Source organism: Macaca nemestrina, chromosome 12 (assembly GCF_043159975.1).
Source record: "Macaca nemestrina isolate mMacNem1 chromosome 12, mMacNem.hap1, whole genome shotgun sequence".
Taxonomy (NCBI): Eukaryota; Metazoa; Chordata; class Mammalia; order Primates; family Cercopithecidae; genus Macaca; species Macaca nemestrina.
The window spans coordinates 107684087-107972444 of record NC_092136.1 but is presented as its reverse complement, the minus strand read 5'-3'; the positions used below and the strand labels follow the sequence as shown (position 1 = coordinate 107972444).

The following is a 288358-nucleotide window of genomic DNA, read 5'->3' as shown; positions in this document are numbered from 1 at the left end:
GTCTGAGGTTTTCAACTCCAGGCTCCCTAACCTCCCACTTTGGTGCCTCCTCAGTGGCCATTGTTGGGTTTGCAGCAGCTGGGATGGGGAGCGCTCAAAACTCTATTTCAACAGCTACCCCCAGTGGAATGTCAGTTAACTACAGTGGCAAGAGCTACCTGAGATCAGGTCGACTTGGCTTAAGGAGAATTTCAGACAGACCCTCAAAGAAACACACGTACACAACACACATACACCAACACTTCTGATATTTGTTTCAATATCCATAATTGTTCACTTTTTAAATACCAGAAAAGACAATGTATCTTATCTAAGTGGCACTAAGTAGAAGAAACAAAAATGAGCAGCTGTTGGAGAATTATGACACTTTTTATTAATGCTATCATTTGGGAGATTTCATCTAACTAGAAATTTATTTTTAAATTCTATAATAATACTTTTTATTCACACTACTATTACTTAAAAGCCTTATCTAACTTATTTTTATTTTTTCATTTTATTTTATTTATTTATTTAGTTTGAGATGGAGTCTCACTCTGTCGCCCAGACTGGATTGCAATGGTTCAATTTCCGTTTACTGCAACCTCTGCCTCCTGGGTTCAAGTGATTCTCCTGCCCCAGCCTCCTGAGTAGCTGGGATTACAGGTGCGCCACCACTCCCAGCTGATTTTTGTATTTTTCGTAGAGATGGGGTTTCACCATGTTGGTCAGGCTGGTCTCGAGCTCCTGACCTCGTGATCTGCCCGCCTCAGCCTCCCAAAGTGCTGGGATTACAGGCATGAGCCATTGCACCTGGCATAACTTATTTTTAAATATACTCAGTTCAGACAATTAACAAGATAAAAATGAACCATATGAAAATAAGATCTTATAAATACAATTTACAGATTTACTTTAAGTGAAATTCAATTTCTTAATTGATTCATATCTGAAGTAAATTGTCAGAGTATTTTTGCTGTGCCAAAGCAATCTAATAGTTACAAAGGATGTACCGTGCTATATTTTTGCTTAGTAAACTACTTATTACTCATAAAATTAAAGTACTGCAAAACTTCACAAGTCTAGGCAATGAGGTCACATCAACTTTTTTTTTTTTTTTTTTGAGATAGAGTCTTGGTCTGTTGCCCAGGCTGGAATGCAGCCGCGCGATCTCAGCTCACTGCAACCTCTGCCTCCAGGGTTCAAGCGATTCTTGTGCCTCACCTCCCGAGCAACTGGGATTACAGGCGTGTGCCACCACGCCCAGCTAATTTTTGTGTTTTTAGTAGAGATGGGGTTCCACCATGTTGGCCTGGCTGGTCTTGAACTCCTGACCTCAAGTGATCCACCGCCTCGGCCTCCTAAACTGCTGGGATTACAGGTGTGAGCCACTGTTCCTGGCCCACATCAACATTAATACCTAAATTTTGCTGCTCCTTTCACTAGCTTCCACTTCCCCCATCACTTTTAAATTTTTTTTATTCTGTTAGCCTCCAAGGCATCCTTCAAAATGCTCAGGATCAGTTCCGCTTATGTTCTTCCGCTCCATTGAGCTCCATAATTCAGTCAGCTATCTAAAATATGTTGGTGATTTCAGAGAATATAATTAGAAATGCTGGCTGGGTGCGGGTTTCACCATGTGGCCCAGGCTTGTCTCAAACTCCTGGACTCAAGTTATCCACCACCTTTGATTCCCGAAATGCTGAGATTACAGGAGTGAGCCACTACGCCAGGCCCCAGGTGGTCATTTTCCCCTCTCTTCTGTTTGAATAGAACTTGTGCATTCTGTCATAGGTGGGGTGACTGGAGAACCACAGACTTCCCTTCAATTCCTGAAACTTAGAAGGGACGATAGCCTGAATCTTCCCACTAGGTATACACAATCAGCTCAGACTAACAGGAACAGCCTATTACATTCACCTCTAATATGAAATTAATTCTGCCAAATTAATCTGCATATTCAGTAAAATTTCAATAAAATACTTCATTTTTTAAACAGAAACTTGACAAAACAATCGAAAAGGTGTTAGGGAGATAAAATGTGGAAGAACATACTAATATATGGGCTTGAAAAAATGTTGAAGAAGGCCGGGCTTGATGGCTTATGCCTGTAATCCCAGCACTTTGGTAGGCCAAGGCAGGAGGATCACTTGAGACGAGCCTGGGCAATGTGGTGAAACCCCATCTATACAAAAAATACAAAAAATTTAGCCAGACATGGTGGGTGCCTGTGGTCCCAGCTACTTGGAGGGCTGAGGCCAGAGGATTACTGGAGCCCAGGAGGTGGAGGTTGCAGTGAGCTTGGATCATGCCTCTCTGTACTCCAACCTGAGTGACAGGGCAAGATCCTGTTTCCAAAATAAATAAATAAATAAATAAATAATATATTTAGTGACTTAAAACAATACAAACTTATTCTTTTATAGTTCTGGAGGTCAGAAGACTAAAATCAAGGTGTCAGCAGGACTGTACTCTTTCTTTTTTTTTTTTTTTTTTTTGAGACGGAGTCTCGCTCTGTCGCCCAGGCTGGAGTGCAGTGGCCAGATCTCAGCTCACTGCAAGCTCTGCCTCCCGGGTTCACGCCATTCTCCTGCCTCAGCCTCCCCAGTAGCTGGGACTATAGGCGCCCGCCACCTCGCCCGGCTAGTTTTTTGTATTTTTTTTTTTTTTTTTTTTTTGAGACAGAGTCTCGCTGTGTCGCCCAGGCTGGAGCGCAGTGGCCGGATCTCAGCTCACTGCAAGCTCTGCCTCCCGGGTTTTTACGCCATTCTTCTGCCTCAGCCTCCCGAGTAGCCGGGACTACAGGCGCCCGCCACCTCGCCCGGCTAGTTTTTTGTATTTTTTAGTAGAGACGGGGTTTCACCGTGTTAGCCAGGATGGTCTCGATCTCCTGACCTCGTGATCCGCCCGTCTCGGCCTCCCAAAGTGCTGGGATTACAGGCTTGAGCCACCGCGCCCGGCCGTTTTTTGTATTTTTTAGTAGAGACGGGGTTTCACCATGTCAGCCAGGATGGTCTCGATCTCCTGACCTCGTGATCCGCCCGCCTCGGCCTCCCAAAGTGCTGGGATTACAGGCTTGAGCCACCGCGCCCGGCCAGGACTGCACTCTTTCTAAAGGTTTCAGGAAAGAATGTGTTCCTGGCCTGGTCCAGCTTCTGGAAGCTGCCCAAATTCCTTGGCTGGTGACTCCTTTCTCCATCTTCAGAGCCAGCAGTGTAGCGTCTTCTGTCTTTGACTCTGCTCCCCTTTACTTCCATTCACACATGGCCTTTTTTTTTTTTTTTTTTTTTTTATTTACTTTAACCTTCATGCCTTCCTCTTATAAGGACCCTTGTGATTATATTGTGGCCATCTGGAAAAGGTTAAACTCCCCATCCCAAGATCCTTAACTTGATCACATTTGCAAAGTCTCTTTTGCTACGTAAGGTAACATGTTCACAAATTCTGGAAATTAGGATGCGGTCATCTTTAGGGGGCCATTGTTTGTCTTCAACACATACCAGCAACTCGTAGTCACTCTTATTTCATGTACACTCCAACCCACTTGTAATCTATAGCATAGCATTTCATTCATAAACATTTTAGTATGTATTTCTAAAGGATAAGAGCTCTGTAGAAAAATAATACCATTATGACACCTAAAAACTAACAATAATTTTTTTTTTTTTTTTTTTGAGACGGAGTCTCGCTCTGTTGCCCAGGCTGGAGTGCAATGGCCGGATCTCAGCTCACTGCAAGCTCCACCTCCTGGGTTTATGCCATTCTCCTGCCTCAGCCTCCAGAGTAGCTGGGACTACAGGCGCCCGCCACCTTGCCCGGCTAGTTTTTTGTATTTGTTTAGTAGAGACGGGGTTTCACTGTGTTAGCCAGGATGGTCTCGATCTCCTGACCTCGTGATCCGCCCGTCTCGGCCTCCCAAAGTGCTGGGATTACAGGCTTGAGCCACCGTGCCCAGCCACAAAAATGTTTTACTATCATTGTTTAATATTCCAGTTTCCCTGACTGTCACATCATTCCTCTTTTTTTTTTTTTTTTTTTGGAGATAGAGTCTTGCTCGGCTGCCCAGGCTGGAGTGGAGTGGTTTGATCATAGCTCACTGCAGCCCCAACTTCCTAGGCTCAAGTGATCCACTTGCCTCAGCCTCCTAAGTAGCTAGGACTACAGGCACATTCCACCACTCCCAGTTAATTTTTGTATTTTTTGTGGAGATGGGGGTCTCACTACATTGCCCAGGCTGAACTCCTGGACTCAAGCAACGTTCCCACCTTGGCCTCCCAAAGTGCTGGGATTACAGGCGTGAGCCACCATGCCCAGCCACATAAATATTTTTTATGGTTGAATCAGGAACACATGAGCAACACAATATATGTGGTTGATGTATCCGTTAAGTCTTTCTAATTCATAATCTTCTAAGATGGATGCTGAGATACCCCACCCCGATCATCCCTCTGTCAAAGACTTATTGCCCCAGATTCTGGGAGAGCTGTTGACAGGCAACATTCAGCTAGCAGTTTCCTCAGGGATTGCCTCAGTGGCAGAGAGCCACGTTACCCAAGGCCACACCCTTTCTGTGTGATAAGAAAGCCGAACAGCCTTATTGCTGATATGGAGGAAGTTTTAGAGGTCTGGATATAAGATCGAAGCAACCACAACATTCCTTTAAGCCAAAGCCTAATCCAGAGCAAGGCCCTAACACTCTTCAATTTTATGAAGGCTGAGAGGAAGCTGCAAAAAAAAAAGTTTGAAGCCAGCATAGTTGGGTTCATGAGGTTTAAGGAAAGAAGCTGTCTCCATTTACATAAAAGTGCAGGGTGAAGTGGCAAGTGCTGATGTAGAAGCTGCAGCAAGTTATCTAGAAGATCTAGCTAAGATGACTAATGAAGGTGACTGTGATAAACAATAGAGTTTCAATGTAGACAAAACAGCCTTCTTTTGGAAGAAGTTGCCATTTAGAACTTTCATAGCTAGAGAGAAATCAATGCCTGGCTTCAAAGCTTCAAAGGACAGACTGACTTTCCTGTTAGAAGCTAACGTTGCTGGTGATTTTAAGTTGAAGTCAGTACTTATTTACCATTCAGAAAATCCAAGCACCCTTAAGAATTATGTTAAATTGGCTGGGCGCGGTGGCTCACACCTATAATCCCAGCACTTTGGTGAGGTTGCAGTGAGCCGAGATTGCGTCACTGCACTCCAGCCTAGGCCACAGAGCGAGACTCCATCTCAAAAAAAAAAAAAAAAAAAAAATTATGTTAAATCTACTCTGCCTGTGCTCTCGAAATGGAACAATAAAGCCTAGATGAAGCACATCTGTTTATGGCATTCTTTACTCTTTTAAGCCCATTGTCGAGACCCACTGCTCAGAAAAAATGATTTCTTTCAAAATGCTACGGTTCATCAAAAATGCTTCAAGAACTCTGACAGAGATGAACAAAGACGTGAATGTTGTTTTCATGCCTGCTAGCTCACATCCATTCTGCAGCCCATGGATCAAGGAGTCATTTTGACTTTCAAGTCTTATTATTTAAGAAATACATTTCCTAAAGCTGTAACTGCCATAGATGGCAATTCCTCTGACGGATCTTGGCAGAATAAATCAAAAACCTTCTGGAAAGGATTCACCAATCTAGATGCCGTTAAGGACATTTGTGATTCATGGCAGGAGGTCAAAATAGCAACATTGGCCGGGCGCGGTGGCTCAAGCCTGTAATCCCAGCACTTTGGGAGGCCGAGACGGGCGGATCACTAGGTCAGGAGATCGAGACCATCCTGGCTAACACGGTGAAACCCCGTCTCTACTAAAAAATACAAAAAACTAGCCGGGCGAGGTGGCGGGCGCCTGTAGTCCCAGCTACTCGGGAGGCTGAGACAGGAGAATGGCCCGAACCCGGGAGGCGGAGCTTGCAGTGAGCTGAGATCCGGCCACTGCACCCCAGCCTGGGCGACAGAGCGAGACTCCGTCTCAAAAAAAAAAAAAAAAAAAAAAAATAGCAACATTAACAGGAGTTTGAAAGAGGTTGATTCCAGCCCTCATGGATGACTTTGAGGGGTTCAAAACTTCAGTGGAGGAAGTAACTGCGGATGTGGTGGAAAAAACAAGAGAACTACAATTAGAAGTGGAGCCTGAAGATGGGACTGAATTGCTGCAATCTCATGATCAAACTTGAATGCGTGAGTTGCTTCTTATGGATGAGCAGAGAAAAGTGGTTTCTTGAGATGGAATCTACTCCTGGTGAAGATGCTGAATCCTTCATTATTGAAATGACAATGAAGGATTTAGAATATCATATAAACTTAGTTAATAAAGCAGCAGCAGGGTTTGAGAGGATTGACTCTGATTTTGAAAGAAGTTCAACGGTGGATAAAATGCTATCAAACAACATAGCATGCTACAGAGAACTCTTTCATGAAAGGAAGAGTCAATTGATGCAGGAAACTTCTTTATTGTCTTATTTTAAGAAATTGCCACAGCCACCCCAACCTTCAACAATCACCACCGTGATCAGTCAGCAGCCATCAACTTCCAGGCGAGACCCTCCACCAACAAAAAGACTATGATTTGCTGAAGGGTTAGTTTCATTAGCATTTTTTTCACTTTTTTAAAGTATTTGAGATTAAGGTATGTACACTATTTTTTCAAACATAGTGCTATTGCACACTCCATAGACTACAGTATAGTATAAAGATAACTTTTATATATATAGTAGGAAACAAACAAAAAATTCTGTTACAGAAGGCACAGGATTGGAAAACAAAAAACAAAAAAAGGCTGGACTCAGTGGCTCACGCTATAATTCTAGCACTTTGGGAGGAAAGGTGGGCAGAGCACTTGAGCCCAGGAGTTCGAGACTAGCCTGGGTAATTTTACAAAACTTTACCTCTACAAAAAATACAAAAATTAGCCAGGCTTGGTGGCACATGCCTGTAGTCCCAGCTACTTGGTAGGCTGAGGTGGGAGGATCGCTTGAGCCTGAGAGGTTGAGGCTGCAGTGAGCCAAGTCTAGCACCACTGCATTCTAGCCTGGGTAACAGCTCGAGACCCTGCCTCAAAAGCAAAAACAAAGACAAAAAAAAGAAAAAAAGGCCAGGTGCGGTGGCTCACACCTTTAATCCCAGCACTTTGGGAGGCCAAGGCAGGCAGACCACTTGAGGTCAGGAGTTCTAAACCAGTCTGGCCAACATGGTGAAACTCCATCTCTACTAAATATACAAAAATTAGCCAGTAGTCCCAGCTATTCTGGAGGCTGAGATAGGAGAATTGCTTGAACGCGGGAAGTAGAGGTTGCAGTGAGCCGAGACTGTGCCATTGCATTCCAGCCTGGGCAACAGAGCGAGACTTCATCTAAAAAAAAAAAAAATTGTGACCCACTTTATTGCAACAATCTTGAACTGAACCTACAATATCTCTGAGGTGTGCCTGTATAACCCAGTTAAGAATGTGCTGGGCTTGGTAAGGGAGGAAAGAGACTGTATTCCAAAAAGAGCTATAAGACTGCCAATATGTGCTGGGGTATTGTGCATGCTTTTGGTCTCTGAAGGTGCTTGATCAGCAGGCCAGAATATAAGGTTGAATGAGGAAAATGTTATTGATTTCGGAGCTCTCTCGCAGAATATTGGATTTAGTGCTTTGGCAAGAACCCGAGGAGGTAGTGCTAACTTTCTCTGTTGATGCCTTCTAGAAACATAGAAAAGATGATGTCCACAGTAATTGAAGTTAGATGCCAGATGCCAGAACAGAGTTGTTGTGACAGGTAGGTATTTTTTGTTTTTTTTTTAGATGGAGTTTTGCTGTTGTTGCTCAGACTGGAGTGCAATGGCACGATGTCGGCTCACTGCAACCTCTGCCTCCCGGGTTCAAGTGATTCTCCTGCCTTAGCCTCCTGAGTAGCTGGAATTACAGGTGTGCATCACCAAGGCTGGCTAATTTTTTTGTATTTTTAGTAGAGACATGGTTTCATCATGTTGGTCAGGCTGGTCTCAAACTCCTGACCTCAAGTGATCCTCCGACCTCGACCTCACAAAGTGCTGGGATTACAGGTGTGAGTTACCATGCCCGGCCTTTTTTTTTTTTTAAAAAAAAACCCTTGCTATGAACTAAGGCAAGAGCCCCCCAGCTTTTTTGGCACTAGGGACCAGTTTTGCGGAAGGCAATTTTTCCATGGATGGTGGGGAGGGGAGTTGGTTTTGGGATGAAACTCCCACCTCAGATCATCAAGCATGAGTTAGACTCTCATAGGGAGCACATAACCTAGATCCCTGGCATGCACAGTTCACAATAGGGTTCATGCTTTTATGAGAATCTAATGACACTGCTGATCTGACAGAAGGCAGAGCTCAGGCAGCAATGCTTGCTCGCCCACTCACCTCCTGCTGTGCAGCCCGGTTCCTAACAGGCCATGAACCAGTACCCGTCCACGGCCCAGGGGTTGGGCACCCCTGGACTAAGGGACATGACAGGTAGTAGAAGAAAGGGTTAAATGGCTCTGAGAAGTGGGCATGCTGAAATGAATATTCTAGAAAAGTAGAAAAATCCTCCAGATGATTCTGTACCACAGAAGGGCCCAGAGGATCATCATTTACCAAGCCAATAAGGAATGTCCTGGTAAGAGGGGCATCTGTGTCACTCACTAAGAAGGTCAACTGTGGCTCTCCTCCGGAGGATAGAGCTGATGGCAGGAGAGGTCCTTACAGAACTAGACTCCTTGTTAGGATTGGAGACGATATGACTCTGAAACAGAGTCTAGATGGCGACACTTCATCATTAGAAACCATACGGACACAATGATCATAAAGTATGACAAGGTCAAAGGGGCAGTCAGGGGAATCTTATTTGCAGAGATTTATGGAGATAGTTATAGAACGTGGTGTCTGTGATGGCTAATTTTTTCTTTTTTTTTTTTTTTTTTTGAGACGGAGTCTCGCTCTGTGGCCCAGGCTGGAGTGCAGTGGCCGGATCTCAGCTCACTGCAAGCCCCGCCTCCCGGGTTCATGCCGTTCTCCTGCCTCAGCCTCCTGAGTAGCTGGGACTACAGGCGCCCGCCACCTCACCCGGCTAGTTTTTTGTATTTTTTAGTAGAGACAGGGTTTCACCGTGTTAGCCAGGATGGTCTCGATCTCCTGACCTCGTGATCCGCCCATCTCGGCCTCCCAAAGTGCTGGGATTACAGGCTTGAGCCACCGCGCCCGGCCTGTGATGGCTAATTTTATGTGTCAACTTGGCTGGGCCAAGGAGTACACACAAATACTATTCCCAATGTTTCTGTGAGGGTGTTTTTAGATGAGATTAACATTTAAATCAATGGAATTTGAGTAAAGCAGGTTACTCATGACAGTGTGGATGGTCCTCATTCAACCAATTCAAAACCTGAATAGGAGAGAGAAACCAGCCTCTCCTGAGTTAGAGGGAATTCTCCAGCAGACAGCCTTTGGACTTAATTTGCAACATCAGCTCTTCCTGGCTCTACAGCCATAGGCTTTGGGCTTGAACTGCAGCATAAGCTCGTCCGGGTCTCCAGCTTGCCAGCCCACCCTGCAGATTTTGGACTTGATAGTCTGTGTAATTGTGTGAGCCAATTCCTTGTAATAAATCTGTTTCTTTTTATGTAAACATCCTATTAGTTCTGCTTTTCTAGAGAACCCTAACTAATACATGTCCCTGTTATAAAAATAGATGGGCCACCAAGGCCGGGTGTGGTGGCTCATAACCGTAAACCCAGCACTTTGGGAGGCCGAGGTGGGTGGATCACCTGATGTCAGGAGTTCCAGACCAGCCTGGCTAAAATGGCGAAACTCTGTCTCTACTAAAAAGACAACAATTAGCCAGGTGTGGTGGCCTGCACCTGTAATCCTAGGTACTCAGGAGGCTGAGGCAGGAGAATCGCTTGAAACTGGGAGGTGGAGGTTGCAGTGAACCGAGATCACGCCAGTGCACTCCAGCCTGGGCGACAGAGCAAGACTCTGTCTCAAAAATAAATAAATAAATAAATAAATAAATAAATAAATAAATAAATAAATAAAATTTAAAAAATGAAACAGATGGGCCACCAAACTGGTGTATTCAATCTATATGATCAAAAGAAATCAAGGATGTATGATCAGGAGGTTAAGAACAGTCACCTCAATAAAGAGTCATAATCCCTTGCCCAGCTTTTGGAACTGATCCAGTTTTCGGATCCAGAGTCTATTGACTTTCGAAGAGGTTGGGTCTCCAGAAGGGAAGACCCTGCAACACCTCAGCAAGTGTACATATTATAGTAATGTTTGCCTCCATCCTTTTCCAAAGAGAATTATAGCCATTTACTTGGCTAACATGGATAACTATGCACAAGGACCATTGGACTTAAGGTCCAAGTTGACTCTGATGACATTCAGAGACCTGAAGTGTCATCATGGTTCCACTGCTAGAATAGAGGCATACAGGGATCAGGTAATAAATGATCCCCTGCTTAGGGACAGCTTACAGCTCACACTGCGTTCACTGCATCTAGAGACTCATCCAGTGGCCATTTCCTCAGTCCTCAAATGTATAATCGAAATAGACATACAGTATGTGCCACATAGCAATACTTTAGTCAACAATGAACTGCTTATATAACAATGGTCCCATAAAATTATGATGGAGGTAAAAAATTCCTGTTACCTGTGATGGCACAGTTGTCATAATGTCATAGCATAACATTATTCACGTGTTTGTGGTGTTGCTGGTATAAACAAACCTACTCCACTGCCAGTTGTATAAAAGGATAGCACATACAATTATGTACAGTACGTAACATGTGATAATGACAATACTGGCTTATGTATTTACTATACCATACTTTAAGTGGTTATTTTAAAGTGTACTCAGGTCTGGCGTGGTGGCTTATATCTGTAATTCTAGAACTTTGGGAGGCTAAGGCAAATGAATCCCTTGAGGTCAGGAGTTCAAGACCAGCCTGGCCAACATGGTGAAACCCATCTCTACTAAAAATACAAAAATTAGTCAGGCATGGTGGTGCCTGCCTGTAATCCCAGCTACTCAGGCAGCTGAGACAGGAGAATCACTTGAACCCGGGAGGCAGATGTTGCAGTGAGCCGAGATTGCACCACTGCACTCTGCCCTGGGTGACAAAGCAAAACTCTATCTCAACAACAACAAAAAATAATAAAGTGTACTTCTTCTATTTATATAAAAAGAAGTTAACTGTAAAGTAGCCTCAGGTGGGTTCTGTCCATCATGATTTATTCCAGAAGAAGGCATTGTCATCCTAAGAGATGATAGCTCCACATGTGTTATTGATCCTGAAGACCTTCCTGTGGGACCAGATGTGGAGGAGGAAGACAGTGATATTGACGATCCTGATCCTGTGTAGGCCTAGGTTCGTGCGTATTTGTGTCTTCGTTTTTTGATTTTTGATTTTGTTTTTGTTTTTTTGTTGTGACGGAGTCTCGCACTGTCGCCTGGGCTGGAGTGCAGTGATGCGATCTTGGCTCACTGCAACCTCCGCCTCCCGGGTTTATGCCGTTCTCCTGCCTCAGCCTCCCAGTAGGTGGGACTGCAGGCGCCTGCCACAACTCCCGGCTAATTTTTTGTATTTTTTAGTAGAGATGGCATTTCACTGTGTTGGCCAGACTGGTCTTGAATGCCTGACCTCGTGATCCACCCGCCTCAGCCTCCCAAAGTGCTGGGATTACAGGCGTGAGCCACTGCGCCCGGCCATGTCTTCGTTTTTCACAAAAACGTTTAAAAAATAAAAATAAAGGCCGTTGCGGTGGATCACACCTGCAATCCCAGCACTTTGGGAGGCCGAGGCGGGCGGATCATGAGGTCAGGAGATCGAGACCATCCTGGCTAACACAGTGAAACCCCGTCTCTACTAAAAATACAAAAAATTAGCCGGGCATGGTAGCACCTGCCTGTTGTCCAGCTACTCAGGAGGCTGAGGCAGGAGAATCGCTTGAACTCGGGAGGTGGAGGTTGCAGTGAGCCGAGATCACGCCACTGCACCCCAGCCTGGGTGACAGAGAAGACTCCATCTCAAAATAAATAAAATAAAATAAAATAAAATAAAATAAAATAAAAATGTTTTAAAATAGAAAAAGCTTATAGAATAAGGATATAAAGAAAGAAAATATTTTTGTTCAGCTGTACGATGTATTTTATATTTTAAGTTAAGTGTTATTACGAGAGTCAAAAAGTTTTAAAAAATGAAAAAGTTTACAAAATAAAAAAGTTACAGTAAGCTAACGCTAATTTGTTATTGAAGAAAAAGTTTTTAAAACAAGTGTAGTTGGGTGCAGTGGCTCAATCCTGTAATCCCAGCACTTTGGGAGGCTGAGGCATGTGGATCCTGAGGTCAGGAGACCGAGACCATCCTGGCTAACACGGTGAAACCCCGTCTCTACTAAAAAATACAAAAAATTAGCCAGGCGTGGTGGTGGGCACCTGTATTCCCAGCTACTTGGGAGGCTAAGGCAGGAGAATGGCGTGACCCCAGGAGGTGGAGCTTGCAGTGAGCTGAGATCGTGCCGCTGCACTCCAGCCTGGGCAAGAGTGAGACTCCGTCTCAAAAAAAAAAAAAAAAAAAAAAAAAACCAGTGTAGTATAGCCTAAGCATATAGGGTTTATAAAGTCTACAGTAGGTACAGTAATGTCCTGGGCTGACACATGTACTCACCACTCACTTATTGACTCACCCAGAGCAACTTCCAGTCCACAAACTCCACTCATGGTAAGTGCCCTATACAGGCATATCATTATTTATATTTTATATCATATTTTTATAGTACTTTTTTTGTTTAGATACACAAATCCTTACCATTATGTTCCAGTTGCCTACAGTATTCAGTAGTGATATGCTGTACAGGTTTGTAGCTTTGGAGCAATAGGCTCTACCACACAGCGTGGGTGTGTAGTAGGCTATACCATCTAGGTTTGTTAAGTACACTCTATGATGTTCACATGATGACAAAATTGCCTAATGACACATTTCCTGGAACATATCCCATTGTTAAGCAACATATGACTGTGCTCCGTAATTGGCACATACTGGATCATTAGCCTGTTTCTCCTCCCACCCTCCACTCTCTGAAAGGCCCCAGTGTGTGTTGTTCCCCTTTTCATGGTCGTGTAAAAACTAGCATAGTGGGGAAGGCGAAGTAGTAGGTTCCAGAAGTTCACGTGTTCCCTGGCCAAGATAATAAACACGTACTGGAGGAGATGGTGAAAATTAGGACTATTGTTAGACATTTTAAGAGTCAGAGTTGGTAATCCTCATATAGCTTCATTTAATTTACCAGTCCTCCCCCTGCAAACACTAAACGGATATTGTAGAATAGCAGTAGACTCTCAAACTCAACCAACTGTGGCACCAATAGCATCAACTGTAGCACTGTCCCAGATGAGGTATCTTTGCTAGAGTAGATTAACATGGTCCTAGGTACCTGGCTTATGGCTTTTGATTTGGTGACTACAATCTTTCCTATCCCTATAAGAAAATAGGATCAGAAACAGTTTGCATTCATGTGGAATAGACCACAGCAAAAATGTACAGTTTTGCCCTACGGCTATGTTAACTCTCCTGTCCTCTGTCATCCTACAGTCCAAAGAGATCTGGACTATGTCAACATCCTGTTCAACATCATTTTGATGAACGGCATCATGCTATCAGGTGGAATGAGCAAGATGTGGCTATAATGCTGGAAGCTCTTATGATGCTGGAAGCTACATTCACTTCAGAGATGTGAAATAAACCCTGTAAAGACTCAGGAACTTGATGCAAGAGTGAAAAGTGATCAGGGGCATGCTGGGATATTTCACCTGAAGTAAATAATAAATTGCTCCTGGGCACAGTGGCCCATACCTATAATCCCAGCACTTTGGGAGGCCAAGGCGGGTGGATCACTTGAGGTCAGGAGTTCGAGACCAGCCTGGCGAACATGGTGAAACCCGGTCTCTACTAAAAATACAAAAATTAGCCGGGTGTGATTGTGGGCACCTGTAATCCCAGCTACTGGGAGGCTGAGACAGGAGAATCCCTTGAACCCCGGAGGTGGAGGTTGCAGCGAGCTGAGATTGCACCACTGCACTCCAGCCTGGGTGACAAAGCAAAACTCTGTCAAAAAAAAAAAAAAAAAAAAAGAACACATTGCTGCATCTTACATCTCCTGTCTTGAAGAAGAAAGAAGGAAGAACAAATCTTAGGTCTCTTCAGATTCTGAAGGCAAGTTAGTCCAATCAGGCAATGCTGCTTTACCCATGTACCAGGTTTCTAGAAAAGGAAAGGGCTCTGAAGCAGGTCTGTGTTGTTGTGCAAGTGGCCTTGCTGCTTGAACCAAACAACCAGCAGATCCTATAGCATTAAACATGTCAGCGGTAGGGAAAGACACCCAATGGAGTTTATGGCAAGACCGAATGGGAGAATCACAAGCAGCCCTGGGTTTCTGGATCATAGTCATTCTATCCATAGTAGAGAATTATATGCCTTAAGAAAAGCTATTAGCATGATACTGGGCACTGAGAGAGGTGAAAAGCCTGACCATGAAGCACCAAACGACCATAGGGCTACACCTGCCTTTCATCAGTTGGTTTCCATCAGAGCCACCAAGCACAGCAACTCTATTTCAGGAGATAGAAGTGGTACATCCAGGATCAAGCACAAGCTAGACTGTAGGCACAAGCAAGCTGTATAGGCAAGAAGCTTCGAACCCTGTGTCATTCAACACTTTTTTTTTTTTTTTTAACTTTTAAGTTCAGGGTTACACGTGCAGGTTTGTTACTTAGGTGTCATGAGGGTTTGTCATACAGATTATTTCATCACCCAAGTATTAAGGTCACAATTATGCCCAACATAATACAACTATCCTTCGTACAACTGTAAATGCAACAATTCCCAACTCAAATACTATTACATAAAGTTAACAATACTTAAAAGCTGATATGAAGTCAATAAATTTTGTCACATGATAAAGGAAAAGGAAATAAAATAAAGATTTTTAAAAATATATACATGCACAAACATGTTTTTAGCAAAAGAAGGAGGAAATGGCTGGGCATGATGGCTCAAGCCTGTAATCGCAGCACTTTGGGAGGCAAGGTGTGCATATCACCTGAGGTCAGGAGTTCGAGACCAGCCTGACCAACATGGTGAAACCCCATCTCTACTAAAAATACAAAATTAGCCTGGCATGATGGCACATATCTGTAACCCCAGCTACTTGGGAGGCTGAGGCAGGAGAATCTCTTGAACCCAGGAGGCGGAGGTTGCAGTGAGCTGAGATTGCACCATTGCACTCCAGCCTGGGCAACAGAGCAAGATTCCATCTCAAAAAAAAGGAGGAAATACTTATGACAATTTCAGTCCCCATTTCCACAGTTGGTCACATGGTCACAGCTGGTATTGATGACTACCTTCTTATACTACTCATTCTGTAATCCCTTTGCCTTCAGCAAGCACCTCAGCAGGTTGTGTTTTTTTCCCTGGTGGAGTGACCCAAACCTTCATTCCTGAGGGGTCTAGGCCATTTGCAGTCCTCCCTGGATTGGGCTGTTGTAGTTTCTCATTGACCTTAATCACAGGGCATGGTAATACTAAGAGATGCCCTAATGGATTTCCCGTATTCCATGCATACTCTTCCTCACCACTATTGCGGAGTAGTAGACTGATTTCATCTTGATGAAAAATGTTCACCGGGTCAATCACCCCAACCAACACTGTAACTCCCTTCTTAACCTGTGGACTTAAAGGTAGAAGCCCAAAGTGTCCAGGTGGCAATCTTAACTTCCAATTTAATGGAATCATTGTTGTGTCTCCTAGTTCCTCCCTCTGGAACTAAGACCTCTAGGCCAGCAGAACGTAATGTTGCAGGAACAGGAAGCAAAAATTTTGCTAGTGAATCACTAGGGGTGATGGTGAGTGGTGCCACTTCCACTTCCACCCTTTGATTCCTGGACCCGTGAATCCTGGCTATAAGAGAAACAGTACCATATATTGGATGCTGATTAAGAGCACACGTGGCCTTCTAGAGAACTTTGCCCCAGCCCTGCAAAGTATTGTCACCTGGTTGGCATTGTAGTTGTGACTTCAAAAGGCTATTCCACCATTCTGTCAATCCAGCTGCTTCAGGACGATAGGGAACATGGTAAGACCAGCGAATTCCATGAGCATGAGCCCATTGCTGCACTTCCTTAGCCATAAAGTGAGTGCCCTGGTCAGAGGCAATGCTGTGTGATATACCATGATGGTGGATAAGGCATTCCATGAGTCCAAGGATGGTAGTCTTGGCAGAAGCATTGCGTGCAGGATAGGCAAACCTATATCTGGAGTGTCTATTCCAGTGAGGACAGACCTCTGCCCTTTCCATGATGCAAGAGGTCCAATATAATCATCATGCCACCAGGTAGCTGGCTGATCATCCCGAGGAATGGTGCCATATCGAGGGCTCAGTGTTGGTCTCTGCTGGGGGCAAATTGGGCACTCAGCAGTGGCCATAGCCAGGTCAGCCTTAGTGAGTGGAAGTCCATGTTGCTGAGCCCATGCATAACCTCCATCTCTGCCACCATGGCCGCTTTTTCATGGGCCCAGTGGGCGATGACAGGGGTGGCTGGGGAAAGATACTGAGTGGTGTCCACAGAATGGGTCATCCTATCCACTGGATGATTAAAATACCTCCTCTGCTGAGGTCACCTGTTGGTGAGCACTCACATGGGATACAAATATCTTCATGGTTTTTGACCACTCAGAGAGGTCCATTCACATACCCCTTCCCCAAGTTTCTTTGCCACCAATTTTCCAGTCATGCTTCTTCCGAGTCCCTGACCATCCAGCCAAACCGTTGGCTACAGCCCATGAATCAGTATGTAATCACACACTGGGCCATTTCTCCTTCCATGCAAAGTGTGCAACCAGGTGCACTGCTCAAAGTTCCGCCCACTGGGAAGATTTCCCTTCACTGCTGTCCTTCAGGGATGTCCTAGAAAGGGGCTGTAGTGCTGCAGCTGTCCACTTCTGGGTGGTGCCTGCATATCATGCAGAGCCATCTGTGAACCAGGCCCTAGTCTTCTCTTCCTCTATCAACTGATCATAGGGAAGTCCCCATGAAGCCATCGGTGCAGGCTGGGGGAGAGAAGGGAGGGTGGCAGGAGTGAAGACCCATGGGCATTTGAGCCACTTCTGAATGTAACTTACTTGTGCCTTCAGGACCTGCTCGAACCGGATCACGTATGTACCACTTCCATTTGATGATGGAATGCTGCTGTGCACAACGTACTTTATAGTTAGACGGGTCAGAAAGCAACCAATTAATGAGAGGCAGTTCAGGTCGCATGGTGACTTGATGACCCATAGTCAAATATTCAGTTTCCACCAAAGCCCAGCAATAGGCCAAAAGGAGAGTAGTTATCTGCAGAAGATAGCAGAGCTTTGCTATAAAATCCTAGAGGCCTCCACTGTGATTCACCTATGGGTGCCTGCCAAAGGCTCCAAACAGCATCCCTATCTGCCACTGATGCCTCAAGCACCATTGGATCTGCTGGGTCATATGATCCAAGTGGCAGAGCAGCTTGCACAGCAGCATGGACCTGTTGCAGAGCCTTCTCCTGACCCCACTCAAAACTGGAAGCCTTTCAGGTTACTCGATAAATGGGCTGGAGTAACACACCCAAATGAGGAATGTGTTGCCTACAAAATACAAATAGGCCCACTAAGCATTGTGCCTCTTTCTTAGTTGTAGGAGGGGCCAAATGCTGCAACTTATCCTTCCCCTTAGAAGGAATATCTCGATAGGCTCCACACCACTGGACCCCTAGAAATTTTACTGAGGTAGAAAGTCCCTGAATTTTAGTCAGATTTATTTCCCATCCTCTGGCACGCAAATGTCTCACCAATAGGTCCAGTGGGCTTGCTACTTCTTATTCATTGGATCCAAGCAGCATAATATCATCAATGTAATGGACCAGTGTAATATCTTGTGGAAGTGAAAAGTGATCAAGGTCTCTCCAAATAAGATTATGACACAACGCTGGAGAGTTGATATATCCCTGAGGTGGGACAGTAAAGGCATATTGCTGACCTTGCCAGCTGAAAGCAAATTGTTTCTGGTGAGCCTTATAGACAGGAATGGAGAAAAAGGGATTTGCCAAGTCAATGGCTGCATACCAGATATCAGGAATTAATTTTCTCAAGTAATGAAACCACATCTGGTACAGCAGCTGCAATTGGAGTCACCACTTGGTTAAGCTTATGATAATCCTGTGTCATTCTCCAAGATCCATCTGTCTTCTTCAAGGCCAAATGGGAGAGCTGAATGGGGACGTGGTGGGAATCACCACCCCTGCGTCTTTCAAGTCCTTGATGGTGGCGCTAATCTCCGCAGTCCCTCCAGGGATGCCATATTGTTTTTGATTTGCTATTTTTCTTGGTAGAGGCAACTCTAATGGTTTCCATTTGGCCTTTCCCACTGTAGTAGTCCTCACCCTACCAGTCAGGGAGCCAATGTGGGGGTTCTGCCAGCTGCTAAGTGTGTCTATGCCAATTATGCATTCTGGCACTGGGAAAATGACAATAGGATGAGTCTGGGGACTCACTGGGCCCACTGTAAGTTGGACCTGAGCTAAAATTCTATTAATTACCTGACCTCCATAAGCCCCTACTTTAACACAATGACATTTTGGGTCCCCTGGAATCAACGTCAGCTCAGAGCCAGTGTCCGGTAGTCCCTGAAATGTCTGATCACTTCCCTTTCCCCAGTGCAGTTACCCTGGTAAAAGGCTGGAGATCTCCTTGGGGAAGGATTGGAGAAAGATTCACTGCATAAATTGTTGATAATGTAGTGGGGTCCTTCCTCAAGGGGACCCGGCCTCCCTTTCATTCGAGGGATTCTGGGCCTGTAAACTGGCTCAAGTCTGGTAATTGATTGAGAGGCCATGATTCTCTGTTTTTATAATTCAACCTAGTCTTTTGTCTATTCCACCTAGAAGTTTTCTGCTTGTATAAATTAAATAGCAATGTAGTAGGCTTCCTATCAATTTCACTTCTAGAAACACCACGATTAATTAGCCAATGCCAGAGCTCTATATGAGTCAGACTATTCTGATTGCCACTTTGCCTCTGCTGTCCATTATGGCAGACATGCCCATCTTGCCTTTGGTGGTTGAGTGGTGCCACTTGGTCCCTGCCCCCTTGGGATCCAATTATGCCCATTGTATTTAAATTTTGTGGTTGAGTAACTGCAATTCTCACCATTAGATCTGACATATAGGGAAGAGCAATTGCGGAGCTCTTCAAAGATGCCGGTGCTGCCCTCCCAAGTCTATTTCACAAGTCATTGGTCAAGGGTATATCTTCTGGACCCTCCCAGCTGCGATGAGCAGGTTTAAAGTGACTAATCCATTCCACCATCCCAATCTCCCTAAGCCTTTGGATCCCTTTCTCTACATTAAACCAAGGGAGGTCAGGCATTTCCGGCTCACTCACAGTGGGCCATCTGTTAATCCATATTTCAGCTAATCAAGCAAATAAATTATTAGAACTCTTTCCAACTCTCCAAGCTGCAACCTTAAAAGCAGAGTCCCTACTTAGTGGGCCCGAATCAATAAATTCAGCCTGATCCAACTCTATGTTCCTTCCACCATAATTCCATACCCTTAATATCCATTCCATGCCTGTTCTCCACTTTTCTGTTTATATAAGTTAGAGAACTCAAAAATTCTTTTCGAATGTAGCACGCCTCCTCATGGGTCACACTCTCAACCTCACCTTGAGGGGCTTGCCAGGACTTTAGTCTAGTTATAGGTCTAGAAACAAACAGGGGTGTTGGGGGTGACTCCTGAGGAGAATCAACATTATTTTGCCTGGCAACTGCCTCAGGGGAGGCCATCACTCTTGCTTGGGCAGCACAGGGTTTATCTCCTTAGACAAGGGTGGAAAGGCTGATGGCAGTATGGGTTGGGGAGGGGATGTTGCCACTACTGGAGATGGAGAAGCTGTTCCTTCTGGCAAAAAAGTTTCATCAGCGTTTACAAACTCAGTGTCCCCATTTTCACCATGGTCCCCCCATACATCCCCATTCCAAGTTTCCAGGTTCCATTATTTTCCAATCAATGCTCTCACTTTAACAGTAGATACCTGGTGAGACTGTGCATGTATCTTTCATTGCAGGTCAGCCACGTGCGTGATAAGAGCTTGTGTCTGTTTTTCCACAATTGCAGTTCTTTCTTTACAGGAGATAAGACTCACACTCAGGGCAATCTTAGTAGATTAGAGGCTTAGTATCTGCTTCAGAAACTGGGAGACAGGATCCCTAAGTTCGTCATTTTCTTTCATCACTTTGTCCACTGAACTTAGGAGCAACCAATTAGCTTCATTATATTCCTTGGTTCTCCACATATGGTCAAAGATATTAAGTCCTTGACTCTCACGAGCAGTGAATCAGGAGTGTCAAATGCATTTATTTTGCATAACTCTCTAAACAGTTCACGCCAAGGGCTATCAGTGTTCTTCATGCTATTAGAAGTAGAGTCCGTAGCATTTTTGGATCTAATCATATTAAGCAGCTAACTCCAGAAACCCCTCCAAAACAACAAAAGAACTTCATCTTTAATATTCTGTTCCTCTAAAACCACGTATGGTACCAAAATCTGTATTAGTCAGGGTTCTCTAGAGGGACAGAACTAATAGTATATACAGATATAGCCTAATATATATATATATATACAGAGGAGAGTTTATTAAGTATTAACTTACATGATTACAAGGTCCCACAATAGGCTGTCTGCAAGCTGAGGAGCAGGGAGAGCCAGTCCAAGTCCTAAAAGTGAAGAACTTGCAGTTGAATGTTCGAGGGCAGGAAGCATCCAGCACTGGAGAAAGATGTAGGCTGGGAGGCTAGGGCGATCTCTCCTTTTCACACTTATCTGCCTGCTTTATATTTGCTGGCAGCTGATTAGATCGTGCTCACGCAGATCATCAGATCTGCCTTCCCCAGCCCACTGACTCAAATGTTAATCTCTTTTGGCAATGCCCTCATGGACACACCCAGGATCAATACTTTGTATCCTTCAATCCGATCAAGTTGACACTCAGTATTAAACATCACAGTTGCCCAGTCTGGTCTCAAACTCCTGAACTCAAGCAATCCCCCTACCTTGGCCTCCCAAAGTGCTAGGATTGCAAGCAGGAGTCACTGAGCCTAGCCAAATTGAGTCCAGTTCTATACCGAAGTCCCTTTCCCCCTATTGTAATAGTTACTGAGTAAAATCTGTTTTTATCACTTTAACTAATGTCCGGATCTGTTTTTTCTTTGATACCTCGGTCACTCAGTTTTTTTGGAAAGATAAATGGCTTGAAGTAGAATAGACAGACTACTGGGCAGTGGGAAAGGCATGTCTCTCTGATCAGGGCATGAGAGGATGATGACTGAGGGCAAAGAAGTCAAGGATAGAGGCAGAGAGTGAATATACAGAAGCAGGTACTGAGTATGAAGGCCTTCGTTTCACATGTTAACACTGATGAGAGCATCTGCCTCAGAAGAGGCACTAAACAACCAAGAAGACAAAATTACTCTCCCAGTTGGCATCAACCAGCCTCTGTCATTGCCCATTCAGTTCTTGTATAAAGGGCATGTGAGCAAAGTAGCCATGATGGCAGGGAGGAAGGCTGTACATAGACCCAACAGTATGGGCCCTCACTTATCCAGGTTGAATGTCTGCCATTGTATGTCCAATCTGCCTGCAGCAGAGACCAACACGGGGTCAGTGACAAAGTACCATCCCTCAAAGTAACTAACTGGCAACTTGGTGGCAAGTAGACTACATTGAAAGGTCAATTGTTAATTCTGGCAGGAATAGACACATATACTAGGTATGATTCTGCCTTTCTTGCTTGCATTGACTCAGCAAAGCATGCAGTATGTCATCACACCAGACCAGGGACCCACTTTGCATTAAAGGATGTGCAGGGGTGGGCCATGACCATGAATGAGATCCATGGTTATATCGTATACTGCATCACCCAGAAGCTGCTGACCTGATGGAGCATTAGAATGGCCTGTTGAAGGCAGAGCTGATGTGCCTGCTCAGTGAAGATACTTTGCAAGGATGGGCACTATCCTCCATGATGCAGAGTTTACCTTGAATAGGAGACCTATGTATAGCACTGTGTCCCCAACAGGAAGAATACATGGATCCAGGAACTAAGGGGTGAAAGCAGAAGTGGACTCACCATCACTCACAGTGAGCTACTTGAGACTTCACAATTGTGTTTCTCTATCTCTGCAATCCTGGACTCTGCAGGTTAAGAGGTCTCGATCTCCAAAGGGGAACATTTTTTCCAGAAGCCACAGTAAGAGTCCTGTTAATTATAAGCTATGCCTGCACTGGGCACTTTGTATTGTATGGCAAGGGATCAGCTGAGAAGAAAGGGAGTCTTCATTCTGGTAAGGGTAATTGAATTTTATCAGGAGAGGGTAAGGATACTGTTATGCAACGGGGTAGGGAAAAATACGTGCATCACTTGGGTGCCTTGTGGGACTCCCTTGTCCAGTTTGATTGTAAATGGAGAAGTGCAGTAACCTCAGGCTGAGAAGGGCATATTCTATTAGTTTCCCATTGCTGATGTAAAAAATTGCCACAAGCTCAGTGGCTTAAAACAACACAAATTTGTTATCTTGCAGGTCTCAAAGTCAGAAGTCCAAAAACGGGTCTTATGGGCTAAAATCAAGATGTCAGGAGGTGGAAGGATTGCTTGAAGTTACAGTGAGCCATGATTGTGCCACTGCACTCCAGCCTGGGTGAGAGAGCTAGATCCAGTCTCTCTCTCTCTCCCTCTCTCTCTCTTTTTTTTTTCTTTTTTAAGACAGGGTCTCACTCTGTCATCCAGGCTGGAGGGCAGTGGTGTGATGATAGCTCACCACAACCACCTTGACCTCCCAGGCTCAAGCGATCCTCTCACCTTAGCCTCCTGAGTAGCTGAGACTACAGATACATGCTACCATGCCCAGCTAATTTTTTATATTTTTTTGTAGAGATGGGGTTTCACCATGTTGCCCAAGCTGGTCTTGAACTCCTGGGCTCAAGTAACCTGTCTGACTGGGCCTTCCAAAATGCTGGGATTACAGGTGTAAGCAACTGCATGTGGCCTAAGACCCTGTTTCATTACAAAAATAAAAATAAAAAAGTCAGCAGGTTGCATTATTCTGGAAGCTCTAAAGGAGAATTGGTTCCTTGCATTTTCCAGCTCCTAGAGGGCACCTGCATCCCTTGGCACATAGCCCTGTTCCAACAATGGCATCACTCCTCTTCTTCCATCATCATAGGTTCTCTGACTCTGACTCTCCTGCCTCCCTCTTTCCCTTGTAATTCCCTTGGACCTACCTGGATATTCCAGAATAATCTTCCTGTCTTGCAATCCTTAACTCAATCACATATTTGCCTGGGGACCCTGCAAAGTCTCTCTCTCTCAATTTTTTTTTTTTTTTTTGAGATGGAGTCTTGCTCTGTAACCCAGGCTGGAGTGCAGTGGTGTGATCTAGGCTCACTGCAGCCTCTGCCTCCCAGGTTCAAGTTCTCCTACCTCAGCCTACCAAGTAGCTGGGACTACAGGCATGAGCCACCACACCTGGCTAATTTTTTGTATTTTTAGTAGAGATGGGGTTTCACCACGCTGCCCAGGCTGGTCTTGAACTCCTGAGCTCAAGCAACCTACCCTGGGCCTTCCAAAGTGCTAGGATTATAGGCCTGAGCCACCGCACCTGGCTACAAAGTCTTTGTGCCGTGTAAGCTAACACAGTCACTGGTCCTGGGATTAAGGTGCTTGCGGCATCAGGAATGAGGGTCTGTATCACATGACCAGGCAAATCCTTGTAACCAGCAGAGATGCTAGATGAGGGTGAGGGGAATCCAGAATGGGTTGTAGAGGAGAAGATGATGAGTGTCAGTTGTGGCCTCGAGACTAGTTGCCGAGGAAGCTCCTTGTATTTTGTTCCACTAACCTTCCTCTTCTTCTAAAGTGTCCCTGTAAGGAGAGGTCCACTGGAATCCTGGAGGGTTGCTCCCAAACATAAATGAAGTAGATTGCAACAGCTTTGAGAGTTGTCATTTGACGGCTTCTGGCACCAAATTTAACTTCCTTTGCCTTGCTTTGTGCTTGAACTCAACAGCATGGGCCCCAACTTGCCGTGTGACCTAGCTATTGCCCCCACTGAATGTCCAACAGAAGAGACCAACATGGGGCCCCTGACTTGTTATTACTCCCCAGGGGGAACAGGCAGAAAAGAGTTAACATAGCAGGCCTGATTGTTATACTTTGAAAGGTCTGCTTACAAGCTCGGCCCTTGGCTGGCATCTAGGAACTTGGATTTCAAGAGGGTTCTCACCATTCCCAGAACGGATAAAAATGGTATCTCATGCCTAAACGGTCCATATAAACCATATAGTTTATGCTGAATTCCCACTTTCCTTCAGGGGGTCTGGAATTTTGGCATATTCCAGGAAGAAGCTGCCTGTGTGACCAGCCCTCAGTAAAAACCCTGGGCACTGAGTCTCTTAACAAACCTCTCTGGCAGACACCATTTCACACATATTGTCACAACAGCTGAGGGGGAGATTGAGTACATCCTGTGTGACTCTACCCAGAGAGGATCCTTGGAAGCAGGTGCCTTTTCCTCAGACTTCATCCCATGCACCTTTTCCCTTGGGTGATTTGCTTTGTATCCTTGGTGGTAACAAGTCACAACTGTGAGTGCAACTATATGCTGCAACCTGTGAATCCTCCTGGTGAATCACTGAACCTCGGCATGGTCTTAGGAATCCTCCATACAGGAATCAACCAGCCGTCCTTTGCAGATTAATTACACTGGACCTTTTCCATCACGGGGGGGGGGGGGGGACAGAAATCTGTTCTTACTGGAATAGATACAGATTCTGGATGTGGTTTGACCTTTGCTGTCCACAATCATTTTGGCAGCAGTACCATCCTTGAACTTGCAGAATGCCTTATCGAGGTAATGCCATCATCCACAACATTGTGTCTGATCAAGGAACTCATTTCGTGGTAAAGGAACTGCAGCAGTGGGGTCATGCCTATGGAATTATTTGGTCTTACCACATATCTCATCGCCCAGAAGTAGCTGACCTAATTGAAAGGTAAAATGGCTTACTGAAGACTCAGTTATACAGCCATTTAGGAGATAAAAGTCTGAAAGGATGGGGTTCTGTCTCTTAGGATGCAGTACTGTATAGTCTTTGAATCAGAGGCCATTATATGCTAAAGTCTCCCCATGGGTCTGGGATCATGGAATAGAAGTGTAAGTGGCTCCTTTCACTACACAATTATTATTTTTTTTAGTGTCATTTTGAACTCATAGATTTATAAGTACTTAATGTTCTTTTACTCCACTATTATTCATTTTGATCTTCATATTGTCTCAGCTTTGGCCTCTTCAGGTTTGCCTCTAAGTGCTTTGGCAAGTTCTTAATATTCTTTTGTAGTTTCCTTATTTTCTGGTGTGACAAGATGCCCAGACTCATTTTATACATTTCCTGCCTCAGACTAGGAATCAGCCATTTCACCAAAAAACTTTGGTTCTTTTTAGTGGGAAATAGTATTTAGGGACCATTGTCTGGTTGCTGGTGGGCATGGGGGTGCTTATAGCAACTGGGATGGTCCTCATCAAACCATATTTTAAAGTTTTAGTAAATGACAGTGTGGTATTAACTCAACATTGAACCAATAATCAGTGGCTCTGAATAGTCTGGAAACAGATTCAGTATAGATACAGATAGAGCTAAAATATAGATATGTAAATATAGATAGAGTATATATAAAAACCGCAATCCAAATGTTTGGAGAGAGGAATAAATGACATTGGAATAACAAATTACTTACTCAGAAAAAAATCCCAGCTGGGCACGGTGGCTCACGCCTGTAATCCCAGCACTTTGGGAGGCGGAGGCAGGTGGGTCACCTGAGGTCAGGCATTCGAGACCACCCTGGTCAACATGGTGAAACCCCATCTCCACTAAAAATACAAAAATTAGCTGGATGTGGTGGTGTATGCATGTAGTCCTAGCTACTCAGGAGGCTGAGGCAGGAGAATTGCTTGAACCTGGGAGGCGGAGGTTGCAGCGAGTCAAGATTATGCCACTGCACTCCAGCCTAGGCAACAGAGACTCCAGCTGAAAAACAAAAACAAACAAACAAACAAACAAACACCCCTCTATATTATACCACATATAAATAAGTTCTGGGCCAATCACAGTAGCTCACCCCTGTAATCCCAGCACTTTGGGAGGCCAAGGCGGGTGGGTCGTTTCAGCCCAAGTGTTTGAGACCAGCCTGGCCAACATGGCAAAACCCTGTCTCTTCAAAAAATTAAGGAAAATTATCTGGGCATGGTGGCGTGCGCCTGCAGTCCCAGCTACTCAGTATGCCAAGGTGGGAGAATTGCTTGAGCCCAGGTTGGCTGTGGTGAGCCAAGATCGCGCCACTGCACTCCAGCCTCGATGACAGAGCAAGACCCTGTCTCAAAAATAAATATATAAAAAATTAAAAACTAAAAAAAGTTCGCTATATAAAAGTATAAATATAAAAAACAAGATATAGGACAGTATTTTGTAATTTGGGGCTGGGGAAGAAGGTCCTAATGAAGACACAAGTCCTTGAAGACACAAGGAAAAAAATAGACTTGAGATGCCTGAAAATTAAAACTTCACAACAAAAGATAGCATAAACCAGTCCTAACAGACTGGAAGAGAATACTTTCAACACACAAAACAAAGTATTTCTGTCCATAGTATAGAGAGTATTCCTAAAAAATCAATAAGAAAAATTCTAACAATCCAATAGAAAATTGGAAAAGGATGCAATTAGGCAATTCATCAAAGGAATACAAACAATCAATAAATTTTATGAAAGCTAATGTACTCAGAAGAACAGAAAAATGTAAATTAAATGGGAATTTTTTTGCCCATCATTTGTCAATATATCAGGTTTTGCCATTATTAAGTATTAATGAGGATCTGAGGGAAACAAATGTTCTTATAATTTTTTTTTAAGACAGTTTCTCATCGTGGCCCAGGCTGGAGTGCAGTGGTGCAATATCGGCTCACTACAGCCTCAACCTCCCAGACTCCAATGATCCTCCCACCTCAGCCTTCCAAGCATCTGGGACCACAGGTGTGTGCCACTGTGCCCTGCTAATTTTTTTTTTTTCAGAGACAGGGTCTCACTATGTTGCCAGAACTCCTGGGCTCAAGCAATTCCCCTCCCTTGGCGTCCCAAAGTGCTGGGATTATAAGCGTGAGCAACCACGCCTGGCTCTGGAAACAATCTTAATGTCTATTATTGGAAGTAAATAAATGGTTTTCCGGGCCAGGCGTGGTGGTTCATGTCTATTCACAGCACTTTGGGAGGCTGAAGTGGGGGGATTGCTTGAACCCATGAGTTCCAGACCAGCCTGGGCGACATAGATAGGGAGACCCCATCTCTACAAAAAAATTATTAGCTGGCCCTAGTCTAATGAGGATTTCTTTCTATCTTTCTATGTTTCTGTATTTTCCAAATGTTGTACAATGAACTAGTATCTATTACATAATGGGAAAATTTTAATTAAAATGATGTTACTACTTTGACTTATTTATTTATTTATTTATTTATTTATTTCTTTGTTTTTGAAATGGAGTCTTGCTCTGTCGCCCAGGCTGGAGTGCAATGGTGTGATCTCGGCTCACTACAACTTCTGCCTCCAGGGTTCAAGTGATTCTCTTGCCTCAGCCTCCCAAGTAGTTGGGATTACAGGCATGCGCCACCATGCCCAGCTAATTTTGTGTTTTTAGTAGAGACAAGGTTTCGCAATGTTGGCCAGGCTGGTCTCAAACTCCTGACCTCAGATGATCCACCCTCCTCGGCCTCCCAAAGTGTTGGGATTACAGGCATGAGCCACCATGCCCAGTCAGGTGCTACTACTTTGAAAACATTAAGCTAATTGAAAGAAGCTGGTCACAAAAGGCCACACACTATATGACTCTATTTGATGTAGGAGCCGCAAGCCCCCAAATTGGGGCTTAGTCCAGGCAGTTTCTTGGCTTCACTCAGGAAAAGAATTCAAGGGCGAGTGAAGGCATTAGACAGTAACTTATATTGAAGCAGTGGTGGACTGCAGCAGCAAAAGTACTGCTTTTTGCAGAGCAGGGCTACCTCATAGGCAAATGTGCCCAGAGAAGCAGCTCAGAGGCAGGTCTGCAGTCATATTTATACTCACTTTTAATTACATGCAAATTAAGGGGCAGATTATACAGAAATTTCTAGGAAAAGGGAGGTAACTTCCCAGTTGTTGCAATGGAAAGGGACAGTAACTTCCAGTGTTGCCACGGCAATAGTAAACTGACATGGCACACTGGTGGGTTTGTCTTATGGAAAGCTGCTTCTACCCAGTCCCTGTTTGAACTAGTCCTCAATTTGGTCCAGTGTTCGAGCCCCACATCCAAGTTGAGTCCCACCTCCTACCTGACATCTATGTGAAATATCCAGTATAGGCAAGTATATAGATTAATGGTTGTTTAGGACTCTGGCGCTGGGTAGGGTACAGTGGGGGGATGAAGACTGTTAGGGTAATAGCTAAAGGTACAGGGATTTCTTTTTGAGGTCATGAAAATGTTTTAAAATAGATTATGTTGATGGTTGCACAACTGAATATACTAAAAACCACTGTGATATGGTTTGGATGTTTCATCCCCTCCAAATTTCATGTTGAAATGTAATCTAAATGTTGGAGGTTGGGCTTGGTGGGTTCCAGCCTCCCAAGGAGCTGGGACCAGAGGTGTGTGCCACTATGCCCAGCTAATTTATTTAAAAACATTTTGTAGAGATGGGATCTCAGTATGCTGCCCAGGCTTGTCTTGAACTCCTGGCTTCAAGTGATCCTTTTGCCTCAGCCTCCCAAAGTGCTGGGATTACAGGCATGAGCCACTGTGCTCAGCCTGGCATTTCTTTAAAGCAATGCAAAAGTGGACACACACACACACTGAATTGTACATTTTAAATGATTTAATTGTATGGCATGTAAATTGTCTGTCAAAGCTGTTACCAAAAAAAAAAAAAATCTTTTAGAAAATGATGCTGGTGATAATCATTTTACACAAACTAAAAGCCTAATCCTCTGACCCACAGTCCTTACCACACTGGGCGCATGCACTAACTCTTTCTGCTGGTGAATTTGCAGTGCTGCTGTTGGGACACTCCTTCAAGCCCTTGTCCATCTGGCCAGATGCTATTGTTGATGACCAGCAATCCCCAGGAGCTCTATGTCCTTTAGGGCACTACTGAAGCATTCTCTAAGAATTAGGCCATTCCAGGGAGTCATGACCACTTAAAATGAACTAACCAGAGAGCCATTATCAACAGTTTCTAGCCAACAATAGGGATTAAGATTGGCTTCTTGACAACTTAGTGATTATAACAAGAACGATACTAAAAATAAAACAGGGCTGGGAGGAGCGGCTCACGCCTGTAATCCCAGCACTTTGGGAGGCCAAGGCGGGCGGATCACTTTAGGTCAGGAGTTCAAGATCACCCTGGTCAACATGGTGAAACACTGTCTCTACTAAAAATACAAAAAATTAGCTGGATGTGGTGGCGGGCACCTGTAATCCCAGCTACTCAGAAGGCTGAGGCAGGAGAATCACTTGAACCTGGGAGGCAGAGGTTGCAGTGAGCCGAGATCATGCCACTGCACTCCAGCCTGGGCAACAAGTGCAAAACTCTGTCTCAAAAATAGTAATTATAATAATATAATTATGTGCCAAGCACTGTTATAAACATTTTACATAGTTAAATGCTTATGTAGAAGGTATAAATATTTTCTGTGTGATTTAACAGCTCAATTCAAAATTTCATAAGCTCCCACTACGTGCAAGGCTGAAGCATGACAAATATGAGCCAAGTAGAGAAAAGTTACACATTTTGAAACATGTGTTAAAGCATAGTACAAGGCATAGTACATAGTACACGACCCTTTTCTGCAATTCTGAAATCCAAAAAGCTCTGAAAAATCGAAGATTCTTTTTATAACCCATTTGGCAACAAAAATCTGACCTGGACTGATGACAGATTATTTACAGATCGTATCTCTTATGGTGTGAATATTCATATATTTGCTGTACAAATATTAATGTCTGATTATGGGGTTCTACCCTACATTCCATCATGGTATAATGTAATATGTAAAGCATTGTGGATCTCGAATTGATTATTTTTTGCCCTTCATTTGTGAATACATACACACAAAATTGTAGTTAAATAGTTGTTTCTATTTTAAAAGCACCACCAAAGATGGCTAGTTAAAGATAGATACCGTGAGGCAACCCACTCGGGTCCCCTTTCACGCTGTGGAAGCTTTGTTCTTTTGCTCTTCACAATAAACCTTGCTACCTCTCAAAAAAGAAAAAAAAAAGATGGATATGATGATAATTATATGACAATCATAGTTCTCATTCTCATTCTTTTATTCATTATTTAAAATCAAATAACATTAATAACATACTTCAAAAAGTTTACACTTATCCTACTTCCATTGTCTGTCATCCTGAAAAAAAAATGCTGAGGGATGATGATAATAAAACATGTTTATTCTTCCATGGAATATATAAATTGAAACCAAATATGTGGAACCCACATTTAATAGGGGTAATTCAACACAATAACCATCAATTAGTAGTCACTGAATGTCACATAGATAAGACAATGTTTTAGGCACTATTTTTTAAAAAGACAAAAAAATTACCCAGAAATAATAACGAGGTACACTAATTTTTTTATACCTTAAAATTTTGTTTTCATTTATTTTCTACCATGATTATGTGCAGTAAGTGAACTAGATTGTGTAATGATTGAAATAGATTGTCACAGCTCATCACTCATGTGTCTACTTGCATCAGTCATTAGCAGTATAGAAACACCAGGTCATGCAGCAGTCCATTAAGGTTCAGGAGATTAGTCTGTTATTTTAAGATCAAGTGAAGATCAGTAGCTCAGGAAGATTTGGTGAAAACGTTCAGAGTTGAGAAAGATTCTGAAGCAGAGATGGCTATTTATCAGCTGTGAAATTTCCAAGAGTTAGCTTCTGGTTGGGATTGTATCCTACCATTTTAAAATACAAAGAATCTAAGATTAAAGCCTTTATAGGCTGGGCGCAGGGTGACTCATGCCTGTCATCCGAGCACCTTGGGAGACTGGGGTGGGAGGATGGCTTGAGGCCAGGAGTTTGAGGCTCCTATGACCTATCACTGTGCCACTGCACTCCAGCCTAGGAGAGGGAACAAGACCCTGTCTCTAAAAAACAAACAAACAAACAAACAAAGAGTAAAACCTTTATAGTCTTTCAGTTTTTTCTTTTTTCAGCTCCCCATGCTGAAAGAGGATCTTTCTGTTTTTTCTTAAAGAAAGATTACATGTTTCTTTTGCATTTCCAAGTGAAATCTTTTAGGTAGTTACCGAGAAGCAAATAAGTTAGTTTTTGAATGGGTCTTTAGTCTTGCGAGTTCTTCTGTGTGAGACCTAAGGAAATTATTCTTTCTTTCTTTCTTTTTTTTTTTTTTTTGAGACAGTCTTGCTCTGTCACCCAGGCTGTAGCGCAGTGGCTTGATCTCGGCTCACTGCAAGCTCCGCCTCCCGGGTTCACGCCATTCTCCTGCCTCAGTCTCCCGAGTAGCTGGGACTACAGGTGCCTGCCACCACGCCCAGCTAATTTTTTTTCTTTTTCTTTTTTTTTCTGTATTTTTGGTAGAGACGGCGTTTCACTGTGTTAGCCAGGATGGTCTCGATCTCCTGACCTCGTGATCCGCCCGCCTCGGCCTCCCAAAGTTCTGGGATTACAGGTGTGAGCCACCGCACCCGGCCAGGAAATTATTCAAATACAGTGCACTCTTTAAAGCTGCTTTGAAAGCTTTGTTCTTAACTGAACCAAGGGCAGTATAAAATCTGACAAAAATACTCTTAAAATGATTTTATTAATCCATAGATTCATTTTTTTTAATGACGTAAAGTTGGATAAAAAGACTTTGTTCTGATAAAGTTATCTTAACAATAATATAAAAGACTGTTTTGGTTGCTACACACAAAAAATACGGAATGCTTGAGGTTTTTGGAAATCTAGAATAAACTCTCAAGTTTCCAGGCTCAGGAAATCTTGTTTGCCACTATTATGCATATAAAGGCCACATTAAAAAACATTCTGATTAAACATTTTGGCTTATACTTACTATCACATCACTACATGAACTGGGAGTGTGAATGCAGCTCAAGATGAGCAGTTTCCATCAGGGACAAGTTTACGATAAGAATTGGACTGTTTTCATTTCTTTAAAAAAAAAATCACATTTACTGCCAGGCGCCGGTGGCTCACGTTTGTAATCCCAGCGCTTTGGGAGGCCGAGGCAGGTGGATCACTTGAGGTCAGGAGTTGGAGACCAGCTTGGCCAACATGGTGAAACCCTGTCTCTACTCAAAATACAAAAATTAGGCCGGGCGCAGTGGCTCACACCTGTAATCCCAGCACTTTGGGAGGCTGAGGCAGGTGGATCACTTAAGGTCTGGAGTTCGCGACCAGCCTGACCAACATGGAGAAACCCCATCTCTACAAAAAAAAAAAAAGAAAAAAGAAAAAAAAAATTAGTCTGGCATGGTGGCGCATGCCTGTAATCTGAGCTACTTGGTAGGCTGAGGCGGGAGAATTGCTTGAACCCGGTAGGCAAATGTTGCGGTGAGCCAAGATCGCACTATTGTACTCCAGCCTGAGCAACAAGAGTGAAACTCCGTCTCAAAAATAATAATAATAATAATCAGCTGGATGTGGTGGTGCACGCCTGTAATCCTAGCTGCTCAGGAGGCTGAGGCAGGAGAATTGTTTGAACCCAGGAGGCGGAGGTTGCAGTGAGCTGAGTTCACGCCACTGCATTCCAGCCTGGGAGACAGAACCAGACTCTGTCTCAAAAAATCAAAACCCACATTTACTTAAACTATTTAGTAATTAGCTACATCATTTACTGGTTTTAAATTTTAAATAAAGTAACTTTAATATAAAATAAAGGATATTTGATTTCTAAGAAACTTGGTAAAAGCATTTTGCCTGGAGCAAGTATTTTTACTATTTTGGCATTGTTATCCATATTCTCTATAACGATGTGTAAGAAAATAGGTCAGCTATTATATATATATATAAATAAATGGATAAAGATAACTGGCTAAGGTTAGACAGATGTTTGGCAATCTTGTACAAGCACTCAGAGTTTTGCAGTGATCGTTGTTCACTTTACTATTGTTTTACCATAAATAGCTCCTCTATAATATGAAAATTATTTAACCCTATTTTAGTATTTTGTGGATTCAGTTAGAACACATTTCCCCTTTTCTTGACATCCTCTCCCTCCCTTTCCCTCCCTCCACTCAATACACACACACTAAGCACAGCGTGGTGAATAAGGTGCTAGGAGATGAGTTCTAGGCTTCCTTCTGTTCACGCCTTGAATTTTGGACCCTGCCTTCCTGTTTTTATTCTAGTTCTTTAGCTCTGTTTTAAATCTTGGAACACATGATATCCTTCAGCCCAAATATTAGTCCCTCCCGACATTAGAATTATAAAGGGCGTCCACTGAAATTTAAATCACATTTTATGTTTTAGCTATTTAACTTTAGAAGTAGGCACAGGTGACTGTACTTTCAGCTGCTGTTAGATTTTCAGTGTTTGGGTTTATGCCATTTTGGACCGATGGGAAATTGTCATATAAGATTGAAAACTGTAATAGTAAAATGGACTACTTCACATTTTGGGGGACAAGTATTTTCTCATTTGGTTAATTATGGTTTGAAGTCATGTGAAATTAACTTAAGGATATCAAGAAAATGCTGACAATATAAATAGTGATACCTTATATAGTTATAATTTATATTCTCTCCATAAGCACAATTAAAAATACATGAACTCAGAAAAGGTACAAGTATTTGAAACTACAATTAAACATCTATTTCAAAGATGCACAAAAAGTACAAACGTGACTTTTGATTGGGTTAAGACTGCAGGAACGTCCCTCTCTATTATTTCCACTTCGCGGGAACAATAGCTCAAGGGTAAAAAAAACAGAGGAAGCTGGCGCGGGGGCTCATGCCTGTAATTCCAGCACTTTGTGAAGCCGAGGCGGAGGGATCGCTTGTGCCCTGGAGTACGAGACCTATACTCTGGGCAACACAGGGAGACCCTTCTCTACAAAAAATAAAAAATTAGCCAGGCGTGGTGGCGTGTACCTGTGGTCCCAGCTAGCAGGAGGCTAAGTGGGAGGCTCGCTAGAGACTGGGAGGTCCAGGATGCAGTGAGCTGTGATCATGCCACTGCACTCCACCCTGGTCAACAGAACGAGATCCCTCCCTCTCCTCCCCCGCCCCCACAAAATAAGCTAGAGGATATGCATCAATCAAGAATTCCTACGGGTCCACGAAAACACACATCTTTTTCTACTCCCTCTGTATAGGAATGAAAGGAAAAATTATGAGAAAACAAAATTCTCACCCGTTGCAAATATAATAGTATGCCCATGAGCAGCATATCATTCTCAAATCTGTAAAATGCTTACTCTATTTACAAAGCGTTTGTTGCATGATTCACTAGATTCTCAAAATAATTTTCCATGAAACACACTAATGGGTTATTAGCCTAATTTTACAAATAAGAAAAATGGTGCTTAGAGAGGTCAAGTGACTTACTCATGGTTAGATATTGGTAACCAAGTTTTCTGGTTTCTTATCAAATATTGTTTCTACTATGCCCCTTTGGTTTTCAAACAAATGAAGCAATTAAAGGTTAAGAGTAAAAACTTTATGACTCCAAAAAACTTCACTTGGTACTCTTTTGTGATTAAGAAGTGTACAGGACAGAATAGAAATGTACATTATAAAATATTTGACACTATGATCAAAATATCCCTTCCAGGAGAGTTTAATCAATAAGTTAAAAGTTAGGAAACTCAAAAGTCATTTTACTGTCTTAATTGATTATTCTATCTTCACTTGTACTGATGAGATTGTAAAATGCAATTTGAAGGCTAAATATATCAAACATCTAACCAATTTTCCTTGCACAGAAAAATCTTTTCTGCATTCTTTTCATATTGGAAATGAGGAAATTTGGAAATTTACTTGGACAAAAATGCTATTATTAAAAACATTCTATGTTTACCTATATTAATAATTTTGACAATAGTTCAAGGCAAATTGCATTTACTTTCTTTGAAAATGTCAATACATAAATAAATTTAGTTTTTCTTGTCTAAATATGAACAGTACACTGTAACAGCAAAACATTTGCTGCTGATAGGCCGGGCACAGCAGCACTTTGGAAGCTGAGGTGGGCGAATTGCTTGAGGCCAGGAGTTGGAGACCAGCCTGGGGAACATGGAAAAATCCCGTGTCTACTAAAAATACAAAAATTAGCCGGGCATGGTGGTGCACATCTGCAGTTCCAGCTACTCAGGAGGCTGAGGTAAGGTACTGACAATCACCTGAACCCAGGAAGCAGAGGTTGCAGGGAGCCAAGATTGCCCCACTGCACTCCAGCTTGGGTGACAAAACAAGATCCTGTCTCAAAAAAAAAAAAAAAAAAAAAAAAATCAACATTTCAAACATTTGGTGAGCGGTCCTCTGTTTTTAATTTTACAAATATTTGCTTAAAATAGTGTGCTTGGATCCTTTAGATATATTTGTAAAACATAATGCATTTTTAGAAGCAATAAATTAGAGAACAAAAATGAACATAAAACTTATTTTCTTGTGTTGAGGCAAAATTAAGGGAGGGCAAACATTTCCAGACAATGGGGAGAAAACCTGGTACCTTATACAAGGAACTGCTATTTACGTCCTAGTCGATACTTCTGAGATTGTTTATTCTGCAGGTGAACAGTGCATATTTAAATGCATTTTGCTATTCAATATTAATTAACTCAAGAGAATGTAATTCCTAATAAAATCTTTTCAATTGATTATATATTCACAAAAATCCATTTGAACTGTCAAGAAAAATGAGTAATATTGACATAGCTGGACACTAAGGTCAGCATATGCTAACGAAGTGAGAATGGAGGTACTTTCAAGAAAAAGGTTGTCTGCTTTGCTTGACAATTTAGCAAAATACCCAGTCTAGTAGTGTAACAAGTAAGCATAGCGCTCTGAATCAAATACCTTACAAAATAGTATTGGTGTGGGTTTGTAACCTTTTTAAATGCTTTTATTGCATCATTCTGCTGTTAATGTTGGTATTTATCCTGAAATGACAGCCAATCTGTTCCTGTGAGTTCTTTGGCACGTTTGAAGTCAGCAGAAGCACTCTTTCCTGGGCTTTACTGCTTCCTCAGAAGAATGCACAGTATTTGGAACAAAACCACTTTTAACCCCTTCCCAGCCATCCTGAATACAAATTTCTCCCTTTTTAATAAGTTCATATATGTCTCTTGTCAAGATTGTGAAGGATTCTTCAACATTTGTAGCATCCTTTGCTGAGGTTTCTATATACTTCATTCCACAGTCTGCTGACAGTTTTTCAGCTTCTTCCCTTGTAACTTGACGTTGTGAAGCTAAATCACATTTATGTCCCACTAGCAGAAATACAATCCGAAACGGCTGTACATACATTTTTGCTTCTTCTAGCCAATCTTTCACATGTTCAAAAGATCGCCGGTTGGTAATGTCAAATACTAAAAATCCACCAACTGAGTTGCGGTAATAAGATCGGGTTATTGATCTGAAAAATAAACAGAAAAAAGGTTGTATAACGACAACTTGTTCTTTTTCTTCTCCTTCCAACAATCTAGCACCATAATAACATTTGAAGATATCTTAATATGATTTAACTAGAATTTATAAATAAAATATGAGGTATCTCAAGTGAACAAAAATATTCTACAAGACTAATATGCAAGTTTCATAAACTGACAGAACACGAAAGTAGCAGTTATTTTTAGATAGACAAATAAGCACTTACATGCTATGTCATCTCGTACTGTCTGATTGTTTTTGCTTTTAAAAATCTGATAGATTATTACATAGCTGTGGTTAAAAATAAGCATATTGAAAGATTGAGTGAAGGGCACAGGTTGCACAACAAACCAGATCTTAAGAATCTCATTCGTCATAAAATTTAATGAACTCGTCTTTCTATCAGTTTAGGAAAAAGCAACAAGGGCTGTAGTATGGATAGAACGTCTGTGTCCCTCCCAAATTCTTATGTTGAAATGCTAACCTTAATGTGGTGGTATTAGGATTAGGAGGTGAGGCCTTTGGGATGTAATTTAGGTCATGAGGGTGGAACCCTCATGAATGGGATTCAGTGCCCTTAAAAAAAGATACCCCAGAGAAGGCCGGATGCGGTGGCTCACGCCTGTAATCGCAGCACTTTGGGAGGCCGAGGTGGGCGGATCATGAGGTCAGGAGATCGAGACCATCCTGACTAACACGTGAAACCCCGTCTCTACTAAAAATACACACACACAAAAAATTAGCCGGGCGATGTGGCGGGCGCCTGTAGTCCCAGCTACTCGGGAGGCTGAGGCAGGAGAATGGCGTGAACCCGGGAGGCGGAGCTTGCATTGAGCCGAGATCGTGTCACTGCACTCCAGCCTGGGCGACAGAGAGAGACTCCGTCTCAAAAAAAAAAAAAAAAAAAAAAAAGGATACCCCAGAGAGCGCTCTAGTCCTCTTTCTTTCTACCATGTGAGGATACAAGATGGCTGTCTGCAACCCAGAAGAGGGCCCTCACTGGAACCTGACCATGCTGGCACCGTAATCTCCCTGATCATCCACTTCCAGCCTCCAAAATTGTGAGAACTAAATTTCTGTTGCTTAAATCCCCATTCTGTGGTAATTTGTTATAACAGCCCAAACTCACTAAGACAGCAGACTTGTCACAGTATTAGTTACAGGTACAGTCTTGTGTTACACCTATTCAAGAAACAGGAGACTGTATGGACCTGGGATATGAATCCGAGGTGTGCTAGTGATTCTCTGTATGCCTCTCCAGATCTGGTCTCCATCCTTCTCTATGCCTGAGGAAGCTGTCCTCCACAGAAAGCTTTCCCAAAGCCCCTTGCCGGCTGGCTTGCAGGGGGGTTCAGCCAATGGGAGGTGTCGGCTGGAGATGGAAGGAAAGAGAAGTCAGAGTATTTATCCCTCTCTTTGCTTCTGCTGGGCTGTGGTTTAGCAGTGGTGGTATTCCTCTGCTTCTAGTCAGGGTTTCTGTTGGGTAGACCCTTTCGCATGGCTACAGCAGTCACCATGTTCTGGTAATACCATTCTCTGTCCTCTCCTCTTCCAACCAGGTGGCTAATGGCTTCCCACTGTTGCTATCTCTGAGTGCTTCACCATCCTTTATTAGTGTCCTCGATGCTGACTCTATCTCTGGAAATAGTCACTTCATTAAACTCTTCTCGGTTAACCTACAATTGTGCCATCTGTTTCCTGGCTGAATCATGAGGCAAGGTGGCAAGGCTATACTGTTTTATGTTTCTTGCCCCTCCACATGTTGTTTTATCTATCTGGAATGTCTTCTACCCCCTTTTCTGTCTAAGAAACTCCTATTTCTGCTTCAGTAGTCAGCTCAATAATCATACCATCTGAGCAGCCTTCCCTGCCACTCACCTCTCTCTTAGGTACTCTTCTTACGGTTGCTCTGAACCACTGGCATACTGCCATTATGATATGTTAATTTTCTCGATATGCTGACTGGATTTGCTGTTATGTCAATCATATTGCATGGCAAATGACAGATGTCATAAAATGTTTGTTATATTGGAGTTTTTTTTTTTTTTTTTTTTTTTTTTTGAGACGGAGTCTCACTTTTTCACCCAGGCTGGAGTGCCGTGGTGCGATCTTGGCTCACTGCAACCTCCACCTCCCAGGTTCAAGTGATTCTTCTGCCTCAGCCTCCCGAGTAGCTGGGACTACAGGCGCACGCCACCACCCCCAGCTAATTTTTGTATTTTCAGTAGAGAAGGGGTTTCACCATGTTGGCCAGGATGGTCTCGATCTCTTGACCTCGTGATCCACCTGCCTCAGCCTCCCAAAGTGCTGGGATTACAGGTGTGAGTCACTGCGCTCGGCCAATATTGGATTAATTCACCTAATTGGAGAGGGAAAGTGCTAAATGTTGTATAAGCCAGAGATCCCATGCGACTGTTTCCAGTTTGTCAATGGTCTTTTAGCAAACTCATCTGACTACATGCCTGAGGCACCAAGATCTTTGTGAATGGCCAGTGGGTTATTTGGTACTGTCATACTTTCCTACTTGTCCTCATTGCTGAAATCACAGCTCAGTTCAGTGACCTGATGCCATAAATAGCTTTGTTGTGGGAGTGCAAACCATTTTACCTCCTCTTTTTTTCTATTTCTCCTGCTTCCCTGTTTCTCCTCAGAATTCTTAGTAGAGAGATTCCCAAGTGGCTATTTTTGAAAAACTTTTGTCAAGGACTATAGTATTATAGAGAAATTGAGTTTTTCACCAACCCGATGCTTAGACTCTAAAAATAAAAAAAAGAAAAGAACTTGACAATAAGAAAAAATCTCCCACCATCTTTGGCAGGCTATGAATAATGCAGTTGCTATATTTTAACTTTGAGGCATAACTAATTTGTTATTGTTTTGTCACTCATCTTTATATGTGTGAATTTAGGCAGATGTGCAGTGTCTTAAGAGAAATCTAATTATGGCTATGTTCTTAGACTGAAAGCTTGAATTTACTCAGCACCAAGTCTGCATAACTTTTTTCCCTCCTATCCATTTAATTTACCATTACTAGAATATTTAAAAAATGCTTTTTGTGGCTGAAAACTCAATGCTGAAATGCTTATATGTTACACAGAGGCATGTTTTACACTGTAGGAAATACTATGTTTTCTTTTCTTTTTTTTTTTTTTTTGAGACAGAGTTTTTGTTCTGTTGCCCAGGCTGGAATGCAATGGCATGATCTCGGCTCACTGCAACCTCTGCCTCCTAGGTTCAAGCAATTCTCCTGCCTCAGCCTCCCGAGTAGCTGGAATTACAGGTGTCCGCCACCTTGCCCAGCTAATTTTTGTGTTTTTAGTAGAGATGAGTTTTCACCATGTTGGCCAGACTGGTCTCGAACTCCTGACCTCAGGTGATCCACCAGCCTCAGCCTCCCAAAGTGCTAGGATTACAGGCATGAGCCACCACACCCAGCCAGGAAGTACTATCTTTTCAAAAACTTATCTTTATTTTCTTTTTAAAATAGGCAACCCTATTAACTGATTGTATTTAATTTTGAAAACACATTTAGAATACACTTGGCAAATCATCCTACAGAATAAAATTATAGCAAAGTATATGTAATACACATGATAAAACAAAACTTATTAATAATTAGTTGGGAATAAAAGGACTCAGTGTAACACCTGTCATGTCTACGCAGTAATCTGATTTCTAGTTTCTGTGTGTGGGTCTGTGGGGCTTCAGATTCGAATATAGTTGTTCTGCAGGTAGTGCTTTTCCTAAAACAATTGCGCGCTGCTGCTATCAATCATCTGGGGGAAGAAGCAGGCCTTCAGATGGAAAACTTGAACTGAAAGGCAGGTCTTTTAGAGGTGTGGAGGGAGCAGCTATCTTTCTCTTGACCTTCCTCCCGTAAGTTGAGGCACTTAGGTCTCTAGAAGTTCTTTTTTTTTTTTTTTTTTTTTGTTGAGACAGAGTCTTGCTTTGTCGCCCAGACTGCAGTGCAGTGGCCGGATCTCAGCTCACTGCAAGCTCCGCCTCCCGGGTTCACGCCATTCTCCTGCCTCAGCCTCCTGAGTAGCTGGGACTACAGATGCCCGCCACCTCGCCCGGCTAGGTTTTTGTATTTTTTAGTAGAGACGGGGTTTCACCGTGTTAGCCAGGATGGTCTCGATCTCCTGACCTTGTGATCCACCCGTCTTGGTCTCCCAAAGTGCTGGGATTACAGGCTTGAGCCACCACGCCTGGCCTCTAGAAGTTCTTGAAGGAATTATGAGAAGGTAGGGAACAGACACTAAAAGCACTAGGTCGGGAGGCCTCCCTGTAAGGAACTCAAGAGTCGATGATGAATAACAATTCTTTTTAAGCAACAATATCTTGTAGTATGATTCTTTATATCTATTTCCCTCTAGGATTTGAAAGTCTCCCTGAATGGGCCTGGTGCAGTGGCTTTCACTTGAGTAATCCCAGCACTTTGGGAGGCCGAGGTCAGGAATTCGAGACCAACGTGGCGAACATAGTGAAACCCCGTCACTACCAAAAATACAAAAATTAGCCAGTGTGGTGGAATGCTACCAAAAATACAACAATTAGCCAGGCGTGGTGGCGTGCTACCAAAAATACAAAAATTAGCCAGCATGGTGGCGTGATACCAAAAATACAAAAATTAGCCAGGCGTGGTGGTGTGCTACCAAAAATACAAAAATTAGCCAGGTGTGGTGGCGCGCGCCTGTAGTCCCAGCTACTCGGGAGGCTGAGGCAGGACAATTGCATGAACCCAGGAGGTGGAAGTTGCAGTGAGCTGAGATCACACCACTGCACTCCAGCCTGGGCAACAGAGACTCTGTCTCAAAAAAAAAAAAAAAGAAAGAAAAAGAAAAAAAAAAGTCTCCCTGAATTAATGGATGATTTAAGGGAAGGCAAAAAATTGTGGGGTTGGGGAATGGAGGGAAGAAAAGAACAGAAGCAAGGAAGGAAGAGAGAAATAAATGGCATGGATTCTAATCTGGTCTCTCGTGTTATGAGGGAATGAAGAGGTGAGACTATTCTCTGGCAAGAATGATAAAGCAGACACAAAACCCCTAAATACAGTGTGAGGGTGATGTGATGATGGGGAAGGTGAATTTTGGAGGAGAGGGATTGGGGTTATAAGCTCCTAGCAGTCCCTTGTCCCTCTCAAGTGGAAGATCTGGTTTTAATTATAAAAGAAAGCTGCTGGTTCTTTCATACTTTGAAGGCTACACTATCAGCAAATCTTATCCCATTGCCAGAGGAGCAGTCTCCTCTGCTTGCCTTAAGTGAAAACTGCTGGTCCCTGAGAACACTGCTTCCCCTGCAGCACACTCACATTGCCCATTCTCTAGGATCAGGAGGAGACGGCTCCTGTTTCCCCAGTGCAACTTCCTGATAATTATTCTTTTCCAACCCCTGTTGTAAAAAAAATCCCTGCTCCTTTGAGGCTTATGCCATCTGGCTCTATCATCTGCTGTCATCTGCCAACTGCTTGGTCATTCTCCATGTACTAAAGATTTTAGCACTTTGTTTTTCTTTCTGTTTCAATTCCTGTCATTCTGCTTACTGATTTCAACATCCATTTGGATGAGCTGCCTGGTGTCACTTCTCAAATTCCTGGACTTCCTCATCTCTAATAAACCTTTCTCTCTATTCTTCCTTTCTTATCTATTTCTTTTTCATCAGAAATATTAATTACTTCCAAAATTGGAAATTTACACAGTCCACTAAAAATATCAAGACCTCAGAGCCTGCCAGCCTGTCTATTCTTTTTGACTGTGGTGATTCTTTGGTTTCATCAAGATTTGTAATCCACTGACCAACTCTGTCACTTTCTACCCACTAATACTCTCCTATCTTTGCCTTCTTCCATATCTTGAGTTCAATGAGACATCATTATAATTGTTCTCTTGGAAATATCTCAATTTCCAAGCCCCTATCCCTCTGTCATATTCATCTGGGAAACCTCTATCTCGGGATCAGTCCAGCCTGCAGCTGAATGTTTCTGGGGAAAATCACTCAACCAGGCAGGCTGGTGTCACTATGAATTAATTATAACCAATCCCAAGTGGGCACTCAACAGTGGCAAGGAATACTGCTAATATCAGGAGAAACTCTTCCTTTTTCCTCACATTTATGCTTCTGCTATAGGAAGAAATGGAAGTTCCATTCAATCTTCCTCTCCCCATAAATGAGAACTGGAGGCACACTTTAACCCTCTTCCTAATCACTCCATAGAAGGACAAATGGCTGCTCTGTTTGGCTAGAGTCTGTTTCTTAGGCTGTGGGCAGGATCATTGTGTGTTCAAGGTCAGTACTCTTGTATAGCATCCTTTTCCCTCCTTTCCTCTTCTGGATCCATGCTACTGGCTTGCTGATTATCAGAGACATGCAGGTGCCATGTCAATACTGCTCACTGGGCCGGGCGCGGTGGCTCAAGCCTGTAATCCCAGCACTTTGGGAGGCCGAGACGGGCGGATCACAAGGTCAGGAGATCGAGACCATCCTGGCTAACCCGGTGAAACCCCGTCTCTACTAAAAAATACAAAAAACTAGCCGGGCGAGGTGGCGGGTGCCTGTAGTCCCAGCTACTCGGGAGGCTGAGGCAGGAGAATGGCGTCAACCCGGGAGGCGGAGCTTGCAGTGAGCTGAGATCCGGCCACTGCACTCCAGCCTGGGCGGCAGAGCGAGACTCTGTCTCAAAAAAAAAAACAAAAACAAAAACAAAAATACTACTCACTGTTGAATATCAATGGTTTTCAAGTACCTAGCACATAGTGGGCACCCAGTGCACCTTAGTGAATGAATGAATGGTTGATTGGGTCTAAGCCACATACATAGCTGTTGTGAAAACAGGAGAAATATCAGAGAGAGTGAGGAAGTTTGAGGGCAAGAGATACTAGCAGTGCAAAAAAAGAAAGGTGCCCAACATTATGTCTATTACTAGTGTGGTCTTATGTTCTCACACTGAGGTCGCTTGAGTTGCTGTGAGCATTATCAGTGTTCCAGGGGGTGGATAAATTATATATTCAGAAATATGTGTATCCTAAAGATATATCCAATGAAAATACAGTAGCCAGCAATCTCTGTGAAGCTTCTTGGGGGAAGGGAGCCCTTTAATCAGGGGTATGTTGATGAAACCTCTCCAAAGAAGAAAAGTTACCGTATCTTATACCCCCTACTGAGAAAAAAAAAAGCCTAATACTTGGTGAACCATTTTTATTTTTAAATTTTTTTATTGTTTTTTTCTGAGATGGAGTTTCACTCTTGTTGCCCAGGCTGGAGTGCAATGGTGTGATCTTGGCTCCCCACAACCTCCGCCTCCCAGGCTCAAGCGATTCTCCTGCCTCAGCCTCCCGAGTAGCAGGGATTATAGGTATGTACCACCACACCTGGCTAATTTTGTATTTTTAGTAGAGATGGGGTTTCTCCATGTTGGTCAGGCTGGTCTCGACCTCCCAACCTCTGGTGATCCGCCTGCGTTGGCCTCCCAAAGTGCTAGGATTACAGGTGTGAGCCACCTTGTCCAGCAAGTGAACCTTTTTTAATTTCAGAGGAAACATTATCAGTATAATGTGCTTCTCTGATCCATTAAGTGGGAAACCCCAAAGCCTGCTAGCTTTGATAGAGCTGAAAGCAAGAGAAGTCCCTTCGGCTGGTCCAAGCTACAATGCAAGCAACATTGCCATTTGGCCCATGGTCCATCAGATCTAATGGTACCTGCCTAAAGTACCTCTAGTAGCCTGGAATGCTCCATCAGGCCCAGGAAGCCTCCACTGGACAATTACAGAAGTGGCATGCTTTCGGCCAGGCGCGGTGGCTCACGCCTATAATCCTAGCACTTTGGGAGGCTGAGGCAGGTGGATCATGAGGTCAGGAGATCAAGACCATCCTGGCTAACATGGTGAAACCCCGTCTCTACTGAAAATACAAAAAAATTAGCCAGGCATGGTGGATCATAAGGTCAGGAGATAGAGACCATCCTGGCTAACATGGTGAAACGCCGTCTCTACTAAAAATATAAAAAAATTAGCCGGGTGTGGTGGCAGGCACCTGTATTCCCAGCTACTCGGGAGGCTGAGGCAGGAGAATGGCATGAACCCAGGAGGCGGAGCTTGCAGTGAGCCTAGATCGCGCCATTGTACTCCAGCCTGGGCAACAGAACGAGACTCCATCTCAAAAAAAAAAAAAAAAAAAAAAAAAAAAAAGGCATGCTTTCTTTGTCATATACTATTATACTTTTGAAAAATAATTCTTGGCTTATAACTTGGCTTTGATAGAGACTAAATGCCTGACGGTGGAACACCAAGTGACTGTGCAATCTGAATGTCCATCATGAGCTGGGTGTTCTGATTCACCAGGCTGGAGCTTTATCACCAAAGAGAGGTCGCATATATAGGAAGGAATATCGAGTGGGACCTGAATGGACCTGGAATAACAAAGTTCACAGACTCAGCACATCTATTCTTACAGCACACTCTCAACTCATGGCCTTGTCTGGTTTTCCCTATAATAATAGAGGAAAAAAAATTCAAGTCTGCCTTACAAATGGCTCTAAACAATATGCTAGCATCAGTAAGCCCCACTCAATGGAGAACTTGAAGGTCAGTGAAAAAGTTCCATTTGTGGAACCTCTAGTGCTACATCTCACTGTCTGCTTTTTCCAGAGGAAGAGATGGAGAGATGTAGGTAAAGATCCACACCAATTCATGAGCAGACATGAAGGGTTTGGCATGTTGGGTAAAAAACAAGATCAGGGGGCTGGTAATTAGGAGGTTTGAGGAAGAGGTCTGTTGATGAGTCTAGAGTATGCGCATACTTGTATCTTATGTGAATGGCCACCAAAAGTCCCCTCCATGAAAAAATTTTCATAACCAATGGAACAAAATGTTCTGTCCTACAATTATCAATCAGTATTTTTATCCTACTTTGAACTCATGGTAGGGAGATGGAGGCTGTACCTGGGCTCAGTAGACTTAATCTTACCTAGGTTGGCCTGAACTGTTATTGCTTATTGCTTACCACCCAGTTTTCCAGCAGCTACCGACATCCTGAATATGGTACCATACTCTGGGGGACCATCATGGAGGGGACACAGATATGTCCTCATTGTAATATATTTAATCTGGATTTAGGCCATGCTAGTACCACCATCCATGAACATACAGAATGTCTTATACATAGTCATGCTATCCTACACATTGCCACAGATCAAGTAATTCACTTAACAGTGGTGGAGATAGGGAAATGGAATGACGCCATGGGATTCATTGATCATATCACACCACTATCACCTAGAGGCGTCTGGCCCTATAAAACTGTGAAATGGGTTATTAACAGGTAGGTATGCCCATTTCCAGGAGATGACACCTTGTAAGATTTTAGCATAATCATTCAGGATGTCTATGTTCTAAATTAGTGAGCAAGATAGTAGGTGGTATTTTTTCCCCATAAACAGAAGCTGTGGTATGGGAAGCAAAGGGTGAAAATAGGGTGATGGTGCCTCTCACAATTCCACTTAATGAGTCACTAAAATTTTTTGTTGTATCTAATCCCTGTGACTCTGAACTTTGCTGATATAAAGGTTTTAGTATTCAAGGGAGAAATGCTTTCACTAGAAAACCCCGTGATGCTTCTACTGAATTAACAGCTGAAGCTGCCGACTGGCCATTTGGAGCTTCTTATGGCAGGGGGTGAGCAGGCAGAAAGGGGGCAACAGCATCATGGGGACCACACTGGCTTCCTGCAGTTCTTACTGCCCGGACTCCCGGGATCTTCTGATTCATTCCAAGCCTGGTTCTCCACCTTCCCATCAAGTCTCTGCACCTCAAACATGCTTCTACTAACTCCCTTTTCTGAATAAGGTTCTCAAGCTGGTTTTGTTGCAGGCAACCAAGGACCTGACCGATAGAGTCAACATCGACTTTGTAAGAAAAAAATGGTACAAAACGGCCGGGCGCGGTGGCTCAAGCCTGTAATCCCAGCACTTTGGGAGGCCGAGGCGGGCGGATCACAAGGTCAGGAGATCGAGACCACAGTGAAACCCCGTCTCTACTAAAAATACAAAAAATTAGCCGGGCGCGGTGGCGGGCGCCTGTAGTCCTAGCTACTCAGGAGGCTGAGGCAGGAGAATGGCGTGAACCCAGGAGGCGGAGCTTGCAGTGAGCCGAGATCGCGCCACTGCACTCCAGCCTGGGCAACAGCGTGAGACTCCGTCTCAAAAAAAAAAAAAAAAAAAAAAAAAAAGGAAAAAAGAAAAAAATGGTACAAAACAAGCTCACAAATCTCTTATGTCTTTCAACATAGTTTTATAAGACTGAAGTTCAGTTTTTAAAAAAAACTCTAGTGAAGGACACATAGCATGAGATCTAGCCTCTTAACAATTTGTAAGTGTACAGTGAAGTGTACAGCATTGTTAATTATATGTGCCACGGTGTACGGTAGATCTTTAGAAATTTCTCATCTTGCATGACTAAAATCCTATCCCTAAGAACAGCAACTCTCCATTTCCCTAGCCCACAGCCTCCAAGAACCATCATTCCACTTTCTGCTTTTGTGAGTTTTGACTATTTTAGATACCTCATGTATAGGTGGAATCACACAGAATTTGTCCTCTGACTGGCTTGTTTTATTTTTTATTTTTATTTATTTTTTTGAGACAGAGTCTCGCTCTGTCGCCAGGCTGGAGTGCAATGGCGCGATCTCGGCTCACTGCAACATGCACCTCCCAGGTTCAAGTGATTCTCCTGCCTCAGCCTCCTGAGTAGCTGGGACTACAGGCACGCACCACCACGCCCAGCTAATTTTTTTGTAGTTTTAGTAGAGATGGGGTTTCACCATATTGGCCAGGATGGTCTTGATCTCTTGACCTCATGATCTGCCCGCCTCAGCCTCCCAAAGTGCTGGGATTACAGGCGTGAGTCACAGCACCTGGTCTTTTTTATTTTTATTTTTGAGACGGAGTTTCACTCTTGTTGTTCAGGCTGGAATGCAATAGCGCGGTCTCAGTTTACTGCAACCTCCACCTCCTGGGTTCAAGTGATCCTCCTGCCTCAGCCTCCCAAGCAGCTGGGACTACAGGCATGCGCCACTGTATCCAGCTAATTTCTGTATTTTTTGTAGAGACGGAGTTTCGCATGTTGGCCAGGCTGGTCTCAAACTCTTGACCTCAGGTGATCTGCCCACCTCGGCTTCCCAAAGTGCTGGGATTATAGGCATGAGCCACCACGCCCAGCCTGACTGGCTTATTTTACTTAGCACAGTGTCCTCAAGGTCCATCCATGTTGTAGCCTATGACAGAATTTCCTTCTACTCAATGGAATAATGTTCCATCGTATGTATATGCCATACTTGCTTTATTCATCCACAAGGTTCATTCTTACACATATTTGCTTTAGCATAATGAGACAAAGTGGTTGCTTTGTTTATATAAACATTTTTAACTGCTTGATTTTCCTCTATTTAATTATTTTTCCTAAAATAATAAATAGACAAGGGATTATTTGACAGCACTGGAGTTTGCAAACATTTACAAAGAATTACTTAATATATGATTAATGCAATCAAGTGTGAATTATACGTTGGGGAATTTGGAATTTTACACAAATGACATGATTGCTGAGGTTCTAAAAAATGTAAATGATATCTCAGAGTAAACAGTTGTCTAGTTTCCTAAAAGGCACTGAAGATAAGATGCTGTTGTTAAATGAAGGACAAAACTCCAGAGGCCCTGGACTGCTCAAGATTATTTTTAGTAGATGCCAGGCACAGTGGCTCACACCTATAATCCCAGTGCTTTGGGAGTCCGAGGTGGGAGGATAGCTTTAACTCAGGAGTCCAAGTTTGCAGTGAACTATGACTGCGCCCCTGCACTTCAGCCTGGGTGACAGATTGAGACGCTATCTCCAAAAAAAAAAAAAAAAAAAAAAATGTGAAAATGGCAACATTATATAGATCTTATGTGTTATTATCATGAACTTTGTTGGATATGCACAGGCCTCTTAAAAAAGCAACAAAATAGTAAGCACTTGCTGACTTACTTAGGTAAAATGAACCAGATGTTCCCACCCTGGAAATGCCCTTCTTGTGGCTTTGCCAATTGTAAAATAGGCATTTAGAGGACAAAAGTACTTTGATGCCAGAGTCTCTTGGCATCAAGTAGCCTGTGAATGCATTAGCCTTGTGGGTGCCTGTTTTTCAGCATGACATTACATTCCTACTGCCCTTCTGGGAACAGTCGTTGTGTTGATGCTTTATTTTATTTGCTTCACTTGCCTTGTGGCCCTCAGCACTGTTTTCAAGAGGCTAAAACACAAGCCTCCCTACTCCTTTGATTATTATTGACTCTTTCCCTGCTCTCGTCTAAGATTCTGAAACTTGGCACTTGTAACTTAGAATATTCTTTCTTCATACAAACAATCTTAAGATTCTTTTTCTTTGTGTAATGCCAGGGTCTTTCCATCAAAAATCAAGTCTGTGGTTGTAGAGGCCATATATATACTGACAAGACGTAATGGGTCATATTTCCCCTTTGAATATATGAATCAATTCCCCTATGGATACTTTTTATTTTTCTATCATGACAGATAATCATTTTATGATAGTGATGCTTTCTTACTGTCCCTAGGACTCTCTGTTCAGCATTTACACTCTGTTTTCCTCTGTAGCAATTAATACATTCTGACATCCTATATAAATTTTACAGTTTATTTGGTTATAACCCGATTAGAAGATAAGCTCTATGAGAGCAAGGATTTTGTCTTTTTTTTTTTTTTTTTTTGAGACAGGGTCTTGCTCTGTGGCCCAGTCTGGAGTGCAGTGGTATGATCTTGGCTCACTGCAACCTTTGCCTCCCAGGCTCAACTGATCCTCCCACTTCAGCATCCCAGGAGCTGGGATTATAGGCGCCTGCCACCTTGCCTAGCTAATTTTTGTATTTTTTTGTAGAAATGAAGTTTCGCCATGTTGCCCAGGCTGGTCTTGAACTCCTGAGCTCAAGTGATCTGCCCGCCTTGGCCTCCCAAAGTGCTGGGATTACAGGCATGAGCCACCACGCCTAGTCTTTTTTTCTTTTTTAAACGTTGTATCCCTAGTGTTTAAAACTGAACTGGGCATGCATGAGTCCTACCAGTATTTGTAAATGAACAAATAAACAACTGAATACATTCATACCTCATTAGCTTGTGCCCAGGCAGCATTCAAATGCTGAGGAAATGGGAGAATAAAAGAGAAATATAGAAAAAGTTTATTTCTTTTCAATACTTAGAGTAGAGATTTGTAAAGTCAAAAGGGGAGAAATGGGCTGAAAATTGCACACTCTATACACATATAGGTGAAATCATCCACATTTTCTAAAGAACTAATGCATTTAAATGGGTAGTAATTCAAATTGTACTTTGCAGTGGATTCTGGAAGGCAGAACAAGTTATGTGTGAAAATGGAAATAATTTATTTGGAAATTAAAGAGAAATGTTTCTAGCTTCACTAATTGTCTTCAAGGTGTTAATGAAAGGATGCTTATTTTCTATTTGATACGGTACCAGAAAGTGTATAAAAGACTTCGGCACTTATTCCAGTGCTTTCTGGTATCCTTTTGCAGAACAATAATGAGACAATGACCAGCTTCTCAAGATTATTTTATATTCCATATAACACAGTGGATTACGTGATCTAACATAACGAAAGGATATGTTTTCTTGGGTTGTAATTCTCCCACCATTTCTATGACTGCTGTTTGTTTCCATATGACTTTTTCTATATGGCTTTGTTTCATATGGTTTCATGTATCTTTCTACATCCTGGAATTTGTAACTGATGTGAATCCTTTTCTCATTTCATTTTACTTCTGAAATTATTCAGCTTTTATTTTCAAGTCATTTACACTCATTCTGTTCATTCTTTTGTCTATTTTTTTTTTTTTTTTTAGATGGAGTCTCGCTCTGTCACCAGGCTGGAGTATAGTGACACGATCTCAGCTCACTGCAACCTCCACCTCCCAGGTTCAAGCAATTCTCCTGCCTCAGCCTCCTGAGTAGCTGGGATTACAGGCACGTGCCACCACACCCAGCTAATTTTTGTATTTCTTTGTAGAGATGGAGTTTCACCATGTTGCCCAGGCTAGTCTCAAACTCCTGGGCTCAAGCAATTGGCCTGCCTCGGCCTCCCAAAGTGCTAGGATTACAGGCGTGAGCCATCGGCCTGGCCCCAAATTCTTTAATGTTCTTTCTATTGAGAATTGGGTTGTTTGTTACTGTAGCATAACCTGGCCCATCTTGACTAATATGCAAGAGAATTAACTGGAAGGAAAAGTTGTGCAGGAAAGGAAAAGAAAGTCATAGCGTATTCCAGGGCTCAACAATGAAAAGTATCTACATGGTCAGAGTAACCTAAGTGCTAAGAAATGACCTTACTAAAATTATGGTGTAACAATATTGACAAGTTGGGGGAATGGGAAAAGTGAGGATATATGGTAAGTGTACAGATAACATAAAAACACAAACTTTAGCTGGGCACAGTGGCTCATGCCTATAATCCCAGCACTTTGGGAGGCTGAGGCAGGAGGATCATGAGGTCAAGAGATCAAGACCATCCTGGCCAACATGTAGTCTCAGCTACCTGTAGTCCCACCTACTTGGGAGGCTGAGGTGGGAAAATCACCTGAGCCCGGAAAGGTTGAGGCTGCAGTGAGCTGAGATCACACCACTGCACTCCGGCCTGGGGGATGGGCAACAGACTGAGAATCCCTTTAGGCTGGGGGTGGTGGGTGTGGGGGGCGGTGCGGGGTGAAGGCTGTGCTTTAAAACCACCATATGCAACTTCTGCTCAAATTCCCTGGCCAGAACTACTCACATGACTCTGCCTAAGTGCAATAGAGAAGGGAAATATAATCCTCCCATGTGTCCAGAAAAAAAAGAAGCATTAGCTATGAATGAACACTAAATGTCCCTACCACATCGTCTTTTTCTTGTTTTCTGCTTTTTGCTAAATTGTCCATGTACTTCTCAATAATTCAATCTCAAACTCTGCCAGTTGCCTTATTGTAAGAAGTTTATTTCCATTAGCTTTTCTATCAATTTCATCTTCCTGAGGTCTCTCCTACAACCTTCTGCCCTGCTCCAATCTGGCATGGCTGTCCTTGGTATCTGCAGCACATATGTGATCCTAAGATCTCCCTTCACCATCTTCCTGGGGAGTTCCCTTGCCTTTCTTCAGAGGTGGAGCTGTTCCTTGTACCCCATGTCCTCTTCACCCCTGGTTTACTTGTGTGTGTGAATGTGTGTGTGTAGCACATCTTCAAGTAGCTTCCTTAAAAAAAGTTGCATGAGGTAATATTTTGAAATCTTGCATATTGATTTATTCTGCTCTCACAGTTGAGTGATAATATGGCAAGACAGAGAATTCGCTCAGATTTTTATTCTTTTTTTTTTTTTCCATTTGATGCTATTTCTTTCTCAAAAATTTGAAGTCATTTCTCCACTGCCTTTCAGTTTCCACTGTTGTTTTTGGAAAGTCTCAAGCCAATCTGATTCCGGATCGATCTTTTTTTTAATGTGTCCTGTTTTTTCTCTCTGGAGGTTTGTAGGAACTTCTCTGTGGTTCCAGTGCTCCGAAATTTCCTAATGACTGCCTTAGTGTTTCTACTTTCATCTATTGTGTTGGGCCATTCTAATCTGAAAACTCAGGTCCCTACATTTTAGAAAACTTTCTTGAATTGCTTTACTAATTCTTTCTCTCCTCTGTTTTTTCTCTTCTATCTTTCCAGAATGCCTAATATTTGCATATTGAACTTTTTGGATTATAGTCCTTTATTGTTTTTTTAAAAAAAAATCATCTTGGTGGGGTGCAGTGGCTCATGCCTGTAATCCCAGCACGTTGGGAGGCCAGGCCAAGGTGGGTGGATCACGAGGTCAGGAGATCAAGACCCTCTTGGCTAACACGGTGAAACCCCGTCTCCACTAAAAAAATTACAAAAAATTAGCCAGGCGTGGTGGTGGGCGCCTGTAATCCCAGCTACTCGGGAGGCTGAAGCAGGAGAATGACGTGGGCCTGGGAGGAGGAGCTTGCAGTGAGCTGAGATGGCGCCACTGCACTCCAGCCTGCATGACAGAGCAAGACTCCAACTCAAAAAAAAAAATACACACACACACACACACACACACACACACACACACACACACACACACACATATATATAGTATCCTGTTCCTTTATGGTTGCAATTTTTTCCTTATTATCTCTTAGAGAAAATTAAGGACAGGTTTTGTTTTTGTATTTTAACATTCTCGTTTTCCCTTATTAAGTTTCTGTTTCTCCAGTTGCTGTTTCCTGTTTGTTTGTTTTGGTCCCTAGGTTTCACATTACAAATTTCCTAATATTTCTTGTCATCTTTCATGAAGACTAAATGCTTCACTGTAAGATGATCATGCTGGACCATTTAATTCAGCAAACTCAAATGTTGGTATCTTTAATTCTTTCCTCTTGGCTTGGTCAGAATCCCCAGAAATAATTTTACCAGGGTTTTGCTTGAAGGGTGAAGGCTTGACTGCCAGCACTTTGAGGAGCTGAGTGGGGAAAGGGGGCTAGACAGTTTTAGCATCCAACATGACAATATTCACTTAAAGCCCTTACTTTCAATAAGGAACCCCAACCTCAAAATGCCTGGTGCTTCCAGCCAAAGACCCTATTTTTGATTCTTTTCAAAGAATAAGTTTCCAGTTTTTTTGCCAATGTGGTTGGCGGGGGAGAGAAAATTGTTTGATATATGGAATGGGGGAAGAAATGGCAGAATCCCATCCTTCTTAAATAGACTGACACTCAATGATCCTTATTTTAGTACTGCCACTTCCAGAAGTATCTGGTGCCACCATTTCCCAAGTCTTTGGAGGGAGGGATTCAAGAGTATACATTGGGTTGGGTTTTAGATTTTTTTTTTTTACCATTAGCTCAGAAATCAGTTTTCTTGAATCTGCGAATTCATTTACCATTCCCCATTTGCTTTCCTGCTTCCAAAATTTTGTTGCTCTTGGCTGCTACCTGTTTTCCTTGTTCAAGGATTTATGGTTGGAAAAAATACTATTGTCATTTTAGTAAGGTTTCAGGGAAAAAAAAAAAAGCTAAAATAGACACAGATGTTCCATCTGCTATCTTCACAAGAAACCCCCCCGCCTTTTTTTTTTTTTTGTAGAGATGGGGTTTTGCTGTGTTGCCAGGCGGTCTTAAACTCATGAGCTCAGGCGATCTGCTGACCTCAGTCTCCCAGAATGCTGGGATTACAGGCATGAGCCACCATGGCTGGCTGGCTTCTTTTTTTTTTTTTTTTTTTTTTTTTTTTTTGAGATGGAGTCTTACTCTGTCACCCAGGCTGGATTGTAGTGGGACAATCTCGGCTCACTGCAACCTCCGCCCCCCGGGTTCAAGCAATTCTCCTGCCTCAGCCTCCCAAGTAGCTGGGATTACAGGCGCCTGCCACCACACCTGGCTAATTTTTGTATTTTTAGTAGAGACGCCGTTTCACCATCTTGGCCAGACTGGTCTTGAACTCCTTACCTTGTGATCCACCCGCCTCAGCCTCCCAAAGTGCTGGGATTACAGGTGTGAGCCACCATGCCTGGCCTGGCTGGCTTCTTTTTCTATTGTTATTGTTTCCTACTGTCCTCTTACTACTGATAAATCCAGCATGTCCCAGAATCAAGCATCACCTCCTTTGGGATACATCCCCTGAAACTGGTCATCACCCTAGGCACAGATGACAATTCCTCCTCCTGTTCTGTCACTGAAACTTAATTAAGTACTCACCAGCTCTTTCTGCAATTGTTTGATTATTTTCTTTCTGGGCTGGTGCAGTGGCTCATGCCTGTAATCCCAGCACTTTAGGAGGCTGAGGCGGGCAGATCATGAGGTCAGGAGTTTGAGACCAGCCTGGCTAACACAGTGAAACCCTGTTTCTACTAAAAATACAAAAGTTAGCCAGGCGTGGTGGCATGCGCCTGTAATCCCAGCTACTTGGGAGGCTGAGGCAGGAGAATCTGGGAGGTAGAGGTTGCCTTGAGCTGAGATTATTTTCTTTCTTTGCTATAAGTCTGTGAGAAAAACGTCTGACTAGTCTCCAGTATCTATTAACAGAACTCCAGGAGTTTTAGCTGACACATAGCAACCCATCGAGAGACTATATTCCCCAGCTTCTCTTGCAGCTAATTGTGGTGGCCATGACACTAAATTTGGATCAACGGGATATAAGAAGGATTGTATGCAGTCTGACATTCATCTACATGAAGAAGTCAATTGCCCACACTTCCTCTTTTTCCTTCCTGCTTGCTAAGAAATGAAAATGACCAGAGAACCCTAGAAACTGATGTTGAGGCAGAGCCCCCTGATTATCCAGGACCGCTCATTCTGGACTACTACTTTTTTTTTTTTTTTTTTTTGAGATGGAGTCTCTGTTACCCAGGATGGAGTGCAGTAGCATGATCTCAGCTCACTGCAACCTCTGCCTCCTGAGTTCAAGCAATTCTCCTGCCTCAGCCTCCTGAGTAGCTGGGACTACAGGCAACTGCCACCATGTCCAGCTAATTTTTGTATTTTTAGTAGAGATAGAGTTTCACTATGTTGGCCAGGCTGGTCTCAAACTCCTGACCTCAAGTAATCTATCCGCCTCAGCCTCCCAAAGGGCTGGGATTACAGGCATGAGCCACCACACTCAGCCTCTGGACTACTATTATAAGAGAGAAATAAAGCTCTACCTTATTTAAGTTGCCATATCTTGGCAGTCTATTATAACAGTGTAGCCTGGATTCTACCCAGTACAGAGACTGTATGGACCTTGATGTGAGATTATAACTTATTTATTTTATCTTTAGTGCCTGGCATATATTTAAGGTAAATAAATGCATGGATTTCCACAAGTAAATCCTTGTCTTGATTAATTTCATCTTCTCCAGGAAAAAAAAAATGGGACAGCATTTAAGGTTTGGAAAGTTATTTCATAGTACTTATGAAGCTTTAGGACATCACATTCAGTATGTGCCCAGCTTTGCCCAATACCCAGCACTTCTTATCTAACAAGGCTAGCCATTTCACAGAAGTTTCTCCACTTCAGTGTTAAAGTTCATTGCTGTTACTAAGTGTAGCAGTGTAGTCACTGAGTATTGCACAGAGGGGAGGGTTATTTGTTACTGATGCCACGGGTGTTTGCTGACAGTTATCTGTATTGCTACTATTGTGTAAAGCTATTTCTCCTTTTGTTTTCAGAATATAGCAATAAAATAATGGTTTGGGTGAACATAATAATTAACTTGGGTGGATGGGAAGTTGAGTTGTATGCAAACCAAAATACTTCTCAGGACAGAAATCATACAAAATTCTAGCTTGCCCTCTGGAGACATACACACACACACACACCCCACCCCCTACACACACCCATACATCATGCCATTAAAACTTGTTTCAATCATGACAATTAGATGGGCGTAGCAGAAGGAGCATTGAAAATGTTCAGAGAACTGGGTTATTGTGCAAACCAATAATAAACTATAAGTCCTTGGGCAAGTAACAGCCTCTATGTACATTAATTATATTATATAAGAAATGAGGCTGAGTGTTGGTGGCTCATGCTTGTAATTCCAAAAGGCCGAGGCAGGAGGATCATTTGAAGCCAAGAGTTACAGCCTAGGCAACAAAGCAAACAAACAAACAAATAACAAAAATTAGCCCAGGAGTTCCAGGATGCAGTGAGCTATGATCATGCCACTGCACTTCAGCCTGAGTGACAGAGCAAGAACCCCTCTCAAAAAACAAATAAACCAAGAGACTATTGTTTTAGATTGTCTCTCTGCTCCTTCCCAGTCCGATGGCTGTAGTTACTTACCTATCAAAATGGCCAAAATGTTCACCACAGTGTGGTTGACCTCTGTAGTTTTCTCATGTGTCCTTTCTTCTTCACTTGGACTTTGTTTTCAATTTACCTCTTACTCTTTTTCCTCTCTTCCAAAAGTTCTCTGCTATACAATAATTATACTTTCTATTCCATTTTTGATTATCTTTTTAGCATCTACCCATCTGTTCTATCAAATGTCAGTCTTTTTTTTTTTTTTTTTTTTTGAGATGGAATCTCTCTCCGTTGCCCAGGCTGCAGTGCAGCAGTGCGATCTCGGCTCGCTGCAACCTTCCCCTCCCAGGTTCAAGCAATTCTCCTGCCTCAGCTTCCTCAGTGGCTGGGATTACAGGTGTCTGCCATCACACCCAGCTACTTTTTGTATTTTCAGTAGAGACAAGCTTTCACCATGCCAGGCTCGTCTCCAACTCTTGACCACAAGTGATCTGCCTGCCTTAGCCTCCCAAAGTGCTGGGATTATAGGCATGAGCCACTGCGACTGGCCCAAATCTGTCTTAAATTTCCCCTCCTATTAGCTTCATTAAATTTTGCTTTCTTAATGCCATTGCCTTTCTACAGTCTTTTACATCTAAGAAATCTAAAATTATGATCATTTGTCCATTTGCTCCTTTATCTTTCATCCAGATTTACTAGTGATTCTCATCAGAAGGCTTTGTGCTTAAAACAAGTGCTAATAGTTTATATGATCTGTGTAAAAATATGACAAGTGGCTAGAAGTCAGGCAAGAAGATAAATCTTTTAATTTTGAATGAGTGGACAAAAAGTAGGGACTCTCAAGAGCTATTAGATCTCTACCTAAAATGTAGTAATCAAGTATTTAAAAAAGGAGAGTTGAGGAAATCATCCAGAAGCATCACTAACACATAGAGAATCATATGAGAGAATAAACTGCAAAGGTCCTCAAATATATTCCTAAAATTTAAGGAATTGCCTACACTTTTTCTTTAAAGTATCAGTTCCTAAAGTGTAATAGGACTGTGGGTTGGGAAACACCATATTTGCCTTGGGGGTTCACAATGTGTATTAGTATATTAAAAGTCCTCTGAGAAGTCCTGCAATGACCCAGCATTTTCAAAACTATTTGATCAAGAAACCCTTTTCTCAAATTACATCTATTAATATCACGTTGAAAAATGCTACTGTAAAGAAAAATGATAGGCAATGCCTATAATTTGAGAACATATACTCTGTCTTCATAATGCCTTCTCTTATAGCTAGAACTTCTTAGTATCTACCTAACTTAGGTAGATTGTGTGAGGTGGAATTTTTTTTTTTTTTTTTCTGAGATGGGGTCTTGCTCTCTCGCCTGGCTGGAAGGCAGTGGCGCGATCTTGGCTCACTGCAACCTCTGCCTCCCGGGTTCGAGCGATTCTCCTTCCTCAGCCTCCTGAGTAGCTGGGATTATAGGCACTTGTCACCACGCCCGGCTAATTTTTTGTATTTTAGTAGAGACAGGGTTTCACCATGTTGGCCAGGATGGTCCCGATCTCCAGACTTCGTGATCCAACCACCTCGGCCTCCCAAAATGCTAGGATTACAGGCATGAGTTACTGAGCCCAGCCGAGGTGGTCATTTTTAAAGCAAACTTCCCTGAATCATATATTACCAGAATTGATTAACAGTTACTGACATTTAGAGGCAGATTTATTAAAATCATGAAGTATAAGCTTGTAGCAATTTTGCTTTAGAAATAATTAAAATAGGCGGGGCACGGTGGCTCACGCCTGTAATCCTAGTACTTTGGGAGGCTGAGGCAGATGGATCATTTGAGGTCAGGAGTTTAAGACCAGCCAGGCCAACACAGTGAAACCCCATCTCTATTAAAAATACGAAAATTAGCCAGGCGTGGTGGCGTGCACCTGCAGTCCCAGCTACTTGGGAGGCTGAGGTGGTAGGATTGCTTGAACCGGGAGGCAGAGGTTGCAGGGAGCCGAGATCGTGCCACTGTACTAGAACCTAGGTGACAGAGTGTGACTCATCTAAAAAAATAAACTAATAATAATACTAACGTTGCTTAAATTATATTTGATGATGTTCCCTGGTGTGTGTGTGTGTGTGTACCTCAATATCACTTAAGGGGCTTACCTTTCTTTGCCACTGCTTGACAGAGCAGGCCAGAAGAAAGCAAATTCCCTCTAAATCAGTCAGGATACAAATAACTGGCTCTTTATATATTAAAATAAATATTTTTGGACAATTTCGAGAAATTCCTCTTCAAACTTTTAAGTCACATTGCTATGGAAGGTAAATTATCGAAAAATCATTGCATGCTAGCCAAATTGACTGACAACGCCTGGAAATTTCCTCTCTCTCGGACTGAGTAAAGCACTTTTCTTCCCACAAATCTTCACTGTGGTGATCCATGGACTCACAACCATATCTCTAACTTTTTCTAGCCCTTGTTTTGAAAGCTCAACATGAAGCCAGTGAGTCAGAATAGGTGGTCACTGCCGTGGCATGATGAGAGAAAATGCCAACACCCATCGGCCACATATGAATACTTCTGCAACAGGGAAATGTTATTTCGAGATGAAATAAATACTCTAGGCAGGTCTGTCATTACATTCTTTTCTTTTCTTTTCTTTTCTTTTTTTTTGAGATGGAGTCTCGCTGTGTTGCCCAGGCTGGAATGCAGTGGTGCAATCTCGGCTCACTGCAAGCTCCGCCTCCTGGGTTCATGCCATTCTCCTGCCTCAGTCTCCAGCTGGGACTACAGGCACCTGCCACCACGCCCGGCTAATTTTTTTTTTTTTTTTTTTTTGTATTTTTTGTAGAGACGGGGTTTCACCTTGTTAGCCAGGATGGTCTCGATCTCCTGACCTTGTGATCTGCCCGCCTCGGCCTCCCAAAGTGCTGGGATTACAGGCATGAGCCACCACGGCCGGCCACATTATTTTCAACTATTAATAATTTTGTATGTCTTGGTTGTTCAGCTACTTCTCTCTCTCTCTCTCTCTTTTTTTTTTTTGACAGAGTCTCACTCTGCCGCCCAGGCTGGAGTACAGTGGCACCATCTTGGCTCACTGCAACCTCCACTTCCCGGGTTCAAGTGATTCCCCTGCGTCAGCCTCCGAAGTAGCTGGGATTACAGGTGGATGCCACCATGCCTGGCTAACTTTTTTCTATTTTCAATTTCACCACGTTGGCCAGACTGGTCTTGAACTCCTGACCTCAGGCAATCTGCCTGCCTCGGCCTCCCAAAGTGCTGGGATTATAGGCATGAATCACCCATGTCCAGCCACTTCTCTCTCTTAAGCTAAGATAGAACATTAAGGAATGGGGCTGGGCTTGGTGGTTCATGCCTGTAATCCGAGTACTTTGGGAGGCCGAGGTGGGTGGATTGCTTGAGCTCGGGTGTTTGAGATCAGCCTGGGCAACACAGCGAGATCCCATCTCTACCAAAAATACAAAAAAAAAAAAAAAAAAAAAAAATAGCCAGGTGTGGTGGTGTGTATCTGTGGTCCTAGCTACTTGGGAGGCTGAGGGGGAAGAATCAGTTGAGCCTGGGAGGCAGAGGCTGCAGTATGTTGGGGGTTGGGAGAAACAACATTAAGAAATGGCTTTTCAATTGAGATGTAGGGAGAGTAAAAGGGGAGGATAAGTCAAGGTTTTACTATCCAAAAACATAAAGAAAGGTGGGAAGGTCCCACATGCCCCAAGAGTGAGCTTTACCTATTTTACAATTTTGCCTGTGGCTGGCCCAGGGCCCTCAGACATTTGGTGTACAATATTTAGTTTACTTCAGGGTGTATTAATTACCTACACAGACTAATGCAACACTGAGGTTGTGGCTATATACATGCTAAACCAATTAATTTATTGGAGAAGAAAAGAAAGAAAAATAATCACAGGTTTTCAAATGTCTGGCTAGTTTCTAGACTAAACTGATGATACAACCACACAAAATGTTCTGAGTGCTCTGAGTAGACACTGAAAATAATCTTTTTCTCCTTTTTTTTTTTTTTTTTTTGGGACAGGGCCTCTCTCTGTTGCCCAGGCTGGAGTGCAGTAGCGCAGTCATGGCTCACTGCAGCCTCGGCCTTCAGGACTCAAGCGATACTCTTACCTCAGACTCCCAAGTAGCTGGGATTACAGGGGCACACCACCATGCCCGCCTAATTTTTTTATTTTTTTGTACAGACGAGGTCTCACTATGTTGCCCAGACTGGTCTCAGACTCCTGGGCTTAAGAGATCCACTTGCTTTGGCCTCTCAAAGTGTTGGGATTACAGGCATGAGCCACTGTGCCCAAAAATGTCTGGCTATGCAGATTATCTTTTGGCACTCTGGTGCACTTGTTAGAAATGATGCTGTCTCATTCTTTTTTTTCTTTTTTTTTTTTTTTGAGACGGAGTCTTGCTCTGTTGCTTAGATTGTAGTGCAGTGGCGTGATCTCGGCTCACTGCAACCTGCCCCTTCTGGGTTCAAGCAATTCTCCTGCCTCTGCCTCTCGAATAGCTGGGATTACAGGTGTGCCCCATGCCCAGCTAATTTTTGTAGTTTTAGTAGAGATGGGGTTTCACCATGTTGACCAGGCTGGTCTCGAACTCCTGACCTCAGGTGATCTGCCCGGCTCGGCCTCCCAAAGTGCTGGGATGACAGGTGTGAGCCACCACGCCCAGCCATCTCATTCTCATATACCATTTTACTCTCAAACACCATAAAATAGACACTTTGGAGGTGACTGCTCATTTCCCTTGTCTGTGAATTTCTCTTTCCAAAAAAGTGGACCTGTACAGATACATTTACATTACCTGACCCATAATACCTACTTAGCATATTTATGATATAATACATTTGTATTATATGTATGTGTAACTCAATAACCTGACTGCAGGGGAGCTGATTCACTAGCTAGATAAGTAGTCAATGAGATATTTTTTCTTTCAAGAGTTTGAATAAGAGGCTCAGAGACTGAAAGTTGAGAGCCAACAGAGTTGGAGAATGGAAATAGACTAGAGGGGAAGTCCACAAACTCTTGTTTTAAAATTTTCCATACTTCCTAGCCGGGCGTGGTAGCAGGTGCTTGTAATCCCAGCTACTCGAGAGGCTGAGGCAGGAGAATCACTTGAACCCAGGAGGCAGGGCTTGCAGTGAGCCGAGATTGCGCCACTGCACTCCAGCCTGGGCGACAGAGCAAGACTCTGTCTCAAAAAAAAAAAATAATAATAATAATAATTCTGTACTTCCAACAACCTGGATGTTCAGTGAGCTTTTGCTTTCACGAAATCTGTATCGTTTATAATTCGTATAATTTATTCCCTATTACTTAAACTAATTTGGGCCAGGTGCAGTGGTTCATGGCTATAATCCCAACACTTTGGGAGACCAAGGAGGGAGGATCACTTGAAGCAAGAAGTTCAAAACCAGCCTGGGCAATATAGTGAGACCCTGTCTCTACAATTTTTTTTTTTTTTTTTTAATTAGCTGGGTGCCGTAGCATGTGCTTGTAGTCCTAGCTACTCAGGAGGCTAAGGTAAGAGGATCACTGGAGCCGAAGAGTTTGAGCTGCAGTGAGCTGTGATTGTGCCACTGCACTTCAGCCTGGGCCACACAGCAAAATTGTCTCTAAAAAATAAATAAATAAACGAATTTGGCTAGATTTCTACTACTTACTACACAATTTTAACTAAGACATTATATTACCTGATAACACAATTATAGCTTACCTTTCTATTAATAACTTGGAACTACAGTAGACTGCAGTGATTATGGTAATCTCTGCTCTGTTACCTATGCAATTATGAACCCACCAATCATTTTCTTCATTTTTTTTTTTTTTTTGAGATGGAGTCTTACTCTGTCACCCAGGCTGGAGAGCAGTGGCGCAATCTCAGCTCACTGCAACCTTGCAAGCTCCACCTTCTGGGTTCAAGGGATTTTCCTGCCTGAGCCTCCAAGTAGTGGGGATTATAGGCATGCACCACCATGCCCAGCTAATTTTTTTTTGTATTTTTAGTAGAGATGGGGTTTCACCATGTTGGCCAGACTGGTACCAATCATTTTCTACTGAAGGAACAAAAAATTGTTTTCTGTTGAAGGCCATGAACCACAGTGAGGGAGCTGAGAATCAAATGAGAGCCTTTTTAAAAAGAAACAAAACCAAAAACAACTAATTTAGTTTAGAGATTTAAAAAAGTATCTTAGGAAGAAATTTAAAATGTTAGTATTGCTTGCTTTTAAGATTAAGAACAGAGTACATAAATGAAATCGCTTTGAAACATTAACTTTATATGGATGTTTTGAAGAGGCAGAAGAGAAAACAGACACATGCGGGAGCCAGGGGGAGAAAAGAAGATAAGCCACTGGGATAAGGGAAGATAAGCTAAAAGGAAATGGAAGAGTAAGAGACACATTAAAATAAAAATGAGGGGGAGGAACAGAGGATGAGAGTAAACTATGAGTATGGAGAGATGAGGAAAGGGGTAAAGAAAAAATAAAAATAAGCTGGAGGAGGGCTAATGTCAGAGGCGTTGGAACCAGAGTGACTCATTTTGAGCGAGGGCTAGGAAAACGAGGCCGTGGCCGGGTGCAGTGGCTCGTGCCTGTAATCCCAGCACTTTGGGAGGCTGAGGTGGGCGGGTCACTTGAGGTCAGGAATTCCAGACCAGCCTGGCCAACATGGTGAAATCCTGTCTCTTCTAAAAATACAAAAACTAGCTGAGTATGGTGGCATACACCTGTAATCTCAGCTACTTGGGAGACTGAGGCAGGAGAATTGCTTGAATCCAGGAGGCAGAGGTTGCAGTAAGCCAGGATGACACCACTGCACTCCAGCCTGGGTAACAGCGAAACTGTCTCAAAAAAAAAAAAAAAAAAGAGGCCAGGACTTGCTGGGCTGCATTCCCAGAAAGTTAGGCATTCCTAGCCTCTAGATGTTTGTGGCTAAGGGAATAAATTAATAATGTTTGCTAAACAGACCCAGACTTGGGAGTGTCCAAATATTCCAATATCTGGAGAACAAAGGCATTCCTAATTTTGCTTTAAAGATAATAATATCGATTCTTGCAAAATATAGTAATTAAGAAAATTAATCCTTTATCACAAACCCTTGTAGCAGAGGATATCTCCTCATATATATACAAGCATTGTACCTAGGGTGCATGCGTTCCTCCTCCTACTTTCAGGCACGTCCTACTCTGTCTATGTAGTAGCTGTTCTTTTACCACTTTACTTTCTTAATAAACTTGTTTTTATTTTGCACTGCAGACTTGCCCTGAATTCCTTCTTGTGCGAGATCCAAGAACCCTCTCTTGGGGTCTGGATTGGGACCCCTTTCCTGTAACAGTAAGACACCTGGCAAGGAGAAAGATACATAGCATAAGAGGAGCTAGGGGAAAAAACATGGAGAGGCAGGCAGGGGCTGGGTAGATTTAGCGGTAATAGTTAGGGGTCGCTCCCAATTTTGTGGGGGAAGGGGAAGGGAGAGGAGGGAGGCTGTTTTTTTTTTTGAGACGAAGTCTCGCTCTTGTTCCCCAGACTGGAGTGCAATGGCATATTCTTGGCTCACTGTAACCTCCGCCTCCCAGGTTCAAGCGATGCTCCTGCCTCAGCCTCCCGAGTAGCTGGGATTACAGGCGCCTGCCACCACACCTGGCTAATTTTTGTGTTTTTAGTAGAGACGGAGTTTCACCATGTTGGCCAGGCTTGTCTCGAACTCCTGACCTCAGGTGATCCACCCACCTCAGTCTCCCAAAGTGCTGGGATTACAGGTGTGAGCCCCCATGCCCGGCCTGAGGCTGTCTCTTATAGCACTTACTGTTTACAGCCCTTAACTAAGTTAATTAATTGGTTAAGTTTGTCTGTAGGTCTTCTATTGCTACAAACGTCAAGTATTTAGTGGTTCTGCTCAAAGAATATGCTAAGGCAACTTATCAAGGGAGCTATTCCCAAATTATACTCCTTAGAGCACCGGTTACCATAGATTTTCTTTTTCTTCTTTTTAGAGACAGGGTCTAGCTCTGTCACCCAGGCTGGAGTACAGTGGCATGATCATAGCTCACTGAACCTCGACCTCCTGGGCTCAAACCACCTTCCTGCTTCGGGCTCCTGAGCAGCTGGGGCTGCAGGTCCATGCCACCATGCCCAGTTAATTAAAAAAAAATTTTTTTTTGGTTAGAGACAGAGTCTTGATATGTTCTCTATGCTGGACTTGAACTCCTGGCCTCAAGTGATCCTCCTGCCTCAGCTTCCCAAAGTGTTGGGATTACAGACGTTGAGTCACCGCACCCAGCCTAGATTTTCATATTTTAAAAATAGCCTCTAAAATAAGTTGGGAAATACTAGGTTAATCAAAGTTAAACAGGTTTCTTTGCTGCAGTACTTCTTTGAGCCTTTCATATGAATTTTAAGAGAGTGCCATATGGAATACAGGGATTTCCAAACTTACTTGATCACAGAATGCATCTTTTAAAAAGAATCACAGGCTGGGTGCGGTGGCTTACGCTTGTAATCCCAGCACTTTGGGAGGCTGAGGCTGGTGGATCACTTGAGGTCAGGAGTTCGAGACCAGCCTGGCCAACATGGTGAACCCTCGTCTCTACTACAAGTACAAAAATTAGTTGAGCATCGTGGTGGGCACCTGTAATCCCAGCTACTCAGGAGGCTGAGGCAGGAGAATCGCTTGAACCTGGGAGGCAGAGGTTGCAGTAAGCCGAGATTGTGCCATTGCACTCCAGCCTAGGCGACAAGAGCAAGACTCCGTCTCAAAAAAAACAAAACAAAACAAAATAAAAAAGAATCACAGGTGAGGCACAGTAGCTCATGCCTGTAATCCCATCACTTTGGGAAGCTGAGGCGGGCAGATCACTTGAGACCAGGAGTTTGAGACCAGCTTGATGAAACCCCCATCTCTACTAAAAATACAAAAATTGGCCGGGTGCCGTGGCGCATGCCTGTGATCCTAGCTACTCGGGAGGCTGAGGGAAGAGAATCGCTTGAACCTGGGAGGCGGGGGTTGCAGTGAGCCGAGATCGTTCCACTGCACTCCAGCCTCAGGTGACAAAGTGAGACTCCGTCTCAAAAGAAAGAAAAACGTATATATATAATCACAGGAATGAGTTTTCTGCAGAGCACTCCTTGAGAACACTGCACGACGAGGACATTAACACCCCAAAGGCCAGGCAACGTCAGATAAAAGGCCAAACCTGGTTCAAAGCCTAGAGGTTTCCTATTCCTATAGCTAACATCGCTATGTATTTATCTCATATTATAGTCATATAACTTTAAATGCTTTTTATGGGAAAAGTTCAAAATTTCTATTCTTACCTTTAATGCTCTCCGTACACCTAGCTCTTCCAATATATTTATCCTTATTAACACTGTATTAAATAATATTCTCGTTTCCTCTACTGCTAACCTAATCCCAGCACTTTGGGAGGCTGAGGTAAGAAGATCACATGAGCCCAGCAGCTCGAGACCAGCCCGGCCACCATGGTGAAACCCCATCTCCACTAAAATTACAAAAAGAGGCTGGGCGTGGTGGCACACACCTGTAGTCCTAGCTACTCGGGAAACTGAGGCATAATAATTGCTTGAACCTGGGAGGCATAGGTTGCAGTGAGCTGAGATCTGGCCACTACACCCAGTCTGGATGACAGAGCAAGATTGTCTCAAAAAACAAAACAAAACCAAAAATTATAAAAACATGATTACTAGCTTCCCCCAACACCCACAATGCCAAAGGCATCTTTCCTACATCCTAGGCACATAGTGGCCCAGTCTAAGTGTCTCCTTGTAACTAAGTTCTCCCCAGTCAATTGAGAGCCGAAAGAATCTATACTGTGTTGGCCTCACTTGCTTAAAAGAAACTTTGCTTGGTTTAGAGCTGCTCTTTCTTCTTCCCCTGACACACAGTGTGCTTACAACCCAGCTTTGCTCCCGTAGATGATGGTAACATCCTAGGCATGGCAGAAAATGAAGGGAGAAGGAACCTAATGATGGCCTGGTGCAGAACCACTCCACCAACTGGGACCACTCTATACACAAGAGAAAAATAAACTTTCATCTTTAATGAAGGCACTGTAATTCTAAATTTCCTTAATATACAAATCTACAGATATGCTCACATATACATTCTTTTTCTAAACCTTTTTCACTTTGATTTTGTCCCTTTTTATTTCAGGCAAGTAGTTATCCTCTATTCGCATGTTACTCTGAACATTGAAAACTAAGGCTGGCCAGGCGCGGTGGTTCAGGCTTGAAATCCCAGCATTTTGGGAGGCCGAGGTAGGCGGATTGCTTCAGCCCAGGAGTTTCAGACCAACCTCGGCAACATGGCCAAACCTTGTCTCCACAAAAAAACATACAACAATTAGCTGGGTATGGTGGCGTGTGCCTGTAGTCTCAACCACTTGGGAGGCTGAGGCAGGAGAATTGCTTGAGCCTGGGAGGTGTAGGTTGCAGTGAGCCAACATTGTGCCACTGCATTCCAGCCTGAGTGACAGACCCTGTTTTAAAAAAAAAAAAAAAGAGAGAAACAAAGAAAGAAAACACAGGCTAATCATGATCATAATCATTAACTCACTATCCTATTGTTCTGTAACACATTTACTATGCTCTCAAGCTACCTCATGAGCTGTCTAAGTAGGTTCCTTTTTGTAGGTTTATATCCAATCACCAATAAACCTTCAAATATGACATTTCCCACAAATTCTTCATGATATGATTATGACTAATGACAGGAATACATCTTCATGATATACAGTACCTTTCTACAAAATAAAATATGCAACGGTATCTATTATTCAAAATTAGAATCTGTAATTTCTTGACGAAAGATACAGAATGATTTAATAGTAATTGTTTTAAATGCAATCTTATGGAAAACATTCTGGTAAATGAGAGAAAAGCAAGTATTTGGAGGTAGCTACTGAAATATGTATGTATTTACAAACAGAACTTTGGTAAAGAGCCAAACAAAATAAAGTATGACTCACTGTCAGTAAACATTCCCTAAATGTCGTTGTATTATAATGCGAGAGTTACTGTTGGGTTTTAATAATGTATATAAAATGAATTATTATTTACATTCTTCTTCAAGGCATTAAAAAACAATCATTTAGGCCAGGCAAGGTGGCTCACACGCCTGAAATCTCAGCACTTTGGGAGGCTGAGGCGGGTGGATCACCTGAGGTCGGGAGTTCAAGACCAGCCTGACCAACATGGGGAAACTCCTGTCTCTATTAAAAATACAAAATAAGCCGGGTGTGGTGGTGCACACCTGTAATCCCAGCTATCCAGGAGGCTAAGGCAGGAGAATTGCTGGAACCTGGGAGGCGGAGTTTGCAGTGAGCCAAGATTGCGCCATTGCACTCCAGCCTGGGCAACAAGAGCGAAACTCCGTCTCAAAAAAAAAAAAAAAAAAGAAAAAAAGTTAAAAAACAATCATCTATATCATCTATTTAGCATACAGGTCTTTAAAGTCTAACAAATTAATTATCCTTTAATTTCTTGTCAATAAGTTGACCTACTTTTTGTTTTTGTTTTTTTTTTTGAGACCAAGTCTGGCTCTGTCACCCAGGCTGGAGTGCAGCGGCATGATCTCGGCTCACTGCAAACTCTGCCTCCCAGGTTCAAGCGATTCTCCTGCCTCGGCCTCCTGAGTAGCTGGGATTACAGGCTCGCATCACCATGCCCAGCTAATTTTTGTATTTTTGGTACAGACGAGGTTTCACCTTCTTGGCCAGGCTGGTCTCGAACTCTTGACCTCGTGATCCACCAGCCGTGGTCTCCCAAAGTGTTGGAATTACAGGCGTGAGCCACCCTACCCAGCCAAGTTGAGCTACTTTTTTTTTTTTTTTTTTTTTTTGAGACAGAGTCTCGCTCTGTCGCCCAGGCTGGAGTGCAGTGGCCGGATCTCAGCTCACTGCAAGCTCCGCCTCCCGGGTTTACGCCATTCTCCTGCCTCAGCCTCCCGAGTAGCTGGAACTACAGGCTCCCGCCACCTCGCCCAGCTAGTTTTTTGTATTTTTTAGTAGAGACGGGGTTTCACCGTGTTAGCCAGGATGGTCTCGATCTCCTGACCTCGTGATCCGCCCGTCTCGGCCTCCCAAAGTGCTGGGATTACAGGTTTGAGCCACCGCGCCCGGCCAGTTGAGCTACTTTTAAGGAAATAATTAAACACCAAGATTTTACTACCCACGTTTCTTGTAGTTGCAACTCAAAGTAGCTGTTAGAAGTTTAAGACATAAAGGTTTATATTGTATTCACTTCAGAGGGTGGGTCGAGAGCTAACAGTAAATGCTTTTATTCTGAGCCTGATGTATTGCAAAGTTTACCTCTGATTGAGATCACATGTCAAGGAATTGGCAATCAACTTTAGAATGGTAAAACTGGAAGGAATGTTAGAGATCATAATGACTTTCATTTTACAGATGAGGAATCAAACCTTTGAAAAAGTATTTTAATAAAAGGAGGCTTCTTGAAAAGGAAAAACATTTTTCATGGAATTCTAAATGTTGTACAAATCCAATCAATAATCTTTTAACACCTCTCTGAAGGGCTGGCCTTACCATCTTTCCACTTCACACACAGGAAAACTAAGGTATAAGCAAGCTAAGCAGTTCACTCATTATCTCTATGAATCAGCATCATTGCTGGGAACGGAAGCCAAAACTTTGAATGTTGGACCATTCTCACAGATGTAGGCTGATCTCATTCGCAGTGATGCTGGCTGGGGGCGAGGGGAAGCCATGTTTGGGAAGTCCCCTCATGGAACACTGCATTTCACAGAGTACTTGCTGACTAATGCAAAATGCTTCCTTAAATGAGTTCCAATGGATAATGCAGTCTTTAAGAAACAAAACAGTGCAACATGATTTCACCATCTTCCTCTAAAACGAAGTGCCTTTGAATCCTAGACATTTAAAATTTGCTTTAAACCTGCTTCCATCTCAAATATTCAGGAAACACATATAATTTTATTTACTTTTTATTTACACGAGTCGCCTTTGTGAAGCCCTTCATGTCCCCAGTGAATATTTAGGAGAAGACTATTCATTTGGATCCCTCCTTCTGTCTTTAGAAATATTATCACCCTGGAACGTTAAGTACTGATCATAAGCAAAATAAAAGTTCCTGGCAAATCTCAATATATGTCTTTTTCCCACCGAACATTACAAACTTCTAAAGACAACTCAACCCTTCACACACACACACCCTCTGCCGTGCCAGTGTCCCTGATGTTGCATCTAGTTAACCTACAAGACCCATTCCCACGGGTCATGACCCAGTATTTCTGATGACCACATTCAGTGCTGTGAGGTGCCCAAACCATTACCGCATACACCTCTCTGTGAACCATGCCCAGTGAGCTCATGCAGGAACCTGGCTTGGAGCGCTCCTTGCAAAAGGATCCATCACGAATCTGGGAACCCTCCCTCTCGGTTCTCCCCGGCCACACAGCGTGGGAGCCGCTGGGTTAGGGCAGGAAAAGGGGCGCCTGCTTGGAGGAGGGTGGTCGGGTCAGGCTGTGCGCAGCCAGGGAAGCCGAGTTTGGGGAGGAGGCAGCCGGGGAGTGGAAGGGGATCAAAATACCCACAGGGGCAGAAAGATTTGGGGAAGAGGGGGCGGCGAGGAAGACCCCAGTTCAGGCGGGAAAGGAAAGATGGAAAGGGGGCGCAGGAAATGGGCGCCAAAGAAAGAAGTGAGAAATTGCGGAGGAGGAAGTCGTCCCTGGAAGAGGAGGGGCAAAGGGGAAGCGAGAATGGAGTGTTTGCACTTTCGAGAGGGAAGGGCCAGAGCCTCCCTCGACCAGGGCCGGCGGGGCGGGCGCCTGGGGAAGAGGCGTCTGGGCGGGCCGAGGGGGCGGCGCGGTGCCCGAGGTCCCCGGGGTCCCTACCTGAACCGCTCCTGTCCCGCCGTGTCCCAGAGCTGCAGCTTGATCCTCTTGCCCGGCTCGATCTCCAGCAGGCGGGAGAAGAAGTCCACGCCGACGGTGGGGTCGCAGGCGGGGGAGCGCAGCCCGGGGAAGCGGCCCTGGGTGAAGCGGTGCAGGAGGCAGGACTTGCCCACGGTGGAGTCCCCGATCACGATGAGGCGGAACTGGTAGATCCAGATGGTCTCCATCGCTCACGTGCCCCGCTGGCTCCTGGGCTGCCCCACCCGCGGGGTAAGTTCGGCGGCGGGAACTGTCCCTTCAGCACCTCGCGGGCGCCTGCCCGCCGCCTTCCAGCATATTCCTGCGGCTGTGGCCGCCGCCTGGTGCCCGCCCTCTCGGGAGAGAGAGGCGGGGCCAGGCCCGGCTAGGGGCGGGGCCTCAGGACGGGGGCGGGGCGGGGCGGGGGCGGGGGCGCGTGGGAGGGGGAAGCAGGTTTGCTGCCGCGAACTCCCGCCCCTGACCGGCTGCAAATCATTCTCCCTCAACGCTCACTGGGCACCGGGAGGAAAGTGGGCGCGGCGAGAAGACGTGACGGCAGCAACAACCAAGGAAAATGAAGCAAGGTCTCAACTCCGGGAGGGTCAGCCAATGAAAAGTGAGAGTCGTTTTCTTACAGTCGTCAGGGCGGGTTCGTCAGATTAGGGCTCTGATTTTGGAAGTCCCTGAGGCCATAACTTGGGTCATTGCTTTGCTTCCTCTTTTTTTTTTTTTTTTTTTTGTCCCCCAGGCTGCAGTGTAGTGGTGAGATCTCGGCTCATTGCAGCCTCGAGAGATCTGCCCACCTCAGCCTCCCAAGCAGCTGGGACCACGGGTGTGCGCCACCATACCTGGCTAATTGTTTCCTGAGTTAAAAAACAATTTTTTTTTGTAGGCGTGGTCTCGCTATGTTGCTTAGGCTGGTCTCGAACTCCTGGGCTCAAGCAATCCATCCACCTCAGCCTCCTGAGTAGCTGGGACTACAGGCGGTGGCCACCACAACCCACTAATTTTTTAAACTTTTGTAGAGATGGGGACTTGCTGTGTTGCCCAGGCTGGTCTCAAACTCCTGACCACAAGCGATCCTCCTGGCTCGGCCTCCCAGTGCTGGGATTACAGGTATGAGCCACCGCACCCTGCTTTCTTGTCTTGATGAGAGCCATCTCCAAGGCTTTTTAAGGTGAAGGAGTTTTGGGCAGGATTGAAATAAATTTGCACAGCCAGTTCTGGGTGCTTCTAGCAAGGGCTCTGGCTGTTGCTGCCTGCTCCCACTGTCTGTTCTTCACTGCTATGAGAAGAGTGAGAAACTCGAAGTATCATCCGCATACCCTCTGGGGCCCTCCAACCCTGGGGACAGTGGCAAGAGAAAAAAAAAAGCGGGGGAAATGTTGAGATGCTCATGAAAGTTTCAGCTCTCCTTAGTCTCCATTGTTTAAGTCAGAAGGCGAACAGGTGGTTTCTTAGCTCATGTCTGATCAATGATGTAAGCAAACAAAGCAGAACTTAAAAATCTGGTGAGATCTTACTACTTTCTTGTGCCTTTCCTCAAACTGAGTAATAGTGATGTCAAGGTGTATCTTTAAAAAGTTAAACAGTTTAAAAGTGTGTGTTTAGGCCGAGCGCCGTGGCTCACGCCTGTAATCCCAGCGCTTTGGGAGGTTGAGATGGGCGGATCGCCTGAGGTCAGGAGTTCGAGACCAGCCTGGCCAACATGGCGAAACCTCGTCTTTATTAAAACTACAGAACTGGCCGGGCGCAGTGGTTCACGCCTGTGATCCCAGCACTTTGGGAAGCCGAGGTGTGTGGATCACGAGGTCAGGAGTTCAAGACCAGCCTGGCCAAGATGGTGAAACCTCGTCTCGACTAAAAATACAAAAATTAGCGGGGCGCGGTGGCAGGCCCCTGTAATCCCAGCTACTTGGGAGGCTGAGACAGAAGAATCGCTTGAACCTAGGGTGCAGAGGTTGCAATGAGCTGAGATCGCGCCACTGCACTCCAGCCTGGGCGACAAAGCATGACTACCCGTCTCAAAAAAACAAAAACAAAAACAAAAACAAAAAACAAAGAAAAAAAGAAAGCTACAAAAAGTAGCCAGGCATGGTGGCACATGCCTGTAACCCCAGGTATTTGGGAGGCTGAGGCGGGATAATCGCTTGAACCCGGGAAGTGGAGGCTGCAGTGAGCCGAGATTGCGCCATTGCACTCCAGCCTGGGCAACAAGAGTGAAACTCTGTCTCAAAAAATAAAAATAAAAATAAAGAGTGTGTGTTTACCAAAATAAAATTTTCAACAATTCCACTTTTTCTTGTGCACATCCCAAATTCTGATATCGGTATTCATGCTTATTTCCTTTCCTGTTTTGGAGGAAGAGGTGTTGCTCTGTTTAATCCCCTTCCATTTATGTTTTTGGGGCTTTTCCCCAACAGTTGACTTTCATTTCATGCCTTTTATACCTTGAGTCTCCCCTTCTCCAGTGGCTTCTGCTCCTCAGCCTATAAACATGCTTAATTATCTACAATTCTAAAACTAAGCAAAGCACCTCTCCATGACGCCTCCCCTTCGGATTGTTGACTTCTCCATCATTCTCCTTTTCAAATATCAGAAATGACGATCTATTATCACTTCTCATCTACCAGTTAGTCTTCAAGGAGGCTTATATACCCTTAACATACTCTCTGTGCTAATATACCACTGCTTTTGATAAGACTGTCAGGGACTTCCTGATTATTAAATCCAAGCCCCCACCCCCACCATCCTCACCACCACCCCACTGCACTGTCATCTAACTTTAGTTGTCATTCTCCTTTTTTTTGAGATGGAGTCTCGCTCTGTCGCCCAGGCTGGAGTGCAGTGGTGCGATCTCGGCTCACTGCAACCTCTGCCTCCCAGGTTCACACCATTCTCCTGCCTCAGCCTCCTGAGTAGCTGGGACTACAGGCGCCCGCCACCACGCCTGGCTAAGTTTTTGTATCTTTAGTAGAGACGGGGTTTCACCGTGTCAGCCAGCATGGTCTCCATCTCCTGACCTCATGATCCTCCCGCCTCGGCCTCCCAAAGTGCTGGGATTACAGGTGTGAGCCAGCGTGCCCAGCCTTTTTTTTTTTTGAGACGGAGTCTTGCTCTGTCTCGATCTCGGCTCACTGCAGCCTCCGCCTCCTGGGTTCAAGCGATTCTCCTGTCTCACCTTCCTGAATAGCTGGGACTACAGGCATACGCCACCACACCCAGCTAATCTTTGTATTTTTAGTAGAGATGGGGTTTCACCATGTTGGCTAGACTGATCTCGAACTCCTGACCTCAAGTGATCCGCCTGCTTTGGCCTCCCAAAGTGCTGGGATTACAGGCATGAGCCACCACACCTGACTGTGACTGAATTTTCTGTAAGCACAACCTGAACACTCTTACTCCTTGGCTTCCACAAAAGCATTCTCTCCTAATTTTCTGTTCTTTTTAATCTTCTTCAATGACTCCTCTTTCCATGATTCATTTCTTCAATACTGAAGATCTTAAGAGATCCATCCTTCATTTCTTCTCCCTCTCCCGCCTTTTTCCTTCACTTTGGGCTTTTTCTGGCAAGCTCATGTACTCCGGTGACTTCAGTTACCCCCTTACCCATATCAAATGTCTTCCCCCAATCTCTGCTCTGTATTCAGGACCCGCATTTCCAACTACTTCTCTTAGATGTTGGATATGCATTTCAGACCTAACGTATCTGTGTTGGTTAGGATTCTTTGAAAAAAACTTCAGTTAGGGTGATATTAAAAGATGAGAGCACTTATTCTAAAGATACAGAGTGTTTTTACAGAATTCACAGACAGGAATGATGTTGGCTTCAGAAAGGTATTTGAACCGGGAAAGAGAAAGCTGCCACCGGCCGGGCACAGTGGCTCATGCCTCTAATCCCAGCACTTTGTGAGGCCGAGGCAGGTGGAGCACCTGAGGTCAGGAGTTCGAGACCAGCCTGAGCAATATGGTGAAACCTTGCCTCTACTAAAAATACAAAAATAAGCCGGGTGTAGTGGCATGCACCTGTAGTCCCAGCTACTCGGGAGGCTGAGACAGGAGAATTGCTTGAACCCGGGTGGCGGAGGTTGCAGTGAGCGGAGATCATGCCACTGTACTCCAGCCTGAGCAACAGAGCAAGACTGCGTCTCAAAATAAATAAATAAACAAAATAAATAAAAGAGGAAGCTGCAAGAGACTCAGGCAGGATGTCTGTCTCTTTCATCTCCACTTTCTTCTGACATCCGCTAATTCTTGACTTTCTGCAGGCCCACTTTCTCTGCTGCTTAGTCCATGTGGAAGACTATAGCTGCTGCAGTTTCCTGTTAGATGTCCAGGCACACACAGACACTTATTTTCATTTCTCTGTAAAGACAACCTAGTTGTCTCAGTTTGGAACAGATGTTTGTACCAAAGAGATACAGTGGGCGACGTGGCAGGCCATGCGGTAGGTCAATCTGTTTTGATAGGATATATGGAATATTTGCAGTCCTAGATAAAGGGTGGATCCATGGCTTCTCTTTGGATCAAAAATATATTTTCTAGAATGTCAGAAAATGAACTTAGTAGCTTTCTTGCCATGTCTTCTTTTGCTATATTTTATAGGTTGGTTAATGGCTTTTAGTATCTATGCTAGCTCCCTAGACAAGTGAGGGCTTGTGCTGAATCTAAGCTGGAGACTGGGGGTTTTTATTGTGTATAGCAAAGAGATGGAATGGATTAAAGGTGGTTGAATGTAGAGCTAAAGATAATTTCATAGATAGCATCCAAGGCAAAACTAATAAAATGGAAAGGAAAGCCGTCAGGTCAACTGAACTCTCTTAAAAGGACTGGGTAGAAGGAGCGGAATATAGCTATAATGGCCAGGTGTGGTGGATCATGCCTGTAATCCTATAACTTTCAGAGGCTGAGGCAGGAAGATCACATGAGCCCAGGAGATTGAGACCAGCCTAGGCAACGTAGTGAGACCTCAATCTCAAGAAGAAGAAGAAAAGGAGGAGAAGGAGGAGGAGGAGGAGAAGGAGAAGGAGAAGGAGAAGGAGGAGAAGGAGAAGGAGAAGGAGAAGGAGAAGGAGGAGAAGGAGAAGGGAAGGAGAAAAGGCTGGATGCGGTGGTTCACACCCATAATCCCAGCACTTTGGGAGGCCAAGGTGGGCAGATCACTTGAGGTCAGGAGTTTGAGACCAGCCTGGCCAACATGGTGAAACACTGTCTCTACTAAAAGCACAGAAATTAGCCAGGTGTGGTAGCGTGTGCCTGTAATCCCAGCTACTCAGGAGGCTGAGATAGGAGAATCACTTGAACCTGGCCGAGATCACACCACTGCACTCCAACCTGGGCGATGAAGGAGGAGGAGGAGGAGGAGGAGGAAGAGGAGGGGAAGGGGAAGGGGAAGGGGAAGAGGAAGGGGAAGGGGAAGGAAGCTATAAGCCAATAGAATGAAAACTGAGGACTCCAGTCCAAAGAAAGTTTTAAATTTAGCCAGTGGAAAAAGCATGGGGATTTTTACAAGGTCCCTGGCCTCAGGAACAATCTAATGATGACACTAAGATAGTTTAGTTTAGACACCACATTGGTAGATTAAGGTAGAATAAAAGCTTCATCCATCTTGGACTCCTTTTTCTCCTTTGCCATATTCAGCCAATCACTAAACATTGCTGCTTTTACCTTAGCGATATTTTTCATATTTGTGACTTTTTCTCAACTCCCCACTGTCAGTATTTTTGTTCAATCTCTCATTGCTTTAGACTGCACTGTTCAGTAGCCTCTGTATTAGTTCCTAGGGCTGCCATAACAAAGTGTATAACAAAGCCACAAACAGAGCAGCTGAAAATAGCAGACATTTATTGTCTCACAGTTTGGGAGGCTAGAAGTCCAAAATCCAGGTGTCATCAGGGTTGGTTCTTTGTGAGGGCTGTGAAGGAGGATCTGTTCCATGCCCCTTGCCTGGCTTCTGGTGGTTTGCTGGCAATCTTGGCAACACTTGGCTTGTAGATGTATCACTCAATCCTCTACCTCCAAACGGCATTTTCCCAGTCTCTTCCTGCAGTCTTCCCTCTAAGCATGTCTGTGTCTGTGTCCAAATGTCCCCTTTCTATAAGGACATCAATTATGTTGCATTATGGCCCACCCTAATAACCTTATCTTAACTATTTGACTTCATCTGTGAAGACTGTTTCCAAATAAGGTCACGTTCTTTTTTTTTTTTAAGACACGTTCTCACTCTGTCACCCAGGTTGGAGTGCAGTGGCATGATCTCAACTCACTACAACCTCCGCCTCCCAGGTCCAAGTATTCTTCTGTCTCAGCCTCCCCAGTACCTGGGATTACAGGCATGCACCACCACCCCCAGCTAATTTTTGTATTTTTTAAGAGATGGAGTTTTGCCATGTTGGCCAGGCTGGTCTCAAACTTCTGACCTCAAGTGATCTGCCCGCTACGGCCTCCAAAAGTGCTGGGATTACAGGCGTGAGCCTCTGTACCCGGACCCAAATAGGGTCACATTCTGAGGTGCTGGGGCTAGGACTTCAACATATCTTTTTTAGGGGACTCAATTCAACCCAAAACAGCCTCATGTTTAGTTTCTACTTTGCTTCCAGAATTACTTTATTAAACACCTTTGATGATTCCTTATTTGCTGTAGAATAAAATCTAAATGCCTAACCATGTCATGTCCAACCCATCATAAGAGGGCATCCACAGTCTAGTCAGATGATTCTTCTATGTGACATGCTTTTCATGCTATACTTTTTCTTTTTATTCATACTATTCCCTCCTCTCTTTATACCTGTTTTACTATTCATCTGGTCAGCAAATTTCCACTCATCTTTTAAGGCGCAAAACAAATATTTTCTCCTCTTTTTAGTCTTTCTGAACCGTCTCTACCCCTAAGGAGAATTAACTTAACCCTCATCTGTGTTCCCACAGTAGTTAAGGAACGAGTACTTTGTACTTCTCTGATATCACAGATATCAGATATCTCAGATATCAGCTATGTATCTTCTCATATATATCTCATATATCTTCTAATATTGAATTATGGCTATTGGTCTGACTATCTCTCCTACTAGATTGTAAGTTCCTCAAGGCCAGAAGGACTTATTAATTCATGGTTATTGTCCCAGCATGCACAATTAGCACATAGTAGATGTTCTTTTTTTAAATTTTTTATTTTTTTGAGACAGGATCTCACTTTGTCTCCCAGGCTGGAGCACGGTGGCACAATCATGGCTCACTCCAGCCTCAACTTCTTGGGTTCAAGCAATCCTTATGTCTCAGCCTCCTGAGTAACTGCAACCATAGATGTGCGCCACCATGGCTAGCTAATTTTAAAAAATTTTTTATAGGGATAGGGTCTCCTATGTTGCCTAGGCAGGTCTCAAATGCCTGGCCTCAAGGAATCCTCCCACCTTGACCTCCCAAAGTGTTGGGATTATAGGCATGAACCACCACGCCTGGCCAGTAGATGTTCTTTAAATGCTCATTGAGTTGAAATGAACTATGTTAACCATAGTTGTGTATGACCTTGAACTTTTATATGTGCTGTCTGCACACAACCTCATGAGATTTATGACTCATTTGATTAATGTTATGATTATGAAAATGTGCCTTTGAATAATTCATGGAAGAATTTAATTTTAAGTATATTTGTATTATGCATGCTGGGTATAAATACTTTAATATTTTAATTAAAAATATCATGTTATATTTGTGTTTATAAAAGTTTAAGCTTAAAAAGTAAGGCAAGTAGGGCACATTTAAGAAACCTAGTTAAGCTATTACTCAGGAAATTCTGCTTTAATATGTTTTCTTTTTTTTTTTTTTTTTTTTTTTTTTTTTTTTTTTTTTGAGACGGAGTCTCGCTCTGCGGCCCAGGCTGGAGTGCAGTGGCCGGATCTCAGCTCACTGCAGGCTCCGCCTCCCAGGTTCACGCAATTCTCCTGCCTCAGCCTCCCCAGTAGCTGGGACTACAGGCGCCCGCCACCTCGCCCGGCTAGTTTTTTTTTGTATTTTTTAGTAGAGACGGGGTTTCACCGTGTCAGCCAGGATGGTCTCGATCTCCTGACCTCGTGATCCGCCCGCCTCGGCCTCCCAAAGTGCTGGGATTACAGGCTTGAGCCACCGCGCCTGGCCAATATGTTTTCTTTAAGAAGAAAGTGAAAATGGCTGGGTGTGGTGGCTCACGCGTGTAATCCTAACACTCTGGTGGGTCAAGGCAGTAAGATTGCTTGAGCACAGGAGTTTGAGATCAGCCTAGGCAACATAGTGAGACCTCATCTCCATAAAAACCTAAAAAAGGCTGGGCGCGGTGGCTCATGCCTATAATCCCAGCACTTTGGGAGGTCGAGGTGGGCAGATCATGAGGTCAGGAAATCGAGACCGTCCTGGCTAACACGGTGAAACCCTGTCTCTACTAAAAATACAAAAAAATTAGCCAAGTGTGGTGGCACGCGCCTGTAGTCCCAGCTACTCCAGAGGCTGAGGCAGGAGAATTGCTTGAACCCGGGAGGCAGAGGTTGCAGTGAGCCGATATTGCGCCACTATGCTCCAGCCTGAGAGACAGAGCAAGACTCTTTCTCAAAAAAAAAAAAAAAAACCAAAAACAAAAGACAAAAGCAAAACCAACGAAACAAATAAAAACTCAGAAAACTAAAGTGAAACATGAGAAGTGCTGGAGAGCAGGATCTGGCTTCTTTTTGTTGTACAAAGCCCTGGACCAGGAGCCGGGAGACCCGGGCTCTTGTCCAAGCATTGCCACTACCTTTGGGAAAATTTTGACAAATCTCTTACTCTCTTTGGGTCTCTGTTTCCTCATCTGGACACTAAAAAGGTTGAGCTACAACTGAAAGGGTCGAGTGTTTTTCAAAATGAGAGTTGTTTATTTCTGCTATGCTTTCTGAAGGCTAAAGAAAGCCCCCAAAATACAAAAATAGCCAGCCATGGCGGTGTGTGCCTGTAAGCCCAGCTACTTGGGAGGCTGAGGCAGGAGAATCGCTTGAACCCCGGAGTCAGAGGTTGTGGTGAGCCAAGATTGCGCCATTGCACTCCAGCCTGGGCAACAAGAGCAGAGCTCTGCAAAAGAAAAAAAAAAAAGCCCCCCAAATCAAACAAAAAAACAGAGATAAGAAAGGGGAATTGTAAAATCAATTTGATGAGTAACCACCAGAATTCAAAACAAAACGTCAGGGTGCATCATAATAAATATGTTTTGTAGATTTTGTTTGTTTGTTTGAGACAGAGCCTTTCTCTGTTGCCCAGGCAGGAGTGCAGTGGCACGATCACAGCTCACTGCAGCTTTGAACTCCTGGGTTCAAGTGCTCTTCCCACCTCAACCTCCCAAGTAGCTGGGACTACCGATGCACACTGCTGAGCCTGGCTTATTATTATCATTTTTTGTAGAGACAGGATCTCCCTTTGTTATGCAGACTTGTCTCAACTCCTGGCTTCAAGGAATTCTCCTGACTCAGCCTCTCAAAGTGCTGGGATTACAGGTATAAGCCACTGCGCCTGGCCTGTTTCATAAAATTTTTGTTTCATTACTATGTGTGTTTGTGTGAATGTGTGTGTATGTATGTACACATGTGTGTGCCATGTCAATAAATAAAATGTATTTATTTTGGATCAAACTAAACAAATGTCAAAACCTAGTGAGCTAGATGATCTCAAATGCATCTTCTGGTTCTGAGATTCCCTTAAAATGCTCAGAAATTATCCATGTGCTCTGTGATTGCTGACACTCATTACCTCTTGAGTTTCATCTTCTACCTTCCCTTTAGTGTCTCCTCAATAACCATACTGGCTTCCTTGATGGTCCTTAAGCATCTAGGAAGGCTGCCACCTCTGAGCCTCAGCAATTGCTCTTCCCTCTGGAGCAACTCCTCCCCTTCATCTTTACATGGCTTGCTCCCTTACCTCATTCACCCTGCACTCAAATATCTCCATGAAGCCTTCCCTTCCTACTCTATCTATGTAAAACTGCACCTTCATGGCCGGGCGTGGTGGCTCATGCCTGTAATCCCAGAACTTTGGGAGGCCCAGGTGGGTGGATCATATAAGGTCAGGAGTTCGAGACCAGCCTGGCCAACATAGTGAAATCCCCTCTATACTAAAAATACAAAATTAGCTGGGTGTGGTGGCATGCGACTGTAGTCCCAGCTAATTCAGAGGCTGAGGCAGGAGAATCGCTTGAACCAAGGAGGTGAAGGTTGCAGTGAGCCAAGAAGAGTGAAATTCCGTCTCAAAAAAAAAAAAAAAAAAAAAAAAAATTGCACCTTCATGCCCTTCTATGCTTTATTTTTCTCCTTAGCACTTATCATCATGTAATGTAATATGTATTTTGCCTATTAATTTTGTTCACTGTCTGCCTCCGCCAAGATACTGTGAGCTCCATGAGTCTAATTTTTATTTTGGTTTGTTTTATTCACAAATGTATCCACCTGGAATATAGTGGATACTCAAGAAATATTTGTTGAAAATAAATTTAAAGTTTCCATAAGTTTCCTTCTAGAAGACAAAATCAGGATAACTAACCTTTAAATTAAAAAGATAATGATATTTTATTTCAGACATGAAGATTGAAGATTTTGGATGAGAATTAAAGAAAAAAAAATGTAGGCTGGGGGCAGTGGCTTAGGCCTGTAATCCCAGCACTTTAGGAGGCTGAGGCAGGTGGATCATTTGAAACCAGAAGTTTAAGACCAGCCTGGCCAACATGACAAAACCGCATCTCTGCTAAAAATACAAAAATTAGCTGGGCCTGGTTTTGTGCACCTGTAGTCCCAGCTACTTGGGAGGCTGAGGCACAAAACTCACTTGAACCCAGAAGGCAGAGTTTGCAGTGAGCCGAGATTTTGCCACTGCACTGCAGCCTGGGTGACAGAGAAAGACTGTCCCCGCACCCAAAAAATAAAATAAAATAAATAAATATGTAAAAATTTCTAATTTATGGAGAGTGAAGAATGGGTGTTATCAGCTACAATTTTTTACACTGTTTATTAACTGAATGTTTTATAACTTTTTTTTCTACCTACCAAGGGTTACTTTTGATAATAAATTTGATGTCAGAACTGGATATTTTCCTAATGGCTCTACCGGAGAATCATGAGCTAGACTATTGAGGGTCCATATGGAGTGATTATTATCTTCACTATCTTTAATCCCTCTATTCTCACAATCGGGCTGATTAAACTGGAACCAAAGTTGCGATTTGAACTGATTAGCTTGTCTCATCTATCTAATGGGACTGCTTGAGAAGGAAAATTTTCCAGAGTTTATGAATAGAGTGAACTGATATGTAATTTCATAAAATTAGATGTCATGTTGGAATATATGTTCATGCCATTCTTTTTTTTTTTTTTTTTTTTTTTTTTTGAGATGGGGTCTCACTGTGTGGCGCAGGTTAGAGTGCAGCAATGAGATCATGGCTCACTGCAGCCTCAACCTCCCCAGGCTCAGATGATTCTGCTACCTCAGCTTCCTGAGTAGCTGGGACCACAGGTACACACCACCATGCCTGGCTAATTTTTTATATTTTTGATACAGACAGGATGTCACCACATTGACCAGGCTAGTCTAGAACTCCTGGGCTCAAGCGATCCGCCTGCCTCTGAAACTGGAGGAGTTCCCTTATCCCCCTCACAGGGCATGCAACAGGAATGTGGCTCACTTCTTTAGTGCCCGGCTGCTCAAATCCCTAGGGGAAGCATGTAGATGGGCAGGTACTGGGGAGTGTTTTTGGGCTCCGACCTCATAGCAGCATCTAGGATTGAGTGTTTACAGCTCCTGAAGCCCCAGTGGGCATGTGTTACACTGTGCTCTTTCAGTTTTGCTGTCTGCAGGTGGCTTGTGTTAAGCAGCTCGATTAGACTCTGCCTTATCACAAGGGCTTTTCTGTATCCCAGGTTCTTGCCCTAGTGTACTGGAAAAATCAGATCACATGTGGGCTTGGAGGATGGATGCGAGGTTTTATTGAGTTGGGGAAGTAGCTCTCAGTGAGATGGATGGGAAACCAGAAGAAGGATGGAGTGGGAAAGTGGTCTTCCCCTGGAGCTGGGCCACCTAGCGGCTGGGCTCTCCTCCGACCACCTCTGACCGAATTCCACGTTGTCCTGTTGTTGATGGCTGTCAGTATCTGCTGGTGTCTGTCGGTGTGTTCTTCTGCTCCTCTGCTCCTCTCAACATCCAGCCCCTTGTGCATGTGCCTGCTATGGTCTTGGGTTTTTATGGGCACAGGATGGGAGGCATGGTGGGCCAGAGCGGTCTTGGAAAATTCAACATCTGGGCATGAAAACAGGAGTACCTGTTCTCACTTAGGTCTGTAGGCACAGACCCGAGGGTGGAGCCCTTGCCAGGGACCCCACCTTTCTCTACCCAGCACTTCCCTGCCCCTCTCCTGTATCACCTCGGCCTCCCAAAGTGCTGTGTGAACCACCTTGCCTGGCCATGCCATTCTTAACACTTTAAAATATCACCATTTATGTCTTCACAATTATTTTCTGAGTAGGACAGGCTATCAGAAGTGAATTAGAAGGGGTAAAGGGAATCAGAAGTCAATTTACACTTTAAAAATGTAATAATAATTTTCTAACTTGTGTAGCCATTATTTTATTTTGTCGTATTTGCAGTGAGGGGCATCTGAGTGGTCGTATTTTCTCTATATACTCTTCTGTACTTAAAACGTAAGACCCAGGATGGGCATGGTGGGTCACGCCTGTAATCCCAGCACTTTGAGAGGCCAAGGAGGGAGGACAACTTGAGATCAACCTGGGCATCATAACAAGACCTTCCCTTAACAACAACAACAAAACCCTATGGCTATTGCGTTAGTGAAGTCCTTTGTCATCTCTCAGTTGGACCAATCGTCAGTTCCACTCTCTACAATCCAGGTGTTACCCCCACAATAGGTGAGTTTGGATGCTTGGGGAGTGATAGCCCAATGACCACAACCAAGGAGGATTTAGCAAGGGGATTTTCTTACTTGCAACAAGTAAGGAAAACACTGGGGATAGCTCCCAAAGCAGTATCTCAGCAGGCTGGGGACTGGGTCAGGTTTTACAGGCATAAGGTAAGGAGATGGGATCTGACTGAATCTGACAATAAGGTGGTGCTAGGAGGCATGATCTGACTAGATCCTGCCACAGGGTTACACCAAGGCTTGATCCGATTGGATCCTGCCATGTGGTTTCCAGTTCTTAATTCAGTCCCCGCTTCTTGGTTTGAGCACTTAGGTTCTCCATGTGGCTGCATGCTTTGTTCATGTGGGCATGTTCAGGTTACAGTGACGTGAGGGTCCATGGCAATTGAAAAACAACTCACAACTTTGAACCAGGCCTGGCATGGTGGCTCATGCCTGTAATCCCAGAACTTTGGGAGGTTGAGGCGGGCAGATTCCTTGAGTCCAGGAGTCGGAGACCAGCCTGGGCAACGTGGAGAAACCCTGTCTCTACTAAAAGTACAAAAAATTAGCCAGGTGTGGTGTGGGCTCCTGAGGTCCCAGCTACTCAGGGGGCTGAGGTGGGAGAATCACTTGAACCCAGGAGGGAGAGGTTGCTGTGAGCTGAGATCCTGCCACTGCATTCCAGCCTGGGTGACAGAGTGAGATCCCATCTCGGAAAAAAAAAAAAAAAAAAAAAAAAAAAAAAGGGCAGGGTGCAATGGCTCATGCCTATAATCCCAGCACTTTGGGAGACAGAGGCCTGTGGATCACCTGAGACCAGGAGTTTGAGAACAGACTGGCCAACGTGATGAAACCCTGTCTCTACTAAAAATACAAAAAATTAGCAGGGGGTAGTGGTGGGTGCCTGTAATCCCAGCTACTTGGGAAGCTGAGGCAGGAGAATTGCTTGAACCTGGGAGTCGGAGGCTGCAGTGAGCCGAGATTGTGCCATTGCACTCCAGCCAGGGCAACAAGAGCAAAACTCTGTCTCAAAAAAAAAAAAAAAAAAAAAAGTGTTGAACCAGAACCAGATTGGTCTGGTGCAGCTACACAATGAGCTCGTATAAACATCCAGGTGTTTAAATGACCTGAACAAATATGGAAAGAGGGAAAAAATATCTTGAATTGACAGAGTTTAAATCTATAATGCCTGGAAAAAATGTCTTCAATAGCTAAATGTCTTAAATAACTCTAACCACTTATGTCACCAAGTGGAATGGAGGCTGTAGGTAAAAACGAAGTTGAGTTGTAGAAAGATAAAGTTACAGTTCAGTTGCACGCCTGAGGCAGCAGATTGAAGCTTTCTTTGCTTGCTACAAGAGGAAGAACTGATCCAAACGATAACTGACATGTAATAGTGATTTAAATATATGTACACTCCAATAAACTGTGCCCATTCATTCAGGCAACATGCATGTGAATCTCAGAACTTTTGTGAGAACTATATATGAAAATAGTAAATAAAAAATTATACAGCATAGATGTCTGCATTTAAAAAAATATCATCTCTCTGCAATGCTACTTCTAATATCAGCTGTGGTATTCTTATAATAGGATCTATCTGCCTCTGTCACTTCAGAAGTCGTTCAGACTGGCCACATTTTGGCCAATTCTGCCTCCTATATATCTTTCAAATCTATCTCCTTTTTGCCTTCTCCAGTACTGTTGCCCTGAGTTTGACCTTTATTGTCTCTTGCTAGAGTTGTTGCAAACTCAGTTCCCCTGTTCTTGCCCACTTCCAAAATATCCATTGAAGCACATGAAGAATCTTTCTAACGTATAAACAATCTACTCATTAACTTCTAGCTCAAAATATTTCAACCCTCTTCACCCCTTGTACGTACACACATATTGCTTAAAGAATAAAATTGATTAAGGTGGTATAAAAGATGGTTTGGTCACCATTCAACTTTCTTTCATCTTCTACTTGTTCAAGTTTGCTCTTACATTATAACACACTATGTGGCTCCTAAGATGCCATCGTCTATCTTGATACATGCACTTGGCATTCATCAGGATTAGATTAGATTGTGAGTGACAGAAAAAAAGAAATAAAAGTGGCTTAAACAAGAAGGAAATTTTTTTCTCTTTCATGTTAAAAAGAAGTATAAAGTTGAGCCCTCCAGGACTAATAGAGTAGCTGTCTATATTGCTAGACTCTGTCTATATTGCTGCACTGCTGTGTTCTACAAGTGGCTTTTACCTCAAAATTGCTGCTTAAACATCAGCCATCGTATCCACATTCTAGCAAGACAGGGAAGGAGGGGATGATGTGCACATCTTCATAATGATTCTTAGTGAATCTCAGGACTTTTATAAAAACTGTTAAAAAAAAGGGAATCTCTCTTGTGGTTGGATCTAGGGTTGTGAGGCTAAAGAATGCAACCTCCTTGGCATGACAGGAGGAGAGCCTGCCTGAGAATGCAACCAACCTAGAGGAAGCACTGCTCTGAAACCCAGGAAAAAAAACTGGCTTCTTGTGACATCATTTCATCCTCCGCATCAAAATACAGCCAAAGAAAGAAGTACTGTTGGATTTTTAACATTACATGAGTGATTATAAATTGAGGCCTTGACACAGAAAGACAAGTATCACATGTTCTCACTTATTTGTGGGATCTAAAAATCAAAACAATTGAAGTCGTGGAGATAGAGAATAGAAGGATGGTTACCAGAGGTTGGAAGGGTAGTAAGGGGGCAGCGATGGTGGGGAGGTGGGGATGGTTAATGGAAACCAAAAAAATAGGGACCTGGTGCGGTGGCTCACACCTGTAATCCCAGCACTTTGGGAGGCTGAGGTGGACAGATCACTTGAGGTCAGGAGTTCAAGACCAACTTGGTCAATATGGTGAAACCCTGTCTATACTAAAAACACAAAAATTAGCTGGGTGTGGTGGCACATGCCTGTAGTCCCAGCTACTTGGAAGGCTGAGGTAGGAGAATCACTTGAACCCAGGAAGATTCGGAGATTGCGGTGAGCTGAGATCACGCCACTGCACTCCAGCCTGGGTGACAGAGCAAGACTCCATCTCCAAAAAAAAAAAAAAAAAAAAAGTAAGAAAGAATGAATAAGACCAGTATTGGCTAGCACAACACGAGGACTATAGTTAATAATAATTTAATTGTACATTTTAAAATAACTAGAAGAGTATAATTGGATTGTTTATAACACAAAGGATAAATGCTTGAGGGGATGGTTGGATACTCAATTTTCCATGATATGATTATTACGCATTGTATGCCTGTACCAAAATATCTGATGTACCCTATAAACGTATACACCTACTATGCACCCACAAAAATTAAAAATAAAAAAATTTTTAGAAGATAAAAAAATAAGGCTGGGCACTGTGGCTCACACCTTTAATTCTGGCACTTTGGGAGGCTGAGGTGGGCAGATTGCTTGAGTTCAGGAATTCAAGACCAGCCTGGCCAGCATAGCAAAACTCTGTCTCTACAAAATATACAAAAATTAGCTGGGAGTGATGGTGTGTACCGGTAGTCCCAGCTACTCAGTACGCTGAGGTGGGAGGATTGTTTAGAGCCCAGGAGGTTGTGGCTGCAGTGAGCCGTGATCACACCACTGCACTCTAGCGTGGGTGACACAGCGAGATCCTATCTTCAAAAAAAAAAAAAAAAAAAAAAAGCTGACAAAAAATTTAGGCATTAGTATCTAAGGTGGATAAGGAAGGAAGTGAGCTGGGCACGGTGGCTCACTCCTGTAATCCCAGCACTTTGGGAGGCCAAGGTGGGCGGATCACCTGAGGTCGGGAGTTTGAGACCAGCCTGACCAACAGGGAGAAACCCATTCTCTACTAAAAATACAAAATTAGCCAGGCGTGGTGGCAGGTGCCTGTAATCCCAGCTACTCGGGAGGCTGAGGCAGGAGAAATGCTTGAACCTGGGAGATTGAGTTTGTGGTGAGCTGAGATCCAGCCATTGCACTCCAACCTGGGCAGCAAGAGCGAAACTCCATCTCAAAAAAAAAAAAAGGAAGGAAGTGAAGATAGGAAAACCCTGATAGACTGAAAGTGGTGGTGTCAATGTGTCAATGGATCGGCACTCTTTTTGAGACTGAGCTGTGGCATTGGGCTACTTGAGCAAAGGAGCTGCATGGACAACAAGGAGGCTGAGATCTTAGATTTGTGATTTTGGAAGTAGTACCATTTCTGGTGATGACAATTCCAGGATGTCACTCTAGAAAGTGAGTATCTCAGATGGTGTAGATGAAAAATGTCTATGAAGATGAGGACGTCAAGAAACTGAGAGGCCAGTGGGTTTTATAGTTTCATGTAAATGCCCTTCAGTGTAAATCAATGGCATCATGTCTGAGCATAATTCAGCAAGAAGAGATAAGAGGCTGAGGCCTAGCTAGCTCTCTTCTGGTTTGGCCTTTCCTAGGGATAGATCTTGGCATACACTAGGGGTGTAGACCACTCAGTCAAACTTCCATAAATACTATTTGTCTTACTTTGGATGAGGATTGTGAGTTCAATGTTATTCTCAACACCCGGCACCTGGAGTATAATCCCAGCACTCAAAAAGGTAGGGTCCTAAATTTTTATTTTTATGTATTTATGTATTTATTTATTTATTTATTTTTGAGAAGGAGTCTCACTCTCATCACCCAGGCTGGAGTGCAGTGGCACAATCTTGGCTCACTACAACCTCCACCTCCTGGGCTCAAGCGATTCTTGTGCTTCAGCCTCCCAAGAAGCTGGGATTACAGGCGCCCACCACCCCACCCAGCTAATTTTTGTCTTTTTAGTAGAGATGGGGTTTCCCCATGTTGGCCAGGCTGGTCTCAAAACTCCTAACCTCAAGTGATCCACCCTGCTTGGCCTCTCAAAGTGTTGGGATTACAGGCGGGAGCCACTGCAACTGGCAGGGTCCTAAATTTTAATAGTAAGCTGGGTTGGAGAGAGGATTGACAACCTCATTTGAAGGCTGGCATAGAAGGGCATAAAGGCAGGCAAAGGAAGCACCCTTGGGCAGGGCCTATCCCCTCCTCAGGAGGTACTTTGGGATTCACTATAGCACACAGATGACATAGACCTCAAAGTTTTATATAGTGGAGGATTACTTCAGTAACTTACCCTGAGAAAATTTTAAATCAGGTAAAACCAAATGCCTGTGTCCATCACTCAACATGAAAATACATGTAAGGCTGGGCAAGGTGGCTCACTCCTGTAATCCCAACACTTTGGAAGGCCGAGCGGGCAGATCACCTGAGGTCAGGAGTTCGAGACCAGTCTGGTCAACATGGTAAAACCCCATCTCTGCTTAAAATACAAAAATTAGCCAGGCATGGTGGCATATGTCTGTAATCCCAGCTACTAGGGAGGCTGAGACAGGAGAATTGCTTGAACCAGGGAGGCAGAGATTGCAGTGAGCTGAGATCGTGTCACTGCACTCCAGCCTGGGCGATTGAGGGAGATTCTATCTTAAAAAAAAAGGAAAATACATGTAGGTAACCCAGTGAATTAACTTGCTTAATTGATAAGCAAGTTAAACTTTGGTTGGTGTCTGTCCTTCAAAAGTAAGAATTTATTTTTAGAACAATTAACTTTTTATTGGTCTGAGACAGAGTCTCACTCTGTTGCCCAGGCTGGAGTTCAGTGGCATGATCTCAGCTCGCTGCAGGCTCCGCCTCCCAGGTTCAAGCGATTCTCCTGCCTCTGCCTCCTGAGTAGCTGGGGTTACAGGCATGTGCCATCACACCTGGCTAATTTTAGTATTTTTAGTAGAGATGGGGTTTCACCATGTTGGTCAGGCTGGTCTCGAACTCCTGATCTCAAGTGATCCACCTGCCTCAGCCTCCTAAAGTGCTGGGATTAGAGGTGTGAGCCACCACACCCTGCCCAATTGACTTTTTAGATGCATTTCCTGTCTGAAAATAGAGATCAGATCAGTGATGGCAGAAACATTAATAGTGATTCACATTTGAGATGATGGTTGTTTTTTGTTGGTTTGTTTTTGTTTTGCGTTATGTCTAGGGGTCTGTTATCTATTCAATTATAAGGAGTATCATGTCATTAAGGTGCAAATTAAAAACTAGTGGGGACAGAACATAGTGTGTTTACCTCACTGAAAATTGCTACCTGATTTATCAAAAGACGCTCTCTACCTATCAAAAGGTTATTCACACAAAAAAATACATAAACGGCCATTAATCACTAAAAAAAAAAAGCCCAGCCTCACTAGTAATCAAATAGAGGCAAATTAAATAAATGACACGCAATTTTTACCTATCAAATGGACAGTTTTGCTGCGGGCGACTAACTTGATGATTGATCTCTCTAGTTTTTCCTTACCTCATGTTTCCCACAACTGAAAATTAAATGACTTAAAGGTTAGAGTATAAATTATCACAGTGAATTTCAAGATTATTAAGGAAAGCCATTTTGTTTGAATTTTGGAACTGTGAAAGTTTTGAAATTTTCCTCTGGTCCCAAACCTAAAACACTCAGAAAATTTTTCTTTACAAAGATGCTAAAAAATCAATATTATTGAGGGAGAAGAAAGATAAAGAATTGGCTCTTCCAATTCTAAGCCCTCTCAGACACCAGTTATTTCTGATTGGAAATCTACCAGAGTGTTTGGGATCTATTCATCTTATCAGAGCTAAATGCTTGGACTCTGATTATTCCTTAAGAAATGGCTTAGCTCTTACTACATTTTCTATCAAGCAACATTTCATTAGTAATAGGCAGCCTGAATGTAGCCTTCATTCTTCAATAATGCATCCATGGAGTTACTGAAGAAGAATGCCATCTATTTTTATTAAAAAACATACAGACATGGTATATTATAAAAGAGTCACTATTATTGTCCTCCTGAGAGTTTAATATATTGAACTGTATTTCCCTACCATCCTAAAGATCTCAAAATGGAAAAGAAATTTTTTTTTTTTTTCCGAACTACTTCCTTTCTTCAGGTCTCTTCATATGATAGTATCTGGCCACTAGTTCTTTGAAGTCTTGTGTGGTTATCCTTGCAGCTAGCTCCTCTTGTCCTCCAAAGCTTTTGGGGGCGGTAATGGGGAATGCATCATGGCCAGCCGCTATACCCTTACCTGACCACATCACGCCACACAGGTGCATAAATTCTCTTCTCAGTGTCACCATTGTTAGCATTTTGCTCTTCTCTTCAACTATACCTCTCCCTACCCACACAATACAATTTTTAGAGCTGTAGGAGAACTTACAGATGATGCAGTTTAGTGATAGCCTGTCATTTTAATTTTTGTTAAAGAGGAACAAAATATGATGAAAATCACAACTGAATCTCCTGCACAATGGAGAACATATTCCAAAGTAAGGGTTCAGACCAAGATACAAAGATTTCAAAGGAGATGTCTCAAACTGGCCATTCAACTCATAAACCCATAACTATATACAGAACATAAAAAAATCACCTAGGTTGGGTGCAGTGGCTCAGGTCTGTAATCCCAGCACTTTGAAAGGCTGAGGCAGGTGGATTGATTGAGCTCAGGAGTTTGAGACCAGCCTGGGCAACATGGTGAAAACTGGTCTCTACAAAAAATACAAAAATCAGTCGGGTGTGGTGGTGAGTGCCTGTAATCCCAGCTATTCAGGAGGCTGAGGTGGGAGGATGGCTTGAGCCTGGGAGGTGGAGATTACAGTGAGCTAAAATCGCACCACTGCACTCCAGCCTAAGTGACAGAGTGAGACCCTGTCTCAAAATAAATAAATAAATAATCACTTATAAAAAGTAATGGGTTGCAATATAAAAAGGCATGAGGCCAAGCATGGTGGCTCACACCTATAATCCCAGCACTTTGGGAGTCTCAGGCAGGTGGATCACCTGAGGGCAGGAGTTCAAGACCAGCCTGGCCAATATAGTGAAACCCCATCTCTACTAAAAATACAAAAAAGTTGGCCGGGCGCGGTGGCTCAAGCCTGTAATCCCAGCACTTTGGGAGGCCGAGGTGGGCGGATCACAAGGTCAGGAGATCGAGACCACAGTGAAACCCCGTCTCTACTAAAAATACAAAAAATTTGCCGGGCGCGGTGGCGGGCGCCTGTAGTCCCAGCTACTCAGGAGGCTGAGGCAGGAGAATGGCGTGAAACCAGGAGGCGGAGCTTGCAGTGAGCCGAGATCGCGCCACTGCACTCCAGCCTGGGCAACAGCGTGAGACTCCGTCTCAAAAAAAAAAAAAAAAAATACAAAAAAGTTAGCTGGGCATGGTGGGGGGCGCCTATAATCCCAGCTACTGGGGAGGTTGAGGCAGGAGAATTGCTTGAGCCCGGGAGGCAGAGGTTGCAGTGAGCAGAGATTGCACCACTTCACTCCAGCCTGAGCGGAAGAGCCAAACTCCATCTCAAACAAACAGACAAACAAACAAAAAGGCATGGGTTGCTGGTGACGAGGAGGAAGTTTTGCAGAGAGCTGGTAGTGTTCTGCATGTTCTTTCTCTCCTCGGCAAGGGTACATGCTTCCCATCTCAAGTCCAGGGAAAGAGCCTCAATGGGACCACTCACCAAGGTCAATATGTACCCCCTGCAGTCGCGGGGTGTGTTTAGCTCCACTTAGGAGATCTAAAAAGTGAGCACCTTGCTGGTTATCCCTCCTAATGGAGGAGCCAAGAAGAGATTGCCTATGTGTTGGAACTAACCTGCATTTTTTGTTCGTTGGGCAAAGGATGAGTGAGTGTTTTCTATGGATAGAAGAAAGTCATGCATGTGAAAGAGCCAGCATGGAACTGCCTAAAATTCTGAAAGCATTTCTGGAGCTGTACCACTGGATTCCTGTGGGTGACTGCAGAAGGAGACGCAAACAACCAGCCAGAATACAGAACAGAATATATCTCCTCCTGCTGGGTGTGGGGGCTTATGACTGTAATCCCAGCACTTTGGGAGGCCAAGGCAGGTGGATCGCCTGAGGTCATGAGTTTGAGACCAGCCTGACCAATATGGTGAAACCCTATCTCTACTAAAAATACAAAACACTTTCGTAGGCTGAGGCGGGCAGATCATGAGGTCAAGAGATGGAGACCATCCTGGCCAACACAGTGAAACCCCATCTCTACTAAAAATACAAAAATTAGCTGGGTGTGGTGGTGCATGCCTGTAGTCCCAGCTACTCAGGAGCCTGAGACAGCAGAAATCCTTGAACCTGGGAGGTGGAGGTTGCAGTGAGCCGAGATCGCACTACTGCACTCCAGCCTCATTACAGAATGAAATTTTGTCTCAAAAAAAAAAAAAAAAAAAAAAGAGCTGGCTGTGGTGGCGGGTGCCTGTAGTCCTAGCTACTTGGGAGGATGAGGCAGGAGAATCGCTTGAACCCCAGAGGCGGAGGTTGCAGTGAGCAAAGATCCCGCCACTGCACTCCAGCCTGGGTGACAGAGTGACACTCCGTCTCAAAAAAAAAAAAAAAGAAAAAAAAAAAAAGAAAATTTATCCTTCTTGGCCGGGCGGTGGCTCATGCCTGTAATCCCAGCACTTTAGGGGGCTGAGGCAGGCTGATGGTGAGGTCAGGAGATTGAGACAGTCCTGGCTAACACAGTGAAACCCCATCTGTACTCAAAATAAAAAAACTAAAAATAAAATTAGCTGGGCGTGGTGGCATGTGCCTGTAGTCCCAGCTACTTGGGAGGCTGAGGCAGGAGAATCACTTGAACCCGGGAGGTGGAGGCTGCAGTGAGCCGAGATGATGCCATTGCACTCCAGCCTGGGCGACAGAGAGAGACTCCATCTCAAAAAAAAAGAAAAAAAAAAAAGTCTCCTTCTTTCTTGATAAACTTTCAGTTTGGTGTACCACATTCTCCAATAGTTTCCCACCAAATGGATACATAGCAAGTCACTTTTTGAGAACTTTTGTGCTCAAAAAAAGTCTTTATTTTACTCTTATATTTACTTAACACTTTTCCTGGCTATAGTGTTATGATTGAAAATAATTTTTTATCTGAATTTTGAAGACATCCTTGTATTGTCTCCTAGATTCCCGTGTTGTGATTGAAAATTTCAATGCCATTCTCATTCTTACATGTTTGTTTGTAATCTACTTGCTTTTTTTCCTCTCTGGAAGCTTTTAGGAGCCTTTTAAAAATTTTCATAAAATTTTACAATGTATGCCTTTCCTTTTTATTGTGGGCTCTTTTATCATGGAGACTCTCACTTTTAAATTCTGGGATGTTTTGTATTGTTTTTTCTTTGAGAATTTCCTTTTATTTCTTTTTTTTTTTTCCTTGAGACAGGGTCTCACTCTGTTGCCCAGGCTGGAGTGCAGTGGTGTGATTATAGCTCAATCTCCTGGGCTCAAGCAATCCTCCCACCTCAGCCTCCTGAGTAGCTGGAATCACAGCTGTGCACCACCACACCTGGGTAATTTTTTTTTTTTTTTTTGTAGAGATGGGGCTTCTACATGTTGGCCAGGCTGGTCTTGAACTCCTGGGCTCAAGTGATCCTCTTGCCTCAGCCTCCCAAAGTGCTGGGATTACATGTGCGAGCCACCATGACTCCATGACTGGACCCATTTCTTATTCTTTTTTTTTTTTTTTTTTTTTTTTTGAGATGGAGTCTGGCTCTGTCGCCTAGGCTGGAGTGCAATGGTGCGATCTCGGCTCACTGCAACCTCCGCCTCCTGGGCTCAAGCAATTCTGCCTCAGCCTCCTAAGTACCTGGGATTACAGGCGTCTGCTACTACGCCAGGCCAATTTTTGTATTTTTAGTAGATGGGGTTTCACCATGTTAGTCAGGCTGGTCTCGAACTCCTAACCTCAGGTGATCCACTGGCCTCGGCCTCCCTAAGTGCTGGGATTACAGGCGTGAGCCACCATGTCTGGCCCCATTTCTTGTTCTTTTCTCTAAATGCCTAAAAGTTGGGTGTAATATTTTTTGGATATATATTCTGATTTTCTTTTTTCTTTCTTTTTTTTTTTAATAGAATTGCTTTATTAATCTTAGAAATGAGTAATTCCAAGGGGTATCTTAACCCTGGCTCATGTTGTCAGCAGTACATTGACTTATCTCTTCTCTCTGGGAAACTAGTGATGAATGCTGCTTCTTCTCCACAGACCTTCCAAAAAGAAAAGAGCAACTTTGGTAGATGATTTTGTTGTATCTCCCATTTTCTGTCTCTCTGTGTTCTTGTTTTAGTTTTTGATAGAGCTCCTCAACTTTATCTTCCAATCTTTCAGTTGAATTTTTAATTTTTGCTGTCATGCTTTAATTTCCAAGAGTTTGTGTGTGTGTGTGTGTGTGTGTGTGTGTGTGTGTGTGTGTGTGTGTGTGTTTCTTTTTGATAGGGTCTGGGTCTGTCACCCAGATAGGAGTTCAGTGGCACCATCACAGCTCTTTGCAGCTTCAAGCTCTTGGGCTTAAATGATCCACCCACCTCAGCCTCCCAGAGTAGCTGGGACTACAGGTGTGTGCCACCATGCCTGGCTGATTTATTGTTGCTATTTTTTTAAGAGATGGATCTTTCTATGTTGCCCAGGCTGGTCTTTAACTCCTGGGCTCAAGCAATCTTCCCGCTTTGGCCTCACAAGTGCGGGGATTACAGAGGTAAAACACCACACCCAGTTAGTTTTTTGTTGTTTTTGTTGTTGCTCTCTGATTATTTTCTTTTTACACTATGCTCTTCTTGTTTCATGATATTAATTATTATCTTCGAAGTTTTCCTTTAGTCCCTGCTTGGTCTATGTTTGCTCTGAGTTTGTTTTGCTCTTTCTGGTGGATTGTTTTGGCTTCTGACTTTCCACAGGATGCTTTAGCTTCCTCAATTCCATGGTCAGTTGCCATGTGTTTGATTACTTTTCTCTTCCAAAATGTGGTTGACATCCTTGTTTACTGTTGTCTTTTCTTCTGTTGTCCTTGTGGGCTTAAGTCTCCCTTTTTCTTTCCTTTTTTTTTTTTTTTTGGTTAATTTGTTTACTGTTACTCACTGAGGTTTTGGAAAGGAACAAATATAAACACATATGCTCAGTACATTATGTTTCAAAATGACTTTTTTTTTTTTTTTTTTTTTGAGACGGAGTCTCGCTCTGTCGCCCGGGCTGGAGTGCAGTGGCCGGATCTCAGCTCACTGCAAGCTCCGCCTCCCGGGTTCCCGCCATTCTCCTGCCTCAGCCTCCCGAGTGGCTGGGACTACAGGCACCCGCCACCTCGCCCGGCTAGTTTTTTGTAGTTTTTAGTAGAGACGGGGTTTCACTGTGTTAGCCAGGATGGTCTCGATCTCCTGACCTCGTGATCCGCCCGTCTCGGCCTCCCAAAGTGCTGGGATTACAGGCTTGAGCCATCGCGCCCGGCCTCAAAATGACTTTTATTTGATGTGTGATGAACTTAGATCTAAGGGAGGTGAATTGCCCGAGCACCAAACTCTAGTGCGTGGCAAAGCTAAGCTAGTACTTAGTGCTTCTGATTTCAAGTTCAGGGTTATTATTATCAATTTCTGCTTTCCCACTCCTCCCTTTCTACTACTAGCACTTATAACTATCAGGTAGTCTTCCTATGTATTATTTATTTGCTCATTTCCCTACCCCATGTTCCATGCTATATATTATATAGTACTGAGACAGTGCCTGACACAGAGTAAGCACTCAGAACTTAATGACTGAATGAATGAATGAAAAGGTAAGTGACCTGTACCTTACATTTCCCCTCACTTAGGATTTTGCTTTTGAGAAAAACAACTTCTCCACGCGATGGCTGGTGGAAGGCGTACAGACATTTTTTCTTGCGGTTTTGGAAGATTATGCCTAATCTTCTTAATTGAAAAGCAGAAATTGAAATAACTTAATTGAAAAAAACGTTTTGAACAGTTTCTCAAAAAGTTTCATAAACCTAAGGGTGATTAACAGTATGAAATTAAATATATACACCTATTATATACCCACAAAAATAAGAAAAAAAGAATATAAGATTTGAAGACAGAGGTGGGTTTTAGTACTTGGGTTCAAATCCCAGTTTCCTCACTTACAATTTTGTGCAAGCTTTTCCTCCTTTTCAAGTATAGGAAGGTAAAGTATCTGATTTGTAAAGCCCTAGATCAGTGCATTCTTTCTATTTCTGTCTTTTCCCCTCTCATAATTATTCTCCCCTTTTGGAGTTCTGTGGTATCTGTTTTTAAAGAAAGGAGGTGGCTGGGCATGTTGGCTCACACCTGTGATCCCAACACTTTGGGAGGCCAGGGTGAACAGGATCACTTGAGGTCAGGAATTTGAGACCAGCCTGGCCAACATGTTGAAACCCTGTCTCTATTAAAACTACAAAATTAGCTGGGTGTGGTGGTGCATGCTCGTAATCCCAGCTACTCGGGAGGCTGAGGCTTGAAAATCGCTCGAACCTGGGAGACAGAGGTTATAGTGAGCTGAGATCAGGCCACTCCACTCCAGCCTGGGCAACAGAGTGAAGACTCCATCTCAAAAAAAAAAAAAAAAAAAAGGTCAGGTGCGGTGGCCCACGCCCGCAATCCTAGCACTTTGGGAAGTTGAGGCCAGCAGACCACTTGAGATCAGGAGTTCAAAACCAGCTGGCCAACATGGTGAAAATCCTGTCTCTATTAAAAATACAAAAAAATTAGCCGGGCATGGTGGTGGGTGCCTGTAATCCCAGCTACTGGGGAGGCTGAGGCAGGAGGATCGCTTGAGCCAGGGAAGTAGAGGTTAGAGTGAGCTGAGACTGAGCCACAGCACTCTTGCCTGGGCCACAGGCAAAAAAAAAAGAAAAAAAAAGAAAGCGAGGAAGCTTTTCTTTGTTTGTCTGAATGGGTAAGTGCTAATTACATTTTGCAGAACTTGTGTGAGTCTACTTCTCCAAAGTTTAGAAAGATCATAATTGTCTTGGTGTTTTCCCCTAACCTTCAGAGTATGCTGACTATAACGCTTAATGGTGCTTTCATTTTTATTCATACTAGAAAAATTCAGACCTTTAGTGTTTTTGACTAAAGACCATGGGAAGATGGTATAGGAAGTAATTACATTTTACTTTTAGCCTTTGTTTCCAACTGGTCCATTTCTTCTTGATAACTTAATAAAGCTAAGAATAAAGTTCTTTCAGTTTATTGAATAACTATTTTTTCTTTTAAGAGTCAAAGTCTCACTCCATCACCCAGGCTGGAGGGCAGTGGCGCATTCACAGCTCACTGCAACTTTGAACTCCTGGGCTCAAGCCATCCTCCTGCCTCAGCCCCACAAAATACTGGGATTAAAGGCGTGAACCACCATGCTCGGCCTAAAAAACTATTTTTTCTGTCCTACAGAAATTATCATTGTTAGTTGAGGTTTTGTTCTGGGAAATACCAGACTATGGTAGAGCTCCCAAAAAGTTTCTCAAAGTTTCGTAAACCTAAGAATCTGTTCCATTGGGTTGCTTTTGGCCTTCAAATGTTTGAATTCATACAGAGCTATCTAAAGCAGAGAAGTAGGTGACTTAATTTTCCTTCTGCTATTGCAGAAGGATACACATGGAGGCAGTACAGTCTAATGGAGTCTGAGATTTGGAGTCAGCCTGGCATTCACCACCAGGATCTGTTGCGGATTAGCTGTATGATTATGTCCACTGATGCAAGCTGTTAAATCTATACCTCTGTTTTTGCCTATATAAAGCAATGTTTTGTGAATTAATAAAAGAATATTGTACATTTGGAAGGGCTAAATTAATTTTATATTAGTAAATATTAATAAATCACTTCTGAGTGGCAGACGCTTGCTATATATCTCCATCCAGATGTCTTAGAGGTACCCAAACACAAAAAGTTCAATGTAAAGCTTGTTATTTTCCATTTTAGATCTGCTCCTCTCCCTACAGTCTTTTTTTTTTTTTTTTTTTTTTTGAGATGCAGTCTCGCTTATCACCCAGGCTGGAGTGCAGTGGCACGATCTCAGCTCACCGCAACCTCTGTCTCCGGGGTTCAAGCCATTCTCTTGCCTCAGCCTCCAGAGTAGTTGGGATTACAGGTATCTACCACCACACCCAGCTAATTTTTGTATTTTTAGTAGAGATGGGATTTCACCATGTTGACCAGGCTGGTTTCTAACTCCTGACCTCAAGTAATTTGTCCACCTTGGCCTCTCAAAGTGCTGGGATTACAGGTGTGAGCCACCGCACCCGGCCCCTACAGTCTTTAAAAGGAATAATTCATCCTTCATGCAGTTGCCTTAGTCAGAAGCCAGAGACTTAGCCTAGATGCCGACATCCTCTCTACCCATGACATCCAGTCAGCAGTAAACTGTGTTGATTCTACTTCCTACATATGTTCAAACTGTGTCCCCTTCACTTCATTCTTAATTCCGGCTCTCATCATCTTTTGCCTGGACTATTACAGTTGCCTCCTAATTAGTGTTTCTGCCCCCTCCTGTGTATCACACACATTAGTGACAGAATGGTCGTGGCATTCCCATGCTTCCAGGTGCTGCAGTTCCTCAGGAGGCATCAAGTGCTCTATTGCATGTGCCTGCGACTTCTATGACCTCTTCTTTCACTGCATCTCCATGTGCCCTCTGTGAGCCAGCCACATCCTGTGTGTTTGAAGTTCCTCTCCTTTTTGCCTGTAATGTCCTTTCTGTCTCCTTGGCTGTCTACCAAATTCCTACCTTTTTTTTTTTTTTTCTAAGATGGAGTCTCGCTCTGTTGCCCAGGCTGGAGGGCAGTGGCACGATCTTGGCTCACTGCAAACTCCACTTCCTGGATTCAAGCAATTCTGTCTCAGTCTCCCGAGTAGCTGGAATTACAGGCACCTGCCACCACACCCGGCTAATTGTTGTATTTTTAGTACATATTGGTCAGGCTGGTCTCGAACTCCTGACCTCAGGTGATTCGCTCGCCTTGGTCTCTCAAAGTGCTGGGATTACAGGTGTGAGCCAACAAGCCCGGCCTCAAATTCCTACTTTTTAAGGAGCTGCCTTTGCCATCTTGTCAGTAAAGTCATTCTTGATCCCCTTTCACTCACTCTATACTGTCTCTTGCCAGTCCGCCTCAAGAGCTTCTTCTCCTTCTCCTTCTTCTTTTTTTGAGACAGAGTCTCACTCTGTTGCCCAGGCTGGAGTGAGATGTCATGATCTCAGCTCACTGCAAACTCTGCCTTCTGGGTTCAAGCGATTCTCATGCCTCAGCCTCTCGAGTAGCTGGGATTACAGGTGTGTGCCACCATGCTTGGCTAATTTTTGTATTTTTAGTAGAGATGGGATTTCACCATGTTGGCCAGGCTGGTCTCGAAATCCTGGCCTCACATGATCCATTTTATTAAACTCAGGCTCCCAAAGTGCGGGATTACAGGCATGAGCCACTGCACCCAGCCAAAGACTCTTTTTTTCTACTTCCATAGCACCTTCTATTCAACTCTACCTGGAGACTGTACATGTCTGCATTTAAGAGCCCAGACTCTGGAGTTAGCAAATGTGGGTTTGAATCTATCACTTATTAACTATGTAAATTTTTTTTCTTTGTTTTGAGAGTCTCACTCTGTTGCTCAGGCTGGAATGCAGTGGTGCAGTCTTGGCTCACTGCAACCTCCACCTCCCCGGTTCAAGCTATTCTCTTGCCTCAGCCTCCCAAGTAGCTGGGATTACAGGCACCTGCCAACATGCCCAGCTAATTTTTGTATTTTTAGTAGAGACCAGGTTTCGCCATCTTGGCCAGGCTGGTCTTGAACTCCTGACTTAGTGATCTACCCACCTTGGCCTCCCAAAGTGCTGGGATTACAGGCATGAGCCGCCATGCCCAGCCATAAATTTTTTTCTTAAAAAAAATTTTTTTTTTACTGCTCACCATCCCCCATTATATGAATGACCTCTTTAAGCCTCAATTTCCTGTTATATAAATGGAAATAATATTTGACACATGGTAAGCACTTAATATAGTAATAATAATAAGCATTTTTATTATTGTATTATTTAACTTTATTTTAATTGGCAATTTGTATGTATGGCTTCCTCTGCTGTCCATGCACATCTGAGGTCAGAACTTTGTTAACTAATTATTTAACAACATTAATTAAGTCCTTACTATGATGTGCATATGTAATACATATGTGCACTTACATGACCCTCTCAATGTTCTATCTGGGTCTAAGTTTGCTTGACTCCTAAATTGTTGCTATTTTACTATACAGCCTTCTGGCCGGGCGCGGTGGCTCAAGCCTGTAATCCCAGCACTTTGGGAGGCCGAGACGGGCGGATCACGAGGTCAGGAGATCGAGACCATCCTGGCTAACACCGTGAAACCCCGTCTCTACTAAAAATACAAAAAAAAACTAGCCGGGCGAGGTGGCGGGCGCCTGTAGTCCCAGCTACTCCGGAGGCTGAGGCAGGAGAATGGCCTAAACCCGGGAGGCGGAGCTTGCAGTGAGCTGAGATCCGGCCACTGCACTCCAGCCCGGGCTACAGAGCAAGACTCCGTCTCAAAAAAAAACAAAAACAAAAACAACAAAAAAAAACTATACAGCCTTCTGGTTTTAATATTAACCTCTTGTTTTCTTTTTTCCTTTTCCTTTTTTTTTTTTTTTTTTTTTTTGAGACAGAGTCTCACTCCCATCATCCAGGCTGGAATGCAGTAGCATGATCTCGGCTCACTGTCACCTCTGCTTCCCTGTTCAAGCAATTCTCCTGCCTCATCTGGGATTACAGGCATGTGCCACCACATCTGGCTAATTTTTTTTTTTTTTATGTTTAGTAGAGATGAGGTTTCACCATGTTGGCCAGGCTGGTCTTGAACTCCTGACCTCAGCTGATCCACACCCCCCTTGGCTTCCCAAAGTGCTGAGATTACATGCATGAGCCATTGTGCCCAGTCAGTATTAACCTCTTTAGAGTCTTCTTACAATTCTGTGGTTCCATAAAAGTTTACCAACAATAGTTTCATGCTTATACAAGGCAATTATTTCTTTTTCTTTTTCTTTTTCTTTTTTTGAGACGGAGTCTCGCTCTGTTGCCCAGGCTAGAGTGCAGTGGCGCGATCTTCGCTCACTGCAAGCTCTGCCTCCTGGGCCCAAGCCATTCTCCTGCCTCAGCCTCCCGAGTAGCTGGGACTACAGGCGCCCGCCACCTCGCCCGGCTAATTGTTTTGTATTTTTAGTAGAGACGGCGTTTGACCATGTTAGCCAGGATGGTCTCTATCTCCTGACCTTATGATCCACCACGCCCAGCTAATTTTTTTGTATTTTCAGTAGAGACGGGGTTTCACCATGTTAGCCAGGATGGTCTCGATCTCCTGACCTTGTGATCCACCCGCCTCAGCCTCCCAAAGTGCTGGGATTACAGGCGTGAGCCACCGCGCCCGTCCACAAGGCAATTATTTCTAAACATTACTTTATTGCTTAACATAATGTAGAAACAGGATCAATCCAGTTAGAATTCAGGGACCTAACCATTGAGTTGGTTACAGGACTGTCTACAATATGTTAGCGAGTAATCAGGATTTAACCATAGATTTGAATATGTTTGGCTTCATCTGCATGATCATCATGATCATGATTCTAAACAGTCAATCAAATATGTTAGTTCAATCAACTTGTCAATTTATTTTTAAAAATGCAACTAGTTAAGTGACTCGGGTAGCACAGGTGATTTATTTTCCCTGTGTGTGTGTGTGTGATTATTATGGATAATTTCATCTTCTTCTTCCTAGAAACTTTGTAGTTTTTATTAACTCAAATATTTGTATTCATATACTTTATTAGCCTTTGTCTTACTTAAATGAGTGATACACACTTAATTTGAAACACCGCAACATTTATCTGTCTCTTTTTTTTTTTTTCAGACAGGGTCTTGCTCTGTCACCCAAGCTGGAGTACAGTGGTACAACCTTGACCTCCCGGGTCCTAAGTGATCCTCCCACCTCAGCTTCCCAACTAGCTGGAACTACAGGTGCACAACACTGCGCTTGGCTAATCTGTGTGTGTGCATGTGTGTAAAATTGTAGGCTGGTCTTGAACTCCTGGGCTCAATGATCCTCCTGCCTTGGTCTCCAAAAGTGCTGATTACAGGTGAGTCACAGTGCCTGGCCATCTCTGTCTCTTAAAATGTTATAATTTCTTTTTTTTTTTAACTTGTATTTATTTATTTGTTTTAGAGATGGGGGGTGGTCTCACTTATGCTGCCCAGGCTGGTCTTGAACTCCTGAGCTCAAGTGATCCTCTGGCCTTAGCCTCCCAGAATGCTAGGATTACAGGTGTGAGCCACTATGCCTGGCCTGTTATAATTTCTAGTTTCAGAATTCCTGAAAAACAGTTTTGGTATCCCTCTTACCTTTTCATTATTCTTTTTTTTCTTTTCTTTTCTTTCCTTTTCTTTGTTTTTGTTTGTTTGTTTGTTTGTTTTTTGTTTTTTTTTGAGTTTCTGCTCTTGTTTCCCAGGCTGGAGTGCAATGGCCTGATTTGGGCTCACTGCAACCTCCGCCTCCCAGGTTCAAGCAATTCTGCTGCCTCAGCCTCTCCGGTAGCTGAGATTACAGGCATGCACCACCAAGCCCAGCTAATTCTTTATTTTTAGTAGAGATGGGATTTCACCATGTTGGTCAGACTGGTCTCAAACTCCAGACCTTGGGCAGTCCACCCACTTCGGCCTCCCAAAGTGCTGGGATTACAGGTGTGAACCACAGCACCCGGCCCCTTTTCATTATTCTTTTTTTTTTTTTTTTTTTTTTTGAGACGGAGTCTCGCTCTGTCGCCCAGGCTGGAGCACAGTGGTCGGATCTCAGCTCACTGCAAGCTCCGCCTCCCGGGTTTACACCATTCTCCTGCCTCAGCCTCCCGAGTAGCTGGGACTACAGGCGCCCGCCACCTGGCCCAGCTAATTTTTTGTATTGTTAGTAGAGACGGGGTTTCACCGTGTTAGCCAGGATGGTCTCGATCTCCTGACCTCGTGATCCGCCTGCCTCGGCCTCCCAAAGTGCTGGGATTACAGGCTTGAGCCACCGCGCCCGGCCTCATTATTCTTAAGTGAAATTTCAATACCTTATATTTACTTGAATAATATTGAGGACAAACTTCTAAAATAGTAATCATTATCATTACTCATGTTTCATATTTCCATTTCCTGCACTGAGATCCATTAAGTGTTTTGGCCTCCACAATAGCCTCTCTTCCCCTTGCATCCTGTAAATAGGGTGTTTTCTAGGTTTGGTTTTCTGTTTACATTCTCATCCCTAGGGAATTTAATTCAGTTTAATCTTTTCAGCCACCGCTTCTAGGCAAAAAACCAAAAACAAAAAAAACAAAAAAAAACAAATCTTTCTCTCTACTATTGTCTTTTCCATGTAACAGGCCCAGACTTGACGCCCTGAAAGCTCAGCTGCTCCTTCAACTACAACATGCTTGAAAATCAAACTCGTTTTCTTCTTTACAAACTGACTTCTCCTGATTTCTCTTTCTCTGTCAATAGTACCATCAGTCTCTCAGTCACTCTCAAAACTTTCGGGTTTTATATAACACATTTTCTTTTCTTTTCTTTTTTTTTTTTTTTTTTTTTTGAGATGGAGTTTCGCTCTTGTTGCCCAGGTTAGAGTGCAATGGCACAATTTGGGCTCACCGCAACCTCTGCCTCCCAGGTTCAAGCGATTCTCCTGCCTCAGCCTCCTGAGTAGCTAGGATTACAGGCATGTGCCACCACACCCAGCTAATTTTGTATTTTTAGTAGAGACAGGGTTTCTCCATGTTGGTCAGGCTGGTCTCAAACTCCCGACCTCAGGTGATCCGCCCGCCTCGGTCTCCCAAAGTGCTGGAATTACAGGCGTGAGCCACCACGCCCAGCCCACATTTTCTTTATTCATTCATCTTTTGATTGACATTCAAGCTGTTTCCACATCTTGGCTATTGTGAACAGTGCTGCAATGAATATAGGAGTGCTAATATCTTTTGAGATTCAGAATTCAATTATTTTGGATCCCAGAAGAGGGATTACTTGATCATATGTTAGTTTTATTTTTAGTTTTTCGAGAAACCTTCATACTGTTTTTTACAATGGCTGCACCATTTTGCATTTCTACCAACAGTGTCCAAACGTTCTAATTTCTCTACGTCTTGCCAGTACTTGCCATCTTTTATTTGACAATAGCCTTCCTGACAGTTGTGAGGTGGTATCTCACTGTGGTTTTGATGTGCGTATTTCACATATTGGCCATTTGTGTGTCTTTTTAGGAGAAATGTCTATTCAAGTCCTTAATTAAAAAAAAAAAAAGGAAATTCAGCAATATGCAATAACATGGATGAAACCTGAAGACTAAGTGAAATAAACTACTCACAGCTATTTCACATACTAAGTGAAATATGCTAAGTGAAATAAGCTACTCACAGAAAGACAAATACTTCATAATTCTACTTATATGAGGTATCTAAAAGAGTCCAATTCATAGAACCAAAGATTGGAATGGTGGTTGCCAGGGGTGGGGGTGGGGGGTGTGGGAAGAGAAAATGGGGATTTACCAATTAATGGGCATAAAGTTTCAGATAAGCAAGATGAATAAATTCTAGAGTTCTGCACGACATTGTACTATAATCAACAATAATGTCTTATACACTTCAAAAATATTAACAGGGCTGGGCATGGTGGTTCATGCCTGTAATCCCAGCACTTCAGGAAGCCGAGGCGAGTGCATCACCTGAGGTCAGGAGTTAGAGACCAGTCTGCCAACATGGTGAAACCCTGTCTCTACCAATAATACAAAAATTAGCCGGCCCTGGTGGCATACACCTATAATCCCAGCTACTCGGGAGGCTGAGGCAGGAGACTGGCTTGAACCTGGGAGGCAGAAGTTGCAGTGAGCCAAGACTGCGCCATTGCACTCCAGCCTAGGCGACAAGAGCAAAACTCCGTCTCCAAAGAAAAAAAAAAATTAACAGGATAGGTCTTGCATCAAGTGTTCTTATCACAATACAGCAAAACAAAATAACCTCTTCAGGTTACCTTTCATCTCTTTCCTTTCCTTGGCAAGCAATCACCGAGTTCTATAGTTATTTCCTTTGTCTTGGTTCCATCTTTGGTACTCCTGTCATCACTACTAAAGTGCACCCTGTTACCACTTGTGGTGCTGTAATAATTACCTTCTAATGGCCCTCTGTACATTCAGAATCCTTTCTAATTTATTCTACCTGAGCAATCTTCTTAGTACTCTACTGCTTAAAAAGCCTCTTAATGACTGTCCACTGTTTCATAGAAGGAAATGGAAACTTCTTGACTTACAAAGCTCAAGACTCTTAACAATCAGATTTCAATTTGCCTTTCTTTCCTTCTCTTTTCCTGTTTCCTATCATGAAACCCCCTCTTTCAGCCACGCCGTTTTGTCTGTTCTTTCATGTTATACTCCACTTTTTACCTGACTTCCAAATTCTCCCTTACTCATAGCCTATCCAGGACCTAATCATAATTTAAACCTCAGGGAAAGAGGTTTTTTGTTTTTTTTTTCTTCTTCTTCTTCCAAGTAAGCTTTCTTTGATTTAATTCAGAGCCATCTCATCTCGTTTGAAATTCCTGTATAATTTATCATTCATACTAACATTTAGTGCCTTACTTTGTCAGTTAACTTTTAATGCATATGCCTCATTTCTTTAATACACATTGCTAATTTCTTTTCTTTTCTTTTTTTCTTTCTTTTCTTTTCTTTTTCTTTTTTTGGAGACAGAGTCTCGCTCTGTTGCCCAGGCTGGAGTGCAGTGGCATTATCTTGGCTCACTGCAACCTACACCTCCCAGGTTCAAGTGATTCTCCTGCCTCAGCCTCCCAGGTAGGTGGGATTACAGGCACACACCACCACGTCCGGCTAATTTTGTATTTTTAGTAGAGATGGGGTTTCACCATGTTGGCCAGGCTGGTCTCAAACTCCTGACCTCAGGTGATCCACCCAGTGTGGGCCACCATGCCTGGCTGATACTGCTAATTTCTTGATGCCAAGAACACATGTACCTCTATATCCATTAATACATACAATAGTGTCTTGAGCCCAAGGGTCGTATACGTTAAACTAAAAATTGGGACATATGGTCTGTGAAAATTTGTCTGTACACAGGACTGCCATTTGAACTTTGAGTACTCATGACTCATGGGAAACCCACCCAAATTTCTTGATCAGTTTATAAGTCCTTTGTGTTGGTGTATTTAAGTTTGTTTTCTAACTAATGTGCCTTGCAGCACAGTAAAGGCGATGTTATTTGGCATATATGAATGAAAAGTTTAACTTTTTAAAATCTTATCTGATTTAACACAAAAACAAGTAAATCAAAGCATGGAAATCAAATACATTAAACCTCAGAATATTCTTAGCTGATTTATTTTGACAAATGTTTAAATTATTTAGCTATTCTGAATTTGATTTTAATGATTTATAACACACTGTAGTGCATCAGTAAATGTCTTAAGGAGTGTTTTGTAAAAGTAAGCAGCATCTCAGTAATGATATCACTATAACTCTGCCATTTAATTTTTGCTGACAAGTGGCTGAGCCTGTGAGGATAATTGTAAGAAACATTAAGGAACACGGCATACGCAGTTGATACAGGATGGCGCTGTATTTGCCTTTTCAATTCTTTGTGCCACTATAGTTTTTCAATACTTTTCAAAACTGCTAGCAGTTCAATAAGACTTTTAGTTCATTCTTGAGCTTAAAATATCATCTTCATATGCACTCAATACTATATGCCCAAATTTCTCAAGTGCTTACTTACTTACTTTTTGCCAGCAGCACTTTTAAAGGGTGTTCCATTATATCCCAAATGTCCAAACCCTTTCTCTTTTTACTTCTGCCTGGAAAATGTTCAAAAGCACTTCAATTTTTAGGGACTGGGCATGGTGGCTTATGCCTATAATCCAAGCATTTTGGGAGGCCGGAGCAGGTGGATCATTTGAGGTCAGGAGTTCGAGACCATCCTGGCCAACATGCTGAAACCCCGTCTCTACAGAAAATACAAAAATTAGCCGGGCATGGTGGTGGGTGCCTGTAATCCCAGCTACTTGGGAGGTTGAGGCAGGAGAATGGGTTAAACCTGAGAGGCAGAAGTTGCAGTGAGCCTAGATCTTGCCAACACACCCCAGAATGGGTGACAGAGCGAGACTCAGTCTCAAACAAAACAAAACAAAACAAAACAAAAAAGCACTTCAGGTTTTTTTTGTTTGGTTTGGTTTTTTAGACGGAGTTTCACTCTTGTCACCCAGGCTGGAGTGCAGTGGTGTGATCTCGGCTCACTGCAACCTCTGCCTCCCAGGTTCAAGTGATTTTTGTAGCTGGGATTACAGGCACCCACCATAATGCCTGCCTAATTTTTGTATTTTTGTAGAGACGGGGTTTCACTATGTTGGCCAGGCTGGTCTTAACCTCCTGACCTCAGGTGGGCCACTCACCTCAGCCTCCCAAAGTGCTGGGATTACAGGTGTGAGCCACTGTGCCCAGCCAGAACTTCAGTTTTTTAACAAGAATACAGTAATCTACAATGTATATTTTACATGGAATAACTCTAGATAATGTGAATAGTTTCCTTAGGCATTTTTCCTCAATTTTTTCCCTTTGACATTCTTAACAGAGGCTACTTAGTTATTCCTCAGTGAGAAGGAGATTAACATAAAGAGGGCTACAGTAAGGCATTCCCAGAATTTGTTGACTTTGAGAGCAATACCAAAAGAAATCAGTGTATTTATTAACTCTCTCTCCTTTTTTTTTTTTTTTTTTTTTTTTTAACCGGGGGACGGAGTCTCACTCTGTCGCCCAGGCTAGAGTGCAGTGGCATGATCTAGGCTTACTGAAAGCTCTGCCTCCCGGGTTCACACCATTCTCCTGCCTCAGCCTCCCGAGTAGCTGGGACTATAGGCACCCGCCACCATGCCTGGCTAATTTTTTGTATTTTTCAGTAGAGACGGGGTTTCACCATGTTAGCCAGGATGGTCTCGATCTCCTGACCTCGTGATCCACCCGCCTCAGCCTCCCAAAGTGCTGGGACTACGGGCGTTCATTAACTCTTATAGTGGATAGCAGCTGCAGGAAATATCCACTCTAAGATGTGTATTGCTAACAAACACTAGGACTACGCTGTAATCCTAGGGCTGGTAAATAACTCAGAAAGTTGTAACCTTCAGCATTATCCAAGTGAGGAAGACACTATATTCTACAGCTATAAATACTCTGTTTAGGCCGGGTGCAGTGGCTCACACCTGTAATTCCAGCACTTTGGGAGGCCACGACGGGTGTATCACCTGAGATGAGAAGTTCGAGACCAGCCTGACCAACATGGCAAAACCCTGTCTCTATTAAAACTACAAAATTGGGCTGGGAGCAGTGGCTCATGCCTGTAATCCCAGCACTTTGGGAGGCCAAAGCAGGTGGATCACGAGGTCAAGAGATCAAGACAATCCTGGCCAACATGGTGAAACCCAGTCTCTACTAAAAATACAAAAAATAGCTGGGCATAGTGGCGCACGCCTGTACTCCCAGCTACTTGGGAGGCTGGGGCAGGAGAATTGCTTGAACCCGGGAGGTGGAGGTTGCAGTGAGCCGAGGTCGTGCCACTGCACTCCAGCTTGGGGATGGAGCGAGACTCTATCTCAAAAAAAAAAAAAAAAAAAAAAACTGCTACAAAATTGGCCAGATTGCTTACATCTGCAATCCCTGCACTTTGGGAGGCCGAGGTGGGTAGATCACCTGAGGTCAGGAGTTTGAGACCAGCCTGGCCAAAATGATGAAACCCCATCTCTACTAAAAATGTAAAAAATTAGCTGGACATGGTGATGGGCACCTGTAATCCCAGCTACCTGGGAGGCTGAGGCAGGAGAATTGCTTGAACCCCAGAGGCAGAGGTTACAGTGAGCTGAGATCGAGCCACTGCACTCTAGCCTGGGCAACAAGAGTGAAACTCCGTCTCAAAAAAAAAAAAAAAAAAAAATTAGCTGACTGTGGTGGTGCGTGCCTGTAATCCCAGATACTTGGGAGGCTGAGGCAGGAGAATCACATGAACCCAGGAGGTGGAGGTTGCAGTGAGCTGAGATCATGCCATTGCACTCCAGCCAGGTGACAGAGCGAGACTCCATCTCAAAAAGATAATAAATAAATAAATAAATAAATAAATAAATAAATAAATAAATACTCTGGTTACTGGAGAGATGGAAGTGACTGCGGGAAAGGGGCTTTCCAATTTACATCACCCCTTTTGTGTTTCATTTACGTGGTAACACGATGGCTTAGCACTTGATCCCCCTTCAGTTTCCTTCTAGTGTGCCTTCCTCATTTGCAAAGGCTGGAAAGCAAAACTTTTAGATTTCCCAAACTCCTAGTGGCTATGTGTTATTTTTAAAAAAACTTCTTAGTACAGACATTTTCAAACAAACATTTACAAAAATAGATAGAATAGTATAATGTACTCCATATAAGCAAAAGCTCTAAAATCCAGTAAGATGAGTATGCTTAAAGGGGTTATCTTTTATTTTTATTTTCATTTTTTAAGAATTGAAGTCTTGCTCAGTCACCCAGGCTGGCCTCAAACTCCCGGGCTCAAGCGATTTTCCTGTCTCGGTCTCTCAAATTTGCTGAGATTACAGTCATGAGCAACCACAGCCAACCATGAGATTATGTTTTATGTCACTCTGGACCTAAGCTTTATTTTATGTGCTATTTTTTTCCCCATTTGTTTTTCTTTTCATGTACATTTAAAAAATTGGGTATAACTTAAAGTGCACATAAAAGTGTGGGTCAGTGAATTTTTACATATGTATATACCATGTAACCACTCCTCAGATCAAGATATAAATTATCTTTATGTCCCGGAAGTCTCCTTCCTGCTCTCTCCCAGTTGATATTTCTCCACAGTGTGTTAGTTTCCTAGATTATCACAGACTAGGTGGCTTAAACCAATAGAAATTTATTCTTTCACAGATCTGGAGACTAGAAGTTCAAAATCAAGGTATGGGTGAGGTTGATTCCTTCTGGATGCTCTGTGGGAGAATTTGTTCCATGCCCTTCTCCTAGACTCACGGTCTAGGAGACTGAGTCTCCTAGGAGACTTAGGGTTGCCAACAATCCCTGGTGTTCCTTGGCTGGCAGTGACCTCTCTCCAGTCTCTGCCTCCATCGTCGCATGGCATTCTCCTTCTATATCTCTATATCCAAATTGCCCTCTTCCTTTTTTTTTTTTTTTAGATAGAATTTCGCTCTTGTTGCCCAGGCTGGAGTGCAATGGCATGATTTCAGTTCACCACAACCTCTGCCTCCCAGGTTCAAGTGATTCTCCTGCCTCAGCCTCCTGAGTAGCTGGGATTACAGGCATGGGCCACCATGCCCAGCTAACTTTTTGTATTTTTTGTAGAGATGGGGTTTCTCCATGTTGGTCAGGCTGATCTCAAACTCCCAACCTCAGGTGATCCGCCCACCTTGGCCTCCCAAAGTGCTGGGATTACAGGCGTGAGCCACCTTGCCCAGTCCAAATTGTCCTCTTCTTATAAGAACATCAGTCATTGAATTAGGGCCCACCCTAATCCACTCTGATCTTGTCCTACTTGATTACATTCTCATAGACCCTATTTCCAAATAAGGTCACATTCACAGGTACCTGGATTAGGACTTTGACATATTTTTTGTGGGGACACAATTCAATTCATAACACCAAAGGTAACCACTATTCTGACTCTTAAAATGGATTAGTTTTACCTTCTTAGTTTTCTTGAAATTCACATAAATAGAAGCATGCAATATGTAATGGCTTTTGCCACTCAATATTATGCATGTGAGATTTATCTCAAATTGTTTCCCATAGTAGTACTTTGTTCTTTTCATGCACTATAGTATTGTAGGAATAGACAACAGTTTATTCTGTTGATGGGCACTTGGGTGTTTTCCAATTTGAGGCTATTACTAATAAAAGTGGAGCCAGGTGCAGTGGCTCACACCTGTAACTCAGCACTTTGGGAGACCGAGCAAGTGGATCACTTAAGCCCAGGAGTTTGAGACTAGCCTGGGCAACCTGGCAAAATTCCGTCTCTACAAAAAATACAAAAATTAGCCGGGCATAGTGGCACACGCCTGTGGTCCCAGCTACTCGGGAGACTGAGGTGGAGGATCACTTGAACCTGGGAGGTGGAGGTTACAGTGAGCCGAGATTGTGCCACTGCACTCCAGCCTGGGTGACAGAGTGAGAACCTGTCTCCAACAACAACAACAACAAAAGTTACAAACATTCTTGTGTTCTTGTAACATTAATGCAAATATGTATTCATTTCCTCTTGCACATACACCTAGGGGTGGGTTTGCAGGGTCATGGCATATGCATCTGTTCAGCTCTAGCAGCTATACCGCCAAACAGTTTTCTAAAGTGGTTATACTTCTTTCTATTCCTGCCAGCAGCATATTAGAATTCCAGTAGTTATACATCCTTATCAATTTTGGTATTATCATTGAAAAAGTTAGCGGTTCCTTTGGGCATGTAGTGGAATGTCACTGCATTTATTTGATGACTAATGATAGTGAGTATCTTATGTTTATTGATCATTTGGATATGATTAATTTGGAACTGTGTTTTCTTCATAATACTTCTGATACCAACTACTGTGATCTATTTCTACCCATAGAACACTTCTGGCACCAAATGTGTGGGGTTTTTTTTCCGTGACGTCAACCAGTTCTCCAGCTCTTCAGATACCAACTGGATTTCCTACGGTTCTATCTGATATTATGTACTTTGAGTTGGCATCAGATGCAACAAATTAAGGGTTCAGTCCCACTTCATCTGCCATCACTTCAGATGTCAATTGCAAGCTGAGGGCCTCCCTTCTCTTGAATGACCAGCTATAAATCGGGAGTTCCCATGATCCCCTCCTCAGGTTCTATAATTTGCTAGAACAGCTCACAGAACTCAGGAAGACCGTTTCCTTATATTTACTGATCTAGTATAAAGAACATAACTCAGAAGCAGCCAAACAAAAGAAATGCATAGGGTAAGATATGAGGAAAAGGCATAGAGCTTCCATGCATTCTCTGGGTGCCCCACCTTCCCAGCGCCTCAACAAGTTCACCAACCCAGAAACTCTCCAAATACCATTGTTGCTGTTTTTTATGGAAATTTCATTATGGTGGCATAATTGATTACATCATTGGCCACTGGTGATTGAAGTCAATCTCCACCTCTTCCTTCCTTCCCAGAGGTGAGTGGGGGCCAAAGTTCCAAGTCTAATCACATGGTTGATTCCTCTGGCTACCATCCTACACCCTACAGCTATCTAGGGAACCACCAAGAATCACCTTATTAACGTTATTTTAGGTTTAGTTGAAAGGAGCTTACTATGAATAACAAAAGACACTCCTCTTGTGTCAGAGATTCCAAGGGTTTTAGGAGTTCTGTGCCAGGAACTGGGATGAAGACCAAGTATGTATCTCATTATATCCCAATATCATAGATGTCTTATTTTGTGAAGGGCCTATAAAAATATTTTGCTGGCTGGGCGTAGTGGCTCATGCCTGTAATCTAGCACTTTGAGAGGCCGAGGCGGGCAGATCACCTGAGGTTGGGAGTTCGAGACCAGCCCGACCAACATGGAGAAACCCTGTCTCTACTAAAAATACAAAATTAGCCGGGTGTGGTGGCACATGGCTGTAATCCCAGCTACTGGGGAGGCTGAGGCAGGAGAATCGCTTGAACTCAGGAGGCAGAAGTTGTGGTGAGCTGAGATCAAGCCATTGCACTCCAGCCTGGGAAACAACAGCGAAACTCCGTCTCAAAACAAAACAAAACAAAACAAAACAACAACAAAAAATTGTGCTGGCCAGTTGTGATGGCTCATGCCTATAACGCCAGCATTTTGGGAGGCTGAAGTTAGAAGATCGCTTCAGCCCTGGAGTTTGATACCAGCCTGGGCAACATTGGAGAGACCCCGTCTCTACCAAAAACAAACAAACAAATAAATAAATAAATAAAATTTTACAAAGAAGACATTAACATAAAGAAAAATGAACAAAAATTTTTATCTACATTTTGCTTAGGTTGTCTTTTTCTTTTGGATGTATATGAGTTCTTTAAAATGTATATAGATATGAGTCTTTTGACAGTGCAGTGGCTCACCCAGTAATCTCAGCACTTTGGGAGGCCGAGGTGGGCAGATCACTTGAGGTCAGGAATTCGAGACCAGCTTGGCCAATATGGTGAAACCCTGTCTCTATTAATAATACAAAAATTAGCTGGGCATGGTGGTGCATGCCTGTAATCCCAGCTATTTGGGAGGCTGAGGCAGAAGAATGGGTGGAATCTGGGACGTAGAGGTTGCAGTGAACCAAGATCATGCCACTGCACTCCACCCCGGGCAACAGAGCGAGACTCTGTCTCAAACAAGCAAACAAACAAAAGATATGAGTCATCTGGCAGATATGTGTATTGTAATTTTTTTTTTTTCCTGAGACGGAGTATATCTCAGATATTTGTAAAAATACAAATATCACCCAGCTAATATTTGTATCTTTAATAGAGCCGGGGTTTCACCATGTTGGCCAGGCTAGTCTTGAACTCTGACCTCGTGATTCGCCCACCTCAGACTCCCAAAGTGCTGGGATTACAGGCGTGAGCCACTGTGCCTGGCCTAATATTTTTAAATAAATAAGTCTTTTGCTGGATTTTAAAATTTGTTTTAATGGTTCAACACCTTTATATTATAGATTAAGTAAATGCAAAATTCCATTTCAGGCAGTAATGTCAATTAGACACCCTGAATGACCCTTCAAACTAAACAAAATATAAGGCACATAAAAAAATTTAAAATACATTACTGAGCTGATATGAAAGTAATAATGTTATCAGCAGAACACATCCAAGTTACAGAGCACCAAAGTATGTTACCGGCAGCAAATCCGCAAGGGTCCGCAGCAACCTCAATTCTTTCATACTAAGAATAATTCACCTGATGGGCATAAAGCAGAGTGAGAGATCCAGGCAAATTTTAGAGCAGGAATTAAAGTTTATTAAAAAGGTTTAGGGCAGCAATGAAAGGAAGTAAAGTACACTTGGAAGAGGGCCCAGTGAGGGACCAGAGAGAGTGAAGTGCACAATCTGACCTTTTGACTTGGGGGTTTATACGTTGTCATGCTTCCAGGGTCTTGCATTACTTCTCCCCTGATTCTTCCCTTGGGGTGGGCCATCCACATGTGCAGTGGCCCATCCACATGTACGGTGGCCCACTAGCACTTGGGAGGTGAGCATGTGCAGTGTGTTTACTGGAGTTGTATGCATGCTCATTTGAGGCATTCTTCCCTTACCAGTCAAGTGTTCCTATAAGGTCATATACCAGTTAAAACTCCATTTTGCCTCTTAGTGCACATGTGTGAGCCTACTTGTCCAACTCCTAAGATCTTATCAGGAAACTGCTGATCACCAGCTTCAGGTTTTTCTATATATTGGGAGACCGCCTTTCCCTGGTGCTGGCTGCAACCAAGAGAGAAAGTTAACAACCACCTGACCATTGATGGTTGCCTAACATTCCTGGTAGGGGAAGATGCCCTCTCCTGCCCTGCTCATATCTGACTAATTACTTACTGTAACGATAACTGCAGAGTCCTCCAAACAAAAGAAAGCTCAGAGACCTTGAGTGGTAATACGCTAAAGACAGTATTTGCCCTGCAGGTTTCTGCTAAATCTTGAAGAATGTGAGTCTTCTGCTTTGAAGACCTCTTGGAGCTACTTCTTTTTTTTTTTTTTTTTGAGACGGAGTCTCGCTGTGTCACCCAGGCTGGAGTGCAGTGGCGCAATCTCAGCTCACTGCAAGTTCCACCTCCCAGGTTCATGCCATTCTGCCTCAGCCTCCCGAGTAGTTGGGACTACAGGCACCCACCACCATGCCTGGCTAAAGAAAAGAAAAGAAGCGGCTAAAACCCACCAAAACCAAGATGGGCACGAGAGTGAGCTCTGGTCGTCCTCACTGCTACACTCCCACCAGTGCCGTGACAGTATACGAATGCCATGACAACATCAGGAAGTTACCCTATATGGTCTAAAAAGGGGAGGCATGAATAATCTACCCCTTGTTTAGCATAATATCATCAGGAAATAGCCATAAAAAAGGGCAACCAGCAGCCCCCAGGGCTGCTCTGTCTGTGGAGGAAACATTCTTTTACTCCTTTACTTTCTTAATAAACTTGCTTTCACTTTACAGACAGCTCGCCCTGAGTTCTGTATTGTGTGAGATCCAAGAACCCTCTCCTGGGGTCTGGATCGGGACCGCTTTTCTGTAACATTCTGAATAAAACTGAAGCTCCAGGGATCTATACCTGAAGTATAAAGAAAAATGAAAAAATAAATTCCATTGTGCAAAAGACATCAGAAAATAAAGTTGCCTATCTGTAACAGCCCAAGGGGTTCACCTTGCCGGCTGCCTAGACAGAGCTGATTCATCGAGACAGGGGAATTGCAGTAGAGAAAGAGTCACGCAGAGCTGGCTGTGCGGGAGACTGGAGTTTTATTATTACTCAAATCAGTCTCCCCAAGCACTCATGGAGCAGAGTTTGGAGACGGAGTCTCGTTCTGTTGCCCAGGATGGAGTGCAGCGGCACAATCTCAGCTCACTGCAAGCTCCACCTCCCAGGTTCACGCCATTCTCCTCCCTCAGCCTCCCAAGTAGCTGGGACTACAGGCACCCACCACCATGCCCAGCTAGTTTTTTGTATTTTTAGTAGAAACAGGGTTTCACCGTGATCCTGACCCCGTGATCCACCTGCCTCGTCCTCCCAAAGTGTTGGGATTACAGGCATGAGCCACCGCGGCCAGCGGAGCAGGGTTTTAAAGGAAAACTTTGTGGGTTGGGGAAAGCAGTGGGCCAGGAGTGCTGATTGGTGAGGGATGAAATAATAGGGAGTCAAAGCTGTCTTCTTGCATTGAGTCCATTCCTGGGTGGGGACCACAAGATCAGAAAAGCCCATTGATCAATCTGGGTGGTGCCAGCTGATCCATCAAGTGCAGGGTCTGCAAAACATCTCAAGCACTGATCTTAGGAGTAGCTGAGGGAGGATCAGAGTCTTGTAGCCTCCAGCGACATGACTCCTAAACCATAATTTCTAATCTTGTGGCTAATGTTATCACTATAAAGGCCATCTGGTCCCCAGGCAAGAAGGAAGTCTGCTATGAGAAAGGGGTGTTATTGTCTTTGTTTTAAACTATAAACTATAGTCCCAGGTGTGGGTTGCTCACGCCTGTAATCCCAGCACTTTGGGAGGCCAAAGTGGGTGGATCACCTGAGGTCAGGAGTTCAAGACCGCCAGGCCAACATGGTGAAACTCGGACTCTACTAAAAATACAAAAAACTGGCCTCGTGCAGTGGCTCACGCCTGTAATCCCAGCACTTTGGGAAGCTGACGTGGGTGGATCAAGAGATCAGGAGTTCGAGACCAATCTGGCCAACATAGCGAAACCCTGTCTCTACTAAAAATACAAAAAATTAGCCAGGTGTGGTGGCCTGTAATCCCAGCTACTTGGGAGTCTGAGGCAGGAGAAGTGCGTGATCCCGGGAGCAGAGGTTGCAGTGAGTGGAGATCACACCATTGCACTCCAGCCCGGGCGACAGTGCGCGACTCCATCTCAAAAAACAAAACAAAACAAAACAAAACAAAAAATTAACCAGGCAGGGTTCCCTCTTTTGGCTTTGGAGCCCCCCTCCCTCTGTCTCTGTACAGGGGAGCTTCTTCCCTCTGTCTTCTCCCTTTCTTCTTGCCTATTAAACTGTCAACTCCTTAAAACTAAAAAAAAAAAAAAAAAAAAAAAAAAATTAGCCAAGCATCCGAGTGGGTGCCTGCAATCCCAGCTACTTAGGAGGCTGAGGCAGGAGAATTGCTTGAGCCTGGGAGGCGGAGTTTGCAGTGAGCTGAGGTCGTGCCATTGTGCTCTAGCCTGGGCAACGAGAGTGAAATTCCGTTACAAAAACAAAAACAAAAACAGAAACAAAAAAACTATAAACTACAAACTAAGTCTCTTTCAAAGTTAGTTCACTGTACGCCCAGGAATGTACAAGAACAACTTGGAGGTAAGACGCAAGATGGAGTCTGTTAAGTTAGATCTCTTTCACTGTCTCAGTCCTGCAAGTTGGTGGATCCTTGCACAGTTACCCCCAAGACCCAGGGCTTATATACAATAATAGGGAATTTGCCAAAAGGCAGGACATACAGTAAGTATGCGAAACTATAAATCTTAACAGGCATTCTCGGAACTGGAGTTAATCATAAATCAACATGGATTAGCATATGGAGTTGATTTAGCTTCCACAAATCTGTACTTCGTGGGGGAGAAGAAGCAAGCTAGAACTAAATTACTAGATAACAACAGCATATAAGCTGGGAGAGTCATAAAGTATTCTAAGGTTCTTGCATTGTTTGGGAAAAGGATAAAACTTTTGATTAATTTTAGACTTTCCTAAGTTTGTATGTTATGACTACTATGAAAGAATAGGCATAATGTACAAAACTTCCAAACAAGTATAAGAGAAAAAACTCAGCCAATTCAAAAGAAGGAAGAGAGAGAGACAGAAAGAAACATTAAGACAAGTTGAAAACCACATAGTAATTTGGTTTAAATAAATCCAAATATGTCAGTAATCATCCTATATGTAAATAGACTAAACTGTCCAATGAAAAGGCAAAGATTAAAGTAGATTCAGCGGTTCAAGTAACAAAAAGGAAAAAAAAAAAAGAAAAGGCAAAGAAACTAAAAATAAAACACAGCTGGGCATGGTAGCTCACGCCTGTAATCCCAGCACTTTGGGAGGCTGAGGTGGGTGGATCACTTGAGGTCAGGAGTTTGAGACCAGCCTGGCCAACATGGTGAAACCTTGCCTCCACTAAAAATACAAAATTTGCTGGGCACGGAGGCACACACCTGTAATCCCAGCTACTTGGGAGGCTGAGGGAGGAGAACTGCTTGAACCCGGGAGGCAGAGGTTGCAGTGAGCCGAGATTGCCATTGCATTCCAGCCTGGGCAACAAGAGCAAGATTCTGCCTCAGAAACAAAAAACAAAACAAACAAAACAAAATCCAGCTATGTGCTATTTCAAGATATATATAAATATCATTATTATACAGAAATATTGAAAAGCAATGAATAGAAAAAAAAATACGCCAGGCCAATACCAGCTAAAATGAAGTTGGAAAAGCTCTATTAGCATCAGAAAAAGTAGACTTTCACACAAAAAGTATTAGGACAGATAAAGAGTGTCATGTCATAATAATAAGATACTCAATTCAACAGAGATGTGTAACAAAAACTACCCTGTACCTAATAATAAAAATTTAAAACATACGAAGTAAATATTGACAATTGTATAAGGAGAAACTAAGTTTCTATTTCTTCCTATAATGGAAGAATAGGTTGGGTCTCAAATTTTAATCTAACTCATGATCCCATGATGGGCTTGTTAAAACAGATTGCTAGCCGGGCGTGGTGGCTCATGCCTGTAATCCCAGCACTTTGGGAGGCTGAGGCGGGTGGATCACCTGAGGTCGGGAGTTTGAGACCAGCTGGACCAACATGGACAAACCCCGTCTCTACTAAAAAGTACAAAATTAGCCCAGTGTGGTGGCGGGCGTCTGTAATCCCAGCTACTAGGGAGGCCGAGGCAGGAGAATCGCTTGAACCTGGGAGGCGGAGGTTGCAGTAAGCTGAGATCGCACCATTGCACTCCAGCCTGGGCTACAAGAGTGAAACTCCATCTCAAAAAAAAAAGACAAAAACAGATTGCTAGGCTCAACTCCAGAGCTTCTGAGTAATAAGTCTAGGGTGGGGCCTGAGAATTTCCACTTCTCACAAGCACCTGAGAGAAGCACCTAGTTCTCAGGTGCTGCTGATGTTTCTGATTCAGGCCCATGCTTTGAGAACCACTGGTTTCACAAATGTTTCAGAAATTGATAGATCAAATAGACAAAAAAATCAGTAGGAGACTGAGTATTTGTTCAAATGGACATGTTAAAACACTGAGGGCCGGGTACAGTGGCTCATGCCTGTAATCCCAACACTTTGGGAGGCCAAGGCCAATGGATCACTTGAGGTCAGGAGTTTGAGCCCAGCCTGGCCAACATGGTGAAACCCTGTCTCTAGTAAAAATACAAAAATGAGGCGTGGTGGCGGGTGTCTATAATTCCAGCTACTCAGGAGGCTAAGGCAGGAGAATCACTTGAACCTGGGAGAAGGAGGCTGCAGTGAGCTGAGATCACACCACTGCACTCCAGCCTGGGCGACAGAGTGAGGCTCCATCTCAAAAAACAAAACAAAACAAAACAAACAAACAAAAAACCAACCAACCAAACAAAAAACACATCGAGAATAAACACTCTGCCGGGCGTGGTGGCTCACGCCTGTAATTCCAGCACTTTGTGAGGCCGAGGTGGGTGGATCACCTGAGGTTGGGAGTTTGAGACTAGCCTGACCAACATGGAGAAACCCCGTCTCTACTAAAAATACAAAATTAGCCGGGTGTGGTGATACATGCCTGTAATACCAGCTACTCAGGAGGCTGAGGCAGGAGAATTGCTTGAACCTGGGAGGTGAGGTTGCAGTGAGTCGAGATGGTGCCATTGCACTCCAGCCTGGGCAACAAGAGCGAAACTCCGTTTCAAAAAAAAAGAAAAAAACCAAACAAAACATTCTTTTACACACACATGAAAAACATTTATCAAAATTGACCATGTCTTAAAATTTATCTCAATATTTTCAAAGTATTGAAAGTATCAGGTCAGGTCAGGCATGGTGGCTCACATTTGCAATCCCAATGATTTGGGAGTCCAGGAGTTCTAGACCAGCCTGGGCAACATGGATAAAACCAGTCCCTACAAAAAATTTAAAAATTAGCTAGGTGTGGTGGCGCTCGCCTGTAGTCCCAGTTACTCTGGAATCTGAGGCAGGAGCATCCTGTGAGCCCACGAGTTTGAGGCTGCAGTGAGTTATGACTCTACCACTGCACTCCAGTTTGGGTGACAGAGTGAGACCCTACCTCTGAAAAAAAAAAAAAAGTATCATATAGCCTACATTATCATACAATTAAGTTAGAAATCAACTGTAGAAAATAATTAAAAACTTGGCCAGGCGCGGTGGCCCACGCTTGTAATTCTAACACTTTGGGAGGCTGAGGCATGCGGATCACCTGAGGTCAGGAGTTCGAGATGAGCCTGGCCAATATGGTGAAACCCCATCTCTACTAAAAATACAAAAATTAACTGGGAGTGGTTGCTTATGCCTGTAGTCCCAGCTACTCAGGAGACTGAGGAGAGAGAATTGCTTGAACCCAGGCGGCAGAGGTTGCAGTGAGCTGAGATCACGACACTGCACTCCAGCCTGGTGACAGAACGAGACTCCGTCTCAAAAAAAAAAAATTAAAAGCTCTTATTATGCTTGGAAATTAAGGGATGTGTCTTTCCAGCTCAGGAGTCAAAGAAGAAATTATAATGGAAACTGGAAAATACGTAGAGGTGAATGCGGGTGAAGCCATTTTCAAAACTGGTGAGAGGCAGGTCAAAATTAATGAGTTTAGAATACAATTTAAGGAGTCAGGGAAAAAGCAACATAAACCCAAATAATGTAGAAGGAAGGAAATAATATAAATTGGAACAAAAATTACTGAAGTAGGGCAAGGGTCGGTGGCTCAAACCTGAAATCTCAGCACTTTGGGAGGCCGAGACGGCCGATAGCTTGACCTCATGAGTTTGAGACCAGCCTGGGCAACCCAATCTGTACAAAAGGTACAAAAACAGCCAGGTAAGGCACCTCGCGCCTTTGGTCCTAGCTGCTTGGGAGGCTGAGGCAGGAGGATCACCTGAGCCTGGGAGTTCGAGGCTGCAGTGAGCCATGTTCACGCCACTGCACTCCAGCCTAGGGGAGACCCTATCTCAAAAGTAAATAAATAAGTAAATAAATAAATAAATAAATAAAATATAAAGAGGATTAAAAAGAGTTCCCAGAGGAAGGAATCCCTTTGCTTAGTGTTGAAGGACAAGACTTCGCCTTAATCTAAGGGAAAGGTATAGCTGTGCCAAACGGCATCTTGTAGTTCATGAGCTGTAAGTAACTTGGTCTGGCTAAAGGGATAGTTGTTGTAAGTGGGTGCAGAAGAGTGAAGAAAGGAAAAGGCAGTGAGAGAGGCACTGAAATTAATATATTAAAATTCATGCAAGATGTGTATGAAAAGATAAAAAGAAATATTTTTGTGAGGTCACTTTACCGTTTAGCTTCTTTTGAGTGCTAACATGATTCTCAAGATACTTATGGGACTGTTCTCCATAGATGGGCAGGAAATGCTCTGTGGGCAGGAGAATACAATATAAGTAATCAAATAACAAGATAATTTCAGATAATTTCTGTATTAGTTTATTAGGGTTGCCATAACAAGGTACAACAGACTGAGTGGCTTAAACGTATTTATTTTCTCACAGTCTTGGATGTTAGAAGTCTGAAATCAAGATGGTGGCAGAACTGGTTTTTTTTGTTGAGACAGAGTTTCGCTCTTGTGGCCCAGGCTGGAGCTCAATGGTTCGATCTCCGCTCACTGCAACCTCTGCCTCCCGGGTTCAAGCGATTCTCCTGCCTTGGCCTCCCAAGTAGCTGGAACTACAGGCATGTGCCACCACGCCCGGCTAATTTTGTATTTTTAGTAGAGACGGAGTTTCTCCATCTTGGTCAGGCTGGTCTCGAATTCCCGACCTCAGGTGTCTGCCCGCCTCGGCTTTCTGAAGTGCTGGGATTACAGGTGTGAGCCACCGCACCAAGAACTGGTTTCTTTTGAAGCCAGAACTGGTTTCTTTTGAAGCATCTCTCGTGGCTTGTAGAGGGCTATCTCTCTGTGTCTTCACATGGTCTTCCCTCTGTAACTATCTGTGTTTTAATTCCCTCTTGTTATAAGGATACTAGTTATATTGGATTAGGGCCTACCCTAATGTCTTCATTATAACTTAATACCTCTAAAGACCTTATCACTGCAATCACATTCTGAGGCACTGGAGGTTAGGATTCCAACATATGAATTTTGGTAGAACTCATTATAGCCCTCCATCTACCTGTCCTCCAAATTCATACACTCACCCTGCTCTAACGGCCCCAGAAATCTTAACTCATTTCAGCATCAAGTCTAAGCACAAAATATCATCTAAATCAGGTATGGGTGAGACTCATAAGAGTTATGATTTGTCCTGAGGCAAAATTCCTCTCCAGCTGTGAATCTATAAAACCAAACAAGTTATCTGCTTCCAAAATACAATGGTGGAATAGGCATAGCATAGACTTTCCCATTCCAAAAGTCAGAAATAAAAAATAAATCCCAGTCGGGAGTGATGGCTCACGCCTATAATCCAAGCACTTTGGGTGGCTGAGGCAGGTGGACCACCTGAGGTCAGGAGTTCGAGACCAGCCTGGCCAATATGGCAAAACCCCATCTCTACTAAAAATGCAAACATTAACCAGAGGTGGTAGCTTATGCCTGTAATCCCAGCTACTCAGGAGGCTGAGGAAGGTGAATTGCTTGAACCCAGAAGGTGGAGGTTGCAGTGAGCCAAGATCATGCCACTGCACTCCAGCCTGTGTGACAGAGCGAGGCTCCATCTCCAACAAACAAATAAACAAACAAATAAACAACAAACAAAGACTTTAAGGCTCCAGAATAATCTTCTTTGGCTTGATGCTTTGTCCTTGGCCCATCAGGGTGGTGGTCCATCCCCTCAGCCCTGGGTGACTGCAATATATGAATTTCTGGGTAGGAGGTGGTACACAGTTCAGTCCCCAACAATTCCTACGATGAAAATGTAACCTATCAATTTGATAGGGAGAGACTGGGAACCGGTGGATTAAGTCAAGGACATCTTCTCTAAGGAAGCAACATTGGACCTAAGACAATGCTTAGATCTGAAGGCAGAATATTCCGGGCAGAGGAAATGAGGCAATAGAAATGAAAGGAAAGAGAAAGCACAGTGCATAGGTTGAAGAGTTAGGCAGGGCATTCAAGCTAGAGCAAGGAGCCTAAATTTCATGCTAAATACAGCAGGCAGGCATTGTAGGCTTATAAGCAGGGGAGAGTGACTTTATTTCATAGGGATTTTGGGTAATGGATTGCAGGGAGGCAAAAACAGAATAAGTAAGAAGATATACCAGTCTGTTGCAGCATATAGGCCACAGAGTTCGGTGGTTTGGCCTATGGTCTTGAAGACAGAGAAAAGGGAATGGATTTCAGATATATTTTGAAAATGAAAATAAAAGACTGGGCTGGGCATGGTGGCTCATGCCTGTAATCCCAGCACTTTGGAAGGCTGAGGCCGGTGCATCACCTGAGGTCAGAAGTTCGAGATCAGCCTGACCAATATGGTGAAACCCTGTCTCTATTAAAAATACAAAAATTAGCCAGGTGTGGCAGCATATGACTGTAGTCCCAGCTACTAGGGAGGCCGAGACAAGAGAATTGCTTGAACACGGGAGGCAGAGGTTGCAGTGAGCCGAGATCGTGCCATTGTACTCCAGCCTGGTCGACAGAGTGAGACTGTCTCAACAAAAAAAAAAAAAAAAAAAAGAAAAGACTGGCTATTGGCTATTGGATTGAATGAGAGAGATAAGAGAAAAGGAGAAACCATGTATGATCCCAAGATTCTTTTATTTTTAAAATTAATTTTTTCCCCATGGAAATGAAGTCTTACTTTATTGCCCAGGCTTGTATCAAACTCCTGGCCACAAGTGATCCTTCCAGCTCAGCCTCCCAAAATGCTTGGATTACAGGCATGAGCCACCATGCCTGGCAGATCCCTAGTTTCTTAGTTTGAGAACAGATAGATTGAAGTGCTTTATATTGCAATGGGTGTGAGGAAAGTAAGAAACGGAGGAACAGAAAGAGTTTTGTTTGGGCCATGTTTGAGATGCCTTTAAGACTTCCTAGTGGATATGGCAAGTCAGCAATTATATATATAAATCCGAAGCTCAGGGGAAGCCTGTGCTGGAGTTAAAAGTCAGAGAGTCATTAGCCTATGGTTGGTATTTTAAACCACTGCATTAGACAACAAGGGACTGCTATGGTTAATGACACAGTTTAAAACTTCTCAAGATGATTTTTTGTTTTTCTCTTTTGTGTTTTTATTTTTTGTACAACCTATATTTGTTTCCTTTTCATTTTCCCTCCAGTACTTATTTTAGAAGTTAGATGGCCTCAGGAAAAGGGATTCAGGCAACGGTACCTGGAAAAGAGGTGAAGTGAAGAGAAATCTTTCAGAACCGTAAGCAGAAAAGAAGGGGTGAAGTGGGAGCTGGCCGGGACCAAGGGATAATCAGGAAAAAGCTCATTTCTCAGAGCCTTTCCTCCTCAATTAAATAATAAGGTTAGGCTGGGCACGGTGGCTCATGCTTTTTTGGGGGTTTTGGGGAACGGAGTCTTACTGTGTTACCCAGGCTGGAGTACAATGGTGTAATCTTGGCTCACTGCAACCTCTGCCTCCCAGGTTCAAGCTTTGTTTCTTTCTTTTTCTTTTTTTTTTTTTTGAGACTGAGTCAGTCTCGCTCTGTCACCTGGGCTGGAGTGCAGCAGTGCGATCTCAGCTCACTGCAACCTCTGCCTCCTGGATTCAAGCAATTCTTCTGCCTCAGCCTCCCGAGTAGCTGGGATTACGGGCACCCACCATTACGCCCTGCTAATTTTTGTATTTTCAGTAGCAACAGGGTTTCACCATGTTGGTCAGGTTGGTCTTGAACTCCTGACCTTAGGTGATCCACCCACCTTGGCCTCCCAAAGTGCTGGGATTACAGGTGTGAGCCACCACACCTGGCCTGGCTCAAACTCTTTTAATCCCAGCACTTTCAGAGGCCAAGGCGGGAGGACCACTTGAACCCAGGAGTTCAAGACCAGCCTGGGCAACATGGAGAAACTCCATCTCTACAAAAAATATAAGAAATTAGCTGAGCATGGTGGTGCACACCTGTGGTCCAAGTTACTTGGAAGGCTGAGGTGGGAGGATCACTTGAGCTTGGGGAAGTTGAGGCTGTAGTGAGCCGTGATCACACCACTGCCATCCAGCCTGGGTGAGTGAGACCTTGTCTAAACAAACAAACAAACAAACAAACAAAAAACCAAACAAACAAGCCGGGCGCGATGGCTCACGCCTGTAATCCCAGCACTTTGGGAGGCCGAGGTGGGCAGATCACTAGGTCAGGAGTTCAAGACCAACCTGGCCAACATGGTGAAACCCCGTCTCTAGGGAAAATACAAAACTCAGCTGGGCGTGGTGGCAGGTGCCTGTAATCCCAGCTACTCTGGAGGCTGAGGCAGGAGAATAGCTTGAACCAGGGAAGCCGAGGCTGCAGTGAGCCTAGATCACGCTACTGCACTTCAGCCTAGGCGACAGAGCAAGACTGTCTCAAAAACAAAGGGCAGTTAGGGTTGTGCAAAGAAAGTACTTTCCTCTCTATTAAATTGTAAACAATATGAATACAAGAACCAAGTCTTAATTACTCCTACATTCTTCCTGCCATCTAGCATGGGGCCCTGAACATAGTAGGTGTTCTAAAATGTTTTTGGAGGGAAAGAAAGAAGGAAGGAAAGGTGGATGGAAAAGTAAAAATGTCTTTCACATACTGAATATCAGAGATCACATCTAGAAATGTGGTCTGCACATAATTTGCATTCAACCAATATATAGTTGATTGATTTGTAATGGGTCCTATAATAAGATAATGGTAATAATGTGAATTCTCTAAACAAAGTTGCCATCTAAGCAGATAGTATTACTGATTCACTCTGCTTAATGGCAGGTAATTCTGACATTTTCATTTGTTTGGTACCTTGTGTACTTTAGGCCATTCAAATTGAAGAGAGATTGACACTGACCAGTATTCTTCGAATACTTGTGAAAGAGAAAATAAAGAGGCTTAGCTGAGATAAAGCAGCTATTGTCCTTGTGAGCCTCAAGTATAGTAGCAATAAATGCGTTTAATAGGATGCTACAAACAGAATTTTTAAAAATAAAGCTTTTTAAGTAAGGGTTTTAAAATGACCTTTAATTATAGATTATATTTGGAAAGTTCCCATTGAATGTTTATAGAAATGACTTTAGTTTAACTACCTTAAACATTGGTTCCAGATTAAAGGAGTCTTAATTTTTTTTTTTTTTTTGAGACAGAGTCTCATTCTGTCACACATGTTGGAGTGGAGTGGCATGTTCATGGCTCACTACGGCCTGCATCTCCCAGGCTCAAGGAATCCTCCTACCTCAGCCTCCTGTGTAGCTGGGGCCACAGGTGCAAGTTACCATGCCCAGCTAATTTTTATGTTTATTATTTATTTATATTTTTTGTAGAGATGGTGTATTGTTATACTGCCCAGGCTGGTGTCAAACTCCTGGCCTCAAGTGATCCTCTGCCTTGGCCTTCCAAAGCCACTTCTTTACTACTGTGGTATTTTTAGTATTCAAATATTCCTCACAAATAATATAATATAAAATCTTGGTTGGGCATGGTGGCTCATGCCTATAATCACAGTACTTTGGGAGGCCAAGGTGGGTGGATCACCTGAAGTCAGGAGTTCAAGACCAGCCTGGTCAATGTGGCAAAACCCTATGTCTACTAAAAATATACAAATTAGCTGGGTGTGGTGGCATATGCCTGTAGTCCCAGCTACCTGGGAGGCTCAAGCAGGAGAATTGCTTGAACCCAGGAGGCAGAGGTTTCTGTGAGCTGAGATCACACCACTGCACTCCAGCCTGGGCAACAGAGTGATACTCCGTCTCAGAAAAAGAAAAAAAAATCCAAACACTTAGTGCATTAGGCTGTTCTTATGTTGCTATAAAGAAATATCTGAGTTGAGTAATTTATTGAAAAAAGAGATTTAGGTCAGGCACAGTGGCACGTGCCTATAATCCCAGCACTTTGTGCGACTGAGGCCAGAGGATTGCTTGAGCCCAGGAGTTCGAGACCAGCCTGGAGAACATAGTGAAACTTTATCTCTACAAAAATTTTAAAAATACAAAAATTAGCCAGGATGGTAGTGCATGCTTGTAGTCCCAGCTACTTGGGAGGCTGAAGTGGGAGGACTGCCTGAGCCTAGGAGGCCGAGACTGCAGTAAGCCATGATTGTGCCGCTGCACTCCAGCCTGGGTTACAGAGCAAGCAAGATCCTGTCTCAAATAATAATAGTAATAATGAGATTTAATTGGTGGCTCAGAATTCTATAGGCTTTACAGGAAGCATGGTGCTGGCATTTGCTTCTGGTAAGGCCTCAGTAAGGTTACAATTACAGTGGAAGGTGACGGAGAGCCAACATGTCACATGGCAAAAGTGGGGGAAGTTTTTTTTTGAGACAGAGTTTCGCTCTTGTTGCCCAGGCTGTGTGCAATGGCGTGACCTCGGCTCACTTTGCAACCTTCACCTCTCAGGTTCCAGCGATTCTCCTTCTTGAGCCTCTCGAGTAACTGGGATTACAGGCATGCACCACCACCACGTATTTTGTATTTTTAGTAGAGACAGGGTTTCACCATGTTGGCCAGGCTGGTCTTGAACTCCTGACCTCAGGTGATACACCTGCCTCAGCCTCCCAAATTTCTGGGATTACAGGTGTGAGCCACCATACCTGGCCGGTTCCAGACTCTTTTCAACAACCAGATCTTGTGTAAACTGAGTGAGAACTCACTTATCATTAAGGAGATGGTGCTAAAGCTTTCATGAGGGATCCCATTGATCCAATTACCTCCCACCAGGCCCCACCTCTAACACTGGGAATCACATTTCAACATGAGATTCAGAGGGGACAAACATCCAAAACCTTCGCTTAGAACTACAGTCTTGGCTGGGTGCGGTGGCTCACGCCTGTAATCCCAGCACTTTGGGAGGCCGAGGCGGGCGGATCACAAGGTCAGGAGATCGAGACCACGGTGAAACCCCGTCTCTACTAAAAATACAAAAAATTAGCCGGGCGTGTTGGTGGGCGCCTGTAGTCCCAGCTACTTGGGAGGCTGAGGCAGGAGAATGGCAGGAACCCGGGAGGTGGAGCTTGCAGTGAGCCGAGATCGCGCCACTGCACTCCAGCCAGGGGGACAGAGCGAGACTCCGTCTCAAAAAAAAAAAAAAAGAACTACAGTCTTATTATTTTTTTAAATGGATGGTAATCTTAATATGGATTTGACTATCATAGCTTTTCTTTTTTTTTTTTTTTTTTGAGACGGAGTCTTGCTCTGTCGCCCAGGCTGGAGTGCAGTGGCGCGATCTCGGCTCACTGCAAGCTCCGCCTCCCGGGTTCACGCCATTCTCCTGCCTCAGCCTCCCGAGTAGCTGGGACTACAGGCGCCCACAACCGCGCCCGGCTAATTTTTTTTGTATTTTTAGTAGAGACGGGGTTTCACCGTGGTCTCGATCTCCTGACCTTGTGATCCGCCCGCCTCGGCCTCCCAAAGTGCTGGGATTACAGGCGTGAGCCACCGCGCCTGGCCTGCTTTTCTTATTCAGTGTGTTGTATTTGGTGAGATCTATAAAGTATATCTCTTTATAATTATTTTTACAAGCAATGAGTAAAAGATACTGGGAAAGAGGCTCATACATGCTTGCCAATTAAATTGGAAAGACAGCTTGGTGCTTTTAATGTCAGTATCAATCAGTTACTATTCTAAAGATCTTGGACAATTTACTTAATCTTTTCTGAATTTTAGCTTACTCACCTGAAAAATAGTATTAATTATGCCTGAGAGCAGTTTGCAAAGCATTTGTGGTAGACCATTGATGGCTTCAGCAATATCCTCCAACCCATATGCTCTTTTCCCATGTCATGGTGACACCCTGTTCCTTTGAAAGGTGGGGTCTATATTCACTTCCTTTGAGTCTGGGTGGATTTGGGACTATGGTGGTAATGAGACTACATGACTTTTTTGGCTAGGTCGTAAAAGGAGATACTGAGAAAGAATAGGAAAATAAACAGTGTTTTGTTTTGTTTTTTTGTGAAACTGGTCTGGCACTTACAACTGAGTCATATTATTATTATTATTATTATTTGTTTTTTTTTTTAGATGGAGCCTCATTCTGTCACCCAGGCTGGAGTGCAGTGGTGCGATCTCAGCTCACTGTAACCTCTGCCCCCTGGCTTCAAGCAATTGTCCTGCTTCAGTCTGCCCAGTAGCTACCACGCCTGATTTTTTGTATTTTTAGTAGAGATGGGGTTTTGCCATGTTGGCCAGGCTGGTCTCGAACTCCTGACCTAGGTGATCTGCCTGCCTCGGCCTTCCAAAGTGCTGGGATTACAGGCGTGAGCCACTGCGCCCGGCCTTCATATTATTCTTTTATAGGACATAATCTAACAGAATATCATTCTCAGATGAGATTATCCTGAGACCATGATAAAACAAAATAAAGCAAGGCTAGCTCATAATCTTCTCTAAGCACAAAAACAATGTCATTGTGCCACCCATAAAATACCAACTCTGGACTTTTTGACAAAATGAGTGACTGCTAGTTCTTTAACAATTATAGTTTTTTCCTCACCCAAGTCTGCCCTCCATATAGATGTCTTGAGATACCAGTAAGAATTGCATCCAAACAGCCTCCAATCTAGAGTGAACTCCTGCTTCCTTAAACCCTTCTTCGAATCACTCAACAAGCTAATAGCCTATATGTATTTAGTTCTTCCTAACTCGCTGTTACTGAGAATCTATGGTTCCCCCATCACATGAATTCTCTCTCACAGCAAGGAGTAATAAGTTCAACTTGTTGAACTACATATACATTTACGGTGGTCTTTGGTTGGAGGATACTGACAATAAGCTCCGGCTTTTTTCTCTTAGGGCACTTGCTTGGGGGTAAGAACCGGCTGCCAGCTGCTAGGTATGCAGACCAATTATCCTAGTCACCTGGCTATGAGGAAGCCCAAATTAGCAAATTAGCCCACAAAGAGAGACCACATAGAAAGCCCCTGAAACTAAATGGAGAGAGAGAGAGAGATATGCTAGTCAGGTTCTCAATGCTCCAGCCCAAACCTCCCAGTCTACCCCTTGCCTTCTCACTTCAGCTACCTTCTGACTGCAACCACAAGAGACATCGCGAGCCAGAACCACCTGGCCCACACCTTCCTAAATTCCTGACCCACAGAAACCTCAAGCGATAGTAAAATGATTGCTGTTTGAAGCCTCTATGATTTGGGGTGATTTGATACACACAATAGAAAATATAAATTATCTGGCACACAGTAGGCACTCAATAAGTGGCAGCTGTTATTTTGTAATTGTAAGAAATAAAGTTACTATGTGCAAAACCCCCAACACCTAAATTATTTTTCCAGTAAATTTCCATCGACATAAACATGTGGCTCGGTGCCCGTAGATCCACTCAATGTATTTTAATCCTGATACCAAAATAAGGTAGACTGATCAATACTCCTCAGTAGGGATGAGCTCATTTTGGAGCAATGCTAGAGTAGTACTACTGTTGCCACTTTTTGAGGAGGATTTTGTGTTTAAGAAATACATATAATTTTGTCCATAACTTTATAATCCATGTCAGTGGTTAATTATATTTCCTGGCCCCATTGTCTCCTGGGGGTGACATGTTGAGCCTTACATGTTTTTGTTTTGTTTTGTTTTTTGTTTTTTGTTTTTTGAGATGGAGTTTTGCTCTTGTTGCTCAGGCTGGAGTGTAATGGCATAATCTCGGCTCACTGCAACCTCTGCCTTCTGGGTTCAAGCAATTCTCCTGCCTCAGCTACTGCCCAAGTAGCTGGAATTAGTCATGTGCCACCACGCCAGGCTAATTTTTTGTATTTAGTAGAGATGGGGTTTCACCATGTTGGTGGGGCTGGTCTTGAACTCCTGACTTCAGGTGATCCACCTGCCTTGGCCTCTCAAAGTGCTGGGATTACAGGCATGAGCCACCGTGCCCAGCTGAGCCTGTTTTAAATTAATATTAATGTGACTTATTGAAAAATGCCTTAATTGTATATTTTTTAAATTGCAAAGGCAGTATATGCTCATAGTAAGAGCACAAAATGAAGATACATATGGCAATCTCTCAATCCCTTATTCGTTCCCCGACCCCATCCCCAACCACTCACATGATTTAACCATCATCAATAACCTGTTGTGTATTCTTCCAAATCCTTTTTCTTGCTCATATAAACACAGAAAACATAAATATATGTCTATCAGTGTATTAATATATGTATGTATATATAAAGATATTTAGTTGGTAGCTTTTATTAAAATGGAATCATATTATACAATTACCCTAAAATTTGCTTTCTTCACTTGACAGTGCACCCTGATTTCTATAAATCAGTGTATATACATTTGTATTTGTTTCCTGTGGCCACCGTAATAAATCACCAATTTAGTGGCTTAAAACAACGTAGATTTATTCTCTTACAGTTCTGGAGCTCAGAAGTCTGAAATCAGTTTCACAGGCCTATAGTCAAGGCTAAAGTTGTCAGGGCTACTTCCTTCTGGAGCCTCTGAGCTTCTGGTGGCTGTGTGTATTCCTTGGGTTGTGTTAGCCTTTCTCTGTCTTCAAAGCGCATCACTTCAACCTCTGCTTCCATTATATCACTTTCTTTTCTTTCTGTTTCCCTCCTGTTTTTTTTTTTCGGGACAGAGTCTTGCTATGTCACCCAGGCTGGAGTGCAATGGCATGATCTCGGCTCACTGCAACCTCTGCCTCCTAGGTTCAAGCAATTCTCCTGCCTCAGCCTTCTGAGTAGCTGGGGTTACAGGCGTGCATCACCATGCCCGGGTAATTTGTATTTTTATAGAGATGGGGTTTCGCCGTGTTGGCGAAGCTGATCTCGAACTTCTGACCTCGTGATCCACCCGCTTCAGCCTTCCAAAGTGCGGGGATTACAGGTGTGAGCCTCCACGCCCGGCCTCTGTTTCCCTCCTATGACAATATGATTACATTATGGCCCACAGGATAATCTCTCCATCTCACGGTGTGTTACTTTTTTTTGAGACAGAGTCTCATTGTGTCGCCCAGGTTGGAGTACAGTGGCACCATCTTGGCTCACTGCAACCTCCACCCTCCGAATTCAAGTGATTCTCCTGCTTCAGCCTCCCGAGTAGCTCGGATTACAGGCGCCTGTCACTGCGCCTGGCTAATTTTTTTTTTTTTTTTTTAGATGGGGTTTCATCATCTTGGCCAGGCTGGTATTAAACTCCTGATCTCGTGATCCACCCGCCTCGGCCTCCCAAAATGCTGGGATTATGGGCATGAGTCACCATGCCTGGCCACACAGTGTGTAACTTAATCACATCTGCAAAGTCCACTTTGCTACTCAAGGCAACATTCACAGGTTCTAGGGATTAGGACCTGGATATTTTGGGGGACATTATTCAACTTGCTACAATGTATAAATCCATCTTTTAATCTTAGGTATTTATACAAAAGCATACATTTTACATAACAGGGACTCTATTGGCGGGGCGCGGTGGCTCACACCTGTAATCACGGCAGTTTGGGAGGCTGAGCAAGTGGATCATGAGGTCAGGAGATCAAGACCATCCTGGCCAACAACAAACCCTGTCTCTAAATAAAAATACAATAATTAGCCAGGCATGGGCACCTGCCTGTAGTCCCAGCTACTTGGGAGGCTGAGGCAGGAGAATCGTTTGAACCAGGGAGTTGGAGGTTGCAGTGAGCCAAGATGGGGCCACTGTATTCCAGCCTGAGGACAGAGAGACTCCGTCAAAAAAAAAAAAAAAAAAAGGGACTCTATTATATGTGCCAGAGATTTTTTTTTTTTTTTTTTTTAAATTTTTTAGACGGTCTCACTATGTTGCCCAGGCTGGTCTGAAACTCCTGAGCTCAAACAATCCTCCTGCCTTAGCCTCCTGAAGTGCTGGGATTACAGGCATGAGCTACCGCACCTGGCCCCGCACCCTCTTTTAAAGTTACTTGTGTTGATGTGTATCTTATATTTTTCTTCATATTCACATAATCAAACATAGTAGTCCTCCCTTATGTTTCAAGACCCCTGGTGGATGTCTGAAACTGCAGATAGTATTCAGCCCTATACAGTATATATTTTTTTCCTATACGTACCTATAATAAAATTTAATTTATAAAATTAGCACGGTAAGAAATTAACAACTCATAATAAAATAGAAAAATTATAACAATATACTGTAATAAAAGTTATGTGAATGTGGTCTCTCTCTCAAAATATCTTACTACAGCCATCTATTTTCAGAGGGTAATTGGACGTGGTAACTAAAACTGTGGAAATCAAAACCTCAGGTAAGGGGGTGACTACTGTATATATTGCAAATAAAAAACAAATCAAATTTGGTTAAGGAGAGACTTTATTTGAAGGGATTATTGCAAATGGGGATGGGTGGGGACTACGGGGAAGGGTTCCTGCAGTAGGAGGAAAGGGTCTATTCTCTACCCATGGGAAGTGGAATGAAAAGGTGGCTCCCTTGAATAGTAGATCATAGAATGTTTCACCCTGAGGCCAGCTACTTCTCAGGAGGGGCTACTAAGGAGGGGTTACCTGGGCTCGAGGTCAGGGTGGGTGAAAGTTCAGAGGTATGAGGAAGGGAAATTCAACCAAAATCTTTGATTAAAAAAAAAAGGTGGGAGGTTTATTTTCTTCTTTCTCTTTATCTCTCTCTCTGTCTCTTTCTTCCTTTCTTTCTTCTTTTCTGAGATGGAGGTTCGCTCTTTTTGCCCAGACTGGAGTGCAATGGCGCGATCTCGGCTCACCGCAACCTCTGCCTCCCAGGTTCAAACGATTCTCCTGCCTCAGCCTCCTGAGTAGCTGGGATTACAGGCATGCGCCACCACCCCGGCTAATTTTGTATTTTTAGTAGAGACGGGGTTTCTCCATGTTGGTCAGGCTGGTCTTGAACTCGCGACCTCAGGTGATCCACCTGCCTCGGCCTTCCGAAGTGCTGGGATTACAGGCGTAAGCCACCGCGCCCGGCCTCTGTCTCTGCCTGCCTTCCTTTCTTTTCTTTTCTTTTCTTTTCTTTTCCTTTCTTTCTTTTCTTTCTCTCTCTTTCCTTCTTTCCTTCCTTCCTTCCTTTCTTTCTTTTCCTTCCTTCCTTCCTTTCTTTCTCTTTCTTTTTTTTTTTTTTTTTTTTTTTTTTGAGACGGAGTCTCGCTCTGTCGCCCAGGCTGGAGTGCAGTGGCGCGATCTCGGCTCACTGCAAGCTCCGCCTCCCGGGTTCACGCCATTCTCCTGCCTCAGCCTCCCGAGTAGCTGGGACTACAGGCGCCCCAACCGCGCCCGGCTAATTTTTTGTATTTTTAGTAGAGACGGGGTTTCACCGTGGTCTCGATTTCCTGACCTTGTGATCCGCCCGCCTCGGCCTCCCAAAGTGCTGGGATTACAGGCGTGAGCCACCGCGCCCGGCTTCCTTCCTTTCTCTTTCTTTCTTTCTTTTCTTCCTTCCTTCCTTCCTTCCTTCCTTCCTTCCTTCCTTCCTTCCTTCCTTCCTTCCTTCCTTCCTTCCTTCCTTCCTTCCTTCCCTTCCTTCCTTCCTTCCTTCCTTCCTTCCTTCCTTCCTTCCTTCCTTCCTTCCTTCCTTCCTTCCTTCCTTCCTTCCTTTCTTTCTTTCTTTCTTTCTTTCTTTCTTTCTTTCTTTCTTTCTTTCTCTCTTTCCTTCCTTCCTTCCTTCCCTCCTTTCTTTCTCTCTCTCTCTCTCTTGCTTTCTTTGAGACAGTCTTACTCTGTTGCCCAGGCTAAAGTGCAATGGCGCCATTTCGGCTCACTGCAACCTCTGCTTCCCGGGTTCAAGCGGTTCTCCTGCCTCAGCCTCCCAAGTAGCTGGGATTACAGGCGCATACCAAAACGCCTGGCTAATTTTTGTAGTTTTAGTAGAGACAGGATTTCGCCATGTTGGCCAGGCTAGTCTCGAACTCCTGACCTCAGGTAATCCGCCCGCCTCGGTCTCCCAAAGCACTGGGATTACAGGCGTGGGCCACCGCGCCCAGCGTAGTAAGGTTTCTTAATTGTCATTATTTTCTAGGAGCACAGGGCTCAGGTAGAATTCAACGTTGTCAATATGCAGGGTTAAATGAGTTGTTTACTTTACAAAAGTGAGATCTTAAATGTGCTTCTAATGTCCTCTTGTTTCATGATATGCTTGTATTATAATAATTACTCCTCTACGGATGACCACGTTCTTAGTTTCAAAGGTTTTTTTGAGGTTCCTGCAGCTGCGAAACTTGGGGTTCCTGAAGCCATATTTCATTTTCGAAAGCTATTCTTTTTTCTTAGACTCCTTTTACAGAATTGCCAGCTCGTCTGCATAGCCTATTTGAACATACGTTTATTTTGTCTCACCCCAAACCCCAAAGCAGGTGGCCAGGAAAAAAAAAAAAAGGTCCCAACACCTTTTCTTTTGTTTTCTGGATCTCCTCCTTTCCGGAAGCAGGGGGTCAGTGACGGGAAGTTTTCGACCCCAGCTTAGTGTCTCTTAATCCCTCTTTGGCCCGTGGAAGCCTCGGAAGGCGTGGCCAGGGCAGGACATCCCAGCCGAGCGCTGGGGTTTGGCACCGTCTCCCTCCCTGGCACGGCGGAGACAACTGAATACTGAAAGACAAAACCAACACACCGCGAGGAAGGAGACACGCCTCCATCCACGCCACAAAGGCACGTTTCCAAGATCTTTTTAGGATCTTACCCATGTATTGCAGGGAAAAGCGACACAGACCTGAATCGCCTTCAGGTTTTTTTTTTTTTTTTTTTTTTTTTTTTTTTTTTGAGACGACGTCTCGCTCAGTTGCCCAGGCTGGAGTGCAAAGGCGCGATCTCGGCTCACAACCTCCGCCTCCCGGGTTCAAGCGTTTTTCCTGCCTCAGCCTCTCGAGAGCCCGGCCAGCCTTCAGCTATTTTAATGAAGCGATCTTGCGCAAATCAGCCAGAGGGAGGGAGAGTGTGAGGGAGGAGGAGGGGTCAGCCAGTCCTTCCAGCTAGCTCACTCACCAGTTAGTTCACTCACTGTCCTGGCTCACTCACTGCTTCTAACTCACTGCTCACTCACCGCTTCTTAGCTTAGGAATCACCTACAATAACCTAGTGTTACCGTATCTTGTGATTTCAAACAAGGAACCCTAAAAACCTGAAAGACACATTGGGTGTCGCTCAACAATGAGGCTCAGCTGCCAAGACGAAAAAAGAAAAATTGCCCTTTCTCCTCCTGCCACCCTGGAGGTGCCAGGTTGTAATCTGCAAATGTATTGTCTGGCCCTTAGGGCTTGACAGTTCATGATTGGTCGCTGAAGGAGCCGGGCGGAGGAACGAGAGGGACGCTGGCGGAGGAGCGAGAGGGAGGCGAGCGAGAGAGCGAGCGAGCAAGCGAGGGAGGGAGCGCAGGGCCAGAGCCGAGCCCCCGCCGACCGCACAGGCGCCGCCTCCCGTCTTCCGGGACCCAGCACTTCGGGGGTTTTGGGCGCCGGAGACGCGTAAGGGCGCCCATGGAGGCAGACTCGCCGGCGAGCCCCGGCGCCCCAGAGCCCCTCGCGGAGGGAGCAGGGGGAGAGTTCTACAGCCTGCTGCGCACGATAAAAGGCAAACTCTTCACCTGGTGAGTGGAAGGCGCGCGCTGCAGCTCAGCTGGGGCGCGTGGGCGGCTGCGGGCCCGACGCGCACGTGGACCCTGAGCACACGCTCTGAGGCTCCCAGCGGGGAGGCAGAGGGGGCGGCCACACGGACTTCGGTTCGGGGCTCAACACGTGCTACAGGGATGGTGCGCTTTACCTGGCCTCGGGAAGCACTTGGTGCGTCTCCCTCGGCTCCCGTTTCGAAATCGTGGCAATGTATTTTAGAGGATTTTGGGGGAAATCCACCCTGTTGGCACTGTTAGTTAGGTCGGTCCTTTGGGGCGTTCCACCGGGGAGGGACGAGGTCCCCAGGGATGCCGTGAAGGAGGAGTGCCCACCTCGGGCTGGGCAGGTGGGTGAGCGCCACTTCCTGGCGCCGGCGCCCTCATTCCGTCTGCTGCCGAGCCCTCCAGACCGGGCGCGGTGATCCGAGAGTTGACCCAACTGAGAAATCCTGGTTAAGTTTTGTGCTGCTGCCGGGCGGGAGACCAGAGCCGGCCCTCTCTTCCTGGGCCTGAGCGAGGTGACATAGCCTTCACCAGGGCTGGGGTCCAGGGAAGCCTGTTTGTGGTATCACTATGCTCTGTGCGAAGTAGGGACAAATGTTTTTAAGGAGTGGGCAGCGACTCTAGAAAGCGTTTCTGTGGTTGCTGGAGGACTTGCACTCTGGAAATGAGAGAACCCAGGACCTAAATTGTGAAAGACATTTATTGGGCATTCGCCCTGTGTCAGGTACTGTGCATAACAATGTATGTGGATAATATCAGCGAATCCTCACCACTTTAGGAGATGGTACCATTGTTATATCCGCTTTATCGCTGGAGAAACAAAGAAGGCTAAGCAATTTGCCCAAGGCCACAAGATGATCTTTAAGGGGTGATGCCTGCAAGCCCTAGTCTGAGCAGCGTGGGCCACTGACAACTCATGAAACAGGCTTTTGATTTTTTTTTCATATTAACAAAGCGAATTTCCCTTTAACGATTGTGAAAGATATGTCCTGAAAAGCCATACCATTTAAAAAATGAGATCGATAAAGCTGTAAGCATTTTTTAATCGTATAAATATAGTTTGAAATTGATGCATGTGTTTAAAGGGGAAACTTGGCTTAAAACCACCTTGTAGCATCTAGTTTTGTGTGTCCTGATACATTTGTTGAAAGTTCTCAGCTGGGAGGCAATTCAGTGTAATGGCTAAGGGCACTCACATTCTGGACTCAAATCCTGTCTGGGTGACCTTGGACAAGTCAGTCCTCCCCTCCCGTCCCCTCCCTCCCTCACTTCCTTCCTTCCTTCCTTCCTTCCTTGACTAGTCACTTATCTGTGCTTCAATCTCCCTCCCTCCCTCCCTTTCCCTCTCTCCCTCCCTTTCCGTCCCTCCCTTCCTTCCTTCCTTCCTTCCTTCCTTCCTTCCTTCCTTCCTTCCGTCCGTCCTCCGTCCGTTGGTCCTTCCGTCCTGACGGAGTCTCCTTCTGTCACCCAGGCCTGAGTGCAGTGGCTCGATCTCAGCTAACTGCAACCTAAACCTTTCGGGTTCAAGCGATTATCCTGCCTTAGCCTTCGAAGTAACTGGGATTACAGATATGTACCACCATGCCCGGCTAATTTTTCGTACTTTTAGTAGAGATGGGGTTTCCCCATGTTGACCAGGCTGGTCTTGAACTCCTGACCTCAAGTGACCCACCCTCCCAAAGTAGTGGGATTACAGGAGTGAGCCACCACGCCTAGCCTGTGCTCCAGTTTTCTTATTTGTAAAATGGAGATAATAACAGTACCTACCTTGTAGGGCTGTTACAAGGATTAATTGGGTGACTGCACAGGAGAGGGTAGGCAATGCCTGGCTCCTTTCAGTGCTCCGTATGGGTTAATTGTCACCATTAGCTCTCTCTATTCTTGGGTGATGGGAACATGTGGTGATTACTTCAGGAGATGCCAGTGGCCTTGAAGCTGGGGCAGATGATATGGCAAGATGTCTGTTTAACAAGATATGATAAGAATTAACAATGATTTTCTTTTTGTTTTTCTTTTTCTTTTTTTTTGAGACAGAGTTTTGCTCTTGTTGTCCAGGCTGGAATGCAGTGGCACAATCTTGGCTCACTGCAACCTCCGCCTCCTGGGTTCAAGTGATTCTCCTGCCTCAGCCTCCTGAGTAGCTGGGATTACAGACGCCCGCCACCACACCTGGCTAATTTTTGTATTTTTGGTAGAGACAGGGTTTCACCATGTTGGCCAGGCTGGTCTTGTACTCCTGACCTCGGGTGATCCATCCACCTCAGTCTCCCAAAGTGCTGGGATTACAGACATGAGCCACAGCACCTGGCCTGATTTTTTTTTTTTTTTTTTTTCCTCTCCTAATGTTCTGATACTTTTGGAATCTGGGTATGCTTTATAATCAGTCTAGTAGCCTCCTAAATATGATATTTCTTTTGTCTATGAATGTCCTTTTTATGTATCTCTTTGAGGGCTTTTTCCTTTCTTGTGGAATAGCGGTTCTGTGCATTTTTTTTTTTTATTTAGACGGAGTTTTACTCTTGTTGCCCAGGCTGGATGGAGGTTGGCTCACCGCAACCTCCGCCTCCCAGGTTCAAGCTATTCTTCTGCTCAGCCTCCCGAGCAGCTGGAATTACAGGCATGTGCCACCACACCCGGCTAATTTTGTATTTTTAGTAGAGACAGGATTTCTCCATGTTGGTCAGGCTGGTCTCAAACTCCCGACCTCAGGTGATCCCCCTGCCTTGGCCTCCCAAAGTGCTGGGATTACAGGTGTGAGCCACCATGCCTAGCCATGGACAAAGTTCTTTAACAGCAGAAATGGTGTCTTTTTCTTTTTTATGTCTACCACAACCCTTAGCACATGAATGAATGAATGAGTGAATTACTGAGCGATGACAAAGGTTCTCAAGGCTTCCTTTCCATTCTGCCTCCCTCCCTGAACTCTTCCCTTTATTGGTCTTTATTCCAAGGGTCTTGGGCTGAGCTTCTTGTTTGGTTGGCTGGGCTCTTTTGTTAATTAAAGTTTCCATTCCTACCTCTGGCAGCCATCCAAGCACTTGGATTTTGGATTGCAGTTTCTCTTTGTCCGACCCAGCAATCAGAAAAGAGTGGTTTACCAGATATCCAGTACTCCTGATACTCAATATTTTAAACTTTGTTGTCAAAACTCATGTCCCAAGTTTGAGTTTAGCTTTGTGAATCCACATCTGTGGCCAGGGAACCAAGGGTGGGAGAGTGTAGAAAGAGGTTGGTGAATGGATATGATGTGTTATCACCATATGGGCAAGATACAGAGAGAGATTTATAACCACATAGCTCATTTCTACACCTTTTACCAAAAAGGGGCAAGAAGAGCCTTTTTGGGCAACTGGATACTAAATATAGGGAAAATATTGGGGCCTGGAGCTTGTTATGTTTTCATTATGAGGAGGATATGTTCTAAGTGACCCCAGCTCTTAATATACCTGCCCCCATAGGGTACAGACATCTTTTCTCTATGATTAGGAATATCAGATCACTCATTCAATAAAAGTTTATTGAACACTTACTATGTGCCAGGCATTCATGATAGTGAGAACCATATATTCCTGAGTGGACTCTGTAATTTTGGCTTTTGTCATTGCTGTCAACTCAAGTGAAAAATATTCTGATAGAAGACCATGGACTTCCAGGAGTATCTGAGAATACTTCTTATTTAATTGTTTATTATTATTATTATTATTATTTTTGAAACAGGGTCTCACTTTGTTGGCCAGGCTGGAGTGCAGTGGCTGATCATGGCTTACTGCAGCCTCAACCTCCGTGGCTCAAGTGATCCTCCCACCTCAGCTTCCTGAGTAGCTGGGACTATGGCATGTACTGCCATGCACTACTAATTTTTTTTTTTTTCGTAGAGACAGGGTTTCATCATGTTGCCCAGGCTGGTCTCAAACTCATGGGCTCAAGTGATCCACCTGCCTCGGCTTTCCAAAGTGTTGGGATGACAAGTGTGGGCCCCTGTACCTGGTATTATTATTTAATTGTATACTGTCAGTTTATATTCTGACACATAGATCCTAATTTATTCATATATATGTTTTTAATTTTTAATTTCAGTTTTTGTAGGGACAAAATCTTACTATGTCACTCAGGCTGATCTTGAACTCCTGGGCTCAAGCAGTCCTCCCGTCTTGGCCTCCCAAAATGCTGGAGTCACTGCACCAGGCCTATTCACATATTTTAGAAATGCGTATTCCTTATAACAATCATCAACTTTGTATCTCTAGCAAAAAACCTTTAATTATTGTTTTATATATTTATCCTTTTTCCCATCAAACGATGGTAAACTTTTCGAGGGCATGGATTTTATCATATTCCTTTTGTAGCAGAGTGCCGGACATGGTTTATTCATTGATTCTTTCATTCACCAAGCCTTGGACATCTGTAATGTTCTAGGCTTCAGACTAGTCTCTTTGGCCATAATGAACAGGACTAAGTTCCTGCTCTAAAGAAAGCTCGTAATCAAATTATCGTAAAAAGTTATATTAAGTGCTATAAAGATAAATGCAAGGTTCAGCAATGGCACCAAAGAGGGCAGAGACCAAGTTTACCAGGGTGAGGTAGGGTTGGGGAGCTTGAGAGGGAAGGTGATCGGGATTATGAAGACTGAATGAGTTTTCCAGGTGGCCTAGGTGAGGAAGGGTAGTCTAGGCTTGAAAGTGCCAGAAAGTGTTTTGCTTAAGGAACTTCAAGTGGCTTGGTGTGAAGGGGCATGGGCTGGAAGAGGGAAGGATAATAGGTGGTCAGTCTACACCCACATTCCTTTGTTTTTTTTTTTGAGATGGAGTTTCGCCTAGGCTGGAGTGCAGTGGCGTGATCTCCTGAGTTCACACGAGTCTCTTGTCTCAGCCTCCTGAGTAGCTGGGTCAACATGCCTGGCTAATTTTTTTTTTTTTTGAGATGGAGTCTTGCTCTGTTGTCCAGGCTGCAGTGCAGTGGTGTGATCTCAGCTCACTGCAACCTCTGCCTCCCGGGTTCAAGCGATTCTCCTGCCTCAGCCTCCCTAGTAGTAGCTGGGATTACAGGCACATGCCACCATGCCCAGCTAATTTTTGTATTTTCAGCAGAGACAGGGTTTCGCCATGTTGGTGAGGCTGGTCTTGAACTCCTGACCTCAGGTGATCGGCTCATCTCTGCCCCCTCCAAAGTGCTGGGATTACAGGCGTGAGCCACTGTGCCCAGCCAGTTTAATTTTTTTTTTTTTTTTTTTTTTTTTTTGAGATGGAGTCTCGCACTGTCGCCCCACCTGGAATGCAGTGGCGCGATCTCGGCTTACTGCAGCCTCTGCCTCCTGGGTTCAAGTGATTCTCCTGCCTCAGCCTCCCGAGTAGCTGGGATTACAGTGTCTGTCACCACACCCAGCTAATTTTTTGTATTTTTAGTAGAGACAGGGTTTTACCATGTTGGCCAGGCTGGTCTCAAACTCCTGACCTCGTGATTCGCCAACCTCGGCCTCCCAAAGTGCTGGGATTACAGGCGTGAGCCACTGTGCCCAGCCAATTCTGTATTTTTAGCAGAGATGAGGTTTCACCGTGTTGGCCGAACTGGTCTTGAATTCCTGGTCTCAGGTGATCCACCTGCCGTGACCTCCCAAAGTGCTGGGATTACAGGCCTGGGCCACCACGCCCGGCCAACACCCACACTCCTTATTATTGTCTAGCAACGGGTCTGGGATACACCTGTGCTTTCTCCTTTCATTTGGGTTTCCGCCTTCCAAAGGGTAAAGTCCTAGACATTTTTGAAGGAGTCATTTAGTTCTGCTTAACTGTGCAGACTTATCCAGTCAACAGACATCTATTGAGCACTCATTGTGTATGCAGCAGAAATCCTAAGCTGGTATGTCGCCCTGCATAAAAACATATTGTTTTATAGTGTTATTTAAACAAAGATGTAAGGTTAGGAATCTTTTGTGGCTTGTGCAATTCCCTGGGGAACTGGGAAACTGGATTCTACTAATCTTCATAAATTCTCCTCCCTTCCCCCCTTTTACTATGAAATTATTTAGTATCTTCCCATTCTACTAGACTCCAGGAATCAGGAATCATCTAGTTATGGCCATTCTATATTCTGATTGTAACGTTACTGACTTTGCAATAGATTCCCAATAAATATGTGATGCATGGCTGAGAATGAATCCTTAATACCAATAAATAGGCATTGTATAAAATATTACATCTCTTTTTTTAGAAAAAATTTTGACTGTGCATTATATGTTTGTGACCCAGTCATATTATTTTGTTCATCTAGTGTGTTTTTCAACCTCAGCCTTCTTCTTTTTTTTTTTTTTTTTTTTTTTTTTTTTTGAGACGGAGTCTCGCTCTGCCGCCCAGGCTGGAGTGCAGTGGCCAGATCTCGGCTCACTGCAAGCTCTGCCTCCCGGGTTGACGCCATTCTCCTGCCTCAGCCTCCTGAGTAGCTGGGACTACAGGCGCCCGCCACCTCGCCCGGCTAGTTTTTTTTTTTTTGTATTTTTTTAGTAGAGACGGGGTTTCACCGTGTCAGCCAGGATGGTCTCGATCTCCTGACCTCGTGATCCGCCCGTCTCGGCCTCCCAAAGTGCTGGGATTACAGGCTTGAGCCACCGCGCCCGGCCTCTTTTTTTTTTTTTTAAATTTATTTTTATTTTTATTTTTTTTGAGACGGAGTTTTGCTCTTGTCACCCAGGCTGAAGTGCAATGGCGTGATCTCCAGTCACTGCAACCTCCATCTCCTGGGTTCAAGCCTTTCTCCAACCTCAGCCTCCCAAGTAGCTGGGATTACAGGCAGCTGCCACCATGCCTAGCTAATTTTTGTATTTTTAGTAGAGACGAGGTTTTACCATGTTGGCCAGGCTGGTCTTGAATTCCTGACCTCAGGTGATCCACCCTCCTCAGCCTCCCAAAGTACTGGGATTACAGGCGTGAGACACTGCGCCTGGCCAACCTCAGCCTTCTTGACATTTTGAGTTGACTAATTCTTTTTTTTCTGGAGACAGAGCCTCACTCCAGGCTGGAGTGCAGTGGCATGATCTTGGGTCACTGCAACCTCCCCCTCCTGGTTCAAATGAATCTCCTGCCTCAGCCTCCTGAGTAGCTGGGATTACAGACACCTGCCACCATGTTTGGCTAATTTTTGTATCTTTCGTAGAGATGGAGTTTCACCATGTTGGCCAGGCTGGTCTCGAACTCCTGACCTTAAGTGATCCACCCGCCTCGGCCTCCCAATGTGCTGGGTTTATAGAATTGAGCCACCACGCCCGGCCTTGAGTTGATTAATTATTTGTTGGGGCTGTTCTGCAAGATGTAGATCCCTGACCCCAGCCAATAAGTGCCAGTATAGCACCCTCACCTCCACTCCCAGTTGTGATATTCGAAAATGTCTCCAGAAATTACCAAATGTCTTCTGGGGGACAAAAATCATCCCTGGTTGAGAACCACTGATTAGTCTATTGTTTTTACCTGCTACAGAGTATTCTGTGGTTCCACGGTCCATCCACCAGTGTTAGACAACCAGACAGTTTCCAACTCCCAGCCTCCACAAATATCACTGTGATGACCATTCTCAGACATGTCCCCTATGTGCTGAAGAAAGAGATGATAGCTGGGCTTGGGTCTGAGTCCCTCTAGGTAGAGGGGAGGGGATGCACCCTAGGATGGAGAAATCTTGGGCACCACGGAATCACTGTTGATTTCTGTTGTTCAGTGACCATCTGCTAAGCTATTCCTATCAGCTGCTCTGAAAGAAGGAGGAGGCAGTCTCTCTAGGTTACAGCCCATTAGCCCAAGGAGCTTGGAGAGGGTAGGTGAGGAATGATTGCTGGCTGGACAGCCTGAACCTGTTTTATTAATTTCTCAACACTGGAGGGAGTTGTTAAACGGGCAGGCATGTACTGTAGGGAGAGGTAAGACTGGAATTGAAAAGCTTTTCTCCAGGATGCCCTCCACTGGGCCTCTTGCTCCTGTCTTTGCCCCAGGGTGTAGTCTCCTTCTTCCCCTAGACCACTTCTAGACAACCTTTGGGTTATTCCATCTTTGCTTCTTTCTTCTGGTTGACTTGAAGGAAGTTAGTGCTTATTCCCTGTCTTGACAGCACTTCCAGAATAGTCCCAGAGTCTACCTCTGCCTTCAATCCCTATTGTCTTTTATTTTTTTTTTCCCGAGACGGAGGCTTGCTCTGTCGCCCAGGCTGGAGTGCAGTGGTGCAATCTCCGCTCACTGCAGCCTTCGCCTCCTGGGTTCAAGCGATTCTCCTGCCTTAGCCTCCCGAGTAGCTGGAATTACAGGTGCCTGCTGCCATGCCTGGCTAATTTTTGTTTTTTTAGTAGAGATGGGGTGTCACCATGTTGGCCAGGCTGGTCTCAAACTCCTGACCTCAGGTTATCCGCCCATCTCAGCCTCCCAGTGTGCCGGGATTACAGACTTGAGCCACCGCACCTGGCCTCAATCTCTGTTGTCACTAATTCAGTTTAAGCCTTTATCGTCTCTCACTTAGTAATAGCTTCCATCCATGCCTCCATCTACCCCCGACCCCAATCATCTCGCTACACAGAAGTCAGAGTGATGCCTAATAAAACGAAGGAGTATTAATAGCTGTCATCAAATGAGAATTCGCTGTGTATCAGGCACCCTACTTACATTTCATCAATCCTCATGACACTCCTACAAAGATAGTTTTTTTATTCTGTTTTGATAGACAAAGCAGGTAAGTAACTTGCCCAGGACAGTTGGCTGATGAGAGGCAGAGCTGAGATCGTTTCATTTGATTCTAAAACCCAGATCTGCTTTACTCTTTCAGAAATCTCAGGTGATATGACCAGTGTACCCAAGAAAATTAAAAGAAAAAAAGAAAGAAATCTCATTACATTATGCTCAGGCTGAAAACCTTTTGGGATTCTTCCCATCACCTGCCCCAGTGATTTGCAAACTGGAGGGGCTCTTGGGGTTCCCTGGAGGTTCCTTAGGGTTCACCATGGGAGACAAGTAGGGAATAGGAGCTGGTGGGCTTCAAGGCTGGCCTCTGGCACCCACCAGGGTGTGCTGCTATTGCTTGTTTTATAGTTGGGCTTTTATGCCTGATTAATAACAATGATACTGTACACTGGATAACTTATAAGCCAAAGAAACTTATTTCTCACAGTCTGGAGTCTGGGAGGTCTGAGACCAAGGTGCCTGCAGGCTTGGTGTCCCCTGGTTCATCGTCAGCTGTTTTCTTGCTGTGTCCTCACATGGTAAAAAGGGTTTGGGAGCTCTCTGGAGTCCCTTTTGTAAGGACACTAATCCCATTTATGTAGACTCCGCCTTCATGACCTAATCATCTCCCAGGGGCCCCACCTCCAAGTAATATCACATTAGGGATTAAGTTTCAACATATGAATTTTGAGGAGACACAACTACTAAGTCTATACCAATGCTGTTTGAAGAAAGGGTTCTGCAGCTAAAACAAATCTGAAAGCCACTGTTTATTGGTTAGAGCTCAAACTGCTGCCCCTCCTCCTCTCCTCTTCTTCCTCTTTACCTGAACACAATAATTCCTTTTTTAAGTTTTTTTTTTTTTTTTTATTGTGGTAAAATATGCATAGCATAAAATGTACCATTTTAGCCATGTTTATGTGTACCATTCAGGGGGATTAAGTACATTTGTAATACTGTGCCACCATCACCATATCTGTTTCCAGAACTTGTTTATTATCCCAAACTCTGTACATTTCAAATAATAACTCTGCACTCGCCCTCCCCAGCCCCTGGCAACTACAGTTCTACTTTCTGTCTCTATGAATCTGACTTCTCTAGATACCTCATATAAATGGAATCATTTAGCACTTGTCATCTTGTGAGAGTTCAGGCTTCTCGACATGAACTGTGAGGCTTTCCGTCACTGGCCCACTTCCCTCTCCAGGTTCACCTCCCAGAGTGTCCCTCTCTCACTTGGCACTCGGTCCAGCGACACTGACCTGCCCTTGTGCACACCATACCTGCGCCTTTGCACCTGTAGTTCCCTCCTGGGATTGCTTTCGCTGTTGGCACCAAGTAGGAAATCTTCCCTGTTTCCTCTCTCTGTCCCTCCTGACACACATCTTCGGTTGGGTGCCCCTCTGTGTACCTGTTCCTACCTCATCATTGCACTTCTCGTATTGTAATGCTAAGTATAATTATCACTTGCCTAGGAGGGTGCCTTTTTAAGGACAGAGATGATAATTCATCTTTGAAGTTCCTGCAGTACTTTATGCCTGGCACAGAACTGAAATGGTAGCAGTTCCTCCCATGAGATGTATGAGTTAAGACTGAAATAAAAATTAGGCTATTTCTGAATAGCTTTCAGAGATTATTTTTGAAGGTAGCCACATTTTTGGAAGAAGTGAATTGCCTCCCCAGGAAATTGCTTGTGTAGGTAGGTTTTGGTAGGTTTATTAAAAAGCTATAGTAGGCCGGGCGCGGTGGCTCAAGCCTGTAATCCCAGCACTTTGGGAGGCCGAGACGGGCGGATCACGAGTTCAGGAGATCGAGACCATCCTGGCTAACACGGTGAAACCCCGTCTCTACTAAAATACAAAAAAAATTAGCCGGGCGAGGTGGCGGGCGCCTGTACTCCCAGCTACTCAGGAGGCTAAGGCAGGAGAATGGCGTGAACCCGGGAGGCGGGGCTTGCAGTGATCTGAGATCCGGCCACTGCACTCCAGCCTGGGCAACAGAGCTAGACTCCGTCTCAAAAAAAAAAAATAAAATAAAAGCTATAGTAGACTTGCTCATGCCTGTGGTCCCAGCACTTTAGGACACTGAGACAGGAAGCTTTCTGGAGCTCAGGAGTTCGAGACCAGCCTGGGCAACAAAGTGAGAGTCCTGTCTCTACAAAAAAATAAAAAATAGAATATTAGCCATGTGCAGTGGTTTAGGCCTATAATCCTAGCTACTCAGAAGGCTGAAGCAGGAGGATCGCTTGAGCTCGTGAGTCCAGTATTTCAAAGTCACTCCACTGCACTCTAGTCTGAGCGACAGAGTAAGTCCCTATCTGTAAAAGAAAAGCTATAAAAATTTCCTTATGTCGTTATTTACTGAAGACAATCAGAGAGAACGAATCATTTCACACAGGCTAATTTTCCAGATAATTTAAAACTCATTCTTTTAAGCATTAAAATTCACTTTTTTTTTTTTTTTTTTTTTTTTTTTTTTTTTTTTGAGAGAGTCTCGCTCTGCTGCTAAGACTGGAGTGTAGTGGCGCGATCTTGGCTCACTGCAACCTCCGCCTCCCGGGTTCAAGTGATTCTCCTGCCTCAGCCTTCTGAGTAGCTGGGATTACAGGTGCCCGCCACCATGTCCAGCTAAATTTTGTATTTTTGTAGAGATTGGGTTTCACCGTTTTGGCCAGGCTGGCCTTAAACTCCTGACCTCAAGTGATCCACCCACCTTAGCCTCCCAAGGTGCTGGTATTACATGTGTGAGCCACTGTGCCCAGCCTAAAATTCACTTTTAAATCCAATTGAGTGACACTATGTAATGGATTGTTAATGTTTGCTAATTCATTTATTCATAATTTTGGCAGCAATTCTTTGAGGATTAATTGGTGTGTACTGAACAACTGTCTTAGGGTAGGCCAAGCCATTTAGTTACTTAGTGTGTCCATTTGCAACTAATCCTGGAGATTTTGCCAAGAAAAAAACCATGATTTAAAAATTTTCATGGCATATTTAAGACAAATATGTGAGACTACTCTTTTGATAAACAGTACATTTATTGTGGTATCGCATTTTCTTCATGATTCAGGATCATCATCGTTAACTTTTTTCTGCTGAGAGGCAGCAGTATGTTCATAGGCATTGGTATGAAATATTTGTCTGATTTTTTTCAGCCTTTTTTCTCCCAGGTTGTCACATGTGATTTTTTTTTTTTTTTCTATTACCAGTCATATCTCTGGAACCCTGTGTTCTTTCTAAATTATGATTTCTACCATCTTAATACTGTAGAAACCCGATAACTCAGTTTCTTAGAATTGCTTGTAGTCGAAGTATAAATAGATCCCAAATAAAGATTTGAATGGTTTTCATTTTAATAAATTATAAAAGCTTTGAATCCAGATATTTTGAGCTGTTTATTTTGGATGATGACAGGAGCTTATGTTATTTTTTTTTATTTTTTATTTTTTTGAGACAGAGGTCTCGCTCTGTCACCAAGGCTGGAGTGCAATGGCACAATCTCGACTCATTGCAACCTCCGCCTCCAGGGTTCAAGCAGTTCTCCTGCCTCAGCCTCCTGAGTAGCATGGATTACAGGCGCACACCACCATGCCCAGCTAATTTTTGTATTTTTAGTAGAGATGGGGTTTTACCATGTTGGCCAGGCTGGTCTTGAACTCCTGACCTCAAGTGATCTGCCCGCCTCAGCCTCCCAAAGTGTTTGGTATTACAGGTGTGAGCCACGGTACCCAGCCAGAGCCCATGTTATTTAAAGCCATCAGACAAGTGATGTGTCACAAAAACTTGGTTATTTATGTTAATGATACACAGAGAGATTCCATGAAAAACCACAGGTAAATCCAAAATTTCTTTCTACTCATTTCTTTTTCCTTTCTTTTTTTTTTTTTTTGAGACGGAGTCTCGCTGTGTCTCCCAGGCTGGAGTGCAGTGGCGTGATCTCGGCTCACTGCAAGCTCCGCCTCCCGGGTTCACGCCATTCTCCCGCCTCAGCCTCCCAAGTAGCTGGGACTACAGGCGCCCGCCAACACGCCCGGCTAGTTTTTTTTTGTATTTTTAGTAGAGACGGGGTTTCACCATGTTAGCCAGGATAGTCTCGATCTCCTGACCTCGTGATCCACCCGCATCGGCCTCCCAAAGTGCTGGGATTACAGGCTTGAGCCACCGCGCCCGGCCTTCTTTTTCCTTTCTTTCTTTTTTTTTTTTTTTGGAGATGGCATCTCACTCTATCACCCAAGCTGGAGTGCAGTGGCACAAACATGGCTCCCTGCAGCCTCAACTTCCTAGGCTCAAGCAATCCTCCAGCCTCAGCCTCCCGAATAGCTGAGTTTTGCCAGGTTGCCTAGGCTGGTCTTGAACTCCTGGGCTCAGGCGATCTGCCCGCCTTGGCCTCCCAGAGTGCTGGGATTACAGGCGTGAACCTTCTAGTCATTTCTTAAAAATGTAAGAGTACTTAAGGAAAAAAAGATTTCATTTCTTCAGTCTAACCTTATTAAGGAGGATGGTGTTGTGCTGGGTGGATGCAGTAGATTTTCCCAGAGAATTGTGGGGATATTCCTGCTCCTGAAGTGTTTAGGATATACTTGGGGGAAGAGCATTTCCTAAGCTTTTCACTGTGATATCAAGCAAGAAATAACAATAATAACATTTGAGCCGGGCGCGGTGGCTCAAGCCTGTAATCCCAGCACTTTGGGAGGCCGAGACGGGCGGATCACGAGGTCAGGAGATCGAGACCATCCTGGCTTACACGGTGAAACCCCGTCTCTACTAAAAAATACAAAAAATTAGCCGGGCGAGGTGGCAGGCGCCTGTAGTCCCAGCTACTCGGGAGGCTGAGGCAGGAGAATGGCGTAAACCCGGGAGGCAGAGCTTGCAGTGAGCTGAGATCCGGCCACTGCACTCCAGCCTGGGTGACAGAGGGAGACTCCGTCTCAAAAAAAAAAAAAACAAAAAAAAACAATAATAACATTTGTTGAGTAAGGCTTACTTTGTGCACTGAGAGCAACCACACTATTCTGAGACCTCAGGGTGAATTAACTCATGTAATTCTTACAATAACTTTATTTATTTATTTATTATTTATTTATTGGAGAAGGGGTCTGGCTCTGTCACCCAGGCTGGAGTGTCGTGGCACGATCTCAGTTCACTGCAACCTCTGCCTCCCGGGTTCAAGTGATTCTCCTGCTTCCGCCTCCTGAGTAGCTGGGATTACAGGTGTGTGCCTCCAGGCCCGGCTAATTTTTGTATTTTTAGTAGAGAAGAGATTTCACCATGTTGGCCTGGCTGATCTCAAACTCCTGACCTTAAGTGATCTGTCTGCCTCGGCTTCCCAAAGTGCTGGGATTATAGGTGGGAGCCACTGTGCCTGGCCCTTATAATAACTTTCTACGACATGCATTATAATACTATTATTGCTAGCGCCATTTCACAGATGTGAAAGTTGGAGCACGGAGGGGTGAGGTGATTTTCCCTAACAGTATTAGTCACATAGTGGTAAGGAATGCAACCAGGCTTCCCCCTCAGGCAGTCTGGCCCCCAGAGCCTGTGCTCTTACTCACTGTACCATTCTGCCTCTTGTGATAGGTCAAAAACAAAAAACAGACCTTGGGCAGTCTATCCGTAGGCTTGTTCTGGATTATTTGGATCTCTAGGAATGGCAAAGAGTATATAAAGTCAGGATAAATAGAATGCATCTTCTGGGAGCATTATTTATTTTTTAGACCCTAGTTGCATGGAAATGGATTAATCATAATCACTGGCCTATGATACACTGTCATTGTGGGCCCATGAATGGCTTAATTTATATATATATATACACACACACACACACACACACACACACACATTTTTTAAGAGACAGAGTCTCACTTTGTCACCCAGGCTAGAGTGCCATGGTATGATCATAGTTCACTGCAGCCTTGAACTCAAGTGATCCTCCTGCCTTGGCCTCCAGAGTAGCTAGGACTACAGGGGTGCATCACTAGACCTAATTTTTAAAAAAATTTTGTAGAAATGGAGTCTTGTTATTTTGCCCAGGCTGATCTTGAACACCTGGCTCAAATGATCCTCCCGCCTTAGCCTCCCAAAGTGCTGGGATTATAGGCATGAGCTACTCTGCTCAGCCTCAATTAATTTTTTTTTTTTTTTTTTTTTGAGACAGAGTTTTGCTCTTGTTGCCCAGGCTGGAGTGTGATGGTGTGATCTTAGCTCACTGCAACCTCCGCCTCCTGGGTTCAAGCGATTCTCCTGCCTCCGCCTCCCGAGTAGCTGGGATTAGCCCAGCTAATTTTGTATTTTTAGTAGACCAACAAGGTTTCTCCATGTTGGTCAGTCTGGTCTTGAATTCCCGACCTCAGGTGATCTGCCCACCTCGGCCTCCCAAAGTGCTGGGATTACAGGCGTCAGCCACTGCGCCCGGTCAGCCTCAATTGATTTTTTAATGTAGTAAGTTCCCATAAACCCATCTAGCTCTAAAGCTAGAATTTACATGTACCTAGACCAGAGATAGTCACAATCTGGAATTTTCCTTTCACTATTCCGTTGCTCTCATTTTAATACTGCTTCGTACCTCTGTATTTCTAAAAAGTATGCTTTTATTATCATGTTTGACTTGATAAAAAGGATATCATGCTCTATAATCTGGTGAGATTTATATTCCCTTATATCACATTGCTAAAATTAATTCATATTGTTGCAGATGCTGATGCTGTATACAAACACTCACTTTGACTCTATATAATATTCTTTCCTGTGAATATACCACACTTTATTCATTCATGCTGTTGATGGGCATTTGGGTTTTTCCCAGGTTTTTTGCTATTGTGTACAGACTTCTAGAAACATTCTTCTGCAGGTCTCCTATTGATCATGTGTAAAGGGCTTCTTTCATTCACAGACATGCACATACACATATATCTAGGAGCAGAATTGCTGGTTTATAGGGAATGTGATTGTTAGACTTCATAGAATAATGCCAAACTGTTTTCCAAAGCAGTCGTACCAATTTCCACTCCTAAATTAGCCAGGTATGGTGGTACACACCTGTAATCCTAGCTACTGGGGAGGCTAAGGTAGGGGGATTGCTTGAGCCCAAGAGGTGGAGGCTGTATGAGCTGAGATTACGCCACTGTATTCCAGCCTGGGTGACAGAGTGAGGCTGTATTTAAAAAAATTAAATTTAATTAGAGGGGTGTGGTGGCACATTGCCTGTAATCCTAGCTACTTGGGAGGCCGAGGCATGAGAATTGTTTGAACCCAGGAGGCGGAGGTTGCAGTGAGCCCACATCATGCTACTGCACTCAGCCCACACATCATGCTACTGCACTCAGCCCACATCATGCTACTGCACTCCAGCCTGGGCAACAGAGTGAGACTCTGGCTCAAAAAAATAAAAAAATTAATTTTTTTTTTTCACTCCCACTAGCTGTATGTGAGAAATCCTGTAAAACAACTTCTAGTCAAGCTTTAATTTTTTTTTTTTTTTTTTTTTTTTGAGACGGAGTCTCGCTCTGTCACCCAGGCTGGAGTGTAGTGGCGTGATCTTGGCTCACTGCTTCCCAGTTTCAAATGATTCTCGTGCCTCAGCCTCCTGAGTAGCTGGAGTTACAGGCACACCACCACGGCCAGCTAATTTTTGTATTTTTAGTAGAGATGGTTTTACCATGTTGGCTGGACTGGTCTTGAACTTCTGGCTTCAACTGATCCACCTGCCTCATCCTCCCAAAATGCTGGGATTACAAGTGTGAGCCACTGCACCCGGCCAAGGCTTCAAAATTTTTGACGGTCAAATGAATGTAAAATAACATCTTAATTTACATATGCCTGATCACTAATGAAGTTGGGTCTGTGTGTGTGTTTATTGGCTTTAGTGTACTTTTTTTTTTTTTTTTGAGATGGAGTCTCTTTCATCCAGGCTGGAGTGCAGTGGCACAGTCTCGGCTCACTGCGGCCTCCGCCTCCTAGATTCAAGCAATTCTCCTGCGTCAGCCTCCCAAGGAGTTGGGATTACAGGTCTGTACGACCACACTTGGCTAAGTTTTGTATTTTTAGTAGAGACAGGGTTTCACCATGTTGGTCAGGCTGGTCTTGAACCCCTGGCCTCAGGTAATTCACCCGCCTTGGCCTCCCAAAGTGCTGGGATTACAGGCGTGAGCCACCACACCCAGCCAGCCTTAGTGTACTTCTGTGAAGAGCTGCTGTTCTGTGAAATACCCACCTTTTCCATATTATTTTCCTGTTAAACAGATGGCTCTATACATATTGCAACTTACCTGGATTTAAAGATCCCACATGAGACTGACAGAGTTTTGGCTTCTGGCAGGTTCCCCAATAATCCTCATTTAGTTCTTGTGTGGTAGTGGAAGTTGAAAAGTTTTTGAGCATATTCAGAGCTGTCTGGATTAAATTAGGAGAAGTTGAAGCTGGTTTAAGTATGACAGTTTTTCTGGTTTAGGGCCTGTGGGGTGTTGAAACGCTGGAAAGGATGACATGACTCACAGGAAATCTCCCCGCCGCCTCCCCTTCCCTCATGGGCCAGGTCTCCACGAGCTTTCTAGATTAGTCACCGACTCCTGTTTTTCTTCAGGTGCCTGATTGGTGTGTGATGAGTGTAGTAGGTCAGTTGTTAGAGGTGTTGGTGGTGTCCAGCTCACCACTTTCATAGGGAAAAAAAAGAGGATTTATTACTTTACAGAATCATGGAGGGTTACACTGCCAAACCACAGAGAGACCAGAGAAGCAGCAGGAGCCAGGAGTCCAAACCACACACAGCAGGATTCTGTGTAAGCCTTTGTGCATTGCGTTTGCTGTTGGCTTCATTCTTCCAGCTGCACGCCAGTTGATGATCTTCATCTGAGGATTGCATTGGACAATTTAGATCACACAAAATGAACAAACCCCTCAAGTGTTGAAAGCAATTTTTGTTTTGATAATCCGCAATGAGGGAAATTTAGCTTTTACAATAGTTAAAGAGAATCGTCCTTCAGAACCTTCTGTTCCACCCTAATGGGCAGGCGGTGTTAAGAATTGAACGTTTTATGTGGCTTCTTGGCTGCCTGTTGAGAACAGGGTTTGTTTGTGCTCAGTCCCTGTGCCAGACTGGGATGGACAGAGGGAGGGTTGTATGTCTGTCTCGGGGATGTACTCTCTTGCAATCCAGACTCGTGAAACGGCAGCACGTTTGTTACCAACGCTAATCCCACCCCAGCACCCACCTTTTTAGCCCCGCTGGAGCTCCTGTGTGTCTTTTGGAGTGTGTCCACGTTTGTGCTCCTCTTAGAATTTTTCTCCCAGAAGAGTTGTGGGGAGGGAGATCCTGGAGGCAGAGGCCACATACTCCATATATTGCCCACGGTTGAATCCTGCCCTCTTCATTTTGCCCCTTCCCCCTAATCTAGGCAGTAGACTTAAGTTCCTCTGACCCATATCCAAAGAGAATAGGTGATTTGAAAATGTGTTTCAGGTTGGTGCGGTGGCTCACACCTGTAATCCCAGTACTTTAGGAGGCCAAGGCAGGGGATCACCTGAGGTGGGGAGTTCCAGACCAGCCTGACCAACATGGAGAAACCCGGTCTGCACTAAAAATACAAAATTAGCTGGGTGTGGTGGCGCATGCCTGTAATCCCAGCTACTTGGGAGGCTGAGGCAGGAGAATCGCTTGAACCCGGGAGGCAGAGGTTGCGATGAGCCGAGATGGCACCATTGCACTCCAGCCTGGGCTACAAGAGCAAAACTCCGTCTCAAAAAAAAAAAAATGTGTTTCACACTTTCTCATTTCAGCCAATGAAAGCCAGAGGACAAAGAGAAGGATATCATGAATGGATTTTATAGTTTCCCTTATTTTTATCAGAACACCTCTTATGAAAATAATTGTAGAACAGATAACCATGTGGGTTTGACTAATCAGTGCCCATTGTTATAGAGGCAGGATAGTATGTTTTTCTTTTTTTGGGACAGTGTCTTGCCCGGTTATCCAGGCTGGAGTGCACTGGTGTGATCTCTACTCACTGTAACCTCTGCCTCCTGGGTTCAGGTGATCCTCCCACCTCAGCCTCTTGAGTAGCTGGGATTACAGGCATGTGCCATGATGCTCAGCTAATTTTTATATTTTTAGTAGAGATGGGGTTTCACTATGTTGGCCAGGCTGGTCTCGAACTCCTGACCTCAAGTGATCCCCATATCTTGGCCTCCCAGGGTGCTAGGAATACAGGAGTGAGCCACTGCGTCCAGCCAGAGTCAGGGTAATTTGTACCAGTTGATCTCCCTGTATGGTATCATAATCATCAATATTACATACAGTATATTTTATTATTGTTATCAGGGAAGTAATGTATGGAATGGGAAAAATATAGGCTTACTAAATTTCTGATCTTGCACAAGTTACTTCTCTGAACAGCTGAAACTGTTACAACTGTTTTTCAACAGTATAATTGTACTAATAATCTCTATCTTACAAGAGTTTTTGTAATATTTAAGAGAAACATATTGGCTGGGTGTGGTGGCTCACACCCGTAATCCCAGCGCTTTGGGAGGCCAAGGTGGGCAGATCACCTAAGGTCAGGAGTTCGAGACCAGTTTGAGCAATATGGCGAAACCCCATCTCTACTAAAGATACGAAAATAAGCCGGGCATGGAGGTGCACGCCTATAGTCCCAACTACTTGGGAGACTGAGGCAGGAGAATTGCTTGAAGCCAGGAGGCAGAGGTTGCAGTGAGATGAGATAGCGCCACTGTACTCCAACCTGGGGTACAGAGCGAGACTGTCTCAAAAAAAAAAAAAAAAAAAAAAAGGCTGGGTGCTGTGGCTCATGCCTGTAATCCCAGCACTTTGGGAGGCTGAGGCAGGCGGATCACCTGAGGTTTGGAGTTCGAGACCACCCTTGCCAACATGGTAAAACCCCAACTCTACTAAAAATACAAAAATTATCTGGGTGTGGTGGCGGGAACCTGTAATCCCAGCTACTTGGGAGGCTGAGGCAGGAGAATCACTTGAACCCAGGAGACGGAGGTTGCAGTGAGCCGAGATCACACCATTGTACCCCAGCCTGAGTGACAAAAGTGAAACTCCATCTCAAAAAAAAAAAAAAAAAAAGAAAAGAAACATCATATATAAGTACTTAGTATGGCACCCACACACATTTATTTTTATTAAGCCACCTCACTTTTGTTAAGATAAGAAAGATTTTATGAATCCCTAATAGATGCACTTAGTATACTTGTAATGTAACAGTGGTTATAAGCTCAGCCTCTGGAGCCACACTGCTTGGGTTGGTCTCCAGGTTCTGCCATTTGCTAGCTGTGTGATATTGGGCAAGTTACTTAACATCTCTGTGCCTTCATTTCTGTATCTATAAATAGCAATAATAATGGTACCTATCTCGTAGGATTGTTGGGAGGATTAAATAAATTAGCGTTTGGTATATAGTATACACTCTAAGTGTTAGATGTCATAATTATTATTACTATTACTATTACTAGATATTGTGAGACTATGTGTATATAAGGTGGGGGTGGGTGGGTGGCAAAAATATCCATAACACGATGTCTGCATTTAGAATCTAGTAAAGGAAGTGGAACATATAAAACACTACAGGCAAAATACAGAAAATGAAAAAATAGGATTACAACCACAATGTCATAGGAATTTAGAGGTCATCATTCTGGTAGTGGGCGCCTTTCTTAGTATCTTTATTCCCACAATTATTTCAATTTACTTTTTTATTTTTAATTTGAGATGAAGTCTCACTCTGTCACCCAGGCTGGGGTGCAGTGGCGCGATCCCAGCTCACTGCTACCTCTGCCTCCCAGGTTCAACTGATTCTCCTATGTCAGCCTCCTGAGTAGCTGAGATTACAGGTCTGTGCAACCACGCCCAGCTAATTTTTTGTATTTTTTTTTAGTAGAAATGGGGCTTCACCATGTTGGCCAGGCTGGTCTTGAACTCCTGACCTCAAGTGATCCACCTGCCTTGGCCTCCCAAAGTGCTGGGATTACAGGCGTGAGCTGCTGCTCCTGGTCTTATTTCAATTTTTTAGTGTGGCAAAGTGTAAAGAACACAGGCTTTGGAATCATATTTGGATTTTAATCCAGTGCTGCTATTTATTTGGCACATAAACTTGGTTAAAAGACTTAAATGCTAGCAAAATGATACATATATAGTATTGTATGAACATGCAGTATGTTAATATACGTAAGAGCTCAGTCAGTGGCTAGCACTTCCCTGTCTTTTATTATGTAGGGGGTGGGACAGTACTAATGTGTCTCCTGTATTCTTCACTAAGAGTCACATGGGACATAATACAGAAGAATAAATCACTGGATTTATACTTTCAATTTTTGTTGGTTTGCATGGAACTAGTTCAGCAATTTCTGGCTTGATGGCATAGTTTTATTTTCTCCCTGGCAAACGATGAAAGTGTTTTAATCCAAGGTGGCTCCTGATCAGCTTTGCCTGCAATTTTTTAATAGACTCTTTATTCGATGTGATTATTTTGTTGCTAAGGAAATTCACTGAGATGAATGTAAATAGTTATAACATTATGATTCAAGTGTTGTTTTAAAGTATCACATGCATTATTGACTTAGAATATTCATTTTCTATTGCTGTTATAAATTACCACCAATTTAGTGGCTTAAAACACCACCAATTTATTATCTTACTGTTCTGTAAGTCAGAAGGCCAACACTGGTCTTCCCGGGCTAACAATCAAAGTGTTGCAGGTGTTGCATTCTTTTCTGTAGGTTCTAGGGGAGAATCAATTCCTTGCCTTTTCCACCTTCTGGAAGCCGCCTGCCTGCCTTGGCTTGTGATTTCAAAGCTAGCAACGTTGCATCTCTCTGAGCCTTCTGTTGTTATACCTCCCTTTGACTACAGCTGAGAAACGTTCTCCCTTTTGAAGTCTCATGTGATTAGATTGGGGCTACCTGGTTAATCCACATCTGCAAAGTCCCTTTCGCCCTGTAAGGTAACCTATTCGCAGGTTCGGGGTGAGGGAGAGAGTGTGGACACTTTTGGAGGGCCAATATTCTTCCACCTACATTTAGTGGTAGAACCTAGAAATGATGCCCCCCACCAGAAAAAAAAGCTTTAGAGCACAAAGAAATAAGAACACCTAGATGTTCCTGAAAATGTAAGCAATAGTTCTACAGCTCATGAACAGCAGGGAAACAAAAAAGAAAAAGAAAAGGTGTAAGTGATAATTCATAAAATGTCAAGGAAACCTTTACTCAGCTCTTTCACCCACAACCTTTTACACATACTCGGTGTTTGAAAGAATGAACCAATAATTGTTACTGACTGTTTAAATTATACCACGGATTAGAAAACTACTGATTCCTTTGGATGAGCTGCATCTTCAGGCTCCATTCATGCGGGGGAATTTACAATGCTGTCCCCTTTGCTGGGATGACAGTTCTTATAGCCCTTTTATTGACCCAAACAACTTGTCTTTATTCTGGAAGTCTAGATGAAATATCACCTTATGGCCGGGCGCGGTGGCTCAAGCCTATAATCCCAGCACTTTGGGAGGCCGAGATGGGCGGATCACGAGGTCAGGAGATCGAGACCATCCTGGCTAACACGGTGAAACCCCGTCTCTACTAAGAAATACAAAAAATAGCCGGGCGAGGTGGCGGGCGCCTGTAGTCCCAGCTACTCGGGAGGCTGAGGCCGGAGAATGGCGTGAACCCGGGAGGCGGAGCTTGCAGTGAGCTGAGATCCGGCCACTGCACTCCAGCCTGGGCTACAGAGCGAGACTCCGTCTCAAAAAAAAAAAAAAAAAAAAAAAAAAAAAAATATCACCTTATGAGTAAGGCCTTCCATGAATCCCAGATTTGGTTAGATCTCATCCTACCTCGCACATCTCTTTGTTCATCCTCACCACATTAGGAATTGTTGCTTTACTGTTCTTGTTCACTGCTGTATTGTGAATTCCATGAGGACAGGGGCTCCATTTCTCTGTGTTCCCATAGCTTGACACAGCGTTAGGATCTAAAAAAACAAGTGCCGAATTGAATTGGGTACCATTAAGGAGACGGTAATAAGAGTCATTGTGTTTGGGAGGCCGAGGCAGGCAGATCGCTTGAGTCCGGGAGTTCCAGACCAGCGTGGGCAACATGGTGAAACCCTGTCTCTACTAAAAATACAAAAAATTAGCTGGGCATGGTGGTGTACGCCTGTAGTCCCAGCTACTTGGGGGCTGAGGTGGGAAAATCACTTGAGCCCATGAGGTTGAGGCTGCAGCGAACCTTGATTATGCCACTGCGTTCCAGTTTGGGTGGCAGAGTGAGATCCGACCCTGTCTCGAAAAAAGGAAAAAAGAAAAAGTCACTGTGGGCTATTGAAGTTGCCTTCCAGGTTTGGACTATTTCCGCTAAGCAGGCAGGGAAAATTCGCACACAGTCCAGTCTCTAGGTAAAGTCTTGAAGTGGTGTGCTACTGCAAAGGCCTGTCTTGAAAAAAGACACAGGTATAACCTCTGATTTGATTGTTTTGAGATAGATGACCTCCTGCAGACAAGGCTGCAGTTTACCAGGTGTGCTGTGTTCAGTCCATAGGTGCAATTACCTTCAAATACCTTAAGTGGCTGTTTGCTCTTGCTCCAGACTTTTCTGTTTTTGCATGTCAGTGTGCATGTTAATGATTTAAGGCATTGAATGTTGGCCTCTTTAGCAACCGTTTGATTTCCTGCATAACTCTCATTTTCTACAGGACTTGATATTGGTAGCTTTTATCTTATTGGCTATGGGATGATATTATGATGGTTTACAGTTGTCAGGTATTACAGGAGTTGTATATGTTGGTAGTGTGGACAATGTGATTGGAGTGTATTAGGATATTTTTGCATGCAAAATTCCAAGTTAAATGTAAAATAATTGTAATTCTATAATAACTGAATCTGTAGTCATGCAATATGTTGTTATCTGTTATAAAATGTATGGAAAAATATACTCAGATATGAGTATATATGATATGAGTATATATGATCAGATAAAAGGTTGGGCATTTATAGACAGAAACCGCATTAGCCTGTATTTTTACAGCTGTGGAAATCTAGCCTGTGTTTTTGTAGCTTCATTCATTTTCTTTTTCTTTGAGATGGAGTTTCACTCTTGTTGCCCAGGCTGGAGTGCAATAGCGCGATCTCAGCTCACTGCAACGTCCGCCTCCTGGGTTCAAGTGATTATCCTGCCTCAGCCTCCCGAGTAGCTGAGATTACAGACATGCGCCACCACACCTGGCTAATTTTGTATTTTTAGTAGAGATGGGGTTTCACCATGCTGGCCAGGCTGTTCTCGAACTCCTGACCTCAGGTGATCCACCCACCTCAGCCTCCCAAAGTGCTGGAATTACAGGCGTGAGCCGCCACGCCCGGCCGCTTCATTCATTTTCATCAACGTTTGAATGCATCCTCTATTGGGAATTTATTTTAGCAAGAGTCATGTAGGAGGGAACATGGTTAGCAAAAGCACTCTACTTATGCCAGTAGGTTTGTATTTTGAACCTGATTCTGAGACTTTTGAACAGCATCAGTTAGGCAACCCATTTCACCTCTTTTTTTTTTTTTTTTTTTTTTTGAGACAGAGTCTCACTCTGTCACCCAGGCTGGAGTGCAGTGGCGTGATCTTGGCTCACTGCAACCTCTGCCTCCCAGGTTCAAGTGATTCTCCTGCCTCCGCCTCCTGAGTAGCTGGGATTACAGGCACGTGCCACCGCACCTGGCTAATTTTTGTATTTTTAGTACAGACAGGGTTTCACCATGTTGGCCAGGATGGTCTCAATCTCTTGACCTCGTGACCCGCCCACCTCAGCCTCCCAAAGTGCTGGGATTACAGGCGTGAGCCACTGCGCCCGGCCATTTCACCTCTCTTAGCCTCAGTTTCTTCATCTGTAACCACACAGCTTTGGCAAATGGATCAAAAATAAGATAGGGTGTAGAAGAGTTTTTGTAAACTGGGAGCCACTATAGAAAACATAGGCAAGGTATTCTGATGGGGTCCATTAGCATGAATATAATAAATACTTGATGATGATGGGTACCCCACTGGCAAGTGCAGGGAACTTTAAGTCAGCAGTTTGGAAATCTGGTCTAATCACAGACCAGAAAAGGTTGGGAGAGAAACAAAAGATGGAATGTGAGCTGCAAGTCCAAATTAGCCACAAGGATTAAACATGAGGAGTCAAGGGGAAGCCTTCCAATGTTATAATTAGTGTTTTCTTCTAGTCCCTGTACTTTCCTAGTTCTTTTAAGATGGAATGTAGTTTTTTTTTTTTTTTGAGACAAGGTCTCACTCTGTCACCCAGGCTGGAGTGCAGTGGTGTGATCGTGGCTCACTGCAGCCTTGAACTTCCTGGGGTCAGGTGATCGTTTCACTTCAACCTCCTAAATAGCTGGGACTATAGGTGCATGCCATCATGCCCAGCTAATTTTTGCATTTTTTTCTGTAGAGGAGTCATTTGATCATGTTTCCCAGGCTGATCTCACACTCTTGGGCTTCAGCGGTCTGCCCACCTTGGCCTCTCAAAGTGCTGGGATTACAGGCGTGAGCCACCACACTTGGCTGTAAATAGATTTCTCGTTGTTTGAAAACTAGTATGTACAAAATAAAAAAGAAAATAACAAAAAACTTCCATAATCCCACCCAAATTATCTGGTTCTTTTAAGGTTTAATCAATCAGGCAATTTGATCCATCAATCAGTTCATCAAATCATTGACTTCTAAACCCTTCCACTACTGTCTTTTGGCTTCAGGCCTTCTGTTGTTCAGAATAGAATGAACCAGTTCTGGGAACTAACAACATTGGGAATGCTCGGAGGTAGACATTGTCTTGATTGGAAATATCCTGAGTTACAAGTAAAGTGACTGGATATAACCTAGTGGGTTATTTGCCTTATCTAGACCCATACTAAGCTTGCTCTGCTCTCAACTTCTGTTGTATTGCTATAGAATACTGCAAAATTAGCTCACCCACCCCCTCTTATAGTCTAAGAAATGCAGTATAACATTTGGTGAAGATCAGCAGAAAAAAGAATATTTTGCCAATTTCAGAAATGTCCTGCTCCATAAGAAAATATAACTGGTGTTATAATTTATAGGGTAATTTTTGAAAAAGCTTGCTTTATTGCTTTATTAAGTAGCAAGACTGTGGTTTTGGCAAAACTTTATGAACATATTTCTAGAGTGGTAGATAAGAAGGCTGACACCTGAACCTCTCGATTCCTGTTCTTTGCCAGAATTTTCCAGTTCTCTTTATCTGGAACATCATGATCAGTTCATTTGGTAGTGACCAGTCTCTGGAGAAAGTAGCTCTTGCTGTTCAAACTTACACTGATACTTGAAAATAAAGGTGGTAGTTTTTAATGAGAATCGTCACTGCTAACTTTGACAAACGGTCACAAGGCGACCATCTCAAAAGAAAAACCTATCTGGGAAATATAGGATTAAAGTTGCTTCGTGTATCTAGAAGAAATATAGGATTAAAGTTGCTTCGTGTATCTAGAACAACGGCAAATAAATTACATGTCCCCCCACTTCATGAAGATACTTTTTGTATCTGCCTTGCAACCAGATAAGATTGTCTTGTTGGTTGGGTGCGGTGGTGCATGCCTATAATCCCAGTGCTTTGGGAGGCCTAGGCATGAGGATCGCCTGAGGCCAGGAGTTTGGGACCAGCCTGGGCAACATAGTGAGGCCTTGTCTCTACCAAAATCTTTAAAATTAGCTGGGTGTGGTGGCATGTGCCTGTAGTCCCAGCTACCTGGTAGGCGGAGATGGGAGCAGATACTATCACTCTGTCCCATTCCCATGAATGTTGAAACTTATTTTACATTTTTATTTTTAAGTTGAATGCTTTCTCATAGTCGCATTTGGGTTGACACGTTTCCAAGTTAAACTGTAGACTGATTTCTTCTTGTAATCCATTTGTTCCTACTTGTTCCAGTTGAACTAACAGAGGTTTCAGAAAGGTCAGCTTTCTCTGGTGGCATTTTTTACCTTTGCAGCAATTCTGCCAGCCCATATTGATTCATATCCTGGATAAACAAAGATGAATATGACGCTGTTTCTGCCTTTTAGGAGCTTGTGAACTACCTGGGAAGCCATACACATAGTAAGTAGAATACTGTGTGAGACATTTTATATTAGATTAGCAATCTTCAGGTTTTTCTTACATTATGAACCCCTTTTATTATTATTTTTTGCCAGGAATCTTATGTTTTGAAATATTTTGACACCCTTTCCCCAATACTCATTTGTTAAGTAATAATGAGTTTATTTTTTTCTCTCTCTTTTAACTAATCAGACACTAGAACTTCTGGTTAGCAAGAGAAAATGACTGTTACCACGCTTGGTTGATATAATTAGAGCTGAAAGGAAATACAAGTGATGTTTTGGTTTGTCTGGACAGCCTTGGCATGGGTACATGTAGGGTTTCTGTTGACTTAAAAAAAAGTTTTATGGAAACATTCAAATAAAAGTAGAGACTATTCTCTACTGTGATGACAACCCAGTTTCCTTCTTTTTTTTTCTTTTGTGATGGAGTCTTGCTGTGTTGCCCAGGCTGGAGTACAGTGGTGTGTTCTCGGATCACTGCAACCTCTGCCTCCTGGGCTCAAGTGACTCTCCTGCCTCCGCCTCCCAAATGGGCTACAGGCATGCGCCACCATGCCCTGCTAATTTTTGTGTTGTTAGTAGAGATGAGGTTTTGCCATGTTGGCCAGGCTGGTCTTGAACTCCTGGCTTCAAGTGATCTGCCCGCCTTGGCCTCCCAAAGTGCTAGAATTACAGGCTGAGCCACTGCAACTTGTCCCTTATCACCCAGTTTCAGTGAATGTCAGCAGTTCATTCTTGTTCCATTTATACACTTCCACTTTCTTCCTCTTGGATGATCTTAAAGTAAATCTCAGGCATCACGTAATGTAATGCACAGATCAGTGTTAATCTCTAACAGATAAGAACTTAAAAGCAACTATAATACCATCATTCCATCTAAAAATATACAATAATTCCTTAATATAAAATACCCAGTTCATATTAAAATTTTCTCAGTTATCTCATAATTAAAAAAAAATAGTTTGTTCAAATCACAATGCAAACAAGGCCCATGTATTTTAATAGGTTGTTATGTTTATATCTTTTTCTGTCTTAGGCTTACCTTCTTCTCTTTATTTTTAAAGAAACAGTTCATTTATCATGTGGTTTTTCACATTTTGGTTTTTGTTGATTGTGTCTTTCTGATAAGTTAACAATATTTTCTTTTTTTTTTTCTTTTCTTTTTTTTTTTTTTTGAGACGGAGTCTCACTCTGTTGCCAGGCTGGAGTGCAGTGGTGTGATCTCGGCTCACTGCAAGCTCCACCTCCCGGGTTCAAGTGATTCTCCTGCCTCAGCCTTCCGAGTAGCTGGGACTACAGGGACCCACCACCACGCCCGACTAATTTTTGTATTTTTGGTAGAGATGGGGTTTCACTATGTTTGCCAGGATGGTCTCGATCTCTTGACCTCGTGATCCACCCGCCTCGGCCTCACACAGTGTTGGGATTACAGGTGTGAGCCTCCGTGCCCGGCCAACGGTATTTTCTTCTTAGGATAATGTTTTTAAATGCATAAATATATAAGATTATAATGGAAACCAATTGCAAAGATTTAGTTGTCAAATTATTAAAAAGTAAATTGGGATATATGTTAATATAGAGGCTTCTTTTCTTTAAAATTTACTAAGTAACAAAATATCACAATGAGTTTTTAACTATGATGATTTTTTTTTTTTTTTTTTTTAAAGAGATGGCATTTTGCTCTGTTGCCCAGGCTGGAATGCAGTGGTGCCATCAGAGCCCACTGCAGCCTCAAACTCCTTGGCTGAAGCAATTCTGCCTCCTCAGCCTCCCAGGTAGCTGGGACTACAAGCATGCACGATCATACTATCACATCCAGCCTTTTTTTTTTTTATTTTTTAAAACTTCTATAGAGATGAGGTCTTGCTGTTTTGCCCAGGCTGGTCTCCAGCTTGTGGCCTTAGGTGATCCTCCCGCCTTGGCCTTCCCAACATGCTAGGATTACAGATGTGAGCCAGCGTGCCTGGTTTACCATGATTTTGGAGTAGCGATGAATATAAATTTTATTTGAAATTTTAGCTACAGTTGCCATATGAAATGAAAATATCTGAATTCTTTTGGCAGCAAAGTCTTAGGTATTGCTGGCACCACTATAGTTTGTTGCCTACATTTATAATTGAAGCGATTATTAAATTTTAGTTCAATGTTACTGAAAATGAGGATATATATATTTTTTTCTACTGAAATTCATAGACCCTAGAATATTTTCATGGACCTGGTCCATGTACCCCAGGTTAAAAAAATCTGTGGTCCTATTTTTTTTTGGGTAAGATTTCATAGGTATTGTGTACTACCATGAAGAGATGTCTTAGTTTGTTTTTTTTTTCTGTAAAAATATCCAAGGTTGGTAATTTATACAGAAAAGAAGTTTATTTCATACAGCTCTAAAGGCTGGGAAGTTCAAAGATTGGGCAGCTGCATCTGTTTGGCTTCTGGTGAGGGCCTTGTACTGTGTCATAGCATGGTGGAAGGCATCATAGGGCGAGAAGGGTACACTGAGAGTCAAACAGGCTTTTTTTTTTTTTTTTTTAAGATGTAATCTCACTCTGTCACCCAGGCTGGAGTGTGGTGGCACGATGTCTGTTCACTGCAGCCTCTGCCTCCTGTGTTCAAATGATTCTCCTGCTTCAGTCTCCCAAGTAGCTGGGATCACAGGCACCTGCCACCACACCTGGCTAATTTTTGTATTTTTAGTAGAGACGGGGTTTCACCATGTTGACTAGGCTGGTCTCGAACTCCTGACCTCAGGTGATTGGCCCACCTCAGCCTCCCAAAGTGCTGGGATTACAAGCATGAGCTTTTTTTTTTCCTTTTCTTTTTTCTTTTTTTTTTTTCCTACCGACCTCCTGCTCTGAGACAGAGTCTCTCTCTGTCGCCCAGGCTGGAGTACAGTGGCGTGATCTTGGCTCACTGCAACCTCCGCCTGCTGGGTTCAAGCAGTTCTCCTGCCTCAGCCTCCCGAGTAGCTGTGACTACAGGCGTGCGCCACCACGCCTAGCTAGTTTTTTTGTATTTTTAGTAGAGACAGGGTTTCACCATGTTGGCCAGGCTGGTTTCGAACTTCTGGCCTCAAGTGATCCGCCTGCCTCGGCCTTCCAAAGTGCTGTGATTATAGGCAGGAACCACCGCGCCTGGCCAGGATTAAGTTTCAGCATGAGTTTTAGAGGGGACAGATATTCAAATCATGACAGGAGATATATAATGTTTTCTTGTCTGTTTCTTTTTTGTTATGTTAGGAGCTATTGATGTTTTGTCTAGATCCATTATTTAATTAGGACTCCTAAAGTGATATTTTACTTGTCGTCCCCTCTTAATTTATTGTACAGACTATTTCCACAAGGACAAACTCCTTGTCATCAACTCTTCGATTACTCTGAGGTATAATTTGTATAAGAAGGGCAGGATAAACATTGACTGATTTCTTTTATTCACCAGTCTTCAAAATAATAAGTTCATTCCCTAGCATCCACCAAAGAAGACCAGCAAGTTAAAAAATTTTTTAGTATTGCTATTTTTTTTTTTTTTTTTTTTGAGACGGAGTTTTGGTCTTTAACCTAGGCTGGAGTGCAGTGGTGCGATCTCAGCTCACTGCAACCTCCGCCTTCCGGTTTCAAGTGATTCTCCTGCTTCAGCCTCCTGAGTAGCTGGGATTACAGGCACTGCCACCTGCACATCTAATTTTTGTATTTTTAATAGAGATGTGGTTTCACTATGTTGGCCAGGCTGTTCTTGAACTCCTGACCTCGTGATCCGCCCGCCTCAGCCTCCCAAAGTGCTGGGATTACAGGCCTGAGCCACCGTGCCCAGCCAGTATTGCTATTAACTCATGGGTTTCAACATTTGAGGTGTTTCATTCCATTGCATTTATTCTTCCCAGTGCTAAGAATTTATTTTTGTCATAGATTCAATCCTTAGTTTTCTTACTATTTGGTGTGACAAGTTGTTCCAGGCTTATTTTGTACATTCCCTGCCCCAGGTCTGAAATCAGCCATTCTCCAAAAAGCCCTAGTTCTTTTTATTTTTGTTTACTTACTTACTTACTTTATTTATTTTGAGACGGAGTCTTACTATGTCGTCCAGGCTGGAGTGCAATAATGCAATCTCGGCTCACTGCAACTTGCGCTTCCTGGGTTCAAGTGATTCTCCTCCCTCAGCTTCCTGGATAGTTGGGATTACAGGTGCGCCACCACGCCCAGCTAATTTTTTTTTTTTTTTTTTTTTTTTTGAGATGGAGTCTTGCTCTGTCGCCCAGGCTGGAGTGCAGTGGTGCAATCTTGGCTCACTGCAACCACCGCCTCCTGGGTTCTAGTGATTCTCCTGCCCCAGCCTTTCGAGTAGCTGGGATTACAGGTGCACGCCACCATGCCTGGCTGATTTTTGTATTTGTAGTAGAGATGGGGTTTTGCCATGTTGGCCAGGCTGGTCTCGAACTCCTGAGCTCAGGTGATCCTCCTGCCCCGGCCTCCTAAAGTGCTGGGATTACAGGGGTGAGCCACCACATCCAGCCATTTTTGTATTTTTAGTAGAGACGGGGTTTCACCCTGTTGGCCAGGCTAGTGTTGTACACCTGACCTCAAGTGATCCACCCACCTTAGCCTCGCAAAGTGCTGGTGTTACAGGTGTGAGCCACTGTGCCTGGTTCCTAGTTCTTTTTAGTGGGAGGTCGTATTTAGTTGCCATTATCTAGACACTAGAGGTGTTTATAATTAATGGATTAGTCATTGTTTCAGAGCTTTTTAGGGGAGATAGGATATCTATATGTATATATTATGAAATACTCATGACATACTACGAAGTACTCATGAGTGAATTGTACCTTTCAATAAAGTTCAAAACTATAAGGTTTTTAACTTAACCTCTTCGATCTTACAATTTCATCTTCTTTTTTCTATATATCCCAAATGAATACATCAATATTCATATTGTATGTGTATGTATATACAATATTCATATATCAATATGTATATACAGTATTCATATTGTAGGGGGACACGGCCCTCAAAGCCAGAAGAGGTTAAAGGGGCTCCCATCAATGTAATTTCTTATCTTCTGTATTCCACAGTATTTGTACATACTCCCAAAATAATATCAACACTGTATCCAAACAGTTTAAGCTATTGTACCGTTCTTTTTGATCCTATGGTATATTTTATTAGGAGTGTACTGTCAAATTAGTATGTTTTAAAGTCTCTTGAAATAATTCCTGTCTGTTTGGTTTTGCTACCACCTTTTAAAACATCAAGTTTATTTTAAATTTTGTTTATTTTAGATGTGGCTTTTTTAAATTTCATTTTTGTTTTACATAATTGTAAGTTATGTAACATACTTACATGGCCTCAAAGGCAAATCTATAAAACAAAGTATCTTCAGACATACACCTTTTACTTTGCTCCCTCTGCTGCCCTGTACACAACTTTTAAAAAGTTTTGGTTTGGCCGGGCACGGTGGCTCACGTCTGTAATCCCAGCACTTTAGGAGGCCAAAGAGAATGGATCACCTGAGGTCAGGAGTTTGAGACCAGCCTGACCAACCTGGAGAAACCCTGTCTCTACTAAAAATACAAAATTAGTCTGGCTTGGTGGTGCATGCCAGTAATCCCAGCTACTTGGGAGGCAGAGGTTGCAGTGAGAGTGAGCTATTGCATTCCAGCATGGACAACAAGAGCAAAACTCTATCTCAAAAAAAAAAAAAATTTTCTTATTTTGTCTTTCCTTTAAAAAATTAACAAATTATAGATAAATATTTGCATTCCATACCCATTTTTCTCCACATTTGCTTCTCCTTTTTAAAAAAGGAGTCACTTTATAACAGTACATATAAATATGTGCTTTGCTTTTTATAGCTGTACAGTAGTAATCCTGTGTGTTTATTCAGCTAGTCTCCCATTGTTAGACATTTTGTTTTTTTCCTTTAGTCTTTTGCTAGTATAAATAGTGCTGCAATGAATAGCTTTGTAGACACACCTTTTTGTATTTTTGCCAGAGTTGCCTTGGGGTAGATTCCTTGAGACAAAATTGCTAGAAATTGTCAAATCAGCACCCCCAAACTCTCCCGCTGAAATAGAGATTTATCGTTTTGCACTTTCACCAGCAAAAGTCAGAAGTACTATTAAGTTTTTGAAGTGTCAAAAACAGATCCTGAACAGCCCATGGATTGCATTCACTTATTCCACGGATTCCTAAAAGCTGACAGACCTCGGAATCAGAAGCATTGCTGTAGACCTTTGCTCACTCAAGGTCTGGTCCATGGATCAGCAGCATGAGTATTTCCTGAGAGCTTGTTAGGAATGCGGAATCTCAGGCCAGGTGCGGTGGCTCACGCCTGTAATCCCAGCATTTTGGGGGGCCGAGGCGGGTGGATCACGACGTCAGGAGTTCGAGACCAGCCTGACCAACAGGGTGAAACCTGTCTCTACTAAAACTACAAAAATTAGCTGGGTGTGGTGGCAGGTGCCTGTAATCCCAGCTACTCAAGAGGCTGAGACAGGAGAACTGCTTGAATCTAGTTGGCGGAGGTCGCGGTGAGCCGCGATCGTGCCCCTGAACTTCAGCCTAGGCGACAGAGCAAGACTCCATTTCAAAAAAAAAAGCGGAAACTCAGGCCTCTCTCCAAACCTACAGAATGAGAAGCTGCGATTTAACAAGAGCCTTAGATGATTCATATCACATGAAAGTTTGAGAAGCACCAGGCTAGAACCGTGTCCTTCAATGCTATAACTCCCGGCCTCATGCAGTTATTTAAGTGAAAATGAATCCAAATCGAATAAATAGAATAAATAAAATAGAATAAAACGAAACATTCAGTTCCTCATTTATACTAGCCACATTTCAAGTGCTCAAGAGCTACTTTTCAAACATGTCTATCACTGTGGTGACATCTACAGTGTGGCACAATGCTGATCCCTGGCTTCACTGTCTAATTTGGTAGCCATTCTCCATATATGGCCATTTTAGTTAAGTTGAAATGAAATAACATTAAACATTCAATTCCTTATTCACATTAGCCGTGTTTCAAACACTCAATAGCTGCATATGGGTAGAGGGTACTCTATTGGACGGTGCATATATAGAATAGACAGGTATGGTCAAGAGGTTACCAAAAGGCTGGGCAAGCCAGAGGAAAGAAGGAAATAAAATGCACTCAGTGCCTCAGGTGGGTGGATGTGCTAGGTACTTTGATAGGTTACATCAGTTAACCCTTAGGCGCATAAAGGGTGGTATTACACTCACTTAAAAAAAAGTAAGAGAACTACCTAACACTAATAAAGAGTAGAGTTAGATCTTCGGATTCAAAGACTAGGAGTCTTTCTACTATGTTCAGAAGGAATAATCTTTTCCTGAAGGCCACATCTAAATTGCACTCTATGCTAGCCTTTTCCAGAACAAGACATGGTGTGCACCACTGTTTTCACTTGCCTGTACCTGTTTCTCTTCTTTTTCATGTTTCAAATTTAAATCCAGACCCCAGTTTTATCTAATTCTAGAGCTTGTATTTTTTCCACTGTAACATTCATTGAGTTCACCTTTGAGGGCCTCTTGTCTACAGTATTGTCTGCCTTGCATTTTAACATGATGCCATCTTCATAATAGTAGCATTTTTTGTTAACTTTAAATAAACATTTACTGAGCACCTATTCTGAGTAAGACATAATCCAGTGAGCAAAAAGAAAACACTGATTTTCTTTCTTTTACTTACCTTCTTTGTGAGGTGATCATGTATGCCACTACACTTATCTGTTTTTTAAAATTTGACTTTTTAAGCTACTTTGAGTTTTGAATATGACTTTAACAGAATGTGGGTTCTTCAAAATTGCAAGCTACTTATGCTTACTAGAATTTGATGATACATTAATGGCTAAACTTTTGAATCATAGGAATGTGGAGATGGAAAGAAAACAGTTCATCTTGGCTGCTACTTACTGTGTAAAGAAAAGCTACTTATAATTCCTTCCTTCCTTCTTTCCTTCCTTCCTTCCTTCCCTCCCTCCCTCCCTCCTTTCTTTTCTCTTTTCTTTTCTTTCTTTCTTTTTCCTTCCTTCCTTCCTTCCTTCCTTTTTCTTCCTTTCTTCTTTTTCTTTCTTTCTCACTCTCTTCTTTCTTTCCCTCCCTCCCTCCCTCCCTCCCTCCCTCCCTCCCTCCCTCCCTTCCTTCCTTCCTTCCTTCCTTCCTTCCTTCCTTCCTTCCTTCCTTCCTTCTTCTTCCTTTCTTCTTTTTCTTTCTTTCTCACTCTCTTCTTTCTTTCCCTCCCTCCCTCCCTCCCTCCCTTCCTTCCTTCCTCCCTCCCTTCCTCCCTTCCTCCCTCCCTTCCTCCCTTCCTCCCTTCCTTCCTTCCTTCCTTCCTTCCTTCCTTCCTTCCTTCCTTCCTTCCTTCCTTCCTTCCTTCCTCCCTCCCTCCCTCCCTCCCTCCCTCCCTCCCTCCCTTCCTTCCTTCCTTCCTTCCTTCCTGTGTCGACCAGGCTAGAATGAAGGGGCGTGATCTTGGCTCACTGCGTACTCCACCTCCTGGGTTCCAGTGATTCTCATGCCTCAGCCTCCTGAGTAGCTGGGACTCTAGGCGCATGCCACCACACCTTGCTAATTTTTGTACTTTACTTAGTAGAGATGGGATTTTGCCATGTTGACCAGGCTGGTCTCAAGCTCCTGGCCTCAAGTGATCTGCCCACTTCTGCTTCCCAAAGTGCTGGAATTATAGATGTGAGTCACAGTGCCTGGCCAAAAACTATAACTTATTTCTAAACATGCTTCTAATATAATTTAAAATGCTTTAGAAATAGAAACTGGGTAGCTTATGTGCAGAGTGCGAGAACTTGGTCTAAATGAATATTTCTTTTTGGGTTCCTAATAGGATTTTTATAGATGTACTGGAAGTTGTTATTCTTTACCAGGTATTTACAGGTGGCAGATGTAATGGATTTAAAAATCTCCCCCAAGTAACTGTGTTCCATAGGAGTCTTAGCACTAGTATGAAATCCTGCCTTTAGCTGACAACATGCAACCTAGCAGCACAGATTTATTGAGACATAAAGTGAAGGGAATGCATAATTTGCATTCAAATAATGCATCTTATCCATCATTTGGAACTCTTTTTTCTTCAAATAAAAAGGAAAGAATAATTTAGTGATTTGCCATCCTGATTGTGTCTTAGACTCATCTAGGAGACTTAAAATAGGCTGATATTTGGAATCTACCCCCTGAGAATCTGATCCAATTGGTTTGGGCTGGGGTCTTGGTGTCAGTGTTATTTTTAAAGCCCAGTATTTTTAAATATATAATCAGTAGAGGACTGCCTATCTAATTTGAAAGAGTAAATAAAGAAGAGCTGAAGAAATGAATGCATTCCATCACTGTGTCTCATATATATATTATATATGTGTGTATATGAGTGCATCTCATTACTGTCTCATATATATGTTATATATATGTGTATATGAATGCATCCCATCACTGTCTCATATACATATTATATATGTGTGTATATGAATGCATCCCATCACTGTGTCTCATATATATTATATATGTGTATATGAATGCATCCCATCACTGTGTCTTATGTATATGTGTATATGAATGCATCCCATCACTATGTCTCATATATATGTGTATATGAATGCATCCCATCACTGTGTCTCATATATGTATTATAGGTGTATATGAATGCATCCCATCACTGTGTCTCATATATATTATATATGTGTGTATATGAGTGCATCCCATTACTGTGTCTCATATATATATTATATATATGTGTATATGAATGCATCCCATCACTGTGTCTCATATATATATTACATATGTGTGTATATGAATGCATCCCATCACTAGGTCTCTCATATATATATTATATATGTGTGTATATGAATGCATCCCATCACTGTGTCTCATATATATATTATATATGTGTATATAAATGCATCCCATCACTGTGTCTCTCATATATATGTGTATATGAATGCATCCCATCACTGTCTCTCATATATATTATATGTGTGTATATGAATGCATCCCATCACTGTGTCTCTCATATATATTATATATGTGTGTATATGAATGCATGCCATCACCGTCTCATATATATTATATATATGTGTATATGAATGCATCCCATCACTGTGTCTCATATATATATTATATATATGTGTATATGAATGCATCCCATCACTCTCATATATATTATATATATATATATGAATGCATCCCATCACTGTCTCATATGTGTATTATATATGTGTATATGAATGCATCCCATTACTGTCTCATATATATATTATATATATGTGTATATGAATGCATCCCAGCACTGTGTCTCTCATATATATTATATATGTGTGTATATGAATGCACCCCATCACTGTGTCTCATGTGTATATATAATGTAAAACTAGTGTTTAAATTAGGCACACACTCGTATTTTAAATTAGGCACACACTCGTATTATGGCCTTTCCTCCATTCCTCAATCTTCCTGAAATATCTTTCGGGTGTGTGATTGTTTTGACTCCTCTGTGAACCTTTCCCAGGACGTCTTGAGCTTTGCTTCTCCTTGGCTGCATGCACAACTCTTATTTTAACCCTTTCTCATTTTATTGTGGTTTTGTGTTGTGAGGTCTGTCTGACTCCTCACAGAAAACTCCTGAGGTTGTTCAACAATAGCACATACCCTATGTGCCAGGCACTGTTAATCATGGAGAATATAATGTCCCTTTCCTCCTGGAGCTTAGAGTTTTGGGGAAAGAACAGTCATAAGCGGTGTGGTATTTTGTAGAGGCACAAAGTGGAGCTCCCTGATCTGTTCTGGGGAGAAGCAAGAGGGTCTGGGACTGGAAAATAGATGAGTCTTAATTCTAAATTCCTTGTGCTTGGCACATATTAACAACCATTGAACTCTGGTGAATATATGGCTGAGGAGCTTACTGACTGAAGACATGAAATCAGGTACATGAGTATGTATTTTGGAATGGAAAGGAGGTTACAATATAGATTTTAGGTTTCCTCGAAGAAAGAAGGAGGGAAATAAAGTGCCTCATGATCTTTTCTTCTTTCATTCCTTGAATTTTTTTTTTTTTTTGAGATGGAGTCTTGCTTTGTCGCCCAGGCTGGAGTGCAGTGGTGTGATTTGCAATCTCTGCCTCCTGGGTTCAAGTGATTCTCCTGCCTCAGCCTCCCAAGTAGCTGGAATTACAGGCACGCGCCACCACACCTGGTTAATTTTTTTGTATTTTTACAAAAAATACAAGGTTTCACCATGTTGGCCAGGCTGGTCTCGAACTCCTGACTCAAGTAATCCACCCGTCTTGGCCTCCCAAAGTGCTGGGATTACAGGCATGAGCCACTGTGCCTGGCCTCATTCCTTAAATTCTTAAAGTTATAAAATAGATTCTAACAATAATGTGGTTGGAAGTGACCTTACTCAGCCCATCTTCTACCTGTTTGTCCACTCCTGCCCTCAGTGATCCATAACTCTTGTTTGCTGTGTATTCTGGAAGGCTGGCTCCCCCGGTGTGAAGCTGCCTTGGGGAAATTTGTCTTGGAATTGGATCATATCCTGCCATTGAAGTTCATTTTAGTGGAGGTTCCGTTAGAAAAACCGGGACAGGATATATCCGAAGGTCGGATGCATGTTTCTTCTGGCAACTTCGCTTAGACAGGAACAGGTTTTGTTATGGTATAGAGAGTTCCTCTGTTCAGAATTCACGTGAACCAGGACCTTGTACAAATTTTATACAAACGTGAATGTGGAGCTGTAAGTAACAAAAATTGTTTTGAGGCCTTCAGTGTCTGTAAGTCTGAGTGTTTTTGTCTTCTTTCTTCCTTTGTTCAAGTTCCTCCCCCCTCCCCCCCAGCTTTTCTCTGTCTCTTGCTCTCTTACTCTTATAGATGAGGTCATTATGATTTGGAGCCAAGAGAAGTGCATTCCTGTAACTTTAAATCTCCATACTCAATTTGTGACTCTCCTTTTTTTAGAAGATGGTTACAGTTTATAGTAGTTAGAGGACAGCTTGCTTAATTGTGCTATTTTAGAATGCAGATATGAGCTTACTGTAGGAATTCTGTCAATTTGTGAAGAGGGCTTAATGCTTCCACACTTTTTATTCTCACTTATTTCAGATTTATAATTGCTTTCAAGTCCATTATGAGATGTGAAAAATGTTCTCAATTTGATTAGGTTATCAGCCACTTGGTTAGAGTGTCTGTGCCTGGTACTTTGGACGTCCAACTCCCCCATGATGTACAGGGAAGCAGTGTGACTACTGGGAGGAGAGAGATGAGGCCAGGCTCCTTCTTTCTTGACAGCAAGGCGAGGTACAGGGATGCTTTGAAGAAGGGTGTTTTGTCTTGCTTTGAGACAGAATCTTGCTCTGTTGCCCAGGCTGGAGCGCGGTAGCGCCATCTCGGCTCACTGCAACCTCTGCCTTCCAGGTTCAAGAGATTCTCCTGTCTCAGCCTCCTGAGTAGCTGGGATTACAGGTGCCCGCCACCACGCCCAGCTAATTTTTGTATTTTTAGTAGAGACGAGGTTTCACTATGTTGGCCAGATTGGTCTTGAACTCCTGACCTCAAGTGATCCGCCCGCCTCAGCCTCCCAAAGTGCTGGGATTACGGGCGTGAGCCACCGTGCCCAGCCTGAAGGGGTTTTCTAATATAAACTCTGTTATAAAATCATAATGGAGAGAGAACGGAGGGGAAGAGAGGGATGAGCGGAAAGAGAGGAAGGAGAAAGAGATATAGAATGTCGGAAGATACCAACTGTGAGGGATGACCCACCTGTTATCCCAAGACTGTGTGCTGTAGCAGGGACAGCAGATGTTTAATGGCCAGGAAATTTGGGCATTAGCTCTGCTCCCGTGTGATCTTAGACAAAACACTACTCTTTTCTGGGCGGCAGTCTCCTTGATTAAAGTGGGTTAGTGCTAAGGTTCTGCAATTCTGAGACTTCCTTCCAGGGAAGAGAGGAAGTTTCCTTAGAGTCCTTCCTCCCTTCCTTCCTGCCTCCCTCCCTCCCTCCCTTCCTTCCTTCCTTCCTTCCTTCCTTCCTTCCTTCCTTCCTTCCTTCCTTCCTTCCTTCCTTCCTTCCTCCCACCCTCCTTCCCTCCCTCCCTTCCTTCCTTCCTCCCTTCCTTCCTCCCTCCTTTCCTCCCTCTCTCCCTCCCTCCCTTTTCTCTCTCTCCCATCCTTTTTTTTTTTTTTTTTGCAAACTCTCACTCTGTCGCCCAGGCTGGAGTGCAGTGGTACGATCTCGGCTCACTGCAGCCTGCCTCTCAGGTTCAAGTGATCCTCCTCCCTCAGCCTCCCAAGAAGCTGGGATTACAGGTGCACACCACCATGCCCAGCTAAATTTTGTATTTTTAGTAGAGACGGAGTTTCACCATGTTGACCAAGCTGATCTCAAACTCCTGACCTCGGGTAATCCACCCGCACAGCCTCCCAAAGTGCTGGGATTACAGACGTGAGCCACCTTTAAGAAAATTTGAACCCTGTGATCTGATCTTTTAATAGTTAGGAGCACTGATCTCTTCTGCCTTTTACAGACAGTATGACGATGGGTGAATTCTGGACCTGCTCTGAGTCTCATCTTCTCCATCTGTAGCATGAGTGCAATAGGACTTTTCTCAGGGCTGTTGTCAGGATCATGTTATTGAGATTGTGAACTGTGATAGGTACTAATTGAACAATGAAATATAGGAAAATTGGAATCATTTCCTCAGCCGGGTACCTCTCCCCACATGGTTCCTGAGAGAGGCATATGGCTGGGAATAATGACACAAAATAAACGAACTTTTTCATCCTTTGGCTTTGGCCCCACATTCCCGGAGACTCCTGGTGCACTATACTGGACTAAGCAGTGAATTTCCTTTGTCTAGGATAGGGCAGCCTAGGACCTGAATCAATGCAAACCATGCCTCCTTCAAGAGGAAGTGTGCACAAGAGAAGGAGATAGCAATTCCTGGATCTGGTTTAGCTCATCAGCCGGTGCTGGGTAGAGCGTGCCTAGAAAGAATGCTACTTGTAGGGGAGCAAATCCTTAACTTTTGGCTCATCTTGGTGTAAATTTCCTCCAGTAACCTAAAACAATGTCCTTGGATTTGGCCAGTTCTTGACATCATCACCTTCCCCTTAGAGAGTGGAGATTCCTTCCTTTTGAGAGTACCAGACTCAGCTACATGAAGTAATATAACCCTTTGGAGAGCAATCTAGGAAAACAAAACTGAAGATGCTTGTGCCCTAAGAACAAACACCATCTCGTCCAATTCTGTTCTTGGATATATCCAGAGCAAATGATTCCTTTAAACTTTATTGTAGAAATAGAAAGTCATTATATTTGTAGGACACTCTGAGTTTCCTGCTCCCAGCAGAATGCAACTGGCTGGAATCTCTCCAGATGCCTTAGATGGCTCCCATCAGGCCATCCTGAGTACTGAGGAGATTAAATCTTAGCGTATCTATAATCCATTTTTTTTTTTTTTTAATAAAGACAGGGTCTCACTTTGTTGCCCAGGCTCTTTTGAACTTCTGGACTCAAGAAATCCTCCTATTTTTTTTTTTTTTTAATAGAGATAGGGTCTCACTATGTTGCCCAGTTTTGAACTCTTGAGCTCAAGCAGTCCTCCTTCCTGGTCTTCCCAAAGTGCTGGGAGTACAGGTGTGAGCCACCACGCCTCGCCATCTGTAACCCATTTGTACCACCTGGCTAAAAACTAGAAAAAACTCTTAGAAAATTACATCAAAAGACATATGAAAACAAAAAGAAAAAGGAATATAACCAAAATATTCATCAACGATGGAATGGATTAATAAAGCATGATGTAGTCATGTGGTAGAGTACTATACAGTACTGAAAAGAAAGAACAAGAACTCATGTATCCATATAGATGGCTCTCTCAAACCCTGTTGATCAAAACCACAATTGCAGAAGTATATACAGTATGATGCTGTCTATTTAAAATTTTGAAACAATGCTATTTGTTGCTTAGGGATACTTACATAAATATTAAAATATGTAGAAAGGCATGAAAATAATAAAGACTAAGTTCTAATTAGTTACCTCAGGAGGCCTAAGAGATTAGAGAGAACACACGTGGGATACCTTGATGTTGCCAAATGTTTCTTTCTTTTCTTTTTTTCTTTTTTGTAGTGGTGTGATCTCAGCTCACTCTAACCTCCACCTCTCAGGTTCAAGCTATTCTTGTGCCTCAGCCTCCCTACTAGCTGAGATTACAGGCGTGCACTACCATGCCTGGCTAATTTTTGTGTTTTTAGTAGAGATGGAGTTTCGGCATGTTGCCCAGGCTGGTCTCGAACTCCTGGGCTCAAGTAATTCACCCACCTCGGCCTCCCAAAGTGCTAGGATTACAGGCATTAGCCACTGTGCCCAGGTGACAATTGTTTCTTTCTTTTTCTTTTCTTTTTTTTTTTTTTTTTTTTTTGAGACGGAGTCTTGCTCTGTCGCCCAGGCTGGAGTGCAGTGGCGTGATCTCGGCTCACTGCAACCTCTGCCTCCCAAGTTCAAGCAATTCTCCTGCCTCAGCCTCCTGAGTAGCTGGGACTACAGGCGCATGCCACCACGCTCAACTAATTTTCTATTTTTAGTAGAGATGGGGTTTCACCATGTTTGTTAGGCTGGCCTCGAACTCCTGACTTCGTGATCCTCCTCTCTCAGCCTCCCAAAGTTGCTGGGATTACAGGCATGAGCCACCGCGCCCAGCAAATTGTTTATTTTTTGAGGTGATAGATACATGGATACATGTTGATTATACATTATACATACTTTGTTATTTGTTAGATAGAAGAATTACTAAAAATTAAAAATGAAACATGCTGTGAGAGAGTAGTTCAAGGTGAGGCTGGAGAGTCAGATGGTGGGTTGCCTGTAGGGCCATTTTAAAGTGTGGCTTTCACCTAAGGCCAGAAGGAACCAGCCAGTGAAAGGTTTTATTTTTATTTTTATTTTATTTTAGGCTTTAGACATGAGAAATAATCTCATAATATTAACACTCAGAGCATCACTCCTGCTGCAGCGTGGAGACTGGATTTGGGTAGAATGACAGTAGGACAGGAAGAATACTTAGAAAAAGTTTCCTTTTTGAAACACCATCTTCTCTAGGCCTCCAGATTGTTTCTTCCTTCCTAGTTCTCCCCTTAACCTCTCTGGCCATGCCCCTTTATCTCCATCTCTAATGAGTCTTCCTCCCTCCCTCCCTTCCTTCCTTCCGTCCTTCCGTCCTTCCTTTCTTCCTCTCATTCTGTCACCCAGGCTGGAGTGCAGTGGTGCAGTCTCAGCTCACTGCAACCTCTGCCTTCTGGGTTCAAGCGATTCTCATGCCTCAGCCTCCTGAGTAGCTGGGATTACAGGCGCCCGCCACCACACCCTGCTAATGTTTGTATTTTTACTAGAGATGGGGTTTCACCATGTTGGCCAGGCTGGCCTCAAACTCCTGACCTCAAGTGATCTGCCTGCCTTGGCCTCCCAAAGTACTGGGATTACAGGCATAAGCCACCGCATCCAGCCTCTCTAGCCCTTTAAATATTGCTGTTTCCCACGGTATGTCTTTTTTGCTCTTTTCTTCCCAATTTTTAGTTATATGCCTTGGTGATCTCATTATGTCCCGCATTCAGCTACCACCTTTATGCTCATGATTCTCAAGTTTATTTCTCCAATCCAATCCTTTCTTCCAGCTCCAAGCTGCCTACTGGACATTTCTTCTTGGCTATCTCATAATTAAACAAAATCCAGCATGTCCAAAATGGAGTTATTATCCTTTCTAAATATGCCTTTTCCTTCTGCCTTTAGGATCTTGGTTAACCATATTGCTATCTATCCAATTATCTGATCCAGAAAATAGGTATTATTGTAGACTCTTCTGTCTCAGTCAACTTGCTTCTTTAATTAGTTTCCATGTTAGAAATGCAGGGTAAGGGCCAGTCACAGTGGCTCACACTTGAAATCCTAGCACTTTGGGAGGCTGAGGTGGGAGGATCCCTTGAGCCTAGGAGTTTGAGACCAACCTGAGCAACGTAGTGAAACCCCATCTTTACCAAAAAAAAAAAAAAAAAAAAAATTAGCTGGGCATGGTGGCATGTGCCCATAGTCCTAGTTATTTGGGAGGCTGAAGTGGGAGGATTGCTTGAGTCTGGGAGGTCAAGGCTGCAGTGAGCTGCGACTGCACCACTGCACTGCTGAGCAATAGAACAAGACCCTGTCTCAAAAAAAAAAAAAAAAGAAGACACACACACACACACACACACGCACACACACACACACGTGCTTTACAAAGTATGTTATAGTCAAGTAATCAAAATGATCTCTAAATGGATGTTCAGTGAAATAGGGGAATATGCCTTTGTGGGAATGGAGGGGATCAGAAAGATAAAAGAGAATAAAAATGTAGTCCTTCAATAACTAACATTTAAATAGTTATTTCATAAAATGAAATGAAGAACCACCTGGAATAATTAGCATTTCCCTTTGTGTTTAGCTGTGTGTGTGTGTGTGTGTGTGTAAGGTATAACTTATTTGCAAGCTCTTCTGATTTCTTCCCTTATTTTCCAGGAATATTTTGAAAACAATTGCTCTGGGTCAGATGTTGTCCTTGTGTATATGTGGGACAGCCATCACCAGCCAGTATTTGGCAGAAAGATACAAAGTGAACACCCCCATGCTTCAGAGCTTTATCAATTATTGCTTGCTGTTCCTAATTTATACAGTGATGCTGGCATTTCGATCAGGTATGTCAAATGTGGCAATTACCTTTTCAACAAAATTATCTTCATAAAAATTACTAGAAAAGTATGACACCTGAATTCTGTGAAAGTAGTAACTAGAGACTTATGCATAATTCTATGAAATTGTTGATTTTTTTTTTTTTTTTTTGAGACGGAGTCTTGCTCTGTCGCCCAGGCTGGAGTACCGTGGCCGGATCTCAGCTCACTGCAAGCTCTGCCTCCCGGGTTCCCGCCATTCTCCTGCCTCAGCCTCTGGAATAGCTGGGACTACAGGCGCCCGCCACCTCGCCCGGCTAGTTTTTTTTTTGTATTTTTTTAGTAGAGACGGGGTTTCACCGTGTTAGCCAGGATGGTCTCGATCTCCTGACCTCGTGATCCACCCGTCTCGGCCTCCCAAAGTGCTGGGATTACAGGCTTGAGCCACCGCGCCTGGCCTGAAATTGTTGATTAAAGTAAGTAGCACCATACTGTTTGTAACAGAGAAGTTGTCCAAAAAAAGTGGTTTTTTGTTGTTGTTGTTGTTGTTGTTTGTTTTTGAGCCAGGGTCTCACTCTGTCACCCAGGCCGGAATTCAGAGATGCAATCTTGGCTCACTGTATGTAGCCCTGACCTCCCAGGCTCAAGTGATCCACTCACCTTAGCCTCCCTAGTAAGATGGGACTACAGGCATGTGCCACCATGCCTGGCTAATTTTTTTTTTTTTTTTTTTTTTTTGGTAGAGAAGGGTTTTTGCCATGTTGCCCTGGCTAGTCTCTTAACTCCTGGGCTCAAGTGATCTGCCCACCTCAGCCTCCCAAAGTGCTAGGATTTCAGGCGTGAGCCATTGGACCCGACCTAAAAAGTATAAATGTCATTACAAGTTAGGTCCCCCCACCAATTTAAAAAATATTTTAAAATATTAAGATGATATTAAAAACACTTAAAGTCAAGAACCTTACTCTCCAAAATATTTACTTACAAGTAAATAAAGATGGTAAATGGAACATTAGTTGATTGTGTAGATCAGGTCTCTGGGTTTTTTTGGTTTTTTTTTTGTGCAGTGGCATAATCTTGGCTCACTGCAACCTCCACCTCCTGGGCTCAAGTGATTCTTGTGCCTCAGCCTCCTGTGTAGCTGGGACTACAGGTGCACACCACCACGCCCGGCTAATTTTTGTATTTTTAGCAGAGACGGGGTCTCACCATGCTCCTGACCTCAAGTGATTCACCTGCCTTGGCCTCCCAGAGTGCTGGGATTATAGGTGTGAGCCACTGTGCCCAGCTAATTTTTGTATTTTTTGTAGAGACAGAGTTTCACCATGTTGCATAGGCTGGTCTTGAATTCCTGAGCTCAAGCAGGCCTCCCACCTCGGCTTCCCAAAGTGCTGAGATTACAGGCGTGAGCCACTGGGCCCAGCCAGATACATTATTATTAACCAAAATCAGTAATTTACCTTAGGGGTCACTCTTGGTATTGTGCATTCTATAGGTTTTGACAAATGTATAATGGCATACATTTACCATTACAGTATCAAACAGAACAGCTCCACTGCCCTAAAAATCCCTCTGCTCCACCTATTCATTCCTCCTTCCCTCCCTACAGACTCCTGGTAGCTACAGCTTCAGTGTTGCCCTGTCACCCAGGTTGGAGTACAGTGCAGTGGTGTGATCGTCGCTCACTGCAACCTCTGCCTCCTAGGTTCAAGCGATTCTCCTGCCTCACCCTCCCTAGTAGTTGGGATTACGGGCATGTGCCACTACACCCGGCTAATTTTTGTATTTTTAGTGGAGATGTTGGCCAGATTGGTCTCGAACTCCTGACCTTACATGGTCTGTCTGCCACGGCCTTCCAAAATGTGGGGATTACAGATGCCTGTCCAGCTTCATTATTTTTTAAAACTTTAGTTTAACCCTTCGTTGTAAAGGGGTTTGAAGGTCTGATTCTCAATTTACTACTTGCTTTTGAGTCATGTGGCCGACACAGCAGAAGAAAAAGCCTCACAAAGGTTAGTGAATCCAGTGAAGAAGGACAGCACTGTGCACACTTAGGAAATTACAGTAATTTATTTCATCTCATGCACCAGCTATCTAAAGGTTTTTATTGAAATTTAGGGCTGGGTGTGATGGCTCATACCTGTAACCCCAGCACTTACGCAGTTGGAGGTGGGAGGATCGCCTGAGGCCCGGAGTTCAAGACCAGCCTGGGCAACATGATGAAACTCCTTCTCTACAAAAAATATAAAAATTAGCTGGGTATGATGGCATGTCCCTGTAGTCCCAGCTACTTGGGAGGCTGAGGTGGAGGATGGCTTGATCCCAGGAGGCTGAGGTTACAGGGAGCCAAGATGGCACCATTGCAGTCAAGCCCAAATGACAGACCAAGACCTGTCTCCAAAGGAAGAAAAAAAAAAAAAAGAGCTGGGAGTGGAACTATACATGGTTAATAACCCTATACTTTGCTCTTTGTGGAAGCATTGGCCTTCAGGAATTCGGTGAGACTCCCAAATATATCAGTGCAGTTAGTCTCCTAAGGGGTGGTTGTTAGGTACTTCCTATGCCATTTGATGCTAGGAAGACTAATTTTGTGTTGTTGTGTTTTTTTTTTTTCTTCTGAGACGGAGTTTTGCTCTTGTTGCCCAGGCTGGAATGCAATGGCACGATCTTGGCTCAATGGCACGATCTCAGCTCAGTGCAACCTCTGCCTCCCAGATTCAAGTGATTCTCTTGCCTCAGCCTCCCTAGTAGCTGGAATTACAGGCACCTGCCACCATGTCCGGCTAATTTTTTTATTTTTAATAGAGACAGGGTTTCTCCATGTTGCCCAGGCTGGTCTCGAACTTCTGACCTCAGGTGATCTGCCCACCTCGGCCTCCCAAAGTGCTGGGATTACAAGTGTGAGCCACCGCACCCGGCCTAATTCTGTGTTTTCTTTTCTTTTTTTTTTTTTTTGAGACTGAGTCTGGCTCTGTCGCCCAGGCTGGAGTGCAGTGGCCGGATCTCAGCTCACTGCAAGCTCCGCCTCCCGGGTTTACGCCATTCTCCTGCCTCAGCCTCCCGAGTAGCTGGGACCACAGGCGCCCGCCACTTCGCCTGGCTAGTTTTTTGTATTTTTTAGTAGAGATGGGGTTTCACCGTGTTAGCCAGGATGGTCTTGATCTCCTGACCTCGTGATCCGCCCGTCTCGGCCTCCCAAAGTGCTGGGATTACAGGCTTGAGCCACCGCGCCCGGCCTAATTCTGTGTTTTCAAGATGTTCCTGCTAATTGGATTTTACTGATAATTATTTGGTTATGATTCTCACTACTTTTATTTGTGAGTTATCTTGCCATAAAGCCTTCTCATATATGTGCCAACTCTGCATCTCCTGTGATGCCAGCTTCTCCAAAGTAGTGAATCCAATTAATTTGAATAAATATAATTTGGGGGAATAAAATGTGTTTCTTCAGTGTGCCACTAAGCCTTTTCTCAAACTTATAATGTACTTATTTTTCACTTGAAAGCACATCTCTTCCAAAAGAATGATCACATGCAGACTTTTCTTTGAAGAAGCCCATGGATAGAAGTTAAATAACCAATTAATTTCTAGGAAAACATTTCATTTCCTAGGATAGTCCGTGGCTTGTCAGAAATGGCGACATGCAAGCTCATATCCAGAAATTTTATTTCTGTTATGATAGGAAAGGGATTTTTAAAAAAGTTATTTTTTTTTAAGTTCTGGGGTACATGTGCAGAATATGCAGGTTTGTTACATAGGTGAACATGTGCCATGGTGGTTTGCTGAAGCTATCAGCCCATCAAGTCCAGCATGCATTAGCTCTTTTCCTTAAGGCTTTCCTCCCGCCCTGCCCTCCCCCCAGTTTTTTTTCTTAAAGAGGTGGAGTCTCATTATGTAAGCCCAGCTGGTCTTGAACTCTTGGGCTCCAGCTGTCTTCCACTCTTACCTCAACCTCCTGAGTAGCTGGAGTTACAGGTGCACACTACCATGCCCAGCTAGGAAAGGGAATTTAACCACTTTTCTCTTACTTTCATTCTGGTGCTTTTATTGAACACTTGGTCTCTGATGACATTTTAACTAGGGTTTCATACTAGAAAAAAATCTAACTCTGGTGAGCTGTTGCAGGAGTTTGGGTTATGAAGACCATAACCTTCATAACATTGGGAGGGTGCCACATTGGAAATATACAATAGCCAGGCGTGGTAGCTCACGCCTGTAATCCCAGCACTTTGGGAAGCTGAGGCAGGCAGATCGCTTGAGCTCAGGAGTTCGAGACCAGCCTGGGCAACATGGTGAGACCCCATCTCTGCTAAAAATACAAAAATAATTAGCTGGGTATGGTGGCGTACGCCTGTGGTCCCAGCTACTCAGGAGGCTGAGGTGGCAGGCTGGCTTGAACCCAGGAGGCAGAGGTTGCAGTTAGCCGAGATTGCACCACTGCACTCCAGCCTGGGCAACAGAATGAGACCCTATCTCAAAAAGAAGAAGAAGAAGAAGAAAAAGAAATTCTTGCTTCTACTCTTTTATCTTCAAATCAACATGTATGGTATCATTTGCAAATAACATGTACTGACCCAGATTTCTTTCAACCAGGCAGTGATAACCTTCTAGTAATCTTGAAAAGAAAATGGTGGAAGTACATCCTGCTGGGACTAGCAGATGTGGAAGCTAATTATATGATTGTCAGAGCCTACCAGTACACAACTCTAACCAGTGTCCAGGTAAGAGGGAGCCCTCTGACCACTTTGGATTTTATAGCTTCAAAAGGAGAACACGAAGTCATACGTGTTGACTTAATTTTATTGAAAATCTGTTCAGTTGAAGAAAACCTAAACACAAGTGGGTGCTGTTTTCTAGTAGAGCATATGCTCTAATCAGTAATGGTTCCTAGAATTAGTGAAAATGTATACAAGTTAAGCTGCCCCCAAACTGCTAATGCTATGGCAGAGCAGTTCCTACCACAGTAAGCGTAAATATTTAGTTGGCAGTTGATGCTGTGGTGTTGACATGTGTTCTGTCATATGCTGCTGAAACATGGCATATGAAAGTAGATATACCTTTGTTCTATAGGAAAGTTGGAGGTTTGCAAGCATAGTAGATATTCATGACAAAGGAACCATTGGAAGAAACCCATTAGACATTTTTGGGAGAGGTGGTAGCCAGAGTTAAAACTCCCATCTCTGTTTCTTTGTTAGGTTTATTCTTGCTGCATTGAAAGAAAAATATTCATTCCTACACAGAGGTTTTCAACTTTGTAAAGTTGAAGACAACTGATTTCAGTTGTCTTAATGTTAGCAAACTATGGGATGTGTCGTAACATTAACTCACCATTACTAACTACAAAATGTTTTATAAATGGAGGTGAAAGTGAGATAGACTCAAATGCCAGGTTTAGATGTCACAGTTTAATAAGTTTATAACTTTTTTTTTTCATTTTCTTAAATAATAAAAAAAAGTTTGTATCAGATGTGGGATTTGAAGTTTATAACTTTTTGATACATCCCTTTCTCACTATACAAAATACAGAGATGTTCTTACTTGACTCTAAATTTTAGGGACTGGAAAAAATTGAGATTAGACTTATTTCGCATAGAAAATATAAGGATTGTTGAGAACTCAATATTTTTCCAATGTGAACCTACATTAAATGTTATTGCCAGAGTGTCTTATATTAAATACTTTGTTTTCTGTAACATTTTGCTAAGCATTGTTCTCAGCAAACCTCTTGGACTTTGACCAGTATGGGTTAAAAAGCTGATAGGAAATGATTTATTAAGACAGACACCATAGGAGGCACACAAAGAACCTAAAGTTTCGCAAAAATTAAACCCAGCAGTTACCTAGAGAATGACGCTTGAGAATGAAGTTACCTAGTATCACTAATAGGAGTAAGTGTACTTTTAGCATTGGTTAATGAAGTATACATAAGTATGCAGAAATGGCATTTTCTTATCACACCTACTTTCGTAATCTCATATACATTTTAATTACTTGATTACAATTCCCAGGAACTTTGATCTCTAATAATGATAAAAAGTTTTGAATTGGTGCAAAGCCTAAACACAGTTAAACAGAACACTTACAGTTGGATATTTGCGACTGAAGTTCGTGCCTTCTTTCAATTTCAAAGAAATTGAAAACAATTTCTTTCACGCTAGCCCCTTAGAAAAACCTAAGCATTTGGTTGCCAAAAGTCATGCACTTACAGTCCTAGTGAGGAACATATTATAAAAAAGGCATCTAACAAGGTAATGTTTTCTCCAGCAGCAGAGACGGCTGTCACAGGACTGATTCAAGCTTGTTCTCCACCTGAGTAAATCTCTGGCCTGGGTAGTCCAAAAGGATGGAAATTTGGATTAGGTGGTCTTTGAACCTTCTTTTTAAGGATTCCTTAGAAGGTTCTGTAATTACCAACAGTCATGGCATAGTTCACGTGAAGATCATGATGTGGCCTAGGTTTCTGCTCATGTCCCTTCCCACTTGACTGCCACATCAACCCATTTCCTACTCATGGCCTGCTCCTTCTCTCCTGTGCTGCTCTGTTCTTCCTAGAATGCAGTCCTTTTTGAAGCCTGCTCCCCTCATTGTCAAAGGCTAATTCAATTTTCATTTTCTCTTCTATACTCTATCGTACCTCTAATATGGTCTGACTCATTTTTATACTAACCATGTGGCAGGGTCTGTCTTAGTACCCTGCTTACTGTGACTAGACAATAATTTTTAAAAATTAAATTGATACTCTTAGAACTGAAACAATCAGAGAAGACATCCATCCCCAAGAATACTTTTTTTTTTTTATTTTTTATTTTCTGAGGAGGAGTCTTGCTCTGTCACCCAGGCTGGAGCACAATGGTATGATCTCGGCTCACTGCAGCCTCTGCCTCCCAGGTTCAAGTGATTCTCCTGCCTTATCCTCCTGAGCAGCTGGTATTACAAGCATGTGCCACCACACCTGGCTTTTTTTTTTCCAGATGGACTCTCATTCTGTCGCCCTGCTGGAGTGCAGTGGGGTAATCTTGGTTCCCTGCAGCCTCGGCCTCCTGAGTAGCTGGGATTACAGGCATGCGCCACCACGCCCAGCTGATTTTTTTTTGTATTTGGAGTAGATATAAGGTTTTGCCATGTTGACCAGGCTGGTCTCAAACTCCTGACCTCAAGTGATCCTCCTGCCTTGGCCCCCATAGTGCTGGGATTACAGGCATGAGCCACCGCACCCGGCCACCAAGAATGCATTTTGAAAAGAAGGTTCACATGTCTGAAGGTGATAGCTATCAGATGAGAAGTCATGGAATGTTAGAGTCGGAGGGAACCTATGTGATCATTTCATCTGATCTTTTTATTTTATATTTTGGCTTGGAGAGTGACTGGCTGGGGACCACACATCTAGCTGGTCAGTGTGGGGGCTGGGGCCTGAGGTCTCTGGAGCTCTGACCATGACATAGGCAGCTCCCTCATTGCCCAACAAAAATTGTTAAAAACAGAGCAAATTTAAGTTTGATTTTAAGACACAAGGATAAGGGAATCTTCTGTGGTAGTTCTTAGAATGTCTTTTTCTACTTTTTTTTGTTTAAGGAATGTAGTTGAGATTTTGTTAAGCCATATGGCTGGATTCTGCTGGTGTCTTCAGGGACAGGGTATTATCATTTGCATCGTTTAATGTTTTGTTATTCAGGCAGGCTCAATAAAGCACTTAGGAGATTAGAGTTCTGCAGCTGGAATAAATAACAAGGCAAGATGCCATTCCTACACATGATGCGTTGGACTCCACTGATGCTACTGCAGTGAAAGGCAATCAGTAAACAACTGTGGACAGGACTGAATGGGCTGCTGGAGATTAGGGGCCTGTCTTGTTCAAGACTAACCAGATACGGAGAGAATCAGGCACAAGGTTTGAAACAACAGGGTGAGCAATAAAACAGCAGTTTCAGGAATATTATTGGTATAAGGAATATATTTCTTCCTTGAAAGAAATACATTGGAATTCATCAAGAATCTCTTGAATATATTTTATCCTTGAATGCACATTAAATTTGTGAATTTAAGAATTGAACGAATTCACTCTCTTTTTTATCTTTTATCTTGCAAACAACTTTGGGCCTGCTATAATTTTGGCATGCTTAATCCCTCTGCCTTCCAGATGAGCAATATCAGGTGTATAGCTAGTGTTTTCTGGACCTGTTGTCAACAGGTGATGGAGAAGCACGTGAGGAGGATGAGCAAGAATATTTGCCGTGAGCTCGAGTGTGTCTCACGTGGTGGGGTTGGACGCTTTGTCAGGGAGATGGTGTCTGTTCTCTCGTAGTAACTGGTGCTTCTTTGTAGCACTTAGCCCAATTCCAGTGAAATATCTGGTGTGATTGTTTATTCCATGTCCTTTCTAGCTTTGTGTGCTCCTGAGGGCACAGCTTGCTCTGTCCTGTTCACCTCTATTTCTAGCTGCTTTCACAGTGTCTCACACATGCAAGGTGTTTAGCAAATATTTGTTGGCTGAGTAAATGGTTGCATGTAGGAAGGAATGTTTGTCTACCGAACTTAAAGATACACACAGGGCCAGGCATGGTGGCTCACGCCTGTAATCCCAGCACTTTGGGAGGCCGAGGCAGGCAGATCACCTGAGGTCAGGAGTTCGAGACCAGCCTTGCCAACATGACGAAACCCCATCTCTACTAAAAAATACAAAAATTAGCTAGGCGTGGTGGCAGACGGCTGTAATCCCAGCTCCTCAGGAGGCTGAGGCAGGAAGAATTGCTTGAACCCAGGAGGTGGAGGTTGCAGTGAGTCGAGATTGTGCCACTGCACCCCTCCTGGGTGACAGAGCAAGACTCCATCTCAAAAAAATAAAAAAATAAAAAAATAAAATGACATAAAATAAAAAAATAAAATAAAGATATACACAGGTGGGAGCATAGAGGTAAAGAGCACAGGCCCTCAGCAGAAGTCTTGTGTTCAGCAACTGACTCTTCCATTGTATTTTATTATTTTATTTATTCATTTATTTTGAGACAGGTCTGTATTGTCCAGGCTGGAGTGCAGTGGCACCATCACAGCTCACTGCAGCCTTGAACTCCCAGGCTCAAGTGATCCTCTCACCTTAGCCTCCCAAGTAGCTGGGACTACAGGCGTGCACCACCACACCCAACTATTTTTTTTTTTTTGTACAGACAGCATTTCACCATGTTGCCCAGGCTGATCTCGAACTCCTGGGCTCAAGCAATCTGCCCGCCACAGCCTGCCAAAGTGCTAAGATTACAGGCCTGAGCCACTGTGCCCAGCTGTCATCCCATTTTTAACTATGACAACTCATTTCACCTCTTTGTACCTTCATTTTCTCATGTATAAAATTGGATTGTAATTTCAGTCTCATAGAGTTGTTGTGAGGATTACATGAGTGAATTCAGGTAAAGCTCTTAGTATAGGGCTGGCAATAATAAATGCTCAATAAATACTGACTCCTATTATAAATACTGACTCCTATTATTTCTTAATTACTCATCTTTTAGCTAATGAGAGATACGTTTTAAACTGTTGATTCTTTCCATGCAGCTTTTGGATTGCTTTGGGATTCCTGTGTTGATGGCTCTGTCGTGGTTTATTCTTTATGCAAGATACAGAGTGATCCACTTCGTTGCTGTGGCTGTCTGTCTGTTGGGTGTAGGAACCATGGTTGGTGCAGACATACTAGCAGGGAGGGAAGACAATTCAGGTAAGATAGTGTCACATGTTTGTGCTTCAGTCACAGAATTTTATGTTTTCACTTTTATTCTGCAAACTATATCTTTTTATAGTAAAAAGCAGAAAATACATTTCTGGTTAACTACATTTGAAATTATATTTTTAGATTTACTTGTATCTGGTATTTTGTAACTACCTCCACAAAACAATCTGTATGTTCCTACCAGCCTATAGTTTTTCTTCCTTTTTGTTACATTAAATAGTTTTGTTTGTCTCTTGAGAGCAAAGTTTCTTTATATATTTGCAATAATCTTTTGTCTCATACATTTAAGATTGGTTACTGGAAAACCTACTGTCGATTCTTTTTTTCTTTTTTTATTTAATCAACAAAGAAACTTGTTCACTGGAGTATTTCTTTTTAAGTCACTGTGTAGGTGAGAACACTTTGCCTCACTTTGTGTTGAATTCAGTTGATAGTATAAAATGTAATTAAGGTCTATGAATTCATCCAAGCTTCAAGTGAGTTAAATGTCTCCTTGGATTGAGAGAGAAAATTACAGTTGATACTATAAAATCTAATTAAGGTCTATGATTCACCCAATCTGCAAGTGAGTTAAGTGTCTCCTTGGATTAAGAGGGAAAATTACTTTGAAAGCAGGTTCCCATTTTTCAAATTGACCTACCTCTTCAGTGAACTCCATTAATTTGTCATGTCATAGAATCATTTTCTGAGGCCTTACATTATGATATATACCATCAATTTCTAGCCTGTTAGACTTCCGAGGAGTTACATTATGAAAAATCACAGCAGAATTGAACCAGAAAGTGAGAAGAGTAAGAGACTTTAAACTTCTAGTAACCAGGTTGGGTGCGGTGGCTCACACCTGTAATCCCAGCGTTTTGGAAGGCCAAAGTGGGTAGACCACCTGAGGTCAGGAGTTCGAGACCAGCCTGGCCAACATGGTGAACCCTCCGTCAATACAAAATTTAGGCCAGGCACAGTCACTCACACCTGTAATCCCAGTACTTTGGGAGGCCAAGGTGAGCGGATCACTTGAGTTCAGGAGTTCAGGAGTTCAAGACCAGTACAAATACAAAAATTAGCCAGGCCTGATGGAGGGTGCCTGTAATCCCAGCTATGCGGGAGGCTGAGGCAGGAGAATCACTTGAACCCGGAGGTGTAGGTTGCAGTGAGCCGAGATTGAGCCACTGCACTCTGCACTCCAGCCTGAGCAACAGAGCAAGACTCTGTCTCAAACACATGCGCGCGCGCACACACACACACACACACTCTCACACATAAACTTCTAGTGACCAGTTTCTTCTTCTTTAGCATCATTTAAATGAACACGAGTCAGATGACCGCTTGGAGGCACGCCGTAGAGGTTCACCTGTTGACAGTGTTTTGCTTTTTGTGGCTTGTCTTCCTGCAGGGAGTGATGTATTGATTGGCGACATCTTGGTCCTTCTTGGGGCTTCCCTCTATGCCATTTCGAACGTTTGTGAGGAATACATCGTGAAGAAGCTGAGCAGACAGGAATTTTTAGGAATGGTGGGCCTGTTTGGAACAATTATCAGTGGTATACAGCTGTAAGATTCTACAATCTTTTTCTAAAAACAAAATAAGCAAATATATTATAGATGATAACTACTAATATTCATTATTTATTTGGCCCAAATTCACATTTGAAATTAGTATTAGGTGGATGCAAGAGTAATTGTGTTTTGCCATTACCTAATAACTTGCTGAGTGTCTATTAGAGGATTGTTAAAATATCAAGAATTACTTCCTGTTTTCTTAAACATGTGTGTTGCTTAGGATTCCTGATTAGCATGTAGTAGAGGCATTTACCAGTAAGGAGTTTTCTCTTTTAGTTATTTCCAGAAAATATTAACACATTAACTTCCTAAGCTTATTCAAAAACAAAGTATAATACCACATTTTTCTCCTATACTTGACTATTATTGCAGAGCACCTGTAAGGGAGTCAAACATATCTTTATGGGCTCCTTTGGTTTTATTGTCATTTTTATTGAAGATAGTTATTTTTATATTCTAAGACAAATTCAAAAGTCCGTGTAATTCCGCACTTTAGCTGAAGTATAGTGACTAAAATGCTTATAAAATAGTGAACATTAGTATGTGGACCTCTCTGTGACCTCTTGTTTTAATCTTAGATTGATTGTGGAATACAAGGATATCGCCAGCATTCACTGGGACTGGAAAATTGGTATGTAAAGAAAGAAATCCTTTTAGTCAGCATTCTTTCCTTTAACACATGAACATCTAGAGGATTATATTGTGCTTTATTTTAATATTTAGACACCTTTGTAAAATCCCAGAGTGATGTAATACATATCAGCTACAGTGGTTTACATTGAGTTTTCTCTGAAAATTGGTAGATAAACTTCCATAAAAGTTAATTCTTAATCTTTACCTGCAGGAATAGCCTTTGGTTACTAGGGATCCTGAACAAGACTGGAGATTGAACTTTGGTCAAACCAACTTCCAAGTAGATCTATATCTCGGGTCCTCAAATTTCTTGCGAAGGTTATCTGCTTGATATAATTTGTGAAGCATTAACCTGAATCGTCAGTGGTGTGAAATCTCCCTCACCTCCCATTGCTCCTGTCATCTGAATAATCCTAGGCATCTGCATAAATAAATAAAGGAAAACAAAATGGTGATGGGACAGTCAGAAAAGATTTGAACCTGATTTAGCGATGGGGTGGGGAGAAGTTAAATAGTACATAGATGTCATTGAAGATTGTCTACCATGCTTGATAATTTAATTCAATTAAATAACTTAGATTGCAGGCTGGGCGGGGTGGCCCACACCTGTAATCCCAGCACTTTGGGAGGCCGAGATGGGCGGGTCACCTGAGGTCAGGAGTTCGAGACCAGCCTGGCCAACATGGAGAACCCCGTCTCTACTAAAAATACAAAAAAAAAAAAAAAAATTAGCCGAGCATGGTGGCGGGCGCCTGTACTCTCAGCTACCTGGGAGGCTGAGGCAGGAGAATCACTTCAACCTGGGAGGCGGAGGTTGCAGTGTGCTGAGACTGCACCACTGCACTCCAGCCTGGGCAACAGTGCGAGACTCCGTCTCGAAAAAAATAAAAATAACTTAGATTGCCAGAAAGTGTGTGTGTGTGTGCGCGCGTGTGTGCGCGCGTGCTGCGTATGGGATGAGATTAAAGAAGTGGTTGCAAAGCAGAGATAATTGCTAATGTAGTCAACATCCACATGGCAAGCACTGTCCTAAAGAGGATAATTATGTTGCGCTGCCTTGGAGCACTTAATTTAATGAGATGAACAAAATACAATGGACCTAATAACTGTCTTTGATGTCTTTAAAGATACTTTATTCTGAATCCAGTTATATGAATCATGTCCAACCAAACAAAAGCAAAGAAAAGATAATGATTTTTCTTGACACGAGATGTTGATTCTACCTTTACTGGCCTTTTATCACAAACATCACTGCGTCATGGCAGGGTGCATAGCAAGGGGTGATAAGAGCAATGGACTCAGTCACACCATAAGCAGGATTTTCTGACCTTGATCATCCAATACCTTGTTGGATTTTTGAGGTCCTTTATCTACATCACAACTTGCTATTAATATTCTTTTTTCCAGAGAGCTTTGTGGTCTCATTTGCAATGCTGTTAACAAGGGGCTTTGTAGATAATATGCTAAAGGATTAGGGAGTTTTATATGGCAGCCAAGCCTCAAACTCCTTTGTCTTATGATTTCTTGTGCTAATATTAGATATTCCATGTTTTTTTCCACAGCCCTGCTGTTTGTGGCATTTGCCCTGTGTATGTTTTGCCTTTATAGCTTCATGCCATTGGTGATTAAAGTCACAAGTGCCACTTCCGTCAACCTAGGCATCCTGACAGCAGACCTCTACAGCCTTTTCGTTGGACTCTTTCTGTTTGGCTATAAGGTAAACAAATAGAGCATGTTCAAATAAGAATACTTGCTTGGATCCAAAAAACGTAGCAGGTTTCTTCAAGACTCGATCAAAAAATAAAACCTTCTCATCCTCTTGGCAAGAATTTTGTTAGTCAGGCCTCCCTTTACTACTACTGAATTAGAAAATGGGTTCACATAAGAATTGCCCTTCTAGGGTTATTCTAAAGAGTGAAATACGGCCGGGCGCGGTGGCTCACGCCTGTAATCCTGGCACTTTGGGAGGCCAAGGTGGGCGGATCACGAGGTCAAGAGATCGACACCATCCTGGCTAACACGGTGAAACCCCGTCTCTACTAAAAATACAAAAAATCAGCTGGGCATGGTGGCGGGCGCCTGTAGTCCCAGCTACTCCGGAGGCTGAGGCAGGAGAATGGCGTGAACCCGGGAGGCGGAGCTTGCAGTGAGCCGAGGTGGCACCACTGCACTTCAGCCTGGGTGACAGAGCGAGACTCCGTCTCAGAAAAAAAAAAAAAAAGTGAAATACATGGATTTCATCTTCGATGGTATGGCCCAGGGCACTAGCTTATGGAATTGTTGACGCATGTTGCCGGGTGATAAACAAGCTGACCCAGAGCCGCTATTGACCTTGAGGGACAGTGTAACTTAGTCTGAGCACTAGGAACTTTTCCATTTATTCCTTTTGCCCTGGTACACAGACAAAAAGTCTGGAGTACCTGCTGGAAAGGAAAGAGAGATGGCCAGCTTATCATGCATGCATAATTGGGATGGTTCTGTCTTTGATAGTAATTTTATATCTTAAAGGTAATTCAGTCCATTGGTTTTTCAGACTTTTTCTATCCACATCATCACAGCCTTTACAAGCATAACCTGCTGCCATCAGCAGTGGGTCCTATTACGTGCACTAATTCTCAAGGCAGGTGGGGTGGAAGGGAATATATCAGTATCTCCAGGGGAAGCAAGAGAGCAAATATGAAGTTTGAAAAAATAACATCCTCAGAGAGCCTGATATACCTTTCCTTGAGAACTGATTGAGCCATTCATTTTATTTTATTTTATTATTTAATTAAATTAATTAATTTATTTGAGATGGAGTCTCACTCTATTGCCCAGGCTGGAGTGCAGTGGTGTGATCTCGGCTCACTGCAACCTCTGCCTCCCGGGTTCAAGCAATTCTCCTGCCTCAGCCTCCTGAGTAGCTGGGATTACAGGCACCCTCCATCATGCCCAGCTAGTTTTTGTATTTTCCTAGAGATGGAGTTTCACCATGTTGGCCAGGCTGGTCTTGAACTCCTGACCTCAGGTGATCTGCCCGCCTCAGCTTCCCTAAGTGCTAGGATTATAGGCGTGAGCCATAATACCTGGTGGAGCCATTTATTTTAGACACGGAGGAACAAAGGCCCGGGGAGGTGATGTGCAGCTCAGTGACTTACCCTTAGTCAGCAGCTGGTTAGTGGTAAAGCCACTACTAAGTCTTAGTTGTCAGTCTTCTATCAGTCCAGGCTTCTTGCCACTGCACTTTCCACCTTAATTTCATTATTAAGATGAGAATCTCAAGCTTATGATTGCATCATGTTAAAGTCTCATAATCAGAGAGAACCAAGTATATAGATTTTTTTTTCCAACTTCACAGCTACTTGGAAAATTCCTAGGGCAGCAGGTTAGCAGTTCTCATCTTTTTTTTCCCTAGATCCAGGGCTTGCTGATCATTCTTTTTAAAATCTTAAGCCCCTTTTAAATGCTTAAAAATTCAGAACCCCGGTCATTTATACCTATTATTTACCATATTATAAATGAAAACGGATAAATTAAAAAATACTTATTAATTCATTAAGAAAATAATAAATTCATCATGTTAACATTTTTATGAAAGATTGTATTTTTCAAAATAAAAAAATAGAAGAATGTCATTGATTTATATTTTAAAAATCTCTTTACTGTGTGGCTTACTAGAAAACACCTGGATTCTCACCTCTGCCTCTTCCTTCTGCCTTGTCATATCACATGTCATATAGCTTCTAGAACATTTCATTGTGCATCTGCAAGATGATGAAAGTGAAAAGGGCATATAGCATTTTAGTATTATGGTAATAATAGTTTTGAGGGCCAGGCGTGATGGCTTACGCCTATAATCCCAGCACTTTGGGAGGCTGAGGTGGGTGAATCACCTGAGGTCAAGAGTTCGAGACTAGCCATGGTCAACATGGAAACCCCCTCTCCACTAAAAGTACAAAAACTAGCAGGGCGTGGTGGCCCATGCCTGTACTCCCAGGTACTCGGGAGGCTGAGGCAGGAGAATCGCTTGAACCTGGGAGGCAGAGGTTGCAGTGAGCCGAGATTGCACCATTGCACTCCAGCCTGGGTGGGTAACAAGAGCAAAACTCTGTCTCAAAAAAAAAAAAAAAAAAGTAATAATAGCTTTGACTGTATAGATTCCTCCCCAGCGTTTTAGGTTTTAGGATTTTGGATTATACTTTGAGAACCCCTGCTTTAGAAATATCTCTTTTCAGCCTGGACAACATGGCAAAACCCATCTCTACAAAAAAAAAAAAAAAAATACAAAAATAATTAGCCAGACATAGTAGTGTGTACCTGGTGTCCCAGCCACTGGAGAGAGAGGCTGAAGTGGGAGGATCACTTGGGCCCAGGGAGGTTGAGGCTGCAGTGAGTCATCATCTGACAACACCACTGCACTCCAGCCTGGCTGACAGAGCGAGACCTGTCTTCTCCCAGCATGCCTTCAGTAAAGGATTATTGACCTGCTTCCTATCTTCCTGACAGTCATTTGAGCAGACAGTTAGGATGCTGGCCATTACCTGATAATTTTAGTTTCAGTAGAGGCTATCAACTATATTTCTTTGTCCTTGTAAAATTTTTTATCCAGACAAATCCTTATTTATGCTATTCCCAGAAGTCAACCATGAACTCACAACACTTAACTGAATTATTGCTACATTAAGCTCAGTGGATTCTCAGAAATTTCTACTTAAGGAATGTAAACCTTTTTGCATTGCAAGGTTACATGTCAAGGAACCAGCCGTTATCTTTGCAGACTTGCTGGTTAAGGTATTCCTGAACTAAGACTGAAGGAATGTTTATAGCTTTATAGCTTATTGGTACCATCATTTTAAAAAAGCCAGGCCGGGCACGGTGGCTCACGCCTGTAATCCCAGCACTTTGGGAGGCTGAGGTGGGTGGATGACGAGGTCAGGAGATCGAGACCATCTTGGCTAACATGATGAAACCCTGTCTCTACTAAAAATACAAAAAATTAGCCAGGCGTGGTGGCACATACCTGTAATCCAGCTGCTCAGGAGGCTGAGGCAGGAGAATGGCGTGAACCCAGGAGGCAGAGCTTGCAGTGAGCCAAGATCACGCCACTGCACTCCAGCCTGGGCAACGGAGCAAGACTCTGTCTCAAAAAAAAAAAAAAAAAGCCAAAGTGTGCTGGGCATAGTGGGTCACACCTGCACTTTGGGAGGCCAAGGCGAGTGGAGCACGAGGTCAGGAGATTGAGACCATCCTGGCCAACATGGTGAAACCCCATCTCTACTAAAAATACAAAAATTAGCTGGGCGTGGTGGCACGCATCTGTAGTCCCAGCAGGAGAATTGCTTGAACCTGGGAGGTGGAGGTTGCAGTGAGCCGAGATCATGCCATTGCACTCCAGCCTGGGCGACAGGGTGAGACTCCATCTTAAAAAAAATAAAAAAAGTAAGATAAATAAATAAAGTCAAAGTGAATCAGAGAAGTCATCATGATGGGCCCAGATTTTTTTTCTGAGAGCCAAATTGTCATGGACTACAATGTCAGCCTTGTTTTTCTGTGATGCTGTGGCTGCATTTCATCTGGCCACCACTAGGAGTGCTGGTGTTTCTATATAGCAGTTGCAGGCCAGTTGGTGGCTGGCTATAGCTTCAACTGCTTTTAACTTTAAAATGAAAAAATCCCTTTCTTATGTCATTTTTTGGCCACATAACTTTACTATTCTCAGAATCGGAGCATGCAGTTGATAAATTCCTTTCCAGTTATTTTGTGTTCCTTTGTCCCTGAATGTCTAATAGTTCATTCTTAGATCAGATTTTTACTATTTTTGGTCAAATGTTATTTCAAGACTTATAGAGCAAAGAGCAGGTCTTCTGAAATCTTCAGAATAAATTACAGAGGTAGAAAAAACTCAGAGCATAATGAAGTCACCTAGCACTTTAGAAGCAGTTTTTTTGTTTTGTTTGTGATAGAGTCTCGCTCTGTCACCCAGGCTGGAGTACAGTGGTGTGATCTCAGCTCACTGCAACCCCTGCATTCTGGGTTCAAGTGATTCTTGTGCTTCAGCCTCTCGAGTAGCTAGGATTACAGGCACCTGCTACCAAACCCGGCTCATTTGTGTATTTTTAGTAGAGACGGGGTTTCACCATGTTGGCCAGGCTGGTCTTGAACTCCTGACCTCAGGTGATCCACTCGCCTTGGCCTCCCAGAGTGCTGGGACTACAGGGCATGAGCCACTGAGCCTGGCCAAGTAGTTTTTAAAGGCAGATTGTAAGCTTAATATACTACAAGTTTTAAAAACTGTGTCTAACTTTGGCTCTAATTTTTTGAAGCAGACAGTTGAAAAAGAGGCTCAGAATTTTTTACACTCATCCATGTCAGACCTTAAGCGCTCTGCCTCTCCTGAAATTGATCTTGAGTGAATATTTGCTGAATAAAGTAACTGCAAGAAACTTCCTGCATAGATCCAGACACACAGAATTTTACAAGACAAAAAAGTAAGCACCTCTAATTCAGGAGACTTACTCAATCTCTTTATTAGTCTCTCCATGCTAATAAAAGTGACTCAATTTAATCACCTGCCTTCTTAAGAGAGACATAGTAGTTTTTCTTCTGAATATTTTAAAAGCCACCAAACCAAATATAACAGATTTTGAACAAGTTATATAGGTTTTTTCACAGGTAACAGTGAACACTTTATGGGACAGCATGATTACCTTTCAAAATACCAACTTCAGGCTGGGCGCAAGTGGCTCACACCTGTAATCCCAACACTTTGGGAGACCGAGGTGGGTGGGTCACTTTAGTTCAGGAGTTTGAGACCAGCCTGGCCAACATGGTGAAACCCCGTCTCTACCAAAAATACAAAAATTATCCAGGCATGGTTGTGCGTGCTTGTAGTCCCAGCTACTCTGGAGGGTGAGGCAGAAGAATCGCTTGAACCCAGGAGACAGAGGTTGTAGTGAGCCGAGATTGCGCCATTGCACTCCAGCCTGGGAGACAGAGTGAGACTCTGTCTAAAAAAGAAAAAAAGAAAACAATACAGACTGATTTCTTTAACACTTCAACTTTTGTATGAATTTTCAGCTGAAATAAGAGGAAATATACAAAGTTCTTAATAGGATTTATTTAGACTTTTGGGGTATATCATTTTTCCATATATATACCCAATGAATTCGTGTTCTGTCCTCACTGCATTTTGCCCTGGGTGGTGGTTTTCAGTCTTAGGAAGGGGAAAGTTGGGGAAGGTCACCAAAAACTCCATCCATAGTTGTAAAATGTCTGTCACAGACATTATAAAATGTCACAGGCTCTCTGTTCCCTATGATTGTCCTCACTGGACCTTACACCAGTCGCCTCTTTGGGCTTCGGATTCTTCTGGTATCTTAGGCTCTTTCTAGCTCTAAAATTCTGAATCTGCTCAGTGTACCATAAATTTTACTATGTAATACTTGCCTACAGAGACAAGATAATGTATTACATTTTAGCAAAATGAATTTCATTGAATAGCACACATTGAGAGGCTGTAGAGCAGATGCCACTTCTGTACTTCCACATTTCATCATAGTCTTATGTTCCTCTGTTTCATACCAATATTGTAGGCTGTGTCTAGGGTCTGAACGGGGCTCTCTGTGGTATCCATGATGACCTTTTATTTTCTCCACTAAGTGGGATTATGTGCAGAGTGGGGTGTAGCTGGATTATGACAGAGAAAAGCAAAGATCCATTTCTCCTAAAGATCCAAGGATCCAGGTGGCTTATGTGCCGGGTGCTGTTGGCAGAGTCCCATCATTCAGCAGCATGCAAAGGAAGGTTTTGTGCATTAGCATTTCCTTAGGCAACTTTCAGAAACAAGATCATGAGGCCAGGCATGGTGGCTCATGCCTGTAATCCCCCACACTTTGGGAGCCTGAGGCGGGCGGATTGCTTGAGCTCAGGTGTTCGAGACCAGCCTGGGCAACATGGAAAAACCCCGTCTCTACAGAAAACACAAAAATTGGCCAGGTGTGGTGGTGAGTGCCTGTGGTCTCAGCTACTCTGGAGGTTGAGGCGGGAGGATCACTGGAGCCTGGGAGGCAGAGGTTGCAGTGAGTCGAGATTGCGTCACTGCACTCCATCCAGCCTGGGCCACAGAGTGAGACCCTGTCTTAAAAAAACAAAAAGAAAAAGAAAAGAAAAAGATTATGAGAAGGTAATCCTCAAAGCACAGTTGGCAAAAGCCAGCAGCAAAGATGTGTATGTGAGGGGCACAATTCACTGCCTGTTCTTCTCTTCTAGTTTTCAGGACTCTACATCCTGTCCTTCACCGTCATCATGGTGGGGTTTATCCTGTACTGCTCCACCCCAACTCGCACGGCCGAGCCGGCTGAAAGCAGTGTGCCTCCGGTCACCAGCATTGGGATTGACAACCTGGGGATGAAGCTGGAGGAGAACCTCCAGGAGACCCACTCTGCTGTCTTGTAGCTGGAGAAGACGGCGCACCCATCCCCCACCAGGATAAAGCAGAGCCTGCTGCTTGCTGAAGGGACACTTGGGGAAAAATAGCAGACTCAAGAGTGGACACTCTACAACCCTGGGTTGGATCCAGTGGTTAGGTTTTAGAGAGGAACACCAAAGTTCAAAAGTAGAAATACCAAACTAGAGCAGAAACCAAGCTGAGAGTGTGTTTCTGTGTTTGAGGACCAATACCTGTTCGTGTCAGGGAGATGAGGTGCGGACCCCACACCGGGGTCTCAGAGGCACCAGTGGGAAAGCAGGACTGGGGAGAGATCCAGGAGTGAGCCAGTCTCAAGCCAGGGCGGGAAAGCAGGCTGTCCAGGCTGGGCTTGGTGGTCAGGAACAGGGGCAGCTCACGGTGGCTCTGGAGTACGTTTCCTCTGTCAGAGGCTTCAAGGTTTTTTTTGTTTTTTGTTTTTGTTTTTTGTTTTTTGTTTTTTTTTGCTGGGGCAGTTATTGTCCACAGGCCTTTGGGTACAGATGAGGCCTTGGGGCTGACTGCATGTGGCAGAAAACGGGTGGGTCAGCCCTTGTAAACTCCTGAGCTATAAGTGTGAGTACTGTACGAGCATTAAACTGGAGTGCAGTAAACCTAGGAACCCTCCCACAATTGGTTTTTTATTTGTTTGTTTGAGACACAGAGTCTAGAGTGCAGTGGCACAATCTCAGCTCACTGTAACCTCTGCCTCCTGGGTTCAAGTGTGAGTAGCTGGGATTACGAGCATGTGGCCCCACGCCCAGCTAAGTTTTGTATTTTTCAGTAGACATGGGGTTTCACCATGTTGCCCAGGCTGGTCTTGACCTCTTACCTCAAGTGATCCGCCTGCCCCGACCTCCCAAAGTGCTGGGATTACAGGCATGAGCCACCATGCTTGGCCTGTTTTGTTTGATTTTATAGAGAGGTGGGGTGTCGCCATGTTGCCCAGGCTAGTCTCAAATTCCTGAGCTAAAGCGATCTGCCCACCTCGGCCTCCCAAAGTGCTAGGATTACAGATGTGAGCCACTGTGCCTGGCCTATTTGTTTGTTTGTTTAAAACATTTCTCCATCACTCATTCCAGGTCCCAGAGCAAACTCTCTGCTCTCAGAGCCTGTGACACTGGATATGTGTTCCACAGTTTCAGTCCCAGGTCATACTCTCCAACATTTTTCAGAGCTCCATATATATGTAGATGCCATCCTTTCTAAAAACTTCTCACGACCTCCTGGAATATTCCTATTGATCTCATTTTATTTAGCATTAGCTCAAGAAACTAAGTCTTAGTGCACATTATCACAACAAAGAAAAAGCTTTGTTTTTATAACTGGTAAAAACAAGAAAAGATTATCATCAAAATATAAATGAAAATATAAAATTAATCATTTCTCTCCGAAGAGTATGCCCGGGAGCCTCCAGTTGTTAAAAGAGGATACTATTACTACTTCTTATCAAAAATTTGTAATGCCTTGTGATTTTTATACTTCAATACAAAGTGTTAATACGTATCATCAGTATAATAACCAACAAAATGCCACTTTAAGAAAACTGTTATGTAAATTTTTTTGTAACAATGTAAGAAAGAAATGGGGAGTAAGTGTTCACATCATTAAAAGGCTTTGAATTCATGGAAATAAATCAACTGTGTGGTTTCTTTGATTAACCAGTTCCCCTTGTGGACTTTTTTTTTTCCAGTAAAACCTTCTTTTAAAACCCTTGTGGATTTTTTTTTTTTTTTTTTTTTTTTGAGACAGTCTCGCTGTGTCGCCTAGGCTAGAGTGCAATGGTGCCATCTCGACTCACTGCAATCTCTGCCTCCTGGGTTCTGCAGTTCTCCTACCGGGACCTTAGGCACGCGCCACCACGCCTAGCTAATTTTTATATTTTTAGTAGAGATGGGGTATCACCGTGTTGTCCAGGCTGGTCTCGAACTGACCTCAAGTGATCCACCCACCTCAGTCTCCCAAAGTGCTGGGATTACAGGCATGAGCCACGACGCCCGTCCCCCTTGTGGATTTTGAATGACTTCATATATTCAATATTTCTTTATACTCAATTTTTCAGATTCATATCCTCTGTGGGGTGAGGCAAGCCTGTCTATTTGGGGACTATGCTGGGATTCAAGGGAATTCAGAGCAAGCCCACCGATCATTTGCAGGAATAAATGTTTTCCACTTCTGAATTACCACAATGAGTTTTTTACTTTTTTGAGTGAAGTAACCTTTCATTTTCTGCAACCATTTAAAACTGCCTTTTCAATTGATATTTAGTTTTCACTCCCTAACATTAACAACTATGAGAGTGGGAAGGGTTATGTTAAAATGTTTGGCTCTTTTGGGAAGACTTTCGGTTTGATTAGCACACTGATGGTTTATTTTTAAATTTGTGCTATTTTGCTCATTGTTTCATTTTATTTACACCAGTGACAGCTGCAGTCAGAACTACAGTTGCTGATCCTCCAAGATTGCTGTTTGGTGAGCAGGGTCATTCACAAAGTCTTTGGTTACATATTTGGGTGTTTAGGATACATACACACCATGATGGACTTTAGAAAAAGGAGGTAGGCCAGGTACAGTGGCCCAAGGCTGTAATCCTAGCACTGTTAGGGGCAGGTCTTTGTTCACAGAGCTCCCAAGATGGTGGTGGGCCACTCGCAAGATGGCGCGGGCCACTCCCAAGATGGTGGCAAGCCTTTTGTTCTCTCAGCTGGGGTTCTTGGCCTCACGGATTCCAAGGAATGGAACCTTCGGCCATGCGCTGAGTGTTATAGCTCTATTAGAAGCTGTGGGTCTAGTGTTCAGCTTGATTAGGACGAATCTGGGCACTTGGCCCTGCAGGAACAGTGGCGAGCCTTTAGTCCCATTGGAGCGGCAATGGGCGCCTCGCTGGATCAGGAGCATAGCGGACACCCTGCCGGATCCGGAGGGGTTGAAGTCAATGGCGGGTCTGCAATGGCGACAAACAGCAGTGATGGACGGCTGGGCTTGAGCCATAACAAACACGGACCAGAAGAATGCGCAGTTGCAAGATTTAAGAGTGAAAACAGAGCTCCCATACAATGGGAGGGGACCCAAAGGGGGTTGCCTGATGCGGCTCGAATGCCTGGGTTTATATCCCGATCATTGTCCCCTCCTCGTGCTCTTAGGCGATATATGATTTGACTATTTATTTATCTCCTGCTTTTAGCCTAATTTGTATTTTAGTGAGCCCTCTTTACTACCTGATTGGTCGGGTGTGAGCTGAGTTACTAGCCCTGTGTTTAAAGGTGGGTGAGGTCACCTTCCCCAACTAGACCTAGGAATTCCTAGCCTAGGAAATCCAGCTAGTTCTGTCTCCCAGCACTTTGGGAAGCTCAGGCAGGCAGATTACTTGAGGCCATGAGTTGGAGACCAGCTGGGTTAATTAACATGGTGAAACCCTGTCTCTAAAAAACACAAAAATTAGCTGGGTATGGTGGCATGTACCTGTGGTCCCATCTACTCAGGAGGCCGAGGCTGGAGGATCACTTGACCTTGGGAGGTTGAGGCCCCAATGAGCCAAGATCATACCACTGCACTCCAGCCTGGGCAATAGACCCTGTATCAGAAAAAAAAGAAAAAAGAAAAGAAAAAGGAGGTAGCTTTTTTTTTTTTTTTTTTTTGAGACGGAGTCTCGCTCTGTTGCCCAGGCTGGGGTGCAGTGGCCGGATCTCAACTCACTGCAAGCTCTGCCTCCCGGGTTTACGCCATTCTCCTGCCTCAGCCTCCCGAGTAGCTGGGACTACAGGCGCCCGCCACCTTGCCCGGCTAGTTTTTTGTATTTTTTTAGTAGAGATGGGGTTTCACCGTGTTAGCCAGGATGGTCTCGATCTCCTGACCTCGTGATCCACCCGTCTCGGCCTCCCAAAGTGCTGGGATTACAGGCTTGAGCCACCGTGCCCGGCCTGGAGGTAGCTTTTTTTGAACCCTAGGAAATAATCCAAATCTCAACTTATCTCTGTTAACTTTTTTTTTTTTGAGATGGAGTCTCACTATGTTGCCCAGCCTGGGATGCACTGTCCCAATCTTGGCTCACTGCAACCTCCGCCTCCCGGGTTCAAGCAATTCTCCTGCCCCAGCCTCCCAAGTAGCTGAGACTACAGGCATGCACCACCACGTCCTGCTAAGTTTTGTATTTTTAGTAGAGACGGGGGTTTACAATATTGGTCAGGCTGGTCTCGAACTCCTGACCTCGTGATCTGCCTGCCTCGGCCTCCCAAAGTGCTGGGATTACAGGTGTGAGTCACCATGCCTGGCCATCTCTGTTAACTTTTAGAGATATACTTTGTTTACATATTCAAAAACATAAAATTAAACATTTTTAGAGAATGATCTTTGATGTATGTATTATACCAGAAAAGACACCACCATAAAGGTTAATATTTTAACATAATTGAGTTACCTCACTTGAATCTGAGTGTTCTTGGAGAAACCTGAAGTCACCCCTTACGACCAATATGATTTGTGTCCCTCCTCACTAAACAGATATTGAATGTTTATCATGTCTAAGTAGTTTTTTTTATGTATGTGTACCAGTTTATTATAAAGGATACAGATGAAGAGAAGTGTAGGGTAAGGCATGGGAGAAGGGGCGAGGGGCTTCCATCCTCTCCCTGGACACACTACTTTTCAGAAACCTTCACGGCTTCGGCTATCCAGAGGCTCCCTGAACTCAGTTCTCTTGGATTTGTTTTGCTGAGGAGAGTCTGGCTCTGTCACCCAGGCTGGAGTGCAGTGGCTCGATCTCAGCTCACTGCAACCTCCACCCCTCGGGTTCAAGGAATTCTCGTGCCTCAGCCTCAGGCATGAGCCACCATGCCCAGCTTTTTGTTGTTGTTGTTGTTGTTATTTTTGGTAGATACGGGGGTTTCACCATGTTGGCCAGGCAGGTCTCAAACTCCTGCGCTCCAGTGAGCTGTCCGTCTTGGCCTCCCACAGTGCTGGGATTATAGGTGTGAGCCACTGCACCCGGCCCTCTTGTGTTTTTATGGAAGTTTCCTTATTCAGCATTCCTTCCCCAGGGTATAGGGCGGGACTCTCTCTGGGGAGGGTCTGAAGACCCACAATCAGAAAAGTAGGCGAGGTTAGAGTCCTGCCTTGGGGCAGGTGAACAGAGGGCAGGAGAAACATTCTGTTTCCTGAGGCCTTACCCAACATAACAAAAGACTGTAATGGGGCTATGGTAGTTAGGACCCAGGAACTGGATGCAAACTGATACATATCATGACACCATAGGCCACCTCTAGTTTTCAACCATGGATCCCTTACAGCAAAACAAATATACACAATCTTTAATCATTACTTTAGTCCATCATATTGTGTGACTGTCTCCCAGGCAGAGGTCACTCAAGTTTGCAAGCTTCCTTTTAATCTTGTCAGACTCCAAAAGCAAGAGTGGTCTTGGCAGGCACACTGCTTCGCCCGTTCAGGCACCTGGGATCATCGAGCTAAGAGACAGCTCTGAGCCTCTTTAAAGTCATCATTAATATGATATTGGATTTTCCTCAATTTATAACCCACTTTTAAATTTATTCTTGGCTATTCCTCCTATTTTCCATTTGTCATTTAATTTTACCCCAATTTTTCCACTTTTGGAAGGACATTAGTTTTGGCCACTGTGCTGATTCATGTCACTGATAGCAGTACCTGTCTAGCCAGTGCCTCCCCTTCAGTCCATGCCCGTTCCTAGAAGGAAAGGTCACATAGATTCTGAACTAGTGAGCCCCTTTTTTTTTTTTTTTTTCTTGAGACAGAGTATCACTCACTCTGTCACCCAGGCTGGAGTGCAATGGTATGATCTCAGCTCACTGCAACCTATGCTTCCCAGGTTCAAGTGATTCTCCTGCCTCAGCCTCACGAGTAGCTGGGACTACAGGAACACACCACCATGCCCGGTTAATTTTTGTATTTTTTAAGTAGACATGGGGTTTTATCATGTTGGCCAGGCTGGTCTCGAACTCTTGACCTCAGGTGGTCAACCCACCTCAGCCTCCCAAAGTACTGGGATTATAGGCCTGAGCCACCGTGCCCAGCCTATATTTATTCTTAATCTCAATTTTTCCAGATGGGGTGAAGGCACAACCAACCCCTCATCAGGCCCGTAGGAATTCTGAGGAAGTTTAAAAACATAGTGACAGTTTCCTGCTTAGAAATCATTCCTGCTTCCAGCACTTGTAGTTACAGCCCTGGTCCTAGGACCACTGCATTAGGTAGTAGAGAGAAAAAAAATTTTTTGAGGTGATTTTGAAACCACCTTTGCAAAATTATAACTGAGACAATGAAAGAGCTCTAACCTAACCAACTCTATCTTGCTTCTAACCTCCAAGCTGTCCTTGTTTATTCCTGGGCATAGGCTGAACTAACTTTGGGAAGAACTTAGTTTATAGGTTATAGTTTAAAACAAAGATGAGGCCAGGCATGGTGGCTCACACCTGTAATCCCAGCACTTTGGGAGGTGGAGGCGGGTGGAACAACTGAGGTGGGGATTTTGAGACCAGCATGGCCAACATGGTGAAATCCTGTCTCTACTAAAATACAAAAATTAGCAGGGCATGGTGGTAGATACCTGTAATCCCAGCTACTCGGGAGGCTGAGGCAGGAGAATCGCTTGAACCCAGGAGGCGGAGGTTGCAGTGAGCCAAGATCATGCCATTGCATCCAACCTGGGTGACAGAATAAGACTTTGTCTCAAAAATAAAAATAAATACATCAATAAAAAATGATTACAGCCCTTTCCCCAAAAGAAGCCTCCTTGCCTGGAGACTGAACTACTAACATCAGCCACAAGATTAGGAATTATGGTTTAGGAGTCATGCAGGTGGAGGCTACAACATTCTGACCCTTTCTAAGCTGCTCCTATGATCAGTGCTTGAGATATTTTGCAGACCCTGTACTTGATGGATCAGCTGGCACCACCCAGATTGACTAACTGGTTCATCTGATCTGTGGCTCTCACCCAGGAACAGATTCAGTGCAAGAGGACAGCTTCCATTCCTTGTGATTTCATCTCTTACCTAACCAACTAGCACTCCTGGCTCACTGACTTCTCCCCACCTACCAAGTTGTCCTTAAAAACTCTGCTCCCCAGAAAGAAACTTAGTGAAAAAAAAAAAAAAAAAAAATCAAGCCCCTCTCCTCCTTTCTCCGTCAACGTGATGTGTGTTTGACTTCGCTTCTCGCCATGTCTTCTCACAAGACTTTCAGATTAAGCGAGTCCTGGCCAAGAAACAAAAGCAAAATTGTCCCATTTCCCAGTGGATTCACAAGAAAACTGGTAACAAGGTCACAATCGCATTACCATATCAAGCTGAGAATGTCACCACTATCTGGAGAGATACACATGTTTTATTGGGAATATATTTTTTATGTCTGAATCTGTTATGAATGCATTCGTTGGCTGGCTTCAGTAATAAATATGTGAAACATTTTATTTCAAAAAAACAAAAAACAAAAAAACCCCTCTGCTCCCCGAATGCTTGGGGAGACTGATTTGAGTCATAATAAAACTCTGCTCTCCCACACAGCTGGGTCTGTGTGAATGGCTCTTTCTCTACTGCAATTCCCCTGTCTTGATAACTCACCTCTGTCTAGGCAACAGGCAAGGTGAACCCACTGGGCAGTTACAATTTGGGGAAGAAAGACAAAGATATAATCATTATACCAGTGGATCCCTCCCTTGGCAAGAATTGTATAGTCATTACCGACATCCTCCCCAGCTCCCCTTCCCCAGATCAACCAGAAGGAGACAAAAAATCTAGCAGGGGAGATTCTAGTTCCATTCATTTTGAGTGTGAGCACACACTCGTGAAGGTGTGTAAGCCAGCCATTCATAATTTTATCTCCCCCATTTTAGGCAACCAATGTTTCAATTGTCCATTCTTTCTCTATTACTCTAAGAAGGATATTTCTCCGCCTATTGTTGGACGTTATGAGTTGTGTACAAGTAGTTTCAACTTTCCCAATAATGTAAATAATCAAGGAATTTGAAAACCTTGACCTCTGACTGTAGTTATCATTTAGCCCAATTCCCTTTTTAAAGATAAATAAGGGAAGGCATAGGAAAGCGATGTGATTTGTCTAAGTTTTGTGCCAAATAAAAATGGACTCCTAGTTCATTACTGGATTCCTAGTTCATTACTAATTTTTAGACTTAGCAGAATGTCAGAAACACTGGAGATGCTTTTAAAAACAGACATTATCAAGTCCTATCCCAGAACTACTGAGTCAGTCTCCAGGGGTGGAGGCCAAGGATCTCTGAGCACACATTTCCTAAAATATTTTGCTTAAGAATAAACCTGGGCTTGGTGTGGTGGCTCACACCTTTAAACCCAGCACTTTGGGAGGCCAAGGTGGGAGGATCACTTGAGGCCAAGAGGCCAGAAGTTTAAGGTCAGCCTGGGTAACACAGTGATACCTTGTCTCTACAAAAAAGAAGAAAAAAGAAAATTAGTCAGGCATGGTGGCACCCATCTGTAGTCCCAGCTCTACTCAGGAGATTGAGATAGGGGATTCACTTGAGCCCAGACATTTGAGGTTGCAGTGAGCTATGATTGCCACCACTGCACTCCAGCCTAGGTGACAGCAAGACCCTGTCTCAATAATAATAATAATAATAATAAATAAACCTGTATCTCTATAGGGATAATGGTGTAGTAGAGAATCTCAGGTGACAAAAATCCCATCTGTCCATCAAGGTTGATCTCAAATGTAGTCTCTTAGGAACCTTTCTCAATCTGGGTCCCACCCGCCTTTAAGCTTCCATAGTCTTTGCTCATATCTTCCTTTTAGCACTTAGCACACAGTGCTTGTGGTTTACATACCTGCCCTTCCTCATCCCAGCTGGAACTCTTGTAGGTCAATAGTGGCCGTTTTTCCTTTTTTTTTTTTTGAGATGGGAGTCTCACTCTGTACCAGGCTAGAGTGCAGTGGCATGATCTCGGCTCACTGCAACCTCCGCCTCCCAGGTTCAAGCAATTCTCCTGCCTCAGCCTCCCGAGTAGCTGGGATTACAGGCACCCACCACCACGCCTGGCTAATTTTTGTATTTTTTTAGTAGAGACGGGGTTTCATCATGTTGGCCAGGCTGGTCTTGAACTCCTGACCTCAGCTGATCCTCCCACCTCGGCCTCCTTAAGTATTGGGATTACAGGCGTGAGCCACCGCACCTGGCCCCTTTCCTCTTTCTAGCCCATTGGTCAGCTTACTTCTTGGGTTAAATAAACTTTACCTTTGGTCCCAGTACAGAACACTGAATGGAACATTGACCTAAAGTAAAGCCTTCTATGCAGACACATGTGGTTAGCAAGTTGTCCTACACTGCTCTCTTTCCTCCTATGCCTTTTAGTCCTAGTCTTTCCCCTTGCCTGCTCCTCATCTGGAGAGGGGCAGAGGAGTTCCAATCTAGGCATCCCAAGTTAAAAAACAGTGTCTCAGAGAAGCAATGGTATGAATGACAGCTATTAAATCATAATACTGTGTGCAAGGCTATGCGTCCTGGTTTAAAGAAATTTGTGAGAACTGGGAGTTTAACCAGCCCGTATAACATTGCTTCCTTGAAAAATTTATTTTCAAACATCTGGTTTACATGAGATCTTAAATTTTTAAAAAAATATTTTAATTAATCCAATATACTTAAAATACTATTTCAGTATGTGTCATTAGCCACATTTCATGTATCCAATAGCCACATGTGGCTGATGACTACCCTGTTGAACAATGAAGTCTTAACTTCTTCAAATTAGACTGTTAGAATAGGTGGGCAGGCAAACATGAACACCAAAGGAGAGGGCTCTCACTAAGGAACATTAGGCAACCATCCGGCAATGGTCAGGCAGATTTAAACTCTGTAAAATAATAACCGGTCACAGCCGGCACCAGGGAAAGGCAGTCTCCCAATAGATAGAAAACACCTGAAGCTGGTTATCAGCCACTTCCCAACAGGCTCTTAGGAGCTGAGTGCGCGCGCTCACCCATGCACACTAAGATGCAAAAGGGCAGAGTTTAACTGGTATATGTGAAAGTGACACCAGCAAAATCCTCTCTTCTTACAGTGTTACCCCAGTCCAGTTGCACAATATACTTCATCTATACAACACTATGGAAAACGTAGCAACTCTGTTATACTATTCATCAGTAGGGTTTGGGCTTTTTTAAAGTATTTTTTTTTTCTAATTCAATGGGGCGGGTTGGGGGGGGGCGGGCGGGGAGTGGAGGCTGTGTTGCAACTATGTTGCCCAGGCTGGTCTCCAACTGTTGGGCTCAAACAATCCTCCCACCTCAGCCTCCCAAAGTGCTGTGATTACAGGTGCAAGCCACCAGCAATGCTTTTTTGTTTGTTCGTTTTTGTTTTTTCTTTTACTTTTTTGAGACAGAATTTTGCTCTTGTTGTCCAGGCTGGAGTGCAATGGCACAATCTTGGCTCACTGCAACCTCCGCCTCCCAGGTTCAAGCGATTCTCCGCCTAAGCCTCCCAAGTAGCTGGGATTACAGGCATGTGCCACCATGCCTGGCTAATTTTGTACTTTTAGTAGAGCAGGGTTTCTCCATGTTGGTCAGGCTGGTCTTGAACTCCTGACCCCAGGAGGATCCACCCACATCAGCCTCCCAAAGTGCTGGAATTACAAACCAAGTCCGGCGGTTTTTTTTTTTTTTTTTTTTAAATGGCATGAATGTCTATAAAAAATATTTTTAAATCAACAAATATTGTTCTAATAGGCTAAAAAAGCATTTAGAGGAGGTTTTCTTTTTTCTTCCTTTTTTTTTTTTGAGACGGAGTCTCAGTCACCCAGGCTGGACTGCAGTGGCACAATCTCAGTTGTTCAAATGGCCTTTTAAAATTGGTACGAATTATTTCATTTCCTTCTCCAAAAGTGTTCGCATTTTAAATTAAGACTGCTGGAAGAAGCTGGGTGCAGTGGCTCATGCCTGTAATCCCAACACTTTGGGAGGCCAAGGCAGGTGGATCATGAGGTCAGGAGTTCGAGACCAGCCTGACCAATATGGTGAAACCCTGTCTCTAGTAAAAATACAAAAATTAGCTGAAGACAAAGTTGTCTTCAGCCTCTTAAGGAATTGGTACGTATTTATGGGTGGACCTTCCAGCAGGTGGCGCTTTAACTATCTCGTAACAACCTAAAGACTGTTTGCATAAACAATAGTGTTGTCATTTTATAGTGCTTCCATAATGTCCCGTAAATCAAAGTGCTGTGTTTTGTTTTAAAAAGGGTATTATAGAGACTGTCCTCATCAGGGGCTGCCTTTGGTTAACAGATGAATAATTGTTGGAAGCTAAACAATGGGTACAGGTGGACACACAGAGTGGAATAATAGATATTGGAGACTCCAAAAAGTGGCAGGGTGGGAGGGAGGTGAGGGTTGAAAAATTACCTGTTGGGTACACTGTTCATTATTTGGGTGATGGGAACACTAAAAGCCCAGACTTTACCACTACCCAACATACACATGTAAGAAACCTGCACTTGTACACACATATATATGTAATAAATATATATAATATATATAAAATTTATATTAATTTTTCTTTTTTTTTTTTTGAGACGGAGCCTAGCTCTGTCGCCCAGGCTGGAGTGCAGTGGCCGGATCTCAGCTCACTGCAAGCTCCACCTCCCAGGTTTATGCCATTCTCCTGCCTCAGCCTCCCAAGTAGCTGGGACTATAGGCGCCCGCCACCTCGCCCGGCTAGTTTTTTGTATTTTTTTAGTAGAGACGGGGTTTCACCGCGTTAGCCAGGATGGTCTCGATCTCCTGACCTCGTGATCCGCCCGTCTTGGCCTCCCAAAGTGCTGAGATTACAGGCTTGAGCCACTGCGCCCGGCCTCCTTTTGTTTTAAGCCTCTGTGGCACTGGTATGTCAGGCCAGGTTTCTATTACCAACCAGAACAGTTTTCAGTAACCCTTTTCTGATGAATGTGTAAGTTAAACATTAAAGAACTGAAGAAACTGATGCCTGAGTGTGAGCGCTGGAATGCGAAAACAAACCCATTAAGACCTGGCCTGGGTTTTCTCCGGCCCTAAAGTCTGATCAAATAATGAAAACATTCTTACACATACAACTCGTGCCAGAGCTCATTCAAGGTGAAGAAACTTTCCAAGACTCTAGAGAAAGCTTTCCAGACCCTAGACCCTAAAGATTAGATATAGATTGAATGAAACACTGCCGCTTGTAGGTGCACTCCCAGACATAGGCATATAACTCAGAATATATATAAGCACTGAAAAAAAGACCTTGTAAATTTGAGTTGGTCCGATGAGTTACTCCGACCTCCTCCCTGAAACTGGTTGCAGAAATAAACTCCCTTCTTTCTCACTCTGTCTGCATCTCATTATTGAACTATGAGAACAAGCAGCTGGACCCCTCGTTCTGTCTGGGTACACTGGCAGAGGAACAGACATATAGATCAATTGGACATAGGAAGAAACTCACACAAATATGCTGAAATTGATTTTTGACAAAAGTGCAAAAGCAGTTCAATGGAGAAAAGATAGTCTTTTCAACAAGTGGTGCTGGAGCAATTGGACATCTACTGGGAAAAAAATAAACTTTGACTACGTTGGTTAGAAAAAAAACTGTTGAAGAACTGAGGTCCCATCCAGGCGTGGTGGCTCACACCTGTAATCCCAGCACTTTGAGAGGCTGAGGCAGGTGGATCACCTGAAGTCAGGAGTTTGAGACCAGCCTGGTCAACATGGTGAAACCACATCTCTACTAAAAATACAAAAATTAGCTGGGTGTGGTGGCTCATGCCTATAATCCCAGCTACTTGGGAGGCTGAGGCAGGAGAATTGCTTGAACCTGGGAGACGGAGGTTGCAGTGAGCCAACACAGTGCCACTGCACTCCAGCCTCAGCGACAGAGTGAGACTCTGTCTCAAAAAACAACAAAAAAGAATTGGAGTCTCAGAAAAGTTGAAACATCTGTCTCAGGTCACACAGAGTTTGGTGGCTAAGGTAAAAACAGAAACCAGGATTTTAACCTTTCAGTTTAGTCAGCAGCCAAAGTCTCCGCTCTGTAAATTCTGAAGGGGTCATGGTTCCTGTGGAACTGCTGAGACAGCAAATGCAAATGCATCTCTAATGAGAGCTGCTAGGATGATTTTCTTGGAAAAACTAACTTGGTAGTACAGTTTTCTCTGCAACACTGGGGGCTGCCGTTTTAAGAAGCTGTCTACAGTTTGTTTCTGTGAGGTCTTATGTATGCCTAGTCATGATTCTCTTTTCTGTCATAATTATGGTGATGTGCCATTTCATCTACATTTAATCACTTAGTATCTGGACGTATCTTCAGCCTTCAAAATATATCAATAAATCAGGGAAATTTAGCAGATGGCCACTTAGCTGATTAAAAGGCAAGAGATTTATGAGGAAATTAGGTAATGCTGACCATGCAGTTCTCTAGTAGTCTGATAAACGGTGTTTTGAGAAGTCTGGCAATATATAAATGGTGTATTAGGGGAAGTAAAGCCTCTTCAGAACAACAAAATTGTACCCACCCTTCATGCATAAACCCGTAGGATTTAATGTTCCAAGCTTTCTTCTCCCAATGCTCAAACTTTTACAATGTATCTCATTCCTCGGTTTAAATATTATCCTCTTCTAGCAATCTTTTCTTTTTTTGTGTGTGTTTTTTTTTTTTCAGACGGAGTTTTGCTCTTGTTGCCCAGGCTGGAGTGCAATGGTGCGATCTCGGCTCATCACAACCTCCGCCTCCCGGGTTCAAGCAGTAGCTGGGATTACAGGCATGCATCACCACGCCCAGCTAATTTTGTATTTTTAGTAGAGATGGGGTTTCTCCATGTTGGTCAGGCTGGTCTCGAACTTCCGACCTCAGGTCATCCACTTGCCTCAGCCTCCCAAAGGGCTGGGATTACAGGCGTGAGCCACTGCACTCAGCTTCTTCCAGCAATCTTAATTTAAAATGCGAACACTTTTGGAGAAGGAAATGAAATAATTCGTATCAATTTTAAAAGGCCATTTGAACAATTATTAGCTCCAACTGACCATAAACAAGCATTCAGATGGTTCCATATATGCCTCACTCAATCAGCTGTTACATTCACTGCCTGCCCATTGGGGAGGCCACAGTCTATACACAATATGTGATGTAGAGAACTTGTAGTGCTAGTAGCTGGGGTTTCCATGCTGTCTTTGTCCATTTATGCTGCTATAACAGAACACCCAGAGAGCTCATTCCTTCTTCCACCATGCGAGGACACAGTGTGTCTATAAGCCAGGAAGAGTGCCTTCACCAGACATGGATTCTGTTGGCAGCTTGATCTTGGACTTCCCAGCCTCCAGAACTGTGAGAAATAAATTTCTGTTGTTCATGAGCCAGCCAATCTATGGTATTTTTGTTATAGCAGTGTGAATGGACCAAGACATGCCTATTCTACTTTGCAGTGTATCAAAATCTTAATGGAATGGGAAAGGTCAGAAACAAACACTTTTTAAACATTCAACATAGAACCAAACATAAAGCCTTAAACATAACAGGAACTCGGTAATATTGTATTTGTATTTGTTGATTAACTATGCTTTTACCTATGTTCTATCAGATCCTAAACTTGGGAACTTTTTGTTTGGGTAAGTAGTAATAATCATACAATGTAACAAAGCAAAAAGTGATTTAATATTCAAGACGTTGTCCAAATATGATATCTCTAAATTGCATATTAATCTTTTCCAGGAAGTTTCATTCTTGGCATAAGGTCAATGGGACAGAAAAAAGAATTTTAGAAGATGCTTGATGAGGAAATGCTACTCCTATTTAGGAAAAGGAAAGCTTAATTCAATAAGTTATATTTTCTATGGTTGGAACATACGCTATTGACAAATGACAAACAAAGTAAATAGAAGGGGAATGAGAGGAACATATGATCATTCCGGTGTTAACAAACATGAATGTTGGTGAAAATGACTATATGAGCCAGAATCTGCATATCTGAGTAGATGATTCACACTCTTATAGACTCTCCAGACGAATGCTTAGGATTGAAGAAACGGGTTCCATCATTAAAAAGCTGGATGATCTAGGGTGATTCTTTGTCACTTCCCTTTCATAACTCTCATTGATCTAGCAGTAGTATGTGTCTGGCAATGGACTTTTTTTTTTTTTTAAAGATGGAGTCTTGCTCTGTCGCCCAGGCTGGAGTGCAGTGGCGTGATCTTGGCTCAATGCAAGCTCCGCCTCCTGGGTTCACCCACCATTCTCCTTCCTCAGCTTCCCAAGTAGCTGGGACTACAGGCATGTGCCACCATGTCCAGATAATTTTTGTATTTTTAGTGGAGACAGGGTTTCACCATGTTAGCCAGGATGGTCTCGATCTCCTGACCTCATGATTCGCCCACCTCGGCCTCCCAAAGTGCTGTGGACTGTTTTTTAAAAACATGCACTGTCTTATTTAAATTTTACCTCTTAAGGAGGCATGTACTATTTATATCTCTATTTAACCAATGAGGAAATGAAGGCTTGTACCAGGCAGGATAGAATTAGGTTATGCTACCATAACAAACACCACCAAATATCTTATTGACTTAAAACAAGATTTAGTTTTTGGCTGGCTGGGCATGGTGGCTCACACCTGTAATCCCAGCACTTTGGGAGGCCAAGGTAGGAGGATTGCTTGTGCCCAGGAGTATAAGACTAGCCTGGGCAACATAGTGAGATCCCATCTCTACAAAAAAAAAAAAAAAATTAGCCGGGCATGGTGGCACACATCTGTAGTTCCAGCTACTTGAGAAGTTGACAGGGGAGGATTGTTTGAGCCTAGAAGGTTGTGGCTAGAGTGAGCCCTAATCACACCACTGCACTCCAGCCTGGGCAACAGACCAAGACCCTGTCAAAAAAAATTATTTTTTGGCCATACTATACAGTTCCACTGTGGGCTTCAGGTTTTGGTCACTTCCCTGACACAGGCCTGCTACCCAGGGAACTATTAGAAATGCCAGCCAGATAAGTGATCTCTTGAGCCCAGGGGTTTGAGACCAGCCTGGGCAACACGGTGAGAACCTGTCTCTACAAAAAAATACAAAATTAGCTAGGTGTGGTGGTGCTCACCTGTAGCTCCAACTACTCAGGAGGCTGAGGTGGAAGAATCCCTTATGCCTGGGAGATCGAGGCTGCAGTGAGCTGTGATCATGCCACTGCACTCCAGCCTGGTGACAGAGCAAGAACTTGCCTCCCACCCCTGCCCCCCACAAAAAGACAGAATGAATAAAAACCTGCTGAAGTTTAGCTACACATGTTGCAGTACCTAAAACTTAGCATTTTTTTCTCTGTTGCCTAGGTTGGAGTGTAGTGATGTGATTACAGTTCACTGCAGCCTTGACCTCCTGGGCTCAAGTGATCCTCCCACCTCAGCCTCCTGAGAAGCTAGGGTCACAGATGTGCATCACCACACCCGACTAAATTACTAAATTAATTTTTTTTTTTTTTGAGACGAAGTTTCACTCCTGTTGCCCAGGCTGGAGTACAATGGCGTGATCTCAGCCCACTGCCACCTCCACCTCCCGAGTTCAAGCAATTCTCCTGCCTCAGTCTCCCAAGTAGCTGGGATTACAGGCATGAGCCACTACACCTGGCAAATTTTGTATTTTTAGTAGAGACAGGGTTTCTCCATGTTGGCCAGGTTGGTCTCAAACTCCCGACCTCAAGTGATCCACCTGCCTCGGCCTCCCAAAGTGCTGGGATTACAGGTGTGAGCCACCACACCCAGCCAATTTTTTTTTATTTTTTAATTTTTTTAGAGATAGCGGTATCACTGTGTTGCCCAGGCAGGTCTTGGACTCCTGGGCTCAAGCGATCCTCCTGCCTCGGCCTCCCAGATTGCTGGGAAAATAGGCATGAACCATCATGCCTGGTTATACTTAGCATTTTAATTTATGTGCAATCATCCCTTAAAGCGTCAGCTAGACTTAGGCACTTAAAAGGACTGATTTAAGTGTCTACTGCCCAGAATGATTGACTTTTTTCCCTGCCCAGGAGATGCATCTTTTTTGTTGTTGTTGTTCCAGAGACAGAGTCTTCTCTGTCACCCAGGCTGGAGTGCAGTGGTACGATCTCAATTCACTGCAACCTCTGCCTCCCCGGTTCAGGCAGTTCTCCTGCCTCAGCCTCCCGAGTAGCTGGGATTACAGGCCCCTGCCACCAAACCCGGATAACTGTTGTATTTTTAGTGGAGAGGGGTTTCACCCCATTGGCCAGGTTGGTCTTGAACTCCTGACCTCAAGTGATCCACCCACTTTGGCCTCCCAAAGTGCTGGGATTACAGGTGTGAGCTATTGTGCCTGGCCAGGAGTTTGCATCTTTAGGGGTCAAATAATTTTAAAATGTTCAATCCTCAAAACACAGAATGTCCCCTCTCTTCTTCCACCACAGCAAGACCATCAACCCTCCTAAGGGATACAACTTTTTTTTTTTGAGACAGAGTTTCGCTCTTCACTCAGGCTGGAGTGAAGTGGGCCATCTTGACTCACTGCAACCTCCACCTCCTGGGTTCAAGCGATTCTCCTGCCTCAGCCTCCTGAGTAGCTGAGGTGCGCACCACCATGTCCGGCTAATTTTTTTTTGTATTTTTAGTACAGACGGGGTTTCACCATATTGACCAGGCTGGTCTTGAACTCCTGACCTCAGGTGATCTGCCCACCTCGGCCTCCCAAAGTGCTGGGATTACAGGCAGCAGCCACTGCACTCAGCCAGGATGTAACTCTTAATATTCACCTTTTTAGAGGCGATGCCCCCAAGATATTCTAATATATTCATATAAACTTCTGGAGTAAGGACTTTTTAATGAATCTAAGCTATTCTATTCCCTTTCGAAAAGACGATGTGCTCAATGCATCTACGGCAGTTTTCTAGTACCTTCCTTGCTGAAAAAGAGAAAAAACCCATACATTTATCTGGGTCATTTCACCACATTATTAGGATGATTCACACTTAAGAATAAACTATCAGGTTTGAAAAATCTAATACATTTTATAAATAATATAAGAAAAAGAAAAATGTATCCATGTTGTGTCGGAAATAAATTAGAAATAAAAATCTGATGATTGTTCTTTAAAAGCCTAACACCTACCAGAAATCTTTTCTCTGATGGGGATTAATAGCTATTTGTGCTTTATTGCCATGGTGATAAAAATTTGTTTCCAATGGTATTGTTTCAATTTTGCCCAATGGAAAAATTAGTTCGTGATTTTCTCACAACCATAAAATGTATTTCCAACAATACAGCTGTGAATTTTAATTTATTATCTCCCTGTTTCATATTTACTTTTTTTTTTTTTAAGGAGGCTTGTGTTCTAAGGGATTCTAATACATTAGCTAATTATGTATGCTCTAGAGGCAGAATCTATCACTTAATAGTTCTGTAATCTTTAAAACATTTTTATTTTAATAGGTTTTTGGGAGAACAGGTAGTGTTTGGTTACATGAATAAATTCTTTACTGGTGATTTTGGAGATTTGGGTGCACCCGAGCAGTGTACTGTACCCAGTGTGTAATTTTTTTTTTTTTCCTTGAGACAGAGTCTGGCTGTGTCGCCCAGGCTGGAGTACAGTGGTGTGATCTCATCTCACTGCAACCTCCGCCTCTGGGGTTCAAGCAATTCTGCTGCTTCAGCCTCCCGAGTAACTGGGAATACAGGCACCTGCCACCACGCCCGGCTATTTTTGTATTTTTAGTAGAGATGGGGGTTTCACTATGTAGGCCAGGATGGTCTCCATCTCTTGACCTCGTGAACCACCCGCGTAGGCCTCCCAAAGCGTTGGGATTACAGGCATGAGCCACTGCGCCCGGCCCAGTGTGTAGTGTGTTTTATCCCTTGCCTCTCTCCTGCTCTTCCCCACCTGGCTCCAATCATGTCTAGTTTTATATCTTTTGTCTCTTGATGTTGTCAACTTCTGCCTCTTATTCACTCTCCAGCCTTCAATAAAGACTTTGAAACTTGGCTTATAGGTTTCCCACCCAACTTCCTGCATCACTTGCATGATTCATGGCCAGTTCCCCTTGAACCTCATAAATTCTTTCTCTCCTTACTGCCAATGACTGCTACCTTAATTTCTCTCCAGCAGCTACTCCCATATTACATCTAAAGTTTGTTACCACTCAGAAGTGCTTTCCCTCTGTGTCTTAAGTCCTTGTATTCCAGATGCTGAGCACAATTCACCTCGTCAGACCCAGCACAGCCATTTTGTATACTCCCCTGAACTCTTATTCTTTAAGAACGTTGACTTTTTCCCCCTTCTTGAGTACTTTTTCTTCTCTCTACCCTGCTTGGAGTCTGGCTGATTGCTTGGACTTTTTCCATTCCACCTATACCCTTCATTTGTTTGTACCCACATCTTGCCCAGCAAAACTCCAATGCTAAATCCATGCTGAATCAATCCTTCATGACCTGCTTGACATAGTGTCTGGTCTAACCTAGGAAATGTGTGTTGGAGAATCCTCAGGCTGGAGTTTTAAGGCCACCTCCTTTCTAGCCAAGGGGCATCTGTGCTAGTGGATAAGTCATCAGCAGTTTAGCAGTGAAAGCCTCCTTTAGTGAATCAACTATATCCCATCTATATTCCATTATTCTTTGATTTCTTTAGGCATTTCTGATAGTTCATTTCTCACCTTTTCTTTTCTTTTTTTCTTTTCTTTTCTCTTTCCAGAGTCTTGCTCTATCGCCCAGGATGGAGTGCAGTGGCATGATCTCGGCTGACTCCAACCTCCGCCTCCTGGGTTCAAGCGATTCTCAGCTTCCCAAGTAGCTGAGATTACAGGCGCCCACCACCACACACGGCTAACTTTTGTACTTTTTCACCATGTTGTTGGCCAGGCTGGTCTCGAACTCCTGACCTCAGGTGATCTGCCCACCTTGGCCTCCCAAAGTGCCGGGATTACAGGCATGAGCCACCATGCTGGGCCAAGGGAATTTCTTAGAAAGTTGAAGGGGAAGGGCCAGGCATGGTGACTCACACCTGTAATCCCAGCACTTTGGGTGGTCGAAGAGGGCGGATTGCCTCAGGTCAGGAGTTCGAGACCAGCCTGGCCAACATAGTTAAACCCCAGCTCTACTAAAAATACAAAATTTAGCTGGACGTGGTGGTGGGTGTCTGTAATCCCAGCTACTTGGGAGGCCGAGGTGGGAGAATCACTTGAACCCGGAAGGCGGAGGTTGCAGTGAGCCGAGATTGTGCCACTGCACTCCAGCCTGGGCAATAGAACAAGACTTCATCTCCAAAAAAAAAAAAAAAAGGCCGGGCGCGGTGGCTCAAGCCTGTAATCCCAGCACTTTGGGAGGCCGAGACGGGCGGATCACGAGGTCGGGAGATCGAGACCATCCTGGTTAACACGGTGAAACCCCGTCTCTACTAAAAAATACAAAAAACTAGCCGGGCGAGGTGGCGGGCGCCTGTAGTCCCAGCTACTCGGGAGGCTGAGGCAGGAGAATGGCGTGAACCCGGGAGGCGGAGCTTGCAGTGAGCTGAGATACGGCCACTGCACTCCAGCCTGGGTGACAGAGCGAGACTCCGTCTCAAAAAAAAAAAAAAAAAAAAAAAAAAATGTTGGAGGGGAATTGGGAATTGTGTAGTGGTCCAGTGTTCAGGCTTTGGAGAAAGACTTGTATTCTATATTTAAATCCCATATATCTTTTGGGACTTTGGGTAAGCTACTTGACCTCTCTGAGCCTTAGTATTCTCACCTCAGTAGTTTCACCTCCAGAATTAAGATTTAGAATGCAAAGAGCTCAGCACAATGCTTACCACACAGTGAACACTCATTAAATGGTAGCTGGTATTATGGTAGAGAAGTTTATCTCACTTTATTGGTATACTTGAAGATCGAAAGAAAACGTCGTAATGGAAAAAAAGAGACAAAAAAAAAAAAGGGGGAATACGTTGTACATAGTAGCTGTTCAATAAATAACTGTTGAATATAATTGCCTGCAGAAAAATTTTTTTTGGGGTAGATTCTCACCTTGGGGGCTCCTATGATCTTTTTAAAAATTGAGTTTTCACCCTATATATGTCAATGATCAATTATGAAAAAACTGAAGTACAGATAATAAGTAACAAAAAAATTTCCCCAATTCTCCCAACCAGAGACAATCACTACCAACAATTTTGAGAATATCTTTCCAGATCTTTATTTTATTTTTTTGACACACAGTCTCTCTCTGTCGCCCATGCTGGAGTACAGTGGCACTATCTCAGCTCACTGCAACCTCCACCTCCCAGGCTCAAGTGATCCTCCCATCACCAAGTAGCTGGGACTACAGGCAGGCGGGCACCACCATATCTGGCTAATTTTTGTATTTTTAGTAGAGATGGGTTTTTGCCATGTTGGTCAGGTTGGTCTTGAACTCCTGGCCTCAAGTAATTCACCCACCTCAGCCTCCCAAAGTGCTGAGATTATAGGCCTGAGCCATGGCGCCCAGCCTCCTTTCTAGATCCTTATGCATATACACATGTGAAAAAGTTTGCACAAATACATACACGTAGTCTGTATGTACTGAACCATATAGTACATATCATTTTGTAATTTGCTTTTTTGCACTTAGTGAAATGTCATAGATATCTTTCCAAGCCAGAGAATATTGCTTCTCCTAAAAATTGAACAACACCCACTTGAACAGATACCCTGAGGCTTGGTAAAAATCAGGAAACTGTACACTAGATGGCAGTGTTGAAATAAATATTTTGGAAAATAAATACCGCGTTAACTAATGGAAGAACAAGAAGCTCCTGGGACTTCTTCAGTCAAGTCCTGTTATTGACAGCCTGATAATTAATAACTGGTGAAAGAACATATATCTGATCAAGATTGTATTACTTTGGAGGCTCCATATTCCCCGAGCTTGGGCTGCAAACATCAGCTCTAAAGACTCTTTAAGATTTGTAAGACTGCATTCAGATTTGTTTTATCATCCATCTGTGAAACTGAAAATTTGCCCTCTATGGAAGGAATAAACTGCTTGCCATCTCTTTCACACTCTCTTCCGGATGCCTGTACCAGACACAGCAGATGGACTGATACTTTTTCTGCCTCCCCAACCTGAAAAGCAACTCTGAATCCTGCACCACTTCCATTGCAACAGAGGAAGACTTGCCCCATAGTAGTTATGGAAGACACGTCTCCATGTCTGGTTTAAGGCACTCTGTGGGTGGTGCTTCACTCTGAGATTCCAAGTCTCAGGGACCTTTATGTGACTCTCCCTGGAATGTATCTTCTCCATAGCAACTGTCCACAGAGAGTGTGTCAGCCTGGGCCTTCTGAATCCCAGCCTTCCTTGGGTCAGATTTAGTCAAAGTTGTTTGTTTGTTTTTTTTTTTTTAAATGCAGAGTCTTGCTCTGTTGCCCAAGCTGGAGTGCAGTGGCGTGATCTTGGTTCACCACAACCTCCACCTTCCAGGTTCAAGTGATTCTCCTGCCTCAGTCTCCAGAGTAGCTGGGACTACAGGCATGTGCCACTATGCTCGACTACTTTTTGTATTTTTAGAGAGATGGGGTTTCACTATGTTGGCCAGGCTGGTCTCAAACTCCTGACCTCATGATCCGCCCACCTCAGCCTCCCAAAGTGCTGGGATTACAGGTATGAACCACCGCGCCTGGCTACCATGTTTTTTGTAGATAGTTTCCATCCCTGATCCCAACAAATACACATCACACACACCCTCTGGCATTTGTACAGGACAATCAATTAGGGGAGAGTGCAAAATGCAAGTCTGGAACTGCAGTTTAGCCACTAACATTATGATCTTGATTAAACCCCTTGGCCTGCCTGTTTCTCCACCTCTGTTTTGTTAAATGTGAGTAATAATGATACCTGGCCCCATTCTAGGGTATCAAATACATAGATTATATAGGTACTTAGGATCCTCCCAATCCCACTCGTAAAATACGAGAAAAGTATTTTGAATGAATTTGATCTTTTTCTTTCTTTCTCTCTCTCTTTCGACAGAGTCTCACTCTGTCACCCAGGCTGGAGTACAGTGGTATGATCTCAGCTGACTGCAACATCTGCCTCCTGGGTTCAAGCCATTCTTCTGCCTCAGCCTCCTGAGTAGCTGGAATTACAGGCTCCCGCCACCACGCCCAGCTAATTTTTGTATTTTTAGTAGAGACAGGGTTTCACCGTGTTGGCCAGGCTGGTCTGGAACTCCTGACCTCAGGTGATCCGCCCACCTCAGTTTCCCAAAGTGCTGGGATTATAGGCTTGAGCCACTATACCCCACCAGAATTTGATCATTTCTGTTATTAAAAACAGTCATCATGGGAAGAATCAGGACTTTTTTTTTTTTTAACATTTATTTTATTATTTAGTTTGTTTTTATCTTGTGCTACACTGACTTCTCAAACTCCACAGCAGAGGTCCTAGAAGGATAGTACCGTGAAAATATGATTGAGGACTTGAAGGTATTTTCAGAGTCAGAGCACAGTCATGTCACACTCACTGATAGTAACTCCGTGGGTCTATTATAGCACTGACTCATAGACACACATTTCATCTTACGGGAAGCAACACAAAGGGAAGAGAAGCAGCTTTGTTCCCACAGACTCTATGAAAAGCCACAAGTGACATTGCTCTGGGAGCTGACTGTTCTGGCTTTATTTAGCTGGAGAAAATGATGTCTGGCTTAAACTGAGAGCCTAAATAGGGAGATGTGAAGTGATGGTTTAGGAGATGCCATTGATGAAGGTTTAAAGACAATGTAGCTCCCTTCCCGGTCACAGGCAACCAATAGGAGAGTTAAGTAGTGACCCAAATGAAACGTTGTCAATTTCATAACCTTTAACATGACTGAGTTGAATTCAATATATTTCAATCCAAAGAATGGCTTTTTTTTTTTTTTTTTTTTTTTTTTGAGACAGAGGTTTGCTCTTGTCACCCAGGCTGGAGTGCAATGGCGTGATCTTGGCTCACTGCAACCTCTGCCTCCCAGTTTCAAGCGATTCTCCTGCCTCAGCCTCCTGAGTAGCTGAGATTACAGGCATGTACCACCACGCCCAGCTAATTTTGTATTTTGAGTAGAGATGGGGTTTCACCATGTTGGCCAGGCTGGTCTGAAACTCCTGACCTCAGGTGATCTGCTCTCCTTGCCCTCCCAAAGTGCTGGGATTATAGGCATGAGCCACTGTGCCCAGCCCAAAGAATGGCTTTTGAGTACTTACTCTGGCTAGGGTATGTGAAAGATGAATAAGTGAATCCGATTTCAGGAGGTGTAATCTAGAAGATATGTATACACACACACACACACACACCCCCCTCTACTGTAGGGTGATAAACCCAGTTAGTCTATCTTGTTTATTGCCTTATATCAAGTGTCTGGAACGTAATAGGAACTCATTAATTTTTGGATGAAGAAATACATAATCTATGCAAAGCAAAATATAACTGCTGTCAGAGAAATAAAAAGTGATAATGGAGTACAGAAGGGGTAAAAAGTAATATCGACTAAAAGGAAGAAGGCAGGCCAGGTGCCGTGGCTCATGCCTGTAATCCCAGCACTTTGGGAGGCCAAGGTGGGTGGATTGTTTCAGCCCAGGAGTTCTAGACCAGCCAGGGCAACATGGTGAAACCTTGTCTCTACAAAAAATACAAAAAAAAAAAAATAGCTGGGTGTGGTGACACATGCCTGCAGTCCCAGCTGCTCAGGCGGCTGAGGTAGGAGGATCACCTGAGCCTGGGAAGTTGAGGCTGCAGTGAGCCATGATTGCACCCTGCACTGCAACCTGAGCAACAAAGCAGGATGCGGTTTCAAGGAAGAGTCATGAGGAAAGGAAGTATTTGAACAGAACCTTGAGGGATGGGTGGAATTTTCATGGGAAAAGGAAAGTTGATTGAGATTGATCCCTTGCTTCAGGAGGAAACACGACGAGCACAGACAGGGAAGTCAGGAGACAAGAGAAAGATAAACTTAACAAAAAACAAAAATAAGCAAACACACATAGACTTTCTGTGGCAGTTGCTGGTCAAAGCGCTTTACAAACACTAACTCATTTATTTCCTTGTTAATTTCTTCTTTGTCCCTGTGGTCATTCCAGAACATGTTGTTTAATATCCATGTATTTGTACAGTTTCCAAAGTTTCTTTTGTTATCAGTTTCTAGTTTTATTCCATAGTGATCTGAGAATATAAGTGATAAGACTTCAATTTTAAAAAAATTTTGAGTTTTTTTTTTTTTGTCCTAACATATGATCTATCCTGGAGAATGTTCCATGTGCTGATGAGAAGAATGTATATTCTGTGGTTGTTGGGTAGAATGTTCTGTAAATGTTAGTTAGGTCTATTTGTTCTAAAGTACACAGTTGAAATCCAAAATTTGTTAATTTCTGTCTAGATGATCTTAATGCTGAGAGTAGGGTGTTGAAGTCCCCCACTATTTTTGCATTGGAGTCTATCTCACCCTTTAGATCTAATAATATTTAGTTTTATTCCATGCACTTAGATGACTGCTTTGGTGTCATATATGTTTAGAATTGTTATATTGTCTCTCTTTTTTCAAGATGGAGTCTTGCTCTATTGCCCACTCTGGTGTGCAGTGGTGCGAACTCTGCTCACTGCAACTTCCGCCTCCTGGGTTCGAGCGATTCTCCTGCCTAGGCCTTCTGAGTAGCTGGGATTACAGGCATGTGCCACCACGCCTGGCTAATTCTTGTATTTTTAGTAGAGATGGGGTTTCACCATGTTGGTCAGTCTAGTCTCAAATTCCTGACCTCAGGTGATCTGCTCACCTTGGCCTCCCAAAGTGCTGGGATTACAGGTGTGAGCCACCGTGCCCAGCCTAGAACTGTTATATTCTCTTGCTGAATTGATCCCTTTATCATTATATAATGCCCCTTTTTGTATAATGTCTCTTTTTACTGTCTTTTACTTAAAGTCTGCTTTATCTGATATAAGTATAGCTACTCATGCTCACTTTTGGTTTCCATTTGCATGGAATATCTCTTTCCATCCCTTTCTTGTTAGTCTATTTTGTGTCTTTACAAGTGAGATGAGTTTCTTATAGGCAGCATATAGTTCAGTAATTTTTAAAATCCATTTAGCTAGTCTCCCTCTGACTGTATATATTTAGTCAGAGTCATCCTTCAAAATATATATATTTTGAAGCACATTCTCACTCTATTGCCCAGGCTAGAGTGCAGTGGCATGGTCTTGGCTCACTGCAGCCTGTGCCTCCTGGCTCAAGCAATCCTCTCACCTCAGCTTCCTGAGTAGTTGGGACTACAATTTCACGCCACCATGCTTGGTTAATTTTTACATTTTATTTTTTCATTTTTTATTTTTTACTTTTTAGAGACAAGGTCTCACTATATTGTCCAGTTAGTCATGAACCCCTGGACTCAAGCAATCCTCCTGCCTCAGCCTTCCAAAGTGCTGGGATTACAGACATGAGCTACTGCACATGGCCTCAGTCTATAATCTTTTAAGTAAAACATTAAATTCATTTACTTTCAAGGTTATTACTGATATGTGGCAGCTTATTCCAGTCATTCTATTCATTGGTTTCTGGTTGTTTTGTATATCCTTTCTTCCTTTCTTTCTCTCTTTTTGCTTATCATTGTGGTTTGGTGGTTTTCTGCAGTAGTAACATTTGAGTCTTTTCTCTCCCTCATTTGTGTGTTTGCTGTACCAGTGGGTTTTATACTTTCATGTGTTTTCATGATAGTAGACATTGCTCTTTTGCTTCCAGGTGTAGGTCTTGGAATGTGACTTTATCTCTTCCCATCAAGAGATGGAATCTGGAGTTGTTTTTTGACTTGCCTTAGACAATCACTTGCAGCAGAAGCAACTCTGTTCAAGTTCTAAGCTTATGCCTCAAAAGGTCATATATACTTCTTTTTCCATAGGTTAATGGGGTACGGGTGGTATTTGGTTACATAAATTCTTTAGTGGTGATTTGTGAGATTTTGGTGCACCCATAACCTGAGCAGTATACACTGCATCCTATCTGTAGTCTTTTATCCCTCACCTCCCTCACACCCTTTCCCCTAAGTCCCCAAAGTCCATTGTATCATTCTTATGCCTTTGCTTCTTCATAACTTAGCTCTGACATATCAGTGAGAACATATGATCTTTGATTTTCCATTCTTGAGTTACTTCACTTAGAATAATAGTCTCCAATCTCATCTAGGTCCCTGTGAATACCATTAATTCATTTCTTTTTATGGCTGAATAGTATTCCACAGTTTCTTTATCCACTCGTTGATTGCTGGGCATTTGGGTAGGTTCCACGATTTTGCAATTGCAAATTGTGCTGCTATAAACATGCAAGTGTAAGTATCTTTTTTGTATAATGACTTCTTTTCCTCTGGTAGACACTCAGTGGTGGGATTGCTGGATCAAATGGTAGTTCTAAGTTCTTTAAGTAATCTCCACACTATTTTCCATAGCGGCTACACTAGTTTACATTTTCACCAGCAGTGTATAAGTGCTCCCTGATCACCACATCCATGCCAACATCTACCGGCTTTTACTTTTTTGATTATGGCCATTCTTGCAGGAGTAATACGGTATTGCATTGTGGTTTTGACTTGCATTTCCCTGATCATTAGTGATGTTGAGCATTTTTTCTTATGTTTGTTGGTCATTTGTATATCTTCTTCTGAGAATTGTCTATTCATGTCCTTAGCCTACTTTTTGATGAGATTGCTTGCTTTTTTTCTTGCTGATTTGTTTGAGTTCATTGTAGGTTCTGGATATTAGTCCTTTTTCAGATGTATAGACTGCGAAGATTTTCTCCCACTCGGTGGGTTGTCTGTTTACTCTGCTGACTATTCCTTTTGCCGTGCAAAAGCTCTTTAATTAACTCCCAGCCATTTCTTTGTTTTTATTACATTCACTTTTGGGTTCTTGGTCATGAAATTCTTGCCTAAGCCAATGTTTAGAATGGTTTTTCCAATGTTATCTTCTAGAATTTTCATAGTTTTAGGCCATAGATCTAAGTCCTTAATCCATCTTGGGTTGCTTTTTGTATGAGAGATGAGGATCCAGTTTCATTTTCCCCCATGTGGCTAGCCAATTATCCCAGCACCATTTGTTGATAAGATTGTCCTTTCCCCACTTTACGTTTTTGTTTGCTTTGTCGAAGATCAGTTGGCTCTAAGTATTTGGGTTTATTTCTGGGTTCTCTATTCTGTTCCATTAGTCTATGTGCCTATTTTTTATACCAGTACCACACTGTTTTGGTGACTATGGCCTTACAGTATAGTTTGAAATCAGGTAGTGAGGCCTCCAGTTTTGTTCTTTTTGCTTAGTCTTGCTTTGACCATGTGGGCTTTTTGGTTCCATATGAATTTTAGAATTGTTTTGTCTAATTCTGTGAAGAATGATGGTGGTATTCTGATGGGGATTGCACTGAATTTGTAGATTGCTTTTGGCAGTATGGTCATTTTCACAATATTGATTCTACCCATTCCTGAACATGGGAAGTGTTTCCATTTGTTTGTGTCCTTTGTGATTTCTTTCAGCAGTGTTTTTTAGTTTTCCTTGTAGAGGTCTTTTGCCTCCTTGGTTAGGTATATTCCTAAGTATTTCTTTTTTCAGCTATTGTAAAAGGGGTTGAGTTCTTTATTTGATTCTCTGCTTGGTTGCTGTTGGTATATAGAAGAGCTACTGATTTGTGTACATTAATCTTGTATCCAGAAACTTTGCTGAATTCTTTTATCATTTCTAGGAGCTTTCTGGAAGAGTCTTTAGGGTTTTCAAGGTAAATGATCATATAGTCAGCAAACAGTGACAGTTTTGTTTATTTCTTTTTTTCTGCTGGGTTTGGGTTTGGTTAGTTCTTGTTCCTCTAGTTCCTTGAAGTGTGACCTTAGAATTTCAGTTTGTGCTTCTTCAGTCTTTTTGATGTAGGCGTTTATGGCTATGAACTTTCCTCTTAGCACTGCCTTTGCTGTATATCCCAGAGGTTTTGATAGGCTGTGTCATTGTTGTTCAGTTCAAAGCATTTTTAAATTTCCATCTTGATTTTGTTTTTGACCCAATGATCATTCAGGGCAGGTTATTTAATTTCCATGTGTTTACATGGTTTTGAAGGTTCCTTTTGGAGTTGAGTTCCAGCTTTATTCCACTGTGGTCTGAGAGAATGCTTGATATAATTTCAATTTTCTTAAATTTATTGAGGCTCGTTTTGTGGGTTATCATATGGTCTATCTTGGAGGAAGTTTCATGTGCTGTTGAACAGAATGTGTATTCTGTGGCTGTTGGATAAAATATTCTGTGTATATATCTGTTAAGTCCATTTGTTCCAAGGTATAGTTTAAATCCATTCTTTGTTGACTTTGTCTTGATGACCTGTCTAGTGCTGTCAGTGGAGAATTGAAGTCCCCCACTATTATTTTGTTGCTGTCTATCTAATTTCTTAGATCTATTAGGAATTGTTTTGTAAATTTGGGAGCTCCAGTGTTGGGTGCATATATGTTTAGGATTGTGATATTCTTCTGTTGGACAAGGCCTTTTACCATTATATAATGTTCCTCTTTGTCTATTTTTATATTTTGAGATGCAGTCTTGCTCTGTCACCCAGGCTGGAGTGCAGTGGCACAATCTTGGCTCACTGCAACCTCCGCCCCCCGGGTTCAAGTGATTCTTCTGCCTCAGCCTCCTGAGTAGCTGGGATTACAGGCATGTGCCACCATGCCTATTTTTTGTATTTTCAGTAGAGATGGGGTTTTGTCATGTTGGCCAGGCTGGTCTCGAACTCCTAACCTCAGGTGATCTGCCTGCCTTGGCCTCCCAAAATGCTGGGATTACAGGTGTGAACCACTGTGCCTGGCTTCTCTTTGTCTCTTTTAATTGCTGTTGCTTTAAAGTTTGTTTTGTCTGATATAAGAATAGCAACCCCTGCTCACTTTTGGTATCCATTTGCATAAAATACTTTTTTCTGTCACTTTACTTTAAGCTTATGAGAGTCCTTATGTATTAGGTGAGTCTCCTGAAGGCAGCAGATAGCTGGTTGTGAGTTCTTACCCATTCTGCAATTCTGCATCTTTTAAGTGGAACATTTAGGTCATTTACATTCAATGTTAGTATTGAGATGTGAGGTACCATTGCATTCAACATGCTATTTGTTTCCTGTGTACCTTGTTTTTTGTTGTTTTTTGCTTTTTAACTTGTATTTTTGTTTTATAGGTCCTATATGATTTATACTTTAAAGAGGTTCTGTTTTGATGTGTTTTCAGGATTTGTTTCAAGATTTAGAGCTCCCTTTAGCAGTTCTTGTAGTGGCTGGTGGCTTATTAGTGATGAATTCTCTCAGCATTTGTCTGAAAAAGACTATCTTTCCTTCATATATATGCTTAGTTTTGCTGGATACAAAATTCTTGGCTGATAATTGTTTTGTTTGAGGAGGCTAAAGGTAGGGCCCCAATCCCTTCTAGCTTGTAGGGTTTCTGCTGAGAAATCTGCTGTTAATCTGATAGGTTCTCCTTTATAGGTTACCTGGTGCTTTGTCTCACAGCTCTTAAGATTTATTCCTTCATCTTCACTTTAGATAACCTGATGACAGTGTGCCTAGGTGATGACCTTTTTATGATGAATTTCCCAGGTATTCGTCATGCTTCTTGTATGTGTGAGAGGTGAAGCCGGCAGGGCTTCTGGGTTAGGTGGGGACTTGGAGAACTTTTCTGTCTAGCTAAAGGATTGTAAATGCACCAATCAGCGCTCTGTGTCTAGCTAAAGGTTTGTAAATGCACCAATCAGCACTCCGTAAAATGGACCAATCAGCACTCTGTAAAATGGACCAATCAGCAGGATGTGGGTGGGGCCAAATAAGGTAATAAAAGCAGGCTACCCAAGCCAGCACCAGCAACCCACTCGGGTCCCCTTCCACATTGTGGAGACTTTGTTCTTTTGCTCTTCACAATGAATCTTGCTCCTGCTTACTCTTTGGGTCTGCACTACCTTTATGAGCTGTAACACTCAATGCGAAGGTCTGCAGCTCCACTCCTAAAGTCAGCAAGACCACAAACCCACTGAGAGGAACAAACAACTCTGGACGTGCCACCTTTAAGAGCTGTAACACTCACTGTGAAGGTCTGTGGCTTCACTCCTGAAGTCAGCAAGACCACGAACCCACCAGAAGGAAGAAACTCCGGACACACCATCTTTAAGAACTGTAACACTCACCGCAAGGGTCCATGGCATCGTTCTCAAAGTCAGCGAGACCAAGAACTCACTGGAACCAATTCCAGACACATTTGGATGTCTAGGTCTCTAGCAAGACTGGGGAAGTTTTCTTCTATTATTCCCCCAAATATGTTTTCCAAACTTTTAGATTTCTCTTCTTCCTCAGAAACACTGATTATTCTTAGGTTTGGTTGTTTAACATAATCCCAGACTTCTTGGAGGCTTTGTTCATATTTTCTTTTTCTTTTTTTGTCTTTGTTGGATTGGATTAATTCAAATACCTTGTCTTTGAGCTCTGAATTTCTTTCTTCTACTTGTTCAATTCTATTGCTGAGACTTTCCAGAGCATTTTGCATTTCATTAAGTGTGTCCAATATACCTTGAAGTTTTGTTTGTTTTTTCTTTATGCTATTTCCTCAGATATTTCTCCCCTTGCTTCTTGTATCTTTTTTTGGATTTCCTTGCATTGAGATTCACCTTTCTCTACTGCCTCCCTGATTAGCTTAATAACTAACCTTCTGAATTCCTTTTCAGGTAAATCAGGGATTTCTTCTTGGTTTGGATCCATTGCTGGTGAGCTAGTGTGATTTTCTGGCAGGTGTTAAAGAGCCTTGTTTTGTCATATTACCAGAGTTGGTTTTCTGGTTCCTTCTCATTTGGATAGACTCTGTCAGAGGGAAGGTCTTGGGCTGAAGGCTGTTGTTCAGATTCTTTTGTCCCACGGGGTGTTCCCTTGATGTAGTACTCTCCTTTTCATATGGATGTGGCTTCCTATGAGCTGAGCTGCAGTGATTGTTATCTCTTCTGGGTCTAGCCACTCAGTAAGCCAGGCTCTGGGCTAGTACTGAGGGTTGTCTGCAGATCTGCAGAGTCCTGTGATGTGAACTGTCTATGGGTTTCTCAGCTTTGGATACCAGTGCATGTTCCAGTGGAGGTGGCAGGAGGGTGAAATGGACTCTGTGAGGATTCTTAGCTTTGGTGGTTTAATGGTCTATTTGTGTGCTGGTTGGCCTCCTGCCAACCACTTGGAGTAGGCTGGCACTTTCCAGAGAGCATCAGCTGTGGTGGTATAGAGAGGAACTGGTGGTGGGTGGGGCCCTAGAACTCCCAAGAGTATATGCCCTTTGTCTTCAGCTACCAGGGTTGGTCGGGAAGGTCCATCAGGTGGGGGCAGGGCTAGGTGTGTCTAAGCTCAGAATCTCCTTGGGTGGGTCTTGCTGCAGCTGCTGTGGGGAATGGGGGTGAGGTTCCCAGGTCAATGGAGTTGTGTACCTAGAAGGACTATGTCTGCTTCTGCTGAGTCATGCGTGTTGTCAGGGAAGTGGGGAAAAGCCGGCAGTCACAGGCCTCACCCAGCTCCCATGCAATCCAAAGGGTTGGTCCCACTCCCACTGTGCCCCTTCAACAGCTTGAGTCTGTTTCCAGGCAGTGGGAGAGCAGGGCCTGAGAACTTGCCCCAGGCTACCTTCCTCCCAGCTGCAAAAATAAAGGGCTTTGGTTCTTCCCCCATCTACAGAGTCTGCACACCAGATTCACACCCTCCCCCCAGTTCTGGCCAGGATGCTTCTCACCACGTTCAAATTGTTACAGCGTTCCCCTGGAGACTTCCCTCGTCCTGTGGTGTTTACGTCTGTACCTCTGTCTATCCTCCCAAAGGATCCTTGTGGTGCCGGGCAGGAATGGCCTGCGTAGGGACCCAGAGAGCTCCCAGGACCTTTCTCGCTGCTTCCTCTACCCCTGTATTTCACTTGGTTCTCTAAATTGACTCAGCCCCAGGTATGGTCAGAAAATTCTCCCGCAAACTAGACCTTCAGTTTCCCCAGTGGGGGTGTGTGTTTGGGAGGGGAGGATCTCCCTTTCCCACTTCTGCAGTTTGGACACAGTGCTTGGGTGTCTCTTGGGTCCTGCAGGAGCAGTCCACTTCCTTCAGAGGGTCTATGGGTCCTCTTGGGACTACTGGTTTGTTATTGAAGTTATTCTGGAGCTTAAGTTCACAATGTGAGCTTCCACACGCTGCTCTGTCCACCCGAGTCAGAGCTGCAATCTAGTGCCGTCTCCCATCTGCCATGATGATCATAAATAGTCAGAAGGTGCTACACATTTTTAAACGACCACATCTCACAGGAACTTACTCACTATGGGGAGGACAGTCCCAAGAGGATGGTACCAAACCATTTGTGAGAAATGCTTCCCCATGGTCCAACCACCTCCCACAAGGCCTCACCTCCAACACAAGGAATTACAATTCAACATGTGATATGGGTGGGGACACAGATCAAACCATCCCATACATGCTTCTTATGTCACCCTTGGGAGCCAGGCTGCTGCCATGTGAACAAGCCTGGGCTACCCTCCTGGCTAATGAGAGACGCTGGCCGTGTTACCTCCTCAGCTCTAGATGGCAGTAGACAATTCCCAGAACTCTTTGGCTGAGTGCAGCCCAAACTGCCAACCCATAAAAACATCAACTAAACAAACTGTGCTGTTTTAAGCCACTAAGCTTTGGGATAGTTTGTTAAGCAGCAGAAGCTAATTGATACTTGACTACACACTATGCTGCCTCTAGATTATACTTAACTTTGTACAACAAATTTCATAGATGATTTTGCATGTTGTCTCATTTAATTTTCACAATTACTACATGAGATGGAATCTAAAAAAAATAGAGATTATAGGAATTTAACTTGTCCAACATCAATTGCTAATGAGTGGAAGAAGCAGTGTATAAAATAGACTGGGCATGGTAGCTCATGCCTATGATCCCAGCACTCTGGGAGGCTGAGGCAGGAGGATCACTTGAGGTCAGGAGTTTGAGACAAGCCTGGCCAACATGGTGAAACCCCGTCTCTACTGAATATACAAAAATTAGCCAGGTGTGGTGGCACATACCTGTAGTCCCAGCTCCTCAGGAGGTTGAAGCACAAGAATCACTTGAACCCAGGAGGTGGAGGTTTCAGTGACTTGAGATTACGCCACCACACTCCAGCCTGGATGACAGAGCAAGACTCTGTCTCAAAAAAAAAAAAAAAAAAAAAAAAAAAGGCTAAAATTTATAAAATTTCCTAAAAATCATAGGTCAAATGAGACTTCAAAGAGTGCTGCTAAGGAACAGAGGCTACTTCTGATTCCGATTCCAGATATGATGGTGAATGAGCAGAGCTGCTAGCTGTCTCTTCTAGCTGAACTGTAGAGATGCCATGGAAATGAGAGAAAAGCTCTGGGATTTGAAGTACTAATGCAAAATTCATGAGAAACTTTTGAGGGGATGCAAAGTGAGTATGACCTGGCATGAAAAGGAAAACTCAGTTTGGGTAGAAGGCCAGGCTCCAGCGGGATGGAGGGGCAAGGGGACTTTGAGACTTTTTTTTTGTATATTGTCCTGGGTATATCACTGATATCTCTATTGTAATGTAGAAAAGAAATGTAGTAGTTCCAGCCCAAAGCCTCAAGTCAGTGGGACAAAAGCAGCGTGGTTGGCTGGAGTGAGAACAGTTAACAATGGGGCAGTCAGATAATTGAGTCTGTGTGTGTTCCCTACTCTCTCCCATCTCCGCAGACTTCCAGGAATTGTAAAGTTGAAACGGGGGGAGAAAGGAGCTTTCAGTGGGTATCTTTGAGGGTAAAGGTTTATGTAGCTTCTGCAATAATCTGGTATGAGGGTCAGAATTACCTGGTGAAGTTGTAAAATATGAAATGACACTCATCCTCCCTAAATCCCCAGAAACGGCACAAACAAGAATTTGGGCCTTAACTCCTCACTCTGGGTACACATTATCAGGGGAAAATGAACTCAGAGGCAACAAAATATTGAAATAGTGGAGAAGTCCAAACTGTTTGATGGAAAAACCACCACCCAAATGACCTATGCTGGAGGAACCAGAATTGGTATAAGACATGAACCATGAAATAAAAATAAGCTTAATAAATATCCTCAAAGAAATAGGAGATTATGTTGGTTAATATGAAGCAAGGACAAAAAACAACTAAGATGATCCAAGTAGATATCTCAGATATAAAAAGCATAATAGTTGAAATATAGATTCAACAGATATGGCACTGAGCAGAGTGAATATAGACAATAATTACTGAGCTTGAATATCAGGTCAAGAAACTGTCTTAGGTGCCTAAAGAATTAAGGCCCTAGCTTTAACTGGCAACAAGTACTGGAATTTGGAGGAACAAATTCTCTCTCTCGTATTTTTTTTTTTTCCCAGATGGAGTCTCACTCTGTTGCCCAGGCTGGAGTACAGTGGCACAATCTCAGCTCACTGCAACCTCACTCTCCTGGGTTCAAGCAATCCTCCCACCTCAGCCTCCCAAGTAGCTAGGATTACAGGTGTGCACCAGCACACCAGGTTAATTTTTTTCTTTTTGGTATTTTTAGTAGAGACGGAGCTTCACCATGTTGACCAGGCTGGTTGTGAACTCCTGACCTCAAGAGATCCACCTGCTTTGGTCTCCCAAAGTACTGGGATTACAAGCGTGAGCCACTGAGCCCATCCTCATTTGTATTTCTTTTCTCTCTTACATATAAAGAAAGTACCGTATATACACAGTTCTGCACCTTGCTTTTTCATTAAACAAAAATGCCCAGAGATTATTCTGCAGTAAAATAAAAGATCTTCCTCATTTTATATTTTGTGTGTTTTTGTTTTCTTCTTCCTCATTTTCTTTTATTGTTGTACATTACTTCATTGTGTAGATGTTTTATAGTTTATCCAAATATCCCTCAGCGATGGATATTTGAATTTTTTTTTTTTGAGATGGAGTCTCCTGTGTCGCCCAGGCTGGATGCAGGGGCATGATCTTGGCTCACTGCAACCTCTGCCTCCCGGTTTCAAGCAATTCTCCTGCCTCAGCCTCCCGAGTAGCTGGGACCACAGGCGCCTGCCACCATAACTGGCTAAATTTTTGTATTTTTAGTAGAGACGGGGTTTCACCATGTTGGCCAGGCTGGTCTCGAACTCCTAACCTCGTGATCTGCCTGCCTCAGCCTCCCAAAGTGCCGGGATTACAGGCGTGAGTCAGTAAGCCACTGAGCCTGGCTGATATTTGAATTATTTTCAGTCTTACTGCAGGAGATATCTTTGGTTTTTTTTGTTTTTTGAGACAGGGTCTGGCTCTGTCATCCAGGCTGGAGTGCAGTGGCGCGATACTGGCTCAGTGCAAACTCCGCCTCTGGGGTACAAGCCATCCTCCCACCTCAGCCTCCCCAGTAGCTGGAACTAGAGGGGAACACCATCACACTTGGCTAATTTTTGTATTTTTTATAGAGATGGAGTTTTGCCACATTGCCCAGGCTGGTCTCGAATTCCTGAGCTCAAGCTATTTGCCCACCTCGGCCTCCCAGAGTGCTGGGATTCCAGGCGTGAGCCATTGCGCTCAGCCCACTACTACTTTTTAACATAGTAAAGAAGGTGCTGGCCAGTGTTAAAAAAAAAAAAAAAGGGTCTGAGAGATATTAGGACTGAAATGAAAAAGATAAAACCACATCTGTTCAACATCTAAATATATTATTTTTTATTTTTAAATATCTAAAATTTTTATAGAGATGAGGTCTCGCTTTGTTGCCCAGGCCAGTCTCATACCCCTAGATTCAAACAATCCTCCTACCTTGGTCTATCAATGTGTTGGGATTTCAGACATGAGCCACCATGCCTGACCCAAATATATAACAAATAAAAATATTTGGCAAAATTGCTGGAGACAAGATCAACTTACAAAAATCAACACAGTTTCAAATAGCAAACTTGAAAATAAGATTTTGTTGACAATAACAGTAACAACTGCCTAAGAGAATGGATCATTAAAACATGGCAGGTTGGGTGTGGTGGCTCATGCCTGTAATCCCAGCACTTTGGGAGGCCAAGGTGGGCATATCACCTGAGGTTAGGAGTTCAAGACCAGCCTGGCCAACATGGTGAAAATCCATCTCTACAAAAATACAAAAATTTGCTGGGCATAATGGCAAGTGCCTGTAATCCCAGCTACTCATGAGGCTGAGGCAGGAGAATCACTTGAACCTGGGAGGCAGAGGTTGCAGCTAGCTGAGATGGCGCCATTGCACTCCAGCCTGGTCAACAGAGTGAGACTCCATCTCAAAAAACAAAACACATAGTGGATAAAGACTGAAATCGTTAGAAGCCTTGAAGTAGACATTCATGCAGGAATTCATATGTCTTAAATGTGGTAATGAAGTGACAAAAGTAAGAAGCATATTGAAATTATATTAGAAGTACATACAAACTCGTCACAATTTTCATGAGGCTATATGCTTATGTCAGGACACCATATAATATGCATCGGAGTGATGTAGGAGTAAAGGATAAAGGCAAAAATTAAAGAGATAAAGCAGGAGAGATGTTCTGCATAGACTGATGATGATAATGTGTTAAGAATTAGGACCGTGCTTAATTCTTCACCTAAGGTAGAACAACACAAAACAAAACCTCATAAACAGAAATCCCTGCAAATCCACAGGGACTAGGCTCATCTTACACTGGGCAAGCGAAAGCTACATAAATGAATCATTAGAAATCTCATGGCATGCTAAGAAGGTGAATGATAGATTTTCTAAGCATGTAAGCACTGTTGAAATAAATTCAGCACTCTGTTAAGTCAAAGCCTCTATGCCTTAAGTGAAATGGCAGATGTGGTACCTATGACATTTTGCTCCCTCCTGGGACCTGAACATAAGAAACTCACCAGATTTTCTCACATGGTACTTGGTTAGCAAAATGTAGTTTTCCATCATTGTGTGGCAACTGTCACTTCACAGGCTTTAAAATGGGAAGCAACTGGCAATGACCTTGAATCACAGAGCTTCATGGTTAGAATATTTTTGCCTGCTGGAATATTCAGTACAAACCACCATCTCCTGTTGATGAAATTCACATCAGAGCCCCTCTGGGTGATGTGCACAGTCCTAAAGAGGGTTGAGTTTCAAGTGGCTTAATCTATTTGACTGAAATACTGAGCCCCAGGCACTGTGGTCAAAACAAAGGTATCCAAGGGAACTGTGTCCTTTTGACTCATTAGATATTATTTTTAGAAGGAGTATATTAAATGGTCATCCTGTCCAGTTCTCCATCTGATGTTTGGCACTGCTTAGCAAGATTCCATTAATTAGTCATTTGATGATGATTGAACATCCTTGTCTGGAAAGCTTATCATTCCAGCAACAGGGATTGCATAACCCTTTTTATACATTAATGTGTTCATTCATTTCACAAATATTTGTTGAACTCCAACTACGTGTCAAGCACTGGGCATGCAAGGTTGAACAAGACAGATACATTTCTTATTTTGTGAGTCTAACTTTCTGGTGAGAGACGAGTACATTGACAGATATAGAAGAACATGCTACTGAATAATATTTAATGAAAATAAAACAGGGTGATGTCATAGGGAATGTTGGGGCAGGAAGTGGGATGACTACTTTAGGTGGGGATGGATGGAAAGCACTCTTTGAAGAGATAGCATTTTAACTGAGACCTGAATAGCAAGGAGGAAGCAGCCCTAGGAAGCATTCAGGACTGAAGCAATGGCTGGTACAAACTCAATGGTCAGGATAAGAAATTTGGTGGGTGTTCCATGGCATACTACACAACCATAAAAAGGAATGAGATCATGTCCTTTGCAGGGACATGGGTGGAACTGGAGGCCATCATCCTTAGTAAGCTAACACAGGAACAGAAGATCAAACACCACATGTTCTCACTTATAAGCAAGAGCTGAATGATGAGAACACATGGACACATAGAGGGAAACAACACACATTGGGGCCTACCAGAGGGCAGGGGGTGGGAGGAGGGAGAGGATCAGGAAAAATAACTAATGGGCACTAGGCTTAATATCTGGCTGATGAAATAATCTGTACAGCAAACACCCATGACACACATTTACCTATGTAACAAACCTGCACATCCTGCACATGTACCGCTGAACTTAAAAGTTTCGGTATGAAAATTTAAAAATAAAAAGATTAAGTGTTAAAAAAAAAAAAAAAAGAGAAGAAATTTGGTGTGTGCTGGAGGAAGAGAAAGACCTTGGCTTGAGGGACATATACGTGTTTATCATTTAGGTTTTCTGTTTTGTGAACCACCTATTCATATTATTTACCTTTGAAAAAATGGAAGGTCCTTGCTTTTTCTTGTATGTTTTCAAATGACCCTTGTATACCCTAAAATTAATTCCTTATTGGTTTTATGTGTCACAAACACATCCTAATTTGTCACTACACCACTTGCTGGTATGGCATGATTTGTTGAACAGAAATTCTTGATTTTGATGTAGTCAAATCTCATCAACTTTTCTCCTTATGGATTTGCCTCCTGGGTCTTGTTTAAAAAATCCTTCACTGAGTTTATCAGATATTTTTGATATTTTCTTATTTAAATTTTTTGCTTGTTTGCTTTACAGATTTACCTTCTACATATGGTTATTTAATTCATCTGGAATTTACCTTCATTTATGGTGTGAAGAGTGGATTCATGTTAATTTTTTTCATGTCAGGAGCCACGTTCCACTGGGCATGGTGGCTCATGCCTGTAATCCCAGCATTTTGGGAGGCTGAAGTGGGCAGATCATTTGAGGTCAGGAGTTTGAGACCAGCCTGGCCAACATGGTGAAACCTTGTCTCTACTAAAAATATAAAAATTAGCCAGGTGTGGTGGCAGGCACCTGTAATCTCAGCTACTTGGGAGGCTGATGCAGGAGAATCGCTTGAACCCGCGAGGCGGAGGTTGCAGTGAGCCGAGATTGTGCCACTGCACTCCAGCCTGCATGACAGAGTGATACTTCATCTCAAAAAAAAAAAAAAAAAAAAAAAAAAAAGCGCCACGTTTTGCAACATCTTCTTTCCCTCTAGTTAGATGATGCCATTTCTATTATAAACCAACTAAGATCTGGGCATTAGGAACACTCATCAGTATTGACGTGTTTGTTTGTTTTAGAAATCATGAATTCATACTGAGACCTCCTGTGCCAATTCAACAACACCACAGAGATCTTCCTTTCTTTTCTCCATTCCACAATTGTACCCAATTGAGAACCCTGGCTTCCTCAAACATAATCATATTCATACCCTTAATTCTTCAATAAACATAAAATAGATTCAGAATTGTTACATCCATACCACTATGAAAAACAAACCTATTAAAAAAGAACTCAGCAAATAACTTAAAACAGAACTACCATTCGACCCGCAATCCCATTACTGGGTATATACCTAAAGAGATCTAAATTGTCTTATCATAAAGACACATGCACGTGTATGTTCATTGCAACACTGTTCACAATGGCAAATACATGGAAATCACCTAAATGCCCATCAACGGTAGACTAGGTAAAGAAAATGTGGTACATATACACTATGGAATAGTATTGATATGGAAGGGGGGCAGGGAAGTGCTGGGTAGAGGAGGGTGTGGTCCCTGGCTAGCACTTCATCCCCAGGCCTGTGCCCACAGACTTAGGTGAGGACAGGCATTTCTGTTTTCCTGCCCAGAGGTTTCATTTCCCAAGGCCACTCTGGCCTGCCATGCCCCCATCCTGTGCCCATAAAAACCCCGAGACCCTAGCGGGCAGAGGCACAAGCAGCTGGACTTCGAGAGGACTCAAGGGGAACACGCCAGGGGAAGAGCACACCGTCAGAGGCGGGCAGGTCAGCAGGCCATGGACCAGCAGGACAACATGGAGTTTGGCCAGCGTTGGAGGAGGAGAGCCTGCGCCGCTGAACGGCCAGACTCCAGGGGAAAACCATCTCCCTTCTGGCTCCCCCATCCGCTGAGAGCTACTTCCACTCAACAAAACCTCGCACTCAGTCTCCAAGCCCATGTGTGATCCGATTCTTCCAGTACACCAAGGCAGGAACTCCGGGATACAGAAAGCCCTCTGTCCTTGCCATAAGGCAGGGGTCTAACTGAGCTGAGTAACACAAGCCGCCTATGGACGGCTAAACTAAAATAGCACCCCGTAACGCATGCCCACTGGGGCTTCAGCTGTAAACGTTCACCCCCAGACACTGCTGTGGGGTCAGAGCCCCACAACCTGCCCGTCTGCATGGTTCCCCATAGAGGTTTGAGCAGCGGCGCACGGAGAATCGAGCCGCACCCCCATCGCACACCCTGGGAGGAGTACAAGGGAACTTTTCCCATTTCACTGTGAAGCCATGAAAGCAGTGAGATCATGTTCTTTGCAGCAATATGGGTGAAGCTAGAGGCCATTATCCTAAGCGAGCGAGTGCAGAAACAAAACCAAATGCCACATGTTCTCATAAGTGGGAGCAAAACATTCTGTACACATGGACACAAAAAAAGGAGTAATAGACACTGGGGCCTACTTAAGAGTGGAGGATGGGAGGAGGGTGAGGATGGGAAAACTGCCCATCGGGTGTTACGCTTATTACCTGGGTGATGAAATTATCTGTACAACAAACCCCATGACATGCAAGTTACCTATATAACAAACCTGCACATACACCCCAAACCTAAAATAAAAGTTTCAACAAAGGTATACAGAACTCTGGAGGGGCAGTCGCAAAAAACACACAGACAGAAAAGAGCTCAGGATTTGTCTGTGATCCCTTCACTCCCCACCTTTACTATGAGGGTTATGGTCAAAGCGTCGTATCCAAAAGATCCTTGTCAGCCTCCCTGCCCTTTACTGAGGTTATGTTGCTAATATGAAATACGCTCCGGTTTTCTATCTGTTCTCAGTTTTAAGTCCTTACTCCTCCTTTTTTTAAAATTTATTTTTATTTATTTTTGTTTTTTTAGACAGAGTCTTGCTCTGTCGCCCAGGCTAGAGTGCAGTGGCACGATTTTGGCTCACACCGCAGCCCCTGTATCCCAGGTTCAAGCAATTCTCCTGCCTAGCCTCCTGAGTAGCTGGGACTACAGGTGCACACCACCGACAACCCTAGGCTAATTTTTGTATTTGTAATAGAGACGGGGTTTCACCATGTTGGCCAGGCTGGTGTCAAACTCCTGGCCTCAAGTGATCCTCCCACCTCGGCCTCCTAAAGTGCTGGGATTATAGGCATGAGCCACTGTGCATGGCCGCTTCTTGTTAATTCTATTTTATTATTTGAATATGTGGAATATATTCACACATTTCGAAAAGGAAAAACTACCCTCAGAGAAGCATCACTCTCCCTCCCATTCATCCTCCTAATTTCTCTCCTTGTATCTGGGTAATCTCATTGTTTTCTGATTACCCTTCCTGTGTTTCTTTTTGCAAAAAATGATATAGGTACGTGTATATTTCTTGTCTTCCTGTTTTATTTTCTTACACAAAAAAGCAGCATGCTACCTATATACTCTTTAGCATTTTACTTTTTTCACTTAACAATATATCATGGAATCACTCTCCAATGTTGCTATTTATTTAATGCTGTAAATATTGTGTGTACTGTACTTACTGTGTTTCTGTGCTATTTTAAAAACATTTCTTTTGGTATTTAGGAAAATTTGTTTTGTTATCTTTGTTTAAAGCTTTTCTAGTATCTCTGGTTCACCATTTAAAAACTAACCATATACTTTCAGTTTAAGATGAGGATCCTTTTTCAGACTTTCTATTTTCTCCTTTACCTCTTCTCCTCCCATAATTTTTGCTGCATCATTTCTATTTTGTTCACATACTATTCTTCTACCTATTTCCCAGTCCTTCTTTTATTCTTCATTTTACAACTAAATATATTAAATGCTCATTATCAGTCCTTTTGCTGAAGTTTCTTCAGTTCTCCTTTGGTTAAATGAGAGTCCAGGTAGATTCCTTAGGAAGGGCCTGTGTGCACTAGAAAGACTGCCTGACTGTGTATAAAATCCTTGGTTTCCAGCTACTGTGGAGGCTGAGGAGGGAGGATTGCTTGAGCCCCAGAGTTTGAGGCCATACTGGGCAACACGGTGAGACCCCCATCTCTAAAGAAACAAACAAGCAAAAATCCTCAAGTCTGCCACAAGTCTCCCATTTAACCTGTTAAATGGCTCCTTCAGCCTCCCACAAGACAAGGATTTTGCTGGGACCATCCTGAATGCAAAATAGTCTATCACACCATCAGACCTGTGACAGATTACAAGCTCTACTATTGGGTTCAATATATGGCTACCGAACTTCTAAGCCTAGTGTTCTACACAATAATTAGTGACAACCGAGTTTCATGTAAAGGCTTTTCACTTGGGGTAGGAGGAGGAAAACAGTACCAGAGTGTCCAGATCCCATCACAGTACAAACTTTTGTGTGGAAACTAAATTTAGATAGGGTTCCCAGAATATAAATAGCTAGGACACTAATTGGGGAATGCCTCTGGGGTGAGGCTACGTGAAAAGCAGCAGCTTTCATGGTTTAAAAAAAGGTTCCAAGGCTTCTTTCCCCTATAACAGCTGACGGTACATTCCTAGCTCCTTCCAGAACTTACTTCAACGAAAGGTCACTCATCTGCAATCTCTTCAAAGCCTTTGAGATTTCACAGGAGGCTAGAGTGTCAGGGCTGGAAGGATCTTAGAAGTGATCTAATCTGTTCTTTTTAAAATTAACAGATGAGGAAACTGGTGGTATTAAATTGGGGTGAAAGGATAAGTACTTGACTTTTCTGTATGAAAAGTCAGGCTTATTAAAAATGTTTTGTAAAGTAATTTTAGGCTGGACATGCGTGGCTCATACCTGTAATCCTAGCACTTTGGGAGGCTCGGGCAGGATCACTTGAAGCCAGGAGACCGCATATCTAAACAAACAAACAAACAAAAACAAATAGTTTTGGTATAGGCATGAACAAATAATTTAAAAATATTTTTAAGGTTTTGGTTCAGATTTTTTTAAAATAAATTTTAATTTTATTTTTATTTGTGTTTTGAGACAAAGACTCACTATGTCACCCACGCTGGAGTGAAGTGGCATGATCGTGGCTCACTGCAGCCTCTAACTCCTGGGCTCAAGCGAACCCCCCTCCTCAGCCCCGAGTAGCTGGGACTGCAGGATGGTGCCACCACTCCTGGCTGATTTTTAAATATTTTTTGTGGAGATAGGAGTCTCCCAGTATTGCCCAGGCTGGTCTCAAACTTCTGGCCTCAAGCTATCCTTCTGCCTCGGCCTCCCAAAACGCTGGCATTATAAGTGGGAGCTACCACACCCAGCCTGAAAAAATTTCTAAGAAAAAACCCTAACAAATTTGAAGTCCCTATATTTCCCTTTCTTATCTTATTCCTTTCTTTCTTTGAGTTAACCATTATAATGGATTTAGTGCTTTGACGCGTTTGTTCCATCTATATGTATTAATAAATATAATTTATAGAAATGGTAACATAGTCTATAACATCTTGAAATTTGCTTTTTTTTTTTTTTTTTTTTTACTATGTTGGCAAATACTTCGGTGAACCTCCTTTCACACACATGAGAGTTTCTTTAATATATATTACATGAATATCTATAACATTAATTACAGATATTACTATTATATATGGGTATCTATATCTAGAAGTAAAATTCATTGAGTATAGAACATTTTGAGTGTTATTAGATCTTGTCTCATTCCCTCCCTAGATAGCATTGTCCCATCTTCATCAAAACTTATTAGACTTTAAAACCTTTATAAAACAAAATGAGGCGAAAGTTTGTCTTACTATTTTATGGTGCATCTTGATTAATGGGGAATATTTTTCATGTTTTTTTTTGGTCACTAAGATTTCCTGTTTTTTGAGAGTTGCCTGTTTATATCCATTGCCCATTTTTCTGTTGGGTTATTAGTCTTTCTCTTACTGACTTTAGGAATTGAGCCCTGGATATTATTTCTTTGATGATTTTTATAAAGTTAATATTTCCCTAGTCTAGGGCTAATCTTTTTATTTTAAATTTTTAATTTTTGTGGGTACATAGGAGTATATATTTATGGGTTGCCTGAGGTATTTTGATACAGGCATACAATGGGTAATAATCACATCAGCGTACATAGGGGTATCCATCACCTCAAGCATTTATCCTTTGTGTTTCAAACATTCTGACTATACTCTGAGTTATTTTAAAATTCATATCTCGATATATATTTTACTATAGTCACCCTGTTGTGCTAGCAAATACTAGGTATTGTTTGTTTTTCTTTTTTTTTTTTTTTTGAGAAGGATCTCACTCTGTCGCCCAGGCAGGAGTGTAGTGGTGCAATCTTGACTCACTACCACCTCTGCCTCCTGGGTTCAAGCGATTCTCATGCCTCAGTCTCCCGAGTAGCTGGGATTACAGGTGTGCACCACCACTCCCAGGTAATTTTTGTGTTTTTAGTATCGACGGGGTTTCATCATGTTGGCCAGGCTGGTCTCAAACTCCTGACCTCAAGTGATCCACCCACCTCGGCCTCCCAAAGTGCTGGGATTACAGGTGTGAGCCACTGCACCCAGCTCTAATTTATTCTAACTACTTTTTTCGTACCCATTAACCATTCCCCACCCCCATATCCTCCCCCACTTCACCACTACCCTTCTCGGGCTGTGGTAACCATCTTTCTACTCTCTATTTCCGTGAATTCAATTGTTTTAATTTTTAGTTCCCGCAGATAAGTGAGAACAGGTGATGTTTATCATTCTGTGCCTGACTTACTTAACGTAATGACCTCCAGTTCCATCTCAGTTGTTGGGTATGGCAGGATCTTATCCTTTTTTGTAGCTGAATAGTACTCCATGATGTATAGTACCATAGCTTCTTTATCCACTCATCTGTTGATGGACACTTACATTGCTTCAAAATCTTAGCTACTGTGAACAGTGCTGCAATAAATATGGGAGTGCAGATACCTCGCTGATATACTGATTTCCTGTCTTTTGGGTATACACCTAGGAGTGGGGTTGCTGGATTATATGGTAGCTCTATTTTTAGTTTTTTGAGGAAACTCCACACTGTTTTTTGTAGTGGTTGTGCTAATTTACATTCCCACCAAGGGTATATGAGAATTCCCTTTTCTCCATATCCTTGCCAGCATGTGATTGTATGGCTTATCTTTTAACTTGGCTTATAGAGTCCTGCTTTTACAGACATTTCACATTTTTATCTAGTCCAAAATGCACACTCTTTTTATTTGTAACAAGACTGACCTACCACCTGACACCAAATGAAGCCAAAACCAGTCAACTCCAATCATTCTAGTGATCTCCAGGCTATTGGCAAATAAGGCATTCAGCACAAGTGTTCTTTTAATTGGGACATGCTGTGAATAATTAGCATGGCCAGTCCCTATCAGGTGTCAGAGCGCTCTTCTTGCCTTCTGGAAGGAGTTCGGATGAGGAGTCATCTCCTGCTGGCTCCGCTCCTCATGGTGTGCCCTTGGTAGAGACCTGGCTTCCAGCTCTACCACTAATTCCATTTAAACCCCAGTTTCCTGATTTGTAAAAAAGAATAATGCTGCTTCACAGCGCTGTTGGATGCACACTGGAGAGGGGTAAAAATGCTTTGCAAGATAACAGATAAAATCAAAATACTGTTATTACTAACCTCTGTGGGCTTCATCATTCATATGTGTAGAATAAGAGAGATAGAACTAGGTATTAACAGCCCCTTTCAGTTCTATAATAGCCTGTGATTCTGTGACTAGGGGTAAAAACAGATCCTCCAAGTAAGATGGGGTAGCAGGTGGCCTCTAGCAGTTATGGGGCTCTTGGTAAGGCCACCTACTGGAAGAAATATTACAAGGCAAATAAGAGAATGCAATATCCCTGCCTTCCTCTCTTCATCACTTCTCCCATTCTTCCCTGCTTTCATCTGCTTCTCCCTTCTGTCTTCCTTTCTTCTATTCTTCTTGGAACACTCCTTCCCCCTTTGCTGGCTCACTTCTATTTATTCTTCAGATATTCTTTGTTTTTTTTTCCTGGGAAGCATCCTCTAGGAGGCTTTTCCTGATCCACCAAATTTTATGTAGTGGTGTCCTTCCTATGTGCTTCCATGATGTCCTCATAGCCTCCACCATTGCACTTACTCACTTGTTTTAATTGTCTGCAATCATAAAATTTAAGCTTGGGGAATAGAGAGGGCTCATATCTTGTTCACTGCTGTATCCCCAGAGCCTGTTTCAGTGTTGGGAATAAAGCAGGGTGCTCAGATCCTGTTGGATGAAGGAGTAAATATACAGGAACTATGCTAGGCAGCATGAGTACAGAGATGAATAAGACTTGTCCTTAGCTATGAAGGAACTAAAGGTCTTGAAGGGAGGAGGGACATGCAATCAAGTAACTGCAATACTGTATTATGAGAACAAGCAACAGAAATCTGTTCAAAAGCACAGCTTTATGGAGTGAGAAGTGTTTGGACAGGTCGAAGAAAGCACTATGAGAAACAGATGAGCTGGATTTAAAAAAATGATCAGGATGTGTCAATCTGAGTAAAGTAAGGGGCATGCCAGACAGAGAAGCAGCTCACTTATTTAATAATTCAAAAAATGTTTAGTGAGCTTCTACATTGCTCCAAGTACTGTTGTAGGTGCTAAGGGTACAACAGATACAAAGGGAATCTGCCCTGGTGGAGCCCCTCCTCACCTCCTGCAGAGGTTCTCTTTCTGTAGTGACCCCTGTCATCCTGGGCCTCTACAGCTCTTCTGAGAATGTTGGTATTTAATGCATATGAAGTCCTATGGAGTATCTGGCATGCCTCTCTTTGATCCAGAAAAACAGGGTCCTGGCTGTTTTTGTGCTAAGGGAGACGTGAAAGGTTTTTTCTCAATGTTTTGATCAAAGGCACACAGCTGTTACACGAGAACGCCTTGGAAATGTAATCTGACTGCCCCAAAGCACCAGCTGGCTTCACCATCTGTCTCAGGCCACAATTTGACTGAGGACTGTCTTTGGCTGAACACCCCTTGTATGGGTCAAATACTAACACTGGCATTTGCCAGGGGAAATAACAAAGTAAGGAAAAATAAAAGTGGAATAAAGGCTGGAGAAAGTCTCATAAATCAACCCACACCATTATGCAGAGCTTTTATGGAGAAATCAGTAGAAAGAAATACAGAGTTACATAGAGGTGAAAGTTAAATCATTAAAGGGGCCCTTTTATGGCAAAACTGAATTTCCACTTCCAGCAAGTTTTTGACTGATTCATATGGAATGGTAGAAAGGAAATGAACTTCTTTCCTGTTTGTGTTCTGCTTACTTATCTAAGTCAACTTGGAATTTTGTTTCTGAGACAGGGTTTACTTTGTCACAGAGGCTGTAGTGTGGTGGCATGACCTTGGCTCACCATAACCTCTGCCTCCCAGGTTCAAGCAATTCTCATGCCTCAGCCTTTCTAATAGCTGGGATTACAGGCACCTGCCACCATGCCTGGCTAATTTTTGTATTTTTAGTAGAGATGGGGTTTCACCATGTTGGCCAGGCTGGTCTCGAACTCCTGGCTTCAAGTGATCCACCCGCCTCGGCCACCCAAAGTGCTGGAATTACAGGTGTGAGCCACTGCTACTGGTTAATTTGGTATTTTAAACAAACCTTCTCCAGGCGAGTGGCTGTAGGGACTAAAGTAAGATTTACAACTTTAAAGAGAGAAAGAGAGAAGAAAGAAGGGGAGTTGAGAATATATTTTATCATTTAAAAATATTGGATGGGCCGGGCACAATGGCTCATGCCTGTAATCCCAGCACTTTGGGAGGCCAAGGCAGGTGGATCACCTGAGGTCAGGAGTTTGAGACCAGCCTGGCCAACATGGTGAAACCCATCTCTACTAAAAATACAGCAATTAGCCGGGCATGGTGGCAGCGCATGTAATCCCAGCTACTTGGGAGGCTGAGGCTGAGGAGTCGCTTGAACCCAGCAGGTGGAGGTTGCAGTGACTGGAGATCGTGCCACTGCACTCCAGCCTGGGTGACAAGAGTGAAACTCCATCTTAAAAAAAAAAAAGTTGGATGGAGGTGACAAGATGGCCAACAGACGCAGCCAGGGAGCATCTCCCAGTGAGAGAGACCAAAATATTGAGTAAACCAACATCCTTAGGATGGATCTTTAGAGAGAAAACACAGAGTAATAGAGAGGTGAGGCAGATACTGAGGCTGAAGAGGGAGGAAGCTGGGAACCCTGCACAGGATTGCAGAGCACCAGGACTGGTTCCCGGGCCTGAATAGCTCCTAAGGAAGGGTGAGTGAAGTGATGGCGGGGTAACCCACTCTCACCATGGACCTCTCAGATATTAGCTACAAGAAGTCCCATGACTCCCACAGATGTTTGAATTGCCAAGGGAACCTGCCTGGAGAGTAGGCAGAAACAGCGCTCCAGGCTGTGCAGAGCCAAGGAGGTTTTGCACATGGGGCAACTGCAGCAAAATGTGGCCACAGGCACCCATCCCACAAGATTCTCTGTCTTCCTCTGAGTAGCTCTAACCTTGGCTGGCTGCTGGGCCAGGAGAGAGTGGGGCCATCTTTTCTGTGGGACCGGGGCACATCTGTTCTGCATCTCCTCTGTCCCCTGGCCCCTCCCAAGGCCCTGCCTTGCCACTCCTGCAAGAGCAGGTACACAGCACGGCCTCCACTGCCCAGGCAGAGTATTTTCTTCGCTGGCCTAGAGCACTCCAGCTTCCCCAGCACAACCAGGGCCCAACGCAGAGGACAAAGCCGCAGGCCAGATCCCAATGCCCCTGGGTTGCAGCACATAGCTCAGAAGTGGCAGGCTGAGATCTGTGGCCAGTGATTAAGTGGGAGAGGAGCCTGCACACTCAGAACACTGAGAGGAGTAAAAGAGGGTTCCTGGACAGTGCAGGAGTGGCGTATGCCTCCCTCCAAAGTGCCAGTCTAGGAAGGGTGAGGCCTGTCTGGCAGCCAAAGCCTCTGCCTGAAGGAGCCCTGTGGCCTGGAACACCTAATGAAGGCAACGTTGGCATGGTGCCAGTGTTAGGAGGGAGCTCCCCTAAGGCAGGGGAATGAACCTGGTGGGGAAGTCATCTCTCTTCCCTCCCCACCACAGAGCACTGCAGTAAACCCACTGAAATACGGAAGAGCTACTCAGCTAAATAAGAGCTTATCTGTTGGCCATTACTCTTAAGCACCTTCTACTGGATGACAGCCCAAGTTACAACATCAAAAATATTCTTCCAATATACATCATCTGTGAAACACAGGGCAAGAATCTAGCCACAAATAAAGATCTTGCACAGAGTCTTGGCTCTCTGAAAACACCCAGAAACAAAGCCGATTGACTATACTCAACTTACACCACAGAACCCTCAAGGGAAATGAAGTATATAAAAACAACATCCAAATGACAGCAAATCCAAAAAGACAAAGGAACACCAGTCCTCTTAGATGAGAAAGACTCAGCAGTAAGAACTCTGGCATTCCAAAAAGTTATAATGTCCCCTTACCTCCAAATGAGTGCATTAGCTCTCCAGCAATAGTTCCTAATCAGAGTGAAATGACTGAAATGACAGACATAGAATTCAGAATCTGGATGGCAAGGAAGCTCATTAAGGTTCAGGAGAAAGTTGAAATCCAATCCAAGGAATTCAAGGAATCTAGTAAAATAACACAATAGATGAAAGATGAAATAGCCATTTTAAGAAAGAACTAAACTGAACTTCTGGAATTAAAAAATTCACCACAAGAATTCCATAATACCATTAGCATTAACAACAGAATAGACTAAGCTGAAGAATCTCAGAGCATGAAGATCAGTTCTTCAAATCAACTCAGTCAGACAAAAAATAAAAAGAACAATTTAAGAAAATGAACAAAATATCCAAGAAATATGGGATTTTGTAGAGACCAAATCTATGACTCATTGACATTCCTGAGAAGGAAGAAGAGAGAGTAAGCAACTTAGAAAACACATTAGAGGATGTAATCCACAAAAATGTCTCCAATCCCACTAGAGAGATTGCAAATACAACAAATACAGAGAACCACTGTGAGATACTATACAAGGTGACCAGCCCCGAGACACAAGGTCAACATGAAAGAAAAAAATCTTAAAGGCAGCTAGAGAAAAGGGTCAGGTCACTTACAAAGGGAACTCCATCAGGCTAGCAGTGGACCTCTCAGCAGAAATCTTACAACCAGAAAGGATTGGGGACCTAATTGCAGTATCCTTAAAAAAAAAAAGCATCTCCAACCAAGAATTTTGTATCCTGCCAAACTAAGCTTCATAAACAAAGGAGAAATAAAGTCCTTTTCAGACAAGCAAACACAAAGGGAATTCATTACTGCTAGACCAGGCCTATAAGAAGTCTTTAAGGGAGTGCTAATCATGGAAACAAAAGAACAATACCTGCTACCACAGAAACACTTAAGCTCGTAGTCCGTCAACACTATGAATCAACTACACAATCAAGTATACAAAACAACCAGCTAACAACACGATGACAGTATCAAAATCTCACATATCAGTATTAACCTTGAATGTAAATGATCTGAACACCCCACTTAAAAGGCATAGAGTAGCAAGTTAGATAAGAAGACAGCATCCAATTATCTTTCATCTTCAAGAGACTCATCTCACACATAATGATACCCACAAGCTCAAAGTAAAGGGCAGGAGAAAGATCTATCATGCAAATGGAAAACAAAAGAAGGTAAGAGTCGCTATTCTTACATGAGATGAAACAGACTCTAAACCAACAATAGTCAAGAGGACAAAGAAGGGCATTACATAATAATAAAGGGTTCATTTGAACAAGAAGGCTTAATTATTCTAAATATATATGCACCCACTATTGGAACACCCAGATTCATAAAACAAGTTCTTGACCTATGAAAAGGATTAGAGAGCCACACAATAATAGTGGGAGACTTCAACACCTTACTGACAGTGTTAGATCATGTGGCAGAAAACTAACAAATTCTGGACTTACACTTGACACTCAACCAATTGGACCTAAATAGACATCTACAGAATACTCCACCCAACAGCTACAGAACATACATTCTTCTCATCTGCACACAAAACATATTCTAAGTTTGGCCACATGCTCAACCATAAAGCAAGTCTCAATAAATTAAAAAATATCAAAATCATACTAAGCACATTTTAGGACCACAGGGCAATAAAAATATAAATCAATACCAGGAAGATATCTCAAAACCACACAATTGCCTGGAAATGAAGCAACTTGCTCCTGAATGACTTTTGGGTGTACAATGAAATCAAGACACAAATCAAAAAATTCTTTTAAATCAATAAAAGTAGAGACCCAACATACCAAAATCTTTTGGATGCAGCTAAAGCAGTGTTGAGAGTGAAGTATATAGGGCCAAGCACCTACATCAAGTTAGAAAATCTCAAATTAACAATCTAACATGTCACCTAAAGGAACTAGAAAAAAGAGGATAAATCAACCCAAAATCTAGCCGAAGAAAAGAAGTAAAATTGGAGAACTCAATGAAATTGAAATGTGAAAATCCATACAAAAGGTCAGTTTAGGAGAGCAAGCGCCGGGCATCTCAGGTGCGCTCCTTGGGCCTCCAGTGCCCGCTTCTTGGGCAGCAGAGGCTCTTCCACCCTGCTGCAGGCAGAGGTGCTAGATCTGGACGAGGATGACCTGGAGGTGTTCAGCAATGATGCCTCATTGATGGACATGAATTCCTTCAGCACTATGATGCCAACATCCCCTTTATCAATGATAAACCAAATCAAGTTTGAAGATGAACAAGATTTAAAGGAATTCTTCATCATAGTTGATGAACCTGAAAGTCATGTTACTACAATAGAAACTCTCATCACGTATACGATTATTACTAAGACATCTTGTGCAGAATTTGACTCCAGTGAATTTAAAGTTAGGAGATGGTATCAAGATTTCCTTTGGTCAAAGGGAAAACTTTAAGAAGCACACCCCACTCTGATTATTCCACCATTGCCAGAAAAATTTATAGTAAAAGGAATGGTGGAACGCTTTAATGATGAGTTCATTGAGACATGCAGGAAGGCTTTGCATAAATTTTTGAGCTAATTGCTGATCATCCAACTTTAACATTTAATGAAGACTTCAAAATTTTTCTCACTGCACAAGCTTGGGAACTCTCTTCTCACAAGCAGCAGGGTCCTGGATTGCTAAGCAGGATGGGGCCAACAGTCAGAGCTGTTGCATCCTCAATGAGAGGAATTAAAAACCACCCAGAAATCTAATTAAACTAAAGAGCTTCTGCACAGCAAAAGAAACTACCATCAGAGTGAACAGGCAACCTACAGAATGGGAGAAAATTTTTGCAATCTACCCATGTGACAAAGGGCTAATATCCAGAATCTACAAATAACTTAAAATTACAAGAAAAAATCAAACAACCCCATCAAAAAGTAGGTGAAGGATATGAACAGACACCTCTCAAAAGACGACATTTATGCAGCCAACAGACACATGAAAACATGCTCATCATCACTGATCATCAGAGAAATGCAAATCAAAACCACAATGAGATACCATCTCACACCAGTTAGAATGGCGATCATTAAAAAGTCAGGAAACACCAGGTGCTGGAGAGGATGTGGAAAAATTGGAACACTTTTACTCTGTTGGTGGGAGTGTAAACTAGTCCAACCATTGTGGAAGACAGTGTGGCGATTCCTCAACTATGTAGAACTAGAAATACCATTTGACCCAGTGATCCCATTACTGGGTATATACCCAAAGGATTATAAATCATGTTACTTTAAAGACACATGCACATGTATGTTTATTGCAGCACTATTCACAATAGCAAAGACTTGCAACCAACCCAAATGCCTATCAGTGATAGACTGGATTAAGTAAATGTGCATATATACACCATGGAATACTATGCAGCCATAAAAAAGGATGAGTTCATGTCCTTTGTAGGGACATGGATGAAGCTGGAAACCATCATTCTGAGCAAACTATCACAAGGACAGAAAACCAAACACTGCATATTCTCACTCATAGGTGGGAACTGAACAATGAGAACACTTGGACACAGGGCGGGGAACATCACAGGGTGGGGAGTATCACACACAGGGGCCTGTTGTGGGGTGGGAGGAGCGGGGAGGGATAGCGTTAAGAGAAATACCTAACGTAAATGATGAGTTAATGGGTGCAGCACACCAACATGGCACATGTATACATATGTGACAAACGTGCACGTTGTGCACATGTACTCTAGAACTTAAAGTATAAAAAACAAACAAACAAAAATTAACCTTAAATGTAAATGGGCTAAAAGCCCCAATTAATTTATTTTTTATTTTTAAATTTTATTTTACTTATTTATTTTTTGAGACAGAGTCTCACTCTGTTGCCCATGCTGGAGTGCAGTGGTGCGATCTCAGCTCACTGCAAGCTCTGCCTCCCAGGTTCATGCCATTCTCCTGCCTCAGCCTCCCAAGTAGCTGGGACTACAGGTGCCTGCCACCATGCCTGGCTAATTTTTTTTTTTTTTTTGTATTTTTAGTAGAGACGGGGTTTCACCAAGTTAGCCAGGATGGTCTCGATCTCCTGACCTCATGATCCGCCCTCCTCAGCCTCCCAAAATGCTGGGATTACAGGTGTGAGCCACTGTACCCAGCTAAAAGCCCCAATTAAAAGACCAAAAACAAACAAACAAAAAAACCACCCGGGAGAGTTCATGGAAATGTATAACTATTAAAATTTTTAGCCAGAAAACAAATTTGATAGATAAAATTTCTCAGAATTTTCAAGGAAGGGAATATTTTGATGAAATGAAAGAATATGGTCCAATTCATATTCTTTGGTCAGTGTCAGAAGAGGATCTGGTTGATAATCTAAAAGATGTTGTCAGCTGCATTGACAGATGCTGTAAGGCCACTGAAAAATGGATGTTTGGACTCTCAGAGGCCCTGCTTCTTCTTGTACATGGGTACGTGCTTTGTAGTGAAATATTAGTGGGTGTTATGAAAAGAAGAGACCAAACACAGCAGAACTGGGTCCCAAAGTTGAAGCTTTGACCTATAAAAAGGCAGATAGTGATCTGCTTACAGAGGAGATTGGAAAACTTGAAGATGAAGTGGAATATGCTAATAATGCCCTGAAAGCATAATGGGAAAGATGGCAACAAAATATTCAAAATGATATCCAGTTAGCATTTACAGATATGGCTGAGGAGAGTATCCACTATTATGAACAGTACCTTGCTACATGGGAACCATTCCTTACATCACCAACCTCCACTTGGAAGACGCCTCTGAAGATAAACCTTAATTCCACTGAGGACTTCTGTTTAATCTTTGGGAGACAGCATTTATCAACCAAAGTTATTCTTTCTGGATCTGCCATGTCCTTTATCAAGTGCATGAAAAATGTTTTATACTATCTGGAAAAACCAACAACTTGAAACCTCAGGTACTCCAGTTCATTGATATGAATTTGAAGATATATCTATATATCTATTTGTATGGATATACATCTATACATATATATGTAGATACAGAGAGAGAGAGATTTAGCTTGGTTTTAATTATGTTCTTAAATTTGTATGCCAATAACTGTATATAGATTTTTTTGTTAAATATTTGACTGTGGAACATGATATTTTAAATATGTTGTAAGGACTCAGTTTAATAAAATGTTTAATATGAAAAAAAGATCAAGGTAACCACAAGTTGGTGCCTTGAAATAATAAACAAGATCAATAGACCACCACCTAGATTAACAAAGAAAAAAGAGAGAAGATGCTAATAATCACAATCAGAAATGACAAATGTGACATTCAGCTGATCCCACAGAAACACAAAAGACTCTCAGAGACTATTAGGAAAGCCTTTATGCACAGAAATTAGAAAATCTATAGGAAATGGATAAATTCCTATGAACACACAAGCTCCCAAGATTGGTCCAGGAAGACAAAGAAAACCTGAATAGATCACTAATGAGTCCTGAGGTTGAATCAGTAATAAAAAACCTACCAGCAAAAAAAGCCCTGGATCAGAGAGATTGACAGCCAAATTCTGCCAGACATACAAATAAGACCTGGTACCAACCCTACGGAAAATATTCCAAAACATCAAGGAGGAAAAACTCCTTCCCAACTCATCTATGATGCCAGCATCATCTTGATACCAAAACCTGGCAGAGACACGTGAAAAAACAAAACTTTAGGCCAATATCCCTGATAAACATAGACGCAACAATCCTCAACAAAACATTAGCAAACTGAATCCAGCAGCACATCAAAAAGTTCATTTATCATGATCAAGTAGGCTTTATTCCTGGGATGCAAAGTTGATGCAAAATACACAAATCAATATACATGATCTGCCACATAACCATAACTAAAAACAAAAACCATATGATCATCTCAATAGATACAGAGAAAGCTTTTGAAATAATACAACATCCCTTTATGGTACTAACCCTCAACAAACTAGGCAGCAAAGGAACATATCTCAAAATAATAAGAGCCATATATGACAAACTCACCCTCAACCTTATACTCAATGGGCAAATACTGGAAACATTCCCCTTGAGAACTGGAACAAGACATGGATGCCCACTCTTGCTACTCTTTTTTTTTTTTTTTTTTTTTTGAGACAGAGTCTCGCTCTGTCACCCAGGCTGGAGTGCAGTGGCCGGATCTCAGCTCACTGCAAGCTCCGCCTCCCAGGTTCACGCCATTCTCCTGCCTCAGCCTCCCGAGTAACTGGGACTACAGGCGCCCGCCACCTCGCCTGGATAGTTTTTTGTATTTTTTTTTTTGTAGAGACGGGGTTTCACCGTGTTAGTCAGGCTGGTCTCGATCTCCTGACCTCGTGATCCGCCCGTCTCGGCCTCCCTAAGTGCTGGGATTACAGGCGTGAGCCACCGCGCCCTGCCCACTCTCGCTACTCTAATTCAACATAGTGCTGGAAGTCCTAACCAAGCAGTCAGGCAAGAGAAAGAAATAAAAGGCATTTAAACAGGAAAAGAAGAAGTCAAACTATCTGTCTTCACTGATGATATGATTCTATACCTAGAAAACCCTTACAACTTTACTAAAAGGCTCCTAGAACTGATAAACGACTTCAGTGAAGTTTCAGGATACAAAATCAATGTCAAGAGCGTTCAAGCTCAGAGCCAAATCAAGAATGTGATCCCATTTACAATAGCCACAAAAAGAATAAAATACCTAGGGATACAGCTAACCAAGAAGGTGAAATATCTCTACAAGGAGAACTATAAAACACTGCTGAAAGAAATCAGAGATGGCAAATAAATGGAAAGATATTCCATACTCATGGATTGGAAGAATCAATATGGGTAAGATGGCTATACTGCCCAAAACAATTTGCAGTTCAACACTATTCATATCAAACTACCAGCATCATTTTTCATAGAATTAGAAAAAACTATGCTGCAATTCATTTGATACCAGAAAAGAGCCTCAATAGCCTAAGTAGTCCTAAACAAAAGTAACAAATCAGAAGGCATCCCATATCTGATTTCAAACTATATTACAAGGCCATAATAACCAAAACAGCATGATAGTGGCACAAAAACAGACACATACACCAATGGAACAGAATAGAGAATCCAGAAATAAGGCCACACACCTACAACCATCTGATCTTCAAAAAAGTGAACAAAAATAAGTAATGGGGAAAGACTCCCCGTTGACTAAATGGTGCTGGGATAACTGGTTATCTATATGCAGAAGAATGAAACTGGACCCCTACCTATCATCATATACAAAAATCAACTCAAGATGAATTAAAGACTAAAAAGTAAGACCTAAAACTGTAAAAATCCTAGAAGAAAACCTAGGAAATATCCTTCTTGATATTGGCTTTGATAAAGAATTTATGGCTAAGTCCTCAAAGGCAATTGCATCAAAACCAAAAATTGACAAGTGGGATGTAATTAAATTAAAAAGCTTCTGCACAGCAAAAGAAACTATCAACAGTGGACAACCTACATAATGGGGGAAAATATTGGTGAACTGCATCCAGCAAAGGTCTAATATCCATAACCTATAAGGAACTGAAAAAACCTATAAGGAACAAGCAAAAACCAACACCATTAAAAAGTGGGAAAAGGACAGGAACAGGCACTTCTCAAAAGCAGACATACAAGCAGCCAAAAACATGAAAAAATGCTCATCAATACTAATCATCAGAGAAATGCAAATCAAAACCACAATGAGATTTCATCTCATACCAGTCAGAATGACTTGTTAAAAACAAGTCAAAAAATAACAGATGTTGGTGAGGCTATGAAGAAAAGAAGACACTTATAAGACCATGTTCTTTGCAGTAACATGGATGCAGCTGGAGGCCATTATCCTAAACGAACTAATGCAGAAACAGAAAGCCAATACCACATGTTCTCACTTATAAGTGAGAGTGAACATTGAGTACACGTGGACATAAAGACAGGAACAATAGACACTGGGGTCAATGAGAGGGATGAGAAAGAGAAAGGGAGACAAGAACTGAAAAACTTCTACACTGACTAAACACTTATACGCTGCTGGTGGGAATATAAATTAGTCCAGCCAGTGTGGAGAGGAGTTTGGAGATTACTGAAAGAACCAAGAGTTGAACTGCTATTTGACCCAGCAATCCCATTACTGGGTGTATACACAAAGGAAAAACAAATCATTCTATCAAAAGGACACATGCACCCATGTATTCATCACAGCACTATTCACAATAGTAGACATGGATTCAACTTAGGTGTCCATCCATGGTGGACTGGACAAAAAAAAAAAATGGTACATGTATACCACAGAATACTATGCAGCCATAAAAAAGAGACCATGCTCTTTGCAGCAACATGGATGCAGCTGGCAGCCATTATCTTAAGCAAACTAATGTAGAAACAGAAGGCCAAATACCACATGTTCTCACTTATAAGTGAGAGCTAAACATTGAGTACACGTGGACATAAAGACAGGAACAATAGATGCTGGGGCCAATGAGAGGGATGAGAAAGAGAGAGGGAGACAAGGACTGAAAAGCTACCTACTGGGTACTGTGTGTCCTGCCTGGGTCAGCATCACACAGTATGCCCATGTAATAAACATGCTCGTGTATTCCCTGATTCTAAGAGTTGGAAAATGAGAAGTCTATACACAGCTTTCCTTACATGTTAAGAAGATTTTGTTGTAGTTTTTAAAGTTATATATGCAAGAGTTTAATGAGACTAGTTGCCTTTACAACAAACAACAGCAGTGCTCCACTCACTCCTATCTCTTCCTGTTCCCACCACCTTCATCTTTTTGCAAATTCATCTCATGTTTACTTACATATTTACTTTTGCTCATTCATTTCATGTTTACACTTTTTTTGTTTTTGAGACAGAGTCTCACTCCGTCGCCCAGGGTGGAGTGCAATGGCACAATCTCGGCTCACTGAAGCCTCCACCTCCTGGGCTCAAGCGATTCTCCTGCCTCAGCCTTCTAAGTAGCTGGGCTTATAGGCATGCACCACCATGCACGGCTAATTTGTTTTGTATTTTTAGTCGAGACAGGGTTTCACCATGTTGGCCAGGCTGGTCCCGACTCCTGACCTCAAATGATCTGTTGGCCTCGACCTCCCAAACTGCTAGGATTACAGGCGTGAGTCACCGTACCCAGCCTACTGAATATACATTCTTAAAAATCCCCCTTTCAGTAAGATACTTCTGCCCTCACCTATGCTTGTAGTCTTCCAGTCCAGAAACTCTCTCCAGGAAATAAAACGTGGGTAGGGGGAGGGCAGTTATTGGTTGTGTCAAGGTTGAGGTGGGGGAAGGAATCTTGGGACCAAATAATTTTTTTAGAAGCTCTCTCAACCAGTTCTTATTTTAGCCGCTGTCTCTTCCTCGTCACTGCCACCAATTTGAACAGTATAGGTCAGGGTAGCTGGGCTTTCCCTACTACCAGTTTAAGATTCAGCTGTCTTAGCTTTGCTGAGTCAGTTACACCTTTCTTTGTTACTTTTTCCTTTCAGTTCTTCTTGTTCTTATGGCTTTATGCTTTAAGAAAAGTCCCTCTCGGCCGGGCGCGGTGGCTCAAGCCTGTAATCCCAGCACTTTGGGAGGCCGAGGCGGGCGGATCACAAGGTCAGGAGATCGAGACCACAGTGAAACCCCGTCTCTACTAAAAATACAAAAAAAAAATTAGCCGGGCGCGGTGGCGGGCGCCTGTAGTCCCAGCTACTCAGGAGGCTGAGGCAGGAGAATGGCGGGAACCCGGGAGGCGGAGCTTGCAGTGAGCCGAGATCGCGCCACTGCACTCCAGCCTGGGCAACAGCGTGAGACACCGTCTCAAAAAAAAAAAAAAAAAAAAAAAGAAAAGTCCCTCTATTGTCATTTTAATATGTATTAGTCCATTCTCATGCTGCTAATAAAGACACACCTGAGACTGGGTAATTTATAAAAAATTAATGGACTCACGGTTCCACACGGCTGGAGAGGCTTTAAAATCATGGTGGAAGGTGAAGGAGGAGCAAAGCACTTCTTAGATGGTGGCAGGAGGGAGAAGAACAAGTGTCCAGCGAAGAGGGAAGCTCCTTATAAAACCATCAGATCTCATGAGAACTAACTCACTATCAGGAGAACAGGATGGGGGAAACTGCCCCCATGATTCACTTATCTCCACCTGGTCCCTCCCATGACACGTGGGGATTATGGGAACTACAATTTAAGATGAGATTTGGTGGGAGACACAGCCAAACCATATCAAGGGATTAAAATTAGAAACACATGTTCAGCCTGCTACTATTGTTATATTCATCCAGATGCCCAGAAAACGTTCCAACTATGGGTCAAGAGATACCGTTCCTATTACTGAATCTCAAACATCAGCTGAAGCCAGGAAACTAGCAAGAAGATAGCATAAAAGCTCAGATCTTAGACTCTGGAATAACACCTGAGGTTGAACCCTGTGTCTGTCATTTGCTGGGTTTCTGACCTTTTGACGTTTCCCTAAGCTCTCCCAGCCTCAGTATTTTTCATCTGTACAACAGAGATAATAATGTAGCTAATTAATGAGCTTAAAGTATATACACATATATAACGTTCTTACATTGTCTAAATTCTAGAAGACAGTAAATGCTCAATAAGTGGAGGTAACTTGGGTGCCCAATCAAAGACAGTCAGAAAAGGGAAACCGTATAAACAATTCCACGTTACTGAGCACGCATTACAAACCAGACACTATGCTAGGCACCGGGTATATAATGAAGACAGAACATGTAGAAGGTTAGCCTTCAAGGAGCTTAGAGTGTGGTCATGGAGAAAACAACATATAAGCACAAGCAATATATAATTACAATGTGTGATAAGTGCTATAAAAGAAAACAGAATGCCATGAAAGGGAATAACAAGGGGGAATTCGTTTGGATTAGCTGTTGGAAAAAAATCTCTTAACGAGTGAGAATAACACATATGCGGAATCCAGACTAATGCCGAAGTGGATCAATAAAACGCACATGCTTTTTAACCATTCAAAGTAAATTAATATTAACCTATAATATACAGGTCAAAGGCATTAGAGATGTGACCTTGCTGTCAAGTCATTTAATTTCTCCTGGCCTTAATTTCCTCATCTATAAAATACAAGTTGGACAAAATAATCTCTCAACTCACAGCTTCTACAAGTTTATGCAAATTTAGGAATGTAAGAACATTATAAACAAAGTTAAAAATCAAGAGAACAGGCTGGCCGTGGTGGCTCATGCCTGTAATCCCAGCACTTTGGGAGGTCGAGGTGGGCGGGTCACTTGAGGTCAGGAGTTTCAGAACAGCCTGGCCAACATGGTTAAACCCTGTTTGTACAAAAAAATACAAAAATTAGCTGGGTGTGGTGGTGCATGCCTATAGTCCCAGCTACTCAGGAGGCTGAGGCAGGAGAATTGCTTGAGCCCGGGAGGTGGAGGTTGTGGTGAGCCAAGATCGTGCCACTACACTTCAGCCTGAGCTCTAGAGCGAGACTTTGATCTCAAAAAAAAACAAGAGAACAGATTTTTTCCTTTTAGTGTTCTCTATTATATATTTGTACTGAATTTTTACTGAAGCATAAATATTGTTTAGAAGTGATAAAGCTAGTAGTGAAACATCTTTCCTCCCCATCAATCTCTTTGCAAGGATAACCCTCACTAATTCAGGCCTGACATGTCACTCTTTATATGTTCTGAGTATATGACATTGTGCTCTCAGACACGAAAACCATAAATGTATACAACACTGGAAGATAAGTGACCAAATATTAATCATAGTTAACATTGCTATTTTCTGCTTAATTGGTCCTTAACTTTTTCTCCTTTTCCACAATTTGCATATACTACTTTTATAATTAAAAAGTTAATTATTCAAATAAAATAATGTTTACTGTGATGAATAATACAAAAGCATGTTATCTCTTATTGTCAAAGAGAAAAGAGAGCTATCCATTTGATTAAAAATATTGCGTGGAGATAGTTCTAGCTAGTAATTACATTTTGCCTCCACCAAATTATTTGTGAAAATTTATTCGGTTACTTTTTACAAAAGTGACAGCAAGGCCATGTTTCAATTTCTGATTGCCATGTTTAATATTCATAAAAGGAAGTGCTAGCTTTTATCAGCAAGGTATTCCTTTCAGTAATGAGTTCAGGGGCAGATTTCTTTAAAAAGAAACATTTCTCTAACATTTTTCAGTAATTAGTAGAATTGAGAATTTATCAGACTTGGAAGAGGGATGGTGGATCTCCATTCTTGTCTAAGTTTTTAATCTTCTTAATATCTTGGTTTAATTGCTTTTTAGGGATTATAAAAAGATTGGTAGGATCTAGCATCTATCTATCTATCTATCTATCTATCTATCTATCTATCATCTATCTATCTTCTCATTAAATGATCCATTTTGGATTCCTCTATCATCAAATTATGGCAGGACTATGCTAATTCTTTGAGAAGTTCAGGTAGAATTTCATGATGTCATCTTGTTAATGAAACTTCAAGAGATTGGGGATGTTTCGCGAATGATGTAGATGGGATCAATGGCTGGTTACCTGGAGTTATTACAGAGGCTCATGAATCCTTATTCCTACCAAGCACAACTTAAAGGACTGAACACATAATATTTACTACTATTTTTCAAATATTTATATATGCTATGGCATTTAATATAATGTGAATTCATTTAAAACTATTCAACCATTTTGTCAGTATGCATGTTGTCAATAATATTTTTTACAAGATTGGGAATTATTTATGTAGTGAAATAAACACTTGATTTGAAATCTGTATTTCAAATGACCATAAATATTACTTTTATCTATACAAGGTAAGATTCCGTTCTGGGTTGATCATTTAACTAGTTGTGTGGGTCATTTATCTTTCCTCATTTGAAAAATAGAGATAATAATACAAACTATTCTTACAGGAATTTTATGATTCTCAAGTGCTTTGAAGATGCCACATACTTTGAAGATATTGGATGTCACTATGATGACAGCCATTTTCATGATCATTTATATAATGATATGAAGCGTAATAAGAGAGTTGAAAAAACTAATCCCAACCTCAGGTTTAGAGAATCAAATTCGAGTTTTCTTATTTTTAAGTTCATATACAATTATATTTTGCTGTTTCCTGCAATAATAATTTATTTTAAGAATAAAAGTAAAATTACTTGGTCAGCATGACTGAATGAGTATATGCAGAAATCTCCACCTTCCGTCCTACACATATAGAAATGAGAGATAAAATATTAAACAATATATACAATCACACTAAAAAACAATTGCAAAAAACCCACCATAGACACATTTAGAGAGAGAAACTACAGAGATAGTAGAACCTGAAGATCCACAGTTCTTGGGAAGCTGGGAATGAAGACAGAACAAACATCAGTGCCTTCATGAGATCAAGAGTTAAATGTGCTCCAGACTTGATGAGAATGGAAATCAGGTTTTTCAATCAAGAGACAAAGAGCTATTTTCTTTGCTTTCAAATATCAAACATGTCCTGTGTTTAAAAGGCAACTGAGGCCGGTTGTAGTGGTTCACACCTGTAATCCCAGCACTTTGGGAGGCTGAGGCAGGCGGATCACCTGAGGTCGGGAGTCTGAGACCAGCCTGACCAACATGGAGAAACCCAGTCTCTACTAAAACTAGAAAATTAGCCTGGCTTGGTGGTGCATGCCTGTAATTCCAGCTACTTGGGAGGCTGAGGCAGGGGAATCACTTGAATCCGGGAGGTGGAGGTTGCAGTGAGCCGAGATCACGCCATTGCATTCCAGCCTGGGCAACAAGAGTGAAACTCCATCTCAAAAAAAAAAAAAAAAAAAAAAAAGGCAGCTGAAATAAATCTGAAATAAATTTACCTATCATTGGAAACCTATTACTTTTTTTTTTTTTTCCTTTTTTTTGAGATGAGTCTCACTCTGTTGCCCAGGCTGGAAGGCAGTGGTGCTATCTTGGCTCACTGCAACCTCCACCTCCTGGGTTCAAGTGATTCTCCTGCCTCAACCTCCCAAGTAGCTAAGATTACAGGTGTCTGCCACCATGTCTGGCTTTTTTTTTTTTTTTTTTTTTTTTTAGAAGAAATGAAGTTTCACCATGTTGGCAGGGCTGGTCTTGAACTCCTGACCTCAAGTGATCTACTCACCTTGGCCTCCCAAAGTGCTGGAATTACAGGCGTGAGCCACCATGCCCAGCCAACTTATTACTTTTAATTGAAAAAAACAATTACTTTTAATTGTAAAAACTGCAATTACTTTTCCACCGACCTAATACCTCTGTTCAAGCCTGGTAGCTGAAACAGACGTTTCTGCATGAGACTGGAATTTGAGTTTGTATAATATACTTGGTTGTAATTGGGTTGCCTGAATAGGTGGGAATCCAAAGGCAAGATTATAGTGTATGACTTGGTTTGAGAACAGATAACTGGTGAGGCAAAATATAGGAGAAACCCTTCACTGAGGATGAACTCTCAAACCAAAAGAATACAAGGAAGCTCAGTGTCATGAAAAGTAGTCAATAGAATCTATAAATAAGAAAATTCATAGCCAAGGAAAGAGGGCTAATAGAATAATCTGAAAGGGGCATGAAGTTGAAAACTGTCAACCTCCCCAAAATAAAAAAAAAAAAGGAGGACATGAAGTTTAAAATTATCAACCCCTCTGCAATAAAAGCCCTCCAAAGCAAATTTATTATCCATAAAACAAGACTAAGTATTTATGAAAGCAGAAGAGGAAGCTATGAAAGAAAACTATGGGAAATCTTGAAAATAAAATATAGTCACAAAATTTAAAAATATAATGGGTGGGCTAAATAGTAATTTTAAAAGAGTCAAAGAGAAAATGAATTAGAAGATAGAACAGAAAAATTTCTCGGGATGTAGAGATAAATAAAGATGTGGAAAATGAAAGAGGATTTGGGAAATATGGAAGAGAGATAGAATGAGATACAAAGTCATACAAATAAGTTAAAGTCTTAGAAGTCACTAGCAAGAAAGGACAGATCATCTACAACGATACATCAATCAGATCAGCAGCAAACTTCTCCGCCACAGAAATGGAAGCCAGAGAACAACGGAGCCATTGCTTCAACGTAGCGAGGGGAAGTTAGTGTGAATGAAATTTAATAGTCAGAAAAATATCAGTGAAGAGAGAAGTCTGAAGAAAGCACATATTCAAGTATATGAGGACTAAAAAGGCTTACTACATACTCTTAATGAAAGAATTATTAAAAGATGAACTTTGGCAAGAACAAAAATGAACTCAGAAGGAAGAAGTAGAATGTGAGAATCCTGGGTATGACAATACATTCAGAAAATATCTCAATAAATAAATGTTAATTAAATAATAACAATCTTTCAAAAAACATAGAATATATAGCTTCTATATAGACTCAAAGGAGGGGAAAAAAATGAAAAGACAAATCAGACAAACAAAAATAACAACAAAACCAACTTTATGAGACCAGACAGCAAAGAAAAGGAAGAACAATGTGGCAAATAGAAAATGCAAAATAAGATGTTAGAAATGTTTCATAACAATCCAATAAATACTAATAGGCTGAATCTACTCATTTGAATATAAACACTAAGATTGAATCTTAAAAATGTAGATATGTGCAACTTATAGAGATACTTATAAAAGTAAACTATATAGAAATGTCAAAAATAAAGGGATTTAAAAATTATCAGGTGAATATTAATCAAAAGACAGCTAGTACAACATTATTTAAACAAGATAATACAGAATACAATGAAAAATATTGAATAACAGGAAAAAAATTCTTAAATTGGAAAAAAAATCTCATCAGAAATACGGAAATATAACCAGAAAGACTCAAAAATATAAATTAAAATATTCCAAATTACAAGAAAAATATATAAATCCAGTCACTTTGGTAGAGTTTAATATACCTTGCACAGAAATAGATCAATCAAACAGATAAAAATTAGTAAAAGTATTGGAGATTTGAGAAATACGAATAGAAAGTTTGCTCTAATGGATATGCACTAAATCTTAGTTTTGATCATCAGAGAATACACATTCTTTTCAAGTACAGAGAAGATTTACATAGATTTATTCCATATTATGCCCCAAATACAGTTTCATAAAACTATAATAATTCATACCAACTAGAACACATTCTTGGCAAATGAGTAAATAAAATTAGACCTAAATAATAAAAAAGAACCAAAATGTTTATATATTTGAAATAAAACCGAAACAGGCTAAAAATACTCCCGTGTAAATAATTTGTGATTAAAAAGGAAGTCCAAATGAAAAAGATGTAATATTTAAAGATGACATACCAAGAGTGCTACCATACTGAAACATACCGAGAGCAGCTAAATTAGAATGTAGGAAATTTATAACCTCAAGCGCGTATACTTGGAAAAGAAAGAGGAAAAGAAAGAAAAAACTCCAGGCATTTAAATAAAGAAGCTAGAAACCGGACAAAGAATAAACCCAAAGAAAATAGAAGGAAGTAAATGATAAATGTAAAAAGAGAAATTAATTGAATAGAAAACACAATAATAAACAGCAAGACTTGGCCAGGTGCGGTGGCTCATGCTTGTAATCCCAGCACCTTGGGAGGCCGAGTCTGGTGGATCACCTGAGGTCAGGAGTTCGAGACCAGCCTGGCCAACATGGTGAAACCCCGTCTCTACTAAAAATACAAAAATTAGCCAGGCATGGTAGCAGGCTCCTGTAATCCCAGCTACTTGGGAGGCTGAGGCAGGAGAATCGCTTGAACCTGGGAGATGGAGGTCACAGTGAGCTGAGATCATGCCACTGTGCTCCAGCCTGGGTGACTGTGAGACTCCATCTCAAAAAACAAAAAATAAATAAAATAAAATAAATAAAAATAAACAGGAAGACTCATTAAGAAGGAAACAAAAAAGAAAGTAAAATGAAATAATACTAGGAAGGAAAAGACTTACAAACAATGACAATCCAGTAGCAACAACCACCCCTAGTATCCAGATGGTACTCTCCAAATGCCATTTCTCACTGAAAGGAATCAGGGGCCTTTCACAAAATGGATAATTTCTAGAAGGAGTCATTTCAAAAGGAGGACATAAAAGCCATCTTTAAGGTGCCACTGGCCTAAGATGGAACAAATTTGAACAGTAGAAAGAATTAATCAGTGGTTATTGGTTGAAACATCAGTAATAAAAATCCTCTAGTTCATAAAGGTATTAAGAAATCCTCACTGGTAACCACTGGAGGTTAATAGGACATCAACTCATTAATATGCAAATTGATGTGCAAAGGGGAAGAATAAAGCATTTATCCTGGCTTCCTATCTGAACTATATTTTTGGGATAATCAAATAGATTCAATGAAGGGAAGTGCTGTAGGGAAGAATTTATGTGAATATATGTAGATATGTTACATGTATAGATAGAATTAATGTTACCTGTTTGCAATCCCCATTAAATAATAGATCAAGGCAACAATTACTAAAGGCTTCTAAAACGATCAGAACTTGCTGATCAGTCTTAGCAACACTATAACTTGGAGAGCCAGACATTATCTGCCTCGCAGTCTTCTGTAATAAGAAGTATGCAGCACCAACTGCGAAGTATTCTTGCTATTAAAAAAAAAAAAAAAAAAAAATTGAACCTGAATCTAATCACCAGTTTAGAGGAACTTAGGTCTAACTAGCATTTTGTGGAAACTACAGAAGCTAGAGGAGCAAGTTAAATAATGTCACAGGGAAACAGTGCCTCCAATTCAGAATGTGGACATCATACAGGATAGAGGTATATTTCTCTGACAAAGAAATGCCATAAAAAAAGAGAGGAAACTGTTAGAAAATAAAGACTTATTAACCAAATATACCACATGGACTTTGGATCCTAATTTGGACAAACTGTAAAGAGACACTTTTGAGACAATCAGGGAAATTTTAATATAGACTGACTATTAAATAGAATTCAGGAATTATTGTTAATTTTGTTAGATATGATAATGGTGTAGTGGTTCTATTAAAAAAGTGTTATCAGTTAAAGATGCATATGAAATGATCATTATTTCTGGGATTTCCACAGAAATACTCCAGAAGAAATAATGACAGAAAGAAAGAAAGAAAAGGAAGAGAAAAAGAGAAAGAAAAAGAAAAGAAAAGAAAAGTGAGGGGAATAAGAATAGCGTAACAATATAGGCAAAATTTTATTAATTATTGAAACTTAGGATTCATTATATTATTTCTTCTATTTGTGTGTGTTGAAAAGTTTTATTATAAAAAGTTTTAAACTGAGGGAGCATAAAATAGGTAAGAGAATAATTGAAAGTCTAGGAGAATATAATAAAAAGTGATATTAATAAAATTGCAAAAAAATTAAATGGAAAGTTTTCTAATAATACAATAAATTGCCAGAATTGACTCAAGAATAAATAGAAAACCTACTAAGTAGAACCTATAACCATACAAAAGTCATGAAATTAGTAGTCAAAAATCTCCTCTGACACTCCAAAAAGGTCACCAGGCTCATAGTTCAATGGGCCACTTGTAGCAAACCTTCAAAAGAAAAAGTATAGATAATACAGTTAATCCTTTAAGAATATGAGTTTGAACTCATGTTCACTTGCATGTGAATTTTCTTCCACCTCTGCCACTCCTGAGACAGCAAGACTAACCTCTCTTCATCCTCCTCCTTCTCAGCCTACTCAATAGGAAGAGGAAAAGGAGGAAGACCTTTATGATGACCCACTTCCACTTAATGAATAGTAAATATATTTTCTCTTATTATTATTATTATTTTTTTTTTTTGAGAAGAAGTCTCACTGTCGCCCAGGCTGGAGTGCAGTGGCGCGGTCTCCGCTCACTGCAAGCTCCGCCTCCCAGGTTCCCGCCATTCTCCTGCCTCAGCCTCCCGAGTACCTGGGACTACAGGCGCCCGCCACCACGCCCCGCTAATTTGTTTGTATTTTTAGTAGAGACGGGGTTTCACCTTGTTAGCCAGGATGGTCTCGATCTTCTGACCTTGTGAACCGCCCGCCTCGGCCTCCCAAAGTGCTGCGATTACAGGCGTGAGCCACTGCGCCCGGCCTCTCTTACGATTTTTTTAATAGCATTTTCTTTTTCCTAACTTACTTTATTATAAGAATACAGTATGTAATACATAAAACATACAAAATATGGGTTAATTTGTTTATACAACAGACTATGTTATGGGTAAGTCTTCTGATAGTTAAGGTAAGGTACAGGTATGGTAGTTATGGGAAAGGCTGTTAGTAGTTAAGTTTTAGGGAACTCAGAAGTTATAGGTAATTTTTCAACTGTGCAGGTGCTTGGTGTTCCTCACTCCCTTATCGTTCAAGGGTCAACTGTACCTATTTTACACACACTGTTTCAGAGAAGAAAGAAAGAGGGAAACCTACTTATTAAATTAAGGTAATCTGGATGCTAGGTCTAAAGGAATCAATCATAGGAACTTGGATTATGCCCCAAACTCGTATCAGCTGTTTTATCTGGGGAGGTAAGAAGGGGGATAGACATGGGAATGGTGGTTCAATGAGATCTCAGCTTGATTTATAATATTTTAATGCTTTTATTTAAAAAGACATGAAGCAATATGACAAAGACATTAAGAATTGTTAATTTCATGTAATAGAAACATTTTATTTTTTACTGTAGTAAATTTTTACATTTTTTCAAAAAAAATCTACAGCAAATCATAGTTTGCTGTTCAACAGCAGACAAAACCATCTCTTTAAAGCATATTATTAATATGTGCCAACCTAATGAACAGCTGTCAGACCTGCTCAGTGGTAGGAAGCCTAGCATGTACTATTTTTAGATCAAGAAATTCTGAGTAGTTCAAGTTACTACAGCTCTTGTAAACATCTCCATCTTTTCTGAGCATAAACTGACGAAAGATTAGAACATTTTATTTTGAAAACATTTATTTGCCATGACTCTTCAGAGTTGAACAGTTATTAATGACTCACTTTATGTTTATACATATATTTAAGCACTCTTATGGAGTGCCTACTGCACACTGTACACTACATGGCTAGCACTAAGCCGGTAGAGGTGAGTGACGCAATCCCTATTCATAGGAGAGGAGATGAATAAGAAAGTCAATGCTGACTATATGGTGAAATCCGTAGTGTATAGGGCTAGGGAGATCTCAGAGGTTCATCCGTCCTAACCTAGAAGATCAGGGGATGTGGCCCTTGAATTAAGTACTAATCTTAATCATCAAATAAGGGTAGGAGTCATTGAGGGAAAAAAGAAAGATGCTCTGATTAAGAGGAAAGCATATGTAAACAAGGAGACTCTGGAGTGTCTCAAGTCCAAGATTTGTCAATGCATGTCTCACGTGCAAACGGAGCAGGTGTGATGGAAGTTGATTTGCTCTGGGAATTTAGGCACCTCCTGAGAGAGAATTCATACTAAGAGAAGAAGGGTGATGCCTATTACTTCTACGTATTCCCTAGCTGAACTTCCCCATTAACTCATGTCTGTGCAGACACTGGAGTGACAGCAAGATAGTATTCCTTTAGTACTTGTGATGGTGAATTTAATGCATCAACTTGACTGGGCCAAGAGGTGCCCAGATTAAACATCATTTATGGGTGTACCTGTGAGGGTGTTTCTGGAAGAGATTAGCATTTAATCAGGGACTACGAAGACTGCTCTCACCAGTGTGGGTGGGCAGCATCCAATTCATTGAGGGCCCAAATACAAAAAAAGGCAGAGGAAGAGTAAATTCTCTCTTTTCTTGGTCTGGAACCTCCATCTTCTCCTGCCCTTGGACATTGGTGCTGCTGGTTCTTGGGTCTTTGAACTCTGGGACTTACACCCTTGGTTCTCTTGGTTCTCAGGCCTTCAGACTCAGACTGAATTATACCACTGACTTTTCTGGTTCTCCAGCTTGCAGATGACATACTGTGGGTCTTAGGCTCCAAAATCATGTGAGCCAATTCCCATAATAAATCTCCTCTTAGAGGTCTGTATATGTCCTACTGGTTCTGTGTCTCTGGAGAACCCTGATTAATACAGTATTTCTCAACAGGTTGTAACACACAGAAAGAGACACACTTCTCCACACCTACCCCAGTTTTGCTCCAGAAGTAAGTGTACTTTCGTACCTCCAGTGGTCAAAAGCTTTGGGACCCAGCATAGATGGCTGCAGAGAAAAGGGTTCCTTGTAGTCGTGGACAATGCCCAAGGCAAGCAGTCGTGGTGCTTGGCAGATGTGATTGTCCGTAGAGGAAGTGGCAGGATGAATGTCTGGTGTATGTGTTGGTTCTCAGCCAGTGTGGTAGGACTAAAGGGTTGACTGTAAATGCCTGATGAATGCTGTCAACATCTAATAAAAAAAAGGAATCCAATAGGAGGAAAGGAAGAAAGTGTTTACTGATTGGATTTTTCTTTTCCTTCCTTCCTTCCTTCCTTCCTTCCTTCCTTCCTTCCTTCCTTCCTTCCTTCCTTCCTTCCTTCCTTCCTTCCTTCCTTCCTTCCTTTCTTATTTTTTTTTTTGAGATGGAGTTTCACTCTTGTTGCCCAGGCTGGAGTGCAATGGCATGATGTCAGCTCACTGCAACCTCCGCTTCCCAGGTTCAAGCAATTCTCCTGCCTCAGCTTTCCGAGTAGCTGGGATTACAGGTGTCCACCACAGCGCTCGGCTAATTTTTTGTATTTTTAGTGGGGACGAGGTTTTACCATGTTGGCCAGGCTGCTCTCGAGCTCCTGACGTCAGGTGATCCGCCTGCCTCGGCCTCCCAAAGTGCTGGGATTACAGGCATGAGCCACCATGCCTGGCCCTGGACTTTTTTTTTTTTTTTTTTTTTTTTTTTTTTAAAGAGACAGGGTTTTGCTATGTTGCTCAGGCTGGCCTTGAACTCCTGGGCTCAAGAGACCCTCCTGCCTCAGCCTTCTCAATAGCTGAGATTACAGGCACACACCATCGCGTCTGACTTGATTGGACTTTTGTCGTACAAGAGGTATACCCCCTGATGACACAGATACAGTTGGTGGCCTGAGGGATGTGCATATTTGGTTTTCTGTTCTACACTGCCAAATGGGGTAAGAACCAGTGAAATGCAAGCTACATAGAGTAGGTCTGAACCACTTCTCCAAGATAAGCTGCCCAAATTCCGAGAATACTAGCCCCTGGCAACTCCACATTCTCTCTCACTGTAAAAGTGTAAAAGGTTAGGTTACTCCCCAGCCTGTCGAACATGTGCCTGATTGCCTTGTGAGATAGCATGTCCCTAATCCAAAAGGAAACCTAGCCTAGAGCTTGGATCCAGCTCATCTTCTTCCACATTGCTGCAAACAGGCAGTTCAGTTTTCTCATTACTCACACAGAGAGCAGAGATAGATTTTCATGATTCTTGAGGACTCTATTCTCTCTGCTTTAATAGCTAAAAGCTAAAGCCAAATGAACTTGTTCACAGAGAACAACAAGCAGTTTTATCTGGTCCTTATTATTCTTGCTGTAACTGCAATTGTGTTATTCTGACTGACAGATTCCCAGAAGAGATTCAGTGAAAATACCCTTGATCGAATTCACAAAGGAACAGCATGTTTCAAGTGGGCGTGTCTGGCTAGAATCTCCCTGAACAGTTCAGTAACAGCACATCAAAAGACTGCTGAATTCTTATTTCCCATCCAAAAAATAACAAAGCCAATCTGAAATCTGGAAGTGTTCTGAGGGCAGATGGTATTAGCCTAGTAGTAAACATATTTTTGGCTGCTTTTTTTCTTTTTTTCCCCCTGGTAACTATGTTTAATGTGCTGAGAGAAAGCCGTTTGTTTACAGAATCTTATTATAGAGCAGAAATATACTCGTTCCAGAGAAGAAGAGTTTAAATGGTTCCAAGTCAAATGATGCTAACAGGTGTCACCTCACCAATCCAGGACTTAGAATGGGTTATTATAAATAGGAGTAACACATATTTTTTTTTGGCCCTTTTTCCCACCTATTATGCAAGACTCCATACCACTATAATGTTCCTCCTGATTATTTCCAGCAACTTCGTGGGTGGCTCACGTGGGCTCATGAACAAGTACTGTCAGCTATCACATACGGCCTGTCATTTTCTTGCTCTTGAGCTCTGGCTCTTCTCTGCTGCTGTCTGCTGCTGAGGCCTGCAGAGATTAATATAAATGGCAGGTGAGTAATTATTGGACAGTCTTGCTGCTTCTGCCAGGCTCCGTGACACTTCCATTGAAGGACATTACACCACTGGTTCCGTGGATATGCTGAGGTCTGCGAGATGACACTTGCAGGGAGAATCTCTCTCTCCCTTTCAGTGCTACATGCTGTTGAGGTTAGTTGTTAAAGAGTAAAGAGTTATGGAGTTTTTGCCCATAGTCCTCTCCCCTACTAGGTCAGGCTCTAGAGAAGTAGAATGGGCAGAATGTGAGTGTGGCGGCTATGGGAATGCACCTCTCAGAACTGACTGCACCATAATGGAGGTGGGCCCAGCTGCTGTGCTCTGAAATCACAGTCATGTTTACACGGAGGCCAGCTTCCCACAGGCTGCTCCCAGTCGATAACTGAGCATGGGAGGAACACTAAGGCTGACTCATCCCTGGGAGACACGGAGCACCTGTAACAGGAGATTTTGACTTGAGGTTTCCTGATGGCCCTATCGGACTTTGCCTAGCACTGCCATCTAAGATGCTGCCGCCCAGTCTTCTTGTCCCCTTGCCCTCTCTCCTCTTGGGGTCAGACCTGGATTGCTGTTTGATGACTAGCTCAGTTTCCCCACTCCCTCCTATTTTCTCTCAGAGTCATTTCCCTCAATATGTTTTTCTTTTGCACACTTAGTGGCATCTTGGCATCTGCTTCTCACGGGACTGAACTAACACAGGGAAGGTGTGTTCCTTGCTATGGAAGCATAGTCTGTTCTCCCTGTTGCTGACCCTTGTGTATCTTTTTTTTTTTTTTTTTTTTTTTTTTTTTGAGATGGAGTCTGTCACCCAGGCTGGAGTGCAATGGTGCCACCTTGGCTCACTGCAACCTCTGCCTCCCAGGTTCAGGTGATTCTCCTGCCTCAGCCTCCCAAATAGCTAGGACTACAGGTGTGTACCACCACGCCTGGCAGATTTTTTTGGGTTTTTTTTGTATTTTTAGTAGAGATGGGGTTTCACCACATTGACCAGGCTGGTCTTGAACTCCTGACCTTAGATGATCTGCCCGCCTTGGCCTCCCAAAGTGCTGGGATTACAAGTGTGAGCCACCATGCCTGGCCCCATGTGTATCTTCTTGATTCAATTCCCTACAGAAGAGTTTCTTCTGGGAGGCTTTGAGGTCCATGTATGAGTAGCTTTGATGTTGACCTTGACTTCCCCATTGACGTTTGCCATGCTCAGACACATGTGGACATCAGCAGGGATATGAAGTGATGGGGGCTCAGCCTCCATCACTCAAAATGCATCATTCAAAATGCATCAATGCTATGCGTTTTGGAGCATCTACTCTGCTTCTTCACTGGTTCGGGGCACAGCTAGAGAAACGAAAGAAATACAAGCAATTGTGCCTTTGAAGTTTAAATTCAGTTAGTGAGACAAAAATCACAGTTGTTACAAGTGGGTAATGACACAGGTAATAATCATTTATATTTTCAACAAGGATTTATTGTTCACCTGCCAGGATTCAATGTGTAACCAAAAGCTAAATTTTATGGCATTCTTTTTTAGGTGCGATAGAGTATTGCAGAGGTGTCTGCATGGGGGAAAAGTAGTCTCCTGATGGGGAGAAACAAACAAACAAAGAGACTTCTAATTTCTCTTGCTTTGTGCCTCATATTTTATTTATTTATTTATTTATTTTTGAGATGGAGTCTTGCTCTATCCCCTAGGCTGGAGTGCAGTGGTGCAGTCTTGGCTCACTGCAATCTCCGCCTCCCGGGTTCAAGCGATTCTCACGCCTCAGCCTCCTGAGTAGCTGGGATCACAAGCATCTGCCACTATGCCTGGCTAATTTTTGTATTTTGAGTAGAGATGAGGTTTCACCATGTTGGCCAGACTGTTCTCAAACTCTTGATCTCAAGTGATCCACCCGCCTCAGCCTCCCAAAGTGCTGGGATTACCGGTGTGAGCCACTGCACCTGGCCTCATATTTTAAAATGTTTATTAGTGTGCTGCATAATAAATTAGTACAGTAGCACCTGCACATAATCTATTAAAAATACCTAAGTTTTCTGTCAGTGATCACAGTAAAATTTTTTATCAATAAAGTGCACAATCAAAAGGAGGTGGAGGCGCCTGGGCTAGAGGATGCTTTCATGGTTGTGCTGAATGCACTATCATGTAGTGGTTGGAGCTCAGGGCTGGGTCCAAAAGTTTTAAATCTCAGTTCTGTCACTTATGCGCTCTTTGACTTATCAAGGCATAGCCTCTCTGGGCCCGAGTTTTCTCCTCCATGGAATAGGAGTGTTGTACCCACCTCATAGGATTGCTGAAGGAATTAAATAAGGTGATTCATGTTTAGTAAGTGCTAGTTGACGTTGCTGTGGTTATTAGCATTATTATTTTAGCCTCAGTAGCTTTTTTCTCTTTTTGAGGCTCAACTCGAGTCTTCGAGTTGATCGTTCATGAGTCTGCTTCATCTTCAGTACCACTCTCTATGCTTTGTAAAAAGTTGCTCTGATTTCCTTTCATCTCAGGAGAAAGAGATCTCTCCCACCCAGGGACTCCTATTGTCTTTCCTGATGTCATTCTGATGCCACCTCTCTCACACTGTCTTGTATTCTAATTTTTTTTTTTTTGCCCCTTTCTTTTTGTTTTATTTTATTTTTTTGAGATGGAGTGTCGCTCTGTCACTCAGGCTGGAGTACAGTGGTACAATCTCAGCTCACCGAAACCTCTGTCTCCCAGGTTCAAGCAATTCTCCTGCCTCAGCCTCCTGAGTAGCTGGGACTACAGGCGCATGCCACCACGCCTGGCTAATTTTTGTTTTAGTAGAAATGGGGTTTCACCATGTTGGCCAGGCTAGTCTTGAACTCCTGACCTCAAGTGATCCACCCGCCTTGGCCTCTCAAAGTGCTGGGATTACAGGCATGAGTCACCGTGGCTGGCCACCCCTTTAAAAAAAAAAATTAAATTTTATTATAAATTGACAATTGGTGGTTGTAGATATTTATAAGGTACTAAATGTGGAATAATTAAATTAAGCTAATTAACATATCTGTTACATCAAATACTGTTTTTCATGGTGAGAACATTTGAATTTATTGTTAGTGGTTTTGAAACGTACAATACACCGTTATTAACTATATTCACCATCCTGCGCAATAGGCCTAAAATATATTTATTCTTCCTGAGACTTTGTATCCTTTGACCATCATCTCCCCATTCACCCCTTTCCCCAGTCTCTGTAACCACCATTCTACTCTGCTTCTATGAGTTTGATTGTTTCAGATTCCACATGTAAGTAAGAACATGCAGTATTTGTCGTGTCTGGCTTATTGCCCTTAGCATCATGTTCTCTAATATTTTCCTTCTTTTTAAAGGCTGAATAGTATTCCATTGTGTATATAGATGACACTTTCTTTATCTATTCATCTGTTGATGGACATAGGTTAATTCCGTAACTGGGCTACTGCGAATAGTGTCTACTTTTCTTAATCTTCTTCTTTTGGGGGGCAGTAGCCCTACTCTGTGTCATTATTACTTCCTGTGTGACTAGAACAATGCTGTGTATTTAGTAGTGTTCACTTGATACCAATTGAACAATTGCAGAAGTAATGGCAAAGCTGATGACTTGGCCTTCTGCTGTGCATCCCCTCTGCTCTGTAGTGACAGTACCTGGGCAGCATCTGCGGGACACACAGGTGGCAGGAGAGAGAGAGAGTCAAGGAAGTCAAGCTTGTTTCAACTCCATGCACTCCATTCACTGTCTGGGCTAAAGTCAGTCCTTATATTAGTGAATGTTTCACAGAATTTTTAGACGAAGTGACACTCAACCCATTCTCCTTTGGTCATAAATGAAAAGAGAAGCTTTGTACTTGTACTTGTCAAGGAGTTCCTCCTTGTTGTTTATTTATTTACTTTTAATGATTAGGATTGAAAAAAACCCCTGACAACTAGCATCGTTTAACTGATGACCCCACAGGCTCTGTGCTTGTTTTTACACACATTGGTGTAGTATCAAATCTTAGTGATGGAAAGGAACAAGTTGATTTTACTTACATTATCAATTGGATCTTCACCACAAATCTTTGAGGGATATTAGTATTATCATATTATAGATGGGGACACTGAGGCCCAGAAAGGATAAATCATTTTCTTAATGTTACTCAGCAAGCGGAAAATTTAGAATATGAACACAGGCTTTTGTCACTTCAAGGTCCATTTGCTTCCCACTTTCCCACAGGTGGCTTGGGCTAAAGTGTTTGAATTAGCAGTATTGTGTCGACCTGCCAGTGGCCACTTAAGCTTCTTCATGACTTTTGCATGGGCTTTCCCTGTGGCCAGAAGGGCAGGGCTTAGATGATGATTGTGGCAATACTGACATGGAGAAAACTTCAAGAAGTAGGGTTTTCTTTTCTCTCTGGGCATGCGCTCACTCATGTGTTTGGGAAAGTGAGGGAGAATAGCAGAAAGCTGCTGCTGTCTTTCTCCCCAGCTCCATGACCAGCTGGATGTGAAGATGGCAAAGTGAGAAGGCCACTGAGATGATCATGCTCGATACTGCGATGTGCTAAGAGCTTATCGCCTTCATCAAGGCCTTGCTGACTTCTCCCATCATGTTGCAGACTTGTAGAATTCTAGGACTGATGTAGGTCTTCACTTTTCAGTTCTCAGAGTAAAAAGGTGGGTTGAAGAGGGGAGTACGTGAAACGAGCTAGTTTAGCAACTAATCTGTCAGGCAAAGAGCTCAGCACTGATTCTCAAAGGATGCCATTTTTACACCTGAGAATGTATTTGGTGATGCTGGTGGGGAGATAAATACCAATTAGAGATTCAGTGCCAGTGTCAATGTGAATGTTGTTTTCTTAACGTTTTTGGCCATTGGCTAAGTTCTAGATGAATAGGCAGAGAAATAATGTCAAAGTTTATTTAGATTGTCATCCTGCCAATGGGCAGAGAAGTATCTTGAAAGAAAGTTGATATGAAATGAATGCTGCTAAGTCATGGGAATTGCTCTCAGGAAGGAAAGTATTAGCGGAGTTAAGTAACGTTAATTGCAAGGGATGAATTTGCTTTGGTACTGAGGTCTGAAATGTTGCCATTCTCAACTTCTTAAATGAGAAACAATAATATTGCTTTTTAAAAAATAATGTTGATTTTATATTTATTTTATTTTGGTTCCTTGCAAGAAACAAGATTTTTTATTTTTATTTTTTATTTTTTATTTTTAGTAGACCTGCAGATCCTGAGGGTTAAACCCTCCTTATGCCTTTGAATAGTTGTCAGGTGATTTGGGGCGGCTTCATTTGTTTCTGGAGAGGGTAAGGCTAAGCTAGGGACAACTACATTCCAAGTGTAATCCCAATCTCTTGACATCACAGAAGAAACCACTAATTTTCAGAAGGTTCTCAAGTCTGGGAATTTGTCAATGCACTGGGCACAGTCGACCTTGGTGCAGCATTAGACATGCTTAAACGAGGCAAACTGGACTGACCGATTCGGTCAAATAAGAAGTAGAATTTTTCTTCTAAGTTACTTTGAAATTGACCAATTCAACAAAATGACAGCACTGGAGAGCTGTTTTGGTGATATGTTAACATTTCTCTTTTGTATTTAACATTTTAAATATTGTAGAGCTAATTCATAATCTGACATGTACAAAATAAATGCTTATCCCATAAACCTAATACCAACACATGATATACTACAAATAATTTGATTCCAAATGAATTAAGAAAAAAGTTTTCAAGTTTTAGATTCTTTTACCAAAAATATCCTGGGAATTTGAGATTGTGCCTATGCAGCTTCAAACAGATGAATAAAAAGTAATGTAGGCCAGGCGCAGTGGCTCACACCTACAATCCTAGGACTTTGGGAGGCTGAGGCGGTTGGATCACCTGAGCTCAGGAGTTCAAAGCCAGCCTGGCCAACATGGTGAAGCCCCGTCTCTACTGAAAATACAAAAATTAGCCAGGCATAGGGGTGCATGCCTGTAATCCCAGCTACTCAGGAGGCTGAGGTAGGAGAATCGCTGGAACCCGGGAGGCGGAGGTTGCAGTGAGCTGAGATGGCGCCACTGCACTCCAGCCTGGATGACAAGAGCGAAACTCCATCTCAAAAAAAAAAAAAAGCAATGTAAGGTTTTTTTTTTTTTTTTTTTTTTTCCTTTGGGTGATGAGATTAAAAGTAATTTAAAAATTTTAAATACTTTAATATATTTTCACATGTCCTACAATAAATATATAGCTTTTTATTTCAACAAAAAATAATTTTGAGTGGTTACAAAAAGAGACAGGTGTGGCTTGGTAACTAGGAAAACATTCCCAGCCTGGCAAACAATCTGGTGAGAGCTTGGAGGCAGAAGGCAGCACTCTGACTACATTCAAGGAGTTTGCCAGATGGCAACAGATAATGCCAATGTTCGATTGCACTATAATTATTATACACTCTCTGTCACTTCAGCAAGCTCTCTTTTCACAAGACAAGTGGGGACAGAATGTTGTATTAAGATTACCCATCGCTAAGCTTATGTTAAAATGAGGAAACGAAATGGAAAGTCTTGTTTTGGTAATGTCTCTGGGGTATGAGGAATGGACGGAAAGGTTTCACGACGGGCACAACTACGTAGAGAATTTCGTTTGTTTATGCCTTTTGGGAATGCATTATTTTGATTGACCCTAACTGGGAATTCAGAGGGGGAGATTTCCTCTATTATCTATAAAGAAAGGATCTGCTGAGCAAACACAATGGCTAGGGTCATGTTTAAAGTACTTAATTGATCTGCTTTCAAGTCTAATGAAACACTTCAGGGGCTCTAAACATGTGACATGTTGGTTACAAACTCATCTTAGTCTAATTTTAGTCAATGTTTGTGTTAGAAAGTTATATAATACTTGTCTTTCATTCAGATATATTCTATAATTCACATTTTCCACTAATTTTACCCCAGTTCTCCTTCCCCCCCAATCTATCCAAATAACTGAGTTGAACTGTGTGAGTTTACTGCTCTATTAATTTATTGACAGAGATATACAAACCATGACTTCCTCGGCTGTTTCAGATGAAACTGTAGATCCACATGTAAACTTGCAATGCACAGCTTAGCCGGAAAGTTATGTGGAGCAGGTGACTGAGGGGATAGCTTTCACTGCTTGGACTAAAGTCAGTTTTCAAAGAGCTAAAGATGCCTATTGAATTCTGGAGAGAGTGTGTGTGTGTGTGTGTGTGTGTATGGGTGTGCATGTGTGTGGGTGTAAAGCAGCAAACTCTTCACATTTCAAATAACTAAAGATATGGGTGGTAAAATGAAGTCACATTTTTACACCTCACATGCTGACTAGGGAGAGCAGTCAAATGCAGCATCGACTGGTTAAAATTAGTCTATCATTCTTGGTTTAGGATGTTTTAAAGACATGTTAAAGATATTCGTGAAGATGTAAAAGATACATTTAAAACCCATGTCAATTGCACTAAAAGTCAACTGGAAACAGAAGGTTTTTAAATCCTGGTAGTGGCAAATTGGCAGCCAAAGGAACAGAGTCTTAGTCAACATATTCCCATGTCCCCCTGAACACAAATAGCCTCGAACCTTCGGAGGGTGTTCCTTTGAGATATTTCATCAGTGACATCACAGTGATTGCCAGCTTCCACGGACTACTTTAGGCACTGCCCAGAGTCCAGGAGTCCAGACAGCCTGGGAGGGGAGAAGGAGTTGGAGCTGAAGTTGGAGACAGCGAGGAGAAACCTGCTATAGCCAGGGTGTGTCTCTGATCCTCTTCAGGTAACTGCAGGATTTTTATGCTTAGCATACGGTGTGTGTGTGTGTACAAGCTGCAAATGAGAAAGGCACAGGAATGTTTACATTTCTTAATGAAATAGGCAATGCCCCTTGTATACAGCGTGCCTTAAGGTATAAAGTGAATACTATTGCTTTCTGTTTTCCTTTTCTTTCTGCTAAGGGTATGCATTTTTTCCCTTCCTAGTAAAAAAAAAAAAAAATTTTTTTTTGGTATTATGGAAGAAGGTCTGTTTGCTATCTTCTCTAAGTCTCCATTCAAAGAAAACCAACGTCAAGCTTCCTGTACAATTTATTCAGAGCTTTTTTGGGTTTTAGTTCATCCACTTGCAATCACTGGATCATATGGCATGACCTTGACTTCAGGGAATGTTTAAAATGAAACCCAAAGTGTCTTTATGGGTTAACAGCAGAAAAGTGGAACTTGGCTGATCTGAATTTCTGCCTAACTGGTTCATTCTTCCTAAAGTGTATAAATGTGTGTGAAAGGAATGTTCACACCACACCTTACAGTTAGTATATGTGTTGATTGAATTGAATTCACTAGAAATTCTCAACTTAACTCTTTATGTTTAATTCATCTAAAATCACATAAAACAATAAATACTTAAGGTCACCGTTAAAGTGCAAGAAGTAGTAAGAAGTAAATCCCAAGAAAGAAAGAAGTGTGATGGGTAGCCTGCTAATTCAGAGATGACTGAAAAAAAAATGTAAAGAGTGCATAAACATATACAGTTTAAACAGTAACTAAAAGGCAACACTTCTATAATTATCATCCAGCTCAAGAAACAGATCATTGCCAGCGCCCAGAAACCCATTCCTGATCAACCCCCATCCTGCCCTTCTGCCTCAGATGTTGGGATCCTCTTGTCCCTGTTATTCTTTATAGTTTGACCATCTATGTCTGCATTCCTAAACAGTATGATTAGCCTCCCTATTTTTGACTTCATATAAATGGAGTCATATTCTATGTTTCTTTTGTAAATTCTTTCACCCAACAGTTATATTTGTGAGATCTACCCATTTTGTGTGTAGCTATAGTTCATACGTTTTCTTTGCTTTATAAAATTCAAATGTATGAATATACCACAATTTATCATCCATTCTGCTGTTGATAAACATTTGAGTTGTTTCCAGCTTGGAGTTATTGTGATAATATTGCTGTGAACCTCTTTGTTTATGTAACCTGGCACACACGTCCTTAAATGTCTTAAGGTAGAAGTGAAATGCTAGATATTAGAGAATGAACATTTTTACCATTAATTCTAAGAAAGCCAAATTGTTTTCCAAAGTGGTAGAAAATTTATGCTAACTTTGTTTAGCCAGGCCAGTTAATTGCAGTGATAATTCAATTATGTCATAACTCCTAGGAAGTGACCACAATTCTAGTAACTAGTTCCAGTCTGCTAATTCTAGCTTTGCCTCTAACTTGTTATCTGTCATTACACAAACATCTTAATCTCCTCTCTCTAAAAGTCAGTTTCTCAGCTGCAATCTTGAGAAAGAGAAAAACTGCAGTAACACTTGCCTGCGTTGTGAAGGTAACACGAACAGAGCTGTGGCACAGCTTTCAATAGTACTTTTCTCATTTTCTGAGTATATCCTGTTGGATCACTATCCATGATTCCTGTGACTTAACAGCTTAATTTAATAGGCAGATTTGGTGGGACCGTTGTTTTGCCCTCCTTGAATTGAATTGTTTTGATCATTATAAGCCAGGCTTCATATTTTCTGCATTTCTTGAGAACTTACCCAAATACATGGACATTTGGACTAGGGTTTTATTTCATTGATAAGTCTATAAGAAAGAATCTGTCTTCATTTCTCATTCCTTTGCCTCCAGGCACCTTGGCAAGACTCATTACCTTTCTGTTCTCCTCTGCTCTTTTGTACATTCTCATAAATCCTTTTTCCTTGATCCATTCATTTTCTTCTGTTTACTTTCTCCTCCAAGCAAATCTTTGTAAAGATTTTCTATTTTTTCCCCTTTTTATTTTCTTGGAGAGACAGGGTCTTGCTATGTTATCCAGGCTGCTCTTGAACTCCTAGGCTCAGGTGATCCTCCCACTCATTATTAGACTGCCTGAATAATGTGCAAGCCTCCCAAAGTGCTCATTAGAGGCATGAGCCACCATGCCCAGCCATTTGTGATGGTTTTCATTGGCAATTTACTATTTCCTTCATGCTGAGGTCTAAAAGATGGATAACAATTAAAAGGGAGATGAAACAAATCTGTCATCATTTGGCTATATATTTGCTGGCTGGCACCATCCGATTTGAACTTGTATTTTTTTTTTGAGACAGGGTCTCATTATGTTGCCTAGGCTGGTCTTAAACTCTTAGGCTCAAGGAATCCTCCCACCTCAGCTTCGCAAGTAGCTAGGACTACGGGTACCCACTACCATGCCTGGCTGAACCTGTATGTTATGCCAGTTACACAATATGAAAAATGATTATTCAGTTGGCATTTATGCAATTAATAATTTGGTCCATTGATAATATAATCAATACAGTAATTACAATTAATAATTCAGTCATGTTAGATAGTTAAAAAAATACCGCTCAGACCAAAAGCTTGCTAACAACCCTTTCAGCCTCTTGAACTCTCACCTTTAGCAAACAAACAAAACACCTTTTCTCCCTAAACTTTCACTCTACAGTAGACTTTGGCCCTAAATATCTAAGATATAAATATCTAATTATTCAAAATACATAAATCTTTAATTTCATTTAGACTGCCTGAATAATGTGCAATTTACACTACCTCACTGAAGACAATAATTTGATGACTTCATTGCATATGTTCTCAAAGTATGATTTCCTGTATGGACAATCTGTACATACTATGAGGATACCATCCCTGCTCTTTGAAATGTTTACAATCTAGGCACATCCTGGACCTGACTAAAAATAGCTGGCACAAGCCCTTGTTGAAACAGAAGTACCCATGAAGTTAACACTTGCTCTTTGGGCTGAATGCCTGTTATGCGAGGGGCTTTTGGTTGATCCCAGTAGGCTGTGTGCCCAATGCAGGACTTGTCAGAGGCCATGCAGCTGTTGAAAGTACTTTCTGCTTTCCGTAGAGTTAGATGAAGACCTACAGCAGCCTGAGGCCTGAAAGATTATGGCATCCCACTTACCTACGTAATTCAAAGCAAGAACAATACTAAACCATAAAGTTTTTCTGTTTTGGTACCCCTGCTTATTGATACTCTTAAGAAAAGTATACACATGCATATGCACGCACACACAAACACACACAGAAGTCGGAGAAAGAAAAATGTAATATTTCACATTTTATGAAAAGCACCAATACAATCATCACAGGAAAAAAAATCAGGACAAAAATGGTGGTCTTTATGACATTAGACAGAAAAATCAGGCTGTCTGTAATCATTAGGGCTCTTCAGAGAAACCTAACTAATAGAATGTGTTGTGTTGAGGGATTGGTGTCTGTTTTTAAGGAATTGGCTTGTGTGATTACTGAGACTGGCAAGTCCAAAATCTGCAGGGTGGGCTGGTGGGCTGGTGGGCTGGTAGGCTGGAGACTCAGGGAAGTCTCCAGTCCAAAGACAGTCAGGAGGCTACATGTCCCAGATCAAGGTGTTGGCACAGTTGGTTTCTTTTGAGTCCTTTCTTTGGCTTGTAAATGCCCATCTTCTCCTTGTGTTTTCACATGGTCTTCCCCTCTGTTTCTGTCTGTGTCCTAATCTCTTCTGATAAAGACACTAGTCATATTGGATTATGGCCCACCTTAATTACCTCATTTTAACTTTCTTACCTCTTAAAAGACCCTATCTCCAAGCACAGTTGCATTCTGAGATACTGTGGGCTACGGCTTTGACATGTAGATTTTTGGGGGACACAATTTAGCCCATCACACTCTCCTTTTCCACAACACTTCTGTTTCCTTTGAGGAAAGGACGAGCATTGTTATACAGGAATGCTCATTAATCTCCTTGTGTTTTCTTTGTTATGTTTTATTAGGAGGTGAGGACAAGCCAGAGGTTCTTGGTGTGCCCTCAGAAGTCTGCCTGAAGTTCTCACCAAGCTGCTGGGAAAATGGGGATAAACACCCGGGAGCTGTTTCTCAACTTCACTATTGTCTTGATTACGGTTATTCTTATGTGGCTCCTTGTGAGGTCCTATCAGTACTGAGAGGCCATGCCATGGTCCTGGGATTGACTGAGATGCTCTGGAGCTGCCTGCTCTATGCCCTGAGACCCCACTGCTGTCATTGTCATGGGATGCCATTCTCCACCTGAGGGCACCTGTGACCTGCACTCACAATGTCTGCTATGGCGTAGTGCTAGGATTGATTATGTGTTCTCTAAAGATGCTGCTCCCAAGGGCTGCCAAGTGTTTGCCAGTGAATGTTAGATTTATTCCCCAGCTCTTAACTGAAAATGTGTTAGACAAGCCATAAAGTTAAAATTAAACTGTATTCATGATGATGTAGGATTGTTACAAGCCCCTGATCTGTCTCACCACACATCCCTTCAAACGGTCTGCAACCAAACTCTAATTCAACCTGCCAGAAGGAATGTTAGAGCAAGTCTTTGTCAGCCCTTACAGCTATCATGTGAATAAAGTTAAGTCAACTTCAAAAACAACTTCTAGAATTTATTTTAGCTTCCATGTGTGATAGAGCATTTGACCCTTGGCTGGGATTGGAATGACAAGTGCTACCGTATTTCTAGCATTTGAGGTAAGCCAAGATGCTCCAACTGCTGAAGATTTGAAACCAAGTCAACACACTGTGTCATATTTCAAGTAATTCCATTGGTTCAGCGCTCCTCAAACTTTTCCCCTAAACTAGTCTCAAGGGCAGAGGAAGAATAAATCCGTTCCACTACGGGGTCTGAAGCATAGCCTGAATTGCCAGCTAAAAGTGCAACATTTCTTTGAAGTCTTGTGTTTTATCTTTAGAATCCACGAGAAATGTATTTTCTACCTTATAATATCTTCATGTTTGTTTTCATATAAATATTTAAAATTATTTACACTAAGTAACACAAGAACATGAGTCATGTCCCCAAGAGTGGCATATTCTATTTTGGTTATTGTTATTACACAAATGGAGCTAGTCTTTAATTAGCTACAGTTCTAAAAGGAGGAAAATAGAGAATGCAAACTTATATGTTTATAAAAGACATATAAAATAGACGTTTCTTAAACATGTTGCCAGAACACCCCATGTTAGACAGACCAAATCCGCTATTTGTGCCAATGCTGAGGTAACCACAGAGAAAGGGAATGTTGTTAAACCTCATCTTACAAAGCCGCCTTCGTGAAGGCGTTTCTTGCCAAGAATTTGACCTGTCATTGAGGCATTGCCTACATTGCATTATAGTTCT

The 288358-nt window shown here is 42.8% G+C and overlaps 3 protein-coding genes, 1 long non-coding RNA gene and 1 pseudogene across 6 annotated transcripts; 3 read left to right on the top strand and 2 right to left on the bottom strand.

Annotated features, from left to right (window-relative positions):
* Positions 1–30556: 30556 nt before the first annotated feature.
* Positions 30557–70795, bottom strand: LOC105493660 (RAB39A, member RAS oncogene family). Its single transcript, XM_011761499.3, has 2 exons — positions 70447–70795; positions 30557–36729 (listed from the first exon to the last, which is right to left on the bottom strand). Exons 1-2 carry the CDS (start codon positions 70671–70673, stop codon positions 36303–36305), a joined length of 654 nt encoding a protein of 217 aa, XP_011759801.1. The 5' UTR covers positions 70674–70795; the 3' UTR covers positions 30557–36302.
* Positions 70796–133473: 62678 nt separating this feature from the next.
* Positions 133474–203268, top strand: LOC105493661 (solute carrier family 35 member F2). 3 transcript variants are annotated; one of them, XM_071075533.1, is made up of 9 exons: positions 136676–136791; positions 163498–163604; positions 181150–181325; positions 185889–186016; positions 190839–190998; positions 192401–192557; positions 193145–193197; positions 194762–194916; positions 201447–203268. In XM_071075533.1, exons 3-9 carry the CDS (start codon positions 181181–181183, stop codon positions 201630–201632), a joined length of 984 nt encoding a protein of 327 aa, XP_070931634.1. In that variant the 5' UTR covers positions 136676–136791; positions 163498–163604; positions 181150–181180; the 3' UTR covers positions 201633–203268. The 3 variants fall into 3 exon arrangements, with proteins under 3 accessions (XP_070931635.1, XP_070931633.1, XP_070931634.1); XM_071075534.1 differs by lacking the exons at positions 136676–136791; positions 163498–163604 and adding an exon at positions 133474–133495; XM_071075532.1 differs by lacking the exon at positions 163498–163604 and having other exon boundaries at positions 136161–136791.
* On the bottom strand, positions 192439–262227 carry LOC112428834 (uncharacterized). Its single transcript, XR_011611041.1, has 5 exons — positions 262059–262227; positions 245451–245511; positions 196876–196942; positions 193405–193522; positions 192439–192525 (listed from the first exon to the last, which is right to left on the bottom strand). It is a non-coding gene; the product is annotated as an uncharacterized lncRNA (long non-coding RNA).
* LOC105493662 (sorting nexin-7-like) lies at positions 254292–256907 on the top strand (annotated as a pseudogene).
* Positions 262228–282877: 20650 nt separating the features above from the next.
* LOC105493663 (sarcolipin) lies at positions 282878–287614 on the top strand. Its single transcript, XM_011761502.2, has 2 exons — positions 282878–282986; positions 286989–287614. The coding sequence occupies exon 2, from the start codon at positions 287064–287066 to the stop codon at positions 287157–287159; it is 96 nt and encodes a 31-aa protein (XP_011759804.1). The 5' UTR covers positions 282878–282986; positions 286989–287063; the 3' UTR covers positions 287160–287614.
* Positions 287615–288358: the final 744 nt, after the last annotated feature.

Bases quoted from the DNA above. Each gene is read 5' to 3' on its own strand.
- LOC105493660 (XM_011761499.3), bottom strand. From the start codon at position 70,673: ATGGAGACCATCTGGATCTACCAGTTCCGCCTCATCGTGATCGGGGAC. The intron at 36,730-70,446 runs GTAGGGACCCCG...TTTATTTTTCAG, and splicing joins GCGGGACAGGAGCGGTTCAG to ATCAATAACCCGATCTTATT.
- LOC105493661 (XM_071075532.1), top strand. From the start codon at position 136,682: ATGGAGGCAGACTCGCCGGCGAGCCCCGGCGCCCCAGAGCCCCTCGCG. The intron at 190,999-192,400 runs GTAAGATAGTGT...GTCTTCCTGCAG, and splicing joins AGGGAGGGAAGACAATTCAG to GGAGTGATGTATTGATTGGC. The intron at 193,198-194,761 runs GTATGTAAAGAA...TTTTTTCCACAG, and splicing joins TCACTGGGACTGGAAAATTG to CCCTGCTGTTTGTGGCATTT.
- LOC105493663 (XM_011761502.2), top strand. From the start codon at position 287,064: ATGGGGATAAACACCCGGGAGCTGTTTCTCAACTTCACTATTGTCTTG.